Source organism: Aquarana catesbeiana, linkage group LG01 (genome assembly GCF_042186555.1).
Source record: "Aquarana catesbeiana isolate 2022-GZ linkage group LG01, ASM4218655v1, whole genome shotgun sequence".
NCBI lineage: Eukaryota > Metazoa > Chordata > Amphibia > Anura > Ranidae > Aquarana > Aquarana catesbeiana.
In genome coordinates, this window is record NC_133324.1 from 520,278,894 (window position 1) to 520,549,952 (window position 271,059).

The 271,059-nt window shown below is 44.0% G+C and overlaps 1 protein-coding gene across 1 annotated transcript; it reads left to right on the forward strand.

Moving 5' to 3' along the window:
- Positions 1-35,030: 35,030 nt before the first annotated feature.
- On the forward strand, positions 35,031-239,919 carry GRIN3B (glutamate ionotropic receptor NMDA type subunit 3B). Its single transcript, XM_073594110.1, has 9 exons — positions 35,031-35,823; positions 86,100-86,698; positions 97,792-98,839; positions 148,207-148,352; positions 152,205-152,320; positions 195,365-195,516; positions 226,687-226,851; positions 229,583-229,650; positions 236,111-239,919. Exons 1-9 carry the CDS (start codon positions 35,398-35,400, stop codon positions 236,409-236,411), a joined length of 3,021 nt encoding a protein of 1,006 aa, XP_073450211.1. The 5' UTR covers positions 35,031-35,397; the 3' UTR covers positions 236,412-239,919.
- Positions 239,920-271,059: the final 31,140 nt, after the last annotated feature.

The window sequence follows — 271,059 nt, forward strand, 5'->3', positions numbered from 1 at the left end:
TTTGCGTGTCATTTTGCTGCGGCAGGTCGGCACGATCCTGCGAGCCGTCGTAGCTATACGTCGGCTCGCAGGATTGGGATAGCGGGATTGGCGTTGCGCGCATGCTGCACAGCGGGTGTGCCGATGCTTGTGGCCGACGGTCGCAAGACTGGCACTTGCTCTAGGTCAGTCCCCTTCCCCTACAGTTAGAAACACACATAGGGAACACAATTAACCCCTTGATCGCCCCCTAGTGTTAACAGTAATCAGTGCATTTTTATAGCACTGATCGCTGTATAAATGCCAATGGTCCCAAAAATGTGTCAAAAGTGTCCGATGTGTCCGCCATAATGCCACAGTCACAATAAAAATCACAGATCGCTGCCATTACTAGTAAAAAAAAATAAATAAATAAAAATGCTATAAATCTATCCCCTATTTTGTAGACGCTATAACTTTTGCGCAAACCAATCAATATACGCTTATTGCGATTTTTTTTTACCAAAAATATGTAGAAGAATACATATCGGCCTGAACTGAGAAAAAAATAGCTTTTTTTAAAAAAAAATGGGGATGTTTATTATAGCAAAAAGTACAAAATATTGCTTTTTTTTCAAAATTGTTGCTCTTTTTTTTTTGTTTATAGCGCAAAAAATAAAAATTGCAAAATACTACCAAAAGAAAGTTCTATTTCTGGGAAAAAAAGAATGTCAATTTTGTTTGGATGCACGACCGCGCAATTGTCAGTTAAAGCGACGCAGTGCCGAATCGCAAAAAATGGTCCAGTCATACAGCAGCCAAATCTTCCGGGGCTGAAGTGGTTGATGGTAGTCAATTTTGGAGATAGCATTCGGCCATAATTACCTCCCCCCAGTATGTGGTTGGCATATCTACATCAACCAGCATGGTTTTTCCACTCTCACATAGAGCACGGTTCATTTTTTCTGCATCCCCATGTTGTTTTTGGTTGCATGGTACAGTAGTTTGAAATATTATGCCATGCTGTCTGAGAATAGTCTGTGTGTTACCTCCTGTATATTCAGTTCCATTGTCTGTGCGCAATATACTCGCCATTTTGCCAAATTATTGCTTACTTGAGCCAAATACTGTTCATCTCTCTCTTTTGTTGTGTAACAGATATAGTGTAGTATACCTAGAGTAATCATCTATAAAAGTGAGAAAATACCTCTTCTTTCCTGGAGTCAATTTTTCTATTGAACTGCAGAGATCTGAAACTGAATTAAGTCCAGAGGTTTCTTAGCTCTGCTGTTACTCTATTTTGGAAAGGCTTTTCTTGTCAGTTTTCCTTTTATACAGCTGGTGCATTTCATTGATTGATCACATGGACTCATTTTTATTCCACTTGCATATTCATTCTTAGTTCATTTCTGTATTATGTCAAGACTTCTGTGCCCAAGCCGTCTGTGCCATGTGTAAACGCAGTTTGAATGTTTTTCCTCCTTGGCAGTATTAAACACCTCATTGCAGTTCAGTTGATAAAGTTAATTTGTAATTTTAACCTTTGCAAGTAAGATATCCCCTTTTGTAATGGTGCAACTATCATCTTGGAAGGTCCAACAATTGCCTTGTTTTGTGAGCTTCTTCACTGATAAAAGACTAGTTTCAAGAACAGGGACATAGAGGACATTTTTCACAGGTATCTTTCTGGTGACACTCTGGAGAATAGGACAGTAAAGAAAACCATCTCCTACTATTACTTCCAAATCCATTATTTGCTCATTAGCTGTGGTGTGTCTGCAAATGTGAGGTGTGACTTTTGGATTGAAAAAATCCTATTTTTTGTCTTTAACCACTTGCCTAATGGACACTTTCACCCCCTTCCTACCAAGGCCAATTTTTCAGCTTTCAGTGCTGTCTCACTTTGAATGACCATTGCGCGGCCATGCAACACTGTGCCCAAACAAAATTTTTATTATTTTTTTTGAGACAGATAGAGCTTTCTTTTGGTGGTATTTAATCACCACTGAGTTTTTTTTATTTTTGCTAAACAAATGAAAAAATACAGAATTTTGAAAAAAAAAGTTTTTCTTAGTTTCTGTTATAAAATTTTGTAAAGTAATTTTTCTTCTTCACTGATGTGCGTTGATAAGGCTGCACTGATATGCTGCACTGATGTGCACTGATATGCTGCACTGATGGGCACTGCTAGGTGGCACTGATTGGCACTGACAGGCATCACTGATGAGCACTGATTGGCACTGATTGGCAGCACTGATGGGACGGCACTGATCATCAGGACACTGATGATTAGTGCCCTGATTGTCAGTGCAGATGTCCCCGTGTGGATTTGCCAGTTTTCGACTCTCCTCTCCTCACGCTCTGTCAATGTGAGGGGAGGATTGTAGATAACCGGCAAATCCTGTTTACATTGTGATCAGCTGTGATTGGACACAGCTGATCACATGGTAAAGAGCCACCATGATTGGCTCTTTACCCTGATCACAGATCACTGCCAATGCGTGCTGTCCTATGACGTCCTCCCGGCAAAGTGCGGCCATACTGTAGCCATCATTCAGCTATAACGTGGTCGCAAAGGGGTTAAAGCAGACTCTGTGACAGAAGTACTATCACTATTAATACTTTATATTCATCCACAAGCTTGCTCTTAAAATATTCCAATGTCAGTTCATCATCTTGGCATGCATCAAGTGCTAGAAATTCTGGATAACCCTCTGCACACTGCTATATACCCTTTCTGGCAAACTTTGCAATGAATAACAGGGATTTTTAGTTCACACATATTGCAATACTGTCAGGGCTGGGCCCAAACCTTCCTTCTCTGAGCTGGCCACTCAGCTGTCGGCTAATTACCAGCTCTTATCTCTCCACAGTGACTCACCTGTTGATGATCCTGCTCGTCGGTCCTGCCTACTTAAGCCGTCCAGTCCAGATGACCTCTGCCTTTGCCTTGGTCACATCTCTAGAGACGCTCTCCTGTGTTTCTGTTAAAGACTTGCTTGGCTGACATTCCTTCTGGCTCCCTGACGTTTTGGCTTGTCTGACTATCCGTTCCGGTTCCTGAACTCTGGCTATGTTTTTACTATGTTTACCTTTTTTCTATTATTATTAACCAGTTGCCGACCGCCTCACGACGATATACGTCGGCAGAATGGCACGAGCAGGCAGAATCACGTACGGTGCCCGAGGCGGTCGGCATTTGTCCCCCCGGCAAGCGGAGGTGAGGGGGAGGCCATCCATTCGTAGCCCCCCCCTCTCGATCACTCCTCACCAATGGAATCAATGGAGTTAACCCTTTCACCAGTGATCACCGTATAAGTGTTACGGGTGACGCTGGTTAGTTAGTTTATTTTTTATAGTATCAGGGCACCCGCCGTTTATTACCGAATAAAGGTTTAGCCCCCTGATCGCCCGGCGGTGATATGCATCTCCCCAGGCAGTGTCAGGTTAGCGCCAGTACCGCTAACACCCACGCACACAGCATACGCCTCCCTTAGTGGTATAGTATCTGAACGGATCAATATCTGATCCGATCAGATATATACTAGCGTCCCCAGCAGTTTAGGGTTCCCAAAAATGCAGTGTTAGCGGGACCAGCCCAGATACCTGCTAGCACCTGCGTTTTGCCCCTCCGCCCGGGCCCAGCCCACCCAAGTGCAGTATCGATCAATCACTGTCACTTACAAAACACTAAACGCATAACTGCAGCAGTCGCAGAGTCAGGCCTGATCCCTGCGATCGCTAATAGTTTTTTTCTTGTAGCGTTTTGATGAACTGGCAAGCACCAGCTCCAAGCAGCGTCAGGTTAGCGCCAGTACCACTAACACCCACGCACGCACCGTACACCTTCCTTAGTGGTATACATCTGAAAGGATCAATATCTGATCCGTTTAGATCTATACTAGCGTCCCCAGCAGTTTAAGGTTCCCAAAAACGCAGTGTTAGTGGCATCAGCCCAGATACCTGCTAGCACCTGCGTTTTGCCCCTCCGCATGGCCCAGCTCAGCCCACCCAAGTGCAGTATCGATCGATCACTGTCACTTACAAAACACTTAACGCATAACTGCAGCGTTCACAGAGTCAGGCCTGATCCCTGCGATCGCTAACAGTTTTTTTGGTAGCTTTTTGGGGAACTGGCAAGCACCAGCAGCCTAGTACACCCCGGTCGTAGTCAAACCAGCACTGCAGTAACACTTGGTGACGTGGCGAGTCCCATAAGTGCAGTTGGAGCTGGTGAGGTGGCAAGCACAAGAAGTGTCCTGCTGCCACCAAGAAGACAAACATAATGCCCTTCCTGCTGCATTCGCCAATCCTAATAATTGGTAACCCACCACTTCTGCAGCGCCCATACTTCCCCCATTCACACCCCCAACCAAATGCAGTCGGCTGCATGAGAGGCATTTTCTTTATGTCCTCCCGAGTACCCCTACCCAACGATCCCCCCCAAAAAAGATGTCGTGTCTGCAGCAAGCACGGATATAGGCGTGACACCTGCTATTATTGTCCCTCCTGTCCTGACAATCCTGGTCTTTGCATTGGTGAATGTTTTGAACGCTACCATTCACTAGTTGAGTATTAGCGTAGGGTACAGCATTGCACAGACTAGGCACACTTTCACAGGGTCTCCCAAGATGCCATTGCATTTTGAGAGACCCGAACCTGGAACCGGTTACAGTTATAAAAGTTAGTTACAAAAAAAAGTTTAAAAAAAAAAAAAACACAAAAAAATATATATAATAAAATAAAATAGTTGTCGTTTTATTGTTCTCTCTCTCTCTCTATTCTCTCTCTATTGTTCTGCTCTTTTTTACTGTATTCTATTCTGCAATGATTTATTGTTATTATGTTTTATCATCTTTGCTTTTGCAATTTTTTATACTTTGCCGTTTACTGTGTTCAGGGGCGTAACTAGAAATAGCAGGGCCCCATAGCAAAATGTTGTATGGGGCCCCCCTGCAAACAGCCACCCCCACAGCTGCCCTAGTGTCAATGCAGCGTGACCTGTGCCACATATCGCGTGACCTGTGCACAATGCAGCATGACCTGTGCCCAATACAGCGTGACCTGTGCCCAATTCAGCGTGACCTGTGCCCAATGCAGCGTGACCTGTGCCCCATACAGCATGACCTGTGCCCAATTCAGCGTGACCTGTGCCCAATGCAGCGTGACCTCTGCCCAATGCAGCGTGACCTGTGCCCCATGCAGCGTGACCTGTGCCCAATGCAGCGTGACCTGTGCCCCATACAGCGTGACCTGTGCCCCATACAGCATGACCTGTGCCCAATGCAGCATGACCTGTGCCCCATACAGCGTGACCTGTGCCCCATACAGCGTGACCTGTGCCCCATACAGCGTGACCTGTGCCCCATACAGCGTGACCTGTGCCCAATGCAGCGTGACCTGTGCCCAGTGCAGCATGACCTGTGCCCAATGCAGCGTGACCTGTGCCCAATGCAGCGTGACCTGTGCCCAATGCAGCGTGACCTGTGCCCCATACAGCGTGACCTGTGCCCCATACAGCGTGACCTGTGCCCAATGCAGCGTGACCTGTGCCCAATACAGAATTGCCTGTGCCCAATACAGCCTGGTCTGCCTGTGCCCCATACAGCCTCACCTGTGCAGAGGAAGAGGCAAGTCACCCGGATCAGCAGAGAGCGGGATTGCCCACTGTAATAGCTTTAATTTGAATTTCCCGTCTTCCCGAGGCTCATCGTCACATAGCCCCACCTCTTGGCCTGACTCCTTTGATGATGTCACACGTCCCGCATTGGATTGGCGTTCTGTCTATCAAAGGCGCCGGGCCAAGAGGTGGAGCTATGTGACGTGAGCCCCGGGAACACTGGAAGTTCTAATGAAAGCTATTACATCGGGCAATTCAGCTCTCTGCTGATCCGGGTGGCTTGCCTCTTCCTCTGCACAGGTGAGGCTGTATGGGGCACAGGCAGACCAGGCTGTATTGGGCACAGGCAACGCTGTATTGGGCACAGGTCACACTGCATTGGGCACAGGTCACAGCTTGCCTCTTCCTCTCCTCTCTCTTCCCCTGGCTGGGAGACTGTGCCAGCGGTGCTCTCATCCTCACGGGGCCCCACTTGGCTGCGGGCCCCATAGCGCCCGCATGGGTCGCTATGGTGGTAGTTACGCCCCTGACTGTGTTTTATTGTTAACCATTTTTTTGTCTTCAGGTACGCCATTCACGAATTTGAGTGGTTATACCAGAATGATGCCTGCAGGTTTAGGTATCATCTTGGTATCATTCTTTTCAGCCAGCGGTCGGCTTTCATGTAAAAGCAATCCTAGCGGCTAATTAGCCTCTAGACTGCTTTTACAAGCAGTGGGAGGGAATGCCCCCCCCCCACCGTCTTCCGTGTTTTTCTCTGGCTCTCCTGTCTCAACAGGGAACTTGAGAATGCAGCCGGTGATTCAGCCAGCTGACCATAGAGCTGATCAGAGACCAGAGTGGCTCCAAACATCTCTATGGCCTAAGAAACCGGAAGCTACGAGCATTTCATGACTTAAATTTTGCCGGATGTAAACAGCGCCATTGGGAAATTGGGAAAGCATTTTATCACATCGATTTTGGTGTGGTCAGATGCTTTGAGGGCAGAGGAGAGATCTAGAGTCTAATGGACCCCAATTTTTTCAAAAAAGAGTACCTGTCACTACCTATTGCTGTCATAGGGGATATTTACATTCCCTGAGATAACAATAAAAAAAAAAAATATGAAAGGAACAGTTTAAAAATAAGATAAAAAAGAAAAAAAATAATAAAGAAAAAAAAAAGCACCCCTGTCCCCCCTGCTCTCGCGCTAAGGCGAACGCAAGCGTCGGTCTGGCGCCAAATGTAAACAGCAATTGCACCATGCATGTGAAGTATCACCGTGAAGGTCAGATCGAGGGCAGTAATTTTAGCAGTAGACCTCCTCTGTAAATCTAAAGTGGTAACCTGTAAAGGCTTTTAAAGGCTTTTAAAAATGTATGTAGTTTGTCACCACTGCACGTTTGTGCGCAATTTTAAAGCATGTCATGTTTGGTATCCATGTACTCGGCCTAAGATCATCTTTTTTATTTCATCAAACATTTGGGCAATATAGTGTGTTTTAGTGCATTAAAATTTTAAAAAGTGTGTTTTTTCCCCAAAAAATGTGTTTGAAAAATCGCTGCGCAAATACTGTGTGAAAAAAAAATGCAACACCCACCATTTTAATCTGTAGGGCATTTGCTTTAAAAAAATATATAATGTTTGGGGGTTCAAAGTAATTTTCTTGCAAAAAAAAATAATTTTTTCATGTAAACAAAAAGTGTCAGAAAGGGCTTTGTCTTCAGGTGGTTAGAAGAGTGGGTTATGTGTGACATAAGCTTCTAAATGTTGTGCATAAAATGCCAGGACAATTCAAACCCCCCCAAATGACCCCATTTTGGAAAGTAGACACCCCAAGCTATTTGCTGAGAGGCATGTCGAGTCCATGGAATATTTTATATTGTGAAACAAGTTGCAGGAAAAAGACAATTTTTTTTTTTTTTTTTGCACAAAGTTGTCACTAAATGATATATTGCTTCATTGATATATATGAAGTGGTTAAACAAGTGTGATTTAACTGTACTTCTGTCTCAGTCTGATTCATTGTTTCTGACAGTAGACGAAAGCCATGAATTCAGAAGATGCAGTCAATCCACTTGTTAGTAATATTTTTTCCAGATTGGATGAGCAGGATCACCGCATGGATCAGTTTGCCATGGCGTTACAAACGCTCCTGAGTCACACAGCTCACCTGGAATCTCCCACTGTGGCTGCTCCGGTACAACCTGTGTTGCAGGCCATCCCTGCTGCTACTCCAGTCTCTGTTCAGGCACCCACCTCGAGTATTACCTGGTATGTCTGGTTCCACTCTGCTTCCCCAGCGATTTGGGGGTGATACAGTCCAATGCAGAGGGTTTCTCAACCAGATTGAGATATAGTTTGAGATGCTGCCCCAGGCATTTCCCACAGACAGAAGCAAAGTGGGTTTAGTGATATCTTTGCTTTCTGAGAGAGCCTTGGTCTGGGCAAACCCTCTATGGGAGACGCAAAAACCTGTTGTCTTGATTTACCGTAAGTTTGAGGCTTCTTTTAAAAGGGTATTTGACATTCCTGAATGCTCCGCTTCTGCTGCTAAGTGCCTCATGTCCATCAGAGTACGAGAACTGTTGCCGATTACGCCATTGAATTCCATACTCTGGCAGCAGAGATTGCTTGGAACAATGAGGCCCTCGTTGCTACTTTTTCTCATGGTCTCTCGGATACCATCAAGAATGAGATAGCAGCCCGAGATATACCCACTGAGCTGGAGAAATTGACCACGTTTGCCATCCTCATTGACTCCAGACTCAGAGAAAGATTTTCTTTTAAGGAGCGCTTGCAGAAGCCTCCTGTACATTTGTCTCCGAGCTTTGCTGTCCCACCCGTGCCTCCCTCACCTCCCATGCCTCCTGGTACTGAGTCGGTCAGTGAAGGTGAACCCAAGCACTTGGGTTTCATGCGTCTCTCTGCTGATGAGAGAACCTTTTGGAGGAGGGATAGATTGTGCCTTCATTGTGGCCAGGCAGGTCACTTTTTGAAGTCTTGTTCTACCCGTCCAGGGAATGCCCGAAGCTTAAGGCCCTGTCACGGACAGAGCTTAGGTGGCGTTTTTTTTGTCCCCAGTTATCCAAAAGGATAAGCCCCTGGTTTTGCTTACCCTTTCTTGGGCTGAGTCATCCATCGAGATACAGGCTCTAATCGACTCTGGGGCTGCAAGCCTGTTCATTGATGCTGCCTTTGTATCGAAGAACTCGATTCCACTGCAGCTGCGTGACACTCCACTTGCCATTGAGGCTCTTGACGAGAGACCTCTACAGCCTGCCTATGTGACTCAGGAGACTGTTCCGTTGTCCATGGCCGTAGGGGCTCTTCACTATGAGATAATCCAAAATTATTTCCTCACCTAAGTTTCCGCTGGTTATTGGTTATCCTTGGTTACAGAGGCACAACCCCTCTTTTGATTGGCTCCATGCTGAGGTTCTCTCCTGGTCACCACAATGCAGTATGGCATGCTTCCAGAAGGAGGAGTACCGCGATTTTAGCGATGTCTTTGACAAAGGTCAAGCCGGGAGTTTGCCTCCACACCGGTTGTATAATTGTGCAATTAACCTTCAACCTGGTACCATACCCCCTCGTGGCCGGGTTTACCCTTTGTCGGTCTTGGAGGATAAGGCCATGGAGGAGTATGTTGCAGACGCACTTTCTCGTGGATCTGCAAATCCTCATCTCCTGCTGGTGCTGGTTTCTTCTTTCTGAAGAAGAAGAGTGGTGAACTGAGACCTTGTATTTATTATAGGGGGGTCTCAATCGTTTCACGATTAAGAATGCCTATCTGATTCCATTGATTACAGAGTTATTTGACCGCTTCAAGGGAGCAATGGTTTTCACAAAGCTTGATTTGAGAGGGGCATACAATCTCGTGAGGATTAAGGAGAGCGACGAGTGGAAAATTGTGTTTAATACCAGAACAGGTCATTATGAGTATCTCATAATGCCTTTTGGCCTTTGTAACGCCCAGTCCCTGGAAAGCCACCACACAGATGTCTGTCGTGTGCTTCAGAAACTAAGAGAGAACAATCTCTATTGTAAATTGGACAAGTATGAATTCCATTGTGAACAGGTTAAATTCCTGGGTTATTTATTTTCCACTGCTGGTTTTTCGATGGACCCAGAGAAACTTTCAGCAGTCCTACAGTGGCCCCGACCCATGCGTTTACGTCCTCTGTAGCGTTTTCTTGACTTTGCCAACTATTATCGGAAGTTTATTCATAACTTCTTGTCTCTGGTCAAGCCCCTGACTGATATGACCAGAAAGGATGGTAACCCACAGAGTTGGTCTCTGGAGTCCATTAAGGCCTTTGAGAGTCTCAAGGCTGCCTTTGTTTCTGCTCCTGTGTTGGCACATCCCGATCCTACGTTACCTTTTATCCTTGGGGTTGATGCTTCTGAGACTGGAGTTGGCGCCATTCTGTCTCAACGTCCTACCTCTGAGATTCGCTATGCATCCTTGTGGCTACTTTTCCAAGAAATTTTCACCTGTGGATTGGTGACAGTGAGTTGTTAGCAATCATTTTTGCCCTGAAAGAATGGAGACATCTCCTCGAAGGTACCACTGTTCTGGTTCTCATTCTTACTGACCATAAGAATCTCACATTCTTGTCTGAGGCTAAACGCCTCTCTCCCAGAAGGGCGCAATGGGCTCTTTTCTTGTCAAGTTTCAATTAAATTGTCTCATTCTTACCCGGTACTAAGAATGTAAGGGCTGACGCTTTGTCACGACAATTTTCCTCCACTTCCAAGATGGAGTCGGTTCCGGTTCCTGTGATTCCTCCTGAACGTATTCTGGCTACGGTTCGCACCAGTCTCACTTCTCCTTTGGGTGACAAAATTCTTGTTGCTCAGGTCCATGCTCCTCCTGAGAAACCTTGTGACCGCTGCTTTGTCCCAGTGAGTCTCCGTACTAGCGTGCTCCAGACTTACCATTCTCCCAAGGCTGCTGGCCACCTTGGGAAGAATCAACTCTTTTAGGCCATTTCCCAACAATTCTGGTGGCCTAGTCTACGTGCTGATGTAACCGCCTTCATAGCTGCCTGTTCCCTGTGTGCTCAGAGTAAGACTCCACGACACCTTCCAGTGAGTCTCCTACAACCCATACCCAATGAGGAGAGGCCCTGGACCCACCAGTCTATGGATTTCATTGTGGAGTTACCCAACTCCCAGGGCAACACAGTTATCCTTATGTTGGTTGACTGGTTCTCGAAAATGTCTCATTGTATTCCACTTAAGAAGTTGCCCACTTCTAAGGAACTGGCTTCCATTTTTGCTTGGGAGATCTTTCGCTTAAATGGATTACCCAAGGTGATTGTCTCGGACAGGGGTAGTCAGTTTGTGTCCTGGTTCTGGCCAGCCTTTTGTGCACAGTTGGGAATTCAGCTTGCTTTCTCCTCAGCGTATCACCCGCAGTCTAATGGGGCTGCAGAACGAGCCAATCAGTCCTTGGAGCAATTCTTACATTGCTATATTTCTCACCATCATAACAACTGGTCAGATCTATAACCACGGGCAGAGTTTGCTCCAAATAGTGCCTTGAATTCTGCTTCCCGATTGTCCCCGTTTATGGCAAACTATGGTTTCCAACCTTCCATGTTGCCTGACTCTTTTGTTCCGCAGAGTATTCCTGCATTAGAGGAGCATCTCCATGGTCTTCTTTCCACTTGGGCACAAGTCCAGGAGGCTTTGTGACATGCTAATGATAGGTACAAACTCCATGCTGACTGCAGACACCTGCCTGCTCCTTCCTACCAGGTTGGGGACAGCGTCTGGCTGTCATCTCGCAACCTCCGACTTCGTGTTACCTCTCTGAAGTTCGCACCTTGGTTTATTGGGCCTTTCCGTATTCTTCGGAGGATTAACCCAGTGGCTTACGCATTAGACCTTCCTTCTAATATGTGTATCTCAAATGTATTTCATGTCTCTCTATTAAAACCTTTGGTCTACAACCACTTTACCACCTCGGTGCCACGTCCTGGTGCATTGGAAAGGGTACGGTCTGGAGGAACGCTCTTGGATCCCATCCTCGAATGTACATGCCCCTGTCCTTGAGGAGGGGGTACTGTCAGGGCTGGGCCCAGCCCTTCCTTCTCTGAGCTGGTCACTCAGCTGTCGGCCAATTGCACCACAGTGACTTACCTGTTGATGATCCTGCTCGTCAGTCCTGCCTACTTAAGCCATCCAGTCCAGATGATCTCTGCCTTTGCCTTGGTCACATCTCTAGAGACGCTCTCCTGTGTTCCTGTTAAAGACTTGCTTGGCTGACATTCCTTCTGGCTCCCTGACGTTTTGGCTTGTCTGACTATCCGGTCTGGTTCCTAAACTCTGGCTATGTTTTAAATACGTTTATTCTGTTTACTTATTTTTTTTATTATTATTAAACAAGTGTGATTTTACTGTACTTCTGTCTCAGTCTGATTCATGGTTTCTAACAAATCCATATTTAAGCTGGCCAACTGCATCAAAGTAATCCCTCTTATGGCCAGTCCTACTCTGCTCTGCCAAAGCAAATGCTATAGTGGACACAATGCCAACATGGGGTAAACAGACACAACACGGGGGAGACCTATTAGGTTCAGGTCTGGTCCCTGACCTGCATTACAACAGAAACAAGATATATCTGTGCTCAAATCCAAATAGCTTGTACATACATATAATTCATCGGGTGCTAAACGGGTGTGACCACATGTTAACACCAGAAATTCTGGATAACCCTCTGCACACTGCTATATACCCTTTCTAGCAAACTTGCAATGAAAAACAGGGATTTTAAAGTCACACATACTGCAATACATGTTTAAGCTGCGCAATTGCATCAAAATAATCCCTCTTATGGCCAGTTCTACACTGCTCTGCCAAAGCAAATGCTACAGTGGACACAAAGCCAACATGGGGCAGACACAAAATGGGGGAGAGCTGCCAGGTTCAAGTCTGGTCCCTGTTTTTCACAGCAAAGTTTGCTAGAGAGGGTTTATAGCAGTGTGCAGAGGGTTATCCAGAATTTATAGTGTTAACATGTGGTCACACCCCTATTGGGATTTGAGCACAGGTATATCTTGTTTCTGATGCATCAAGTGCTATGACAAACGTTTCATAACTTTCTGGTAAGCCACTGAGTAATGGTGCTCTAACACGAAAATCTTTTATTTCTTCTCCCTTACCTCTGAGGCGTTCAACCATTTCCAAGGTGTGCCTTATGTAATCCTGCATATCCTGGCCTTTCATCAGCTTGGTTTGATATAGCTTTCTTATTAAATACAGTTTTTTTCTTTATACCTTTTGTAATCTTCTCACGTTTCTTCAGCAGTTTCACACTTACATATACTGTATGCATGATTTGATTATCTTCTATTCTAAGAGGGATTGTGCTCTGAGCATTTTGGTCTTTCTCTATCCACTCATCTAAAGGGTGTTCTTGCCTGACTTCATTTATACAAGCCACGTACCTTCTCTTATTATCAGCATTTTCATCTTAAATTTCCAAGACTGGTAGTTCTGGTTTGTCAGATTTGCAAATTAAAACTATGTTGTAGCTGTATTACTGGCCATTTTCTTTTATTCTTTTTCAGTCTTCTTTCTGTTGCTGTAGCTGGCTATGACTTGGCTATGACTGGATTACCAGCTTTTCTCTGGGTGGGTGTCTGGACTATGCCTGGGCCAATAAGCTGTTGGAAATTCTGTATATAGCTTTACAGAACAGACAGTGTACAGTCCTCATTGGTGTTGCTGCTTAACTGCTGACAGGAAAAGGAAACTTTTAATATACAAAGAACAGACATAGAGCAGTTACAAACTTGTAAACACCGCCAACTCCTGGCTGATGTAGTTGTTGCACAAAATACAAATGAACATTCTATTCCAACAGGGAGTGGATTAATAATTGGCCATATTATAAGCAGCCCTAATGTACCCCTTGATATGTGTCAAGGTTTCAAGGCTAGGTTACACCAGGTAGCGATTCACTGAATTAGCAAATATGATTGATCTGATCCATAGGGCAAAGAGTATATGTAAAACATATTGCCTTAATGTAGATAACTTTTTCATTATGCAATAAGACACCAATTGAACCCTCTTTACTTATTAGTCAGGCTGCATATAGAGTAATAAATGCATTACTGTTTTTTTATTTTTTAAAGTAAGCACTGCAGTGAGGGTTGAAATACTTTGTGCTGGCAGTATGTGGGAGAGTCACACAGCTGTTCCCATACAGAGCAGTGGCTCAGCTCTGAGTCCCTCAGGAGCCTGAGGAGATCACATTTTTATGACGAAACATGATGGGAAGTAACTTCTGGTGACATCACATCCAGTTTCTGTTGGTAAGCTATGGAGGCCATCTTGGAGGAGGCATGACATGTGCACAAGGCTATTAAAACTATTTATTGTATAAGTGCAACTTTATAGGTTTTTATGGTTTAACTAATTGTGTTTTTACTGTGTGGAGCCAGTGGAGCCTGTGTGGTGCAAGTTCTGGAAACTTTTTAACAACTTCTCTCCTGGCATATAGCAGAATAACGGCCGGACGGTGGTTCCGTTATCCTGACTGGACGTCATATGATGTCTTGCAGGATAACAGCCGGTGCGCATCGCAGCGATCTGTGGTGCGGCGTGTCAGTCTGAAACACTGCAACACCGATTTCGGTAAAGAGCCTAATTACAAGCAAACTGTTCACAGGTGAGGATGGTTACCTTTAACCACTTGACCACTGGGCACTTAAACCCCCTTAGTAACCAGACCAATTTTCAGCTTGCAGTGCTCTCACATTTTGAATGACAATTACGCAGTCACGCAACACTGTACATATATGAAATTTGTGACCTTTTTTTCACACAAATAGAGCTTTCTTTTGGTGGTATTTAATCACCGCTGGGTTCTTTATTTTTTGCGCTATAAAAGAAAATAGACCGAAAATTCTGTTAAAAAATGCATTCATTTCTGTTATAAAATTTTGCAAATTAGTAATTTTTCCTAGACCCTAGACCCTAACATGCCAGAAAAGTACAAATACCCCCCAAATTACCCCTTTTTGGAAAGAAGACATTCCAAGGTATTTAGAAAGATGCATGATGAGTTTTTTGAAGTTGTCATTTTTTCCCGCAATTCTTTGAAAAATCAAGATTTTTTTTTCTTTTTTTTTTTCACAAAATTGTCATATTAGCTGGTTATTTCTCACACACAGCATATGCATACCACAAATTACACCTCAAAACACATTCTGCTATTACTCCCGAGTATGGCATGTGTGAGACTTTTACACAGCGTGGCCACATACAGAGGCCCAACATGCACGGAGCACCTTCAAGTGTTCTGGAGCACCCAGGCCAATTCTGACATTTCTCTCCTACATGTAAAAATCATCATTTATTTGCTAGAAAATTACATAGAACCCCAAAACATTATATATGTTTTTTTAGCAAAGACCCTAGAGAATTCAATGCCGGTCATTGCAACTTTTTATCTCGCACGGTATTTGCGCAGCAATTTTTCTAACACTTTTTTTTGGAATAAAAAACAGTTTTGTGCTTTAACAAAAAACAAAACAGTAAAGTTAGCTCAATGTTTTTGCATAATGCGAAAGATGAAGTTATGCCAAGTAAATAGATACCTAACATGTCACCCTTCAAAATTGCACACGCTTGTGGAATGGCACCAAACTTTGCTACTTAAAGATCCCCATAGGCGATGCTTTAAAATTGTTTACTGGTTACATGTTTTGAGTTACAGAGGAGGTCTAGGGCCAAAATTATTGCTCTCGCTCTACCGATCGCAACGATACCTCACATGTGTGGTTTGAACACTGTTTTCATATGTGGGCGGGACTTAGTATGCGTTCGCTTCTGCATGCGAGCACATGGGGACAGGGGCGTTTAAATTTTTTTTTTATACTGTTCATTTTACTTTATTTATTTTAGTTTGACGCTTTTTTCCAAAAAATACATTTTTTTATCACTTTTATTCCTATTAAAAGGAATCGAAACATCCCTTGTAATAGAAATATGGCATGACAGGTCCTCTTTACAGTGAGATGTGGGGTCAATAAGACCCCACATCTCACCTCTAGGCTGGGAAGCCTAAAATAAAAAAAAAAAAAAAAATCCTGGCTTCGATCGTAGCGGTGAGTCAGTAGAAGCACCTGAGGGCGGCCGGAGGGGGGGGGCGTCCCCTCTCGCCTCCCGGAAGAACGATCAAGCAGTGGAACAGCCGCTATGATCATCCTTATGGTGTAGGGAATCGCTGGCTGAAAAAGCTGATATCTGAATGATGCCTGTAGCTGCAGGCATCATTCAGATATCCCCGCACAAAGTCAAGGACGTCGTATGATGGCCGGCGGGCGGGAAGTGGTTATAACGCATTTTTTTTAAACACAAAGTTGTCCATTTAAACAATATTTCTAACACATAGCATGTACATACCAAAAATGACACCCCAAAATAGATTCTCCTACTCCTCCTAAGTACGGCGATACCACATTTGTGAGACTTCCACAGCCTGGCCACATACAAAGGCCAAGTACAGCTGAGCATGGCCGAGTATGGCTGAGCATGGCTGGGTATGACTGAGTATGGCAGGGTATTGCAGGGTATGGCTGGGTATGGCAGAGTATGGCTGGGTATCACTGAGTATTGCAGAGTATGGCTGGGTATGGCAGAGTATGGCTGGGTATTGCAGAGTATGGCTGGGTATCACCGAGTATTACAGAGTATGGCTGGGTATTGCAGAGTATGGCGGAGTATGGCTGGATATTGCAGGGTATGGCAGAGTATGGCAGGGTATTGCAGAGTATGGCACGGTATTGCAGGGTATGGCTGGGTATTGCAGAGTATGGCTGGGTATGGCAGAGTATGACTGGGTATGGCAGAGTATGGCTGGGTATTGCAGAGTATGGCTGGGTATTGCAGAGTATGGCTGGGTACGGCAGGGTATTGCAGAGTATGGCATGGATTGGAAGGATTACATGGTAAACGGCCACGATCAGCGCCAAGTTGGATATAATACCCCGTAGTTTGTTAAAGAAAGAAGCTGGGGACACCAATGGGGAATTACGGAAGAGGTAGAGAAACTTAGGTAAATATACCATTTTGTCAAGGTTCACTCTACCCACTGGGATAAGGGGGAGAGACCTCTAGGCCATACATTTCTGAGAGAAGGGCCTAATCAACGGCAAAAGGTTCAGCTCAAAATATGGGGACAAGGGGGCCCTTATAACCACCCCAAGTATTTAAATTCGGATGTCCAGGTCAACGGGGTACCAGACAGGGCGTGTTGGCCTGAGGTGTGCAACAAGAAAATAAGTAACTTTCCCCAATTAACCCAGATGCCCAAAAATAGTCCGAACACATCAACGATTTGGAGGGCTGGTGGGAGAGAGGATATGTCTTTCAGGAACAGGAGCGTATTGTCTGCATATGGGGATATTTTGTCTACGATCACCCCTACCTGTATGCCTTCAACCGAGGGAGCAGACTTGATACGGACTGCCAGGGGCTCCATGGCCAGTGCAAACAGGCCCGGGGAGAGTGGGCAACCCTGTCTAGTGCCCAGAGTTAGGAGAAAAGGAGAGGACAATTAATTATTAGTGTGTATTCGAGCTGTAGAGTTATGGTCAAAGCACTTGAACACACTTAATAAACCAAGGGCTGAATCCGAACTTACGTAGGACGGCCCAGAGGTAGCGCCACTCCACTGAATCAAAAGCCTTTTCCGCATCTAGGGAGGCCACCACCTCTGGACTGTCCCTGCCCGCCCTAGAGAGATGTGTAAGAAGACGTCGGATATTAATGTCAGTTCCCCTACCCGGCATAAATCCGGATTGATCTGCGTGTACCAGCACAGTTATCACAGTGTTCAATCAGCCGGCCAGGACCTTGGCCAATAGTTTTGCATCCACATTGAGGAGGGATATTGGTCGGTGCGAGGAACACTGCTCTGGAGCCTTACCAGGCTTGAGAAGGACCACAATAACCGCTTCTCCAAAAAGCCATAGATAGGGGGGAGAGATCCCTCCTCCATGGCTTTTTGGAGCATAGGCCTGAATGTAGGGAGTAGCTCCTCCGCTTATGTCTTAAAAAGTTCAGCTGAGAGGTCATCAGGGCCCAGTGTCTTACCATTTTGCAGAGAGGCCACCGCCTGCTGGAGCTCTTCCAGTGTAATGGGGCCATCTAATGCATCTCTAGTGGTAGATTTCAAGCATGGCAGCTCAATTTCCTCCAGATATTCGGATAATTCCTCATCCGTACCCACCATCCGGGAGCTATACAGCTCTTGGTAAAATGATGCAAAACGTGCATTAATAGAGGCAGAATTGGTTAGCAGCAACCCTTCAGAGTCGCAAATACCAGATATAAACACAGGTGGGGAACTCTCCCTAGCCAACCATGCCAGCATACTATTTTTTCCCATGCTCGAATAAGCGTTGAGATTGATGTAAGAACTTGGTTTTAGTAGCAGATGTTCAGAGCAGAAGAACATCTCTCAGTGCTGCCTGAAAATCACTCTGGGAGCCCTCGACAGGGAGTATTCCACCTCAAGTGCAGCCACTCTTTCTTCAGCCCTCAGTAGATCCTCCCGCAAGTCCCTGTGGACCCTACGAATGTGTGACTGCAGGCTGCCCTGGAGAACGCTTTAAATGCATCCCAAGAGGTGGACAGAGATATAGAGCGATCCTAGTCCTGCCAGTAGTGCATCACGTCAGATCTATACGGCTTAGAGACCCACGAATCGGACAACGAGGACCTGGATAAGCGCCACACACTTTCCCTTGGTGCAATGGACACATTTAGTTTTAAGGCAAGAGGAGCCAAAATGCCGTGAGGTAGGATGGAGATGTCCCGAATTCTAGGAAAGATAGACCCCCAGCATAGACCAAGTCTATATGAGAGAAGGTTTTGTGCGAGGCGGAATGACAGGTGTAAGCGCATTGATGGGGATAGCGCCATCTCCACACATCTGTCAGATTAGAGGCTTCCGCCCAGGCAAACAGCTCTGAAAGTGTACCCACCCAGGCGGAAGGTCTGTCCATCCCAAGATCCGGGACCATACTGAAGTCTCCAAGAATCACCACATTATCCGTAGAGTAGGCAGAAAATTTGGTGATCAATTGGTGAAGCAGTCTCGTGGAGGGGGGGTAAGTACTGCCCCACTACCACCAATTGTAATCTATCCACCATAACATGTAATATGACATAGCGGCAGTCCGGGTCCAGCTCCAGTGCCATCAGCCTAAATGCGAGAGCCTTGTGAATTAAAATGCTGACCCCTCGGGAATAGTTGGTATATGAGGAATGATAATTGTGTCCCAGTACCCAAGATGGCGGCTGGAGAAGACAACCTGAGACCTCAGCCCCTGTCAGAACACCTCCGGCGCACCTGCGTTCGCCCCTGCGCGCATATGTGCGCGCACGTGCGCATGGCCAAGAAGGGCATGCCAGTACTCAAGATGGGAGTCTAGGACAATCTGTTTGTTCAGTCAGAATGCCAGTGCGCTGCCGCGCGCACCTGTGACAGCTATTGGCGCCCAGCAGGCTATTTAAACTCAGTCTGTGCTTTTACCCAGTGCTGTCCGTTCTACAGCGTTCTTGTTTGCTTGCACCTGATACCTGTACCTGTTATCCAACCCGGTTTGCCTCCGACTCTGCTGTCCGCTGCCTGCATCTGACCCGGCTTGTTCTGATCATCGCATCTGCCTGCTCCTTCTACTACCTCGCTGCCAGCCCATTACCGACCCGGCCTGTGTCCTGACTACGCCTTTGCCTCCACCCCTGCTCCTGACGTACCCGCCAGTGTATGACCCGGCCTGCCTAACCTGCCTCCTCTGCTAGCTGGAGAATCCTGCTGAATCACCGTGCCACCTGCCGCTGTTTCCAGTCCCACGGTCTGCGACCTGTCAGGCACTCGTGCGACTCTGCACTCCTGCGCCTCCTGTCTGCTCTATCAGGGGGCCTGAGTCAGAGGAGTAAGAGAGGCCGTTCCCTGCATATCAGGCTCTACCATCAGGTACGTGACATGACCTCTTCACAGAGGAGTTCCGGCCCCTGGTGTTCCATGACACTATGCTACAGTTAGCCATAGGCATTGGGCATTATAGAACTAGGCAGGATTTCCCCGATAAGGCCTAGGAGCAGAACCCAGACCAATTAAGCATTATAGAACTAGGCTGGATTTCCCTGATAGGGCCTAGGAGCAGAATCTGGACCACCTCGTAAGACAGTGCATGCAAAACATGGCACCCTGGAATAGAAAGGAGTACATCGCTTGTAAAATAAAATGCAAGAGAATGGTATAACAAAATAGTCCCAACCAACCCCCCCCACCCCGCCAACCCCAGCCCCAACCTTGGGGAGGCTTAAAAATCCAACCCAAAACAGAGGCAAACACGCCTTCAAGGGGGGGAACGTTTGCAGAACGGCATCCACAGTCCGGCAGTCAGTTATTACACATTCAGCACTCAATTCGGGACCGGATCATAAATGTGGGTGCAGTCTCCCAGCAAACTTGAGCAGCGTAGCTGTATAGGGCAACAATTGTGAGAACAGAGGCCATAGGACAGGGGGGAGAGAAGAGTGGACAGTCTGACATCCAAACAGGAGTATCAAAGGGTGTGCAAAGGGATGACAAAGCCACATCTCCCTTCCTATGGAAAACCATGGGACCTGTCGTGTTCTGGCAATGGGAAGCATATAAAATTAGGGAGCTAATCAGTGGCCACTTTAGAGGTGGTGCAGGCCTATGAGGCACTAGATATCCGTGGCCCATGTAAGCAATCCACCATCAGTAATGCTCAGCGTCGAGGTAGGGTGTCAATCCAAGCTGAGGCCTCCTCAGGGGATGTAAAAAACATTACAGATTCACCGTCTTCCACCCATAGTCTGGCCGAAAACAGCATGCTGTATTTTATATGTTTGGAGCAGAGCCTGACTCTCACGGCGTCAAAGGATTTTGGTTGCCTCTGCGTTTCCGGCAAGTAATCCGGAAAGATCAGGAGTTTGGCATTTTCAAAGCGCAATTCACCTTGTGATCTAGCCTCCCTCATCACCAGGTCACGATCACGGAAGTGGAGCAGCTTAAAGATGAAGGTGCGAGGCGGTGCTCCCTGGGGCCCCCTGGTGGAGGGTATCCAGTGAGCTCTCTCCACAGTAAAAAATGGAGAGAAATGTGCAGAGGGAAGCAATTGTTGCAGTAGGCGTTCAGCAAAGGTGGTGGGGTCAGCACCCTCAGCCCCCTCAGCCCCCTCAGGGAGGCTGATTGTTCCTTCTATTATGGTTTTCGGCATCTTCAGCCCGAGCCTCCAATGCCTTTACCTTAGTTTTTAGGGTGTGCAAATCAGCCCCATGGTCACGTACCGTGTCTTTGGTCTGGGAGACCCTCTGTTTCACCTCAGTCATCTGGCCACAGAAGGAATCAAAGTCTTTCCTGATGAATTCCACATTGGCCTGAATGTGGTCCACCTTATCGGTCAGTGCATTGATCGTCTGCATACTGTGGATAAAAACAAAGCGCCACTCTAAGTGCAGAAATTACATGAGGTTTATTGGACAACTAAGAAAAGCGGTACTCACAAGGGTACATAGTAAAAGGCATGTTGGCAATTGGATGCCAGGTATCCTGGAGTGTCTCTAATCCGAGTCTGGATAGCGGTAATGTCCGATGGACAGGCTGCGCCAGTGGATGCCGTCACTTCCTGTAGCTGGAACACCTGCTGGAGACCAGGGAAACCAGGGAGATGAGACCACTTCCGGATAGGTAGACGTGTAGGCGACGCATTTGCGGAACTACGCTGCTTCCTAAGGAAGGCATCCACTGGCACAGCCTGTCCATCGAACATTACCGCTATCCAGACTCGGATTAGAGACACTCCAGGATACCTGGTATCCAATTGCCAACATGCCTTTTACTATATACCCTTGTGAGTACCGCTTTTCTTAGTTCTCCAATAAACCTCATGTAATTTCTGCACTTAGAGTGGCGCCTTATTTTTATCCACAGTACCCAGAGGATCGCTTCTTTTCCTACAATGGGGCTGCCTTCTAATGTGGCCAGCATTCCATCAACACTATGGACATTAATTCAGCCCACATGGACATTACAGCCAATTGTCCTTTATAATAATTTTTATTTCATTTTAATTTTATTTTGTTTCTACTATAACTTCATTATTAAATTGATTATTTAATTTTATTATTTATTATTCAATATTTTTATTGTATTGCACCTTTCCATATACCAGCTCCCTACTGGGAACATTAGGGTTGGAGATCTATACTGTGTCGGGCTTAGCGCTCACCCATACCTGTAGTGATCGTCTGCATGACCGCTTTGAAATCCGCCGCCGTAGCAGGCAACTGTTCGGGCTCCTCAGCCCAGATCTCAATGCGGGCAGGGGTTTTAGGCGAGGCCACGGCTGTGACCTTACCCAAGATTTTAATGTCGAAATGTCACACTTGTACAATGTACTACAGCAAAAGGGGCATATGCAATAAAAATATACCACTTAAATTGACACTCAATGACATTTCCCAGCTGCTTTCTTTCTGTTGGTAAATAAAACAGCTGGGATTCCCCTTAAAAGCTATACCAAACCTTGTGGGAGGACACTTATCAGAATCTGGAAGTCCCCTTTAAAAAAAGGGGGGCACCAAGATATCCAGTTTCCCTCCTACCTGAATGAATAAGTGTACATAGTACCCCTGGTTACTAATTTACAAAAAAAAGTAAAACAATTTAAATTCTACATGGTCGTGAACTTGAGCCTCATCCCTACTCACAATGACAAAAATATGGAAGTGCAAAAATGTGAAAGACATATGAAAAATTATTTGAGGCTTAAAGTGGAAGGCGAGTCAAAACATAATTAAGCTTAAATCTACCCCCATCCCCATTCTAATCCTAATAAATCTACCCTGTAAAAAGGAAAGATCTGTATACTTACCCATTCTGAAGTTGCTCCGGTCCAGTCACATGATCTCTCAGCGTTGACTTCAGTGAAGAGGAGAGATTGGTGACAACAGCTGCAGAGCCTGTGCGTTGATATCAACTATAGGCTTACTTAAGTTTCTGCCTGTCCCTCTTCTACACTGAAGCTGGCGCTGGAAGCCAGTCGTGTGACTGGCCTGGAGCGACTTCAGAATAGGTAAGTGTAAGCATCTTTCCTATTACAGGATAGATAGAATAGGCATAGAATAGGGGTGGGAGCAGATTTAAGCTTAGTTAGGTTTTGACTTGCCTTCCACTGTACTACTTCCATACAATACCATTTCAAAATATGTGTTTTTGTAAACACACAATATTCTTTCTATAAGTGTGGGCACCACTGTCATCAATTTTCCTGAAATATTGTCAGTATACAGCATATACTTTGGGCAATAGAAATGCTGGTCAGCCATACTGATATTGCCTAAATTATTGGGTTTAGCTCAAGCATGGAGTTAGTCAGGCAAATAATTTGCATAGGAAGGATGAATGCAGATGAGATGATTTGCCTGCATGCATAATAACAAGGTGATTAAAGTAGCTTTTCCCACCACATGTCTGGATTCAGTGTGGCAATACAAGATTGGACCCAGCATATAATAATAAAGGGTCATTATCCATCTTAAGTCAGTAATCAGTGCTTAGTAATAAGAGATTCCTTACGTTCATTGCAAAGGATAAAGATTTACTTCTGTAATCCAGTTTGCAGCCTGAATATTTAATATGTCATCTACTGTTATATAACCCTTAGCCATGCAAGGAGATAGTTGCAAAAAAAATATTTTTAGTTTTGCATTGGGTGCATTAGGCATTGGGGTAGCATTTCCAGCTGACACATTTCTAAGCATAGTACTATAACAGATAGTCTGCTCTGCTGTTGAATCACAGTTTCCATGTGCATCAATATGGACCCCCCACCTCCCCATCTCCACTTGTGGCTATAACAGCCAGCACTTTTCTGGGAAAGCTTTTAACGTCATTTTGACATTTGTCTATGGGAATTTGTGACCAATTTGGCAAAAGAACTTTTGTGCGGTCAGGTACTGATGTTATATGAGAGGACCTGGATCACAATCAGCACTCTGATTCATCCCATAGGTGTTCAATAGGGTTGAGGTCAGACCTCTGTGCAGTCCACTCGTGTTCTTCCACACCAGACTTATCCAACTATGTCTTTCTGACCTGGTTTTGTGCATAGGGGCACGGCCATGCTGGAAAAGAAAAGAGCTTTCTCCAAACTGTTGCATTAAGGTTGGAAGTGGGCAGCACAGTGGCTAAGTGGTTAGCACTTTCGCCTAGCAGCACTAGGGTTGTAGGTTTGACTCTCAAGCATGCCACTACCTCCCTAGAGTTTGCATGTTCTTCTTGTGCCTGTGTGGGTTTTCTCCTACACTCCAAAGACGTGCTGGTGGGTTGTTTGGCTTCCTGTCTACATTGGCCTTAGTATGTATGAATGTGAGTTAGGGACCTTAGGTTGTAAGTTCCTTGAGGGCAGAGATTGATGTGAATGTACAATATATGTGTAAATTGATGGTGCTATATAAGTATCTGTAATAAATAAGTGCACAATCATCTAAAATGACTTTGTATGCACTAACACAGTGGTCATCAACTCTGTCCTCAGGGCCCACTTAGGCTTCATGTACATGGGACATTTTTACAAACTCTCCTGAACGATTTAACTTGACAGATAGTAACCCACATTTAAAACATCCGTTTTGCGTGGGTTTTTTTTTTTTCAAAATAGGCAAAAATGAAAAACACCTGTAAATGAAACACGGCTAAATGCAAGTAACCGCGTTTAGAAGCGTTTGGCGCTTAAAATGCCTGTAAACTCAGCTTCTGTGCATTCCAAAAAATGCCTCTAAACTGCCTAAAATGTCTGTAAATGACCTTGTGTATATGTACAGATAGGATAACATAGAGGAGAGTTCAAGGGCAGCTGAAAAAAACTCCCAACTGCTCCTAAACATCCGTTTGCCAGCAGCAGTGTACATGAGGCCTAACAGGCCAGGTTTGCAAGATAACTGAAATACATCACAGGTGAGATAATTTGCTGCTCAGTGATTGCAGTATTCTAGTCTGCATCTCCCCAAGGTAATACATAAAACCTGGCCTGTTAGTGGGCCCTGAGGACAGGGTTGATGACCACTGCACTAACAGACATCTGAGTTTAAGGCTCCATCACACTGGGATTAAAAAAACTCTAGTTCCCTTGGATGAAAAAAAAACGCTCATATAGAGCATTTTTTGTACAAAGTTTAGGAGGGTTTTGCGTTTTTTCTGCCAGTAAGCTCCAATCAGGGATGCAAACCAGAAGGTTTTTTTTTCCTGCCTCTAAACATTGAGCTCAAAATTTGCCTGTTATCGTCCTAATGTGCATGGACACAGGATAACATTGAGCTGCTTCTACAGGCAAAACACAAAACTCCTGTAACAGCAGCGATTTTTAAGCCAGTGTGTATGGAGCCTAATAATTTGAAGGGGTTTCCAATACTTTTATATTATATATTATATTTATACCATATATTGTAGGTGTAACAGTTAAGGCCTCATTCACATGGGCTCTGAGACCCACATATCCTATGAATGGGCCATATATTTATGCGGCTAGAGTCTCCAGGTGCTGTGTGCAAACAGTCGATGTAAGTATATGGGTACACAGCGGCTGCATGGACAAAGCCACTCATCCTAATTTTGACAGGCCCTTAGGTGCAGGTAAGTAGCCCCGAACAAAAACAATGAGAATTTATGGCCTGCTCACTGTACATGCCTTGCACTAAGACATCTAACGACCAGCTTCTGTGAAACAGTCCTGCTGGAAAACCAACATTTCATCAATGCTCGCAGCCAATGGCTGCAAGTGTTGATCTGTGTAATTTAAGAATAGGGAGTCCCCGCTGTTAGAATACAATAGAAGAGTGGGAGAGATCCCTGAATCAACATCACTTGTGTTGATGTTGGGATCTGTCAGTTTTTTTTTTTTCATTAACCCGCTGGATTAATTAAAGAAACTGTATATGTACAGTATACCCAGCTTAAGTGTAGGTTCGCTTTCGTGCTAAATGCACTAAATTGCAACTCTGGCTCAGCTTTACTGCAGCTTTGCTTACAACCTGCAACCGCTTTTCTCTCTTCAGCTGATCACAACTGCATACTAAAACAGCCTATAGATAAGTTGGGTGTTTTTTTCTCTCAAACGAAAAAACTTACCTTACACATTGAGTGTATGGATGGGGAAATCTTCCCGCTGAGCTATTGTATTCTGAAAGTGGAGAAACGTCCCTGCCATCAGAATACACTTATCAGCATTGCAGGCTGTATTCTGCAACACTGATCGAGCAGGGAAAATCCGACAGGAAAGGTTGTATAGAAGTTGATTGATAGATTGACTGCTGTAAACCCTCGGGCATATACTGTACATGGATCGAAATCTGGCTGGTCCCTGCTGAACCGCCTGAATTTTGATCCATGTATGGCTGGGTTAATTAACCATACAATTCAAAAGTGCTGTCTCCTAAACACTTACCCCAGCTCATTATTCTTCAGGGATGCCCAGCAAGGTAGGCCAGTTGTAAACCAGGTAACAGCTGGAAGCAGATCGTGAGACTGCCTAGCATAGCATCTCATAACTGGGCATAAAAGTGACACCAAACTCTAGTTTAAAAAATATATATTCTATTCAAGTATGTATTCTTAACTAAAAAAAATGTCTTCTATTGTCCTCAGCCCCCTTCAAAGCTACAGCATACTGTAGCTTGGAGTTTTTGTAACTCCCTAAGACTGTTTTCCAGGACATTGAGGCCCAGTACCCCGAGATTTATAGTCAAGCTGTGTGGCTTGACCCCTTGTGCCCCCTCAATGGTCCAACAATCCTGCAAATCGGGAACAAGCATCCAATCTCTGGTCAGTGGCTCAGTCTTCCAGATCCTGCTTTTTACTCTTGAATTTGGGATTTGAGTGTTGATACTCTTCTGTTTGCTTATAATATTCAAGGATGCTGTATGTAAATCTTGTAATGCCTTGCATGATGCAATTATGTTACTCTTGTGCTGTAATGTTTGGCGCTGAGTTTTTTTTTACTATGTTATGTTCGCATGCCAGTACTGGGATGTACTTAGAATTAAAGTGCAGGGGAGTGGAGGCGGTGGTGTGTGGGTTTACATGTTGTTTTGCTTATACATACTGTTGTGGTGTAATGCTGCTTTAAAAATTCTGGCTGCAGGAGTCCGGGTCATTTATTTATACCGTTTCCCCAGGAGGTATGTCACTTGCTTTTTGAAGGGTATAAATGCAGGGTGGCTAACCTCAGGAAGAGGGGTTCCGGCATGGGAGTAGATCACTCAGGACTAAGTGCTTTGACGTAGTTTTTTTTTGTTTTTACCATGTTCCTTCCAATGGGCCCGTCTTCAGGGAATCCACATGTAATAGACTTTAATATTTATGGACAATTTTCCTTCTGAAGTATGGGCCACACAAGTTCTCTTTGCATCTATGCTGTATACCACTAGGGACTATGTCTTATTCCAGTAGCATAGCCAATCTGCCTCTATAGAAATAACACAGCCAAATGTATGTTAACAAATGCACATTTATGGGGAAGATTGATTGAAGAATGATGTGAAGTGTTCAAGTTCAAGTCTGCAAGTAAAGAGGACTTTTATGAAGGAAGTCTGTCTGTGTTACTTTCTGAGTAGAAATGCATTAAGGTAGAGAATAAACTGTAACCTTGGTACATCACATCCTTAGCTAGCAATTCTTCCTTTTATGTTCTCTTTAGCACCGTGTCCCATGGTTTGGTAACTCTCCCACGGGCCAGCAGAGACTCTATCTACACCATTCTCTATCCTTGTTTTATTTGGTTTATGTTGGATAGTCGAGCTGTATGCCATTAGGTCAAAAGGTACATTCTTTCTAGATTTTATGTGAATTTGTGGCTGGTATTGGCGCCTGGGATGATCATTTAATAAAGTAGCTGCCCCTTTAAAGGTATAACTAAAGCCCCTGGCCCACTGCTCTTTGCCCTCGTGCACCGAGACATTTGGAAGTCTTAGTGCCCCTAATGTTTTTGGCTGCTTAGTTTGCTCTACCTCGTTGCAGCTCTATTTCAGGATATCGTGGTAGCTGGCGCTTGGACTGTATTACTGCTACGCTGTTCTCCCTTAATATTGCAAGGGGTTAACAATAAGGTTCTATGCACACCAGCCACCCCTCCTTTGACGTATTTCTGATGGGGGCCTCATGGCGGGGTCAGATGGTTCCTCCTTCCTCCCGGTTGTTTGGGGGGGTGATGCATCTGTCTGGCTGGTGTGGGGGGTGGCCTTACTCCCTGTGTAGTTCTTATCGAGGAAGCGGGTTGGCCTGCCCAGCTGCCAGACCACCTTGGCCTATAGGGGTCCTTCTGTCTGGCGTTTCCGGAACCCCGAACCCCTATTCATAGAGATACCTATTAAATACACTATGAGAGGCGTAGCCGGAGGGATTGTATTGTATTTATCATCTCTTATAGCTTTACATGCAATGCATATATGTGACATGTGTTTACCTGTTATGCGTCTTGTTTTTTCACTTGAGCATTGATCATCTGAATGCCCTGTTACACATTGCTTTAAATCTGCAATGATAGCTTGGGGGGGAATTTACCACCGATAGAGATGGGTGCGTACTGGAGAGTTATACGGCGTCTGTCTCTTGCCCTCGGTAGACCACATCCCCCTTTCTCTTTTGGGGGTATGGTCTGGTGGGGGAGAGATGTGGACATTGGTGACCCCTGTTCATTTGATCTGCCATATTACCTGTTAAGTGGTTGATTATGCCGTATGATTGTTCTATCCATTCTTATCTGGACTGGGGTGGTTTTGGATGGGTTGGAGATGCTCTCCTGGAGCCTGATCTAACCACTCCCCCACATAGGCCTACACACATTCCACCCGGCTACAGTCGGGGTATGTGTTTTTGCAAATTTGTATTTGCCAATTTTAGTTTTTTGAGGAGTTGTGTGTGGCAAACTGTTTGCCCATCTTTTGCTCTCTTCCTTTTTCTTCACCCTCCAATCATTTCTTTCCTCTTTCTTCTCTTTCTCTCCGGAAATACTCAAGGAGGTTACTAGGGAATTGACCTTCTATTTCCAGACGAATGATAAATTGGACTGTGACCCGGGGATAGTGTGGGAGGCCCATAAGGCTGTTATCCAGGGCATACTCATTAAGCACGATTCCCAGATCAAAAGGGGAAAGGGGGAGACAGTTAAATCTGCTCCTCACCAAACTTCATACTGTTGAAGCCCAGCATAAACATGCCCCTTCTCCAATCCTAGAAATCAAATTTACCTCGCCGCAGCCAGATTAACCATTAAATACGTTATACAGCCAAGGCAGCACTGCAGAGGTGTCGCAAAATAGGCTATGAATCCAGTTACGAATGCGGAAAAACGTTGGCTAGGTCGATCAGGGAACATGAACTGCAAAATTATATACCTCAAATTGTATTTTTGAGTGCTCAAACTATTTTGCCCACGCAGATTTCACAAGTTTTTAGGGACTTTTATGCCTCCCTCAATAAATTACCTACTATGGCGAATTCCCAAACCCTAATAGACGAAAATGTTAACTCGACCCAGATCCCTACACTTTCGCCTGAGCTTCGTGCAGCACTCGATGCCCCAATAAATTTAGAAAAACTAGAACAGGCCATCGGCTCGGCTAAACCGGGTAAGGCCCCAGGCCCAGACGGCTTCACTCCTCAATATTATCAGACTTTTCTCCCGACTCTAGGCCCTTATATGGTCGACCTGTTCAATGAACTTGGAGCAGACCCGGCCCTCCCTAGAGATACCTTGAGGGCACATATCTCCATTATCCCTAAGGAAGGAAAAGACCCGACCTAGTGTAGCAGTTACAGGCCCATCTGTCTCCTGAACATTGACCTCAAATTGTTCACTAAGGTTCTCGCATCTCGTTTAGCCTGTCCATTTACAGGTTTCTTGGTTTAGCAGATGTAACCTACTAAAAATGTGTATCCTGACAAAATGTCTTTATTTATTTCAAGCCTTACTAATTAAGATACCCCTTCCCTACTTTAGACAGGTCCATTCTCTCTTTATTAAGTTTATTTGGGCACACAAAAAAACCACGCCTCCCTCAACATTTATTATCACTACCCAAACAGTACGGTGGTCTAGCCATTCCAGATATTCGGAAATACTACCAGGCAACTCACCTTGGTAGAATTATTGATTGGTGTCGTCACCGCTGATCTAAGCTATGGGTACAATTGGAACAGGCTCAAACTGACGTTCCCTTAACGGGGGCTTTATGGCGCTACGACCACTTACTGCCTTCGCTGAAGTCACACCCAATAATGGGTACGACACTTTGCATGTGCTCACGGGTCAGTATGCAAAACTGTCTTTCCTCTCCAGATTCCCCACTGTTCCTACATAGGAAAGGAAATTACAGGAAAGCTGCGGTTCTCCCCTGGTCTTGACCCACATACATTCCGGACCCTATGCCAAATAGGCATCCCATCTCTTAATGGGAGGACGGTAGCCTTCCATAGATGTATTGATGAGCGACACGGGTCCCTTTAAAAACTTTCCTTTACAACACTTTCTCAATACTTTATGTAACCCGCAGGGATTTAGTCACCCTTTGACGATCTTTGAAGAATACTGTTCCGACGAGGGCACCCTCACACAAGTTCTATCCAAAACATACATTTTCTTGAACTGTCTGGCCAAACAACCACACTTACTGTACTTGAACAAATGGGAAAAAGAACTGGCGCGTACATTTACACCTCCCCAGATACAGCATATACTCAGATTTTCATTGAAATCATTGGTCTGTACAAAAATCCAAGAGACCAATTATAAACTTTTAACAAGGTGGTACCTCACTCCCCACCTCTTACACAAATATTACCCCGCTACTACTGGAGATGCCAGGGGGACAGAGGAACGCTGCTTCACATATTTTGGTCGTGCCCTAAATTAACCCTCTTTTGGGTAAAAGTCAGAGAAATCACCCAAAAGTTTACGAAATACAAGATTCCTGGTGATCCGGCTTTTTCTGCTACATGTCTCCACAATCTCAGCCAAACTCTATAAAAAATCCATTGTACAACACCTCTTGAACGCTGCAAAATCTTGCATACTGCTCCACTGGAAGAAACAATTGCCGCTGTCTATTGCTGATTGGCTTCATAAGGTGGAAGATATTAATAGAATGGAAGATCTAGTACCACACACATAGCTTGGACTTGATGGACTTGTGTCTTTTTTCAACCTCACCTACTATGTAACTTACTGCGCAACACCAGCAGGAAAAATACTCTAAAACTTGAGGACTTTGGAACCTGTTTGTATTTTCTGCGGAGAGTACGGCCCTTCTCAGAACATAATGCCACACATAAGTTCTGGAGCCCGACCACCTTAGTTATCCTGAACCAAGGCCATCTTAACCCCCCTCCCACTCCCCCCCTTTTTTATTTTTCTCCTCCCCCTTTCCCCTTCTCTCCCCTCCTCTATTTCTTTCCCGCCTTTCTTCCTTTTCTGCTCCTTATCTTTTAACTTCTTTTGACCATTGTAAGTGGGAAAAAGGTTTTGGGCGACCTTGGGTTTTACTCCATAGTCAACTCTTTATCTATTATGACAAACAATTAACTGCAGAAAGTGATAGATTTTTTTCTAATTTTTATTAACATTTTCCCTTGATATTTGTTTGTAATCTATATACTTTCAAAACAGTTTTCTGGTAAAGTGCTGCAAAAACTGTTGGCGCGATATAAATCCTGTATAATAATAATAATAATAATACATGTATGTTCTAAGTCTGATGTTTTCAATGCCTTCATAGAGTGGATGTAATGGCTTGCTTTCACCCGTTGTGGGTTTCAATAAAAATTATATTTGAAAAAAAAGGTATAACTAAAAAGATGATAATACAATAGTACAGGTGTTGGTGCTATAAATCAAACTTGTAAAATTCATCATAGAAATCAATAGATATACATCATATGTAATGCAAACTTAAAGTCCAGATGTGACAATCCCAACACCATAAATAAATAGATTCTTCTGGTTTGAGAATTCTTCAAATAAAACCTTCACCACAAGTGCTCAAGAGGTAGATGGCAAAAATTGGTTTTAAAAAGTGACAAATTTTGCACTCACATGTGACTGTGCTAATCCGCACATGCTGTAGACACCTTGGTGCCAGTATTGGCACAGTCACAGTGCAAAATCATCATGAGTGCAAAATGTGTAATTTTTTTAAACCAATTTTTAATAAAACCTACTACACCATAAGAGCTCTCTTTTGTGTCCTTGGTGAAATCCATTTCCATATCCTCGGTTTCTGATGGAGGGAGTCCCACAGTGGAGAGATGTTGTATCCAGGATCTCACTGGTTTATTCAATAAGCGCATTTTGACCTAACTTAAAAAGTGGTTAAACACCTCTGGTGAGTTGCCATCTACCTCTTGAGCACTCCTGGTGCTGAAGAATTCTCAAACCAGATGAATCAATTTATTTATGGTGTTGGGATTGTCACATTTGGACTTTTTAGGTTTGCGTCACATAATATGTATATCTATTGAATTCTATGATGAATTTTACAAGTTTGATTTATAGCGCCAACATCTTTTACTATTGTTTTATCATCTTTCTTGATATTATGGTCTATATTTAACCCATTCCCTCTCCTCCTTCCCTCTTCCCTCCCTCTCCCCTTACTCCTTGGGGATAACAGTTCTCATTTCAAAGATTGGTTTTTGATGATATATGTTATATGTTGATATGAAATTTATATGTGTATTTTCATTCTTAGAAATTACATTAATGCTCATCTGTACCTGTATGCGCAATAGGAGGTCCTGAGGAGGCGGATATCTCCACAAAATGTGTCGACCTAAGTCCCTGATCTTGGCAAAGACTACCATGCTATGCAATTCTCATCCCTCCAGTGGATGGTGATTCATAGTATTAATGTCCATGCATGTATAGTATATGTTTTTATTGAAAAAAAATTTTATTGAATGAAAAAAAATTTGTATTGAATTTTTAACATATAATCTCATGTTAAAACCCTTATGGACTGGAGGGGTTTTGAACAGTCCCATTTTGTGTATATTGTGCTGCGGCACAAGGGTGGCCTGTAAGTCTGGCCTGTGAGTCACAACAGTGAAATTTATTACATGTGAACAAGACATGGTGTCAAGGGGAGAGGTGGTCAGCTGGTGAAGAGCGGGACATGTTCAGCACTCCTATCCTAATGCTATGCAATACTGTGAGTGAGAAAACAAAATTACAGTGTCACCGGGCTTTCTACTGAAAGGGCTTTAAAAACTATCACCGTGTGGAGTTCCACTTAAACAATGGCTTGTAGGTGCAGACCCGGCAGCAAGGGTGCAAATAGCCTTCCCAAATTGATTGTTGCAAACTTCTACTATCGGTGCCCCAAATTCCCAACTCTTTGCAAAGAGTTATGTCTCAACCATACATTCTTACACGTGCTAAATTCACTTTTCCTTAATTGGCCAAATGCTAACACATTATTTTTTTACTTTTTGTAGATTATTCACTAGACATAATCTAGATGTTGTCAAAGCAATTTTTATTCCCAAGCAAACCAATCTGATTTTATCATTGTATTTATATTTGTATGTAAATTGGTTTTTCAAGCTGAGTCGTAAGATCCGTGAGTTATATTTATATGTTGCGCTTTAATAAATCTGCTGTGTTATCAATGATCACTGACAAATCCACAATATATGTCTGAAGCCTGCTTGTCCTGAAACCCCATAGCGAAAATGCTTCACCCAAAATGACACAAATAAACAGAGAAGGTTTCATTAGGGTGTTGGTCACATACACAGTAAAGGGGCTTCCTCAGTCTGTGACATCTACACGAGCAAGAGAATGACTCCCTCCTTGCATACAAATGCCCTAGCACTGGTTTCTTATAAGTCAGTAAGTAGCATTCTGACACTTTGTAAGACAAATGCAAGTCCTGCTTTGTACATATTTACCATGTCTTCCTCGCTGTCTGCCGATAAATGCGTTAGTTCCCAATCAGCTTTGTTCCTGAATCTAATCTAAATTACAAAGTGGGGATGTCAAAATTCAGATTTCTATTTTACATTATTTGATTTCTTAAAATGGCTGCAGATCAGTTATTTTCTGTAAATATAGAAAATATATTAAAAACACCTCTTTTTGGGAAACGATTTAGCGTATTCCTGTCACAAACACATTACCGTCTGCCTTTTAAATAGCTCCAGCCACAATCAGCCTGCAAAATGACCAGAAACGTGTCTGCTATATACAGCTTGGTCACTGCTGCACTAAGCTGTAACATTTATCTCGAGCACAGAGTTGCCATCACCCTCCTGTTGCTCACATTCTCCTGTATGCAGTCTGAGTCTTTCTCTCATTTCCATCAATCTTCAGTGCTCATTTAATTTCAGTGACTTGCTTTTTCTTATATATGACTTCCCCTTCAGCATTATAATTTTACCTTTCTAGCCAAGGAGTCTCTCTCTCTATCCTCTTTTTCCCTTTGGCAAAGCATCATCTCTTCCATCACATATTGGCAGCATTTCTTCTGTACTACTGCTTTTATCTGGATTCAGTCCAAATACAGTCCAGCACAGAGCAACAGACAAACATTTGGTGACCCCAGATAGCCCTTTTGTTACACCAGGGTGCTTTGTAACTCCTGAAGCCACACAAGTGAAATGAGGAACCTGATTTGATTAAAAGTGTTAAAAAAATTGCAACCAGCGTTATCACACATGACATTATATATCCAAGAAATTACTGCAGTCTATTTCCTCAAAGCCTTGCATTCTTACCACTTTGTTAATTTTGTTGAAAATATTCTGTGCTGGTTTGCCTTCTATGAATCTTTGTCCTAATTTTTGTCCTCGTCTATTATATATTCTTGCTGTTTAAGATGTCTAATACAAAAACCGTGGTTTCAGTTATGCTAAATGAGAAATCATAAGTGCCCAACTAATGGTCACGCTAATAACGGTTATTAGTCCCGTTTCTCTGTATGCCCTTGCCTTGTGCTCACTGTCCCAGACAGTCTCCGATAGCTGACAGAGCCAAGGGGACCATATTTCTGTTGACTGACCCAGACAATCATCAAAAATTGTGTTAATTAGGTCATAACTTTACCCACCTCCCTGTGTGCTTAATGCCTTTTTTTTACCCTTTATGTTAACCTCCCATCTTCCTTCAGCGTATTGTTTGACATACCCTTATTTGCCTTGCTCTTATGGCTTGAATTACACTGGCTTTCCATGACTGATGTTTATTCTTTGTGTTTCTTGTATTTCTTTTCTGATTTACAGTCACCCCCTTAGCATTTCTTATCTTGCTGTCTTCTGCCTGCTCTCCTTCTCCTGTTCATCAATATTTTTGACCTCTCCTCTGGTCCCTCTCTCCCTCCTGGTCTCTCTCCCTCCCCTCTCTCGCTCTGTTCTGTCAGTATTACCAGACTCCAGCAAACAGTGGCAGAGCAGATCTCAACTCAGCATCCAGTCTGGATCCTCCTGGAGACACTGCTTTCCCTCTATTCCTGTATTTTTTTTCCATCTCTTGATTTAGAAACCCTGCACTGCTTTGTTCTTCACACATCTCATCATCTTACCTATTGATGTGGCTATCTGCTATTTTCTTATTCATCTCCATTGTCCCCCCCTCTCATGCACTTTACCCTCCCTCTCTTTCCCATCTGCTTCTTTCATTTTCTGTCCTACCTTCCACTGTCCCGTCTTACTTATCTTCCACTATTCTTCCACTGTCACACGCTTCACTACCTTGTGTCAACCCCCCCTTCCTCTTTGGCTTTACCTAATGGATATTCTACACTGGTTCTGTTTATACCTTGGTGTTTTTTGCAGCTTGGTACCTTGTTATGGCCACCCACAGCCATGTCGTATTCTTGCCCGTATTGGGCACACAGTCCGTCTCGGTGCCCTCTTACCCCTGGCTGGACACTCTCAAACAAGAATCCAGAATGTTCTTTCCCGGATTAGCCGCAGCAGTTTGCTTCCCTACAACCTGAGTTTGGAGGTGGTTTCTGGAGCCCCCAAGGAAAGGGACCCTGCTTCGTTGGCAAGATGGTTGTGCCAGGTATTGGTGGCACAAGGGGTGGCTGCAGTGCTGGCATTCCCTCAGTCACAGGAGGAGCTACTACAATTGGAATTCTTGTCCAGTTTTTTGGAGATCCCATTTCTCAGTATTCTGGAGCAGGAGCAAATTGTCCCACTAACCACTAAGGTAATTCATCAAAAACAATTAGTTTTGAAGTATTAGGATAAGCCTGAAAAGGACATCTTTTCTAAATAAATAACCTCATGAAATACATGGAAATGTAACAAAATCTCAGTCCATTCATCATTTCTCTGAAACTCTTATACAGTTGTACATTTCACTATATCCTTATAAAATGTGACTGTCACTTTTCAACTTAACTGTAGACCAGCATCACCATAGCATTAAGTATTCTATGTAATCATTTGCCTGCACTCATTACTCACATTCATTTGCTTAACCCTCTGTTTCGCAGCTCAGATCTCAAACTCCTTCTCCAATGTCATTTGTCTTTGGTCTACTGTCTATTTTTTCCGATGTTTATTGGACAGTCAGTTTCCCATCCTCCAGCCAATCATGGGCAATAATGACTGCCATAGTTTCCTTGAAATAATCAGGTAAAGGTCAGTCTGTTTGGCAGATATTTTTTGGTCCATAATTGTTAAAAGCCCATGTACAATTGATTCCTATCATTGTTATCGTTGTTGCAAGATAAAAATAGTAAATATTTAAAATCAGTGCGTATGTATATATATATATATATATATATATATATATATATATATATGAATAAAACAGCTCTGTATATGTATATTATATAAAACACGTCTTAGTCCAACCAATCTTGATCTATCAGTTGTGTGTATTTGGGAGGGGCAAGCAAATGCTAATAAAGCCTGCTGGACTGCTGTCTAATTAGTTATAATGATATTTGAGTTTGCTTGTAAGAAAAATGAGGACTGAGCGAGTTAAGAAGGAACACATAGCTCATTAGCGTTAATGTTTCCTCATAGTCCTGAGTAAGAACAAAGACATCCTAATCATTGGAGCTCCATCACTTATTATTTAAAATATTGACAAAATGACAAACATAAAGGTATCCATCCTTAAGCGTCTCAAAATAAACTTCAGCTTTTTTTTACCCATATATATGGGTTTTCTTTTTTTTTTACATTTTGACACTTTTTACTTTACTATAGATTAGCTATATTAATCATAAAGCATTAGTGGCCCACAATACAAACTCATCAGATACATTTGCCTGGTCACATGTGGAATCATGAAAGTACATATAGCAACACACATTATTAGAGAAATAATACGCTGCAGAAAGGATTGACAAGACTTGTGCTATCCGCTTATTGTTTAAGAAAAAACTTAAAAAAACCCCCAAAAAAACAAAAGCAATAAAACAAAAATAAAAGTTAGGTTTTACTTTAAAGTGCATCTAATCCCTAGAATAAAAATGTAATTTCATGCTGATTTCTCAAATGCATGAACAGATAGACCTCACCTATTTTTTATGAGATGTCCCCATCTCTAGGCAGCAAGCAAGCAGATCAGTCAAAAAACTCAAATCACTCAAACCCTCTAGACCAGCATTTCTCAACCCTAATTTTAAGGTCTCAGGGAACCCCTGCTAAAAATATTTTCACCTTCCGCTCATGGTACATTAGCACGATCAGTAAATTGCACAACATTTTTAATAAAATGATAAATAATACATAACATATTTTACACCAAATCTTGTTTCAATACCCACCTGCTGTCTATGGCAAAATCATTTTAAGTAATTTAATAATAATCACAAACATTTTGAAAATTATGATGTTCCCTACAATTAGTGGCCAGTCTAGATGTTAGTCCTTATATTGTAGTCAGTGGTAATTTGCCTCCTTGCATTGGTGGTCAGTGTAGGTGGAAGATCAATTCTCTATTGCTCACTGCTCAAGGAATCCATAGTAATCTTAGCATGAGGGTTGCTTGAGTAGTGAGCGATGGAGAATTGATCTCCCACCTACGCTGACCACCAATGCAAAAAGGCAGTTTTCCACTGACCCTAATGTAGAGGGTTCCTTGGCTGCCCTAGACCATTTTGTGACATCATTTACTCTGTGCTTGTTAGAACTGCAGCTGATTATTGGATTTTAGGTTAAAGCAGAACTTCATCCAAAAAGGGAGGTTGCTCTCTTCCTCCCCCCCCCCCATCTCCTTTATATTTGGCCCTTTTTTTGAGGGGAAGAGCGGGTACCTGATTTTGACAGGTACGTGCTCCCACACTCCCAGTCAAAGCACTGCAGCAATCTGAGCGGAAGTTTGCTCCCCACCTTCCCCCGCAGCTTTCTGGAACACATAACAGGTCCCAGAAGACTGCGGGACCATTCACAAAGCTCAGCGTGGCTTGCGCAGGCACAGTTGGAAGTCAGCTGTGAAGCCGCAGGGCTTCTATGCCGCTTTCCCTTAGTCAAGATGCCGGCACCTGGACCCAAAGCCAATCTAAGCATTGGGTCGGGTGAGGACAGAGCTGGACCGATAAGTGTCCTTATATTAAAAAGTCTGCAGCTACAGTATTTGTAGCTGTTGACTTAATTGTTTTAGGGAGACTGAAGCTGCTCTTTAAAATGTATATAAACCCTAACAATGAACACAGACAGTGCTGATAGGGGATTGCCTCCCACTGAGCCATTGTGTTCACAGTGACATTGTGAACACAGTGATTATTGCTAGCGGCTATAACAGAGGCCAGCTTCTGTCAGATCAGCTGCCGTACACACACGCCGCCAATATTCACCCGTGTGTATGGCCCTTTATCTCAAAAAACGTTACTAATGTAAACGTAAAGAGCTGGTCCACACTCACTGGTTGCTAGAGGTTACTGCAGATCATTACTGCTCATTGATTGGCTGGTAGAAGTTACTGCACATTATTACTGCTCACTGATTGGTTTCTAGAGGTTACTGTACATCATTACTACTCACCCATTGGTTGCTAGAGATTACTGCACATAATTACAGCTCACTGATTGGTTGCTAGCGCTTACTGCACATCATTACTGCTCCCCTATTGGTTGCTAGAGGTTACTGCACATCATTAACGCTTACCCATTGGTTGCTAGAGGCCACTGCACATCATTAACACTCACCCATTGGTTGCTAGAGGTTACTGCACATCATTAACACTCACCCATTGGTTGCTAGATGTTAATGCACATTAACACTTAATAATTAATAAAGCAGCGACAGTGTCCTCCTCTGCAAGCTTCTCTGATACTGTCGCTGCTTTATTAATTTCCCCCCGTTGCTGACAGATGAAGGGTTAGGGAGAAGAATCCATACACAGCCAACTCTGTGTGTTTGATCTCTACTCTGCTTGACTGGAGAAGGGGGCGGGGAGCGGGCGGCGGAACATAGAGAGCTGCTCTGCCTCACTCTCTGTCACAGCCAATCCGGTCCTGACACAGGGAGAAGGGCGACTTGTGGGCTCTAGTACAGACAGCCCATGTCTGTGCCTCTCCCCTGTCAGAGTGTGGCTGCTTGAATTAACCAGCTGGGAGAACAAGCGGGGGGATCGGCTGCACAAGCTACACCTGGAAAAATATTTGCGGGCTCAAGGGGCAGCTGTTTTGGACCCCACAACAATGACTGGGCCCAGGGCAGCTGCCCCTTTTGCCTCACGTTAAAGACGACCCATAAACACAATACAGTGGATGAGCCCTGTCACGCTAGAACAGGAGTAGAAGATGTTACTGGCAGGGTCACCGGGTGAATAAAGTAAAAAAAAAGAAAATCTGAAAAAAAAACAAAAAACTAAGCTGCAATATTTATGACTTTTGAATGTATCAATCCCTTTATCTACAGAAAAGGGCTCACAACTTAAGAAATTGCATAGATAGTAAACATTTTTATTAATTGGATGTTACTCCCTATACCAGCTAATTATTGCAAGTAATGCACAGATCGTATCAGTTGTAAATATCAGGCTGTGTGTAGGCAGTCCTCTCCAAGTTCCTGACTGGTGAGCCATGTAATGCAGCTGGACTACATGTAAACAGATGGCTCAAGTGTTGATTTTGACTGCTGCAATATTAATTCAATCATAAAACATAAAAGCTTTGATTTTTTACACAGGTGACCCAGCTACCCACATATTACCAAGACAGCTGCTCATCCACTGGGTCACATTAATCATTTATGCCAAAGATACTTTGGTGCTTGTTGTACTGTTTATGTTCACTATCTTCAGGTTTTCACTTTTGCAGTTAGAGTCATGTGATGTATGTTACCTAAAAAGAGGCAATTATTTGAAAGCTTGACATTGTTTACAGGTTTTTAGGCTGGCAAAAACTCTGTATGAAGCCCAATAAAAATGTACATTGTGTCTTATTCCATCCACCAGTGGCTTATCCATAATGTTTACAGTGCATGCAGTGCACATAGGGCCAAATGTGCGTAGTTGCAGCCAGACTGTGGGTGCTGGGGAACAGTCCACACCTGGCACTAGGAAGAACCCACATTACTATTAGGTTGAGTATAGCCCCAACCTGCCTGTCTGATATCATTCATTCAGGGAGAGAGAGTGGAAAAATGCAAGAGTGGGTTAGCAAGTTGGTAAACACTTAAACACTGCCACTGTGTGTGTGTGTGTGTGTGTGTGTGTGTGTGGGGGGGGTAATTAACAGTGTTACTGACTTACAATGCAGGGGCAAAGGAGTTAATTAACACTGTCACTAAAGAGTCAGTGAGTCAGTTGTTTTGTATAACACTGCCATTGGCTATCAATGCAGGATGCACTACTACTGCCACTGACCACCAAAATGGAGGTTATTATTGTGGTCACTGCTGGGGGTTATTACTGTAATCACTATCACACCAATGGCACAACGCAAACCACTCCTGATCTTGTGCACATGCCCACCATATTCAGAAAATGCCCCTTCCATCTTCCAATAACACAAGACTTCCAATGACCATAATAACTCACAAAAGTAAGTACATCCCTCACATTTTTGTAAATATTTTATTATACCTTTTCATGTGACAACACTGAAGAGATTACACTTTGATACAATGTAAGGTAAGGAGTGTACAGCTTGTATAACAGTGTAAATTTGCTGTCCCCTCAAAATAACTCACAGCCATTATGTCTAAACCGCTGGCAACAAAAGTAAGTACAAGTGAAAAAGTAAGTACAAGTGTAAGTGAAAATGTCCAAATGTCCAAATTGGGCCCAAAGTGTCAATATTTTGTGTGGCCACCATTATTTTCCAGCACTGCCTTAACCCTCTTGGGCATGGATTTCACCAGAGCTTCACAGGTTGCCACTGGAGTCCTCTTCCACTCCTCCATGATGACATCACAGAGCTGGTGGATGTTAGAGACCTTGCGCTCCTCCTTCTTCCATTTGAGGATGCCCCAATAGGGTTTAGGTCTGGAGACATGCTTGGCCAGTCCATCACCTTTACCCTCAGCTTCTTTAGCAAGGCAGTGGTCATCTTGGAGGTGTGTTTGGGGTCATTATCATGTTGGAATACTGCCCTGCAGCCCAGTCCCTGAAATAAGGGGAACATGCTCTGCTTCAGTATGTCATAGTACATGTTGGCATTCATGGTTCCCTCAATGAACTGTAGCACCCCATTGCCGGCAGCAATCATGCAGCCCCAGATCATGAGACTCTCACCACCACGCTTGACTGTAGGCTAGACGCACTTGTGTTTCTACTCCTCACCTGGTTGTCGCCACACACGCTTGACACCATCTGAGCCAAATAAGTTTATCTTGGTCTCATCAGACCACAGGACATGGTTCTAGTAATCCATGTCCCTAGTCTGCTTTTCTTCAGCAAACTGTTTGCGGGCTTTCTTATGCAACATCTTTAGAAGAGGCTTCCTTCTGGGATGACAGCCATGCAGACCATTTGATGCAGTGTGCGGCATATGGTCTGAGCACTGACAAGCTGACCCCCCACCCCTTCAACCTCTGCAGCAAAGCTGGCAGCACTCATACCTCTATTTCCCAAAGAAAACCTCTGGCTATGATGCTGAGCACGTGCACTAAACTTCTTTAGTCGACCATAGTGAGGCCTGATTTGAGTGGAACCTGTCCTGTTAAACCACTATATGGTCTTGGCCACTGTGCTGCAGCTCAGTTTCAGGGTCTTGGCAATCTTCTTATATCCTAGGCCATCTTTATGTAGAGCAACAATTCTTTTTTCAGATCCTCAGAGAGTCCTTCGCCATGAAGTGCCATGTTGAACTTCCAGTGACCAGTATGAGAGAGTGAGAGCGATATCTTAGGATAAGTAAGGCCTGGAAATCGTCATATGACTGCTGAACAGATGACTGCCATCTGATGCGCCAGGCTGATGGGGAACAGATCCCCATCCGTCTGTTTTTAGCAGATAGGATCGGATGTCCGTTGACACCGGTCGCTCCATAGAGGAGACTGGCAGGGGAAGCTGATCAGTCTGCCCATGTAAAAGAGTCCTTAGTAAGGTATTCAGATGCTTTTTTATATTAAATTAAATACAGTAACATGATCTTTATACATAAATAGAAGAGATAATGGCAATTAAACATTGTATGTTTAGTATGACTTGCAGCTTTATATTTATTAACACATCATAAAATGTACAGTAATATTTTGGGGGGTGGCAAACGAATGCCAGCACCCCCGGACGGATTATTGCCACAAGCAAAACCCCCCCCAGTGGGAGACGAACGGCTGGCATGAAGGTGGCGATTGTCGCAAGCACCAAACGCCCCCCCGGGCGTCAGCAGAGACTAACTACTTAGGAGGCAGGGAGAATGAAGAGCCAGCCCATTCTTCCCCTCAGGGAACTGTCCTCAGGAAGTGTCCTGAGACACGATTGGCCAGTGTGTCTTGAGACACGATTGAGAGTCCTAAGACTCCCTGGCCAATCGGGTCTCTGCACCCTGAGCCCACCCTTTTTTGAAGCCTATTAGAGCCCCAGGCTCTAATCACATGCTTCAAAAAAATAAAAAACCCCATTGGAATCAATGCTTCCAGTGCCCTGCATGTAGATTAGGGGGCCAGACGCATGGATAGGGGGGTGGGGCCCCTGCGCCCTGCATTATGGGCCACCACTGCCCATAAGTGTAAGTGAAACTGCAGAGAGTTCTTTGCCATGAGGTGCCATGTTGAACTTCATTGACCAGTATTAGAGAGTGAGAGCGATAACACCAAATTTAACACACCTCCTTACCAATCACACCTGAGACCTTGTAACACTAATGAGTCACATGACATCAGGGGAGGGAAAATGGTTCATTGGGCCCAATTTTGACATTTTCACTTAGTGGTGTACTCACTTTTGTTACCATCAAGTTAGACATTAATGGCTGTGTGCTGAGTTATTTTGAGGGGACAGCAAATTGACACGGTTATACAAGCTGTACACTCGCTACTTTACATTGTAGCAAAGTGTCATTTCTTCAGCGTTGTCACATGAAAAAATATGATAAAATATTTACAAAAATGTGAGGGGTATACCCACTTTTGTGAGATACTGTATCTAGATGACTAACAAGTAATGACTAAAGGAAAGGCTTCTTCACAGTAATGCCCCGTACACACGGTCGGATTTTCTGATGGAAAATGTCCGATCGGAGCATGTTGTCAGAAATTCCGACCGTGTGTGGGCTCCATCGGACATTTTCCATCGGATTTTCCGACACACAAATTTTGAGAGCAGGCTATAAAATTTTCCGACAACAAAATCTGTTGTCGGAAATTCTGATCGTGTGTACACAAATCCGACGGACAAAGTGCCACGCATGCTCAGAATAAATAAAGAGATGAAAGCTATTGGCCACTGCCCCGTTTATAGTCCCAACGTACGTGTTTTACGTCACCGCGTTCAGAACGATCGGATTTTCCGACAACTTTGTGTGACCGTGTGTATGCAAGACAAGTTTGAGCCAACATTCGTCGGAAAAAATCCTAGGATTTTGTTGTCGGAATGTCCGAACAAAGTCCGACCGTGTGTACGGGGCATTAGGATGTGGAATAGACTCCTTCAAAGTACTAGTTACTGGCCACCTCAGTAGATTGTTTTAGAAAAAGGGCTGGCAGTGGTTACATTCCTAAATGTACAAAATATAACTAGACACTAATATTTGTAGGTAATACCATCAGGGGTAGTTGATCCAGAAAATGTGTGGCTGCCTCTTTGGGGATCAGGAAGGATTTTTTTTGTACCGCTGCTAGAGCGAATTGGGTCATGCTTTATTGTCTTTTTCTTTTGTTTTTTTATTTGCCTTCCTCTGGATCAACTGTGGGTATTGGACTGTGTAAATGGAGGTTTTTTTTCTATTGCTTGAACTGGATGGACTTTTTTTCAGCCTGACTAACTATATAACCAAAGCTTCAGTCTTTTATTTAGCCTAGACATAGAAACTTAAATATGGTATGCACCAAATGCATCTTTGTCATTATTTGGTTTGGGCACCCTCTTACCACTGCTTTTTGCCTTTTCAATTAAGCCTTTGACTCAAGCTATTAACGAATACTTGTATAGATGAGGCCAGGGCTTTATTTCTCAAACAATAGGTGCTGGAACTTAACCACGGTCCCACAAAACCCCTCCCCCTACACACACCGTCCAAATCATATCAAATAGTGGGTGTGTTCAGTCAAATTTCACGAAAACAGTAGGAGGGTCTTAAAGGGGCATTACCAGGATTGTATTACATACAAAGTGCAGAGCTGTCACTTGTAAACACAGAAACCAGACTTCTGTGTTTACAAGTGATTGTGGTGAGCAGGCACCAAAGGGTCTGAACCAGAGGTGGTGGAACTCAGTTCCCCCTGAAAAAAAGCCCTGGATGAGGCACACCCATAACATTGAAATACAAAATATAAATGTTTATTTTTATGATTAAAAAGAACATTATTGGCATGACATGTTAAAAACAAAACATTGTGTTTGGTCTAAACAACGCTCACACCATCTAACGCAACCGACTATTACCACAGTAAGAAATATCAATCAAAGTGATTCAAATGAGGTGATGTTAGTGGAGGAAAAGCTGGTTGGTGGTAGAGGCGCGGTGAAGAAAAGTCTACATGTTGCACGCCCTTAAGCGCTTCTACAGGAGCTTGAAATCAAATATACAGGAAAATAAAAAAATAATTAAAAACGGAGACAGCCAAACAATGTATCTAACATCAGAATCAAAATATAACAATTTAAATGATAATATAAACAGTAATTGGAATGTCAAAAGTGTGCATGCCCACCTGAAGGCAACCAACCCGGATAGCATATGGTGAACAAGACCAAGATGTATATAACTATACAGATATGATCTATTGAGGTAGGTAACAGCCAACAGTTAAAAAGGTAAGTAAAGACCACTTACGGTGCACGATATAAGAAACAATATATGCAAGCAGGCCTGGCGGAATCGTCCACCAATCAATGGCTTCTAATGCCTTAAGCAATATATAGCTCTAAAAGGAAATGGATCAAATAATAGATAGATAATAATAGATCAAAGCACTAGTAACTATGTTACTAGTGCCTATTTCTTTAAAGTTCCCTAGTTTGGCTGATGAGGCTATGGTGACCACCCCCGTCCTAAATAATTAATAAGGATAACTCGGTAAGCATATCTTTTGAACTTTATATATATATATATATATTAGAAGTCCTCTCTGGCTGCTTTTTGCAGTTAGGCTGTGCCTTTTGTGCTTTAATCTCCCATATGCGCAGACATATATATCTTTGTATTTCCTTTTAGAGCTATATATTGCTTAAGGCATGAAAAGCCGTTGATTGCAGGATGATTCCACCAGGCCTGAGGAATAAGAAACTATATTGTTTCTTATATTGCGCACCGTAAGTTGTCTTTACTTACCTTTTTAATTATTGGCTGTTACCTGCCTCAATAGATCATATCTGTATAGTTATATACGTCCCTGCAGCTAGGTCTTGTTCACCTATGGCCATATGCTTTCTGGGTTGGTTGCCTTCAGGTGGGCATGTACACTTTTGACATTCCAATTACTGTTTATATTATAATTAAATAGTTGTTATATTTTGATTCTGATGTTAGATACATTGGCTGTCTCTGTTTTTAATGATTTTTTTTATTTTCATATATATTAGACTGCAAGCTCCTGAAGAAGCGATTAAGGGCGTGCAACATGTAGAGTTTTCTTCACCACGCCTCTACCACCAACCAGCTTTTCCTCCAATAACATCACCTCATTTGAATCAGTTTGATCGATTTTTCTTACTGTGGTAATAGTCGGTTGTGTTAGATGGTGTGAGCGTTGTTTAGACCAAACACCATGTTTTGTTTTTAACATGTCATGCCAATAATGTTATTTTTAATCATAAAAATAAAAATTTCTATTTTGTATTTCAGTGCTATGGGTGTGCCTCTAAAGTCCATGTCTCCATCTCTCGAATAAATTCTGCACCTTTACCAATTACTGAATAAAGCCTTGGATTATTTATGCACTTTCAAATACAGTGCCTGTGTGTGCCCTGATATTCATGTTTTTTTACAATATATAGCCAAATATGTGTCAGTTTAAGGTGGAATTTAATAGTTCGAACGGTAGTAATAAGCAGGGCTGCCATCAGGGGGTACAGCCCATACACATGTACCGGGCCCGGATGTCTGGAGGGGCCCACAACCAGGAAGTGTGCAGGAGAGAGGAGCTGGAAGAGACATAGTGCAGGAGAGGCACCGTAGGCTAAGCACCCAGTAAGTACAGTAAGTTGGCAGAGCTGGGACTCGGGAGATGTTTTGAGGGAGGGACTTAACAGCCTTTCAGTTGCTCATTGGCTAAGGAGGCAGCAGGAGGCGGGCTGCTCTGCCTCCTGCTGCCTCCTTAGCCAATAGTTACACAGGGTGGACTGTCCATCACTGCAGAGCCCCGTGCTTCCTGTGTTGGTGGGAGGGACCGAATTCCTCTGCAAAGAAGCTGTTGCAGAGATCAAGGTGAGTGGAAAAAAATGGGCCAAAATAGGGAAAAAATGCTTGCTTTATATATACTTTTTATATTTTTACTTTATGCATAAAAAAAAAGTGTTTCCCTGAAGCTGCTAGAAGACATGTACAGTGCACAGCCTGTGCTCCGCCCCTGTTAATATCAATCACTGTATTGCCAGTCCTATTGCTGTTCTTTTAGCAGGGTGAAAGTAACAATACACATGTGTAGCATAGGTGTCAGCTGATATAGGACAGCAATATGGGTAGCATTACAATGACTGTTATTAGTCCAGGTTCACTAAACTAGCCAATGCTCTGAAAAGCAATCCATGCGGATTGCTTTTCAGGCCCCTTTCACATGAGTGGTCCGATCGGGTCCTCCTGTCCATTTTTGAGCCAAACCCGATCGGACCACCCATTCTCCTCTATGGAATGGCAGATTTAAATGGAAAGTTGTCCGTTTACACCCGCCTACCTCCAATCTGATCTGGCAAAAAGAAAAGATAGAAGGCCTCCATTCCCCTCTGTCTGGCTGGATTGGAGGGCAGTTGGGTGTAAACAATCAGCATGAGTGTACACAGACCTATCAGTTGCCCGCTCAGCTCACCAAGAGATCTACGGACAGATCCCCTGCTGAGAAAAACTGGATCGACTCCTGTGAAGATTGCAACTAGAGTGCAGATAAGGCCAGCCATAGACAGTTTGAATCTCGGTCTGTTTAGCTGAGACTGGCCGAGATTCAAACTAGGTATGGGCAGGCTGAACGTACCCAAGTTGATTGATCAATCAACTTGAGTATAGCCAGCTGGTCAGATTTTACATACAATTATCGCTAGCAGCTCTTGTAGCCACTAGCAATAATCACTGTGTTCTCCTGGCGGTGGCGGTTTTTCCGCCCCCCACCAGGAGGATACAATGGCTCCACAGCAGAGATTCCCCCATCAACGCTGTCTTTGTTGATGGGGTGATCAAGCAATTTTTTTCCTGCAGCCCGTGGGACAAAGATGGGGAAATAAAAACGAATGGGGTTTTAACTCTTTCATAATTTGTCCAAAATGGGCTTTATATATACTTTTTTATACATAACTTGAACACCTAACAGGGTTATGTCATTGCAGGAGATTTCCCCTCACTTCCCGTCTTAGTGTCACCAGGACAAGAAGTGAGGGAATCTCCCTGTGGGGATATAGCCAGAAATTGTTTCTATATATATATATATATATATATATATATATATATATATATATATATAATATATAATATGGACATTTTAAGGCAATAATTGCAAGCTATTTCCCCACAATGAGATTCCCACATTCCCTGTTCTGGTGACACTAAGACAGAAAGTGAGGGGAAGCATCATGCAATGATATAACCCTATTAGATGTTCTAGTTATGTATAAAAAGTATATATATATATAGCAAGCACATTTTTTTCCATTTGGCTAAATTATGGAAGAGTTAAAATTACATTCTTTTTTTTACCATCTGTTTCCCATTGTGAGGTCCCATAGACACAACAGGTAGTGAGAGAGAAATGCCCTTGGAGACAGTTGCCAACAGAACCGGAGTTCTGTTAGATGTTCTAGTTATGTATAAAAAGTATATATATAGCAAGCACATTTTTTTCCATTTGGCTAAATTATGGAAGAGTTAAAATCACATTCTTTTTTTTACCATCTGTGTCCCATTGTGAGGTCCTATAGACACAACAGGTAGTGAAAGAGAAATGCCCTTGGAGACAGTTGCCAACAGAACTGGAGTCCCAGGATGGGGGAGATGGGACTGGAGGAGGATGATGTGAGATAGAAGAGATGGGACTGGAGGAGGTGGACATGGGATGGAGGGGATGGGACTGGAGGAGGAGAAGAAAATGGGACTGGAGGAGGAGAAGGAGATGGAGTAGATGAGTCTGGAGGAAGAGGAGGAGGAGGAGATGGGACTGGAGGAGGAGGAGGATGTGGGATGGAGGAGATGGGACTAGAGGAGGAGAAGAATGGAGGAGATGGGACTGGAGGAGGAGGAGTAGATGGGATTGGAGGAGGAGGACATGGGATGGAGAAGATGGGACTGAAGGAGGATAAGGACATGGGACTGGAGGAGAATTAGGACATGGGACTGGAGGAGGAGAAGGAGATGGGACTGGAGGAAGGGGAGGACATGGTATGGAGGAGATGGGACTGGAGGGGGAGGAGGTTGTGGGATGGAGGAGATGGGACTGGAGGAGGAGGAGGAGGATGTGGGGTGGAGGAGATGGGACTGGAGGACGAGGATGTGGGATGGAGGAGATGGGACTGGAAGAGGAGGAGGATGTGGGATGGAGGAGGAGGTAGGATGGAGGAGATGGGACTGGAGAAGGAGAAGGACATGGGATCAGGGAGATGAGACTGAAAGAGGAGGACATGGGATGGGACTTGGTGGGCCATGGGGAATGTTGATGGTCGGGTCCGGAGATGAAGCGGGGGGGCTTAAAACTGTGTAAGGGGCCCCAACATTTCTGATGGCGGCCCTGGTAATAACTTCTGTGTATTAACAGTGATAATTAGCAGCTTGCGATATATAATAAATAAAAAATATTATAAGGGAGGCAGAAGTGGAACAATGGAATTTGCCCTGATATTTGTGGCACAGCACTGTGGAAGCAGTTGCTGATATAACTCCCATCCAAGATGTTATACACAGTTATATTCAAATGGCAGCAAACAATGGCAATGCCTAGTTAATAGTGAGATGTTGATTAGGGTTGCCACGTTTTCTTCTAGCCAAACCCGAACTCTTATATAGCATATATTTTGTGATTAAATAACATTTCTAATCATTTATTAACCACTTGCTAACCGCTGCATGGCGATATACGTCGACACAATGGCAGCGGTGGGCAAATGGGCGTACCTGTACGTCCCCTTTAAGAGCCAGGGATAACAGGCGCACGCAGCATGACCGTGCCCACGGGACCAGTGGGCTCGATGTACACCGGTCTCCTGGCGATCGTGTCACGGAGCCTCAGAACGAGGAAGTGCCTATGTAAACAAGGCATTTCCCCGTTCTGGCTTGTGTCATGACAGAGACCGGGAAAAAGGAAATGCAGCTCACAAACACTCTTGCTCTGGAATGACACCGCCCTAGTAAGAACTGGTTCCAGGTGCTGGCTTTGCTGGTTTGCAGTGAGTTAGAAAGAAATCCTGGATAGCCGCAGAGTGCGGCTATCCAGGATCCCTGTCATGTGACTTGAAGCCCATTCCCCCAAAGTTAGAACCACTCCCTAGGACACACTTAACCCCTTCATCACCCCCTAGTGGTTAATCACTTCACTGCCAGTGTAATTTACACAGTAATCAGTGCATTTTTATAGCACTGATCGCTGTATAAATGACAATGGTCCCAAAATAGTGTCAAAATTGTCCGATGTGTCCGCCATAATGTCACAGTCCCAATAAAAATCGCAGATCGCCGCCATTACGAATACAAAAAAAATTAAAATAAAAATGTCATAAAACTATCCCCTATTTTGTAAACGCTATAACTTTTGTGCAAACCAATCAATATACGCTTATTGCGATTTTTTTTTTTACCAAAAATATGTAGAAGAATACATGTCAGCCTAAACTGAGGAAAACATTTTTTTTTATAGATTTTTGGGGGATATTTATTATAGCAAAAAGTAAAAATTAATGAGTTTTTTTCAAAATTGTCGCTCTTTTTTTGTTTATAGTGCAAAAAAAAAAAAAAAAAACGCAGAAGTGATCAAATACCATCAAAAGAAGCCACCAAAAGAAAGCTCTATTTATCGGAAAAAAGGACATCTATTTTGTTTGGGTGCAACATCGCACGATCGCACAATTGTCAGTTAAAGCGATGCAGTGTAGAATCGCAAAAAGTGCTCTGGTCAGGAAGGGGGTAAAATCTTCCGGGGCTGAAGCGGTTAAGTTAATCCTGACTTTCCAAAGACACTATTTGGGCTTTGAAAGACTGTCAGTATACAAGGGTCAGTGTCACTACCCCCTCCCCCATAATACAGGGTCAGTGTCACTACCCCCCCCCCCATAATACAGGATCAGTGTCACACCCCCATAATACCGGGTTAGTGTCGCTACCCAACTCATAATACAGGGTCAGTGTCACTACCCCCCCCCCCCATAATACAGGGTCAGTGTCACTACCCCCCATATTACAGGGTCAGTGTCACACCCCCATAATACAGGGTCAGTGTCACTACCCCCCCCCATAATACAGGGTCAGTGTCACACCCCATAATACAGGGTCAGTGTCACACCTCCATAATACAGGGGTCAGTGTCAACCCCTTATTAATACAACCCCCCCCCCCAGGAGAGAGACCACCACATTAGTGTCCCCTTATAACAGTGATCCTCCTTCCTTACAGACCCCCCTATATCAGTGCTCCCCTTAGAGACCCAAAAAAACAAAAATTTTAAAAAATGCAGCACACCCTCCTCCTATATTTATATCAATTCATATATTTCACGTATGAATTAATAAATATAATTATAGGGGTATATAGGGGTATTTTTTACAGTTTTTTTGAGGTGTGGGAACATATATCAGTGATAGCAGCAATTTATTTACTGAGTTTTTCATTCATTCATTTATCTTTTTTGGATCAGAGGCCCCTTATATCAGTGACTCCCTCCAACCCCCCTTAGAGACCAACTAATCTCTAAGGGGGGGGGTTGCTGATAAAAGGGGACTCTGATACAATGAAGGGGTCTCTGGAGAGTTGCTAATATAACCACTTGCCTTTCGGGCACTTTCCTTCTTGCCCAGACCAATTTTCAGCTTTCAGCGTTGTCACACTTTGAATGACAATTGCGCAGTCACTGTACAAAAATTTTCTCCTTTACTGATGGGCACTGATATGCGGCAATTATGGGCACAGATAGGCGGCAATGATGGGCACAGATAAGCGACAATGATGGGCACTAATGAGGCTGCAATGATATGTGACACTGATAAGCAGCAATGATGGGCACAGATAGGCGGTAATGATGGGCACTGCTGAAGTGGCACTGATAAGGCTGCACTAATGTGCGACACTGATAGGTGGCAATGATGGGCACTGATAGGCGGCAATGATGGGCACAGATAGGTGGCAATGATGAGCACAGATAGGTGGCAATGATGGGCACAGATAGGTGGCAATGATGGCTACAGATAGGCGGCAATGATGGGCACTGATAGGCAGCAATGATGGGCACTGATGAAGTGGCACTTATAAGGCTACACTGATGTGCGACACTGATAGGCGGCAATGATGGGCACAGATAGGCGGCAATGATGGGCACTGATGAAGTGGCACTTATAAGGCTGCAATGATGTGTGACACTGATAGACAGCAATGACGGACACTGATAGATGGCAATTATGGGCACAGATAGGTGGCAATGATGGGCAAAGATAGGTGGCACTTATAAGGCTACACTGATGTGCGACACTGATAGGCGGCAATGATAGGCACTGACAGGCATCACTGAGGAAGGGGGCTGCGAGCTAATGGGGGTCTCCAAGGCGGTGCTGCTGATATAATGCTTGGTTACCACACATTAGATCAGCAGTCAGTACCCCCTCTTAGAGACCCCCATTAACTCACAGCCCCCCCTTCCTTAGAGAACTCCAGAGATCAGAGAGACCCCCCTTCCCTTATAACAGTGCCCCCCCCCCTCCCTCTTTAAGACATCCATTCATGTCTTACCAGCGGGACCCGGGAGCCACTGCAAGGAGGGAAGTGTGAGAGCCGAGCTGGGGGCAGAGCTGCTCCTGGGCTCCTCACAGTATGCAGTGTGTGTGTGAACAGAAGAACAGATCTGCCAGGTTATTACTCACATGCACACTGTTCCCTCGCAGCACCGGCAGCACTTTCTTCTCCTCTTCTATCCCGCCTCCTGAGCCTCCGAATGATGTCATGGTGGGGAGCCAGGCACTAGAAGGCTCCTCCTACTTTCCACCCGGACTGTCCGGGTCAATACCGCACAGGTGGCAACCCTACCTCATGTGCTGTGAGAGGAGGGGGGGTGGGTGCTGTCAGTACATAACAGCAGAGAGGCAAAATTGGATGTGTGGTATCTTGGTAGAAAACATTTCAAGTAGGTTGAGATCTGTTCATTAGAGTTTACAAGAACCTAACCTCCTATATTTATTAGAATGAATGACATGAGCACAAAGGCAGCCTGAAGCAAAGTATACTGAATCCTTATGGAAAACCCTCTAATGAAAGGATTTTAATATATTCTCCTATGCGCACCAGTAATGTTTACACACGTGAGATATAGCTATCTCTCCCAAAAACAAAGGAATGCTATGAACACTGTAGAGTAATTATATGATTTTTGTGAATATAATGATGTACATCACAGCCACAGAATCCCTGAAGCAATCAGGCTAGCCCTGACAACTTGCTTACACATATATCAGTGTGGAAGTTTAGTCTCTCTCGGAAGGCAGTTTAAATGTAAGTTTCAAAATTACTGGAAAACGTATAATGATTATATATATTTTGATACAGATTCCAAATCCCTTGGGGACCCAGTAGAGATTAATGTTAGGGTGCACTGTGATGAATGGTGGATGTAGCTTATAATAAAGGGGGGGGGCTTAAAGGGGAATTTTAAAATGAGTTTACTCACATTAGACATGTCACACATATGACTCAATGCTGGCACCTAAAAAAATTCTTAATTTCCATGTCACAAGTAAGAGTCTCACAGACACAAGTAAACCTTAGCACAATCGGTATACAAAAAGCCAGCAATTACATACGCTTTATCACACACAGAATTTAGACAGAGAGCTAACACTTTGTCTGAGCCTACCTGAGGAACTACATTAAAATAGTCATGGGCTACTCAACTCAGAGACCATATACACATATCTGTAATGCTGGGCTATATACAACTATCTGTAATGCTGGCCCATATACGCCATCTGTAATGGTGGGCCTTATGCACCTATCTGTAATGCTGGGCCATATACACCTATCTGTAATGCTGGGCTATCTACACCTATCTGTAATGCTTTGCCATATACACCTATCTGTAATGCTGGGCCATATACACCTTTCTGTAATGCTGGGCAATATACACCTATCTGTAATGCTGGGCCATGTACACCTATCTGTAATGCTGGGCCATATACACCTATCTGTAATGCTGGGCTATATACACCTATCTGTAATGCTGGGCCATATATGCCTATCTGTAATGATGGGCATAAATACTTATTTGTAATGCTGGGCTATATACCCTATCTGTAATGCTGGGCCATATACATCTATCTGTAATTCTGGGCTATATACACCTACCTGTAATGCTGGGCCATATACATCTATCTGTAATTCTGGGCTATATACACCTATCTGTAATTGTGGGCCATATGAACCTATCTGTAATGCTGGGCCATACACACCTATCTGTAATACTGGGCCATATACACCTATGTGTAATGTTGACCTATATACCCTATCTGTAATATCTGTAATGCTGGTCTATATACACCTATCTGTAATGCTGACCTATATACCCTATGTGTAATGCTGGGTTATATACACCTATCTGTAATGCTGGGCTATATACCCTGATCTGTGAGGCTGAGCTATATACTCTGTCCTGTGATGCTGAGCTGTATACTTCTGACTCTATGGGTGGAAGCAAGAGAAATACAGGGGATGGAGTGGGTGGGTTGTATAAGGGGTGGGGCTTATGAAAAGTGGGATGGGTCAAAAAGGAAGGGCAGACTGGCGCTCCCCATCCTAAAACTTCACCAGCCATCACTGTTTGACTGAAAAAGTGGAAATACACTTTAAATAAATTATACCTCTTCTTTAGTCAATGCAAAACCAAAAAAAAGTACATTTTGTATTGAATTAGCTTAACACTCGTTATGTTACAATTTTAAACCTTATACAGTATTTTCTCTTGCTGGGATTCCTTATCTTGAGCATGGTCGCACTTCGAGAATCATGAGACAAAATGCTCAGGTGTGAAATGGGGCTAATTAACCTTTGGTTCATTTATGTCTACGCATTGATAATGCCTGCTGAAAATAAAAAGGATCATTTGAACCAAGCCCCGAATTTCAGAACAGCCGTTTATGTTTCATAGAAGAATACATGAAGGACTTTCTGATTCTTTTAAAATAGAGTATCACAATGTTCCAGTCTCCTGCACATTACTCAATGATTGATGAGCATGACCCAATATTTGAGACTATCAAGCCTCCTGATATCTTTAAGGTAGCAGTTCAAAACTAACTACAGGTATACCCTCTACTTTATACATCAGCTGCTGTACAACCACTAGGGTTAAGCAAGATGCGTTCAAATAATATTCAAACCATGTATGTGGACCGATAGGAACAAGGCAACGCAAGTGTGTTTTTTTCAGCCTCTTATTGATATGGATTGCATTTGGCTGGAACCCTGTTAAACAGTATGGAGAAACTGTAAGACCACCAGCCCATCCCTTCAATGGATTTATGTGTATTCAGTTTACCATAATACGCTCAATGCTGTATCTTACAGTAGAATTAAACAAGGACTCCCAAAATAGTGAATGGGATATACTAGTAAAATGTAATGCATAGGAACATATGGGCACACTGTAAGGCTAATAGACATCAGTCTATATCAGTGATTTCCAAACTGTGGCCTACAGGCCATATGCGGCCCTTTGTTTGCCTTTATTAGGCCCTTGGAGTACTATTCCCTCCACTGACACCAACAATGGGGCATAAGTCCTGCTACTGATACCAAAGATGGTGCAGTATTCCTCCCATTAATACTAATAATGGGGCACTACTCCTCCCACTAAAGCCAATGATGGGGCACTATTCCTCCCACTAATGAAGGCCTCTTGAGCCCTATAGGGAAAGAGAGCCTTGACTGATTGGGGCATGGCCAGGTGCCGGACAAGGTGGTTTGCCAACAGGGAATTCTGAGTCTTTTGAAGAAATGGATGGAAGAGCTGTCCTCTACCCTGCATACTGTAGACCCTGCACTCTCTACCATGGACGCTGACCTCCTGTTGGGCAGGGTCCATGAGCTGGCATTACAAGGTCAGGCTGATTGGCTATTCTCCCTCCTCTCCCCTGAGATGGCTTCCCCCTGGCTTCACTGCCACCTTCCGGGCCTCCGGCTTCCAGGGCCCGTAGGCGCATCTGCCCACCTTCCCGCCTGAGCCCCAGTCCTTCCAGGGCTACCTACAGGGCTGCCTTCCTCCCCGCTCCTCCGGAGCTTCTGCTGTCCATCTGGCTCTGCTGTCCGCCGCTTCTCCCCTGCGCCCAGCCTGGCGGGAGATGTAAATGTGGCACTAATGCAACTGCCTCACAGATGAGCTGCTCCTCCGCATCCCCCTGCACCCGGCTGGGTGGGGGATGGCTGAGCTGCACCTGCCTCTCACCCCTTGCCGCTGAACTCTGCCTACCAACAACTCCCTGCGCCCGGCTGGGCGGGAGATTTCCATCAGATGTCTGCCACCACCACAGCCTTGCCCTGGTCTGCTACTCGGCACCATCTCCCTGCACCCGGCAGGGTGGGAGATTCCCATCTGATGCCTGCCCCCACAGCTTTGCCCCTGTCTGCTGCTTGGCACCATCTCCCTGCGCCCGGCAGGGCGGGAGATGCGCACACCACGCCCAGGATGTGGGCTGCACCTGCCAAGAGTCCTCCATTCGGGGTCTCCGGTTGCTCTCAATGCTGCTCAGCTGCTGTCCTCGGCCTCCCCGGGCTCAACAGGATCGGTGGCCGGACCTTGACCCCTGGACCTCTCCTTCTGTCATCATCCTCCTGCCTCGCCAGCCACCCCCATTCCTCAAGGAAATGAATGAATTGCGGGCCTCTGCTGGCTCCTCCCATGGGCGATCCTACACTGGGCGTTCCTCCTGGACCTGCTGCTGGTTGCCCTTCTTCGGCTACACCTCCGCGCATCAGTGAGTATGATTGTGATTTGATTTGGGGTAGGTCCAGTGACGCTGCCATATTGGGCCCACTGGACGAACACATTTTTACGGTCGTAAAATCGGTCCTGACTCGCATGGGAGTGTCGGGTCCAGCGGTTAGCTCGAGCTCCGTTGCAGGTGGTGCTTTGTGAGCAGTTTTGCCTAACCGCACGTGTCGGAAGACGTCAAGGATAGGATCTGGCTTTGCAAATTTATTGATTTTCTCACCCTAGTCCCTCCTGACAAGGGAGGCCTTGATCTTGAGGGATGATTTGGACCCTCTTTACTCCTTCCGATGTGCCAACCATGGCATCTAATTTAAAAACTGCTATTCAATTTGAGTCCATGGTGGCCAAGAAGCTCCAGAAGGAATTGGATTTGGGGCGTATGACGGGCCCGTTTGATCTCCCCCCGTTCCACAACCTGAGTGTTTCCCCCCTTGGTTACATAGTTAGTAAGGTTGAATAAAGATACCAGTCCATCCAGTTCAACTTGAGTGAGTGTCTACAATTGTCCCTATCCCCGTACATTGTGTCTCATTAAGATGCTCATCTATTATATCATATTTATTTAAGGTACCCATATAGCGCTGTCAATTTACGCAGCATTCCACACATACATTGCTCCCTACCCTCAAGGAGCCCACAATCCAAGGTCCCCAACTCACATTCTTATACTATGGCCAATTTTGGACAGAAGCCAATTAACCTACCAGCATGTCTTTGGAGTGTGGGGGGAAACCGGAGTACCCGGAGGAAACCCACGCAGGCACAGGGAGAACATGCAAACTCCAGGCAGGTAGTGTCATGGTTGGTGTGGTGCCAAAAAGGGCTGAGGGGAAATTCCGCCTTATCCACCACCTGTCCTATCCTTCTGGCTCCTCGGTCAATGACGGCATCAACAAGGAGGAATCCTGGGTCCACTACGCCTCTTCCGCCTCCTCCTGGTCCACCCGGAATGCTTCCATCTGCTGGGATGCTACTTTCAAGGAAGCTACTTTTTTGAGATGTGCCTTCTCATGGGCTGTGCCATCTTGTGTTATTTCTTCAAACTCTTCAGTAGTTTCCTTGAATGGGTAGTTGTCCAGGCAGCTGGTTCGCATTCTGTGTTGCACTACTTGGATGACTTCCTCTTCGTCGGCCCAGCTGACAGTGGTCGGTGTCAGCAGCTCCTGTCTGTTTTTCAGGACACCTGCAAGTGGTTTGCCATTCCGCTGTCAGCTGACAAGACCGAGGGCCCTGTGACGGTTTTAGCCTTTTTGGGCATCGATGGTTTTTCGGCTGCCCAGTGACAAGCTGGCAAGGCTCCTCTCCCTCGGCTTGGCAAAAGGGGCTAAAAAACTGCAGTTGAAACAGCTTCAGTCCTTGCTGGGTCACTTGGTTTTCACCTGTAGAGTCACAACACCTGGCATGGGCCATGAAGGGGGTGGCTTCCCCCCCACCATTATGTCTGTATCACCAAGCCCATGCGGGATGACTTGGGGGTGTGGCTATCCTTTTTCCAGTCCTACAATGGCCAGTCTTTTTGGCTGCTGGAGGAGGTACCGAACTCACGGCTGGAGCTATACACTGATGCAGCAGGCTCCTGTGGTTTCAGTGCCTTTTTCCTGGGGGAGTGGTCTGTTGAGTGTTGGCCGGCCTCATTGGCCCGCATGGATCTGTTGCCTCACCCTGCCGAAGCTCTTTCCGATTATTTTCGCCATTGAGCTGTGGGGAGAGTGGTCGCGCAATCACGAGGTGATTTTCTGGTCCGATAACATGAGTGTGGTGCAGGTGGTCATATCATTACTGCATTTTTGGTTCTAAAATGGCTGCAGTTTAACGTATGTTTTAGAGCTACGCATGTCCCTGGAACTGCTAACGATATTGCTAATGCTCTCTCTCATTTACAGAGATCACCTCCGCTCCCTGGCCCCGTCTGCTTCCCTGGAGGGCCTACCCGGTCCGGCCTACTTGTGGAACTTCGTTTCCGATGTTTGCTAGACCTCCTCCGGGCGTCGCTGTCCCCGTGGACATGGGCGTCGTACTGTCGCGTGTGGGACGAATGGGTCCCGGTGTCAGGCGGTGAGTTTTTAATCTCATCTCCACATACAGACACGTGGATTTGTTTTCTTATCTTGTTTATTTGCTACAGAAAGGTTCTTCTGGTTCCAGGGTTTCATCGACTATGTCTGCATTGTCCTTTTGGTTTCAGCTCCTTGGATAGGAAAACATCACAAAAGCGTTTCCTGTCCTGCGGGGTTGGAGACGCGCTACTCGTTCTCCCGATTCTCGGCGCCCGGTTTCCCTCCCTATTCTCTCCCGTATCCTTTCCCTGTTGCCGTCCGTGTGCTTCTCTATGTTTGAGACCCTACTTTTCCAAGTGGCCTTCTCTTGGGTGTTTTTCGGGGCTTTTCGCATTGGCGAACTGGTTTTGAAATCCACGTCCTCGGTGGGCGGCGTTCAGCTGGAGGATGTAACCTTCTCCGGGCACTGCGTGTCAGTTTTGTTGCGTACATCAAAAACCGACAGCTTTGGTAAGAGCAGAAGAGTTGTTTTGTACCCTTGCGGGGGCCCCTTTTGCCCTGTTTCCCAGGCCTCCCCCTTCATGTTCTCCACCCCTACTTTCTTTGTCCATGCCGATTCCTCCTCTCTGAGCAGGTTCCAATTTTTGCGGGTTTTCCATGGCTGCCTTGAGAAACTAGGCCTCCCTTCGTGTGATTTTTGCGACCCACTCTTTTCGCATCGGTGCTGCTACCGCTGCTTCTGGTATGGGTTTCTCTGATACGGAACTCCAGTGTTTTGGGTAGGTGGGAATCGTCTCGTTTTTCTTTGTACGTCCACCCACACCTGTTGTTTTAATTTTGAGGTTGTTACCCGGCTCTAATCTGGATTGTTGGAGATTTCTTCATTTACTGGGCCGCTTGTCAGTCGGAAGTTCGGAGCTACGGGAAGAATTTGGGTTTTACCTATGATCTCGTCAGGATCCGTTGGCTTGGGCTCCGTGGGTTACGCTGCCTCAAGTCCTTCTGGAGTGTTTGTGCCTTCATTCTCATGTTTCTGGCCCCATCATCTTAATTCTTCACACTGGAGGGAATGACGTGGGTTATACGTGTACCGTGGACTTATTCTCCGCTATTAATCGAGACATCGCTCATTGCTATGCAGTCTATACCAATTTTGTTCTTATCTGGTCCGAAATCGTGCCTCGCTTGCTATGGGCCAGGCAAAATACCTGGCCCCTGTCTGGAACGCTTCCGTCGGGGGGGGTTTGTAATCTGGCACAAGGATTTGGAGGGTGCTAATGATGATCTGCTGAGATCGTATGGCATTCACCCTAATGACATTGAGTTGAACATCTTCAACCTTGGCCTGCAGTGTGGTGTGGAAGAAGCGCTGGCTGCGGTGGGGCGCTCGTCGGCTATCCACTAACGTGCGGATGGTGGTTTCTTGACCTTGCCAGCATTTAAAGTTGCTGTAATGGGCTATGCCCTTGATGAGAAATTTGAAGTAGGCTGTCTGTCCAGCATTTATGGTAAGGACAGGCCCCACCCCGCCTTTTGGAATTGAGTGCTCACAGTACGACTGTGACTGGCACTGTCTAAATGTGTTCACATGTAATGTGTTGGAATTCAGCTGTGGCCTTGCCCTTTCCAACTTAATGGTTGTGTTTTATTTAATGGGGTGAAGGGGAAAGGGTGGCATGGGGGTTCTTTGATCCCATTATGTTACATTTCATTTGTACCTAGGCCCATTGCGCCTCAGCAGTCAAGTCAATAATGGGGCACTATTCCTACCACTAAGGGCCCTTTCACACTGATGCACTTTTGATGCGTTCCCACTGCCTTACAATGGAAGGTGCCTTTTCGGTGTGTTTTTGAAAAACTTCACCAAAGATGCAGCATGTAGGATTTTTCAAAGTGCAGTGCACCTGTAGCATGACCAGTTACATTGGATTTAATGGAGCATATTTTTCATGCACTTTTGACGCCCTGGAAAAGCATGACAAAAGCGCACCAGTGTGAAAGGGGCCTAATTATTCCTCCTCCTATTCACCACAGGTGCTATGTAATTTTTTTACTATGCCGAGGCATTTTCTACTCCCACTGGCCACAGCCTGTTCCTTGAAGTCTTAAAGATGGTAAACTGGACCTTTGTTCAGAAATTTTGGAGACCCCAGGTCTATAACACAAAATGCAGTTATTACAACACACGTATATTACAGAATAAAATAAACAATTATTATTTATAACTAGATTGGATTTTGCACACGGGCACCAAAAACAGCATGTTTTTAAACATTCAGGTTTTTTTTAAATGTATGATATGATTGCGGCCCATTGCTTTCAATAGGCCTGTAAACACAGGTGTGAAAAATGTCAGCACGCTAGCGCTGTGTTTAGATCAGTGAAAAGAAAAAAAATACAAAAAGGGCAAAATGTACATGGGCCATTTGCCCATTTGTATGTACTGTAGCTGTAGGACATCCATTTGTATGTAGCTGTAGGACATCCATTTGTTTGGGGTGGCTGTGGGTGCATTGTTTGCTGCCCCCCCCATCAAAAAAAACACCAGTCGCCACGGCATATATACGTATGTAAGCGCATGCACTACATGGACCATACTTTTAGCCAGGAAGACCCTAAATCATATAACAGCGTGTTGATGAAAGTCAGGAATTTATATCTACAGCAGACATTGATTCAAACATAATTGTAAACTGTAGTATATTTTCAAATAATAATACAAATTTTGAATTACTATGTTTTCCTTTAAGACTTGGTTCACACTAATGCGATTTCATATGCGACTTCAAATGGAATCACATTTTTTTCAATGATGTCCATTCACACCAATGCGACTTAGCACTGAGCCATTTTTAAAAAATTTCCTGTACTACTTTGGTGAGACTGGCCCCAAGGAATATACAAACCTTATTAAAGTTGCATCCAAGTTGCACTACATAATCAAACTGAAAGTCCAATCAAAATCTGATCACAGCATTGTGAACCTAGTCTAAGTGATTTTTCTTTTAACATGCAGGCTATGCCACATTTCCATGATTGTATCAAATAAACTTCTCTCTCTTGTAGCTTTCTGTATGAGAACGCAATCACTCTCCCTAAGGCCCAGTTCACACTGATGCACTGTGATTTTGTTCCGTTTTTTGTCCTTTGTGAGGTGTAAATTTACAGCGATTTTACCACGAATTTCAGGAGTTGGATATAGCTGTGATTGATACTCTAGCCAATGGAATCATAGTGTAAAAAAAAAAAAAAAAAAAGATGTTAACTTCCTGTGTACTTCCTGGTTTTTGTGGGGAGTAGTGTGGTGGAATTTGCACATATGTGAACCATCAATGTGATTCAAGAACGATTTACATTGATGTCTATGGAGACTAAATTCGCAACGCAAAGCAGTACACTCGCACAAGACCCTTTTTTTAATCGCATCGCATTCGTAGAGGAATCGCAACGCATGTATGTGAACGACCGTCATTGAAAACAATGACTTTAGGGATGACATGCGAATTTAAAGTGTTTTTGACGCATCACATTCGTCATGAACTCGCATCAGTGTGAACCGGGCCTGAATTGCAGTACCCCTCCATACATCACATGAAACAGATGTATTCAGTGCTGTGTGTTTGGTGCCCTCCAGTGGCAGTCGATGTCTTCTTATGTATGAAAAGTCACAGACAAGTCATATCTTCCACAGTGTTTCTACTGTGATAATTGTGTGGGAGGAGTGCCTGGAACTTCATAGCAACCATGTTTGCTGGAGGAGCATCCTTACTTATGTGGGAGGAGGAACTAATAATAAAGATCGTAACAAATCAGAATTCTCCATCAGATTTCAGTCTGCCAATCATAGGGGAATATGGGACTAGGAGCACTCCAGCCTCATCCAATTGGAGGGTGAGCTTGGAGAAAGTTTGGGAAGGTAGATCACACACAGTGAGGGAAATTTATGAAAAATGGAGCAGACACAATCTGAAGTAGGTGTTCATGGCATCCAATCAGCTTCTAACTTCAGCTTGTTCCATCAAAAGGAAACTAAACACGTTGTTTTAATTCCCAAAACAGTTACATGCAAGGCATGCGTTGATTGAATAATAACTGTCACATATGCTTGACTTGTGCTTTCAACCAAACTGTCAAGCAATCAAATGGCTGGTGTCATAACTGACTACACGTGGAGCACCATGGCAACTGCAGGTTAAACAGAGGCTAAGCTGGAAGCTTCCTTGGCTGTAAAAGATCTACCTGGGCCTGCTGGGGTCTCAAACTGGCGGCCCTCCAGCTGTTGCGGAACTACAAGTCCCATCATTTCTCTGCCTATGGGAGTCATGCTTCTAACTGTCAGCCTCGCAATGCCTCATGGGACTTGTAGTTCCGCAACAGCTGGAGGGCCATCAGTTTGAGACCCCTAAACTAGGGTATAGTTCCGCTTTAAGATTTAAAAATGAAAGAAAGAAGCTGATTGGTTGCCATGCACAGCTGCTCGAGATTCTGTTTGCAGCAGTGTTGATAAATTGCCCTCAGAGTGTTTTCAATGAATCATTATTAAACATTTTTTAATCATTATTGCAGTAAAGTAATCTTTTTTTAAGACTGTGACATTTTTACATGTGCATTCTTATACATTTTGTTATTATACTAAAGTAACCACGTAACGAGCAGATTTACTGCTACAGGGCAGCCGTTCTGTGCAGAATCACATATACAGTATATATGTGATTCTGCACTTCCGCCTAGGGGACTAATCACAGCAGAAGCCGATTAGTGGGTGCCGGCCAATGGATTTATGCCAGCACCCGCTGATCATCGGTAAACAAGGCAGAGCTCCATTCTGACAGCGGGGAAGTGTTGGATTTTCTTTCCCTACAAAGCAAGGAATACAATTCACCTCATCCCTTAGTAAAAGCATCTCACACAGTACAAAAAAAACCACTGGCTAGGCACACATTTAACCCTTTGATCGCCCTAGATGTTTAACCCCTTCCCAGCCAGTTTCATGTACAGTGCCAGTGCATATTTTTAGCACTGATCGCTGGATTAGTGTCACTGGTTCCCACAAAGTGTCAAAAGTGTCAGTTAGTGTCCGATTGTCCACCACAATATTGCAGTCCCATTATAAGTCGCTGATCACCGCCATTACCAGTATAAGAAAAATAAAAAATACATACAAATTCCTGTACATATCCCATAGTTTGTAGACGCTATAACTTTTGCACAAACCAATCAATATATGCTTTTTGGGATTTTTTTTTTTTATCAAAAATATGTAGCAGAATACATATTGGCCTAAATTTATGAAGAAATTAGATTTTTTTCTCTTTTTATTTATTGGATGTATTTTATAGCAGGAAGTAAAGAAAAAAAGTTTTTTCAGAATTGTCGGTCTTTTTTTGTTTATAGTGCAAAAAATTAAAAACCGCAGTGGTGATCAAATACCATTGAAAGAAAGCTCTATTTGTGGGGAAAAAAATAACGTACATTTTATTTGGGTACAGCATTCCAATGCAGTGTGGTATCGCAAAAATACGCCTGGTCATGAGGGGGTAAATCTCCCAGAGGTCAAGTGGTTAAAAGATTTGCAGATTAGCCTCCAGTGGCAGAATAGAATAACAGTACAATCATTCATCTTTCTTAACAACTGGATTTCATATGTCCTTTTTATTAAACATTAACCCCCCACACGCCTAAGGCTGTGTTCACACTATTGTGAATGGGATGTGGGTTTCCCCACATCCCATTCGCATGACAGGAGACTGTGACTGGCTCTCAATGGAGCCGGGTTCACACACCTCCAGGGGGCCGTGGTCCACACTGAAAAAGGGTCCTGTATGTCTTTGGCTCTGTTTCAGGTCCAAATTCAGGCAAAAATTCTGACTTGATTTGTCCCTGAGACGGAGAACAGGGATGCACTGGACCCCTGCTGCGAGCCGCGGCCACAACTAGTGTGAACCCAGTCTAAGGGTAAAACAAATCTTAATGCCTAAGCACAATTTTCCAACTTTGACATGTGTTAGTAAAACTGTACATATCATCAACTACTTTGTGTATCCAGGTAAATTATACCTTGCTTTTTTTGAGACAAATTGGACTTTCATTTTGTGGTAAATGGTTCATAGGTTGGACTTGATGGACTTGTGTCTTTTTTCAACCTCACCTACTATGTAACTATGTAACTATGTTATGGATATCTCCTAATTTTTTTTTTCTATTATAAAAGGAAAACTGAACCAAAATAGTGAAAAAAAAAAACTTTTTTTTAAAATGTAGCTGCATATTTCTTGTTACTACCATAACCTACAACTAAAGAACAACCCAAAATAAATGTTCCTGCTCCCAACGATCGCAGTGATACCACATATGTGTATGTTATTTATTGTTCGTACCTGTAGTATAGCCCAGAGACAATACTGCGCATTTTGCTGTTTTTTGGGGGTTTTTTTTGAATACTACCTAAAACACACTGACACTAACTGACACTGAAGCTAATCTAAAAAATGTTGTTTTTTTTTAAATCCTGTCCAAAATATACTGACCATGACCTTGACATTTGACCCTTAATTAACCCAACCATTAACCCTGGCACAAACATTGATATAGGTATTTTTTCTTTATTATTATTTTCTTTATTTATTTATTATTACTTTTTTTACACACACTTTTTTTTCCTCTCTGCAAAACAATGTATCTTTCCTCTCCATTCACAGAGAGAGAAACACAGGGACGGCTTCACAGTGACTGATCACTGTGATAGCCAGTCAGAGGTTATCGCAACGATTAGGTTACCCCGGAACAGGGATTTCCAGGTCCCGATCATTAGTATATGACCTGGGGTTCTCGGTGAGACCCCAGTCTGTGTGTTGGGAGCGTGCTGTATGGCGTCCTCCCAGCACAAAGACAGATGCACAGATATGCGGCCCCACGGAAAAAAAGCTCAGTCCAGTGAGGTCGCATATCTCTGTACTGTCGACGTCAAGGGCTTAAAAAACATGGGAGTACATTGTTTTGGCGCCTTTGTCAACAGACTTTTGTTCCTTTCTGATTATGCATTCCCAAACAAGTCAATAGTAATACTAAACCTGCTTGAAGGTTAGAAGGAGGTCAAATGCATCTGCAAAGAAATTCTAAATGATCTCAAAAGCATCTCAAACTGATATTAACTGATACCATCAACACAAGACAACACAAAGTCTTCCAGGACTCTTCCAGCCAGGCAGTAATGCTTACTGTCCTCCCAATCAGTGGATCCGGGATCCGTGGTGGATTGATTTTATGAGGGCAAAATAGTAACAGCTAAAAGGATTTGGAAAGCATAATAATCCCTGTCTGGTATTTACTGCTATTGAGAGAGTTTTAGAGATATTTCTTCTACTTCCTATCACAATAACAACGGTTTTAGCAGACAGGACGTAAGGGGATATCTGCAACACCAACAAATAAAAAAATAAAAATGTGACAGATGTTCTAGCCTTCCCTGGTGGAAGAAAAAGGAAAGAACTATTGCGCTGCCTGTTGTACCTGGCTGTGGGAGATGTTGAGCGAAGAAGGGAGAGGGAGGAAGGAAAAGGAGGGGGAGAAAGGGAAGGGGAGGCAAAGTCTCTCATAGGTTCAGGTAAAAGTGTAATGTTTATTATTAACCACTTCAATACCAGGCACTTATACACCTTCCTGCCCAGGCCAATTTTCAGCTTTCAGCGCTGTCGCAATTTGAATGACAATTGCGCGGTCATACAATACTGTACCCAAAAAATTTTTTTATCATTTTGTTCCCACAAATAGAGGTTTCTTTTGGTGGTATTTGATCACCTCTGCGGTTTTTATTTTTTGTGCAACAAATAAAAAAAGACCGAAAATTTTGAAAAAAAACAAGTTTTTCTTTGTTTTGGTTAAAAATTTGTGTAAATAAGTATGTTTTCTTCTTCAATGATGGGCACTGATATGGCTGCACTGACGGGCACTGATAAGGCGGCACTGATGGGCGCCAATGAGGTGGCACCAATGAGGTGGAACTGACAGGCACTGATGATGGGCAAGGATAGGCGGCACTGATGGACACTGATAGGTGGCACTGATAGGTGGCACTGGTATGCGGCACTGATGGGCACTCATAGGCAGCACTGATGGGCACTCATAGGCAGCACTAACAGGCACTCATAGGTGGCACTGATGGGCACTTATGGGTGGCATTGATGGGTACTTATGGGTGGCACTGACAGGTGGCACGGATGGACACTGATGGGCACTGATAGGCAGGCACTGATGGGCACTGATAGGTGGCACAGATGGACACTGATGGGTGGCACTGTTGACACTGATTGGTGGCACTGATTGATGGATGGCATTGCTGGGCATCACTGAATTATAATGGTGCCAGTCAGTGCCCATTTGTGGGCACTGATTGGGCACAGACTGGGCACATTGGGCACATGTGGATGGCCATGGGGTACATACCTGGCCATCCACATGTTGGCCGCTTTCCTGGTGGTCCTGGCGGCTTCCCTGGTGATCTAGTGCTGGCATCCGAGGGGGGGCTGCACTGATAAACAATCAGCGCAGACCCCCCCTGTCAGGAGAGCTGCCAATCGGCTCTCCTCTACTCACGTCTGTCAGACGCGAGTGAGGAAAAACCAATTAACGGCTTTTCCTATTGACATCGTGATCAGCCGGAGTCTCTTTACCAAGATCGGTGTAGCAGTGTGTCAGACTGACACACTGACACACCGCTCCACCAATCACCGTGATGCGTGCCCCCCCGGGCGCGCGGCGGCTGTTATCCTAAAGGATGTCATATGACGCCCAGTCAGGATAACTGAACCACCGCCCGGCCGTCAATCTGCTATAAGCCTGGCGGGAAGTGGTTAAACACGTGCCAAGGAAGGAGTAAAGATGGTGCTGCTCCTAAATTACAGGTCCTGAGTAACCTAAAGCATAGCTCCCAACCGTCCCTGATTCAGAGGGACTGTCCCTGATTTGGAAACAATGTCCCTCTGTCCCTCTTTCCTCCTCATTTGTCCATTATTTTGGTCTGATCTATATAGAGGTATATAAAATGCACTTTTTTTCTATTAAAAAGTGTTTTCCAGCGCTAAACCTTTCATCTGATTTCTAAATTGCAACATTTGTAAATTTCAAAAGCCAATATAAAGGAATAGTAGTGGTAAAAAAAGCACTTGTGGGTTTAACCAATCTTGTTTTTTTGTACAATTCTCCTTTAAGGGGGTGTGGCAAGGGGTGTGTCCTATGGCTGCATACTTTTGCTGATAGGTGTCCCTCATTCCCATCTCAAAAGGTTGGGAGGTATGCCTAAAGCACAAATGAAAAGTAGACAAAAAAGGGCACAGCCATCTAAATGTAAGCTGTCAGAGGAAGAGGAAAATACATAATAATGCATTCACAGCTATGATGTTGGATCGGCATGTCAAGTGGTGTCGAAGGTCTCCAGAATGCTGGTTTCACCTTGCAGAGATCATCATGCAAGCGGACATGCTGTATGCAGAGAGCAGGTAAGCGACTGGTAACTGCAGAGATTGGTAGGAGAGCAACTGGAGGGTGATGCCATCTCCCATGGCTGGGTGGCTTTGGCTATCTTTGGGGGTCACTGTGATGACATTAACACATAGGGGGGTTCTAGCCTTTCCTTACTATACTAAAGAAAGGCATTTGTATTATTTTCCATGTTGCTGTTGCAGATTTCCCCTTATTTCCTGTCAGCAGGACAGGAAGAGAGAAATCTCTCTAAATGAACCCCAGATAGCAGTAAACATCTAACAGGGGTATCCTTCCCCACTCCATCCAAAATCCAAAAAAGAAGTTTTCAACCCAGTGTCCATGTCTTCCTGTAGGCCAGCAGGGCCTGTGGGCAGGTGTTCACAGCCCTTATAATTTGAGACCTAACAAAAGTTTGATGCCCCACCAGAGAGACAGGAGGTCTCTGCATAGGAGTCAAGAGGCCTCCAACATTCCCCAGGAGTCAGTGAGGCTACATGGGGCAGTCAGAACATGTATGTCTGCACAGTACAGGTGCAATTGTTGACAGAGTAGCAGGGAGCTTCAAGAGAGCTGAGTGCCAGGTACAGAGTTTGCATGGGAGCAGAGGTGCCATGTTAGATGGTCTGAAGGACTAATACAAAAGGTCTGAGCAGCAGCGCTGCTAGAGAGAGCCAGGAGACTAAATGTCATTATGTTTGTTTTGATGGTGGAAACCCCTGCATGGGCAAATGAACCACCAAGGACTTAAACAGCATTTCTGAAGTGAACTAAACTCAGTGGGATGCTCTACACTTGAGCTGACAATACTCAAACCATCACAAACCTAAGTCTGCTTCTCAATCTTGTCTATGAGGTAGTTTAGCAGTGGGGAGCAGATAATGGCTTATAAAATGCAGCGATACCTCCGGCAGGCAAATGTTTTCAAAGACAGTCCTTGTAGTGATGTTGCCAGTCTCATTTTGGGACTAACACTTTAAGGCTTGCAAAACAGAATCCATTAGAAAAGGGATATTAAATCAGTACACCATTGTCCAGTCATTACACAAGGGAAAGAAGATATTTAAACACAATATTTAAAAAAAAAAAAAAAGATAATCTAAATCACAGTTTCTTCTTGATATATGGGCTCATTATTTTCCATGAGAATGGATACTCTCTTTCGCCCAGAGTGAGAAATACTGGAAAACAAAGATGAGTAGATGAATAGTTCTAATGTATTCACCAATAAGTTGACCAAATTAATAGATTGAATTTATTCACAAATAACATTACCCAGGTGCTCGCAAAGGAAAAGTATTTAAATATATTTTGTTTTGCCCTCTGTCAGCATACATAGCCCAATTCCTGCAAGTGATGTAACAAATTACAACATCAATGAACCATATAGGCAATAACTAGAAGTCAATAATGAGAGCCTATAATTATGAAAATGATTATTACAGAACATAGACATTGTCAGTGCCCCGCACTTCAGCCATACAAGGAAAGAGTGCCAGGAACTGCAACTATTGGTATATTTCAGTGACCACCATTCTCAGCTTAACATCTGCCTGTGCAAGGCTCTCTATAAAAACTCTTTGAAATTAATGATTTTATCCAGTCTTGGAAAGACCATATGAAAAGACATTATATTCCCTATATAAATGATAACATTCTCAAAATCATATGGGAAACCTTTGTTATAAGTAGCTTCTTTTGATCAACACACTTGAGCGTGGATTCCATTTACACAAGTTCACTGCAATAAAAAGAAGTAAACCTCTGTGTAGACAAATGTTAAGAGATATGTATACATTCATATGAAGTATACTTACAGTGCCTTGAAAAAGTATTCATACCCCTTGATATTTTCCACATTTTGTCATGTTGCAACCAAAAACGTAAATGTGTTTTATTGGGATTTTATGTGAACACAAATGGGCACATAATTGTGACATGGAAAGAAAATGATAAATGGTTTTCAACATTTTTTACAACTAAATATGTGAAAGGTGTGGCATGCATTTGTATTCAGCCCCCCCGAGTCAATACTTTGTAGAACCACCTTTCGCTGCAATTACAGCTGCAAGTCTTTTTGGGGATGTCTCTACCAGCTTTGCACATCAAGAGAGTGCCTTTATTCTTATTCTTCTTTGCAAAAAAGCTCAAGCTCTGTCAGATTGGATGGAGAGCATCTGTGAACAGCAATTTTAAAGTCTTGCCACAATTGGATTTAGGTCTGGACTTTGACTGGGCCATTCTAACACATGAATATGCTTTAAACTAAACCATTCCATTGTAGCTCTGACTGTATGTCATTGTCCTGCTGGAAGATGAACCTTCGTCCTAGTCTCAAGTCTTTTGCAAACTCTTATGCCGCATACACACGAGCGGAATGTCCGACAGAAAAAGTCCGACGGAAGCTTTTCATCGTCTATTCTGACCTAGACCTAGAAATGGAACATGTTCTAAATCAGGAAACCCGCTCGTCTGTATGCTGTTCCGACGGACCAAAAACGACGCATGCTCTGAAGTATGTACGAGACGGAAGCTATTGGCAACTGGCTATTGCACTTCCTTTTTCTAGTCCCGTCATACGTGTTGTACGTCATCTCGTTCTGGACGGGACGGTCGGACTTTGGTGTGACCGTGTGTAGGCAAGACCGCTTGAATGGAATTCTGTCGGAGTTCCGTCAGAGAAACCTTCGGAGTTTTTTCCGATGGCAAAACCGGTCGTGTGTACAGGGCATAACAGGTTTTCTTTTAAGATTGCCCTGTATTTGGCTCCATCCATCTTCCCATCAACTCTGACCAACTTCCCTGTCCCTGCTGAAGAAAAGAATCCCCACAACACGATGCTGCCACTGCCATGTTTCACGGTGGGAATGGTGTGTTCAGGGTAATGTTCAGTGTTAGTTTTCTGCTACACATAGCGTTTTGCTTTTAGGCCAAAAAGTTCAATTTTGGTCTTATCTGACCAGAGCACCTTCTTCCATATGTTTGCTGTGTCCCCCACATGGCTTCTCACAAACTGCAAACGGGACTTTTTGGGGGTCATTTACTATAGCGCTAATTCGCGCTAAAACGGTATTCACTATAGCGCTGGTGAGAAAATACTCCCAAAATCGAATTTACTATAGCTCCCTGAAACTAAATAGCGCCCAAACCCTTACTCTGCTAAAACCTAGAGAATTGCACATGGAAATAATGTATAGAGCATGATATAATTGCCTAAATGGTACTGAAATATGCGGTATATTATTTAAAGATTATCTGCTTTTAAACTGTGTGAAAAAGTGATTTCTACACTGAAATATCTTTAAAAGTCTGAAAAGTGAAAAATTCCCCGTTTTGGACAACTAGGTGCCAACACAACTGAGCATGCTCAGACCTGAAAATAACTCTCATTTTAACTCAAGTGTCTTTTTTACCTGGAGCTATAGTAAATACCAAAATGAGAGCTAATTAGAGAACATTTTTTGGGAGTTAAAATCTGCTCTAATTTAGTCCAAATGAAGTTTCAGTCATTGATTCTAATGGAACAATTCTAACTTTCACAAAAAAACCTTTTAATGTTGAGATGAAATGTATCTTTCTGTGAAATAAATTTTCCTTTGCAACATTGTTGCTTCTACTTAAAATATTTTGATTTGAAGAATGCTACAATGTGGAATGTTTTGATGTTTTGGTAAAATATATTTTTCTCTGTCACTTTCACTTGTTACTCTCCATCTCACAACAATCTTTACCCCAAACTCACACAGGTGTCTTTATATTCCACAAACAATACCATTGCTGATGAAAATTTAAAATGAATCACAATTTTTTGTGCTTTTTATTATTTCCAAATATTCATAATTTGAGCCCAAAAAATGTGATATGTGTACCAACATCAGAAAGCAAAATGTAATTCCCCAAAATTTGAGGGTAATATTCTACTCTCACCCACAAAAAAACACCAAATATCACAGAATAAATCAAGAAGAATAACTCTTGAGTAATGTAATTCCATCACCTGTATGTCCATAGAAATGCAGTATTTATGTGTTTTTATGTGTATTTATGTGTAGTTATGTGTAGGAGGGTCTCACATGTGGCAGCTCTGTGGCTTAGAGGTTAGAACTTCTGCTTAGTATCTCTGAGGGTCTGGGTTCAAATCCTCAACCATGTTACTTCATGTAGAGAAGTTGTCTCATCTCCCAGGTCCTATAACTATGTCTACTTGTAGTAGTTATGTGTAGGAGGGTTCCACCACCATTGTAAGTCTTTTCCAGATACACTATATAGCCAAAAGTATTGGGACGCCTGCCTTTACACACACATGAACTTTAATGGCAGCCCAGTCTTAGTCCGTAGGGTTAAAATTTGATTTGGCCCACCCTTTGCAGCTAGAACAGCTTCTGGGAAGGCTGTCCACAAGGTTTAGTCTGCCTATGGGAATGTTTGATCATTCTTCCAGAAGTGCATTTGTGAGGCCAGGCACTGATGTTGGATGAGAAGGCCTGGCTTGCAGTCTCTACTCTAATTCAGCCAAAGGGTGTTCTATCGGGTTGAGGCCAGGACTCTGTGCAGGCCAGTCAAGTTTCTCCACCCCAAACTTGCTCATCCATGTCTTTATGGACCTTGCTTTGTGTACTGGTGTGCAGTCATGTTGGAACAGGAAGGGGCTTTCCCCAAACTGTCCCCACAAAGTTGGGAGCATGAAATTGTCCAAAATGTCTTGGTATGCTGACGCCTTAAGAGTTCCCTTATCTGAAACTAAGAGGCCAAGCCCAACCCCTGAAAAACAACCCCGCACCATAATCCCCCTCCACCAAATCATTTGGACCAGTGCACAAAGCAAGGTCCATAAAGACATGGATAAGTGATTTTGGGGTGGAGGAACTTGACTGGCCTGCACAGAGTCCTGACCTCAACACAACAGAAAACCTTGGGGATAAATTAGAGAGGAGACTGTAGGTCAGGCCTTCTCGTCCAACATCAGTGCCTGACCTCACAAATGCACTTGGAAGAATGGTCAAACATTCCCATAGACACACTCCTAAACCTTGTGGACAAGAAGAGTTGAAGCTGTTATAGCTGCAAAGGGTGGGCCAAATGAGTTTTGAACCCAATACTAATACTGGGATGCCATTACAGTTCATGTGCGTTTAAAGGCAGGCATCCCAATACTTACGCCAATATACTGTATATTGCTTGTGACACTGAGCATGGCTATGGACTTAGGGCTGGTTCACACCACAGAGATGCAGAGACCATGCTTGGGGCTGCCTGGTGGCTAAGTGGGTAGCAGTTCTGTCTAGCAGCACCTGGGATGTTGATTCAATTCCCCAACATGCTAATGCTTGTGTTGAAGTTTATATGTTCTCCCTGTGTGGGTTTCTCACCACAATCTAAAGACACACTGGCATTATATTTGTCTCCTGTCAAAATAGGTTCTAATGTAAGAAAGTTAATTTTGGACTTTATATTGGAAGCTCATTGCAGCCAGGGACTGATGTTAATGTTTATTAGCACTAATCATGTCCAGGGACTTGGACATTTCAAATTTTAGGGTTTACACTGCATGGGTACATATGCTTAGAAAACTGTTGCTTTGTTTATGTGGATGCAAATGGACTTTGATCTTTGTCCTGTAGTTGGAGATTTGATGCACATAGCCAAGGCTAACACAGTTGCAAATACTATTATGTGTTCCTGCTCATCAGGTGCAATCACTTTAGACATACATGAAGAGACAGATTGAAAGATACTGGTGGGCGTGTACTTCTATTGGGCGTGTCAGTGTGCTAACAATACAACCTCTCTTATATAAAGGCCTGCAGTAGGGGGGTTCGTTTGGCCTGAGAAGGTCAGGTTTTTTGTTGTGATGGAGAAGGAATGAGATTGGATGAAATTCTTGTGCATTTTTTCAATCAAAAGTGGGTTTATGTGGCCATGCTGTCAATGTTGTGTGTGTATTGTTCCTGTCTGATCATGCAAACATCGTTTGCAAGCATCTGCTGACCTTCTACTGTTTTTGATCTCGTTGTTTAATCGTGTACAGCGAAATGCAGCTTCCAGCAGAACATGGTCACCAATGTATATATGTATGTGTGGATTGTGGGCTGGTGGTGGGTGTTTTGAATAAGTACTTTTTAATATTATGTTGGAATGCTTTGTAAGAATAATGACTGTTAAGTATGTTTATATAATCTTGCAGATAAAAATGTGATGTGTTGCCCGTTATACACTGAAAGTAAAGCTGTGCCCACCCTAACGTTTTGTCAAATTTTAGATTGTAAGCTCCTATGAGCAGGGCCCTTAAAATCCTATTGCTAAATGTAGCACCATATATCCTGTCCAAATTTTTTTGAAGCTAGTAAATGTAAATTTATTTTTTTTCTGCTGGTAAAATAAAAGTACATTGAGCTTTTGGTGTGTGTGTGTGTGTGTGTGTGTGTGTGTGTGTGTGTGTGTGTGTGTGTGTGTGTGTGTGTGTGTGTGTGTGTGTGTGTGTGTGTGTGTGTGTGTGTGTGTGTGTGTGTGTGTGTGTGTGTGTGTGTGTGTGTGTGTGTGTGTGTGTGTGTGTGTGTGTGTGTGTGTGTGTGTGTGTGTGTGTGTGTGTGTGTGTGTGTGTGTGTGTGTGTGTGTGTTTTTTCCCTTCTACTTTTCTTTCTCTTTAGTTTTTGTGGGTGGTGGTTTTGGGAAAGTGCAATATCTCTTTTATATTTTATTTCAATATGTATTTGTGCACCAAAAAACTAATCTCTTTGCCCTGGGTCACATGCTACTTTGAAATCGTGCTACTTCAAGTGAAGTAACGCAATTTCAAAGTAGCAAGGTCAGCGTGATTTCAGGTGGCTTCATACACAAATGTCTATTGACGTCGCACCTGAAATCGGCAAAAGTAGTGCAGGAACTACTTTAGCAAATTGATGCGGTGCCACCAAAAAAATGTTGCATCGATTGGAGCAGTGCCATTGCCAATAGTCATGCGATTTGATCTCTCAAATCGCATGACCAATCGCTCCAATGTAAACCTAGGCTTCTGCACAACTGCAAGTTATATATAAAGATGCCACCTTTATCATTAACAGCTGTGGAGAATTGCAGGTAATGAATTCAGCTGGTGGATAGGCAGTGTTTGAATGTGTCAGCTCTGGTTCACATTGGTGTGATTTGACATGTCAAATCTGTGGCAATTGCACTGTTCTAATTGGTGTTGTATTGATATTGGTGCAGAAACCTGCACTGATGTCTCTGATGTTGCCCCCACAGTCGGGACTGACATGCAGGAATGAAATTGTGGGAGTTCAGCTGAACGCTTTCCTCCTGCTGTCAGTGTGAACCAGGGCTCAAACTGGGCCTTTTGCCTTTGTAATTCACCTGCTGCTAACCCAGGGACACCATTTCTTATCAAACTCCCTTAGGTTTACCTTCAAATATATGTAGAAATACAGATTTGCATATCTGAAAATAAAAAATACTAATCATGGTTGAGATCAAATATTCGCAGCTGCAATCAAAAGCGTGGTTTCACCTTCTGACCTGGAAATTATTCATTGTATGCACCCAAAGTTCCTGTGCTGGTCAGGATCTCCATCTAGGTGGACATGGCGAGGTCTCTTTAGCAGAGAGGAGGTGCTGCTCATTGGTTGGGTAAGTGTAGGATATGTACTTGTACTTAATCAATGCGGGGGTGGATGTCATAGTTAGATTTGGTGTGGGTGGGGTTCATTGATTTGTTTGGCATCACTGCACATTTGCTTCTGTCCCATGTGCACACATCACTTCCTGCATTTGTTCTGCTGATGTAAATCAGTAAGGACTATGCAAGTATAAATGAGAGCTCCTTTTATTAAAATATATATGACTTGTTTCACAGCTGGGCGAATTTTCCAGCAAATTTGGACCTCTGAGTTGCATGACAAGTTGTACCCCATGATTCTCAATGACAACCATTCATATCTGTGCTACTTTAAGTCGCACCAACTTCAAAGCAGTCCCTGTACTACTTTGCTGTGACTTGAGGTATATCGGGTACAATATTACACCGGCATTCCCAGAAGTTGGGGCCAAGTTGCAGCGGCAAAGTGGCAGCAAAATAGTGTGACTTTCAGGTCGCAGCAATGTGAATGAGATTCAAGGATAACACCTTTGAATTTGGCCCTATTGTCACTTGTGCATCCTGAAGGTGTAGCAAATTCGTCCCTGCACTACCTTCGTTTGACTTTGATGCAATTTGAGGTCCATACACCACAAGATTACACAGACATTGCTTCAAGTCATGACAAAGCTGTGCAATTTTAAGGTCGCACAAGTGCAAATGGGGCCTTATTCAAAGGTCTTATCAATTAATCGCATTAGGTTACTTTCACACTTGGGTGACTTTTCATGGAGCTTTGGACCTCAGAGTCACATGAAAAGTTGCCCCCCTTGATTTCCATGCATATTTATTAGAGCTGCACGATTAATCGTCATCGTGATTTTTTTTTCCCCTTTACGATCTTGAAAAAAGAGTTTCACGATTCTTGCTATGCAAAGAACTCTCTCTGCTCTTCTGAAGCCACAGCCGAAAGACCAGGAAGTCTGCCAAGAATTAGAACATTCTTTATCAGTGAACTTAACTAGAAACCTTGTAACAATTTGTCAATTAAATAAAATTCTGTGTAAGTGAGGAAAGTTTAACTACTTAAACACTAAACATTTTTCTGACATTTGTTGGTTTCAGGTTAAAATCATTTTTTTTTTTGCTAGAAAATTACTTAAAACCCCCCAACATTATATATATTTTTTTAGTAGAGACCCTAGAGAATAAAATGGTGGTCGTTACAATATTTTATGTCACACTGTATTTGCGCCTTTCAAATGCAATTTTTTTTGGAAAAAAGTACTTTAATGAATTAAAAAAAAAAAAAGAAAAGTTAGCCCAATTTTTGGGCCAGAACTGTGCAGCTCTAATATCTATGCAACTTCACTCATGTTCACATAGGTCTGAATTGACATGTCAAATAGTAGGCCAAATCGGCGCCTATTGATGGCAATGGAACTGTCCGAATTGGTGCGACGCCACAACGATTCCCAAAAGTAGTTCCTGCACTACTTTGGGCGACTTCAGGGGGCGATTTCTTACCTCCCAACTTTTTGAGATGGGTATAAGGGACACCTATTAGCAAAAGTAGGTAGGCATAGGACACCTTCTTAAAGGAGAACAGTTGGGACCTATGTGATTTCACTAGACATCTGTGCAGGAAAGTGCACTGATGTCTCTGAAATCGCTGACAAAGTCGGGCTGAGTCACACTTGTGCGACTTTGGACATCAGAGTCGTATGACAAGTCATACCCCATGATTTTTAATGTGTACCATTCATATCTGTGCGACTTCAAGTAACACTGACTTCAATGTAGTCCCTGTACTACTTTGGTCTGACTTTGATGCGAGTTGAGGTCCATAGACCTCAAGTTTACACAGGCATTCCCTGCAAATGCGGCAAAATTGCTGATGCAAAATCATGGGAAAGTTGCGTGTCTTTCCCTGCGACTCCTGCGTCCATAGACCTCAAGATTACACAGGCATTGCTTAAAGTCACATTAAAATCTCACAACTTTCAGGTCGCACAAGTGTGAAAGGTGCCTAAGTCACTGTGCTGAGTACTATTTTATACCTAGAATATAAAGTAGTCCCACCATCAAACACTAGTAAACATATGTTCTCAATATAATTGTGCTCAAATGGCTGAAAATCACACAGATGGTATCACCTACTGAAAGCTTGCATTGTACTCAGCAGCATATGCTGAAAAGAGGCAAATGCCTATTAGCCAATGCCACATCGGCACGAGCATGGTTGTTACTATAATATTAAAATGCAAAAAATACTGAAATGCAAAACATTATTGTATTGAATCAAACATTAGTAAATGTATTTTCTCTGTAGGTAAGTGCTCAGCTCTGTAGCATAGTGGTATACTCTGCTGCCCCCAAAAGTTCAAACCATGAATTCAAATCCCACTGACAGCATCACCTCCTAGAAGTGTGCATTGTACTCAGAAGCATAATTAGCCAAAGCACATCAGCTTGCTTTATTCCATATTTTAACTCTTCAAATGCATGCAATGGTATGTACTTATTCAGTAATATGGTATGGAATTCCAAAATTCAAGGAAAAAAATGTCGTAGGGTCCCCCCAGTACATACCAGGCCCTTCGGTATGGACTTTAAGGGGAACCCCACACCAAAATGTAAAATAAATTTGATGTGGGGCCCCCAAAATCCATACCAGACCCTTATCCAAGCATGCAGCCTGGAGGTCAGGATAGGGGGGGATGAGTGAGCACCCTCCCCTTCTGAACCTTACCAGGCCACATGCCCCAAAGCACCTTTTCCCCATGTTGATGGGGACAAGGGCCTCTTCCCGACAACACTGGTCGGTGGTTGTCGGTCTGCAGGCAGGGGGTTTATCAGAATGTGGAAGCCCCCTTTAACAAGGGGGCTCCCAGATCCTGCCCCCTATGTGAATAGGTATGGGGTACATTTTACCCCTACCCATTCACCGAAAAAAGCAGTGAAATGTAAAAAAATGAATAGCCGGTTTTTGACAAGTCCTTTATTGTACAATAGCTCCTTCTTCTGTAGAAGAGCTGTCTTCTTCCCTGAGCCATCTTCTCCAGACGCTGTCTCTCCCTCCTCCATCTTCTTCCCGAGCTGTATTCTCCCAGAGCCGTCTCTCCTGCCGCCGCCATCTGCTGTGTTCTTCCGCACCGCTGGTTACCCGCTAATAAAAAAAAGCTGCTCTTCTTCCATGGTGGTCTTCCTCCGCTGTGTTGTCACCGGCTGTGTGGCATCTCTTACATAGCCATGGAGCGGACTCTCCGGGTGACATTATCGGATGGCCACAGAAGACCGCCACAAGAAGAGCGGCTTTTTTTTTATTAGTGGGTAACCAGCTGTGCTGAAGAACACATCAGCAGGAGAAGATGGTGGCAGCAGGAGAGACAGCTCGGGGAGAAGAAACATCAAACACTAGTGAATGTATTTTCTATGTATTTTCTATGTATGCCTGTGCTACACCCAATAGGCTAGCGGTCAGCACTTCTACCTTGAAGAACTCATGGGTTCAAATCCCACAGAGAAATACTAAAAGATTGAATTGGTGAAAAAAAAGCAAATGACTATTAGCCAATTAGCCAAAGCAGCATATGCTGAAAATAGGTGAATGCCAATTAGCCAATGCACTTTAAATTTGGCTGATTCTATTATATTAACTCTTCAAATGCATGCAATGATATGTAAGTATTCGATACTATTATGGTGTGAAATTCCAAACACCACACACTAACTAATGGGCAGATTACATTTTTTTGTTTGTTCATTTTAATTCGCTTGTGCACTGAAAAAATAAACACAGCTGGGGGATGGTAGGTTGGCTGGTATTTGAACTTGTACCATGAGTGCTGTGGAGACATCTGAGCAGACTACTAAGCCATTGTGCTAAGTATGAGACCTGCATAATAGTGTAGTATGATTAAAGAATGAATATAAATAATTACCGCTTTATAGTCACCTAAATTAAAAAATAAAAAACAACATACAACAAATAGGTAACCTAAATGTTTAATACATGTAACTTTACAGAATAGCAGACATTACTATGTAATAATCATTCATAACTGCATTAGTTAGCAAAAGAAGGAAAAAACTAGGAATACTAATTGCAACATACATCAATAGATGCACACGAGGTAGAGCACATCTCACATAAAAATGTTTCTTTCACATACATGGATCATGATTACAGTGCAGTACTATATAACAACTTGGTAGGAATTGGCATTTGCATATACGCGGAAGCGCTAATTAGCGCCAGCTTAGAATTTACTAACATGTGTTTCTCACTAATAGCGCTAGTTTTTCATTCGCACATTCGCCTGTTGAAATTTTTATTTGGCTAAAATGGGAGCTATTATTTTCCATAGTGCCCAGTACTTTCTGGCGCTATAGTAAATGACCCCCATAGACCTTAACGGTGTTCGCGTGCTCGAACAAACTTTTTTCCTGTTCACATGTTCTGGTGCGAACCGAACAGGGGGGGGGTGTCTGCTCATCCCTACCTAGCAGTAAAAAGGGTCGCTGGTTCGTATTCCCAACCACACCACAAGACTACCTGCCTAGAGTTTGCATGTTCTCCCTGTGCCTGCGTGGGTTTCCTCCGGTTACTCTGGTTTCCTCCCACACTCCAAAGACATGCTGGTAGGTTAATTGGCTTCTGTCTAAATTGGCCCTAGTATATGAATGTGAGTTAGGGACCTTAGATTGTAAGCTCCTTGAGGGTAGGGGCCCATATTAGTGTATAATGTATATGTAAAGCACTGCGTAAATTGACGGCACTATAGAAGTACCTTAAATAAAAATAAATAAGTCTTCACTAATATTATAGTGTGAATCTCCAAAACACTATACACTAGCTAACAAGCAGTTTACATTTGATAAACTTTATTGTATGGTATATAAACCATCAAACACTAGTAAAAGTATTTTGTATATATAATTGTGCTCAGCCCAATAGGCTAGCAGTTAGCACCTCTACCTTCAAAAATTCAGGTATTGAAAGACTCATGGGTTCAAATCCCACAGAAGAATCCTAAAAGATTACTATTGGTGGAGAAAAGGAGAATTACTGTTAGCCAGTTAGCCAAAGCAGCATACAGTGAATGCCAAGTAGCCAATACACTTTAATGTGGTTGATATTATTGTATTAACTCTTCAAATGCTTGCAATGGTATGTAAGTATTCACTAATATTATGGTGTGAATCTCCAAACACCACACACTAGCTAACAAGCAGTTTACATTTGATAAACTTTATTGTATAGTATATAAACCATCAAACACTAGTAAAAGTATTTTGTATGTATAATTGTGCTCAGCCCAATAGGCTAGCAGTTAGCACCTCTACCTTCAAACATTCAGGTATTGAAAGACTCATGGATTCAAATCCCACAGAAAAATCCTAAAAGATTGCATTGGTGGGAAAAGGAGAATGCCAGTTAGCCAATTAGCTAAAGCAACACAAATATACGTGTATATACATTTACTGAAAATAGGTGATTGCCAAGTAGCCAATGCAGTTTAATGTGAAAGTTTTTATTGTATTAACTCTTTAAATGCATGCAATGGTATGTAAGTATTCAATTATATTATGATGTGACATTCCAAACACCACACACTAGCTAAAGGGCAGTTTACATTTCTTTGTTTGTTTATTTTAATTCACTTGTGCACTGAAAAAATAAACACAGCTGGTGGATGGTAGGTTGGCTGTTGTTTGAACTCATACCAGGAGTGGTGTGGAGATATCCAAGCAGACCACTAAGCCATTGTGCTAAGTACAAGACCTGCATAATAGTGTAGTATTATTAAAAAATGAACATAAAAAATTACTGCTTTATAGTCAACTAAATTAATAAATAATAAATCAAAAAAATAAAAAACAACATACAACAAATAGGTAACCTAAATGATTAATACATGTAACTTTACAGAATAGCAGACATTACTATGTAATAATCATTCAGAACTGCATTTCTTAGCAAAAGAAGGAAAAAAAAACTAGGAATACTAATTGCAATATAAATCAATAGATGCACAGGAACTAGAGCACATCTCTGATAAAAAATGTTTCTTTCACATACATGGATCATGGCTACAGTACAGTGCTATATAACAACTTGATAAGAATTGGCATTTGTATATACGCGGAAGCGCTAATTAGCGGCAATTTAGAATTTACAAACGTTTGTTCTCCGCTTATATCGCTGATTTTTCATGCGCAAAATCGCCGTTTTGTTTCCATTTGCATAAATGGGCTCTATTATTTGCCATAGTGCCCAGTACTTCCTGGAGTTATAGTAAATGACCCCCTTTGTGGTTTTCTTTCAACAATGGCTTTCTTCTTGCCACTTTTCCATAAAGGCCAGATTTGTGGAGTGCACAACTAATAGTTGTCCTGTGTATCTCTGCAGCTCCTCCAGAGTTACCATGGGCCTCTTGGCTGGTTCTCTGATTAATGCTCTCCTTGCCCGGCCTGTCAGTTTAGGTGGATGGCCATGTCTTGGTAGGTTTGCAGTTGTGCCATACTCTTTCCAATTTCCAGTGATGGATTGAACAGTGTTCCGTGAGATGTTCAAAGCTTGGGATGTTTTTTTATAACTTAACCCTGCTTTAAACTTCTCCACAACTTTATTCCTGACCTGTCTGATTTGTTCCTTGGCCTTCATGATGCTGTTTGTTTACTAAGATTCTCTAACAAACCTCTGAGGGCTTTACAGAACAGCTGTATTTATACTGAGATTAAATTACACACAGGTGGACTCTATTTACTAATCAGGTCACTTCAGAAGGCAATTGGTTCCACTAGATTTTAGTTAGGGGTATCAGAGTACAGGGAGCTGAATACAAATGCATGCCACACTTTTCAGATTTTCATTTGTAAAAAATATTCAAAACCATTTATCATTTTCCTTCCACTTCACAATTTGGTGCCACTTTGTGTTGGTCTATCACATAAAATCCCAATAAAATACATTTACGTTTTGATTGTAACATGACAAAATGTGGAAAATGTCAAGGGGTATGAATACGTTTTTAAGTCACTGTATATATCGTGCTCAGCTCCCCTGATAAAGGGTATACCCATCATCTCCCACCCCAGATTTACATTAATGCATCATGGCCTTGGCCTTCCATCAGGTTTACAGCTCCTGGCTAAAATCTTTCAGCTGGCTGAGCCTGCACAGTGTATCCTCATGAACTTCTATGGCAGTGTCTCCAGCCTCAGGATGTTAACAAGGAAGCTAAACTGGTTGTTGGTGGCATAAAACGCTGGGAAGGAATTCAGAAAGTCACAATCAAATCCACTGTTATTTCCTAAAGACTGTTTAGGGTTACTGTATTAGTTGTACTACACATCCAAATTTAATCACATTGTGTTTCCAATGTTTTTTGATTCCTCAAAAACTGGTCCATTTTCCACATGTATAGGTGCTTTTAAACTAAAATAACCTGTCATAACTCTTTAAATGGTTTAGCATAACAGCAGGGCAACTAGCATTTACGGAAGGTAACCCATTAAAGGCCTATATTTCCATAAGAACAGGTTTTCTATAAAGTGTATCTCAGCCCCTAAAAATATTTTGTAGCATACCAGTACCTAAATGTGATAGCTGCATTCATTTTAATTTTACAGGCTTTTTCTTATTTTCACCTGCATTTACTTTTAGAGGAGGCTTAGCCCAAACTTCATCTTGCAGCCGACACATTACTGAGCTTTTGATTTGAAAACACTATTCTTAGACTTGTACATAATCTTTGCTTTAGAATATTGCTTTGGAACACTATGCATATTGTATCTGCAATATCTAATCAGCATTTGGTGCTTTATAAAGTGTATCTAAGCCCCTAATAATAGTATGTAGCATACCAGTACCTAAATGTGATAGCTGCATTCATTTTCATTTTACAGGCTTTTTCTTATGCAGCGTACACACGAGCGGACTTTCCGACCGGACTGGTTCGACGGACCGAATCCAGCGGACAATCCGACCGTGTGTGGGCTGCATCGGACTTCTGACGGATTGTTCCGGTCGGAAATCCAACGGACTTTAGATTTGAAACCTGCTTCAAATCTTTACATTGTAACTCCACTGGACTCAGTTCCTAATGGAAAGCCCGTTCATCTGTATGCTGGTCCGACGGACCAGATACAGCGCAAGGGTAGGGTACTACATCTCGCGCTCGCTGCAATAGGAAAAACAAATTTTCCTATTGCGGCGAGCACGAGGCGACAATGTCACTTAGGTCTGGTATGGATTTTAGGGGGAACCCCCACACCGAAAAAACGGCGTGGGGTCCCCCCAAAATCCATACCAGACCCCTATCCAAGCATGGGGGGTGGGTGCTTCGGGGGAGGGGGCGCCCTGCGCCCCCCCACCCCAAAGCACCTTGTCCCCATGTTGATGAGGACAAGGGCCTCTTCCTGACAACCCTGGCCGTTGGTTGTCAGGGTCTGCGGGCGGGGGGCTTATCGGAATCTGGGAGCCCCCTTTAATAAGGGGGCCCCCAGATCCCGGCCCCCCACCCTATGTGAATGGGTAGGGGATACATGGTACCCCTACCCATTCACCTAGGGAAAAAGTGTCAAAAAAACACTACACAGGTTTTTAAAGTACTTTATAAGACAGCTTCAGGGTCTTCTTCCGATTTTGGGGGGGTCTTCTTCCAACTTCGCCGCTCTCTCTCCGGCCTCCGGTTCTTCTCCCACTCTCCGGCCTATTCTCCCGGTGTTCGACCTCTTCTCCCGGTGCCCGGTTCTTCTCCTGGCTCCTCCACTATCTTCTGCCGCTCTTTTGCTAGTGGTGGCCCGCACTTCTGCAACTTCTTCTTCCCTCTTCTCTTCTTCCGATGTTGACACGACGCTCTTTCCCACTGTAATGCTGTGTAAGGGCTCTGCAATGACTTATATAGGTGGTGACCCCGCCCCCTTATGATGTCACAGTCCCGAGGCACGCTGGGACTGTGACGCCATAAGGGGGCGTGGTCACCGCCTATATAAATCATTGCGGAGCGCTTACATAGCATTACAGTGGGAGAGAGCGTTGTGTCAACATCGGAAGAAGAGAAGGGAAAAAGACGACGCAGAAGTCCGGGCCACCGCTAGAAAAAGAAGATAGCGGAGGAGCCAGTAGAAGAACCGGACACCAGGAGAAGAGGTCGAACACCGGGAGAAGAGGCCGGAGAGCAGGAGAAGAACCGGACACCGGGAGAAGAGGCCGGAGAGAGCGGCGAAGTCGGAAGAAGACCCCCCCCGAAGTCGGAAGAAGACCCCCGGAGCTGTCTAATAAATTACTTTAAAAACCTGTGTAGTGTGTTTTTTTTATTGACACTTTTTCCCTAGGTGAATGGGTGGGGGTACCATGTACCCCATATTCATTCACATAGGGTGGGGGGCCGGGATCTTGGGGCCCCCTTATTAAAGGGGGCTCCCAGATTCTGACAAGCCCCCTGCCCGCAGACCCCGACAACCAACGGCCAGGGTTGTCGGGAAGAGGCCCTTGTCCTCATCAACATGGGGACAAGGTGCTTTGGGGTGGGGGGGCCCCGCAGGCGTCCCCCTCCCCCAAAGCACCCGCCACCCCATGTTGAGGGCATGCGGCCTGGTATGGTTCAGGAGGGGGGGCGCTCGCTCGTCCACACCCCCTTTTCTAACCGGCCAGGCTGCGTGCTCGGATAGGGGTCTGGTATGGATTTTGGGGGACCCCACACCGTTTTTTCGGCGTAGGGGTTCCCCTTAAAATCCACACCAGACCTAAGGGCCTGGTATGCCCCGCGACGGGGCTCGCAGGGTGTCAATCTCGCCGATAAAAGCGGCGAGATTGACTTCCTTTTCTAGTCCCGTCGGGTCACGTTCAAAATGAACGGACTTGTTCGTGTGTGGGCAAGTCCGTTCATTCGGAAAGTCCGTCGTAACTCCGTCGGGAAGACCAGCGGACATAGTCTGCCGGAAAGTCTGGTTGTGTGTAGGCAAGTGCGTCTGTAGTCCGGTCGTGTGTAGGCAAGTCTGTTCGTACAAAAAGTCCGGCGGAAGTCTGTCGGAAAGTCCGTCGGACCAGTCCGGTCGGAAAGTCCGCCCGTGTGTACACGGCATTATTTTTACCTGGTAACAAAACTTCCTATCCCTGAATGGCTGTGCTTATTTCTCCACTGCATCGATGGAGGAATTGGTTTTAACACAGACTGGACTTCAAACATCTTTGAACATAATTTTAACTACTACATAACTGTGTTTTTAATATTTGCTTTAAGTTCAGCTTTAAGTTGCCTTTAGTATAAACATGCATTTACTTTTAGAGGAGGCTTAGCCCAAACTTCAGCTTGCAGCCCACACATTACTGAGCTTTTGATTTGAAAACACTTTTCTTAGACTTGTACATCATCTTTGCTTTGGAATATTGCTTTGGAATTGCTTCAGTAATTGTGTCATTGTTGTGTAAACACTATGCATATTGTATCTGCAATATCTAATCAGCATTTGGTGCTTTATTCTTTTCAGAACCCTTTTCATCTGCGAATGGATATGAGAACTTCAGTGGATTCTCTAATGGAAATCTTGAACAGTGTCTTACAGAACAACAGCTGGGAGGAACTAGCTGTTATCACATGCCACCCATGGGAAAGCACCATCATACTTGACTATGTGACTGCTAATACAAGTATAGAGACACATGAGATCCTTAACATTCACTCACTTGATGATGCTGATGTGGGAACTTACCTGAATCGTCACTTTAATACTATAAAGAATCCACAGATACCTTTGCTTTTACATGGATGTGATGCCCAGCGATCTTCCTTGGTGTTTCAAGCAGCCAAAGACTATGGATTGGAACCACTTGAGTTTCACTGGCTGGTTGGACAACCACTTAATGTGGAGGAGATGCAGACAGATGGCTTGCCCCCTGGTTTGTTAGCTTATGGAGAAGTCAGCCGACCAAGTCTGGAAACCTTTTTAAGAGATGCCGTGGATTTAGTAACTAAGGCGATCTCTAGTGCAGTCCAAGTGAGACCAGATCTTGCACTTATTCAGACCATGATAAATTGCAATGATAAACAGACATCACAAAATGAGTCTTCTGGCTTGTACCTTTCCAGGTGAGATGCTGTAATTACTAACATTTAACCTGTGCAATTATTTGATGCAATAATCATATACATTGTAAATTATTATTTTATATTTAATTTTATACGTCTTCTTTCCAAAAAAGCAGGGTTGCTTCTTTACCCTTGAGAACAGCAGTTCACTCTAGGAAAACATTTACAATGCAGTTATATATACAAATACAAATATGCTACTGTGAAACATCGTCATTATATTTTATATCTAATATTTAAAACACACAAATACTACAGAATTGGGTAATGAGAGATGGTATAAGAAAAAAAAAACTTTCTAAACAACAGACTAAAATATCTCTGAATGAATTCCTGGTGGTGGTGGTTGAAGGAGCAATAGACAAAGGTATTTTTACAAAAAAACGATAAATTGTTACCAATACTTACTGTAATTTTCCTTTCCTGGCCTGTCCTCACGTCAGCACACAATGGGTTAGCCCCTCTCTCCAGTCTCTCAGGACCACCTTCTCCTAGCTGATAAAAAGGGAGTCCTTTCTCCCCCGCCCTTGCTCCACTAACTAGTGGACTAACTAGTGGACGACAGGCTTGTATGGAGGGAAAAAAAGATTGTGCTGACGTGAGGACAGGCCAGGAAAGGAAAATTACAGTAAGTATTGGTAACAATTTTCAGTTTTCCTGGCCAGCCTCACGTTAGCACACAATGGGATTTTATTTAGCTGATATAGGGTGGCATAATAAAAAAGACTTGAAAAACAACTACTAATGCCACTTTAGTGAATAATTTATTTTGCTTGGAAGGGTGCTGACACCACTGCGTTTCCAAAATTTGCTGCGCTAGCCGCTGTGACATCCAAACTGTAATGTTTGGTGAAGGTTTCGCAGGAGCTCCAACTAGCGGTCCTGCATATGTCTTCAATCAATATTTTAGCAGAAGCTGCCCATGAGGCTGCCACCCCCCTTGTTGAATGAGCTCTAATAACTTGTGGAGGCGTCAGCCCCTATTTCTCATACATGATGCTTATCACTTTGGTTATCCAGGTAGCTATGATTCTAGCTGATGCCGCTTCTCCTCTTCTAGGTCCTGATGGCAGGACGAACAAGGTATCAGTTTTGCTCAACTGCGGTGTAAGTTGAAAATAATTTGACCATGTCCAATGGTCTGAGATCTAGTTCCTCCTCTTGTCTCGACGGTTGCGTGAAGCTGGGTAGGACCGCCTCCCAATTACATGGAACTTGGAAACCACCTTAGGTGTTAAGGCCGGCGAGGGCCTAAGGATCACTTTGTCCGGGAGAATGATGCAAAAAGGATCTTTGCAAGATAGAGCTGCCAGCTCTGAAACTCTCCTTGTTGACATTATGGCTGTGGGAAAATCAGCTTGACTGTCAGGAACCATAGTGGGCATGTCTCTGCAGGCACGAATGGATGTTGGAGCAAAGCTTTTAGCACTGTGCCCAGGTCCCAGGCTGGGAACAGGGACTTCCTTGGTGGTCTTACTCTTATGGCCGCTCTAAGAAATTGCTTTATTAGCAGCTCATCTGCCCACTTGTGGCCTGTGAAGCAAGAAAAACCTGACACCTGCACCTTTATGGTGGTGTATGCTAAGCCCATACTTAGAGCTGACTGTAAAAATTCCAGCACCTCCGCAATGTTTGCAGACAATGGGGAGAAATTCTGTTGTAAAACGAATGCTTCCTCCAAATTCGGGTGTATGTGGCATTAATTGTAGCCCTTCTTGACCTCAATAGTGTCGAGATTACTTCTTCTGAGATGCCCTGAGACTACAGTCTGGCTGATTCAACAGCCATGCTGTCAGTTGCAATCTGCCTGGTTCGGGGTGATACCACTGGTCCTGCTCTAGAAGGTCCCTCTTCAGCGGCAGCCATGTTGGAGGAACTGCCGCCAGCTGCAGGAGCAGTGGGAACCATGGCCTTCTTGGCCAGAAGGGTAGGATTGCAATTGCATGGACGTTCTCCCTGGCAATTTTTAATAAGGTTTTCATTATCAGAGGTACCAGAGGGAAAAGGTAGACTAGGGGAAATTCCCACAGAATTGAGAAGGCGTCTTGAGCTAGTGCTTCGTTGAAGTGGAATCTTGACACAAACCAGGGTACCTGCGTATTCCATGGGGTCGCCATCAAATCCACTGAGGGTGTACCCCACCTGTAAAAGATTGTTTTCGGATAGTCCTTGTTGAGTGCCCACTCATTTTTGTCAGGAAAATCCCAACTCAGATGGTCTGCTATGTCATTTTGACTGCTTGGAATGTAAGCTGCCGTCAAGGCTTCCACACGTGCCTCGGCCCAGACTAATATCTTGGTTGCCAACTGCAGCAGCCACAAGCTTTTGGTTCCTCCCTGTTTGGCTATGTATGCAACCGCTGTCCGGTTGTCCAAAATAAGCTTGACCCGAGCTCTCTGAATCAGGTTCTTGAATGCCAGTAGGGCTAGGTATGGTGCTTGTAACTCCAAAAGGTTGGAGTGTCTGATCTCCATCCTTCTCCATTTTCCTTGGACCTGTCTGCCGAGGCCGTGAGCGTCCCAGCCCCGGAGACTGTCATCCGAGGTTATCTGGATCTAATTTCCAGGGCTGAGAGGCATGCCCCACGACAGAGTCCCTGGCGCTATCCACCACGCTAAGCCCTGGCAGATCCGTCCTGGTATGAAGATCTTTTTTTGGAGTGATACGCCATTCCACTGGTTCAGGAAGGACGCTTGGAATGGTCTTGTATGGAATCTTGCCCAGTGAACAGCTGGGGTTGCTGCGGTGAACATTCCCAGAAGCGTCATACAGTCCCTCGCCAACAGCAACGAGGACTCCATCACGCTGTTTATGCAGGCTACTAGCTCGGCTATTTTACGATGTGGTAGCGAGCCCTTTGCTTGTGTTGAAAACAAGCTCTAGGTACTCCATCTTAAGATAGAATCAACTGGCTCTTCTGCTTGTTGATAATCCAGTCGAATTCGGATAGAATCTTCAGAACCACCTTGCGTTGTGCCATTAACGCCTCGCTTGCATGGGCCACTACCAAGATGAAGTCTAAGTAGTGGAAAATTTTTATCCCCCTCTGACATATAACAGCGATGGTAGCTAGCAAGATCTTGGAAAAGACTCGAGGTGCTGTGCTGATTCCAAAGGGCAGACATTTGAGCTGGAAATGATCTTCCCCTACCATGAATCTTAGGTATTTTTGGTGATGCCTGTTGATTGGGACATGTAGGAAGGCTTCTGCTAAATCGACTGATATTAACCAGTCCCCTGGTTGCAGAATTGATATAATTGTATATATTGATTCCATTTTGAATGTGTTGGGATCGATGTAGTGGTTTAAAGACCTTAGGTCTAAGACCGGTCTGAGATCTCCGGACGCTTTGGCCACCAGAAAAATTGGGGAGTAAACTCCTGTTCCCTGCTGCTATAGAGGCACTGGCGAGATTGCTTCTTTTTGAAGTAACTCGGTTACATATTTTTGCAAGCATCTTCGTTTCTTCTGGTCTTGTGGCCATTCTGTCTGGACAAAGATGTCTGGTGGTTTTTCTCTGAAAATGATCTTGTACCCTTGCTTGACTGTTTTCTGGACCCTTTGGTCCTTGACTTTCTCCGCCCATACCTTCCAAAAAGATGCCAACCTGGCACCCACCTGGGGTCAAAAAGACTTCTCCGGTTTCTTAGCAGTCTGAGTGGCCTTAGACTTCACGTTCTGAAGAAAGGAACTTTGTGAGCCACTTCAATGGGGTCTCGTATATTCTCGGCCTGGTCTATATGACCTGGCCTCCTGTGCCCTTCTGAACTCTGATTGGCCTGACCGAGCGGTTTTCTGTCTCCCTTTGGTTCTCTGTGGTAGCAGACCCGACTTCCCTCCAGTAGCTCGTGTGAAAGCTTCCTCCAGGGTGTCCCCGAATAGCATCCTGCCATTGTATGGAATGTTACAAAGTGCCTGTTTCGAGGTACTGTCGGCCACCCAATGGCGCAACCATAGGGCCCTTTTCGCCGTTACTGAAAAAGTTATAAGTCTTGCGGGCAGTTTTACTAGGTCTATAGAGGCTTCTGCCAAAAAGAGAGATGAAGTTCCTCCATCGCCGAAATGATTCTGGCCCTCTCTACATCAGACTTCAGGGCCATCTCCACATTTGTGGCCCAGACCTTTAGGGCCCTGGAGATCAAGGTTAGGGCCATGGCCTGGCGGCAGGCTGCCCCAGCCGTTGAATAGATCTTCTTTAGATCTGTGTCTGTGTGCCTGTCCATTGGGTCTCTGAAGGTTGTAGAATCCTGCAAAGGCAAGGACACCTGCCTTGCTAAGCGCTAAAAAGCTGCATCTACCCCTGGAGCTGATTCCCAAAAGGCAGCCTCTGGGGTCTTAAATGGGTATAATCTTAAAAAGCAATTTTGTAGGTTTGCCTTCCTTTCTGGTTTTTCCCATTCCCCCTCGAATAATTCGCAAATCTCCGTCATGAACGAGAAGGTTGCCCCGTGCTTCTTTAGGTTAGGGAAATAACTCTTAACCTTTTCCAGTGGTTGGATGTCTTGTTCCCAGTCTATGGCCTCCTTCACTACTACAATGTAAGGCTCTATGAGCTGGAAGTCGAATAAATATTCTGCCAGTTCATCAGAGTCTGATGAGTCTCCTGAAGAAATTTCCAGCATCTGTGGTGAGTCTCGCTTCTGCTTAGATGCACTCTTGACTCTAGGTTTAGTCTCAGAAGTACTTGCGCCTGAGACCAACTGCATACTCTCAGTCACCGCCTCATGAAGATATTCCTTTATCTTAGCTCCTCTGTTTCTCTATCTGTGGCTACTTCTCTTATGCATTCTGCGCACAAAAGCTTTTCAGGCGTGGATGTCACTGAACAAGTCCAGCAGAGGCCTTCGGAGGGATGGCCCCTTCTCACACTTTGTTCTGCCACTATAGCAGTCTGAGCAGTCTTGTGGCCTGAGCTGGCCATTGCTTGGGGTCTATGTCCTGAGCGTGACCCAGATGCCTGCGGAGATTTTGAGCGGTGGTGGGACTTTTTCCTCCGCAAATGTCTTTTTTTAGGGCTTCTGCTCCTATAAAGACAAAACACCTTATTAGCCTGGTGTATTGCACTCTTTTGTTTGTGGCCCCCGTAGACCCCCCCTACCTTTCCGACGATCTTCGTGCACTTTGGGGCTGTGGTGAGCTTATACTGCAGCAATAAAAAGACAGGATTTTAAAATAAGAAAAAATCTCCTAGTCTATCCTCTCTCTTTTTTTTTAACTCTGGCATTTAAAGGAAATAACTTTACCTTATTACAGGATGTGGTGTCACTCGGGTGGCAGCAGATTTAGAAAATATCTGAAAGCTGTAAACACATGGGTTATGCATTAAGGATATTCAGTGGTCATAGCCTAGTAAACACTGACACAGCCCAGCCACCCCTCCCCCTCTCCACAGGAAACTCACCAGTATACTTCCCTCACTAGCTGTGGCAAACAGCCTGGAACTTCCTGGCCCTCCGAGCTTTATGGTGAGCATTGCTAGGCGGCGCCTGTCACCTCCGCCCCCACAGCCCCGCCCCCCATGATGTCATCGCCGACGACAGAAAGCACAGGGGAGGCGGCTCCTAGGGAGCAGAAAAAGAGTGCACGATCTTCTGGCAACACCACAGCCATAATGGTAAGCTCTTTAAGCCTTTAGTCTGCCCGCATTGCTCCGGCACCTAGAGCGTCCAGTGTGATAAAATGATCCCCCTTTATTGTTCTGGATCTTCCAACCCAGGAGAGGCTTGAACCTGGGCGGGTGGGTTCGGTAGGGGGGTGTAGTCTATTCCACGAGCATGCTGGCCTTGAGTCCAACCAAAAAAAGAGAACAAGGGCGGGGGAGGAAGGGCTCCCTTTTTATCAGCTAGGAGAAGGTGGTCCTGAGAGATTGGAGAGAGGGGTTAACCCATTGTGTGCTGACGTGAGGCTGGCCAGGAAAGTACTAATTATTTTCTGAAACTGCATTAATTTAAAGAACCCACTTTTTATGCACTTCCTAAGACCTGTAAGGACATCACCAATCCTCCAGGAACACGCATAATATGGGGAACTGGTTCCTAAACTGAGAATATGAGTATAATACTGTATATTCAGGTATACATATTGATAGCACATGGAGGGTCTTTTCTGCTCACTGGAGCCAGGGTATTGAATTAAAATTCACAGAGCTCCAGTCAGTAATATTGTCTTCCAGCAGAGGTCTAAATCAAAATCTTCATATCACAGTACCCCTCCTCTTATAACACAATCTGGTTCTTACATCAGTGTCCTCAGCCCCCCCCCTTCACATTAAGATCCCCCCTTTTCATCACAGTCCTTCTTTCAAAACAGTGTCTTTAGCCCCCTGCACAGTAGTGTTCTCAATCTCCCTTTTATATCACACCCCCCTTTCTTCACAGCAGTGTCCTCAAATCCCCTTCCCCCCATGGTAGTGTTCTCAGCACCCTTTCACAGTATTGCCCTCAGCACCCCTTCACATCAGTGTTCTAAGCCCCCCTTCACTGCATTTTCCTCTGCCCCTCTTTGCATCACCCCACCCTCACATTACTGTCCTCAGCCCCCCTGTACATCACCCCCATCCTTCACAGTAGTGTCCTCACTGTCCTACGTTCTTACTTTGCACCTTTTCATACTGTACACAGTTTGTAGGGTAGGAGGCATAGCAGGTCTAGATGGGGGCTACACAACTTTTCATGTTGATAAGCTGGTAATTGGTTTCTAGGACTGTCATTTTTCCTAATAACGAATAATATAACTTGGAAAGTTAACTCGAGTAGCTCTAGCCCTCTGTCCATAACTGTCATGCCTCCCGCTACCAGCTTAACAGTGAGAATGACAGGTTTGGTGGATGGAGGCAAAAAACAGCTCCTAAGTGGTGCAACCACAGTGGTCTGGGTGGGACAGTGACTCTGACCGGATCTGGACCACAGTGTGCCATTTAGTGATGTCTATTCTAGAGAAACATTACGCTTCCTTATTTAATTGGAAGGAAGCCACTCTATTGGCTTTAGAGGTGGAGGGGTTAAATTCAAGCATTCCACATGATAAGAGTATATCTGTAGCTATACAAATTTTAGATTAAATCATTATGCCAGTGCAAAATAAATGTATTATCCGTGTATTCAGGTCCATTTTGAAACATAATGCTTTTAGTTTTGCTGACTCCCGCTACCTTCAGGTGCAGGGGATGGCGATGGGGATTATATATGCCAGTCCTGCACTAATCATCACCTGGGGGCTGGGAACATACAATTTCTAGTGATGGGGACTAGTCTGTACACCTGTGATATGTGTTAACGTTGCACAGGCATATAGCTGACATCCTCATCATTTGGACAGGCACTGAACAATTACTAACAGAGTGTTATAGAAAAAATTAAATTTGAATGAAATGTATCATTCACTATAAATTCTGATAAGGACGAAATCTCTTTTTTGGATTTGTCATTTGACCTCTCCAGATGTTGATAGGGGAGAAAAATCATTGATACTTCCTATTAAAAAAAAACAGCTACATATAGTATACTACATGCCATTATTACTCAGCCTAATTTTCTGATTAAGTAATTTCCATATATTCCATATCTAAGGCTAGGGAAAAAATTCTTCTGATAATGCAGATGTTAGATCAGAAGCTGATAATCTTTATACCAGATTCAGACACAGAAAATATAGTAATAAAATATTAAATATAGTTCATTAAGGACCTAAAAATAAGCCTAGGGACAACTTTAAGGCTGCAATACATGGCTTGAATCCTGTCTAATTCCTGCTAAAGCAGCCAAAAATTAAGCCATGGGTGGCCCTGTCAAAAATGGGTTAAACTAGTGAAATCTATATGTGTATGGCTTGCCATACACAAAAGGGTAACCAGCTAGTAAACCAGAACACTACATCTATCATAATTATTACTGGATATAGTCAACATATCAATATCATACAAAGCTTGCCTAAACATTGTTATCTCTTAAATTATCAAATACTGAGTCAAATTCTTCAAAAACTTCCTGACATCACATTTAGGTGTGCTAAACATTTAAAATATTCACAGGTACATAATCATTCTAAGACTTAATAAGTGTGTTAATACATGTCCAGTGAGGGGTAGCTTTAGGTGTAAGACATGCAATCAGTCTCTACATCCAAACAATTAAGACTTCCAAATGGGGACCTTTACTTTTGTAAGTATTTTGTGAACTGCTCTAAGATGGGAATGGTCTACCTAATGTTTTGTCAATGTGCTGCCTGTTATGTAGTCAAAACCGATCACATTCAAGGTCTAAAAGATGGAGATTTACACTCATCAGTGGCACAACACTTTGCTTATCATCATATGATCCTGCTGGGGCCAGATTCTTAACAATTGACCATATCTCTATGCCAAAAAAGAGGAGATACTAATAAATAGTTGTTACATATTAAAAAGCCATAGAATATCCTGGCCCCAGTTAAAAAAATGTTTTGGTCCTTTATATTGTTTCCCTGTTTTGTTATACATATATTGTGTTTGTTTATGATTATATGTTTATCTGGATTCCAATATTTGTGCAATCATGGTTTCCGTTTATAGGGATGGTGTGGGTCATGTTGAGCAGTATTTGCCCGTTTCTCCTTTTGGGAGACTGTGTGCTGCTGATTTCCCCCATTTTTCAGTATCCCCCTAAGGGGCATTAGACTTGCTAGTAGGAGGAGGTACAGATCTACACTCAACTTTCACTTCACTTCAGCCTGTGACTTCATCATATTGTTTACAACATAGGATAGGAAGGGAAGAGAGCAGGCATGTCATTTTCTCCCATTGCAACAGTGAACAGACCTTAGTACACCTTTAGGATGCTGAATGTAAGACAATTTTGGGAAAGGTCCCTGTGCCAAGCATCCCTGGGCATTTTTACAACATAGAGACCCTTCTGTTTTACTGTCCTCTGTGAAGAGGCTAATTATCATTCTTATTTCTTTTTCATAGCCATTAGTTAGACCTAACACCACTACCCCATAGGGTTTTTTTTGTGATACTTTATATTTATATATATATATATATATATATATATATATATACACAGTCGGGTCCATAAATATTGGGACATCGACACAATTCTAATCTTTCTGGCTCTATACAGCACCATAACAACAAACAACAGTTTGTATATGTGCCTCCCACTTTTTTAAGGGACCAAAAGTAATGGGACAATTGGCTGCTCAGCTGTTCCATGGTCAGGTGTGTGTTATTCCCTCAGTATCCCATTTACAAGGAGCAGATAAAAGGTCCAGAGTTAATTTCAAGTGTGCTATTTGCATTTGGAATCTGTTGCTGTCAACTCTCAATATGAGATCCAAAGAGCTGTCGCTATCAGTAAAGCAAGCCATCTTTAGGCTGAAAAAACAAAATAAAGCCATCAGAGAGATAGAAAAAACATTAGGTGTGGCCAAATCAACCGTTTGTAACATCCTTAAAAAGAAAGAACGGTGAGCTCAGCAACACCAAAAGACCCGGAAGACCATGGAAAACAATTGTGGTGGATGACCGACGAATTCTTTCCCTGGTGAAGAAAACACCCTTCACAACAGTTGGTCAGATCAAGAACACTCTCCAGGAGGTAGGTGTATGTGTGTCAAAGTCAACAATCAAGAGCAGACTGGTGAGCCTCAAAAACAGGAAAACCAGATAGGAGTTTGTCAAACAACATCTAAAAAAGCCTTCACAGTTCTGGAACAACATCCTATGGACAGATGAGACCAAGATCAACTTGAACCAGAGTGATGGGAAGAGAAGAGTATGGAGAAGGAAATGAACTGCTCATGATCCAAAGCATACCACCTCATCAGTGAAGCATGGTGGTGGTAGTGTCATGGCGTGGGCATGTATGGCTGCCAATGGAACTGGTTCTCTTGTATTTATTGATGATGTGAATGCTGACAAAAGCAGCAGGATGAATTCTTAAGTGTTACGGGCAATATTATCTGCTCATATTCAGCAAAATGCTTCAGAACTCATTGGACGGAGCTTCACAGTGCAGATGGACAATGACCTGAAGCATACTGCGAAAGCAACCAAAGAGTTTTTTAAGGGAAAGAAGTGGAATGTTATGCAATGGCCAAGTCAATCACCTGACCTGAATCCGATTGAGCATGCATTTCACTTGCTGAAGACAAAACTAAAGGGAAAATGCCCCATGAACAAGCAGGAACTGAAGACAGTTGCAGTAGAGGCCTGGCAGAGCATCACCAGGGATGAAACCCAGCATCTGGTGATGTCTATGCGTTCCAGACTTCAGGCTGTAATTAACTGCAAAGGATTTACAAGCAAGTATTAAAAAGTGAAAGTTGGATGATTGTTAATCTGTTCCATTACTTTTGGTCCCTTAAAAAGTGGGAGGCACATATACAAACTGTTGTAATTCCTACACCTTTCACCTGATTTGGATGTCAATACCCTCAAATTAAAGCTGAAAGTCTGCAGTTAAAGCACATCTTGTTTGTTTCATGATATATTTGTTTCTTTAAATAATGTCTTGATCCTCTGAATTGTATGTGCATCCTTAAAAAAGTAGACTTTCTTCCAAAAAAAAAAAAGTGATGAAAAAAAAATCTGCATATGCAAGAGTTTATGTTATGTACACAATAATTGGGCAGTGGATCAATGTATGACCTTAACCAATATAAATGCTTGCTATTCTATTTTGTTTTTGTATAATTCACAGTAGGATAAGTTAAAAAGTGTGAATCACTCCCTCTGACTTTGTTCCCTTTTCCATTCTATAAAATCATATAGATTATTATTTTATATTTATTTTTTCCAAAAAAAAACAGAGGTGCTTCTCTACTTTCCTACACAATTAACTGTAACTTTTAACATAGTTTTGACCCCTGTGCTTCTATTCGCTTTTTTACAAGTTAGACTTTTGTCCCTATTACATTTTCTTTCCCTTTCAGCCAATGAATGATTTTTTTTGTGCTCGTACATTTTGTTTCTCTTTACATACAAACAATACCATTCTATTGCACCATTCACAATACTCCAATTGAAAATTGTTTTTCCCAAGCTATTATTATAAAATGCCTAACTTGGTGGAAAAAAAGATAAGCAGCTTTAACATGTCTCCATTTATTACAGGTATTTATCCAACACATCGTTCTCTGGACAAACAGGACGTATCTATGTAACAGACAATAATTTGGTCCACACTGATCACCACTACAAGATTTGGAGCCTTGTGCGCGATTCTGTAGGGCATCCAACATGGGTTACTGTGGGAGGCTGGCATGAAGGTAAAATAGAAGTGGAGGAAGGTTTGTGGCAGAATCGAATTAAAAAACATGAACCAGCATCAGTAGTGACTCCACGTACCAAACTCAGAGTGGTAACTCTGGTGGAACATCCTTTTGTTTTCACACGAGAGGTTGATGCTGATGGCAGTTGCCCAGCTGGCCAAATGTGTTTGGATCCTCGGACTAATAACTCTGCCTTTTTAGATTTGCTATTTCAAGAACTTAACTCCCCAAATGGCTCTGTACCATTGGAATACAAAACATGCTGTTATGGTTACTGCATTGACTTATTAGAAAAATTATCTGAAGATCTTGGGTTCGATTTTGAACTGTATATTGTTGGAGATGGAAAGTATGGTGCACGAAAGGGGGATCTCTGGACAGGATTAGTTGGGGACTTGTTGAGTGGAGCAGCCCACATGGCTGTCAGCTCTTTTAGCATCAACTCAGCTCGAAGTACTGTTATTGACTTCACCAGCCCTTTTTACTCAACGAGTCTTGGTATCCTGGTGAGAATGCGAGACACTGCTTCTCCTATTGGAGCCTTTATGTGGCCCTTACACTGGTCCATGTGGTTGGGTATATTTGTGGCTTTGCATATTACAGCGTTGTTTCTCACATTCTATGAATGGAAAAGTCCTTTTGGCATGACCCCACATGGACGCAACCGTGTAAAGATCTTCTCTTATTCTTCTGCCCTCAACTTATGTTATGCTATTCTCTTTGGGAGAACAGTCTCAAGTAAAACACCCAAATGTTGCACAGGCAGAGTTCTTATGAACCTTTGGGCCATTTTCTGCCTACTTGTCTTGTCAAGTTACACTGCAAACCTTGCTGCAGTCATGGTAGGAGAGAAGACCTTTGAGGTTTTGACTGGAATCCATGATCCAAAGGTAAGTAGCCTATATGTACTATAAGAAATAATGTTATATATAATATGTGTATGTGTAGTTCAGGGCTAATAATGCCTACTTCTTATTAGGACATGTAAAATCCTCATTTAACTAGCTTTATGACTAACAGATAGCTCTAAGATCTGCTTTTTCTCATTATGATAATTTTTGCCATGTATTTTCAGGAGAGGGTAGATATCTACCAGATTCCTTTATTCTTCCTGAAGATCTCCCAGTCTCCAGCCACAGCCCTAAAAGTCGTATCATCTTGCAGGCTGTGTTAGATTCAACGTTTGTTGCTTTTTAGAATTCAATATGGTGTATTGATCTAAAATTCATGGTATCTGGTGTGAACCTAGAACAAAGGTGGGACCTTGAGGGAAAGTCAGTCTCAGGAAAGAAGTTTTAGTTACAGAGAAGAAGACGGTAGTAAGGCATGATGTGCAGGTTTTGTGTCTTACTCAGTTAGGTATTATCAGCTCTGCAGCTTGGAACATGCTTTCGCAGCTTGCATGTCTCCTGGGAGGATGAATCTTTAATGCATAACCACATACTGCCCTGTTATCTTCAAAAAATGTGAGAAGCTGAAAGATCCTATTAATACCCCACAGTTTGCACACCACCAGCTAATGACCAGCCCTTGAACAGTGATAATCATTTCCTGATGTAAGGTGCCAGAAATCTATTTCAACTGTAACACAGGCCTAAAACTGGCCACACATTATACAATTTCTTGTTCAGTTTCCTTTGGATTTGCCTTCAACTATGTAGTGCAAGGGCCAGCCTTATTGCATACAAATTGAAAGTGTTTAGGTCTGACCTCATATTATATGTTTTGGTAAATCCAGTGGAGGATGGTGTTTTTATTACCCACCCCCCCGCTCGCTGTCGGTCCTCTGTCACTTACCTCATCTAGGTAGCGGGCATCGGGTAGCGGTGGGCATCCGGAAACAGGCATCGGCAGGCATCGGTGGGCATCAAGCATCAGGCATTGGCGGGCGGGTTTCAGACCTGCTACTGATTGGCTGGGAGGAGGATCAGTGTTACAACAGCAAATATTAATTCACTGATGCAATACACCTGGTTGGGCTCTGGACGCAATGCTCTGCGTCCAGAGCCCACACTATTTTGAAGCCTATTAAAGCTACTGGCTCTAATCAGGTGCTTCAAAAAATAGCCCTGCCATTGTAATTCATGCACCTGGCGTCCTGCAAGAGGCCGCACGCATGGATAGGGGGGCAGTGGCATGAATAGGGGGGCGGCGCCCATGCGCCCTAAATGGATGGGCCGCCCCTGGGTAAATCTAAAGGAAAATTTTATAATGCATACTGTACTCTACTCTTCTAGCTAGTCAGTTCTGTGTGGGAAGAATATGGGGCCTGTTTCTTCTAGAGAGGTAAACTGTGAGGCTCAGAAGTTAGGACAGGCTACTGATTTGGTCATGTTTGCTCTGGCTGTAGGAAGTTTTTTCAAAGTTGGATGTAAACGCCTCTCTTTCTGCCTTACAACCTCAGAAAATCATAACATCACTGCAATCCCTTGTGCATTTTTGTTTGACTCTACTGGTGTGCAGACTATAGATTAATGTGTTCTATGAAGCTGTGTATTGTACAGTATATAAGGGAAAGGTACTGTGTATGGAGTATTAAAGTAGTAAATTAAACATGAGTACAGAGCTCTTAGTAATGTTGGATGGTATATATGTGTGCACATGGGCTGGGCACTAAGTGGGTTTTGATAATCTTAAGATTCACTTTAGAAGTCTGGTCATCTCTTTCCAAGGTTATCAATCATATAGATAAGGCAAGACCTGCAAATAAATAAGTTCTCTGTGCTACAGCATGAATTTACTAAAGGACTGCCTGAACAGTTTTCAGTCTCCAGAAGGTGATTACTTTAAATGCGGACCTTGATTTCATTTTGCGGTGTTAGAACCCTTGTTGACCATTTATGAAGTTATTTTCCTGGAGTTTCTTGTCTAGTGGGTTTCTTCTAAGGTATTCTCCACCTGTATGGCAATTGGTGAAATGGCTTCAATCCAGTGGCTGCTTTGATTTATAATTCATCATATTCACCACCAAGGGTTATATGGATTATGTTTTTCAGCCATTTCTCATCTATTTCGGTTCTCCGTGTGAGATATAACTCACCTCATTTAGTTTTATATCCATTGTTGGCATCAACAATTCAAAATTGAGAGGCGATTGTATATTCATTCCATTTGATGTTTAGCAGTCATACAGTATATGTATGGCTAATGTTGTTGTGTATGTTAAATGGTTTTAGAGGTTTTGTTTCCTGGCAGGTTCCAGGAGATAATCAAAAAACTAAAATTTCTACTACTTTTTGATTTAATTTAAATGTTTTTCTGTTCTCTTTTTTGATTGTTTTTGTATATATGTATTTTGATTGAACTCAAAGGCAATACTTGAAGCTCTTCCTTTTTCTTTTTTTGCTATTTTGATATTTGGAGTCGGATCTGTGTCTGTCCCTTTTTTTCTCTCTCTCTCTCAGGGCTCACCTCCCTAGAAACATTACTTTCAGCAGTGTCACAACGAGTCTTTACAAAACATGACCTTATTGTTTCAGACACATTTTGCTTGTTCTAAATCCCCCAAGAAATGCAAAACTGTCATGGAAACCAACAATCTATTCATCGAGTAATGTAGCAATGAGGGATCCCCAGGCAACATGACTCTGGTCCACTTGCAAGTTCCATCACCTACACCTGTACTAAGCATACAGAGTGTCTTCATAGTACATAAAGCAGTTAGTATTTATACATTTCCTAAAATGTTCACAACAAAGAAAAAATACTATAAAAAATACAAATATTAGCAACCATGGTTTGCCATTTTGAAGTTGTCATTTTTCCCACAATTCTTTGCAATTTTAAGATTTTTTTTTCACAAAATTGTCATTGTAATAGGTTATTTCTCTCACATGGCATGTGCATACAACAAATGACACCCCAAAACACATTCTGCTACTCCTCCTGAGTATGGCGATACCACATGTGTGGGAATTTTTCATGGCCTAGCCAATATAGAGAGGCCCAACATGCAGGGAGCACCATCAGGTGTTCTAGGAGCATAAATTACACATCTAACTTGTTGATTACCTTATTACACTTTTGAAGGCCCTGGAGCACCAGGACAATGGAATTGCCCACAAAATGACCCAATTTTGTACAGCTAACACCCCAACCTATAATCTATGAGGCATAACGAGTCTTTTGAACGGTTCATTTTTTTCCAGAAGTTTTTGGAAAATGTGGAAAAAAAATGAAAACACATTTTTCTTTACACAAAGTTGTCCATTTTTAAGATATTTCCAATACATAGCATGTACATACAGTGCCTTGCAAAAGTATTCACCCCCTTGGCTTTTTACCTTTTTTTATTACATTACAGCCTTTAGTTCAATGTTTTTTTTAATCTGAATTATATGTGATGAGTCAGAACACAATAGTCTAAGTTGGTGAAGTAAAATTAGAAAAATATATACATAAAACTATTTTTTAGAAATAAAAAAATGATAATTGGCATGTGTGTATGTATTCACCCCCTTTGTTATGAAGCCCATAAAAAGCTCTGGTGCAATCAATTACCTTCAGAAGTCACATAATTAGTGAAATGATGTCCACCTGTGTGCAATCTAAGTGTCACATGATCTGTCATTACATATGCACAACTTTTTGAAAGGCCCCAGAGGCTGCAACACCTAAGCAAGAGGCACCACTAACCAAACACTGCCATGAAAACCAAGGAACTCTCCAAAAAAGTAAGGGACAATGTTGTTGAGAAGTACAAGTCAGGGTTAGGTTATAAAAAAATATCAAAATCTTTAATGATCTCTAGGAGCACCATCAAATCTATCATAACCAAATGGAAAGAACATGGCACAACAGCAAACCTGCCAAGAGACGGACGCACACCAAAACTCACGGACCGGGCAAAGAGGGCATTAATCAGAGAGGCAGCACAGAGAACTAAGGTAACCCCGGAGGAGCTGCAGAGTTCCACGGCAGAGACTGGAGTATCTGTACATAGGACGACAATAAGCCGTACGCTCCATAGAGTTGGGCTTTATGGCAGAGTGGCCAGAATAAAGCCATTACTTTCAGCAAAAAAACAAAATGGCACATTTTGAGTTTGTGAAAAGGCATGTAGGAGACTCCCAAAATGTGTGGAGGAAGGTGCTCTGGTCTGATGAGACTAAAATGTTACTTTTTGGCTATCAAAGAAAACGCTATGTCTGGCACAAACCCAACACATCACATCACCCAAAGAACACCATCCCCACAGTGAAACATGGTGGTGGCAGCATCATGTTGTGGGATGTTTTCAGCAGTCAGGACTGGGAAACTGGTCAGAGTTGAGGAAAAGATGGATGTGCTAAATATAGGGATATTCTTGAGAAAAACTTGTACCACTCTGTGTGTGATTTGAGGCTAGGACAGAGGTTCACCTTCCAGCAGGACAATGACCCCAAACACACTGCTAAAGCAACACTTGAGTGGTTTAAGGGGAAACATGTAAATGTGTTGGAATAGCCTAGTCAAAGCCCAGACCTCAATCCAATAGAAAATCTGTGGTCAGACTTAAATATTGCTGTTCCCAAGCGCAAACCATCCAACTTGAAGGAGCTGGAGCAGTTTTGCAAGTAGGAATGGGCAAAAATCCCAGGGGTAAGATGTGGCGAGCTCATAGAGATTTATCCAAAGTGACTTGGAGCTGTGATAGCCGCAAAAGGTGGCTCTACAAAGTATTGACTTTAGGGGGGTGAATAGTTATGCACATTGACTTTTTCTGTTATTTTGTCCTATTTGTTGTTTGCTTCACAATAAAAAAAAAAAATCTTCAAAGTTGTGGCCATGTTCTGTAAATTAAATAATGTAAATCTTCAAACAATCCATGTTAATTCCAGGTAGTGAGGCAACAAAACACGAAAAATACTGGGGGGTGAATACTTTTGCAAGACACTGCAGCAAAAATGACACCCCAAAATACATTCTGCTACTCTTCCTGAGTATGGCGATACCACATGTGTGGGACTTTTACACAGCCTGGCAACATACAGAAGCCCAACATTGAAGTAGCACCTTCAGGCATTCTAGGAGCATAAATTACACATCTCATGTCTCAACCACCTATTACACTTTTAAAGGCCCTGGAGCACCAGGACAAAGGAAACGCTCACAAAATGACCCCATTTTGGAAAGCTAACACCCCAACATATACAGTATCTCACAAAAGTGAGTACACCCCTCACATTTTTGTATATACTTTATTATATCTTTTCATGTTATAACACTGAAGAAATTACACTTTGCTACAATGTAAAGTAGTGAGTATACGGCTTATATAACAGTGTAAATTTGCTGTCCCCTCAAAATAAATCAACACACAGCCATTAATATCTAAACCGCTGGCAACAAAAGTGAGTACACCCCTGAAAATGTCCAAATTGGGCCCAATTAGCCATTTTCCCTCCCTGGTGTCATGTGACTCGTTAGTGTTACAAGGTCTCAGGTGTGAATAGGGAGCAAGTGTGTTAAATTTGGTGTTATCGCTCTCACTCTCTACTACTGGTCACTGGAAGTTCAACATGGCACCTCATGGCAAACTCTCTAAGGATCTGAAAAAAAGAATTGTTGCTCTACATAAAGATGGCCTAGGCTATAAGAAGATTGCCAAGACCCTGAAAATGAGCTGCAGCATGGTGGCCAAGACCATACAGCGGTTTAACAGGACAGGTTCCCCTCAGAACAGACCTCGCCATGGTCTCCAGACCTAAACACTATTTAGCATCTGTGGGGCATCCTCAAATGGAAGGTGGAGGAGCGCAAGGTCTTTAATATCCACTTTCCACTAATATCCAGTGCCATTTCTTCAGTGTCGTCACATGAAAAGATATAATAAAATATTTACAAAAATGTAAGTCTTTTGAATGGTTCATCTTTTTCCAGAGGTAGGAAAAAAATTAAAACGCATTTTTTTTTTACACAAAGTTGTCCATTTCTAAGGTATTTCCAACACATAGCATGTACATAGCAAAAATGACACCCCAAAATACATTCTGCTACTCCTCCTGAGTATAGAGATACCACGTGTGGGACTTTTACATAGCCTGGCCACATACAGAGGGCCAACATGCAAGGAACAGGTGTTCTAGGGACGCTTAGCATGCACATACAAAGAATTACACCCCAAAATACATTATGCTGAGCAAAGGGTAAACAAAAGATTACCTGTGGTTTTAGTAGTGCAGTTGTCCACAGGAGGATAGCACTGGTCCAGGCAGCAGGCAGGGGCTTGGTCAGCAACAGCAAATGCAATTGTCCAGGCAGGAATACTATCTATAGTCAGTACAGGCAGCAGGCAGGGATACTGTGCATATACAGTCCAGGGTCAGTGCAGGCAGAGATATCACCAGAAGAGCCAAAATATTGGTCCTGGTAGTAGGCAGGAACATGGTCCATGTGGTGTGGTCAGTTCATGCGACAGGCAGAGGCATGATGAAGTCCTACAGGCAGAAGTAGGGCCTCGTTCAGGACAGAATGGGGACAGGGGTTGAGGCTACTCCCACCCAAATCTCTTTGAAGCCTTGGAGACTCCAAACTCTAATCTAGCAATGAGAAAACAAAAAAAAATATTTTCTTCATTCAGAAAAACAATTCTGGAGCCCCTCACATATGTGAGACCCCTGTGTTATGAATCCCACTAGCCCAGTAGCAGGGTACAAGATCAGTACAAGAGGCAGGCAAAAAAACATGGTCAAACAGTCCAGGGTCAGTTCCAGATCAGGCAGAGGTAGGTACAAAAGCGTCAGGCAAAGGCGTGGTCAAATAACAAGAGAGGGTCAGTTTAAGAGCAAGCAGTGGCATAAGGTGTGTGAAGGTAAATGGCAGGAACTGAGGATTATGTTTACCATACTTCACTAATAATTTAGTGAAGTATGGTAAAGGTGGAAACAGTCACCTATGCAGAGGGCTGGTTGGGATGGACACTGGGGACAATAATAAGTGGTGTCTCTTCTAACTCCTCCTGTTGAGCACTTTTTTCTGACGTTTTTGTCCTGTTGGGAAAGTGGCGTTTAGAGAGTCTGCTAATCACATTGGATCAAATGTTTTCTGGTGGGCTTTCAGAAATATAAGGGCAGTGATGATTTCCTCCTGGTAGCCAAGGAAGGGTTGGGGGCTTGCGGTAGATTATATAGGAGTTGTATATGGCCAAATGAAACAAATAAATTGATACTTTTTTATACCAATGGAATGTTCGTCTTGTGGCAAGGTAGGGTTCGAGCATTTGGTTGTTGAAGTTGACTCCCCCTCATGAACAAATTGTATTCATGGATACATGTTGGCTTTTGGATTGGGCCATTCCTTCAGGGGATCTCCACGTAAGTATTATTGTGGATTGAAGACAGCATGTAGATATTCCTTCTGCCCCTCCACTGTACAGCCAGAATTTCCTCATTACGCAGACTCGCCGTCTCCCCTCTTCTTAACTTCTTGTTGACGAGCCTTTAAGGAAAGCCCTTCCTGTTCTTTCTTATGGTGCCACATGCTGGAGTGTTCTTCCTGAGAAGGTTGCGAAACAGGGGCAAACTCGTATAGAACTTGTCTACATACAGGTGGTAGCTTTTCTCCAGGAATGGGTATATGAGTTCCCAAATGACTTTCCCACTTGATCCTATGTAGTCTGGGCAATTAGAGGGATGCAGCTGGGTGTCCTTCCCTTCATATACCATGAAGGCATATGTACACCCTGTGGCTCGGTCACATCATTTATACACCTTCACCCCTTAGCGGGCCCTTTTGCTGGGAATAAATTGCTTGATTCCCAGCCTGCCAGTAAATTTGATAAGTGACTCATCCGCGCATATGTGTTGGTCTGGGGTAAACAACTGAGGGAAAGTTTCAGAAAAATAACTTAGTAGTGGCCGAATTTTATAAAGCCTATCATAATTTGAGTCATTTCGGGGAGGGCACTGGGTATTGTCATTATAGTGTAGGAACCTCATAATCATGAGATATCTGGTTCTGGGCATTACTGCGGAGAAGATCGGCATGTGGTGGATGGGATGGGTTGACCAATATGAACGTAATTAATTTTTTTGGGTTAATCCCATACAGAATGTGAGGCCCAAAAAATTCTCTTTACTCGTAGGCTCTTCACTCGTAGGGACGGGCATAATAAAAGTGGTGGGAGGGGCAAGAAATGTCCCCACCCATCACATATGGGATGCTGGTAGACAGTAAAATATTACTGTTTAAACCAGTTTGTGTCAGTTATGTGTACTTACCTTTGATTGGCTTAAGATGTCTGTAACGGTCCTGGCACGAGTAAAGACCTATAAAAGAAAGAAAAATGTGTCATAACAGTGCAGTCAGCAGGATCAAGAGAAAGAAGCACATCTGCAGTCGTGCCATGGAATCATTTCTGCGCCAGATGATGGAGCGGGCCAGATCCGACGATGGAGAACAGTGGCTTCGGTCATGTTTGTCTATGCCTCCCCCTTCATCCTCGGCTTACAGGGCTCCACATTCAGCTCCTTCGGCTTCTCCACGTCCTCATTTCTACCACGATCCTATGGTGGATGTCGCCCCTATGGTTCCTCGGGATCTTCCTCCTGTTGCGACTGCCTCTTCCTCCCGTTGGGGACCGCCCATTGACCCTGTGATGCAAGATCCCTCATTCGGAGCTGTTCGGGATGGTCTCGGCTACTCTCCGGTCGCAAAAGACAGCGCATGCGCAATACGGCCTGCGGTTTTGAAGAGAAGAATCTGTAAGCGCCCGCAAAAATTTGAATCCCCTTTGAGGCCACAGGATTCTGCAGGAGAAGTAAATAAGACATGTCTCAAGAAAAAAAGTAGAAAACGTCTTTTGAATGTCAAATTGCCTTATAACATTGCTCACTGCTCAGAAGGTAATACCTTAGGAATTAACTCCTCAGTTGCTGGAGAATTATTTGTGGATGTGCCTGCTGTTGATGTTGTCGCTATGAAAACTAGCAATACCCAAGTTACTGTGGCTGCTAATTCCACGGCTGCTGATGTGGTTCCACAAGGCCTTGTTCAAGCTGCACAGTCTAATTTGCAAATGTCCAGAGGTGAGTCTTTAGATGCCTCACTTTTACAAGACTTTGCTTTGTCTATGTCTAAATTGTTGTCAAAATTGTTACCTGCTTCTGTGTTACCTCATTCTACTCCACAAGCTGGATTAACCTCTGTGTGAAGAGATAATATGCATACTACTGTAGATTCTCTTGTAATACAAAATATTGCTTTGTCGGCTCCTGCTGTCTGCTGATCCTTCTCCTACGACGGTGTCTCTTATACCTGAATCGTGTATGAAAGAAGTTCTTTCTTGCGAATTGTCATTGTTAGGTTTACATTTAAATATTGCCATAAAAGAAAAGATATGGAAAGGAGACTATGTTAATTTACTTTCCTTATTGCCTTCTGTAAAAGACAATAGGCTTAAAATAAAAAAAAAAGATGGTGAAAAATTTGAGGATGAATGGCGAAGGTCTGGTCCTCATAATTTCATCAATTGGTTGCAAGCATTTAGCATATATGCTAGTATTATGGGTGAAAAACATCCTGAATTGTGCAGTGGTCTATTCCAACATGTAGAGATCATTTTGGAGGCATACAAGAATTTTCCAGGTATGTCCTGGTTCTTTTACGATGAGTCTTTTCGGCAAAAGCCTTCTGTACATAAATCGCTAAAATGGGGTATGAAAGATGTTGGCCTTTGGCTAAATCTATTGTTGCCACAGAAACAAGCTGTTAAACCACTTACGCCTATTGCTGGACCTTTTCGTAAAGGATTGTGTTTAATTTTAACGAGGCTCATTGTAAATGGTTTAATAATTGTAGATGCAAGCATGTGCTCATTGTACAGGGCCGCACCCAGCTGTTCGTTGCTTTAAAAAGTAGAATCAGTATACTATTTCTGCTTTAAGGGACACATTTCTTAAAAGTGGTAACTCCAGTGATATTGGTAAACATGTTACCATGGCTTCTGCTGTACCCAGATCGCAAGAAAGCGGACATGTTAATAGATGGTTTCCATTTTGGTTTTATTTTACCTTCTTTTTCAGGTGTTGGTTGCGTTGTTTTTCAGAATTTGACTTCAGTTGCTTTACATAAAGATTAATAAGGGTTAAAATTAATAAGGAACTTGAAGAAGGGAGGATTGCTGGCCCCTTTGATCGTCCACCATTTTCTAATTTTAGGGTCTCTCCTTTGGGGGTTATTCCAAAAAAAGAACATGGTTCTTTCCGTATTATACATCATTTATCTTTCCCTGATGGTTTTTCTTTGAATGATGAAATTGATTCCAATTTGTGTTCTGTGACTAATTCTTCATTTGAGGATTCTTTGATTAAAATCAGAGCTGTTGGCAAAAGCTGACATAAAATCAGCTTTCCGTCTTTTGCCTATACGTCCGTCTGCGTTCAATTCTTTAGGTTTTGTTTTTGATAACAAATATTTATTTGTTAAGTGTTTGCCCATGGGTTGTTCTATCTCCTGTTATTATTTTGAACTTTTTTCTACTTTTCTAGAATGGGTAGTTTGTTATCGTTCGGGTTCTTCTAATTGTATTCATTATTTGGATGATTTTTTTTTCATAGGTAAAGAGGATACTTTAGATTGTTTATTTATTTTCACTGAATTTAAGATGATTTGTCATTTATTCGGGGTACCTTTGGCTCCTGAGAAATCTGTTTGCCCAACCACATGTTTGGACTTTCTGGGTGTGCAAATTGACACTGTGGCCATGGAATTTCGTCTCCCTATGGAAAAAATTGTAAAGACCAGGATGTTGTTGGATTTTATTTTAACTAAACAGAAAGTTCAATTGAAAACGATTCAGTCTTTGTTAGGTTTATTGGCTTTTGCTGCTAGAGTAATGGGAAGAATATTCTCAAAATGCCTTTATAGGGCTATTTCAGGTATTAAATCTCCTAAACATTTTATTAGAATCACATCTGACATTCGTGCCGATTTGTTGGTTTGGCACAAATTTTTTATTTCTTTTAATGGATGCTCTTTGTGGCAGACACCTTTTTTGTATTGCCTCTGCTCTTCACCTTTATATGGATGCTTCTGGGGCTTGCGGATATGGGGCCTTTTGGCAAGGTAGATGGCCGGCTGATAGATGGCATTCTTTTTGGATTGATAAAGGTTTTGTTAATAATATTGTTCTTCTTGAGTTGTTTCTTGTTATCGTAGCTCTTGAATTATGGGGTGTACAGTGTAAGAATAAGAGGATACTTTTACATTCAGATAATAAAGGGGTTGTTTTTGCAATAAATTGTTTGGTTTCTAAATCACTTCCAGTTATTTCTATTCTTTGTTATTTAGTGTTTCAGTGTTTAGAATTGAATATATGGTTAAAAGCAAAATATGTTCCAGGAGTTCATAATGTTATTGCTGACTCATTGTCTCGCCAACAGATAGGCAGATTTCGGGAATTGGTTCCGGATGCAGATAAGATCGGAGAGTCATGTCCTCCTCATTTGTGGACGCTGATCTGATTCCGGTGCGAAATGCTATCAAAAATTCTTTGGCTCCATCCACGTGGACATGTTATGAAGCCGCGTGGAAAATGTGGTGTTCTTTTCTGCAACATTGCAATATGTCTAATGACTGCATTACTGAAGATTTCGTTTTATCTTTTTTGAATTTTTTAATGGCAAGACAATACTCTTATTCTTTTATTGTGAAGACATTAGCAGGAGTGTCCTTTTTTAGAAATTTACATGGTGGTACTTCTTGCTCTGAATTTTTTCCCGTTAAATTGGCATTGAAGGGCTATTATAAAAAACACAGATTGCCGGATCAGAGATTACCTATCACAAGTGATCTATTGGGTAAACTATGCTCATCTACTGAGATAGTGTGTTTTTCGCCTTTTGAAGCGTTATTGTTTAAACTTTCTTTTTGTTTGTGTTTCTATGGAGCTTTCAGGATCTCTGAACTTCTTCCTCCTAATCGATCAACTAGTTTGGGTCTTCTGATGTCTTCTGTGAGTCTCCATTCCGGGGTGCTTCGTATGTTGTTATGCAAGAGTAAAAATGATCAATTTGGTCGTGGTCGTTGGAGTACTGTCCACAAGTATATGGATGTGTCCATATGTGCAGTGTCTCTGACTCAAAATTATTTAGCGCTACGACCACCTCTTGATAAACAATTCCTTTTTCATACAAACGGTGACCCGTTGACAATTTATCAATTTAATGCTGTTTTGAAAAAATATAAATACTGAATTCACCAAGGGAAAATTAAAGATGAATAGTGTCGCTGATCCCCAGGTGGTGGGGAAATGTAGAACACTCCTATACAGCCAGTGAACTGGGTATGGATGTGTACTAGATGATACACTCTAATGAATCAATTACTACTAAATCAGGAAAATAAATATTATTGCCCAAAATTAAATTATATATCTGAGCTAATGAACTGCAAACAAAATTAATTAATGTATATATACAAATCACCCTGTGAGAATGGTACCAGATATATATATCCAAAAAAACTCTATGAATACTGAAAAGAAAAATGCAGCAACCAAAAAATGTGTACTGAATAGTCCCAATAAATCGTGAAACAAAAAATATAGAAAGTCCAAAAGAAAAGTCCAACAGAAGTGAAGGTGACTCCAAAAACTGCTCAGCTGCGTCTCAAACCATCCACCACACCTCTGTGACGTGATTCCACTCCCTTCTGAAATTCAAACTCACCAGCTATTAAGGCCTCTCACTCTCGTGTTTGGCCTGACAGAGCCTCTAACCCACTATCATGGGGGTCAGCATGCGAGCATACACATCCACTGCTCCATAGATCAAACGATTTCCGGATTTCACAGCGGTTCCCCGCAAACGCGTGACCGGCCGGCTCTCTCTGGCTGACATCAGTGGCAGAAACTATACACTGAAACACACTGCTATATAGAACATAATGTTGCCTTTTATATTTCCCTATTATTGGGTGAGCATCTTTTTCATCAATAAAGTCTAATTAATTTCATCATAAAGCTGTGGTTGACCCTTCCCTTAGCTAGCGTTCAGTTTTATTTTCACATATAGTTCTTTGCTTTAATAGGGCAGGTATCCCGTCCTAAGGACGAAACAGCTGGTGGTTAATTTAGTAAATTTTTCAGGCTGGTGGATTCCTCCAGAATTGTTGGGAAATGGCCCAAAAGAGTAGATTCTTCCCAGCATGGCCAGCAGCCTTGGGAGAATGGTAAGTCTGGAGCACAACAGTATGGAGACTCTCTGGGACAAAGCAGCGGCCGCAAGGTTTCTCAGGAGGAGCATGGACCTGAGCAGCAAGAATTTTGTCACCCAAAGGAGAAGTGAGACTGGTGCGAACTGTAGCCAGAATACGATCAGGAGGAATCACGGAAACAGGAACCCACTCCATCTTGGAATTGGAGGAAAATTGTTATGACAAAGCATCAGCCCTTACATTCTTAGTACTGGGTAAGAATGAAACAATGTAATTGAAACTTGACAAGAAAAGAGCACATCACACCCTTCTAGGAGAGAGGTGTTTACCCTCAGACAAAAATGTGAGATTCTTATGCTCACTAAGAATGAGAACCGGCACAGTGGTACCTTCGAGGAGATGTCCCCATTCTTTCTGGGCTAAAATGATCGCTAACAGCTCTCTGTCACCAATCTCATAATTGCACTCCGCAGGTATCAATTTCTTGGAAAAGTAGCCACAAGGATGCATAGCGCTCTCAGAGGTAGGATGTTGAGACAGAAGGGCGCCAACTCCAGTCTCAGAAGCATCAACCTCAAGGATAAAAGGTAACGTAGAATCAGAATTTGCCAACACAGGAGCATAAACAAAGGCAGCATTGAGACTCTCAAAGGCCTTAATGGACTCTGGAGACCAACTCTTTAGGTTACCGTCCTTTCTGGTCATATCAGTCAGGGGCTTGACCAGAAACGAGAAGTTACAAATAAACTTCTTATATTAGTTGGCAAAGCCAAGAAAACTCTTCAGAGGATGTAAACCCACAGGTCTGGGCCACTGTAGGACTGCTGAAAGTTTCTCTGGGTCCATCAAAAAACCAGCAGTGGAAATGACATAAGCAAGGAATGTAACCTGTTCACGATGGAATTCGCACTTCTCCAGTTTACAATAGAGATTGTTTTCTCTTAGTTTCTGAAGCACATGGCAGACATCTGTGTGGTGGCTCTCCAGGAACTTAGAAAATATGAGGATATCGTCAAGATTAATCACCACACATAACTGCAACAAATCATCATTTTGGGACAACGTTAATAAATTCCTGGAAAACTGGCGTTACAAAGGCCAAAAGGCATTACGAGGTACTCATAATGACCTGTTCTGGTATTAAACGGAGTTTTCCACTCGTCGCCCTCATTATCCTTGTGAGATTGTATGCCCCTCTCAAATCAAGCTTTGTGAAAACCATAGCTCCCTTGAGGCGGTCAAATAACTCCGTAATCAACGGAATCGGGTAAGCATTCTTAATCGTGAAATGATTGAAACTCCCTATAATCAATACAAGGTCTCAGTTCACCACTCTTCTTCTTCACAAAGAAGAAACCAGCACCAACAGGAGACGAGGCTTTGTGGATGAAACCTCGAGAAAGTGCGTCTGCAACATACTCCTCCATGGCCTTATCCTCCAAGACCGACAAAGGGTAAGCCCGGCCACGAGGGGGTGAAGATCAATTGCGCAATCATATGACCGGTATGGAGGCAAACTACCGGCTTGACCTTTGTCAAAGACATCACTAGAATCGCAGTACTCCTCCAGCAGGGAGGAGAGTGAAGAGGTGCACAGGACCTTGGATACCTTCAGGAAGCATGTCTTGGTGCCTCTGTAACCAAGGATAACCAATAACCAGCGAAATCTAAGGTGAGGAAATAACTTGGAATTGGATTATGTCATGGTGAAGAGCCCCTACGACCACGGACAACGGAACAGTCTCATGAGTCATATGGGCAGGCTGTAGAGGTCTCCCGTCAAGAGCCTCAATGGCAAGTGGAGTGTCACGCAGCTGCAGCAGAATCGAGTGCTTCGATACAAAGGCAGCATCAATGAACAGGCCTGCAGCCCCAGAGTCGATTAGAGCCTGTATCGCGATGGACGACTCAGCCCAAGAAACGGTAACCGAAACCAGGGGCTTATCCTTCTGGATAACTGGGGACGAAACAGAGCCATCTAAGGTCTGTCCATGACAGGACCTCAAGGTTCGGGCGTTCCCTGGATGGGTAGAACAAGACTTCAAAGTGACCTGCCTGGCCACAATAAAGGCACAATCTCTCCCTCCTCCTAAGGGTTCTCTCATCCGCAGAGAGACACGTGAAGCCCAGGTGCATGGGTTCACCTTCACTGACCGACTCAGTACCAGGAGGCATGGGAGGTGAGGGAGGCAAGGGTGGGACTGCAAAGCTCGGAGACAAAAGTATAGGAGGCTTCCACAAGCGCTCCTTAAAAGAGAGACTTTCTCTGAGACTGTAGTCGATTAGGATGGCAAATGTGAGCAACTTCTCCAGCTCAGTGGGTATATCTCGGGTTGCTCTCTCATCCTTGATATTAAATCCAATCTGGAAAAAATATTACCAACAAGTGGATTGACTGCATCTTCTGAATTCATGGCCTTCGCCTACTGTCAGAAACCATGAATCAGACCGAGACAGAAGTACAGTTAAATCGCACTTGTTTAATAATAAAAGTAAATAGAACAAACATAGTCTAAACATAGCCAAAGTTCGGTAACCGGAACGGATAGTTGGACAAGCCAGAAAGTCAGGAAGCCAGAGTTGTGCGTAGTGGAACAGCAAGCAGAATCTGGAGCCAGATGGAATGTCAGCCAAGCAAGTCTTTAATAGGAATGCAGTAGATAGTCTCTGTGATGTTGACCAAGGCGAAGTGTCAGGGCTGGGCTCAGCCCTTCCTTCTATGAGCTGGCCACTCAGCTGTCGGTTAATTGCCAGCTCCCAACTCTCTCCACAGTTACTCAGCTGTTGATGATCCTGCTCGTCAGTCCTGCCTACTTAAGCCATCCAGTCTAGAGGAGCTCTGCCTTCGCCTTGGTCACATCAGAAGAAACTATCTCCTGCATTCCTGTTTAAAGACTGGCTTTGCTTCTGGCTTCTGGCTCCAGATCCTGCTTGCCCTTCCACTACTTTGATCCCTGACTTCTGGCTTGGCTGACTATCCGTTCCGATAGTCAGAAGCAAAGTAGGTTTTGTGATATCTTTGCTTTCTGAGAGAGCCTTGGCCTGGGCAAACCCTCTATGGGAGACACAAAAACCTGTTGTCTTGAGTTACCCTGAGTTTGTGGCCTTCTTTAAAAGTGTATTTGACGTTCCCGCACGCTCCGCTTCTGCTACCAAGTGCCTCCTGTCCATCAGAGTACAAAAACTGTTGCCGACTACGACATTGAATTCCGTACTCTGGCAGCAGAGGTTGCCTGGAACAATGAGGCCCCCCGTGGCTGCTTTTTCTCATGGTCTCTCGGATTCCATCAAGGATTTGATAGCAGCCCAAGATATACCCACTGAGCTAGAGAAGTTGATCACGTTTGCCATCCTCATTGACTCCAGACTCAGAGAAAGACTCTCTTTTATGGAGCTCTTGTGGAAGCCTCCTGTACATTTGCCTCCGAGCTTTGTAGTCTCACCCGTGCCTCCCTCACCTCCCATGCCTCCTGGTACCGAGTTGGTCAGTGAAGATGAACCCATGCACTTGGGCTTCACGCGTCTCTCTGCGTATGAGAGAACCTTTAGGAGGAGGAGGGAGAGATTGTGCCTTTACTGTGGACAGGGAGGTCACTTTTTCAAGTCCTGTCCTACCCATCCAGGGAACGCCCATACCTTGAGGTCCTGTCACGGACAGACCTTAGGTGGCGTTGTTTTGTCCCTAGTTATCCAGAAGGATAAGCCCCTGGTTTCGGTCTTTCCTTTCTTGGGCTGAGTCCTCCATCGAGATATAGGCTCTAATCGACTCTGGGGCTGCAGGCCTGTTCATTGATGCTAACAAAGCCTGGGGAATGCCCAGGGAAAAAACCAAAGCCTACTTACCACCAACTCGCAGACAACCAAATTAACCTGTCTAACAGTACGCGTTAAAAACAGGGGTTTAGTCCGCACGCATTTGCAAATGCATGCGTAAGCCACAGAGCCTCGTCAAGGCACCCTGATATTTGAGGTCCTGTTAATTGATGCTGCCTTTGTATCGAAGCACTCAATTCCGCTGCAGCTGTGTGACACTTCACTTGCCATTGGGGCTCTTGACAGGAGACCTCTAAAGTCTGCTCATGTGACTCATGAGACGGTTCCATTGTCCATGGCCATAGGGGCTTTTCACCATGAGGTAATCCAATTCCAAGTTATTTCCTCACCTAAGTTTCCACTGGTTATTGGTTATCCTTGGTTACAGAGGCACAACCCCTCTTTTAAATTGGCTCCGTGCTGAGGTTCTCTCATGGTCACCACAATGCAGTGAGACACGCTTCCAGAAGGTAGCCAGGGTCCTTTCCACCTCTTCACTCTCCTCCCTGCCGGAGGATTAGCGCGATTTTAGCGATGTATTTGACAAAGGTCAAGCCGGTAGTTTGCCTCCACACCAGCCGTATGATTGTTCATTTACCTTCAACCTGGTGCCATACCATCTCGTGGCCGGACTTACCCTTTGTCGATCTTGGAGGATAAGGCCATGGAGGAGTATGTTGTAGATGCACTTTCTCAAGGTTTCATCCGCAAATCCTCGTCTCCTGCCAATGCTGGTTTCTTCTTTGTGAAGAATAGAAGTGGTGAACTGAGACTTTGTATTGATTATAGGGGTCTCAATCGTTTCACGATTAAGAATGCCTATCCGAATTCGATTCCGTTGATTACAGAGTTATTTGACCGCCTCAAGGGAGCAACTGTTTTCACAAAGCTTGATTTGAGAGGGGCATACAATCTCATGAGGATTAAGGAGGGCGACGAGTGGAAAACTGTATTTAATACCAGAACAGGCCATTATGAGTACCTCGTAATGCCTTTTGGCCTTTGTAATGCCCTGGCAGTTTTCCAGGAATTTATTAATGATGTCCTCCGAGATTTGTTGCAGTTATGTGTGGTGGTATATCTCGATATCCTCATATTTTCCAAGTCCCTGGAGAGCCACCACACAAATGTCTGTTGTGTGCTTCAGAAACTAAGAGAGTACAATCTCTATTGTAAACTGGAGAAGTGCAAGTTCCATCGTGAACAGGTTAAATTCTTGGGCTATGTCATTTCCACTGCTGGTTTTTCGATGGACCCAGAGAAACTTTCGGCAGTCCTACAGTGGCCCAGACCCGTGGGTTTATGTCCTCTGCAGCGTTTCCTGGGCTTTGCCAACTATTATCGGAAGTTTACTTGTAACTTCTTGTCTCTGGTCAAGCCCCTGACTGATATGACCAGAGAGGATGGTAACCCACAGATTTGGTCTCCGGAGTCCATTAGGGCCTTTGAGAGTCTCAAGGCTGCCTTTGTTTCTGCTCCTGTGTTGGCACATCCTGATCCTACGTTACCTTTTATCCTTGATGTTGATGCTTCTGAGACTGGTGTTGGTGCCCTTCTGTCTCAACGTCCTACCTCTGAGAGTGCTATGCATCCTTGTGGCTACTTTTCCAAGAAATTGTCACCTGCGGAGAGCAATTACGAGATTGGTGACAGAGAGCTGTTGGTGATTATTTTAGCCCTGAACGAATGGAGACATCTCCATGAAGGTACCACTGTGCCAGATCTCATTCTTACTGACCATAAGAATCTCACATTCTTGTCTGAAGCTAAACGCCTCTCTCCCAGAAGGGCGCGATGGGCTCTTCTCTTGTCAAGTTTCAATTACATTGTTTATAGAAAAGAAGAGCGTTAAATGAGGTGACCGTCATGTCAGATATGGACAAAAACAACATAAAGTTGAAGTTACAGTACATGATTTATTGCTACATTGAAGAAAAATATTGTATCAAATAGATAGGTAGTCACATGACTTACACTAAATATGCTGCAATACAATTAGAAATTAGACATAATAAATGTACATGATAAACAAGTTAAAAGACATGTATTATAGGAACAGATAAATTTGGGCATCTAGTGGCACTCAACGCATTTCCTGGCATTACAGCCATTCATCAGGAGTGTTAATAAGTAATATACTGGAAAAGAAATGGACAGGGGTTAATAAAAATGCCTTCAAAATAAGGGACAGAGAGATTATATCTCAACAAGGTGGAGATAAAATGTGATACTTACTACACAGCCTCAAGGCCAGGTCCAGTATCCGCCAAGGAAGACAGGGGTAACAGGCATGATGTCTCCCCCCCGGGGTTGAGACGGGGGACCCTCCAAGGACGGAGAACAGTGCCCGGAGCCCAACACAGTGGTCACAGCATGATCCAATAGACTATGTGTGCAAGAAAAGTACATAGTGTTCCTAGAAAAACTGTGTCAAAAAAGGATTAATTAATTGTGTAAAAGTGTAAAAATAATGTGGCAAAATACCTATGTGTTCCCACAAGGGGACTACATGAGGGAGTGTATGTGAAATAAAACCAAGCAGAGGGTGGAAAAAACATACCAAAAGAGGATGGCTGATCTCTCAGCGAAGAGGGTAATCTGTGTGTGGGATCAGTGTGTGCTTCCTTGTGATTGAATCAAGAAAATAAACCATTGGCTGCTCCAAGGATACTAAATACTCCCATTCCCAGGGATGGGCCCCATCAACGTCATGCCTGATTGGCCAATCTGCACCAGAGAGGTGGGGAGGAGATTCCCAGCTGCGTGTGGAGGAGACATCAGCAATGGGTCTCCACCCATCTCGTGCGTGGCTAGTGATGAAAAAAGATGTTAAATTAACGTTGATGACACCGCCAATTGCGGCGTCCATGCATGAAGCCAATGAGCAGGAGGCCAAGCCCCGCCCCCACCAAAGGGTGGGGGGGGATGGGCTGCTGCACATCGCAACCCTAGAGACAGAGAAAACACCCGACCCCCCTCAAACCCAAGCTGAACCGGACAAGAGATTGGGAGGTGATCTGAAAAGGATAATGGGTCGAAGGTAATACATAGGGTGATATTAACATAAGGATCTAAATGGAATAAGGGATAATTCTGATAACAAATTGCTGAGCACTGTTAAGGCCCAGTGTAAGGGCAATAAACAGAAGTTGATAAAATATGTTAGGTGTCACAGGTCACTGGGCCATAACAGTGCTTTGTTTGTTATCAGAATTATCCCCTATTCCTATTTAGATCCTTATGTTAATATCTCCCTATGTATTACCTTCGACCCATTATCCTTTTCAGATCACCTCCCAATCCCTTGTCCGGGGTCGGGTGTTTTCTTTGTCTCCAGGGTTGCGATGTGCAGCAGCCCATCCCCCCCCCACCCCTTGGTGGTGGCGGGGCTTGGCCTCCTGCTAATCGGCGTCATGCATTGACGCTGCAATTGGCGGTGTCATTAACGTTAATTTAACGTCTTTTTTCATCCCTAGCCACGCACGAGATAGGTGGAGACTCATTGCTGATGTCTCCTCCACATGCAGCTGGGAATCTCCTCCCCACCTCTCTGGTGCAGATTGGCCAATCAGGCATGACGTTGATGGGGCTCCTCCCTGGGAATGGGAGTATATAGTAGCCTTGGAGCAGCCAATGGTTTATTTTCTTGATTCAATCACAAGGAAGCACACACTGATCCCACACACAGGTTACCCTCTTCATTGGGAGATCAGCCATCCTCTTTTGGTATTTTTTTCCACCTTGTACTTGGTTTTATTTCACATATAGTACCCTTGTGGGAACACATAGGTATTTTGCCACATTATTTTTACACTTTTACACAATTAATTAATCCTTTTTTGACACATTTTTTCTAGGAACACTATGCACTTTTCTTGCACACATAGTCTATTGGATCATGCTGTGACCACCGTGTTGGGCTCCGGGCACTGTTCTCCGTCCTTGGAGGGTCCCCCGTCTCAACCCCGGGGGAGACATCATGCCTGTTACCCCTGTCTTCCTTGGCGGATACTGGACCTGGCCTTGAGGCTGTGTAGTAAGTATCCCAATTTATCTCCACCTTGTTGGGATATAATCTCTCTGTCCTCCTTTATTTTAAGGGCATTATTATTTACCCCTGTCCATTTCTTTTCCAGTGTATTACTTTATAACACTCCTGATGGATGGCTGTAATGCCAGGAAATGCGTTGAGTGCCACTAGATGCCCAAAGTTATCTGTTCCTATAATACATGTCTTTTAACTCGTTTATCATGTACATTTATTATGTCTAATTTCTAATTGTATTGCATGCTATGTAGCAGCATATTTAGTGTAAGTCATGTGACTACCTTTCTTTTTGATACAATAGTTTTCTTCAATGTAACAATAAATCATGTATGGTAACTTCAACTTTATGTTGTTTTGTCCATATCTGACATGACGGTCGCCTCATTTAAAGTCCCATAGCTCTCCTATTCTATAAACTAATTTAGGAATGGAGGTCGACATGTGTGCTATAGTGTGTGCGCCAGGTCACATCCAATTTACTGTTTGACAAATATTTGGGTGGAAGACACCCGCTCCCAGTGACCTGTGACACCTAACATACTTTATTAACTTCTGTTTATTGCCCTTACACTAGGCCATAACAGTGCTCAGCAATTTGTTATCAGAATTATCCCTTATTCCATTTAGATCCTTATGTTAATATCTCCCTATGTATTACCTTTGGCCCATTGTCATGGTTATGCAATAGTTTTGTCTGTCAGCTTATCTGTCTCCATGTGTTCATCTCTAAAGACCAGCTGACTCTCACCTGACTGCTTTTATACACTCTCCTCTAGCATGGCTCCACCCCAGCTCCTATCAGGGAACCCTATATTAACCTGTGCACTGCAAGCCAGCAGTGCTGATCAACCCATGTGTGTTAGTTTCCGTGTGTACTTGCTGTGTTTCCTGCGTCTGATTCCAGTTACCGACTTTGGCCTGTTCTCGACTATTCCTGTCTGCTCGTGACCCTGACCTTTGGCGTGTCCCCGACTATCCCTGTTTGCCTGTGACCCTGAACCTTGGCGTGAACTCTGTTGTCCTTGTCTGCTTGTGGCCCAGACCTTGGCTTATTCCCTTACTATCCCTATCCTCCTGTTTCCTACTGTGGGTGTGAGCTGGGGGACCCTGGGGGTCACGACCTGGAGCCAGTTACAGCCCAGTCCATCCTCACCACCTGCTGGCTCTTAGACTCCACGCCCCAGGGAATCTTACACTCTAACCCTGGTGGGATCCGTGCTGGTGTTCCAGTGGCCCTGCCTTCCTTAGCACCCTAACTCCCATCCGCAGCAGTCAGCCGTAGGGTCCACTACCTTGCGGTGCACTCCTGATCCTGATGGTGTGTATCTGTCACCTGGCCTCAAGGTGACCTGACACCCATTATCCTTTTCAGATCACCTCCCAAACCCTTTGTCCGGTTCAGCTTGGGTTTGAGGGGGGCCGGGTGTTTCCTCTGTCTCCGGAGTTGTGATGTGCAGCAGCCTGTACCTCCCCCCCACCCTTTGATGGGGGTGGGGCTTGGCCTCCTGCTCATCGGCATCATTCATCGATGCCGCAATTGGCGGTGTCATTGACGTTGATTTAACGTCTTTTTTCATCCCTAGCCATGCATGAGATGGGTGGAGACCCATTGCTGATGGCTCCTCCACACGCAGTTGGGAATCTCCTCCCCACGTCTCTGGTGCAGATTAGCCAATCAGGCATGACGTTGACGGGCCCCTCCCTGGTAATGGGAGTATATAGTGGCCTTGGAGCAGCCGATGGTTTATTTGCTTGGTTCAATCACAAGGAAACACACACTGATCCCACACACAGGTTACCCTCTTCGCTGAGCACTGTTATAGCCCAGTGTAAGGGCAATAAACAGAAGTTGATAAAGTATGTTAGGTGTGACAGGTCACTGGGAGTGGGTGTCTTCCACCCAAATATTTGTCAAACAGTAAATTGGATGTGACCTGGCACACACACTATAGCACACATGGCGACCTCCATCCCTAAATTAGTTTATAGAAAAGAAGAGCTATGGGACTTTAAATGAGGCGACTACCATGTCAGATATGGACAAAAACAACATAAAGTTGAAGTTACAGTACATGATTTATTGTTACATTGAAGAAAAACTTGTCGGAATTTCCGATCGTGTGTACACAAGTCCATGCCTGCTCAGAATCAAGCAGAAGGAGCCGCACTGGCTATTGAACTTCCGTTTTCTCGGCTCGTCGTACGTCTTGTACGTCACCACGTTCTCACGTTCGGAATTTTGGGCCAACATTTGTGTGACCGTGTGTATGCAAGACAAGTTTGAGCCAACATCCTTCGGAAAAAAATCCACGGTTTTGTTGTCAGAAAATCCTATCGTGTGTACGGGGCTTTACAGAACACAGATGTATGTATATAATGTACATCAGCATTTTCAAATGTATTAGTAAACAACACATCATTATATTCAGTTTTAACACTTGTCTCCATGCTACACAGAACACTACACGGTGACCAGATCTTAACAGTCCTCAATTTCGCTGTGGGTTCAGCCTTAACCCGTACTTCCCCACTACCCTGGGTACTATAGAGCAGTAAGTCTCTTTTCATACAAACAGCAAATTTCCCAGCCGCACTTACTCTTACTTCACGGGGATCTGTTCCATAGCCATTCTCTATCACATTTTTATCAGCAACAGTCTTACCTTTCACCTTGGCAAGTGCTGCAATCTTCAATTGCGTGTTCACCCTCCTCTGTAACACTTCCACAGGCTAATGCCCCCACATGGTCGCAGGGCAACATTGCAGCCTTTCTTGGACTCTCCAACACCTCCTGCAGGCAAACCGAATTCCCTGTTGCCAGCAGTGACAGCCAACACTTTGGAACAGGAAAATGGGATTGAAGGTACAGGATTTTCCTCAAACATGTTGTATCCAGCTGTATTCCAGAATCTGGGGCAGGTAAAAATACCACGCCCCAATTGACCACATTCTAGGCATGGTACATTTTCACTTCCATCTTTATTGGAAATCTGAGCACAATTTCAGGTGAAACCTATCTTCTCATTGCCAGTGGAGACCACACTCTCCCAGCAGAGAGTGTCACATTCCCTATGTAGCAGTGTAGTTGCCATTAGTAACAAACATCTACCATATTACCCCGCTGCCAGACTCCATACATCACTTGCAGGAACAATGAAAAGTCATTTAGTGTGTTTTTTTTTTTTGTTTATTGGGGGGTACAACTTGGTTGGGGAAAGGGGTATATTGGATGCTCATAGAATAATTCACTTTGCCATCAAATTTGTAGATTTTTTAGATTAGCACATAGTTTGATCCTGAAGAAAAGATGTGCATGATTTGACAGTTATGATCTTTCTCCTGCATCACCATGCAAACTATTGCTCCTCCTCTGCTTAACTCCCGCAGACTATTACTTCCAGAAATTCTCCACCCATAACCGTGTAAGGATGAGGACATCACTCTTGACCGTGTAAGGGTGATGTTCCCAGAAATACTCTCCTCCTGCACAAACCTTATCCTGTTATTGTCAATATAAAGTATGTCACATCTTCTTCTGTAAGCAAGAAGGACCCACTCTGGCTAGCTCCTCAAGCAGGCTCTGGCTGCTCGCTGCCACTAGGCCAGAGCCCTGCAGTACCTCTCTCCAAAGGCCTAGTAGTTTAAAAGCAAATGTTGAGCCCAGCTAGCCCAGCTTGCAAATCCTGTGCCCTCAGGCCACATCGATTTGACACAATCCCCCAAAGTCTCTCCTCTGATCCAGAACTCCTCATTATTGACCGTGTAATGATAAGAACTTCACTACTGACCTTGTTGAAGTGAAGTTCCCTCACAGACTTTCTGGCACATCCAGCCCTCCACTGTGGTACACTCACCGACCTTTCTCTGCCCCAAGTCCTTGATGGAGAACTTAACCGGACCATACGTTCCGACAGCTTCACCTGCCCTTCTGCTCCAGGAGTTCCTCATCATTAACCGTGTAATGATAAGGACATTGCCAATGACCGTGTAGAGGCAAAGTTCCCTCACAGTTCTCCCTGGGCCTCCTCCTGAGATCGGCGCACCCCCCCCAGATGGGGGTGACCTCCTGCTGCTGTCTAGTATTCCATTCTCCACTTCACCCGGCCGACCACTCCCTCCAGTGGCATATTATCTCAGCTTATATAGAAGGCCCGCCCCCTGCCAATACCAGTTGGGAATTGGTCAGGGCTCCCACATGAGCTGCCTGCCACTCCAGTTCTTGGCCCTGCCCCTCTTCCAGAACATTCTCCCTGGAAGAAGGGGAGGCGCCTCAGAACTAGAGCACAGGTGGTCACACCCACTGCTACTCTAACCACTCCCAGCCCCCAGATCAAATCAGACAGGCCTAGCTTGCAGCATAGGCCTGCCTAAATTTGCCTGTGCTGACATTCTATTTAACAAAAATCCTATTGCTAGCACCTACCTATTGGTAGAGGGTGCTACATTCACCCCCCACCAAAATCACAGCTGTCCTCAGCTGTGAAAAATAGATTTCCAAAAATACCTCCTGGGCCCAGGAGTAAAGGCATCTCATATTATTAGGTTGGATGGGGGTTTTGTATAAAAGTACAAAAATAGAATATATACAATCTGGTCATATATTTACAATGCGCATTTTATAGACATCCTATTTACAAATCCCTGCAGCTAGACATGTACAAGTGGAGGCAGAGCACTGTTCCCTTAGGAGGAATACTTTGCCTAACACAGGTCTTCATCTGTTCCCGCGGTGGAGATACATCCCTGGCGTTCCTAAAAGAAGACACAACAACATACAACCTATCTATACAACTGTCTAAACAAATAATTCACCAGGTGGAGGATGAAAGAAACACTTTTTTTCTTCAACTTTACAAAGGGTGGCATGCTGTTCCCTGTTTCACTGTCACTCCTGCAAGAGGGATCTAAGGGGACCTCCTGCTGAGCACAATCAAAACAGACATGCCGATGATCAATAAAACCTTATCATTTGCTCCTGGTTTGAGGGGCCCCTCCCGAATGTTAGGTAGCAAAAAGGTTTGGCAGGAACAGTGCACTCTTGTGTCCGTGATACACTTGTCCTTCCATCAGGCACTCTGGGTGGCGGTCAAAGGCTGTCCCTGCAAGAAATTTGGATTGTCATTAGAGAAAGACCACACAGGCCCTGCCCTGTCCTTGCAGTTCTTGTGGCCGCTTTATGTGGGCTGCACAGCACAACAGTCCTCATCGCACATAAAAACGCGGATCCGGCAACCTCCTCCGGCTATCCCCTTCTCCTCTGACTGAGACCGAGTGGCTCCTGGTAGGCAGACCCGCCTTTACAGCCAGGACTTGGTCTTTGTGGATTGCACGGCCCAACCTCCATTACTGTTGTATATCCTTGAACGGGGCCCAGGCATCATTCTCTGGCACAGACAGAAAGTCCCAAACCAAGTCATCCGCCCACTGTCCCCGTGAGCTTTCAATGATGTCCATGGTTTAGGCTGGGACATAAGGGTAATCTAAGCCCCACTCCAAGGCAACCCTCCTTTGTACTTCCCTCTGGAAATGTGAGAGTCGGGGTAACTCCTTAAGTTTTCCTTTTCCAGGCAGGACACAGGCATCTGGGGCCTTGATGACCCATTGTCTATATGTGGGTGCCCTGGTCTGGGAAGTGGATGGCTGATTGATGAAAAGTCTTCTGGCTTGCACTGGGGTCCATGTTGGGGAATGTGGTTCCTCTAGTGCATCGGATGGGGTATCAACAGATGGGGAATTTCCGGTCTCCCACTCCTCCTCACTGGAGCCCTCCTCTGGGGAAGACCAAGAGAACAGCTTCTCTATTGATCCGAACTGCTCCAGCACTCTGGGCAAACCCCAGTCTATGACCCGGCCCTCGCTCACCTCATCCAACTCACCTGAAGGTTTCCCCTCCTGCAGCATGGGCTCCCTCCGGATGGGCATAGCAAGGGTCTTACTTGCAGTCGGCTCTTCAGGGATATTAACCGGAGGCTGCACGCTGACTCCTGCAACCTCCGGGCCCCTGGCCAGGCCATGGGTCTGTACAGCAGTTCTTTTCTCCCAAATGTCCCGGACCTCTGAGGTGGACCTACTTGATGGTAACACTCCTTCATCACTGGCAGGTGATCCTTGGCCCTCTCCGGCCTTCCGAACATCTTGCGGTTGCAGCATGCATAGTCCTGTGAGCGGGTGGATGTTGTAATATTTTGATTCCCGCTGCACCGTTCCCTAAGCAGGTTAGTGGCTCCCCACAATGACCACCGGGCCCAGGCGTTGACTCCGTCTGTGGGTAGGTGGCACCTGGGGCACAGCATGCACAGCTGCTCCGCCCCCAAAGCAAGTCCTCCACAGAGCTCCAATCGGATGCCAGTGTCGACTAGCACCCGGTCCTGCATCTCAGGTAGTCGCTGTACAGCGGGCATCCTCCGATCATCCTCCGCCATCTTCATCCGCCTCGTGTCTGGCGTGCAGCACACTAATCTCTTTACTATCCTCTGCTGGGGCGTGACTCCACCCACAAGCTCGTTGGTTCAGCGTGCGCGGAACTGTAAGCAGGCTTCAGGCAGTGTGCGCTGTAGTGATACCTGGTGGCAGGCGCTGATGAATTGCAGGCACTGTCCAGGCATAGTTTTAGAAACTGCGTCACAGAAGCTGAAGGCAGGCAAACTATACAGCGATCACCATTAACATAACATCTCCTGTAACATCTTACTGTGTGGGACTGAACGTGCAGCATCCCGTCATAGACACCCCCTTGTTGTATACCATTACTAAGGGCAACAGCAGATATTCATAACTCCTTTTACTGTGTTAAGCAGGATTAATAAAGTCAAAGAGATATTACATTTTCTTCTTCTGCAATACAGTGTGGAATGCCCACGCCATGCAGAGCGCTGGACATATTTGTAATCCAGAGCACGATCGCTCGCCGTGGTTGCCCCAGATGATAGCACATGGTTACAGTCACTGGTTGCAGGGCTTATTGCGGTGGTGAGTGTCCATTGAGACAACTGAGTGCAGGGGCATGATGGCAGCACTGATCCTGGACGGTTGCTATGGACGACAACACTTGGCAACAAGGTTGAATTTGGTTGCTATGAGCAACGGCATGTGGCAAAAGTCAATTTTGAGAGCAAACATAGTCCTTTCCTCATTGTACCCCAAACTTGGCAAAAAAGGCAAGTCCCCCCTTGGCTTTAGCGGTTGCTAGGGGCGACGGCCAGCAGGTTAACCGTAAAGGCGGATCTTGGTGGGACCTCCAAGTGTAGTGGTGTAGTTGCTACTGGTAACAAATATCCACCATATCCCCCGCTGCCAGCCTCACCTGCCCCTCTGCTCCAGGAGTTCCTCATCATTGACCATGTAATGATAAGGGCATTGCCAATGACCATGTAGAGGCAAAGTTCCCTCACAGTTCTCCCTGGGCCTCCTCCTGCGATTGGCGCACCCCCCCCCCCCAGATGGGGGTGCCCTCCTGCTGCTGTCTAGTATTCCATTCTCCACTTCACCCGGCCCACCACTTCCTCCAGTGGCATATTACCTCAGCTTATATAGAAGGCCCGCCCACTGCCAATACCAGCTGGGGATTGGTCACGGCTCCCACATGAGCTGCCTGCCACTCCAGTTCTAGGCCCTGCCCCTCTTCCAGAACTAGAGCACAGGTGGTCATTTAATAAAAATCCTATTACTGGAACCTACCTGTTGGTAGAGGGTGCTACATTGATATTCTCACAGTGGCAGAGCCTCGTCCTGTCATAAAGTGTACCTAAAAGAATTGATGCTGTTTTGAAGGCAAACATTGATTTGATTTGGAGTTCTCTTTGTTCATTTACTTTCCATTTTGTTAATTGATAAAAAATAAACTATTAATACTTCTATTTCTAAAAGCAATCTTACTCTACAGGATTTCTTCATACCCGCCTAAAACTTCTGTACTTTACTGTACATCAAATAAGCACAGCCACTTCAGTTTAGATGTACCATGCAATTTATGTGTTGTACAAAAGTAGTCAGGGATAATAAACCTATACAAATTACCATATGTATACATATACGAAAGCCGTGCACCATCAGTAGAGGCACACACCGAGGCCCAAAGCACATTTTCATATTTACGAAACGGTTCCGGGAACAGAGCATGAATCCCCCATTTACTATAGCGATCTCGGCGCACGGAAGGAGGCAATCTGTGCGCCACTATGGACATGGTGCACGACATCTTCAATTCAATATTAACAGAAGATGGAGGTGCCAATATTATGGGGCGATGTGGGGTGATGTGAGGAAGTTTAGTAACAACTGCCCAAGTAACAAATATGCCCACAATAGACTAAGAAAGTAACTTTTTCCGAGCAAGCCTGCTGTGCCTGCAAGTACGTTTAGAACTGCACAAGATCAATGAAAGCACTGTGCATATGCGCAAGAGGCTCAAATGCCTTTGTTTACTGCGCGGCTAAAATCTTAGTAAATGTCAAGCAACGTACATGCAATTGCGTGGGTTGAACGGGCGCACCTCTAAACTTGACATTTTTTTTTTTTTTTTACGCTGGTTCACCTTTATGTATTTTTTAAAAGATATTTGCACACAGGTCATGTTAGCATGTTACGTTGCCAACATGTGACATGCACCTTTGCTTTTAAACTGGAACTCCACACTCCATTCTACAATGCTCTTGTCTCCCCTCTCTAATCCCTTGGATTTCCATGGGCTAACTTTTGCTTTTAAAGGGGAACTCCACACTCCATTCTACAATGCTCTTGTCTCCCCCTTCTAATGCCGCATAAACATGAGCGGAATGTCCGACAGAAAAAGTCTGACGGAAGCTTTTCATCATCTATTCCCATCGTGTGTATGCCTCATCGGACTTTTCTTTTCAAAAATTCTGACGGACCTAGAAATTGAACATGTTCTAAATATTTCCGATGGAATAAATTCCTATCGGGAAAACCGCTCGTCTGTATGCTGTTCCGACGGACCAAAAACAACGCATGCTCTGAAGCAAGTATGAGATGGAAGCTATTGGCTACTGGCTATTGAACTTCCTTTTTCTAGTCCCGTTGTATGTGCTGTACGTCACCTCGTTCTGGACGGTCGGACTTTGGTCGGACTTTGGTTTGACCGTGTGTAGGCAAGACCGCTTGAATGTAATTCTGTCAGAGAAACCTTCGGAGTTTATTCCGACGGCAAAACCGGTCGTGTGTACAGGGCATAATGCTTATGTTTTCTTTCGGCTAACTTTTGCTTTTAAAGGGGAACTCCACACTCCATTCCATTCTCCAAAGGCTGGGAGCTGCCTTCACCAATACAAACCACATCCTTTTTCAGAGCATACAACAGGGCCAGCTAGGAAAGGGGCGAGAAGAGCGATAGCCCAACCCCCTCCTGAACCATACAAGGCCTCATCCACTCAAGATAGGTGGCTTCCTTTGGGGCATGTTGGGCTCAGCCCAATACCAACCACAAAGCACCTTGTACCCATTAGTTTAAAGGGGCTTTCCACATTCCATAAAGCCCCCTGTCTGCAGCCCCCCACAACCCCAGCCTAGGGTTGTGTGGAAGAGACCCTTGTCCCCTTAAATATGGGAACAAGGTGGCTGACTTTTGGCGTGCCCGAGCCCCTCCTGCCCCCAAGCATACACCACCCTTTCATGGGCTGGCTTGCTGTGTGTTTGGCTAGGGGTTTGTTAGTGTTTGGGAGGGGCACAATATTTTTTTTACTTTGGGGTGGGATTTTTCACGTGGGGCTCTCTCCCAAATGACCTTGTATGTATTGGGGGGGGGGGCATTTTATTTATTTATTTTTTTCTATCTTCCAGCTGCAATATAGATTTGTAACTTTCCTCTAAACCCGTACATCTTTGAAGCAGCATTATGGATACATGCTACAGATGCACCGCTTTACAGGCAGATTAAGCCCCCCCCCCCCCCCCCCCCCAGTTACTAGCTTTTTAAATGCACTTCTCCTTGTTTTGTTTTTGGGGTTGTCCAAATTGGTGACATTGATATGTGTCCCTCAGGGTGGGACCTGGGCCCCCATACCCATTTTAAGGCTAATAACTAGAAGATAAGCCAGCCAAGTGAGGACTAGCAAAATTAACAAGTCAGTTCCCATAGACTGCAATGGTATTTGTTGTCAAACTTTTATCCATGTTAGGCTCTTTGATTGCCCCCCTGGACCAGGGGGTGTTTGTCCCATCTGTAATTTTGTAGCATGCTGGATGATGTCCTTAATTTTGGACAGGGGGTGGCTTATTTTGTGCTAGCTGCATTTGGGTTGGTCTGGGCATGCTCAGAGACTTTGTTTTTTTTTATTATTATCTTTGTGTGTGAACAGCACTTGGATGTTTCTGGGCATGCTTAGAGAGTGTGTTTTTTGGGTTAGTAATTTAAGGACATCCTTAACAGGTGTACCCACTTTGAAGTTCTCTCTACATTGGGTGAACTTGCATTTTGTGTGTTTCATGGACTGTGCATGTGTTTTCAATTGCCTCATTAGCACACAAACCTATGTTATATAAAGCTTGCAGATAGCATTCTTTACCTTGCCCAGCAAAGAGGGCTCTGAAACTCTTCTTGTGTTGTGGTCATGCAATAAACTATCTGTTTGGACGCTACTTTGTGTCGATCCATGGTGTGCTGGCAAATTTCTACTTTGTGACTTGAACCAGTATCCAGCTGGTTGTTGCTGCAGCACCCAAATTGTGAGAGCTTATCCAGGAACGTGTGCGATGGGAATATGAAGTATTACTATATCTGTTGCAGCTCCCCCTCCACTGTGTACTATAGCTTCTCAGGCAACTCCTCCCCCAAATCAGTATTATGTTCCTTAAAAACTCTCAGTGCCGACACTACATTATCTGACACCTCTTCCCCTAATGCCTGCACTACATTCTCTGGCAGCTCCCCCCTATCCAGGGTTTCCAACTTCCCGAAGTGCAATTTTACTGACACCACAAAACATTTACTGACAGTGAAAAATCTTTACTGACATTCTAAAAAGTTTGTCAAAATGGCTGTTTTCAGTGCAAATATCAATATTTAGGCTACAAACAAGTAGCTACTGCAATTCACAGTGTGTTTAAGGTATAACAAAAGGCAAAAAATATATCTCTCTATTTACATGAAGGTCAGGGCAATATAACTCAGCAGGTTTGTCACTTGTGCTCAATTAGAGAGAGTCCCCTTTAACTACTTCCTGCCTGGCCCATTGTAAAATTGTGTTCAGCTGGGAACCCTATTGTTCTGGGAGGACATTATATGACGTCTTCCCAAGAATGTCTTGCGCAGCCCCTTTGGGCTGTGCTCTGGCACGATCTGTCACCCACTATGTCCACTGGATGACTGATCGGTGGACCGGCCCACTGCCAGTAACAAGTGATTGATGTGCTGGGCTCGCGCTCGTCGCTGGAACGATCGGGTTCAGGTAAGAAGAAGGGGGATCTGGGGGGGTAGCTGAAGCACAGAAGGTTTTTCACCTAAATGCATAGAATGCATTTAGGTGAAAAATCATGAGACTTTACAACTCCTTTAACCACTTCAGCCCCGGAAGAATTTACCCCCTTCCTGACCAGAGCACTTTTTGCGATTCGGCACTGCGTCATTTTAACTGACAATTGCGCGGTCGTGCGACGTGGCTCCCAAACACAATTGACGTCCTTTTTTCCCCCTCAAATAGAGCTTTCTTTTGGTAGTATTTGATCACCTCTGCGGTTTTTATTTTTTGCGCTATAAACAAAAATAGAGTGACAATTTTGAAAAAAACTAATTTTTTTACTTTTTGTTATAATAAATATCCCCCAAAAATATTTTAAAAAACATTTTTTTTTCTGAGTTTAGGCCGATACATATTCTTCTACATATTTTTGGTAAAAAAAATCGCAATAAGCCTTTATTGATTGGTTTGCGCAAAAGTTATAGCGTCTACAAAATAGGGGATAGTTTTATGGCATTTTTATTAATATTTTTTTTACTAGTAATGGTGGCGATCAGCGATTTTTATCATGACTACGACATTATGGCGGACACATCGGACAATTTTGACACATTTTTGGGACCATTGGCATTAATACAGCGATCAATGCTAAAAAATTGCATTGATTACTGTAAAAATGTCACTGGCAGTGAAGGGGTTAACCACTAGGTGGCACTGTAGGGGTTAAGTGTGTCCTAGGGAGTGTTTCTAACTGTGAGGGGAGGGGCTGTGTGTGACACTACACTGATCACCGCTCCCGATCACAGGGAGCAGAGATCAGTGACAGTGTCACTAGGCAGAACGGGGAGATGCTTGTTTACATTAGCATCTCCCCGTTCTTCCTCACCATGAGACGATCGCAGGTATCCACGCGGACATCGGGTCACGATGCGGTCACGGAGCTCCCGGCGGGCGCACGCGCTCGCGAGCCGCCTCTTAAAGGGCAACGTACAGGTACATTAATCTGCCTGTACGTGCCCTTCTGCCGCAGTATATCTGCGTGAGGCGGTCAGGAAGCAGTTAAGGTACTTTCAAATTGTCCTGATGGATAATACCGCTTTGTCCCACCATGTGCCAATAAAAATCAGTCTCAGCAACATCATGAAATCTGTCACTTGGCATTCAATAAATTCAGTATGCAGTGTGTCAAACTCAGATGGATGAACAATTTGTGGAAAATGCTTTGCAAGTTCAATAATGTCCCCAGATGCAGCAGGAAACTTGTTTGAAGGTTTTAGTAAAGCCAAAAGCTGAATGAATCTGTTTGCAATGGGCATTCTTTTTTTAATGGCAATTACTGCTCCTGTTTAAAATGTTGTTACTTGGACCATGAACTCTTGAACAGCTGACAAATCATCTACTGTAAACAGATGTCCCTGTGTTTGGTAGCCAATGAAAATTCTGTCTGTTTGTTAGAAGTTTGTACTATTATAGGGCGTACACACGGTCGGACTTTGTTCGGACATTCCGACAACAAAATCCTAGGATTTTTTCCGACGGATGTTGGCTCAAACTTGTATTGCCTACACACGGTCGCACAAAGTTGTCGGAATTTCCGATCGGCAACCACGCGGTCACGTACACCACGTACGACGAGACTAGAAAAGGCCGGTTCAGAACCAAGCGCGGCACCCTTTGGGCTCCTTTTGCTAATCTCGTGTTAGTAAAAGTTTGGTGAGAGACGATTCGCGCTTTTTCAGACTCGTGGCTTTCAGATCGTTTTCTGCCGTTCAGTTTGTGCTTGTGGGTTTGTATCTGCTCTTCAGTGCGTGCAGCAAGTTCCGCGTGACTTTAGGTAGTCATTGTATTCTTGTTCGTTCGTTACTGGTTTTCAGGTCGCTCTTCACAGGCCTTGCTGTTCTTCAGTGCGTTCTGTTACTTCGTTCTGAGCAGCCGACCGTTTTCTAGCCATGTTTTGTATGCATACTCCTCGTAGAGTTCGTGCTGTGCGGGGGCTTGGTGTTGGGGTCCTGACCTTGACACAAGTCCAGTCCATGAACAGGGTGGGGAGGAGTTCATGGACCAAGAATTGGTTGCTCCAGCGTGACCAGTTCTCTCATATGCCTTTGCTCTGTGAGATCCGTGAGAATAATCCTGATGATTTCAGGAACTTTCTCAGGATGACGGACCCCGTGTTTCACCGTTTGTTGGCTTCGCTGACCCCTTATATTAGCAGGCAGGATACCTGCATGAGGCAAGCCATCACTCCGGAGCAGAGGCTCGTCGCTACCCTGCGGTATTTGGCCACAGTGAGAAGCCTGCAGGACTTGAAGTTCTCGACAGGCATCTCCCCCAGGCTCTTCTTTGTGGACATTTACTGCTTGTGTTTGTTTTAGCTGACCCTGACAGAAATGTGTGGAGTCCAGAAAAAGTCGTGATTGTGTAACCTTATACAAAGCACTGTTGGCTGTTATATACTAAATGCAAAGACACTTTTCACTACAAGTGCACTTGCAACTGCACTGAAACTGCACTTGTAGTGCAAAGTGGATTAGCCCTTAGGAAATAACACCCATTTTCTCATAAAACAACAATTACATCACCCCAAAAGTGTTGTAGTGTTGAGACAATAATCCACACATTCTTGATGAACAATCTTTTTAATACCTGCACAATCACATGTGCATTTACCAAAGGTTTTTCTGACAAACCAACATGTTTGTTGTATAACAATTTTTGTGGTGTCATTATCCAAAATCAAAATGTGCATTTTATAGAAAACAGGCCTGTGTAAAACCAACAAGAAAGACACAAATCTTGATCTTACAAAGTTCACATTTGGTAGAACTGGAAGGCAATATCAGACATGAGTATTTAGGAACTGTGTTTGATATAGCGTTCAGATGGGGTGAAATCACCCCTGGAAAAGCCAAATTTGGAAGATGCACACAAATTTCACAATGTCAACATGTGCTATCTGCCATCATGGGGGATCAAGGGACGTGTTTTGGGGGAGAAAGCCCTTCTTCACCGCTACTTTATTATTGAGGAAGGGGTTGCACCCCCAAAACGCGTCCATTGATCTCCCGTGATGGCAGATAGCACATGTTGGCACACTGTGTGCATCCTCCAAATTTGGCTTTGGGAAAAATCACAAAAACATTTCGCACATTGTAGCACACAAAAGAAGAAAGTGATTTGGAGGGGTTTTAAACTCGCCCCAAAACATCAATGATGTTTTTATATTTTGGAATAACATCATTGATGTTTTGCTTGATGTTTTCCAATTGTAAATTACACCCCATGATCTCCCCGATCAGGATCTGGGCACTTTCGGATGTGAAAGGATCTTCATCCACAACCTCACGATCACCTAAAAAGAGAGGAAACCCAAAATAAATTAGGTTTAAAAAAAATGCCGCCATCCATCTCTTATCTGAGCCTGTGGTTGCAGACACTCACCTGTTGTGGTGACTAGTTCCACCACGTCTTCATCCTCCTGCTCAGCTTGTGTTGGTGTTAGTTCACCTTCTTCCAGAGGTGGGGGGTCTGTGGTCTCCTCGGATGAGGGGTGTCCTCCGAGTCTTTTCTCCCCTATGTAATACAAAAATGGTATAATTAGCACACAGATATTTAATGTCAGAACTATAAAGATGAAACATTGCTTGGAAGTGGGGTACAATTATCTATTTTAGCAGAGTTCCAAGATGTATATTTTTTATTGGCCTTTGTCAATCTGCGATACTTTACCTGTTTTGTACAAGCTTCACAGATGTAGCCCCCCCTATAGTATACACTGGAGCACCTGTGTGCCCCCCCTAATAAAAATGGTGTTCTTTTGTCCCACACTAGTGCTCCAGTGTCCAGATGTGAAAACAGCTGCTGAGTGTCCTCTCCTTACACAGAATCTAGTTTGCATTTCATTCTAGTAACAAAGCCATCTACACAACCCAATTCTTTTAAGACAAGTATAGGGCGTCAAAATGGTGGCCAAATGCATATGGCCTAAACAATGGTATTTTATAGTCCGAAATAAAAATGTGTGATCCTAACGAATAATGTGCCCATGAACATGAAAGTTGCCATTTTAAACTGTACAACAGTTCCTAAAAGAACATGGAGCAGCACGAACGTAATAAACATAAAGAATAGGAACACAGCACAACTACTTACTTTTTTGCAGCACTCTCCGGATCTTTCTGTACTGCTCATGTTCTCGTAATTTCAGGTCCGACCACCGCTTCCTGAGCTGATCTTTCGATCGTCGTACCCCGAATTTCCGGTGCAGACTTCTGACCACTTTCGCCATGATCTTGGCCTTTCGGACATTGGGGTTGGGGTAAGGCCCATACTTTCCATCATAGTCGGCCCTCTTCAGGATGTCCACCATCTCCAACATCTCCCCAAAGGACATATTTGAGTCCTTTAATCTCCTTCTGGATCGGGACGTTTCAGGCTCCGGCCTTTCCTCCCCCTCCTCCTCGTTGCTACAATTAGCACAATCCTGCTGTCTATCCGCCATGTGCTCTTCCCGCACTGCGCCGAATGAAAAGGGGCGGGGAATAGACTAGAAAGAACGTCAGGGGCGGGCGGAGTTATACGCATGCGCAGTGTGTATAAATCGTAACACGCGCGCGTCTTACGTACGATCTGTGAGCGGAGGAAGGAGCATTGGAGATGCCGATCGTGCTAACGAAGGTAGGATCTAAACTTGGGCCTATACTGCTTCGAAATGGAAGCCTATATTGTAACAAGATTAGGGGAGTTTGGCCTGACATTAGGGTTTGTCTTGTGTTGTGTCTTGCAGAGAAAATGGATGGGTTCAACGACCACAATTTCCTGCCCCTGTTCATTGACAAATACAGGGAGCTGCCCTGTCTGTGGCAGGTGAGACACCCCCACTATAATCACAAACAGAAGAGGCAGGCAGCGCTGGAGAAACTGCTGGAGTTGGTGAAGCCGGTGGTCCCCACAGCAACTATCCCTTATTTAAAAGCCAAAATTGGTGGCCTGAGGAGCACATATCTTAGGGAACGCAAGAAGGTCACAGATTCCCAGAGGTCCGGAGCTGCAGCAGATGACGTTTATGTTCCCAGGCTGTGGTACTACGAGAGACTGCGATTTCTGTCAGACCACACTGAAGTCAGGGAATCCCTCTCTACTCTTCCTTCCACACTTCCTTCCATACCAGCTGAGGCTTCCGATGTCCAACCTGGGCCTTCCAGTCAGGAAGAAGTGGAGGAGCCCAGCTGGAGTCAGGTATAGCATTGTTCTACAGATTTCTGGTCAATAAATAAATGATGTTTACTAGATGTTATTATTGATCATTAATTGCTGATTAAAAAAAGTGTTTTACATATCAATAGACAGTAGTGGGCACCCAAAATTGGGACAAGAATGCAAAATGCTGGGCTCAGAAGGATAGTCTGTTATATTTGTTAACATTCAATTTGCAACAGTCAGGAGGTGAAAATTGTGTGTGATTGATGTAAAAAATACTAAAACTATGTCCCTTTTTCATACACAGGAAGACCTCAGCCAGGAGGAGGTTGTGGAATGTGGCAGTCAGAAGGAGGCGGGGATTAGTGGCAGCCAGGAGGAGGCGGGGATTAGTGGCAGCCAGGAGGGGGCGGGGCTAAGTGTCAGCCAAGAGAAGCCTGGGACCAGTCGCAGCCTGACTGAGTCTCAGGTTCCTCCCCTTCGCCTGCCATACAAAAGGGCCAGGAAGGCCACTCCCAGTCCTGTGCAGGAGTCAGCATACAGGCTGATCCAGGAGGCTTCTGCGTCCCTCAGAGCCTTCCCCAGTCCTGAAGAGGCCTTTGCCTGCATGGCTGCCACCAAATTGCAGGGCATGCAGGAGGGCCAACGCAGGCTCTCTGAGGACCTGATTTATAAAGTCCTACGTAAGGGGGTGAGTGGGGAACTAACACCCAAGACGGATGTCATTGAGATGGACGATCCTCCTCCTCCTCCTCCTCCTCCTGCTGCCACAACTCCACCACCACAGCCAAAGCCTGTAAGGAAGCATGGAAGGAAGACCAAAGAGTGATTGCCCTGGGTTCAGTCTGGTCTGACAGAAGATGCAGTCTCTCGTATGACCACAGCCTGGGGACACAGATGTCATCTGCTGCTTTCCGGATCTCTGGGACTTCTGGACCAGACTGCACTCCCTTAGATATGGACTCCTCAGGCCACCAATTTTGCTTTTAAATAATTGATGTCTGCCCTGGGGGTCCAAGGCTTTGCCAATTTCTGCAGTTTCTCCAGCGTTGCCTCCCTCTTTGTTTTTTTATAGTTGTGACCCCTTAATAAAATTTTTTTAGGTAAATTCTACTCTCCTGTGTGTGTTTTCATCCAAAAAGGACAGTTTGTTGGTGACGATTCAGGTACATTTCTAAAGTACAATGTGAAATTAACAAGGGACAACAACACCAAACAATCTACTACAGATTAAATAGAACAACATATCAATGGTGTTGTGGGAACTTGTCACAAAAAACACACAAACATTTTCGGGAGTACAAATCAAAATCACCAAAAAAAAAAAAAAAAATAAAGAGAAACACAAAAAAAGATTCTACATTAAAGCCAAAAAAAAAAAAAAAAAATATACAAAAATATGTTGTCAGATGTGAGAAATCAAAATATATTGAGGGAATCCCGATAAATAGTAACGAAATAAGTTTGTGAGAAGTGTGTGTGAATATGAGCAGCAAAACTACTTAATTCTTGTCACATTATAAAGAAGAAGAGAGTGCGCAGTATTAAACCATTTTCAACATTGCAGCGTGACGAAAGTGCTGTATCCATTGCGAACGCTAAGTTTACCAGAACGAGCTGTCCCGTCTCGGAACTTCTTCTAAACATGCGTGGCACTTTGTGCGTCGGAACAGGCCACACACGGTCGGAATTGACGCGATCGGATTTTGTTGTCGGAAAATTTTATCTCCTGCTGTCCAACTTTGTGTGTCGGAAAATCCGATGGAAAATGTCCGATATCGCCCACACACGGTCGGAATTTCCGACAACACGCTCCGATCGGACATTGTCCATCGGAAAATCCGACCGTGTGTACGGGGCATTAGTGTGGTCAAATGCAATCACTGTATCATTTTCAAATGGCCTGATATAGTAACCCATAAACTTTTAAGCAGTTGGCAGTACTTGAAGTTTAAGTCAGGTAACACAGGAGAATTGCTCTGGAAAATTTGATTTGGGTGACATTTGGCAGAACTGCTTGAAGAAACAGAAAGCAACACTTGGTGATAGGATCCTGTAGCTTGACACTTAATCTGTTCACAGTTACCAAACAGTCTGCATCATCACTTGACTGAAAATAACTTAAAGAGGAGCTCCAGTAGGTTTTTTTGACATTTAAAGTCAGCATCTACAAAAACTGTAGCTCCTAACTTTTAATAAGCAGATACTTACCTGTACCAGAATCCAGTCTGTGCTCACCGAGGGGATGCCAGAGACTGTCTTCGGTCCTCGGCACCGGCATCCTAACTGTGGTCACCTGGCTGTGACAGCTTGCGGCTTCACATCCGGCTGCCCACTGTACATCTGCGTACCATGCTGCACTTTGTGAATGGCCGTTCAGTCTTCTGGGACCTGCGAGGAGGGAAGGGGAAGGAGAATTTCTACTCAGATCTCCTAGATGGAAGTGGGAGCAGGTACCTGTCAAAACCAGGTACCCACACCCCCCCTCCCCCCAAAAGGAATGCCAAATGTCAAAGAGGTGTGAGGGAGGAGGCCTTAAAGTGGAACTTTCCCTTTCGGGTGGAGTTCCACTTTACCAGGACATCATATTGATTGAGAATGTGACTGACACAGTCAAGTATAGAAAGTCATCTAACAGAACAAAGCTGTAAAATCTTTAAACAATCTTCCTCAACAAATTCCTGAAATTCGTGATACAACTGTAAATGTTTGCAACTATGTGCAAAGTGGTTATGTATATTGGAGCCGATTTTACCCATGAGGCAAAAGGCGAAAGTCGTATAAAAGGGAGTTCCATCCTCAAATCACTGCAAATGTATTTGATCATCTTTGTTTTTTCAAAACTTAACTGGCTATTTTCAATGTAGGAATTTCTCAGTGTGTGTTATTAATGGAGTGAGAGATAGAAGGACTAGATCCTTCACCTCCTTTAGTACTTCTCAAACATTCCCCATAAAGCCTTTTTTCACTTGTTCAGCCACCAATGTTGTTTTTATGTTACAGTAGCCGTGTGGCCTTCAATATGTAGGAAGGACCACACGGGCCCTGCAGGTCCGATTGGGTGAGCATATAGGCAATATTAAGAGGGGGTTTTAAAGGCCATTAAATTTTTGGGTACTATGCAGCAGTACATAAATATCCTTCAAGTACCGTTTTTTTAGGCATAGATAAATTTATTTCATATTGGAGAGAAAGTTTGATTAAAAGGAATCTCCAAATTAGAGTGTGCTAGAAGTAGATTTTTGTTTAGAGTAGGTAAATTGCTCAGGCTTGGCTGGCAGCCTGTGTGTTTTTCTGGATCAGGGTTTGAGTGACTCACAGGCAGCATGTCTAAAACCTCCCCCTACTTCTAGAAACTGATAGAAGATTCTAGAAGAATAGGAGTGAAGTGGAGGAGTAGTTGTCTGGAATTTTTTGAGGGCCCTGACCAATCCCCAGTTCTGGGGGGTGACCTCGGGCCTGGGCTTGGGTGAGGAAGGGACCTTCTTCACGACACATAAAGGTGTCTTGACCAGAGGCATGGGAACAACAGGGGGACAGCAGGAGAACACTGCCGGGCAAATCTCCAGGGAGGAAGACAGCCAGGTGGGCTGGTGAGTGTTACAGTCAAGAGGACTGAGAGGCATTCCTGAGAGGACTGAGGAGAGCAGTCCGGGATGGATACAGAATCAGTCCGGGAGGATTGTGGAGCCTTAGCCAGGAGGGCTAGTGAAAGAGGCAGCTGCAGCCAGGTGGGCTGACAGTGCCTGAAGTGGTGGTGCTGGTATCAGTAGCCACAAAGTGGAGGACAGCTAGGCACTAGCACTTTTTTCTACACTACCAAAGGGCATTTGCTATTGGTCTGATTGCGCTCTTGTCAGACTATCCATACAGTGCCAGCTGGTCCTGGGAGATGTAGTTCTACAAGCAAAATTGTGCTTGAGGTAGAAGGTGAAGTGTAAAAAAGGACTGTATATACAATAGTTGTGTCCCTGAGGAGTTCTACTACTTTGATCAAGTGTACATCCCGTAATACCCTATCCAAGTTTAATACCCCTAATAAAATACTAAAACAAAGCTGCAAGGACTGTTTCTTGACTCCAGAGTGCTGTGGAAAATTCTGTGTGCCTGGCTGTGCAGGGTGGAAGATATTTCATTCACCAGAGGCTCCTGCGGGGGTAGCGCTACATTTACATTGTTGATTTTTTAATAATGTTAACTGGTTTGGGTTATAAATTTTATAAAGATTTGATACTTTTTTTGTATAATTATGCTTGAATTTTGTAATGAATAGTAATTTTTCTACATTCAGTGACTTTTTACTTTTTGAGTTGCATTTAAATTCTTCATTTAGGTACAAAAACTGCTAATGTAATTGTCCACTAGATGGCCTGTGATGTCCTGGGATCTTAAAGTGCCTAATGTTATCCTTTTATTCATTAATACCTTGAGTGTTCACTGGAGTGCTTTGGATAATATTCTTATACCCCTTATGCCCCGTACACGCGGTCGGATTTTCCGACGGAAAATGTGTGATAGGACCTTGTTGTCGGAAATTCCGACCGTGTGTAGGCTCCATCACACATTTTCCATCGGATTTTCCGACACACAAAGTTTGAGAGCAGGATATAAAATTTTCTGACAACAAAATCCATTGTCGGAAATTCTGATGGTGTGTACACAAATCCGACGGACAAAGTGCCACGCATGCTCAGAATAAATAAAGAGATGAAATCTATTGGCCACTGCCCCGTTTATAGTCCCAACGTACGTGTTTTACGTCACCGCATTTAGAACGATCGGATTTTCCGACAACTTTGTGTGACCGTGTATATGCAAGACAAGTTTGAGCCAACATTTGTTGGAAAAAATCCTAGGATTTTGTTGTCGGAATGTCCGAACAAAGTCCAACCGTGTGTACGGGGTTTTAGAGTGTAACAGAATCGACATTGAGATCTGGACATCTAAAACAGACTTTAATAATACTATCCAGATCGAGGCTTGGTTGTTTAAATTTGGGTGGCTGCCCCACAACTCAAATAAAGGCTTGGTCACGCTTTGTGGATATAAACAGCAATGGCGCAGCATGTTACCCGTGCCCTGGATGACATTATGTGTGACAAAATGCATAGGAAGGCGTAGTGTGCAGATGTCATTGTGTTCTCGTAATCCTGGAAGTGCAGGTGTTTGTATACTGCCAGCGAGGATTATCATTGTTTGGCGCTATTATTAGTGAGAGGGTTTTACGCTATTGGAGCACTTTGGTTTTATATCCTTTTATAAAATACAATGAGAGGACGTCTGGCGGAGGACTACCATAAAATTCCTTGGCCCTTGGGAAGGACGTTTGGAGCCATTCCTGCTGACCTATAATTGGATGATTTTGTTCTGAGACCTTATGTCCTTTCTAGAGATAGAAGGTCATGTGTAGCGGGTAAGCATTCAATTTTTCTACAAGGATGCTATTTACTATTGGTTTTGCACAAGGATGCTTTTTACTATTGGTGATGGATATTCCCTAATTCAGGGAGCACTTAAGAAGATCATTTTTTCACTGATGTGGACTTTTATGGAATGCTCCTTTTATTGATTTATTTGAAGAAGGTTATTTAATTATATGGTGTACATCAATAGAATAAATGATGTTTGTTGATTACCAATTTTGTTAGCGTATCTTGAGATTTTGTGATATGTATATCTATTCAAATTTGTTCAACAGTTTTACGTAATATCTTTGTTTAATAAAGCCAAAGGGATTGCTTCAGGAGTTGCAGCAGGCAGGCGGTGCTTTTGCTTGTAGGCAAACAGCTGACCTTATGTTTGGTGCAGTTCACTTGATCCAAGGAGGAAAGCAGGTAGCAGGCAATGCGCTGACGGCAGTGGTGAAACAGGCTAGCCAATAGCAGTGACGTTATTGTGAGTCCAGGAGAAACAAACAGGGAGAAGGAGAAAAACTGAACGTGAATCAGTGCCTTGAAAAGTATTCATACCCTTGAAATTTTCCACATTTTGTCATGTTACAACCAAAAACGTAACTGTATTTTATTAAGATTTTGAGACCAACACAAAGTGGCACATAATTGTGAAGTGGAAGGTAACTGATAAATGGTTTTCAAAATTTTTTACAAATAAATATGTGAAAAAGTGTGGCGTGCATTTGTATTCAGCCCCCCTGAGTCAATACTTTGTAGAAACATCTTTCCCTGCAATTACAGCTGCAAGTCTTTTTGGGGATGTCTCTACCAGCTTTGCACATCTAGAGAGTGGTATTTTTGCTCATTCTTCTTTGCAAAAGAGCCCAAGCTCTGTCAGATTGGATGGGGAGCATCTGTGAACAGCAGTTTTCAAGTCTTGCCACAAATTCTAAATTGGATTTAGGTCTGGACTTTGACTGGGCCATTCTTACACATGAATATGCTTTGATCTGAACCAGGGGTCTCAAAGTGGCGGCCCTCCAGCTGTTGCAAAAAGTCCCATCATGCCTCTGCCTGTGGGAGTCATGCTTATAACTGTCAGGTGTGCAATGCCTCATGGGACCTGTAGTTTTGCAACAGCTGGAGGGCCGCCAGTTTGAGACCCATGGTTGAAAATATTCGATTGTAGTTCTGGCTGTATGTTTAGGGTCGTTGCCCTGCTGGAAGGTGAACCTCTTCCCCAGTCTCCCAGTCTGTTTGCTGTGTCCCCCACATGGCTTCCTGCAAACAGCAAATGGGACTTCTTATGGCTTTCTTTCAACAATGGTTTTCTTCTTGCCACTCATAAAGGCCAGATTTGTGGAGTGCATGACTAATAGTTGCCCTGAGAACAGATTCTCTCACCTGAGCTGTGGATCTCTGCAGCTCCTCCAGAGTTACCAGTCTTGGTAGGTTTTCAATTGTGCCATACTCTTTCCATTTTTGGATGATGGATTAAATAGCCATGGCCCCAGAAACTGCTCCATTGCATTCATTCATATTACAATTTGTCCCCAAAGAGTAGACTGTTCCATTGCATTCATTCGTTATTGCCCCCAGTAGACTGCTCCATTGCATGTATTCATAATTGACCCCAGAGAATCGACTATTCCATCCATTGACCATTGCATGTATTCATAATTTCCCCCAGTAGATTGCTCCATTGCATGTATTCATGAGTGCCCCCAGAGAGGAGACTGCTCCATCCATTGACTATTGCATTAATACATTATTGCCAACAGTACTGCTGCATTTTATGTATTCATAATTGGCCCCCTGATAGTAGACTGCTCCATCCATTGACCATCTCCACTTATACTTACCTGAACCCTATCTTGATACAGCGATGTGAATGAGAGCAGGGGCTCTCCCACGTCTCTCTCTCTTCATTGGCTCCCACAGCAGTAGGAGTCAATCACAGCCAGTGAGCCAATGACGAGAGAGCTGGGGGTGGAGCCGAGTCACATTAGATGTGTAAATGCACAATGTCCATTAACAGAAGTGCAGCTTGGGAGCGAGCCTGCTCATGTGACCCCATAGTAAGAGGCTTGCTATTGGGAGCACTTGACAGGGGGGAGGAGTCAGGACTGCTGGCGGGGGGGACCCAACAAAAAGAGGGTCAAGGCTGCTGTGTGCAAAACCATTGCACAGAGCAGGTAAGTATAACATGTTTGTTATTTTTTTTTAAATGAATGACTTTAGAATCACTTTAATTCTATGCTATACCATAAAGGTCCCTATGAACCATATGTGACTGGTCACACCATCTGTGAATGTTTTGCACCATATGCATCTGTGTGATTGAGTGTCTCTGTCGATTTGAAATGCCCCTTAAAGAATATATGTTGCCCCATCTTCCTGAAATGTGCCTGTTGTACTATGTACTTGTGTTAAAATGTAGCCTGTTCTTTTTGTATTTCTTCCTTTGATCTGCAATTCCTGGTGTTCCTGGCAGTCCCCTTGCTTTCCTATTTCAAACTGACCATGCTAGGTATGAGAGAATGTTCATCTCAACATAGTCAGTTTTCTGGCTGTGCTGGGAGCACAGTCAGCACGAATCTTGACCACTAGAGGACAGGCAGACACGCCCCCCTACACAACCATTTACTGGGAAGATGAATGTACTGCTGGATCTCCACTCCCACCCCTCTAAGCCCCTTATGCAGCTGAGAACAGAGATTATGTGCTCACTAATAAACAAAAAGCTATTTCTAATATATATTGTATATATACATATAACAAATGTTTTGCTATTAATTTCTATTTTAAACTGAATGGGCTGTTTTAGAAGGTGAGGATTCATATACAGTATACTTTAAGCCTGCTCTCCCTCTGTTGATTGTTCTACTGAACATTGTGTCTTCTGCAAAGTCACATTGACTTGTGCCTAACAATCAGGGGCAAAGGATATGCAGGCTGGAAAATGCTCATGCCCCAACTTCACTGTGGCCACCTTCCAACTGATAGGATAGGTGTAAGCCACACCAGATCCACCTTCAGCTGCATGTGCAAAATCAGCTCTGGGTACTGGAGCAAAAGCCATGTTCCAGTGGCACCAATTCTGGCCAGGTACATATGTGAGTGTTCTGGCAATGGGAGTTGTTAAGGACTCTATGCAAAATGTCTGTGAAAGTAGAGCTGTAGAGTAGCTGACACTGCAAGACAACACTGAACCTCCAATACATTAAACAAAATTAAATCCTCTTACAAGAAACCGAACATTATGCCTGGCAAGCAGACTCCTCTTTTTTTTTTTTTCTTTTAGTAACAAGAAAGGCCATCTAAAAGTGATGGCTTTTCCCTTAGCTTTAATGGAAAGTATAGCAATTTCTAATGAGTACGTACTTGGAAATATTATTGCAGTATACACTTTAAAGCGTAACTCCACTTTTGTTGAGAAAAAAAACATTCTCCCCTGGGTGATCTATGTGCATTGCCAGGATTTTAACAAGCATTGCAGATTCCTACCTTTTTGTTATTCTAAAGAAATCTGTGTGTGTTTGTCTGTGTCCATCTGGGAAAGTTAGTCTAATGGGAGTGGTTTCATAATTACCAATCAGCTGTAGCACCTGCAGGGCACTAATGACACTAATGAGGAAAGCTACTGGGCCTGCATCCTTTAGACGTGATTTCCTATTGGGAGTATCTCACCAAAAATTACATTTTTGTTGCAGGGGGTGCCTGAAATCAGACTTGTGTCTTAGTGCAGACTTCTGGGAAAATCAGTAAGCCAATCACACAAGCAGGAAATTATGTTTCTGTGGGGGCGTTCTGTACACATTCTGTGTACAGAACACCTCCAGGTAGTCATATTGCATTTGTATTTTCAGAAAATTACAGAGCTGCAGTTTGAAAATGAAAGGTAATTTTTAATAACATTCAATTACAATATGATTTGTGTCGTAATTGTATAAGCTATATTATTTTTTCTTTATTTGCTATTTTTTTTTCCACACAAAAGTAGAGTTACCCTTTAAATAATTTTTGTCACTATTACATTTTTCATTGCTAACTTTTCTGTTTTCTTATTATTATTATTTTCCTTTAGTTATAAGAAATTAATGCTGTATATCACGGCACTTTAGAGGTGATTCCTTTTTTACCACCTTATGCCGCGTACACACGAGCGGACTTAACGGCAGACTTTGTCCTGCGGACTTTTCGACGGACATTACGACGGACTTTCTGAATCTTGCCTACACACGATCAACCAAAGTCCGACGGATTTGTACGTGATGACGTACGACCGGACTAAAACAAAGAAGTTCATAGCCAGTAGCCAATAGCTGCCCTAGCGTCGGCTTTTGTCTGTCGGACTAGCATACAGACGAGCGGACTTTTCGACCGGACTCGAGTCCATCGAAAAGATTTGAAACATGTTTCATTTCTAGGTCAGTCAAACCTTTGGGGAAAAAAAGTCCACTGGAGCCCACACACGATCGAATTGTCCAACGGACTCCGGTCCGCCGAACCAAGTATGCCGTAAAGTCCGGTCGTGTGTACATGGCATTAACATGACTTTAATGGTTCTACTGTTCCCTTGCTATTATATCAAATATAGAGAGATAACTGTATTTGAATTAAGCCGGCCATACATGGATCGCAATTTGGCCAATTCAGCAGGTACCTGATGAATTTCGATCCATGTATGAGCACCCTAGTTGTAAAACCAGCCTGTCAGGGTTTTCTAGAGCAATTAGTACTATAGCCATTAACACTAATCATTGTGTTCTGCAGGCAGGGAAGGCTCCCGCCCAACAGAACACAATAGCATTGTGAGAGGGTTTTCCCCATCAACACAGTTCCATTTTTGGTGGAAGGAAAGAAAACTGCATAATCTATGGCCTGCCCTAGGCTAATTCAAGCTTTTTGCAATTGTGAATATATCTCTTGCACAGAGAGTACATTGTTTTCATTGAGTTGTCTTACTCTTTGATTTACATTGTGGGAAGGAGCAACAAAGCACAACCCCTGCTGAGGACAAGGGGCAGTGGAATTGGGGTGGTTGTTTGTGGGGTTGTACAGTTCCATGTGTAGCACTACAAAGTAGGGAGTATGCAATGAGCAATATGACTGCCCCCAGGTACATATACAGTATAAGTACAAATTAAACTTTGAAATAAACATTTAAAGTGGTTCTAAAGTAAAAAAAAGTTTTTTTGTTTTTTTTTATCTTAATGCATTAGCTACATTAAGGTAAAAAAACTTTTCACTAACTGTTTGTTCCTCCCCTCCAAATACTTACCTGAGTCCTACATTAATCCAGCACTGTGTCCGTCTGCAGCAGCACTGTTCTCTCTGTCTGCTATCACAAGACAGATTGACAGTAATGGGAGCTATTGGCTTCTTCTGCTGTCAATCAAATCCAGTGAGGAGGGATAGGGGGGTGTGGCAAAGCCACGCTGTGTGTGTCTATGAATGAAACAGCCCAGCCCGGGAGCCTGCCTGTCCTCCAATGGTGAAGATTTGTGCTAAAACTTCCCCCTGAGATGGCTTGCTATGGGGGCACACTCAGGGCAGAAGGAGCGGACAGTGCCGGCAGGGGACTCCAGCAGAGGAGGTCCAATATCCTTGCACACAGCAGGTAAGTATAAACCTCTTTTTTCATTTGGGTAAAAAAAATATAGACTTTAATATCATTTTAAATATTATTTGGTAGTGTGACATTGGCCTGCCTCATCCTGTCTCCTGTGACTTTCTAGTGGACCTTAATGGATGGCCTTAGTGTAAGATGGTGCAGTAGATGGGTAGGCAGGCACGCTCTTAAAGTTACCAGAAAGTGTTGACATTTGCATATTACCACACTTAACTATTCATGTACTGGGGTACTCTAGAAGACATCATAAAACATGTGTAAGCACTGCTAGTTGCCTGCATGTTTGTGCTACAGCCTATTTAGTATTATAGAGTTACTGACAGGTTTGCTGGATTTTTGGCTCAATTTAATTAGGTCACTGGTAAACAAGCTTTGCTATATATTAATATCACATTATTAATGTCCAACAGTGACTTTAATTGCTCTTGCAGCAGAGGTTTGGTCTGGGTATCATCTTTGTTTTAAAAATGAGGTAATCTGCAGTCTTATGATATAATGTAAAAAATGAATTGCACTTGACTGAAAATTTATCTTGTAAAACCATTAGACAAAATATGTGGAGGATAATTTTAAGGAATGTTTAATCAGACTTTGCATGACAATTATATTTCTTTCCTTTCAGCTTCATCATCCTTCTCAGGGTTTCCGTTTTGGAACAGTGTGGGAAAGCAGCGCAGAGCAATACATCAAAAAAAGTTTTCCTGAAATGCACGGTTACATGCGAAGGTTCAGCGTTCCATCCACTTCAGATGGAGTCCAAATGTTAAAGTGAGGAGGCATTTCAATGACAGGGTGGGCACAACTGTTAGACAATATAATATAATGTGGGGGTATCCATGTTTAACTAACTAAACGGTAAAAGTATCAGGGACTTAGAAGGCTAATGATCAGTACCAATGTTACAGTATCTCACAAAAGTTAGTACACCCCTCACATTTTTGTAAATATTTTATTCTATCTTTTCATGTGACAACACTGAAAAAATTACACTTTGCTACAATGTAAATTAGTGAGTGTACAGCTTGTATAACAGTGTAAATTTGCTGTCCCCTTAAAATAACTCAACATAAAGCCATTAATGTCTAAACTAAACAAAAGTGAGTACACCCCTAAGTGAAAATGTCCAAATTGGGCCCAATTAACCATTTTCCCTCCCCGGTGTCATGTGACTCATTAGTGTTATCACTCTCACTCTCTCATACTGGTCACTGGAAGTTCAACATGGAACCTCATGGCAAAGAACTCTCTGAGGATCTGAAAAAAAGAAATGTTGCTCTACATAAAGATGGCCTAGACTATAAGAAGATTGCCAAGACCCTGAAACTGAGCTGCAGCATGGTGGCCAAGACCATACAGTGGTTTAACAGGACAGGTTCCACTCAGAACAGTTCCCGCCATGGTCGACCAAAGGAGTTGAGTGCGCGTGCTCAGCCTCATATCCAGAGATGGCTGTCGTCCCAGAAGGAAGTCTCTTCTAAAGATGATGCACAAGAAAGCCCGCAGTTTGCTGAAGACAATCAGACTAAGGACATGGATTACTGGAACCATGTCCTGTGATCTGATGAGACCAAGATAAACTTATTTGGTTCAGATGGTGTCAAGCGTGTGTGGCGGCAACCAGGTGAGGAGTACAAAGACAAATGTGTCTACAGTCAAGCATGGTGGTGGGAGTGTCATGGTCTGGGGCTGCATGAGTGCTGCCAGCACTGGGGAGCTACAGTTCATTGAGGGATCCATGAATGCCAACATGTACTGTGACATACTGAAGCAGAGCATGATCCCCTCCCTTCGGAGACTGGGCCGCAGGGCAGTATTCCAACATGAGAACAACCCCATACACACCTCCAAGACGACCACTGCCTTGCTAAAGAAGCTGAGGGTAAAGGTGATGAACTGGCCAAGCATGCCTCCAGGCCTAAACCCTATTGAGCATCTGTGGGGCATCCTCAAATGGAAGGTAGCGGAGCGCAAGGTCTCTTTGAGTTATTTTGAGGGGACAGCAAATATTCACTGTTATACAAGCTGTACACTCACTACTTTACATTGTAGCCAAGTATCCTTTCTTTGGTGTTGTCACATGAAAAGCTATAATAAAATATTTACAAAAATGTGGGGGGTGTACTCACTTTTGTGAGATACTGTATGTAATGTTCTCCAAATGAAGCACTTACTTTCCTCTAACTTTACTCTTACTTTCTCCAAATGGAGCACTTACTGTAGCATTCAATTTATAAACTCATTATGTTTTGCGTACATTAACTTCAAAATCATACAGAATGAGAATTCGAGATCTACAGCTACGCTCAGTGGCAAGAAATATAGAAACCCTCTGCCCATGCAGCAGGACTGTGCCCAAACTTACTGTTGTAGAGAAGAACTACATTAATATAAAATAGACATTAGTTAAATTTCTACATGTGATTTGTATGTGAATTGATTAGCCAGAATAGTGTTAAAATCTAACCAGACTACCAAACCAGAAGATGTGTTTAGTCAAGGTCATACATTTTTAGAGTCTTTAAAGTTGGCAGGTTTATATGTGTATAATGAATAGACCATAGCATAAAAAACTTCTCCAAAAACATCTTCTGTTTAGCAAGCAGATGCGTGATAAATTTACATGAGAGACGTGGATTAGGAAGGCCATAATAGCCAATCACCAGTCCATAGCACAACAAGTAATATCACCAACAGGACACTAATATCAAAATGCACAATGCACCAGTCTTGGCTTTGTGTGGAATAACAGCAGATGACCATGCAGGGTACATGGCCTATCTATGGTAAACCAAACCAAGCATATGAGGCAGTTTAAATAACATATTAATTTCACTGCCAATGACTATATCACTCTTATTGTAACATCAGGGTGTAATCAATTACAGCATCTATAGAAAGGAGTATCCAGTCATCAACCTTGGCAAGTTGCATGAATTGTGTTCTTGATAAGCCAAACATGAACCAACACAGGCCATAAAATAGAAACCCTTTTTAGTACTAAAAAAATGTAGTCAATGTTTTAAATAAAAGGCATGGCACTGTCTAGATACCCGCATAAAATCAGATATGACAGGTATTGGGAATTACACATTCTAAGACAACAGGTTAAAAATTAGCTTTTGTAATTATCTATCTATACTTAAGTAGTTATAATGGTGCAGCTTTACCTCTAGTAGCTAGGTATGTGTTCAGTTAACTACTGAAGGGCCCCACTGAAGTTGATCAGTCTCCTGCCTGAGATTAGGGCTGATATATCACAGACTGATAAAAAAGAAATACTATCATGTAACCCAACCATCAGTTTCTTTTTTAAATCCCCACAGAACCTTACTACAGCCCTATTTAATTTGGTCTCAAGTTCTGTGCATGGTCATTGGACAGAAAAAATGAGCTAGGTATAAGAGCAGGGAAATAGGATTTTAAGCAGCACAAATCCGAACTTGACTTTGAAAGTTATAGAAAATCATGGAAACTTTGAGTTTAAAAATAGCTTGGATGGCAATAATAAACACTGTGATTTTGTTGCTTTTTTTTTAACAAAGCTACGTTACATTATAAAAAGCACTTGCAGTTTTGAGGTTGACATTTAGGCTTCTGCAAAAAAGCTAAACAACAGCGTTGATGCATGAAATTTCTATTCATTTTGGTAAGATCAGTGAACAATAAATTCCAGCTGATTGCTATTAATTACTGCAATTTGCAATATAAAGGGTCATATCACTTAAAACCGATATTTACATTTTTGGCATACAATGGAGAGTGGAATAGAAATGGGGAGAGCTCGGTGCTTTCCTGGGTTTATATAACTACTGTTACTATAATGAGGAGGAGCTGCTTTCCATGTTGAAATTCTGTCAATTTTAAATTATAGAGAATGCAACCAGAGATGTTTGGACATACAAAGGTGGGTGGAACCACCCAAATCCCCAACATGAACAGAGAAAAATGCGAGAAATTATAGCAGGGGGGGGTGGGGTATTCATAATATGGAAGTAAGGGGTTTTTAAGGATTAATAGAAGCTGCCATTAATAAACTCTCCCTTATTAATTCTAGCTCCATGGATGCATTTCCGATGCTGTGACATCAATGCTGTCTGAGTCAATAACCCAGAAGTAGTACAGAGATAAGTAGTTCTAACGCTCATTGTTAAGATGTTTGTTCTGGAACTGTGATTGGAATATACCAAACTCAGTCTCAGCCAGGTATCTAGCATTTTAGGAAGGAGGACTGCAATGGCAGAGCCCATACCTGTCTCATGACATACTTACTTTAAGACTTTTTTTTTTAGAACTCTTCATGCACCATAAATCGAATATGAACATGAAACACTATAGCAGTGTTAGATGATTGCCATTACTTACACAATTTGAAAAATTGAAGAAAGGTGTTTTGGCTAAAAGAAAAATCATATACCACACCAATGTGTTTTAGACAAAAAATGTAAAATGTTAGTATCTGTGGCAGTGGATTCATTTTAGAATTAAAAGCTTTTCACACACAAGTGAGAGGTATTAAAATGTAGAGAAATTAAAGTAAAGCTATACTGTAGATAAAATGTATTAAGCAAAATAAACTAAATATCATCAGAATAAAAATGAAATTTGGTATTGTTATTTCAGAACAGACCCCCCGATCCTTAATGCTTTTATCATGGATAAAGCTTTGCTGGATTACGAGGTATCCATAGATTCAGACTGCAAACTGCTGACTGTGGGGAAACCCTTTGCAATAGAAGGTAATTCAGAGTGTAATTTTAGGCATGGTTGGGTTTTCTTGACAAGAAGACCGCTAATTTTTATGTTTTTATTTTGGTTGTACTTAGGCTTCATTGTATATTTAAAGGATAAGTTAACCTTTCATAACATGTTACACGTTACACCCATATTCAGGGTGTAACATGTTATGAACGGACCGGTCCCCTTCTCCCCCCCTTCACGCCTTCACCCCGGCTCTGACAGCTAGCGGGATCTTCTCCCTTCCAGCCGCCCCCCCTGTCCCCGCCCCCCCCTGGCTAGCTGTCACAATTTGGAGAAAAACGTTGTGGCTGTCGGCTTGTTGTTTTCAATGAACTACCACAGCACTGTGGAGCGCTGTGGTAGTTCATTGAGTCTTCCTGTCAGATTGTATCTGCTTACCCGTATGATGTATGGGCACACAGATACACTCGCTGGTACAATGCTTTAGCAGCTCCAGAAACAAATAAATAATAAATGCATGTTTTTTTACCTACAAAAAAACTTGCATATATTAATTTTTGATAAAAGGTGAACTTATCCTTTAACATTTCCCAACCCATCCACTACCCTCTAAGTCTTATTAGGCTTGGCCATCCCTGCTTAGCCTTTTCATACAACAAACTCCATCATTGGTGGGCATGGCCAAAGTTCTATCAATGGAGCCTGCAGACACACAACTATTGACACTCAAAGCAACTCTTTGGCTAGAATCACCTCTTTTACAAGTAGCATTTCCTTGTTTTAGTAATCTGGCTTTAATTATTGTGACAGTGTATAAATAACGTTATATAAAATTACTGCGTTATTACTGCTAAAAATATTGTGCCGCCAATACAGGGAAAATCCGCCTCTTTGCCTTTGCTACCTTTAAGCACAGGCTTACTGTGCCTCATGGTCTTGTAGGTGGTTTGGCATAGACAACCTAAATATTGGTACACCTAGACTTCACTAATAATAGAGTAGGATGGGGGTCACCCATTAGATCTGGTAACCATGCCTGAAGAAGTAAAGTAAGTTGTCCATTTAAAATTGTTTTCACCCAAGATTCACACATTTTTTTCACATAAGATTTAGTTTAAAAAAAAAATTGTGAATCTTGGATGAAAGTTGTTGACTTTTGGGTAAAAACATTGATAAATACAACCCTATATGCATGTCTTTGAAAGCTTGCACATCAAATTATATTCAGTTAGCCACCCAGAAGGTATTGGCTACATTTTTACTGTCTTACTATTAGATCTAATCAGGAGTGTAGTTAAGGGAGGGGGGATTGGGGGAATAAATATCCCCCTCATCCCCCCAAAGGCATTCTCCTTTCTCTCCCAGGCAAGTCCCACAGTAACAGCAGCAGCTGTCCATGAATTGATCCCAACCCCAGCTACTACCTACGGAACTCACTGAGCCTTCTGAGAAACTGGTCTGGCTCTTTAGCTGGCATTACTATTAATTTAATACTGTACTATTACAAGCATTATAATACTATACCAGCCAGGTGTCAGGATACTGTCCGCAGCATGTGCTCACGAAGACATGGCAATCCTTTCAGTATATAACATGGCCGCAAGAATGTGCGCCGCCGCATAATAGATACGCAAGGACATGCACGGCTGTGCACGGCAATGCATGCTCTCAGCCTGGATTGGCTCCAAACCGTCTTTATAATTGAACCAGCTGCCCTATGCAATCACTGGTTGATCTTCAGCTCTCCATTGTGTTTGTCCTGTGAAACTTTGCATCTGTGGATTCCTGTTACCTACTCAGCTTGTCCCTGGACCTGCCTTTTGCCTATCTCCTGGTTTGACCCCGGCTTGCTTTATGGATCTGCTCTTGCTGCTCTTCTGTATAGACTCTGGCTATACTCCTGACTACACTTACCTATATCCACATTCGGTACCTGACTCCTGCTCTGCCTTGACCTACTACCTACCATGGGCAACACCTGTCTGCAGCCACTGCCTCAGCTAAATACCTGGATGTCTCATCTAACAGCACTCCAGTGAAAACATCTTTGCAAAGTTCCAACAGGCTACACATGTTTCTTTGAGCCTGACACCCCATGTTATCACCTTCAGGGGTGCCTGGAGCTTACCTACAAGGGAAGTCCTCTCACCACTGGTCTCCAACACCAGGTATATGATAGTATCAACCAGCCATCATGTCAGAGACTGAGACAGGTGCTTCTCCTTTGGAGGCTCTATGTCAAATGATCATCACTCTCACACCGCTCTCCAGCTGGAAGGTCACCTTCACACACTAACCCCTTCCATGACCTCAGCAGGCCAGAATTCTTCAGCTGGCCCCTCTACATCAGCTGCATCCACAAGTGCAAAAGGGGACCCTCTAAGTGTAGCAAGTTAGGTACTTTAGTGGATAAAGAATATAGATAACACTAACAAACAAGCAAAATAATCCAGCATTATATATGAAGCATCCGCTCTGTCCCAGGGTGATGTAGATGGCTTGCTATAACCGGCTTGTGGCTGTGTGCGATCCGGCCTCACTAGTGGCTCCCAGCGCTTCCGGAAAGCTTGGATGGAAAACAGTGGTGCACGGAGACACTTGGATGATGTCACTTCCGGGTTCAGGGTCAGTGGGCGGTGCGCGGGTTTGGAGCATGCATGCTCCTTCCTCAGGCTCTGCTGGGGGCCATGTTTGAATATACGAGCATGCTATCAGGCATGCTCATATACCAGCATGCTATCAGGCTTAAAGAGCGGATCAGTAACCATGGAAACCTTAATACAGACGTTGGGGGCCGTACTTACTGGTAGACAAATGGTTATGTAAAAGATGTTACAGCAAATAATAAGTAAAATCGTAACTAGTAATGAATATATGCATATATAAAAGAAGATAAAAACTATTATCTAATATATCTAATATTAATAAAATAAAATAATGATGAATTGTTTAAAAATTGATTAATTTTAAGAACAATGTATATAAAATTGATGTGTTTAAAATTAAAAGAGAAGTATGGGTTTGGATTTTTTGCTTGCATCTATTCTATGTGAGCTGCTCATATCTATAAATCTTTCCAGCCCTCTCAGAAGTGTCCCCGTTCTGTTAAAATCGAGCTAAATACCTGTGGGAGGGTCTACAGACTTTTATACAGTGCAATACCGACAATGGTCTGGCTCTGGAGTCTAGATCCACCCACTTTCCTGTCATCTTGCTTGATTGATGTCCTCTCTCTGCTCTCTGCTCATTCCTGAGACTTCATAGAGTGTAGCTGCTCCATCTTCCCCCCTCCCTTCTCTCTCCTCCCTTCTCTCTCCTCCCTTCTCCCTCGCAGCATGTTTCAATGGTCAGAAGAGTTGGCAGAGATAAGAGCACTTCAGTAAGTGACTAAGGTAAGAGAAGTCACTGATAGTAATATGCAGAGGAGATTTACATACACAGCACTATCTACCAGAGTGAAAACAATATATTTGTAAAGCAGAATACACATATGGATGTGACAGCACACAAGCATTCCATGCATTACTGGTATAGTATAATGAAATAAAATCAGAGCTAACATTGTGAATGAACCCTTTAATTGACTATCTGGAATTTTATATGAGACAATGAAACCTTCCATTCACATATACTTGTATTTTCATAATGAAGCCCAGAGCTCCTCAGACATGGACAGAGCTTTGCTCCTCTATAATTGGTGTATTACCTAGTACCCCTATAGCAATAATGTTCCCTTCATTGTAAATAGAGTATTACAGGATCACATGCCGTACAGTGCCATCACATGCCGTACAGTGTCATTACATGTTGTACAGTACCATCACATGCCGTACAGTGTCATTACATGTTGTACAGTGCCATGGTGGGGGGATGACATGAGTGACAGAGGGATGATTTGTATGTACAATAAAGGAGACTCTGGGGACATATCGGGGTCACTTTAGATGTGGGGGAGCTGTCTTCTATACACATAGCACTGTGTTCATTTAAGAGAACAGACACCGGCACAGGTCACTATGATCTTTATCATGTCTCCTCTTCTGATACAACACAGTGCTGTGTGTAGAGAGATTACCTGTGTTCATAGAAGTTTTCAGTGACAATCCCCCCTCCCCCATCAGCTGGAGGAGACGCTGACATGAACTTTGAATGAGTGAGGGGGGAGGGAATTTAGAGAACACAGGAAGGAACATCAAAGCCCAAGGGAGAGGAGAGCTTGCAGATAGCAGCCAGGGAAAGGTGAGGATTTCACTGATTGTATCACACTCTGCTTCCGGGTTTTAGCTTGGGACACGCTGCCATGAAAATGTGAAGAGCGTGCTTGTTCTAGATAGCAGCCTGGGTGTGCACCTCTTCACCAAACACACCCACATGACCTCCAGAGGGAGGGAGTGAAGGAGGGGTTGGATTGTGGAGATATTTCCACCCCCTGGAAACTTTTGAACTGAGAAAGAACCGTTAGAGGCTGATTCTGGGATCTTCAAAAGACTATTCTGCAAAAACTAAAGGACTGGGGAAAGAAAGAAATGCATTGCAGGTATGAGGGTAGCATGTACTACCTATTTTTGCATTCCCATACTTCTCCTTTAATGTGTTTAAGGGAATATGTACAGAAAATGTTTAAGGAAGGTGCTACTTGGAGAGATTATTTCTGATTGTATAATTAATGTTATATATAGTTAATAGTTACATAGTTACATAGTTACATAGTTAGTAAGGTTGAATAAAGACACCAGTCCATCCAGTTCAACCTGAGTGAGTGTCTACAACCCTGACCCTTGTCCCTAAGCCTGAACATCGCACACTCACATCAATCCCTACCCTCAATCCAAGGTCCCCATTCATATACTAGGGCCAATTTTGGACAGAAGCCAATTAACCTACCAGCATGTCTTTAGTGTGTGGGAGGAAACCGGAGTACCCGGAGGAAACCCACGCAGGCACAGGGAGAACATGCAAACTCCAGGCAGGTAGTGTCGTGGTTGGGATTCGAACCAGCGACCCTTTTTTACTGCTAGGTGAGAGTGCTAACCACTGCACCACTGTGCACCACTGTGCCGCCCCGTAATGTTACGGTTGTGCTCCTAAGTTTACATACCGTGGCAGCATTTATGATTTCTTGGCCATTTTCCAGAGAATATGAATAATAACATAAAAACATTTCTTTCGCTCATGGTTAGTGACTCTAGTTACTAGAGATCCGCGCTATAGCCGAATGACGGCTACAGCGTGGACCTGCTTTGCCGGGACAACGTCATTGGACGACGCCTGCGCTCCCCGTGATCAGCGAGTCTATGAGACCGTGAGAGGGACATCAGTCCCGATCATGGCGAGCGCCACCAGATCCTCAGTGCCCACCTGTGCCCTCTGCCAGTGCCACCTAGCAATAGGAAGCAGTGCCTACCAGTGCCCACCAGCACCACCCATCAGTGCCCACAGTGCCACCCATCAGTGCCCACAGTGCCACTTATCAGTGCCCACAATCAGTGCCTCAACAACAGTGCTGCACATCAGTGCCACCTATCAGTGCCCATCAGTGTCACCTACCAGTGCCCACAAGTGCGTCCCATCAGTGCCCATCAGTGCCGCCCATTAGTGCCACCTATCAGTGGTACCTATCAGTGCCACCCATCAGTGCCACCCATCAGGGCCCATCGGTGGCCATCAGTGCCGCCTTATCTGTCCCCATCAGTGCCGCCTTATCTGTGCCTATCAGTGCCGCCTTAACTGTGCCTATCAGTGCCGCCTTAACTGTACCTATCAGTGCCGCCTTAAATGTGCCTATCCATGCCCATCAGTGCAGCCTATCAGTGCCAACCAGTGCCGCCTCATCAGCACATATCAATGAAGGAGAAAACTTACCTGTTTGCAAAATTTTATAACAAACTATGAAACATGATTTTTTTTTTTTTCAAAATTTTCCATCTTTTTTTGTTTGTTTAGCAAAAAATAAAAATTCCAGCTGTGATTAAATACCACCAAAAGAAAGCTCTATTTGTGGGAAAAAAATGATAAAAATTTCATTTGGGTACAGTGTTGTATGACTGCGCAATTGTCATTCAAAGTGCGTCAGTGCTGAAAGCTAAAAATTGGTCTAGGCAGGAGGGGGGTTTAGGTGCCCAGTAAGCAAGTAGTTAAATCATAATGGCAACAGAGACTACCCAAATGACCCTGATCAAAAGTTTACTTTCCCTGGTGATTTTGACCTGATAACATGCACACAAGTTGACACAAAGGGGTTTGAATGGCTATTAACCACTTGCCGACCGCCGCATGTACATATACGTCCGCAGAATGGCACGGCTGGGCAGATGGGCGTACCTGTACGTCCCTTTGAATTTGCTTGCGGGTCCCGTGGACTCGATGGGGATACCCGCGATCGTCTCACAGAGCTGAAGAACGGGGAGATGCTAATGTAAACAAGCATCTCCCCTTTCTGCCTAGTGACACTGTCACTGATCATAGCTCCCTGTGATCGGGAGCTATAATCAGTGAAGTGTTACTCGTAGTCACGCCCCCTAACAGTTAGAATCACTCCCTAGGACACACTTAACCCCTTTCTAGCCAGATAGTGGTTAACCCCTTCACTGCCAGTGTCATTTTTACAGTAATCAATGCAATTTTTTTAGCATTGATCGCTGTAAAAATGACAGTGATCCCAAAAATGTATTAAAGTTGTTAGATGTGTCCGCCATAATGTCACAGTGACAATAAAAATCGCAGATCGCCGCCATTACTAGTAAAAAGAATGTTTTTAATAAAAATGCCATAAAACGAACCCCTATTTTGTAAACGCTATAACTTTTGCACAAACCAATCAATAAACACTTATTGCGATTTTTTTTACCAAAAATACGTAGAATAATACGTATCGGCCTAAACTGAGGAAGATAATTGTTTTTTATATATATTTTTTGGGGATATTTATTATAGCAAAAGGCAAAAAATAATGTGTTTTTTTTCAAAATTGTCGCTCTATTTTTGTTTATAGCGCAAAAAATAAAAACCACAGAGGTGATCAAATACCACCAAAAGAAAGCTCCATTTGTGGGAAAAAAAGGACGCCAATTTTGTTTGGGAGCCACGTTGCACGACCGCGCAATTGTCAGTTAAAGCGACGCAGTGTCAAATCTCAAAAAGTGCTCTGGTCTTTGGCCAGCCAAATGGTCCGGGGCTTAAGTGGTTAAAGGTAACGATCCTCACCTGTGATCTTGTAATTAGTGTGTGTATAAAAGATCAATGAGTTTCTGGATTTCTGACAGACCCTTGCATCTTTCATCTAGTGCTGCACTGACGTTTCTGAATTCTGAGTCATGGGGATAGCAAAATAATTGTCAAAGGATCTGTGGGAAGAGGTAGTTAAACTGTATAAAACAGGAAAGGGATATAAAAAGATATCCAAGGATTTGAGAATGCCAATCAGCATTTTTCAAAATCTAATCAAGAAGTGGAAAATCAGAGATTCTGTTGAAACTAAACCATGGTCAGGTAGACCAACTAAAATTTCAGCCACAACTGCCAGGAAAATTGTTTGGGATGCAAAGAAAAACCTACAAATAACTTCAGGTGAAATACAGGACTCTCTGGCTGTTTCAAGATGCACAATAAGGAGGCACTTGAAAAAAGATGGGCTGCATGGTCGAGTCGCCAGAAGAAAGACATTACTACGCAAATTCCACAAAGTATACCGCTTACAATACACCAAACAGCACAGAGACAAGCCTCAAATCTTCTGGCACAAAGTCATTTAGAGTGATGAGACCAAAATTGAGCTTTTTGGCCACAACCATAAAGACTACGTTTGGAGAGGAGTCAACAAGGCATATGATGAAAGGTACACTATTCCTACTGTGAAACACAGAGGTGGATCGCTGATGATTTGGGGATGTGTGAGCTACAAAAGCACAGGAAATTTGGTCAAATATGATGGAAAGATGACTGCAGTGTGTTATCAAAATACAAAATACTGGTGGAACATTTGCATTCATCAGCCAGGAAGCTTCGCATGGGACGTACATGGATATTCCAACATAATAATGATCCAAAAACACAAGGCCAAGTCGACCTGTCATTGGCTACAGCAGAATAAAGTAAAGGTTCTGGAGTGGCCATCTCAGTCTCCTGACCTCAATATTATTGAGCCACTCTGGGGAGATCTCAAGCATGCAGTTTATGCAAGATAGCCCAAGAATTTACAGGAACTGGAGGCTTTTTGCCAAGAGGAATGGGCAGCTTTACCGTCTGAGAAGTTAAAGAGCCTCATCCACAAATACCACAAAAGACTTCAGTGCAAAGGTGCTCCAACTGATCCAGAGCTCTCAATGCTGAGTGCTCGAGATCAGGAAAAGCCTCTACTGGTGGACCGTGGCCCAAAATACTGATGTCACAATATGAATCAGCATTCTTGTGCTTAAGGGCTTGACTATTGTAGTAATGTTTGACAGTAATATTTCTGATAAATATGTTTAAGTCAAGAAAGAGAGTGAAAGGTTTGGGTGTTGTTGCTGTGGGAGCAAAAGTAAGACCGCGTGCCAAAAGGGACTGTTCAGATGAAGACAGGAAATGATCTGATAAATTTAAGATCTTTAACGTCTGCGCACCTTCTCCTTTCTCTTTGTGTCTTCGTCTTTCCCCTCTCCTGCCTCTCCTGTGAGTTTTCTTTTTGGTCAGGACAGGGGGGTGACCACTAAAAAAGAGGAGGTAGAGGGTGATGGGTCATCTGTTGCACTAGTATTGAGATATTAATAGGGGGAAATAACAAGTTTGGTGCAATAGGAACAGTGCCTGGATTGGCATATACAGTGGGGACGGAAAGTATTCAGACCCCCTTAAATTTTTCACTTTTTGTTATATTGCAGGCATTTTCTAAAATCATTTAAGTTCATTTTTTTCCTCATTAATGTACACACAGCACCCCATATTGACAGAAAAACACAGAATTGTTGACATTTTTGCAGATTTATTAAAAAAGAAAAACTGTAATATCACATGGTCCTAAGTATTCAGACCCTTTGCTGTGACACTCATATATTTAACTCAGGTGCTGTCCATTTCTTCTGATCATCCTTGAGATGGTTCTACACCTTCATTTGAGTCCAGCTGTGTTTGATTATACTGATTGGGCTTGATTAGGAAAGCCACACACCTGTCTATATAAGACCTTACAGCTCACAGTGCATGTCAGAGCAAATGAGAATCATGAGCTCAAAGAAACTGCCTGAAGAGCTCAGAGACAGAATTGTGGCAAGGCACAGATCTGGCCAAAGTTACAAAAAAAATTCTGCTGCACTTGAGGTTCCTAAGAGCACAGTGGCCTCCATAATCCTTAAATGGAAGACGTTTGGGATGACCTGAACCCTTCCTAGAGCTGGCCGTCCGGTCAAACTGAGCTATCAGGGGAGAAGAGCCTTGGTGGGAGAGGTAAAGAAGAACCCAAAGATCGCTGTGGCTGAGCTCCAGAGATGCAGTCGGGAGATGGGAGAAAGTTGTAGAAAGTCAACCATCACTGCAGCCCTCCACCAGTCGGGGCTATATGGCAGAGTGGCTCGACGGAAGCCTCTCCTCAGTGCAAGACACATGAAAGCCTGCATGGAGTTTGCTAAAAAACACCTGAAGGACTCCAAGATGGTGAGAAATAAGATTCTCTGGTCTGAGGAGACCAAGATAGAACTTTTTGGCATTAATTCTAAGCGGTATTTGTGGAGAAAACCAGACACTGTTCATCACCTGTCCAATACAGTCCCAACAGTGAAGCATGGTGGTGGCAGCATCATGCTGTGGGGATGTTTTTCAGCTGCAGGGACAGGACCACTGGTTGCAGTTGAGGGAAAGATGAATGCGGCCAAGTGCAGGGATATCCTGGACGAAAACCTTCTCCAGAGTGCTCAGGACCTCAGACTGGGCAGAAGGTTTACCTTCCAACAAGACAATGAGCCTAAGCACACAGCTAAAATAACAAAGGAGTGGCTTCACAACAACTCTGTGACTGTTCTTGAATGGCCCAGCCAGAGCCCTGACTTAAACCCAATTAAGCATCTCTAAAAATGGCTGTCCACCAACGTTTACCATCCAACCTGACAGAACTGGAGAGGATCTGCAAGGAGGAATGGCAGAGGATCCCCAAATCCAGGTGTGAAAAACTTGTTGCATCTTTCCCAAAAAGACTCATGGCTGTATTAGATCAAAAGGGTGTTTCTACTAAATTCTGAGCAAAGGGTCTGAATACTTAGGACCATGTGATATTTCAGTTTTTTTTTTTTTAATAAATTTGCAAAAATGTCAACAATTCTGTGTTTTTCTGTCAATATGGGGTGCTGTGTGTACATTAATGAGGGAAAAAGGATTTTAGAAAATGGCTGCAATATAACAAAGAGTGAAAAATGTAAGGGGGTCTGAATACTTTCTGTCCCCACTGTATGTTTTCTTGTTCATCCATAGAACTCGAGAGTGTAACAATAGGAGTTGAACTACTGGAATCAGGCAATATGGGCATGGAACAAGATCCTATACTATTACATGATTTGACGATGTTAGGGGCTGAGGTGGATATTGGGCTATGGGAATTGACAATGTGGTTCGTATTTATTATGGAGATAGCTGAATGTTTGGTGAGAGGCGGGCCCCGTTTGGGAGAACAGGGACCACTGGTGTATTCCTTTGACAAAGAGGGACACAATCTAGGTGTGGGATGTGAGGTCGATTTTATACCAACAACAGAGGGGGTAGATGACATGTGGCAAAAAAGTACAGTGAGCATGGGTTTACAGTTCATGAGAGGAATAGGTTACATGAAATCTTCAATCAATCTTCATTATGTGGAACAACATGCTTTGTAGTGGGTCTAGGTTTCTTCCAACAAAAAACCCTATTGGTGTTATAATCATCAAAATCTCTACGGAGTATTTGTAATTTAGTTCTGATTAGACAATCTTCTTGAAACTTGGCATTCAGTTTAAGTTTTCTGAACCAATATGTAGGTAAGGAGGTGGTCTGTGATTTCAGGGCGTAGATTAAATCTGTGATTTTGGAAAGGAGAAGAGAGTACTGAATATCTCTTTGTTTGGTGATGATATTCATCCATTTTTGGGTGCAGAACTCTGATATGTTGGACCACTCACAAGCTAAATCTGGACCCAAAAATGAACAGATTTTGAGGTTTCTGAGACCCCTGGGGGAAATTTTTTATCTCAAATATTGGTCTAGGAAAAACTTATCCCACCATTGGTGATTGGCTGCATTAATTGTATTTTCGATCTTAAGAAATCTAGCACAAGTCATTCTGTATGTAGATCTAGGGACTGATGTTGACGCATGAAAAAAATAATTCAGAAAGATAGTATACGACTCATCGAGAATGGTGTATTTGGAAGATTCAATGTCTCGTATAATTTCCATGGTCACCCCAAGGGCAGCCAAATGGGAGTTTATATATATATCTATATATATCTATATAGATATATCTATATAGATATATATAGATATATATATCTATATAGCTATAGCTATATATATATATCTATAGATATATATAGATATATATATCTATAGATATATATAGATAGATAGATATATTACCACAACTGGTAACGGAAGAGGGTAGAAATAATACTAAACAAAAATAGACCTATACCCAGTGGCAGCATATATATGGCTTCTAACACATGATAACATACAAACAACAAGGTTATATGGTGCACTCTGGATATGGTTATGCACTAATATATAAAAAATGGTTTAAAAGGCTGTTAAAATTTAATGATTATAATGAGGTCACTGAGTGGGGTAATAAATCAAGTCCATTAACATAAGTTCATGTAAGGATGACAATATTGCTGTCCTTAGAGGCTGCCAGCTATTACAAGCTAGAAGAGACTCTGAAAGGTAAAAGGGGACAAAAAGCAGCGCCTTCTAATGCCGCATACACACGGTAGGAATTTGTGTAGGCTCCATCGGACATTTTTTGTCGGACTTTCCAACAAACAAAATTTAAGAGCTGGTTCTCAAATTGTCCGACAACAAAATCCGTTGTCGTAAATTCCGAGCGTGTGTAGACAATTCCAAGACACAAAATTCCACGCATGCTCTGAATCAAGTACGAGATGGAAGCACTCGGTCTGGTAAAACTAGCATTCGTAATGGAGATAGAACATTCGTCACACTGCAAAGTTTTTAATCTTTTAATGCAGCGCATTCTGCTAGAATAATGAAGTTGTTTTGCTGCTGATATTCACACAGAGTTCTGACAAACTGATTTCTTTATTATTTCTCGTGATCTCATGAATAATCTTTATTTATTTTTTTTTTTTTTGCCAGATCTCCAGAATAATGTTTATATTTTTTCTATAGTGATCTACTTTTTTAAAATTTTTTATCAAGATCTCCTGATTTTATTTATTTACTATAGTGATCTCCATAATATTTTTTTTGTTTTGTGTGTCAAGTTACCACAACACCATTATTATCTTATATTTTTTTAACCTCAAGGAGATTGGTTAGTGTTGGTGTTCCTTGTTAATTTGTGATAAAAAATAGACATTTATAAGGGGTCATAACAAAATAAAGAGGAAGGCAACGCTGGATAAATTGGTGAAACCCAGGGCAGACATCAATTATTTGACATGCAAAATTGGTAGCCTGAGGAGTCCATTTAATAGGGAGCACAATACAGTCCAGGACTCAGAGAGATCAGGAACAGCAGCAGATAACATATATGTCCCCAGGCTGTGGTCATACAACAGCCTGCGTCTTTTGTCAGACCAGACTGAACCCAGGCCATCACACTCTGTTCTTCCTTCCACGCTTGCTTCCACGCTTGCTTCCAGGCTGAAGCTCTGGTGTTGGAGTTGTGGCAGGAGGTGGAGGAGGTGGAGAAGGAGGAAGCCACAGTCTGCCATTTCTGTGGCATTGAAGGAAACTGGAGTGAAACAAAAAAAAAATTGTACTTTTGCACATAACATTGCAAGCAGATTAGAAACAAAGATTCTTGGTCAACATCAGTATAACATTGATTTTAAGGAGTATTTAAAGACAATAATATAAGGTCCACTTATCAGATTCTTCAACCCCTCTGATGGCCCATTGTAAAAAATTTAGGGGGGGTATGTTTTGGACAGGTAACCCTCTCCACTTCATTGAGAGCTGAATGCATAAATAATGTGTGTTACTTTGGCCAGCCCCTCCTTACTTACACTATTGGCAGCCCACTGGACAGGTAAGAAGTGTCATAATACAAAAATATGAATACACACTGTACAAATTGAAGCACATTTTTATATTCTGCAATTACCTATCAAGATAATAAGAGAACAAAACTTTAAACAGTAGCATTTGAAAGTATTCAGGCAGGCCCTTTCACTGCATGCTTTGGTGAATTCATCCATAAATCTGACCACAAAAGAGGTAGGTATAGTGTGTATGGGTTTGGCAAAGTCAGCAGATAGAAGATTGGTATCGGTTGACTTAGCGGTTGGGGGGGAGGGAGGGTTCCAAATGAGTTTGGGACCCCAAAAAGCCTCTGGCACTATGCCTGAATTTAAGGACAAAAATAACATTTGTATACATTTTAGGGTGTGTTTAGGGTAAAACACTACAATGAAGCTGACAAAATACATTGTTAAGTGACTAGGCTAGGTGTGTATGGGCCCAGGACAGCATGCTGGGGAGGCTAGTGAAAGCAAATATGCCTTCAAAAACAAAAAAGGAACTTTAAAAACTTCCCGCATGCATGAGGATAAAGAGGACATTAACAGCATATTACAGTCATGGTAATTAGGGAATGATGAAATAAATACAATACATTAGGAAACATTAAATACATAGAATGTTATGTTAAAGGATAAAACTTACCCTAATATAGTCCTTCTGCCGGACCTGAATGATGGCAGAACAGGTTTCTGGAATAATGATCCCCAGAGCCTGGGGGAGATGCCTGTCGAGAACTTGATGTCCTGCAGACTTCTCCCCGTCGCCAAGTACCGCCACACGGCAATTAGCCTCTGTTTAGGAGTGATAGCTTGCCGCATGCAGGTGTCCTGCTTCATAATATAAGGGGACAGCAAAGCCAACAGACGGTGAAAAATGGGGTCCGTCATCCGGAGATAATTCCTGAAATAATCAGGATTATTATCCCGCATCTCCCGCAGCAAAGGCATGTGCGAGAATTGGTCACGCTGGAGCAACCAATTCTTAGTCCATGAACTCCTCCTCCCCCTGTTCATGGACTGGGCTTGGGTCAAAGTAAGAACCCCAACACCAAGCCCCCGCATAGCACAAACTCTACGATGAGTACGTACCCGCAACATGGCCTCAAAACGATCAGCTGGTCAGAACGAACTAACAGAACGCACTGAAAATCAGAAAGGCCTGAGAAGAGCGAGCTGAAAATCAGAAACGAGCAGACAAGTACGCACCGGAAACCAGATATGAACTGACTACACGCACTGAAAACAGATACGAACCCACAAACAAAAAACTGAAGAGCAGTAACGGACTAAAAAGCACGAGGCTGAAAAGGACTGGACTAGAAAAGGAAGTCAATCTCGCCGCTTTTATCGGCGAGATTGACACCTTGCGAGCCCCGTCGCGGGGCATACCAGGCCCTTAGGTCTGGTATGGGTTTTAAGGGGAACACCCTACGCCGAAAGTCCATACCAGACCCCGATCTGAGCACGCAGCCTGGCCGGTCAGGAAAGGGGGTGGGGACAAGCGAGCGCCCCCCCTCCTGAACCGTACCAGGCCGCATGCCCTCAACATGGGGGGGTGGGTATTTTGGGGAGGGGGCGCCCTGCGGGGCCCCCCCACCCCAAAGCACCTTGTCCCCATGTTGATGAGGACAAGGGCCTCTTCCCGACAACCCTGGCCGTTGGTTGTCGGGGTCTGCGGGCGGGGGGCTTATCGGAATCCGGGAGACCCCTTTAATAAGAGGGCCCCCAGATCCCGCCCCCCTACCCTATGTGAATAAGTATGGGGTACATGGTACCCCTACCCATTCACCTAGGGAAAAAGTGTCAATAATAAAACACACTACAGGTTTTTAAAATAATTTATTAGACAGCTCCAGGGGGGTCTTCCTCCAGCTTCGGGAGTCTTCTTCCGACTTGGGGGTCCCTCCGGTTCCTCTTCTCCCGGCGTCCTGTTGGTTCTTCTCCGCTCTCTCTGGCCTCCTCTCCCGGTGTTCCAGTTCTTCTGCCGGCTCCTCCTCTGTCTTCATGCCGCTCTTTTGCCAGCGGAGGCCCGGATTTCTGGGCTTCTTGTCTTCTTCTTCTTGGCTTGGTCGTTGACCACGCCCCCTAAAACGTCACAGTCCCAGCATGCCCAGGGACTGTGACGGCATAAGGGGGCGGGGTCTCCGCCTATATAAGTCACAGCGGAGCTCTCAGAGAGCAGTCCAGCCGGAGAGACCGTCGTGTCAACATCTGGAGAAGAGAAGAGGGAAGAAGCCCAGAAGTCCGGGCCTCCGCTGGCAAAAGAGCGGCATGAAGACAGCGGAGGAGCCGGCAGAAGAACTGGAACACCGGGAGAAGAGGCCAGAGAGAGCGGAGAAGAACCAACCGGACGCTGGGAGAAGAGGAACCGGAGGGACCCCCGAAGTCAGAAGAAGACCCCCGAAGCTCCTCCGCATCTGTGGGGCATCTTCAAACGGAAGGTGGAGGAGCGCAAGGTCTCAAAAATCCACCAGCTCCATGATGTCGTCATGGAGGCTTGGTAGAGGACTCCAGTGACAACCTGTGAAGTTCTGGTGAACTCCCTGCTCAAGAGGGATAAGGCAGTGCTGGAAAATAATGATGGCCACACAAAATATTGACAGTTTGGGCCCAATTTGGACATTTTTTACTTAGGGGTGTACTCACTTTTGTTGTCAGCGGTTTAGACCTTAATGGCTGTGTGTTCAGTTATTTGGAGGGGACAGCAAATTTACACTGTTATACAAGCTGTACACTCATTACTTTACATTGTCACGTTTATCAAGTGTAATTTCTTAAGTGTGATCACATGAAAAGATATAATAAAATATTTATATTTATATTAATATTTAGCTAGATCTGACTGCAGTCCGCTCCTGGTGTACTGTTTCTAATATACTTCAGGCAGGCAGGTGATTCAGTTAGCTGCAGTGTATTTAATATATATATACAGATAGTCTTGTATCTGTATCTATATCTCGTATCTATATCTCACTGCAGGCCGTTCCTGGTGTACTGTCTCTAATATACTTCTGGCAGTTAGCTGCAGTGTTAATATATATATACAACTCTCGTATATATATATATATATATATAACTGGATACAGTGGATATATATATAGATATATCTATATATATATATCTATATATATATATATATATATATATATATATATATATAGATATATATATATATAGATCTATAGACCTATATATATCTATATAGATCTATAGATCTCTATATATATATATATATATATATATATATATATATATATATATATATATATATATATATATATATATATCCACTGTATCCAGTTTAGCTATATAGTTACATAGTTAGTCAGGTTGAAAAAAGACACAAGTCCATCCAGTCCAACCATAAAAAAAAAAAAAAAAAAAAAAAAACGTACAATCCAATATACCCAATACTATACCCACAGTTGATCCAGAGGAAGGCAAAAAACCCCAGCAGAGCATGCTCCAATTTGCTACAGCAGGGGAAAAAATTCCTTCCTGATCCCAGAGAGGCAATCGGATTTTCCCTGGATCAACTTTACCTATAAATGTCAGTACCCAGTTATATTATGTACATTTAGGAAAGTATCCAGGCCTTTCTTAAAGCAATCTACTGAGCTGGCCAGAACCACCTCTGGAGGGAGTCTATTCCACATTTTCACAGCTCTTACTGTGAAGAAACCTTTCCGTATTTGGAGATGAAATCTCTTTTCCTCCAGTCGTAAAGAGTGCCCCCTTGTCCTCTGTGTTGACCGTAAAGTGAATAACTCAACACCAAGTTCACTATATGGACCCCTTATATATTTAAACATGTTGATCATATCCCCCCTTATTCTCCTCTTCTCAAGAGTGAACAAATTCAGTTCCTCTAATCTTTCCTCATAGCTGAGCTCCCCCATGCCTCTTATCAGTTTGGTTGCCCTTCTCTGCACTTTCTCCAGTTCCCCGATATCCTTTTTGAGAACTGGTGTCCAAAACTGAACTGCATATTCCAGATGAGGTCTTACTAATGATTTGAACAGGGGCAAAATGATATCTCTCTCTCTGGAGTCCATACCTCTCTTAATACAAGAAAGAACTTTGCTCGCTTTGGAAACCGCAGCTTGGCATTGCATGCTATTATTGAGCTTATGATCTACCAAAACCCCCAGATCCTTCTCCACTACAGATTCCCCCAGTTGTACTCCCCCTAGCATGTATGATGCATGCATATTCTTAGCCCTCAAGTGCATAACTTTACATTTCTCAACATTAAACCTCATCTGCCACATAGTCGCCCAATTAGACAGAGCATTGAGGTCAGCTTGTAAATTGGAGACATCCTGTAAGGACGTTATTCCACTGCATAGCTTGGTGTCATCTGCAAAGACAGAAATGTTACTTTTGATCCCAGATCCAATATCATTTATAAAGATATTAAAGAGTAAGGGTCCCAGCACTGAACCTTGGGGTACACCACTGATAACCTTAGACCATTCAGAGTAAGAATCATTAACCACTACTCTCTGAATTCTGTCTTTTAGCCAGTTTTCTATCCATTTACAAACTAATATTTCCAAGCCTGTAGACTTTAACTTACACATGAGCCGTGTGTGCGGAACTGTATCAAACGCTTTTGCAAAATCCAAATAAACCACGTCCACAGCCACCCCTCTGTCCAAGGTTTTACTTACCTCTTCATAAAAAGAAATCAGGTTTGTCTGACAACTTCTGTCTTTCATGAACCCATGCTGTCTGTTGCTTAAAATGTTTTTTTCCAGCAAGAACTCGTCTATGTGGTCTTTTATTAAACGCTCCAGTATCTTCCCGACTATAGAAGTTAAACTAACAGGTCTATAGTTACTTGGTAAAGACTTTGATCCCTTTTTAAATATAGGCACCACATTCGCCCTGCGCCAATCCAGCGGTACTATTCCCGTCATTAATGAGTCCCTAAAAATTAGATACAATGGCTTTGAAATTACAGAGCTCAATTCTTTTAGGATCCGTGGGTGGATGCCATCAGGTCCAGGTGCTTTATCCACCTTTATTCTGTCTAAATATTTCTGGACCATATCCCTTTTGAGCCATTGTGGATCATTGGGGGCTGTGTCAATACCACCCCCCTTATGGACATGAGCTTCCCCATGCTCTTTTGTATATACAGAGCTGAAGAAAGTATTTAATAAATTAGCCTTCTCCTTGTCCCCAGTCACCCACTCTAGATTATTTTGTAAAGGGCCTACATGCTCAGACCTGACCTTTTTACTATTAATATATTTGAAGAATTTTTTGGGGTTTGTCCTACTATTTTTTGCGATCTCTCGTTCATTTTGAATTTTTGCACCCTTGATTTCCTTTTTACATATTCTGTTAAATTCTTTGTAGCATTTAAATGACACTAGTGTTCCTTCATTTTTATATTTTTTAAAAGCTCTTTTCTTATTGTTTATAGCTTTTCTAACTTTGACCGTGAGCCACATAGGTTTTCTTTTTAGCCTTTTAAACTTATTGCCCATGGGAATATACTTTGCAGTGAGGTCCCAAACAGTCTTTTTGAAGAATTCCCATTTCTGTTCTATGTTTATCGCTGCCAATATTCCCTCCCAGTCTAAGTCCTCGAGAGCAGCCCTCATCCTTGGAAAATTTGCTCTCTTGAAGTTAAGTGTTTTTATCTTTCCCTTATGTATTTCTTGTTTACAGCTAACATCAAATGAAATCATGTTATGGTCACTGCTACCCAGGTGTTCCTTTATCTGCACATTAGTAATAAGCTCTGCATGGTTTGAGATTACCAGGTCCAACAGAGCTTCATTCCTAGTTGGGGCCTCAATAAACTGGACCATAAAATTGTCCTGTACTAGGTTTATAAATTTTTGCCCTTTAACTGTCCCAGCAGTGCCATTACTCCAGTCAATTTCTGGGTAGTTAAAATCTCCCATTATTATCACTGTCCCAGCCCTTGCAGCCCTTTCCATCTGTGCAAGGAGCTGAGTCTCCACCTCCTCGTTAACATTGGGTGGTCTATAACAAACTCCAATGATTAACTTTGAACTACGCCCATCTATATGTAGTTCCACCCATAATGCTTCAGACTCATCACACTCTCCATCAATCAGGTCCTCTTTCACACTTGCTTTGAGATCACTTCTCACATAGAGACAGACCCCGCCACCTTTCCTTTTTACCCTGTCTCTCCGAAAGAGTGCATAGCCAGGAATATTAATAGCCCAGTCATGTGAGGATTGAAGCCAAGTTTCAGCAATACCGATTACATCATAGTTCACTTCATGCACCAGAGCTTCCAACTCACCTATTTTGCTTGGCAGACTTCTGGCATTGGTGAACAAACACTTTAATGCATTATTACATTTTGGTCTGGTGTTTTTCATATATTTTTTAGTAGTACAAATGGCACTACAGTTTCCAATGGCTGTTTGCAACATGGGAAATTTCTTGACACCTGCCATAACCCTCCCCCCATCTGTCCCCATTCCACCCTCCATTAATGTCTGACCCCTAACTGACCTGTCTTCTTGATGTAATTCTAGTTCACCCTCCCCCCTCAATCCTAGTTTAAATACTCCTCTAGCCTTCCTATAAACCTCTCCCCCAGCACAGCAGACCCCCTTCCATTCAAGTGCAAACCGTCTTTAGCATATAGGTTGCACCCAAATGAAAAGTCAGCCCAGTGCTCTAGAAACCCAAATCCCTCCTCCCTACACCAGGTCTTGAGCCATGCATTCAGCTCTCTAATCACCCACTGCCTTTCCTGTGTTGCGCATGGCACAGGCAATATTTCAGAGAATATCACCTTGGAGGTCCTTCCCTTCAACTTGCAGCCTAGTTCTTTAAATTGATTCTTAAGGAGCCTCCACCTTCCATGTATACTGTCATTGGTTCCAACGTGGACCAAGACAGCTGGGTCATGCCCAGCCCCTCCCAGTAATTTATCCACCCGGTCCACCACATGCCGAACCCTAGCACCAGGGAGACATATCTGACTGCAGGCCATTCCTGGTGTACTGTTTATAATATACTTCAGGTGGTGTACACAGTATACAGTGCTGTGCACCCATAGTGCAGTTGCTCATACTTTTCTGGTGGTCAATACAGTACACCCATAGTTGTTATTACACTTCTGTTGGTGTACACAGTACCGTGCACCCCTAGTGCAGTTGCTACTACTTTCCTGGTGGTGTACACAATACATACAGTGCACCACATAGTTGTTATTAAACTTCTGTTGGTGTACACAGTACCGCGCACCCCTAGTCCAGTTGCTAGAGCTACTACTTTTCTGGTGGTGTACACAGTACACAATACATACAGTGCCCCCATAGTTGTTATCACACTTCTGTTGGTGTACACAGTACCGTGCACCCCTATTGCAGTTGCTACTACTTTCCTGGTGGTGTACACAGTACACAATACAGTGTAGTGTTTTTTTGCTAAACAAAATTTACAGAAGGCCACCAAGGAGAGGCAGATGCTCACAGGCCACAAAAAGAGGGCAAGCAGGCTCTGTGTCTACAGTTGACAGTGCTGGTTGTGGACACGGTGCATCCTCAGCATGTGGCCGTGGAGCACGCTTGTCCTTTTTTCCTGCAGCTGACCATGTTATTGAGCTACAACATGCAGAAGAGTTGGTGGAATGGATAAAAAAAGCGTCCTCATCCTCCTCATCCTCTGTCACCCAGGCTAAGAGTAGTTTGCCTGCCAATGCAGCTGCCAAAGCGGCCTATTCCATCAGCTCCATGTCAACAGTAACTCCTTCCCTAGCCCCACCATCAGGCACGGAGGAGTCCCCCGAACTATTCGACCACAGTGTCGGGTACATGCTGCAGAAGGATACGCATCGATTTGAAGGCTCCGATGAAGGTACCCAGGTTGAGGAAGGGAGTAACGTCAGCCTAGAGAGAGGGGGGTGCCCAAGAAGGTCAAGAAACTGGCAGTCATGTTCCCCCAGTTGCAGCATACTGCCAAGTTTGCTACAGTGACAAGGAGGGAGGGGATGATGAAGTCACTGACTCAACTTGGGTGCCTGATAGAAGAGAGGAGGAGGAGAAGGCACATCTCTAACGAGGTAGGATGCCCTCCAGGGGGCAGCTTAAGGGCAGCCACCCTATTGCATCACACCGCAGAGCTAAGCAGGTGCAGGACGCTGCTGATTCCCCACATATTTTGAAAAGTTCTTTGGTGTGGGCCTTTTTTGACACGTGTGCAGCAGATCGCAACGTTGCTGTTTGCAACATATGTTTGAAGCGTATCAAGCATGGCCAAAACAGCACCACATACTTGACCAGACATATGATGACCTCCCATGCAGTCCCTTGGCAACAGCACTTAAAAGACCCACATCAAAGAACAAGGCAGACCTCTCCTTGCTCCTCATCAGCTGGGTTCTCCAACCCCACTATACCTCCAGTCCTCTCAGAAACCTGCACTGAGAGGAATGAAGGTATAGCAATAGGTGTCCCAAGTACTTGCAGCCAATCTGCTATCAGTACACCTCCATCTGATTTTAGCAGGCAAATTTCCCTACCCCAGTTGCTAAACTGTCGAAAGAAATTCGGTCTCAGCCATCCATGTGTTCAGCGTCTAAATGCTAGCTTGGCCAAATTGCTAGCACTGCAACTGCTGCCTTTTCAGCTAGTAGACTCTGCCCCCTTTCATGAATTTGTGGAATGTGCGGTACCTCAGTGGCAGGTTCCCAAATGCCATTTCTTTTCTCTTTTCTTCTTTTCTTCTGCTCTCTACCAGCATGTGGAAGGCAATGTCTTGGCCTCGTTGGACAGGGCGGTCAGCAGTAAGGTGCATACTACTGCTGACTCATGGTCCAGCAGGCATGGACAGGGAGGTTACCTTTCTTTCACGGTGCACTGGGTAACTGCTGGCAGCTGGGAAGGATGCAGGACAGGGTTCAGTATTGTTGGAGCTTGTTCCACCACCACACCTTCAAAATGCTAGTGGTGATTCTGTCACAGCTCTCTCCTCCACCCCCTCCTCTTCGTCTTCCTCTATGGCCTCTTCCTTTGCAGATTTCTCCTCTGAACCAGCGGTTCTCCGTAGGCGTACAAGGCACTGAGACACTACGCAAGCACTCAGGCAAAAAGATGCCATGTGGTGCTTGAGTTGGTCTGCTTAGGGGACAGGAGCCACACTGGGGCAGAAATTCTGTCAGCTCTGCAGGGGCAGGCTCAGAGGTGGTTGACGCCACACCAGCTTCAGACAGGAATGGTTGTATGCGACAATGGCACCAACCTCCTCTCCGCCCTCCGACAGGGACACTTGACCCATGTTCCCTGTTTGGCTCACGTCCTGAATTTATTGGTGCAGTGGTTCTTGAGCAGGTACCCGGGCTTACAGGATCTCCTGAGGCAGGCCAGGAAAGCCTGTGGTCGTTTCCACCGGTCATATAATTCCAGTGCTCAGCTGGCTGACATTCAAAGAGAATGAAACCTGCCCAAGAACCGCCTCATTTGTGACATGCCCACCAGGTGGAACTCAACGTTGGCAATGCTGCAGCGGCTGCACACACAGCTGAGGGCCATCAATGAGTACCTGTGTGAGTATGGCACCAGCACAGGGTCAGGGGAGCTTGGCTTTTTTTGCCACGCCAGTGGCTACTGATCAAGGATGCATGCACTGTCCTGTCACCATTTGAGGCGGCCACAAGGATGGTGAGCAGTGACAGTGCATGCATCAGTGATACTGTCCCTCTTGTCTTCCCGTTGGAGCACACATGAAATAATGGACAGGGCACTTGAGGCAGAACAGTGGGAGGAAGAGGAGGACTTCCTTACCTCTCAAGGCCCCCTTTATTTAGATACTAGTATTCCTGCAGGCCCGCCGATTACACAGGAAGAAGAAGAGGAGGATTGTGTCAGCATGGAGTTGGAGGATAACACTCAGCATCAGCAGCAGTCTTCAACGGATCATTTTCAGTCCCCAGAAACCCATGGAGTTGTTGGCTGGGAGGAGGTGGTTGAGGATCATGTGATCCTTAGTGACCCAGAGGACTCCGGATCGAATGCCTCTGCAAATCTACACTGCATGGCCTCCCTGATCCTGCAAAGCCTGCTAAAGGACCCTAGGATTCGTGGTATCAAGGAGAGGGATCATTACTGGCTGGCAACCCTTCTTGATCCACATTACGAAGGTAAGGTTGCAGAACTTATCCAGTCTTCGCAGAGGGAGCAGAGGATGAAACATCTTTGGGAGGCCTTGCAGAAAGATTTGTGCAATGCGTTTCCAGAGCCTGAGAGGTTACAATTTCCTGGTGCTGGACAACGTGTTGCTGAGGCTTCGTTCAGCCACAGAAAGAGCGGTGGAGAAGGTGGTCAGTTGACCAATGCCTTCGGGCAATTCTTCAGTCCTCAGCGCCCAAGTCTGATCGGTTCCAGCAACCGCCAGCATCTGAATTACATGGTGCAGGAATATCTAGGGGCAAGATCAGACTTGAAGACTTTTCCACCAGAGCAACCACTGGGTTACTGGGTCTTGAGGATGGACCACTGCCAGAGCTTGCCCAATATGCAGATGAGCTCTTGGCCTGTCCTGCATCCAGCGTTCTTTCTGAATGCACATTCAGTGCTGCTGTAGGCTTTGTAATCACAGAGTGTGCCTGTCCACAGACTCTGTTACTCGGCTCACATTCATAAAAATGAATCAGTCTTGGATCACCAGCTACCAAGCACCTGATGCTGATGTAACCGAATGATTTTTCTACGGATGTGGGATCCCTTGAAGACTGTTAATGCTGAGTGACTATCCTATTCCTCCTCAATTTTCATGATGATAGCTTCTAAGAATATTTTCGGTTCAGGGCACCACCATCACTACCTAAGGCCCAATTTTTCTGCCCCTGTTTAACAGGGGCACATAATTACAATTTTTGTTCAAATATTTAACAGCAGGGCTCGTTCCTGCACTCAACAAGAGTATCTGTGAGGGGTTGCAGTGTTGTGGCACCACCACCACTGCGTAAGGCCCAATTTTTCTGCCCCGTTTAACAAGGGTGCGTAATGTAATTACAATTTTCAATCTAATATTTCACAGCAGGGCCTGTTAATGCGCTCAACAAAAGTATTTGTGAGGCTTTACAGTGTTGTGCCACCACCGCCTAAGGCCCAATTGGCCCTCTGTAAACCTGATAGCACGCTCGTATATGAGGTATATATACCTATTCAAACATGGCCCCCAGCAGAGCCTGAGGAAGGAGCACGCATGCTCTGAACGCGCGCATCGCCAGCTGACCCTGAACCCGGAAGTGATGTCATCCGAGTGTCTCTGTGCACCGCTGTTTTTCATCCAAGATTTCCGGAAGCGCTGGGAGCCACTAGTGCGGCCGGATCGCACACAGCCACAAGCCGATTTTAGCAAGCCATCTACACTCAGCATCACCCCGGGACAGAGCAGATGCTTCATATATAATGCTGGATTATTTTGCTTGTTTGTGAGTGTTATCTATATTCTTTATCCACTAAAGTACCTAACTTGCTACACTTAGAAGATATGCTTTTTGTCCCCTTTTACCTTTCAGAGTCTCTTCTAGCTTGTAATAGCTGGCAGCCTCTAAGGACAGCAATATTGTCATCCTTACATGGACTTATGTTAATGGACTTGATTTATTACCCCGCTCAGTGACCTCACTATAATCATTAAATTTTAACAGCCTTTTAAACCATTTTTATATATTAGTGCATAACCATATCCAGAGTGCGCCACATAACCTTGTTGTTTGCATCTACAAGTGCACACTTAGCTGTGGCATCTACCATTGTGCAACCTCATCCTGAGCCAAGGGTCCCCACTCCTGAATACTTCTTAGGGAACTGACGCAAATTCAGGACCTTTAAGAATACCTGGAACTTTATTTTGACCTGCAACCCAGAACGTTTCCACTTGAGACTGTCAAGGTAGAGTTCATCATTTCCCCCTCATCTAATGAACCATAATCCTGGGCTTATAACCTATTTGAACAAGAGAACCCGGCACTCAACTGTTGCAACATTCTTTACGGCCATGGCTAATTTCTATGATGACCCCCTAAGAGCTGCAACAGACAAATCCACCCTTCATACTCTGCAACAGGACGAGCCAGTGGAAGACTACGTTGTAGAATTTTGCAAATGGTCAGCAGATACTGGGTGGAATGATGCAGCTTTGAAATATCACTTCCAGCAGGTTTTGTCCGAAGCCCTCAAGGATAAGTTAGCCAGAGTCAAAGCCCCTGATTCTCTTGGGAACCATCATAAAAATCATCATCCAGCTGATGTGCTGCCTGCAAGAACGATGTTCTAAACACACCCACACCTTCCACCTGACCTGGGTACTACCAAAGGTTCCGCGTCCTGCTGCTCCTGCTTCCATTCTTCAAACTACCAGCATCTCTGAAGTAGAATGAATTTAAACCGACTTTCTTCCACCTGCTCTAACTTCTGAAGAAAGAGCATGCGGACAACAGGTAAATCTCTGTTTATACTGTGGGGCCACAGGCCACTTCCTACGCAACAGCCCTGTCTGACCAAACAAATTCGGCCTGCCATATTCTACGTACCTCCAGTTATCTGGGAATTTACTCACTCATATCATTCTCCCCATCTCGTTACAGGTGGCTGGAAGGGAGGTCAAGCTGGAGCCAATTGTTGATTCTGGAGCCTGCAGTTGTTTCCTGAACATTGCCTCCGCAAAGGAGTTACGCATCCCCCTTAACTTGAAAAAACAGAGACTTGACGTGCACACAGCTGACCGCACTCTCCTTAGTTTGGGACCCATTATCCAAGAAACCATCCCCCTCCTGGCAACTACCAATTTCGGCCATCAGGAATTCCTGCATTTTAATGTTATCTGGTGTCCTATGTTTCTAGCCATCATGACTGGTCCAAGGGGGAAATTACCTTTACATCAAACTACTGCCTCCAACATTGCTGCATTTCCAAACCCGTTGACCCTCCTATATGCCTTTCCATCCAATCAGTACCCAATGCCAGTCAATTTGTTTCAAAGGTTCCGAAGAGCCCGAGTGTTTATGAAATTGAACTTACGGGAGGGCCTATAGTTTAGTCTGCATCAGGGAACGCGATGAATGGAAGGCCTAATTCTGGACACTTTTTGGCCACTTTGAGTATATTGTGATGCTATTCGAACTAGGTAATGCCATTGCCACATTCCAACACTTCGTAAACAACTAATTGTATACCTAGTCGATATCTTGATCTTTTCAGCCTCACGTGAACTCCACTGAGACCACATCTGGAAGGTACTGACCATACTGAGAATGCATGGCCCAACCCTCCTGTTTTGAATTGTACTGTTGGTGTAGTGTCTCCCTACATTGTAAAGCGCTGCTCAAACTGTTGGCGCTATATAAGTCCAGTATAGTTATATAAATAATACACGAAGGCGGAGAAATAAGAGTTTGAAAAGCAGTCTATTTAATTCCTGCGGCTAATAATCTACACAGTTCATTAGGAACTTTTCAACCATCATTGCCCTAATCATTTAGCTCATATGTCAGAGTACACGTTTACTGTGGAATCAAGAAGCTGAAGCAGTTTTTGAGCAGTTGAAGACTATTCACTTCTGTTCCTGTTCTGCAAAGGCTGTGCATTATCCTATGTCTTAGAGGTTGATGCCTCTGAAGTTGTGACAGATGCGGTGCTCTCCCAATGGCAAGGTCCAAAGGCCCTGCTTCACCTGGTAGCCTTTTGTTCCCAAAAATTAAACTAATCTGCAAATCATTATGATGTAAGCAATAGGGAACTCTTGGCAATTAAAGCAGCCCTTCAAAAATTGAGGTATCTATTTGAAGGAGCCACTCATCTGATCATGATCTTCACGGATCTTAAGAATTTGGGATACTAAAGGCTCATAAAATGTCTGAAGCTCCAACAAGCTAGGTTAGCTCTGTTCTTTTTCCAGGATCAATTTCCACATAACTTATCGCCCAGGATCCAAGAATGGGAAAGCAGATACTTTATATCATATGTTCCCTGAATCAGCCAAGTGTGCACCTCCAATCACTATTCTGTTCTGATCCAGCCTAGCTTAAGGGCATCCATTGAACAAATATATATAAAATACAAAGCGCTGTGATGCTAAATAGCTGATAATTACACATAAAACCAAGTGAGGCTGCTATCAAAAGAGAGTGTTTTCAGAGTCACTTAAAAAGAATAAATAATGATATTTGAAGCGCTTCACAATGTGCATGAAAATGAATATATAAGAATAAATAGTCAAATAAACCCAGCGGTGAGTAAAAATTCCTATAAAATCCTGCAATCAAAATAGTGTAAAATTATAAAAAATTAGTGACACCAAATGTGTAAAAAATTCACATAAAAAATCCACATAAAAATAAATATATAGGGATGTATTCAGAAGGTTCAATTATACAGGTGTAGAATCCTGATTGGTATAGAGCTTTTGATCACTAGCAAAGCTGTTTAAAAACACTTGCTTAATTAAGGTGCTCATTGATAGTACCAATGTGTTTTTTGCTTCTATTCACAACCAATGTGAGAATCATAAACAGGCAGATAAGAGAAAAAAACAATCATTGTGCAATAGTTGATTGAACAGTTGATTGATAGTATAATTGAACCTTCTGAATACATCCCTATATATTTATTTTTATGTGGATTTTTTATGTGAATTTTTTACACATTTGGTGTCACAAATTTTTTATAATTTTACACTATTTTGATTGCTGGATTTTATAGGAATTTTTACTCACCGCTGGATTTATTTGACTATTTATATTTATTCTTATATATTCATTTTCATGCACATTGTGAAGCGCTTCAAATATCATTATTTATTCATCCATTGAACAAGCCTCTACGTCAGGCATCACTAAATGGCGGACCGGAGTCTAAATGCGGACCGAGTCACTGTCCTATTCGGACTTCCACAGTCCCGCCAATTAGGAGCTTTTTTTACCCCCCAGCCATCGCTCTTTAATCTTCACAGAGCTGACAGGAGGAGGCAGGACAGCTCTGTATGGAGGGCTGGAGCTGCCCGAGGTTAACAAGCAAGTGATTGGCTGCTATGATGAGTGGCGGTCCTAGCAACCAATCACTATCTTGCAGCTCCCGCCCTTCATCCATACATGCAGTGCCTCCAATTTGTCTGTGCAAGGTAGGACAGTGAGGGGGAGTGAAGGTAAAGGGGGCTGAGGATACATGTGAAAAGGAGCTACGGACTGAATGTTTGGGGGGGGGGGGCAAGCTGAGGAATGTAATGTGGGGAGGTCTGAGAATTTTAAAGTGGGGAAGGCTGAGGACTGTAATGTGGGTGGCAGAGGATATTTAAGTTGGAGCAGCTTGAGGACTGTAATGTGGGGGCTGAGGACATTAAAATGGGGGGCTGAGGACTGTAATGTGGGGGGGCTGAGGACATTAAAGACATTAAAGTTGGAGGTGTCTGAGGACTGTGATGTGAGGGGGGAGGGCTGAGGACAATACATGGGGGGCTAGGGACTAATGTGGTGGGCTGAGGACTTTTAAGTGGGGGGGTGGAGAACTGTAATGTGGGGGGTGTGGACATTAAAGTTGGAGGAGCCTGAGGACTGTTATGTGGGGGGGTGGGGCTGAGGACCGATGTAGTGGGTTGATGACTTTTAAGTGGGGGGCTGAGGACTGTGATGTGGTGGGCTGAGGACTTTTAAAGTGATTCTAAAGGCTATTTTTTAAAAAAAATAACAAACATGTCATACGTACCTTCTCTGTGCAGTTGGTTTTGCACAGAGCAGCCCAAATCTTCCTCTTCTGGGGTCCCTCTTTGCTGCTCCTAGTCCCTCCCTCCTTTGAGTGCCCCTTTAGCCAGCAGCTTGCTACAGGGGTCACCCAAGCTGAGTCAGAGCTCCGTGTATCCATTCAGACACGGAGCCCTGACTTGTTGCTGCGCCCTCTCTCCCCTGATTGGCTGACTGACTTTAATTGACAGCCGCGGGACCCAATAGCACCACTGCTCTGTCTCAGCCAATCATGAGGAGTGTACTGGATGGCTGAGGGGATCGTGGACATCGCTGGAGAGAGAAGGTGCTCAGGTAGGTGTCAGGCTAGAGCATATAACAGGTAACAGTTCAGGTGTTCTGATTATGCAAAGAGTTCAAAGAACAAGAGCACATACCATGAGCAGGTCTGAGCAGAGCAGGTCAGCTGGGACTTGTAGTTCACCGCTGTAGATGTAGGTAGATGTTTGCTGGACCTTGTAGTTCACCGCTGCAGATGAGGATTGATGGTGTCTGGTGTTTGTAGTTCACCGCTGCAGGTGGAGGATAGATGTCTGGTGCTTGTAGTTCACCACTGCAGATGAAGGTACTAGTGGTATCAGGCAAAAACGTAGTCTAGGCAAGCTGGGTCATACACAGGAAGATCAGAGTCCAAACGGTACCGAATCAGAAGCAAGCAAACAGGGTCAAACGAGCCGGGTCATACACGAAATACACAGAGCAGATATCAACTGGATCAAACACAAGGTAAACTCTAACGCGAGCAATAATTGAATGCTGATGCAAGTTATTTAAAGGTGAGCTGGTCAATCATTGTTGTTTCCCAGGTAAAGGCTGTGTCTGGTGAGTTGTGCTGGGTCCTAAAGGGATCCTAGTACTGACAGTACCCCCCCTTTCTCGAGGGGTTGCTCCTGCACCCCCAGGCTTACTTGGATAACGAAGATGAAACTTCTTCTTAGGTCGGTCAGCATGAAGATCACGAGCTGGGACCCAAGATCGATCCTCTGGGCCGAAACCTTTCCAATGAACGAGATATTGTAAGGAATTGCGCACTCGTCTGGAATCAAGAATAAATGCCACTTCATATTCCTGACTGTCCAACACATCCACAGGTTCTGGTTCATTTACTTGGAGGCTGGAATGAACAGGTTTCAACAATGAAACATGAAAGACATTTGGAATGCGCATGGATGGGGGGAGTTTTAATCTATAGGATACAGGATTAACAATCTCCGAAATTTCATAGGGCCCGATGAATTTTGGGCCAAGTTTTTTAGATGGAACATGCAGGGACAGATTCCTGGATGATAGCCACACTTTGTCACCAACTTTATATCCTGGTGCCTTTGAGCGCCTCTTGTCCGCCATTTTCTTAAAAGCCAGCACAGAGCGAGAAATAGCATGATTAACATCGGACCAGATTTTGGAGAAATTTTCTATTGTGGTGTTGGCATCTGGCACATCAGAGGGTGGAAGATCAAAGGAGCTCACACAAGGATGCAACTCGTAAACACAGAAGAAAGGAGAGGTCCCTGTAGATGTGCTGGCACAGTTATTAAAGGCAAACTCTGCCCATGGCAGGACGTTGACCCACTCCACCTCATCATTGGCCATCAGACAACGTACCATCTTCTCTAGAGTCTGATTAGTCCTTTCTGTTTGGCCGTTTGTCTCAGGATGATATGCTGAATATGATAACTTAATCCCCAGCTGAGAGCAAAGGGCCTTCCAAAACTGGGCTATAAACTGAGAGCCACGGTCTGAGACAATGTTGATTGGTGCCCCATGGAGCCTGAAAACATGTTTAATGAATAAAGATGCCAGTTCTTTAGCAGATGGAAGTTTCGGAAGAGGAACAAAGTGGGCCATTTTACTGAACCTGTCTACCACCACCCAGATCGTGGAACATCCCTGGGACGGAGGCAAGTCAGTGATAAAGTCCATAGATAAATGGGTCCAGGGACAGGTAGGTATTGGTAGAGGACGTAGGAGACCAGGCGGCTTAGAGGTACTGCTCTTGCTTCTGGCACAAACTTCACAGGCCTGGACGAAGGCTAACACATCCTGCCTAATCGATGGCCACCAGAGGTTGCGAGAGATAATCTCAAAAGTTTGCCTAAACCCCGGATGTGCTGCAGGTTTTGATGCATGTACCTGCTGCAATACCTGCAAACGAAGAGCCAGGGGCACAAAAAGCATACCGGAGGGAGTAGAGGGAGGGGCTTCAGCCTGTGCAGGTAACAAGGCCTCAGAGATGTCAGTCTGGGTGAAAGCCAAAATCCTATCCTCAGAGATAATGGGTTGTGGAGGAAGTGGAGGAGGAGACTCAGAAAGAAAGCTGCGAGACAAGGCGTCAGCCTTAATGTTTCTTGGTCCTGGTAAATATGAAATTGTGAAGTCAAATCTGGAGAAGAACAATGACCACCTGGCTTGACGTGAGTTCAGTCTTTTAGCAGAACGGATGTATTCAAGGTTTTTGTGGTCAGTCAGAACTATGAATGGATAGCGAGCTCCCTCCAGCCAATGTCTCCATTCCTCCAAAGCGAGCTTTATGGCTAGAAGTTCTCTGTTGCCTATATCATAATTGCGCTCTGCTGGGGAATATTTCCGAGACAAGAAGGCACAGGGGTGGATGGCGGCATTTACAGGATCCTTTTGTGACAAAAGCGCCCCCACCCCTACTTCAGATGCATCTACCTCCACAATAAAAGGTAGCTCAGGAACAGGATGGCGTAGGATTGGTGCAGAGGTAAAGGCTTTCTTTAACTGAGTGAAGGCTGCCTGGGCTTCAGTAGTCCATTTAAAGGTAGTTGGAGTCTTCCTGGTGAGAGAGGTGATGGGATGTGCAATGGTGGCAAAGTTCTTAACGAATTTTCGATAGAAATTTGCAAAGCCCAGGAAGCGCTGAACTGCCTTCAGGTCTGAAGGTGGTGCCCAGTCTAAAATGGCTTGAATCTTGGCTGGATCCATGGTGAGGCCTGTGTCAGAAATTAGGTAGCCTAGGAAAGGTACTTGTTTAACATGGAATGAACATTTCTCAGGCTTTACAAAAAGGGAGTGAGTCTTTAATCGGGCCAATACTGAGCAGACATGTTTCTGATGTGTTTCAAGATTGGGAGAATATATCAAAATGTCGTCTAAATATACAAGCATGAAGCGACCCAACATGTCACGGAAAATGTCATTCATAAAGTTCTGAAAGACAGCTGGTGCATTTCTGAGACCGAAAAGCATGACAAGACATTCATAATGACCATCCTTGGTGTTAAAGGCTGTCTTCCACTCGTCGCCTGCACGTATGCGCACCAGATTATAGGCTCCCCTTAAGTCCAGTTTGGAGAAGATTTTGGCTCCCTGGATTTGAGAGAACAATTCTGTGATGAGAGGAAGAGGATACCGATTGGGAACAGTTATTTTATTTAGACCTCTGTAATCAACACAAAGTCTCAGTCCCCCATCCTTCTTTGGGACAAAGAAGCATCCTGCTCCTGCAGGAGAAGTGGAGGGACGGATGAAACCCTTAGCTAGGTTTTCCTGGATGTATTCTTGCAAGGCAAGATTCTCTGGCTCAGACAGTGGAAAGACTCTCCCTCGAGGAGGTGTAGTGTCAGGCAAGAGGTCAATGGGACAATCATAACTGCGATGAGGTGGTAAAGTGTCAGCAATCCCTTTAGAAAACATATCCCAAAAGTCCTTATAACAAAGTGTAATCTGTTCCATTCCCACTTGACAGGTAGCCAGTCGAACAGGGTGCTGGATGCAGTTCTTTTTACACTGATTGGACCAAGCCAGAATATTTCCTGTTCGCCAGTCAATTACAGGATTGTGCTTCTGAAGCCAAGGAAGGCCTAGGATCAAAGGAGTGGATGGAGAGTCAATGACAAGACATGAAGTCTTCTCCCAATGCAAAGCCCCCAATTGTAACTGGAAAGGCTTGGTGGCTTGGAGCACTAGATCTTGTGAGAGAGGGCGATTATCCACGGAAATCAGGCGGACTGGGCAATCTAGAGCATGAGTTTCCAAGGACAAAGAGGTAATCAGAGTCTTATCAATAAAATTCTCAGCGGCTCCAGAATCTACCAAGGCCAGCAGTTCATGAGCCCCTGTCCCAAAGTGAATGACAGCGGGTAAAAGAATACGATTGTCCCCCTGGGGAGATGAAAGCAGACCTAAGGTAACCTCCCCGCAATTACCTAGGTCCTGGAGTTTCCCGGACGTGTAGGGCACGAACGGAGCATATGACCCTTGAGGCCACAATACAAGCAGAGTCCCATGTTACCCCGGCGAGTGTGTTCCTGGGCAGATAACCGGGTGGAGCCTAACTGCATGGGTTCTTCCTCAGATTTGGCACTGGAGGTGGAATAGTCAGGCGGCAAGGGAGGTATATAGTTTGCCACAGCTGTAGTTTGTTCTCGTCTCCTCTCTCGCTGGCGGCGGTCAATTCTAATGGCTAGACTCATAGCCTCCTCCAGTGAGGCTGGGTAGGAGAAGTTGACCAGAGCATCCTTAATTGCATCTGAAAGGCCCATTCTAAACTGGCTGCGGAGTGCTGCATCATTCCAGCCAGATTCCGGGGCCCACCTGCGAAACTCTGAGCAATACATTTCAGCTGTGGTAGTTCCTTGCTTTAAGTTACGCAGGGTTGATTCTGCAGTAGCAGCACGATCTGGATCATCATAAAGCAACCCTAGGGCTTCAAAGAAGGCATCTACTGTTAGCAAGGCTGGATGGTTTGGTTCCAGGTTAAAAGCCCAAGCCTGGGGGTCACCCTGTAGTAGAGAGATAATGATTTGAACCCTCTGAGTTTCAGGGCCAGACGAGGATGGCCTTAACTTGAAACATAATTTGCAGCTGTTTTTAAAGTTGCAAAACCCTTTACGGTCACCAGAAAACCGGTCAGGCAAAGGAATTTTTGGTTCAGATGGAGTTTTTGTAGCAGTGGTAATAGAAGGAGATTGCACCTTGGTGAGCTCTGTGGCCATTTCCTGAACTTGATGGGATAAGCGGCAAAGTTCCTGTGCAAACAACTGAGCCTGCTCAGGATCCATGATAGGTTTCCTTTATTATGTATGGCTCGTGTTAATGTCAGGCTAGAGCATATAACAGGTAACAGTTCAGGTGTTCTGATTATGCAAAGAGTTCAAAGAACAAGAGCACATACCATGAGCAGGTCTGAGCAGAGCAGGTCAGCTGGGACTTGTAGTTCACCGCTGTAGATGTAGGTAGATGTTTGCTGGACCTTGTAGTTCACCGCTGCAGATGAAGATTGATGGTGTCTGGTGTTTGTAGTTCACCGCTGCAGGTGGAGGATAGATGTCTGGTGCTTGTAGTTCACCGCTGCAGATGAAGGTACTAGTGGTATCAGGCAAAAACGTAGTCTAGGCAAGCTGGGTCATACACAGGAAGATCAGAGTCCAAACGGTACCGAATCAGAAGCAAGCAAACAGGGTCAAACGAGCCGGGCCATACACGAAATACACAGAGCAGATATCAACTAGATCAAACACAAGGTAAACTCTAACACGAGCAATGATTGAATGCTGATGCAAGTTATTTAAAGGTGAGCTGGCCAATCATTGCTGTTTCCCAGGTAAAGGCTGTGTCAGGTGAGTTGTGCTGGGTCCTAAAGGGATCCTAGTACTGACAGTAGGTAATTGGGGGGTGCTGGGGAGGCTGCTACACACAGAAGGTTTTTTATCTTAATGATTAGAATGCATTAAGATAAAATTAAACCTTCGGCCTTTACAACTCCTTTGAGTGGCGGGGGCTAAGGACTGTGATGTGGGAGAGCTAAGGACATTAAAGTGGGGGGGGGGAACCTGTGGACATTAAAGTGGGGGCTGAAGACTGTAATGTAGGGGGGTGGGAGGACATTAAAGTTGGGTGGCTAAGGACTGTGATGTGGGCAGGCTGAGGACATTAAAGTGGGGGCTGAGGACATTAAAATGGGGCTGAGGACTGTGATGTGAGGGGACTGAGAAATGTAATATGGGGGTCAATGATGACAGTAATGTGGGGGGGCTGGTGACAGTAATGTAGGGGGATGATGTAAATAGGACAGTACTGTTGGGTGGGGCGATGTCAAGGAAGAGTGAGAGTACTACTGTAAAAGGGGTGGAGGGGGAGGGGTGATGTAAAGGGGGAGTTGAGGACACTCATTAAAAGAGGATCTTCACGTGAAGGGTGGAGGGGACTGTGAGGTGCAGTTGTGACTGAGAATTGGTTCAGATCTGTGCATATGCATTCGGTGCATATGTATTGGGTAGGTTAGTCGATTCATTTTAAGAAGAAAGAAAAGAAAATTGCGCCGCACCAAGCCGCATGGTGCTGCAGCAACATGTAGTTTGGTGCACAGTAAAGTGCGCCACAGGTGCCAACATGAGATTCGGACCTCTGCTGCAAGAAAATTTTACTGACTGGACCTCTGTGAATTTTAATTCAATACCCCTGCTCTACATTATGTTCAAAACCCACACATGGCCCTCTAAGGAAGCAGGATGGAGAATTGTGGCACGACAACAAAATCTTCATACCTCAGGAAGTTCTTAAGACCTTCCATGACCATCAGCTGGCTCGACATTTTGGAGTCCGTAGGACAGTCAAATTAATCCAATGGTCTTTTTGTTGGCCCAACTTGAATCAAGATTGCAAGAATTACATGAAATCTTGCACAGTGTGCCTGCACAGCAAGGTGATAAAGCTAAGGCCTAGGGTTTGCCGAGACCATTATCCATCCCAAATCGCTCTTGTAAACAGATGGCCATAGACTTTATCGTGGATTTATGTCCCTCTGAAGAGTTTACTACTATCCTGGTGGTGGCAGATCAGTTATCCAAGATGACCCATTACTTACCAATGGTGCATACTCCATCTGCTGCGCTCAAACCACACATATTCAAGGAAATTGTGAGACTACATGGACTTCTGAGAACATTGTTTCTGACAGGGAGTACAAATTACCTCCAGATTTTAGAGGGTCCTTTGCAAGGCTCTGTAGGTGGAACGTTGCTCATCATCTGCCCAACATCCTCAAAGTAACGGCCAAACTGAACGTACAAACCAAACTCTGGAACAGTACCTAAGTTGCTTCTCAGCCTTTTCTTAAGGCGACTGGGTGTCTCTTACATTTGCAGAATTTGCATACAATAAATCAGCCACAAACCAGTCCCCATTCTGAGCCAATTATGGATTCCATCCTGATTCTGTGCTCGAATCAGCATTACCTACAGTGCAGTACAGACTTACCTTACAGGAGGCACAGGACGACAATAAAAGACATTGACAGAAAGAGAAGGGGGAAAGCCCTCTTTGAAGGCTGGAGATAAGATCTGGTTATCATCTGCCAATCTAAAACTCTCCTGGCCATCATTAAATTTTGGACCAAAGTACATTGGGCCATTTCAAATCAAGTGGGAAATAAATCCTGTGGCACAGCGGTCCCCAAACTTTTTGGAAAAAAATTTAGGTTTTCGCTGCCAATTTGTCAGGGCAATGGCTGGTTTTGGTGCTTCAATCACCACAGCACCATGGTTGATATGGTGTCAAGATGATTGAAGCGCATTATTTCTATTATTACATTGTAATATAAAATGAAATAGTTAAGCTCACCATAATGCAGAATCAGTGAGAGCCCTGAGCGTGTCACTTGCCACTGTCGCCTACCACCAGATGCAGCTTTTCACTTGTCACACCACCTGCCACCATATGCAGCTTGTCAATTGCAATGTCACCTGCCACCGGATGCAGCCTGTCACCTGCCACGTCACCTGCCACGAGATGCAGCTTGTCACTTGCCACGTTACCTGCCACCAGATGCAGCTTGTCCCTTGCCATAAGATGCAGCTTGTCACTTGTCACGTTGCCTGCTACCAGATGCAGCTTGTCATGTCAACTGCCACAAGATGCGGATTGTCAATTGCCACATCACCTGCCACCAGATGCAGCTTGTCACGTCACCTGCCACCAGATGCACTTTGTTACATCGCCTGCCACCAGATGCAGCTTATCATGTCACCTGCCACTAGATGCGGATTGTCACTTACTATGTCGCCTGCCACCAGATGCGGATTGTCATGTGCCATGTCGCATGCCACCAGATGGGGATTGTCACTTGCCACGTCGCCTGCCACCGGATGCAGTTTGTCACATCACCTGCCACTAGATGCGGATTGTCACTTGCCGTGTCTCCTGCCACCAGATGCAGCACATGTGCATTGACTGTATCCCAGAGAGAGGACGGGCAGTGAGAGATGATGTAATCTCTCTGCAGCCCGCAGCTGCACAGTGATAGTGGAGCTGCAGAGAAGCAGGGTGGGCAGTGAGAGATGATGTCATCTCTCTGCTCTCACTTGTTTGCCTGCTGGCCAGTTGGCCGGCTCTCTCATGCTGCCCTCCCACCAGCTGACTCTCCGATGCTGCCCTCCTAGCCGCCGGCCCGCCGCACTTGCTGCCCGGCTGCAGAGAGACCATGGCCTGGTGGTTGGGGACCCCTGCTGTAGCATATGAGCTATCGCTTCCAGATTTGTACAGAATTCATCCAGTGTTCCACATCTCCCTGCTTAAACCAGCAACATCTGACCTGTTTCTTGGGAAGGGTTGATCCACCTCCACTACCAATAAGAGTTGGAGAAGAGATGGAATATAAGGTGAAGTCAATCTTGGACTGCAGGAGACAGGGAAGACAGATGTAGTACCTCATCAAAGGGGTATCCTTTTGAAGAAAGTTCTTGGAAACTTGAAGGCAATGTACATGCTCCCAGACTTGTACAATAATTCTGTGGCAAGTATCCAGAGAAGGTGGCCCAAGTGGGCATCCGAAGGCTGCCCATCAGGGGGACACTGTCAGGATGCTCACGAAGATCTGGTATTCCTGCCAGTATCTTACATGGTCAGAGGAATGCACATAATGGATGCATAAGGACACACGTTGGCACACGGATGCACACTGGCACACTCATCTAACAGCACTCCAGTGGCATAATCTCTGCAAACAGTTCCAGCAGGTGACCCATGCTTCTTTGAGCCTGACACCTCCTGTTATCCCCTTCAGATGTACCTGAAGCTTAGCCGCAAGCGAAACCCTCTCACCATTGGCCTCCAAATCCAGGTGCATAATACCAGGATACTAACAGAAAGTGCAGAGACTGGGATCTCGCACTTGGACACGTGCAATTCGTTTCGGTCCAAATACAAATTCGGACACATTTTTGCCCTTGTGGCGTCATGTGACGTAAGAAGGGGGCAGTGCCACAGGGTGATGTAACCGGGTGGCCCTGCCCCTTGCCTATATAATTGCTGTCAAAGCCTAAGAGAGGGAAGCCGGCTGGTAGCTTCTTAGGAGGCAACGCGTCTTTTGCCATTTTTCTATTTTTCCGGTCGGTGTGCGTCATAATGAACATCGAGGGACACTATTTTTATTTTTTTAATAAAGGACTTGTCAAAAACAGTTTCCTGTGTATCTTACTTTTTGACAATTTTTTTGATGAAAGGGTACGATGTACCTGATACCCATCCACATTGGGGGGGCGGGATCTGGGAGCCCCCTTCCAGATTCCGATAAGCCCCCCCGCCCAGGCCTGGATTTACTCCCTTTGCTGCCCCAAGGCCGGGTCCTTCAATGCCGCCCCCCCCCACACACACACACACACACACACACCACCATTCTTGTCCTTTATCGATGACTGCTACAATAGATCAATTAAAAACATATCTCCACACACGAGAACACTGAAAATAACTGGCTTTAATTGTACAGACTAAAAATACTTCAGGGTAAGCGCGCGAGGGGTAAGGATTTTTTGCAGGCAATTTTTCAGGGCAATGGCTGGTGTTAGTGCTTCAATCGTCCCCGGCACCATGGTTGTTATGGTGTCAGGATGATTGAAACACATTACTTCTATCATTACATTGTAATGTAAAATAAAATAGTTCAACTCACCATAATGCAGAATCATTGGGAGCCCTGAGCATGTCACTTGCCACTATGCCTGCCACCAGATGGAGATGTCACTTGCCACGCTGCCTGCCACCAGATGGGGATGTCACTTGCCACGCTGCCTGCCACCAGATGGGGATGTCACTTGCCACTATGTCTGCCACCAGATGGAGATGTCTCTTGCCACGCTGCCTGCCACCAGATGGAGATGTCACTTGCCATGCTGCCTGCCACCAGATGGGGATGTCACTTGCCATGCTGCCACCAGATGGAGATGTCACTTGCCACGCTGCCACCAGATGGAGATGTCACTTGACACGCTGCCAACAGATGGAGATGTCACTTTCCACGCTGCCTGCCACCAGATGGAGATGTCACTTGCCACGCTGCCTGCCACCAGATGGGGATGTCACTTGCCACTATGTCTGCCACCAGATGGAGATGTCACTTGCCACACTGCCACCAGATGGAGATGTCACTTTCCACGCTGCCACCAGATGGAGATGTCACTAGCCACGCTGCCTGCCACCAGATGGAGATGTCACTTGCCACGCTGCCTGCCACCAGATGGAGATGTCACTAGCCACGCTGCCTGCCACCAGATGGAGATGTCACTTGCCACGCTGCCACCAGATGGAGATGTCACTTGCCACGCTGCCACCAGATGGAGATGTCACTTGCCACGCTGCCACCAGATGGAGATGTCACTTGCCACGCTGCCACCAGATGGAGATATCACTTGCCACGCTGCCACCAGATGGAGATATCACTTGCCACGCTGCCACCAGATGGAGATGTCACATGCCACGCTGCCTGGCTGCCACCAGATGTTGATGTCACTTGCCACGCTGCCTGGCTGCCACCAGATGGAGGAGGGTGGAACAGCGGTGCGGGCAATGAGAGATGTCATCTCTCTCCCCCGCCGCCGCACCGCTGACATTACTTCTCGATCTTTTCAAAAATGGCGCCAGGCAGCGCAATCACGCTACTGCGCATGCGCCGCCCAGCCGAGCACGTACGAGCTTTCCCGAGCCCGGCCGGCTTCGGAACGGCGCATGTGCAGTAGTGGGCGGCTCGCGGCCATCTTTTCTAAGGGCACCGGTGCCCTTAATCGACTTTAACGGGCAGCCTGAAAAGAGGGGCGGCCGCAAAGTCACCGCAGGAGAGGCGCCGCCCCTGCACCACTGCCGCCCCAAGGCCTGGCCTCGGTGGCCTTGTGGCAAATCCGGCCCTGCCCCCACCCACAGACCCCAACAACCACAGCCCAGGGTTGTCGGGAAGAGGCCATTGTCCCCATCAACATGGGTAAAAGGTGCTTTGGGGTGGGGGGCGCAGAGCCCCCCTGCTCCAAAGCACTCACCCCCCCCATGTTGAGGGCATGTGGCCTGGTATGGTTCAGGACCTGCCAGGCTACCTGCTCAGATAAAGGTCTGGTATAGGTTTTGGTGGGAACCCCACGCCATTTAATTTTATTTATTCTTTCGGGCGTGTATTGGGCAATTTCCAGCATTCTTTATCTTTTTTTTTTTTTTTACAGCATTTTTTATCTTTATATTTATAATTATTTCTCTAGTTTCCTGCAGTTTATTTTATTACCTATTTCTCTCCTATATATTTATATATTCTTTTTCTCTTTCTTAGTTAGTTTCCTACAGTCTATTAGCACCTCTCTCCTATTTATTATTATTTTTTTTTTTTGCTATTGACGTTCATTCGAGACTATGCACATACTTTGTCCCCTGCTCCATCTGTCAACCACTTGTCATATGAAGCTTCAATAAAAGGATTTTTGGAAGTGCAGCCGTCCACAATTATTTCTTTATGTTACACAGCATGCGAGCTGGGCTAGCACCTGAGTAGTGTGTGTGGGGATTACCAGAGACTCACTCACCTGGAGCGGCTTTTCTTGATTAATTGGGGAAGCCCGATGACAGATGATGACTCATGGTTGTTAAGGACGCGGGTGGCCAGCTTCCGGCCCGCTACTTAACAACCGGCTATTTCTTCACACAGAATTCGAATCGGTCGATCGTTTTTTGACCGTTCCGAACTCTAATCTTTCTGAAAAGTTGGAATTTGTTTTGAAATTTATAAATCAAGGGAATTTTAAACGAAAACGAAACTAAATTTAACTAAAACAAAACCAAACCAAACAAATTCCATAACGAAACAAAATTAGTAACATAACAAATCTATCCAAAATTAAACTAATTTTTCTGCTCTGCACATGTCTACTTGCAATCACAGACAGAGCAAAAAACCTAGCAAAACCATTATTACTAGATTAGTAATATAATAATGTTTTCTAGCTCTCTCTGCTCTCCACACTCCATTATTAAAAGAATTAGATCTCTGTAAAAGCTTGTGGAAGAAGGTAATTTTTTGTTGTTCTCTGTCCACTAACCTGTGTGTTATGCTCTCCTGTCCATAGCACTCTGTGGATTACATACCTCTGACCCCTGCACTCTGTGCATAACACATTCCTGACCTCTGCACCCTGTGAGTTACATACTCCTGCACTCTATTCTGTGTGTTATGTTCTCCTGACCCCCTGTACTCTACTACTTTCCTGACCCCTGCAATGCACACTGCTGTCCCGTGCACTCTGTGCATTATGGTCTCCTGTCCCAGGGGTGTGTTACCTAAATCTGTCCCCTGCACTCTGTGCGTTACACATTCCTGACATCTGCACCCTGTGAGTTACATACTCCTGCAGCCCTGTGTGTTATGCTCTTCTGACCCCTGTACTCTTTGCATTACTCTCCTGACCGCTGTGGTCTGTGTGTTACACTCTCCTGACCCCTCCACTTTGTCTCACACACCCACAGTTCGCTATGGCACACTGCGTCCCTTGCCTTACTATTCTCCTCTGGGTGCAGGAGGCTAAACCCCACCCCTGGAAAAAAATGATCTACAGCTCTGAATCTAATAAGCATACCATTTTTCTCTCATAGAGGTTTTATCAGGGCAGGTGCCAAAACAGCAGGGCCTTTTTTCAGCTGGAACTTGGTGGAACTCAGTTTCACCACCTCTGGCTCAGGCCCTCTGCTCCCTGCTCACCACTATTACTTGTAAACACAGAAGTCCGGCTTCTGTGTTTACAAGTGACAGCTTATCGCCCAATGGCTCCCACAGATCTGATCTGCTGAGGGGCTCACACTGAGTGCAGGATGGGGACAAGGGAGATGCAGGTGCCCAGGGTGCAGTGCAGATCCCGACACCCCCCACTGGATGATCTCCCTACAAGTGAGGTGGCAGAGCCACCTACAGTGTGCGGGGAGGTACTAGAGCAGGCTGGGTGCTTCAGTTTAATACAGCTACACAAGTAAAACTTGTGGAAGATGGTAGAGCTTTTAGGGATGGAAGGAGAAGATGAGGGCAGTGGAAGGAGAATTGCATACAGAGGTCAAAGCTGAAGAGGGGTGAAAGTGAGATGTGGATGCCGTGGTAAGCAGCTGTGGAAGAAGGCTGAATTCTGCACTCTGCGTGTAGTGCACCCCTGAACTCTGCACTCTGTATGCAGTGCACCTCTGTACACTGCACCCTCCGAACTCTTCAAGTAGCACATCTCTGAACTATGCACTATGAACTCTGTACTTAATACACTCCAGGAATAAGACCCTTCCACTGTTGGCGTAATTTGACCACAGCCACCATTTGATGTGGTTCAGAGGGTGTGTGTGTGTGTGGGGGGGGGGGGTTTGGGGGGTCATCTCCTGTTGAGTTCCCGCACCTATTTTCTGAGAAAAAAATGCCCTGCAAAACAGAGTGGGTACAATATCAGAGCCTGGAAGGCTTTGTTTATCTCCTCTCTCCTAATCCCAGCATGCTGTGCATAACAAAGAAACACTACCTCAGTTAGTGTCAGAGGCATAACTTGCAAATCTTGGTGGAACAGTTGAGAGAAGTGGCTGCAGGCAGCATTAAGACACAGAACAGACACTGATACCAGTCAAGAAAAAGTAAAGAAGTAAAATTAAGCCTTACCTAGTGCCTCAAGTCTTTTCTGAATCTTTATGATAACAGTTTACTTTGTGTAAGGAACATGTAAGGAATAGACTGCTTGTGCTTCAAATATAAAAAATATATGACAATTCTTTATTTATGAAAATGAAATATGAAAATGATTTAAAGAGTTGTATCACATTTTTCTAATCACTTTTTTATGAATTTTAATATATATTTGATGTTTATTTACACATTTTCATGTCTTTCAATTTTACAGGATATGGAATAGGCTTACCCCAAAACTCTGCCCTAACCTCTAATATTTCAGAGTTTATAAGTCGTTACAAATCATCTGGATTCATGGATACTTTGCACGACAAATGGTACAAAATGGTGCCATGTGGGAAGCGGGTATTTGCTGTGACTGAGGTAATGATATTTTTTAGGGTCCAAAATATTGCCATAGTTTACTATAAAATGGAAAGTCGCTCACATAATTTATAACATATTTAGCTTTTTTCAGGAAAATGGATACACTATAAACTTAGATGGATAAGGGAGGCAAGTGAGAAACATCAAACATGTACTGTGAAAAGACATTCATCTGTATCTGCCTTTTGTTTGTGGATGCAATGTAGTCGATTTACTAAAGGCAAACAGACTGCATTCTGCAAGTGCAGTTACACTAAATGTTCACAGAGCTTAGTAAATGGTGTAAAGCTCTGCTGATTTCCATCAGCCAAAAAATGTCCTTGCACCCGATCGGGTATTCTTTACAAAGAGAAACTTCACCACATTTACATTTACTAAGAAAAAAAGAGTGCAATTGCACTTGTAAAGTGCGCAGTTTATTTGCCTTTAGTAAATGAACCCCAATGTGCGAAAGTAAGTTTTGCATATGTACAGTAGCAGACCTCCAAGGTACATAGTTTGGTTGAAAAAAAAGACACTAGTCCATTTAGTTCAACCAATAAAAAGAGAAAAAACACACACACAGATAGAAAACCTCCACATATACTATCCTATACCCACAGTGGATTTGCTCCTAGCTACTATAGAAATGAGCCACCTTCATTGGTATTTTTTTCTGACTAAAAACATTTAGGCTACATTTCCACGGATGTTTTAAAAAACGGGCTGTAAAGCCAGTACAGACAGCAGGAAAAAAAGCTGTGTTAAAAACGCGATTTTATCCACGTTTTGCATTTGATTAAATGCACGTTACTCCGAGCTGGCTTTCAGCCTCGTTTCTCTGTCTCTATTCAAACTCAATGGTTCCCTATGGGAACCCATTGATTTGAATAGAGGTCGCACCACAACTCAGATCAAGAGGATCCGACTTGCGGTGCGACTTGTGTGCTGAGAATGTTGAGGGGGGAACGTGAAAATTAAAAGAAAAATTAGCGTGAGGTTCCCCCCAAGACAATATCAGACCCTTCGGTCTGGTATGGATCTTAAGGGGAACCCCCACACCAAAGAAAATTGGTGTAGGGGTCCCCCCAAGATCCATACCAGACCCTTATCCGAGCACACAGCCCGACAGGTCAGGAAAGGGGGGGCAAGCGAGTGCCCCCCCCCCTCCTGGACCATACCAAGCCACATGCCCTCCACATGGGGTTGGTGCTTTGGGGCAGGGGGGGCCCTGCGCCCCCCACCCCAAAGCACCTTGTCCCCATGTTGATAAGTACAAGGGCCTCTTCCCGACAACCATGGCCGTTGGTTGTCGGGAGTCTGCGGGTGGGGGGCTTATCGGAATCTGGGAGCCCCCTTTAATAAGGGGGCCCCCAGATCCCGGCCCCCACCCTATGTGAATGAGTAGGAGGTACATCGTACCCCTACCCATTCACCTGGGGAAAAAAGTGTCAATAAAAAAAACACACTACTCAGGTTTTTAAAGTAATTTATTAGGCAGCTCCGGGGCTCTCTTTCGACTTCAGGGGTCTCTTCCGACTTCTCCGGCCTCTTCTCCATGCTCTCCGGCCTCTTCTCCCGCTGTCTGGTGTCTTCTGCCGGGCTCCTCCGCTATCTTCTGCTCTTTTGCCCGCTCTTTTGCTAGTGGTTGCCCGGTCTTTTCTGTTGTCTTCTTCCCTCTTCTCTTCTTCCGATGTTGGCACAGGTCTATATCATTTCCCTGAGGAAGCCAATGCCTTGGCGAAACATGTAAGAATTGACTACCTGTATTATTGGCCTTTAATACCTAGGCCTGCATTGCCCTATTTCTACATTATATGTACCGCATTTGTTATAATTTTTTTATATGTATGTACACTTTATGTGTTTGTCTTTTTTCTACATACATGTAAATAAAGTACATTTTTATTATCCACTGTTTACCCTCATCTATTGGCACCGTTTTAATCCCCCCCCCACCTCTATCTACCATATCTATATATCTATATATATATCTATAGATATCTATAGATATATATCTATATGTATAAATCACTTTTTTAGTTATATTTATATATAAACACATGCACATTGCTGACTAAATGGCCGAGTTCAAATAGAAGTTTTTTGTGTTGTCTAATCAGCTAGTTATTCATTTCATGGTTTCAATGTTATCTTATCTCTCTTTCCATAACAATGGTGCAGATAAGTACTTGGCTCCAAAAAATTGAAAGGTCATTGCGAAAAACTAAAAAGGTCTATGTAAAGTATATATATATATATATATATATATATATATATATATCAAAATCATAAATCTATCTATGTATAGATAATATCTATTTTACATAGACATTCAAGTAGTAATAATCTACCTGCTTGCCCACCCTCATTTAAAATGGCAATTTTCGATACGGCCTTATCATGTGACCCGCATCACACGTCACTTCTGATTTTGAGATCTCTCGAGATTTTGCGGTGGCGATCCACACTGACTCCTGGGAATGCAGAAACTTAGCTCCCAAGAGACAGTGCGCCACCCTCCCAGGATACAGTGCGCAGCAGGGAATAAAGAATGTTCACACCTACTCCCGCGGGGGACTGAAATAGGAAGTTACAATATAAAGACTAATTACAAGGTAAACAAACAGCAAAAAAAAAAATATATATTCTCATTTATACATCTGTTGAATGCCAGGAAGATATTAATATAAACTTTACAATATGTATGGACCTCCGCTTTAATGTTAATGGAACAAAGCTAAGGTTCACAACATCATATGACAGTTGGTCATTATGAGTGTAGAACCTCTGGTGTGCTAATAGTGTTAGTGTACGCAAATTCAAGTTTATGACTCATAATAAGTTATATGAATCATAATTTGGTTCAGGGTTACTGCAGGTCAGGCTGGATGGTTCTACAGAGACATCCCCCTGGATCTAGAATCTTGTAGAAGCTTCTGGATATTTAGTGGGTGGAGGCAAGGAGGTCCAGATTCTGACCAATCTCTAGGCAAAATGCCCTGGCAGGGTGGTTGGATCAGCCCTTAAATATGACAGAGCCTAGCCAGCAGGAGGTCAGGTGGAAGATGGAGTGCTGAGGAGGCTGTCTGTGGCTTAGGAGGAGATCCCTGGGTCTGGGGCCTCCTGCCTCCAGGCTGGGCTCAGGCTGGCTTGAAAAGATCAGCATTATGGTTTTAGGAGGAATCTTGCTCTAAGGAACAGCAGGGAGCAATGAAGACAGGAGCGAGTACATCAGTACACCCAGTGACTCTCAAAGGGAAAGACTGCCACATGTAACAAGCTTTCAGAAGGACAGCTCTGTGCCTAACCCTTTCTATCCTTTACCCTTGGTGATCTTCAGAGCAGCCAGGTGAGCCAGTAGACAAGCAGCCAGGAGAGCTGGTAGTTCCTGCAAGAACTCCTGCAGATACTCCTGCATGCAGTTTACAACATATTGTATATATATTTTGCTAAAGGGGACCAAGAGCTCCTAGTCCTCAAGGGAAGTTTTGCTGTGGATTCCTAAGAACTGAGGGTGACTAAGAAGGAGAACAGTCCAGGATCCTTACTTTGTACAGAGGAAGACAGTTGTCCCCATTAATTTTTCGTCAAGTTGGGCACCCCATAACTCCTCTGCCCATACTCCCCAACATGTTGAGGTGGGAATGAGAGACACCTACTAGCAAATGTATGTAGGTATAGAACACGCCCCCTATGACACTCCCTTAAATGAGAATTAACCAAAAAAAAAGGTTAATTAAATCCACCAGGGCTTTTTTTTTACTGCTACTATTCCTTTATATTGGCTTTTAAAATTTACAAATGCAGCAATTTAGAAATTGGATGAAAGGTTTAGAACTGGGAAACACGTTTTAAAAGAAAAAAGAGCATTTTATATACAACTATATAGATCGGACCAAAATGAGGGACAAATTGGTCCAAATCAGGGACAGTCCCTCGAAATCAGGAACAGTTGGGAGCTATGCCTCTACCCCATCCATGTTATTACCACAATAAAAACAACAAAAACAAGCCCAGAGACTGACTGTTGTTCAGATGCAAGTGAAATAATGCCTGGTGCCTGGCTGTTCAGGAATAGGGGAGACAGTTATCAGCCGCCCTTAAGGGGGTAGTGCTACATGAGAGGGATACTTTTAAGTTAAGTTGACCAGATTTTCTAAATATTGGCAAATGGTAAACTATTTTATAAGCACATTTTCCTCAAATGATATGATGCAGTGTATGTGGTATGTGTTTATGGAATGACTGTTTTTGTTTTATTTATCACATTTTGTCCATGAGATAAAAAAAAGAAAGATACTTCTTATCACCATTCAGAGCACTGTGTACATTACAAGCCTATTCTCAGACCACCATCCAGAGCACTGTGTACATTACAGGCCTCCCCTCAGACCACTGTCCAGAGCACTGTGTAGCCCCCCCGCCCAGTCTGCAAAATGCCCCCCACCCAGTCAGCACAATCCCCCCAGTTCAGTCAGCACAACCCCCCCAGTCTGCACAATCCCCCCCATCCAGTCTACACAACCCCCCCAGTCAGCACAAACCCCCCAGTCAGCACAAACCCCCCAGTCAGCACGATCCCCCCCAGTCAGCACAACCCCCCCAGTCAGCACGATCCCCCACAGTCAGCACAACCCCCCCCAGTCTGCAAAATCTCCCCTAGTCTGCACAACCCCCCCCCCACCCATTCTGCACAAGCCCCCCAGTCTGCACAATCCCTCCCCAGTCTGCACAACCCCCCCAGTCAGCACAACCTCCCCCGGTCAGCACAATCCCCCCACAGTCAGCACAATCCCCCGCCCAGTCAGCACAATCTCACCCAGCCAGCACAATCCCCCCAGTCAGCACAACCCCCCAGTCTGCAAAATCCCCCCTAGTCTGCACAACCCCCCCGCCCAGTCTGCACAATCCCCCCCAGTCTGCACAACCCCCCCCCCAGTCTGCACAATCACCCCAAGTCAGCACAACCTCCCCCAGTCAGCACAATCCCTCCCCCAGTCTGCACAACCCCCCAGTCAGCACAATCTCCCCTAGTCTGCACAATCCCCCCAGTCAGCACGATCCCCCCCAGTCTGCAAAACTCCCCCCAGTCAGCACAATCCCTACCCCAGTCTGCACAATCTCCCCCCCAGTCTGCACAGGGAGGAGAACGAAATGGGAAGGGGAAGAGGCAAAGCAAAGAGTCTGGTGAGAGAGGAGAGCTGTTCATGGAGCGGATGGCTCACTCGCCAATTATGCCTCCCCTCTCAGGCTGGTTTTCACAGGTAGGCTGAGCACAATCCATGCATTGCATGCAGGAGGCTGGAGTGTGGGCGGGTTGGGCGGACACCAATTTGAGGCAGAGTGTCTGATTCAACAGGCGGTGGAGTGAGGGAGGAGCCAGGAAGTGCTGATGGGACGGGCAACAGGTTACATAGTTACATAGTTATATAGTAGGTGAGGTTGAAAAAAGACACAAGTCCATCAAGTCCAACCTATGTGTGTGATTATGTGTCAGTATTACATTATATATCCCTGTATGTTGCGCTCATTCAGGTGCTTATCTAATAGTTTCTTGAAGCTATCGGTGTTCCCCGCTGAGACCACCGCCTGTGGAAGGGAATTCCACATCCTTGCTGCTCTTACAGTAAAGAACCCTCTACGTAGTTTAAGGTTAAACCTCTTTTCTTCTAATTTTAATGAGTGGCCGCGAGTCTTGTTAAACTCTCTTCTGCGAAAAAGTTTTATTTCTATTGTAGGGTCACCAGTACGGTATTTGTATATCGAAATCATATCCCCTCTCAAGCGTCTCTTCTCCAGAGAGAATAAGTTCAGTGCTCGCAACCTTTCCTCATAACTAAGATCCTCCAGACCCTTTATTAGCTTTGTTGCCCTCCTTGTACTCGCTCCATTTCCAGTACATCCTTCCTGAGGACTGGTGCCCAGAACTGGACAGCATACTCCAGGTGCGGCCGGACCAGAGTCTTGTAGAGTGGGAGAATTATCGTTTTATCTCTGGAGTTGATCCCCTTTTGAATGCATGCCAATATTCTGTTTGCTTTGTTAGCAGCAGCTTGGCATTGCATGCCATTGCTGAGCCTATCATCTACTAGGACCCCCAGGTCCTTTTCCATCCTAGATTCCCCCAGAGGTTCTCCCCCCAGTGTATAGATTGCATTCATATTTTTGCCACCCAAATGCATTATTTTACATTTTTCTACATTGAACCTCATTTGCCATGTAGCTGCCCACCCCATTAATTTGTTCAGATCTCTTTGCAAGGTTTCCACATCCTGCGGAGAAGTTATTGCCCTGCTTAGCTTAGTATCGTCTGCAAATACAGAGATTGAACTGTTTATCCCATCCTCCAGGTCGTTTATGAACAAATTAAATAGGATTGGTCCCAGCACAGAACCCTGGGGAACCCCACTACTCACCCCTGACCATTCCGAGTACTCCCCATTTATCACCACCCTCTGAACTCACCCTTGTAGCCAGTTTTCAATCCATGTACTCACCCTATGGTCCATGCCAACAGTCCAGGTGATACAGCCTGACTCCTGGGCGGCCGGCTGGAGCTAAAATGCGGAAGTGCCTGAGACTGAGCAGCCGAAATTAGTGCCATGGCTGCTGCGGCGTGAATCTGGGGACAAAACCGGGGACAAATGTAGTCTGGGGAGAGTGTCCCCAATCCGGGGACTGTCCCCAGAAAATGAGGACATCTGCTCAGTCAGCCTACTTTAAGTACAAAGTATTTAGGCAAAGGCCCCTGCTATGCCCTCAGATGACCATGAAGAATCAATACACTATAATACATGACTGGTTAAAATTACAAGTGCTTTATTCACCACAGCTTTTCTCCATCAAACACTGTTTTTTACATTTATATATCTGGCCACTATGGCCATCTGCTGAATGAGCATCCTCCACAGACTCGGATTTAGCTCTCCAATAAAACATGGCAGTTTAATCCAACTTAGTTTTACTTGTTAAAATGCAGTACATGGAATTTTCACCAATCATTTGAAGGGTAAAGAGACAATAATCTTCTCAACCTTATGCCTTATATAAAAGCTGGTAGCTTTCTGAGGGAACATGAAGAAGAAGGGAGGGGTCTATCTAAGGACTAAGCTAACTAGCCTCAACAGGGGATCTGTGTTATACCACACAGAAATACAGTAATAAATATGTTGTAGTAACACTGAATTCACAGAAGATATTAAAGCGGAGGTTCACCCACACCGCCAAAAAAAAAAAAAATATTAAAAGCCAGCAGCTACAAATACTGCAGCTGCTGACTTTTAATACATGGCCACTTACCTGTCCCAGGGTCCAGCGATGTCGGCAGGGGACGCCGAGAACCCGCTCGGTACTCGGCAGCTGCCGCCGCCATCCTAGGTGAGGAAATCAGGAAGTGAAGCGTTGCGGCTTCACTTCCCGGTTCCCTACTGCGCATGCGCGAGTCACGCTGCGCGTCCCTAGTGGTCCCCGCTCTCTCCTGGGAGCTGTGTGTTCCCAGCAGACAGTGCGGTCGGGACGGGAAGAGGCATAGACTCCCATGGGAGTCTATGCCGGAAGTGGGTGCAAATACCTGTCTTAGACAGGTATCTGCACCCCCCTCCCCCCTGAAAGGTGCCAAATGTGACACCGGAGGGGGGGAGGGTTCCGAAAAGCGGAAGTTCCATTTTTGTGTGGAACTCCGCTTTAATTAAACAGTACATAATGAAATCCAATACTATGATAATTGACACAAAAAGAGGGTTTCAGAACAACTGCTTATCATTTATACTGGATTTTCAGGTTAACAAATGTAACAATTCAGAGGCTGCATGAAAGGTTTAGTGCAGTACAATACTTTTGGTAGGTAAATGGTACATTTTTAAAGCTGAACTCTAGGTACGATCTTAAGGAAGAAGTCCAGCCTGAGCTCGTTGGGCTGGGTTTCTCCTATGGGTCACAGGAGTGCAATTGGTTTTGCAGTCCTGTGACCTGTTTTCAGCAGAGAGCGGGCTGAAATCCGCTCTCTGCTGATGTCACACAGATCAGTCCAGGCACCGCGTCATCATGACAATAAAGTCTGGATCCGCCAGGTGCCTGGACTGATAGCTGTCTAAGCCTCTCAGTGAGCCGCTAAGAGAAGGCCGCTCCCCGCCCCTCCACAGCTCAGTGCTCCAGTGAGTGCGTGGGGGGAGGCAGAGCGGAGAGCTGTTGATTGATAGTCAGCAGCTCTCGCGGAGCTGTGAGAACCGAGCCATTGGTGATGTTCGATCGCTCAGTTCTCAGTGCAGAGGCGGCAGGGGACAGATGCTGCATCCACCTAGGTAAGTATTATTCTGGAAAAAAAAACATACTTCCCTTTAAAAGGCATAGATACGATCTCGTCTCTGTGCTCAGGCTGCTCAGCTCATGGTTTCCACAGTGGCTCACCTGGTGATCATTTCCTGCTTGTCAGTCGCGCCTACAGCCAGCCCCTTCTAACCATTTAAACTAATCCTGATCCTGTTCTTCTGCCTCCGACTACGCTGATCTCTGGTTTTGCGATTACTGGCTTCTCTGACTACCCGCATTGGCTTCCAATCCCCAGGTATATTTTGACTACATTTATAGAACTGTACCATTTTACCATTACATTAAAAGGTGTGAATTTACTGCATTTTCTGTCTCAGTCTGATTCATGGTTCCTGACATTAGGTGAAGGCAATGAATTGCGAAGATGCAGGCAATCCACCTAGATTGAATGAGCAGGACCATTGCATGGATCAATTTGCCATAGCGTTACAGAGGCTCCTGATTCGCACGGCTCACCTGGATCCTCCCACTGTGGCTTTTCTGGTACAACCTGTGTTGCAGGCCATCCCTGCTGCGGCTCCAGTCTGCTGCTGCTCCAGTCTCTGTGCAGGCAACCGTCTCAAATATTACCTCTGTAATGGCCCGTACATCCGATCTGACTTTTTGACAACAAACATGCAAATTGCCTGTTTTGGAGCAACATCCGACCGTGTGTACACTCCATCGGACAAACTTTTTCTGTTTACATCGGACTTTTGTTGGCTGTGCGAACGCACAAACTTTCCGGCAACAAAAGTCTGATGGAGCAAAGTCCGATCATGTGTACACAAAACCATCAGACTTTTGTAGAAACTACAGTACGCAGCCGTGAGAATGTTTCCAGCGTGATTTCGGCGACAGGGTACTGTACATCTCGCGCTGGCTGCAATAGGAAAAACACATTTTCCTACTGTGGCGGGCGCGAGAGGGAATTCCCCTCTGGGGGAATACCAGGCCCTTCGGTCTGGTATGGATTTTAAGGGGAACCCCCTATGCCGAAAAACGGCGTGGGGGTCCCCCCAGAATCCATACCAGACCCTTATCCGAGCACGCAGGTCAGGAAAGGGGGTGGGGATGAGCGAGCGCCCCCCCCCCCCCTCCTGAACCGTACCAGGCCGCATGCCCTCAACATGGGAGGTGGGTGCTTTGGGGGAGGGGGGCACCCTGTATCCGATGACCATGCCCCCTTATGAAGTCACAGTCCCAGCATGCCCCGGGACTGTGACGTCATAAGGGGACGGGGTCACCGCCTATATAAGTAATTGCGGAGCACTCAGACAACATTACAGCGGGAGAGAGCATCCTGTCAACATCAGAAGAAAAGAAGAGGGAAGAAGACAACGTAGAAGACCAGGTCACCGCTAGCAAAAGAGCTAGCGGAGGAGCCGGCAGAAGAACCGGACACTGGGAGAAGAGGCCAGAGAGCGTGGAGAAGAACCGGACACCAGGAGAAGAGGCCGGAGAGAGCGGAGAAGAACCGGCCACCGGGAGAAGAGGTCGGAGAGAACCCCGATATCGGAAGAAGACCCCCGAAGTCGGAAGAAGGCCCCGGAGCTGCCAATAAAGTTACTTTAAAACCTGTGTGGTGTGTTTTTTTTATTGACACTTTTTTCCCTAGGTGGATGGGTAGGGGTATGATGTACCCCATACTCATTCACATAGGGTGGGGGGCCGGGATCCGGGGGCCCCCTTATTAAAAGGGGGCTCCCGGATTCCGATAAGCCCCCACCCGCAGACCCCGACAACCAACGACCAGGGTTATCACGAAGAGGCCCTTGTCCCCATCAACATGGGGACAAGGTGCTTTGGGGGAGGGAGGGCCCTCCCTCCCCCAAAGCACCCACCCCCACATGTTGAGGGCATGCGGCCTGGTACAGCTCAGGAGGGGGGTGCTCGCTCGTCCCCACCCCCTTCTTGACCGGCCAGGCTGCGTGTTCGGATAAGGGTCTGGTATGGATTTTGGGGGGACCCCCACGCCGTTTTTTCCATACCAGACCTAAGGGCCTGGTATGCCCCTGGAGGGGAACCCATGCCGTTTTTTTTTATTTAAAATTTGGCGTGGATTTCCCCCTCAAGATTCATACCAAACACAGTGCCTGGCATTGGCGGGGATCCAAGTCGGATCCCCGCACCAGTGTGAACCCGGCTCGCAAGGTGTCAATCTCGCCGATAAAAGCGGCGAGATTGACACAATATCAGGCAACAATACAGAAGTTGACCTAAGGGTGGTGGTAAAAAGCTGAAAAACCACGTGATTTGGTGAAAGTTGGCTGAAAAAGTTCTGCCTTTTTGTGTATGTGTACGTGTATGCAATACAAACTTATGGCCAACGCCCTTTGTACAAAAATCCAAGGGAAAGTTTGTACAAAGTCCTATCGTGTGTATGAGGCTTTAGAGGTATGTCTGGTTCCGTGCCGCTTCCCCAGCAATTTGGGGGTGATCTCCTTCAATGCAGAGGGTTTCTCAACCAGGCTGGGATAGACTTTGAAATGCTGCCCCGGGCGTTCCCCATGGACAAAAGCAAAGTAGGCTCACTGTCCTGAGTTACCCTGAGTTTGTGGCATCCTTTTAAAGGGTACAGAGGGAAGGGAAATAGAAGTGGCGCTGTTCTAAAATGGGGTACTCAGAACCGTTTAAATGCAGTATGTTCCTAGTATTGATCCAGTACACATGAATAGCAAAATACCATGTGCAAAAAGTGCTACAGTGCAATTTCTAAATGATTGTGACAACCTAATGTGCTATTGCTGAGATAACCGCACATAAACAAAAATTGCAAAAACACAAAAAAATCAGAAAAAGCACAAAAAAACACTGTGGGGTTTACTGAAAGTGCACTTGGAAGTTCAGTCGCTGTAGATCTGAAATGAGTGGAAGCTTTGCTGATTTTATCATCCAATCATGTGCAAGCTAAAATGCTGTTTTTTATTTTCCTTGCATGTCCCCCTCAGACCTACAGCAACTGCACTTCCAAGTGCACTTTCAAGTACACTTGCAGTGCACTTGTAGTGCAAAGTGGATTTGCCTTTAGTAAATAACCCCCTATGTAATATGCCCACTCTTAAATGCTATTAATTGTGTTTGTAATGACATGGGCCTACTACCCAGAGAGCCACAATATGAAAATAAACCATAAATTAGTGCACAAAAGTAGCTACCGCTGCCGCTCCAGATGACGTCCCAGTGAGGAAACGCGTAGGGAGGGGCTAATAGCACCATTGCATCACTTCCGGTTTTCGGGCCTTGGATAGCAGATCTTTCTGGGTTCCTGTTTTAATAATTTTCGCTTTATATTTACTAACTGAATGTGAGTACCCTTGTTTATATGAATAAACATCTTAAAATCTTTTATGGTAATACACTATGGAACTTTTTCCTTCTCTACATGTGGGCACGGTAAGAGGCTAGCCGCAAGGAGATTTCTCACACTGCAAGCATGGAAGCAAACAGCTGGTATAAGACCACAGACACCTCTTCCCTGTAGGCTACACAGTGGCTCATACTGTGAAGGTGAAGTACCTCCTTGTGAATAATAGCGGTGAGTGCGTTTCCTATGGGGCACCTTTTAAAGAAGCACTGAATAACAAGTTGAAGAACACTTTTGTCCCTTTTGTTACCTGCATCTGCACTTTTTTCACATGCATCTAGACTTCATAGTGCATCAGCACAGTTTATTTAAGGATTTATATATGCATATTGAGCCCAGTATGACACCATTTGCAGCGATAGCACAGGAATACATTTAGCTACTTTGTGCACTAATTTATTATTTATTTTCATATTGTGGTCCTCCAGGTAGTAAGCCCATGTCATTACAAACACAATTAGTAGCATTTAAGAGTGGGCATATTACACAGTGTTTTTTTTTGTGTTTTTTCTGCTTTTTTTGTGTTTTTGCAATTTTTGTTTATGTGCGAGTTATCTCAGCAATAGCACATTACGTTATCACAATCATTTAGAAATTGCACTGTTGCACTTTTTGCACATGGTATTTTGCTATTCATGTGTACAGGATCTATACTAGGAACACACTATGTTTAAAGGGTTCTGAGTACCCCATTTTAGAACAGCGCCACTTCTCCTTTCCGTCTGTACCTTATATTTTCACCTTAGGGTGGATCTATCAATAGAGGCTACAGTTCTTCTTTTTTTATTCTCTCTTTTTATTTATTTTGTTCATACCATAAGCGTGGGAGTCTGCATTAGTTTTCATCCTTTTAAAGGGTATTTGAAATTAATGCTCGCTCCACTCCTGCTGCCAAGAGCCTCATGTCCATCAAACAGAGTACGAGAAAGGTTACCAATTATGCCAATAAATTCCATACTGGCAGCAGAGATTGCTTGGAACAATGAGGCTCTCGTGGCTTTTTCTCATGGTCTTTCAGATAACATTAAAGATGGGATAGCAGCCCGAGACATACTTACAGATCTGGAGAAGTTAATCACGTTTGCCATTCTCATTGACTCCAGACTCAGAGAGATCCTTCCTTTAAGGAGCGCTTGCGGAAGCCTCCTGTACATTTGGCTCCAAGCTTTGCATTCCCACCCTTGCCTCCCTCACCTCCCATGCCTCCTGGTACCGAGTCTGCCAGTGAAGTAGAACCTGCAATTGGGCTTCACACGTCTCTCTGTGGAGGAGAGGGCCTTTAGGAGGTGGAAGAGATTGTGCCTTTATTGTGGCCAGACAGGTCACTTTTTAAAGTCTTGTCCTACCCATCCAGGAAACGCCTGCACCTTGAGGTCCTGTGGGGGACAGACCTTAGGTGGCGTTGTTGCATCCCCAGTTATACTGAAGGATAAGCCTCTGGTTCCGGTAACACTTTCTTGGTCTGAGTCGTCCATTGATACATAGGCTCTAATCGACTCTGGGGCTGCAGGCCTGTTCATAGATAGTGCCTTTGTGTCTAAGCACTCGATTGCACTGCAGCTTTGTGCCACTCCACTTGCCATTGAGGCTATTGATGGGAGACCTTTACAGCCTGCGCATGTGACTCATGAGACTGCTCCGTTGACCATGGCCGTAGGGGCTCTTTATCATGAGATAATCCAATTTCAAGTCATTTCCTCACCTCATTACCTGGTGGACATTGATTATCCTTGGTTACAGAGGCACAACCCCTCTTTTGATTGGCATTGCGCTGAGGTTCTTTTCTGGTCGCCACAGTGCAGTAAAACATGTTTTCAGAAAGTGGTTAAGGTCTTGAGCACCTCTTCACTCTCCTCCATGCCAGAGGAGTACCGCGGATTTAGCGATGTCTTTGACAAAGGTCAAGCCGGTATTTTGCCTCCACATCGGTAGTATGATTGTGTAATTGACCTTCAACCTGGTGCCATGCCCCCTCGTGGCCAGGTCTACCCATTGTCTGTTTCAGAGGATAAAGCCATGTTGCCGATTCACTTTCTCGAGGGTTCATCCACAAATCCTCATCTCCTGCCGGTGTTGGCTTCTTCTTTGTGAAAAAGAAGAGTGGTGAACTGAGACCTTGTATCGATTATAGGGGTCTCAATCACATCACGATTAAGAACACTAATCTGATTCCATTTACTATGGAATTATTTGACCGCCTCAAGGGAGCAACGGTTTACACTAAGCTCGATTTGAGAGGGGCATACAGTCTCATGAGGATTAAGGAGGGCGACAAATGGAAAACTGCGTTTAATACCAGAACCGGACATTACGAATACCTCGTTACATAGTTAGTAAGGTTGAATAAAGACACCAGTCCATCCAGTTCAACCTGAGTGAGTGTCTACAATTGTCCCTATCCCTGTACATTGTGTCTCATTAAGATGCTCATCTATTATATCATTATGTATTTAAGGTACCCATATAGCGCCATCAATTTTATGCAAAGCCCCATACATACATCACACACTCACATAGGTTCCTACCCTCAAGGAGCCCACAATGCAAGGTCTGTATTGTAACATGAGGCAAAAAGGAAGTTCTGGACAGCCGCACTCCGGAATATAGCCTTTATTAGTAAAAAGTCCAACAGATACAAGCCACAGCAAAAAATGTGAAAAACGAGCTGACGCGTTTCACACTTAACCCCTAGGTCTACATCTGCGACAACATTTTCTTGGCTTTGCCAATTATTATCGGAAATGTAATCATACTTTCTCTTCTCTGATCAAACCCCTGACTGTTACGACCAGGAAGGACGGTAACCTACAGAATTGGTCTCCAGTTTCCCTTAAAGCCTTTGAGTCTCTCAAGGCTGCCTTGGTTTCAGCTCCTATGTTGGCACATCCTGATCCTACTCTGCCCTTCATTCTTGAGGTTGATGCGTCATAGACTGGAGTAGGCACCCTTCTGTCTCAACGTCCTACCTCTGAGAGCGATATGCATTCTTGTGGCTACTTTTCTAAGAAATTGTCTCCTGCAGAATGCAATTATGATATTGGGGACAGAGAATTGTTAGCTATCATTTTTAGCTCTTAAGGAATGGAGGCATCTCCTCGAGGGTAAAACAAGTGGGGGTTGGTGCTGCGCTGCTCAGAAAAAGGCAAATAAAAAAGCAGCGTGCTGCTAAAGGTAGCAGTACACCTCCAAAATAAGACAGAAATGAATAAATAATGTAAATAATATCCACGGTAAATGGTAAAGTGACAGTATTCAAAGTGCATAATTAGCAATGTGCTGCTAAAGATAGCAGTACACATCCAAAATATAAACAGAAATGAATAAATAATGGAAACAAAATCCACGGTAAGTAATCAAGTGACAGTATTTCAAAGTGCCAAGTGCATAATAAATCACAACTCTGTAATAATTCTTCTTTGTATAAAATATGTGCAGAAAATATAAATGAACTGTGTAAAGATTGCAAAATCAACTGTGCAAGACCAGCAAAAAACCTTCCTGTGCAAAGTGAAAATAAACTGTGCAGGATGCAATAAAATGTGCAAAATGCTATACATTCCAAAATGTGCAACATTCAAATGAACTGTGCAAAATCCAAAAATCCTTTCTTCTTTGTGCAAACAGCATATATGTGCAAACACAAGGTGCTGAGGAATATGATAATCTCCTCTTCATGCAGAGACACACACTAGTAAAAGTGGCCTCTTACCTTGCGGTATTGAGGTAACCGCATGTATGTATATATATAACAGTTTTCCTCCTCCTCCAAGATGGAGTCAGTTCCTACTCCTGTAATACCTCCGATCGCATTCTAGCCACTATTCGCACTAGTCCCACTTCATCTTTGGGTGACAAAATTCTTGCTGCTCAGATGCATTCTCCTTCTGAGAAACCTTGTGACCGCTGCTTTGTCCCTGAGAATCTCTGCACTGCTTTGCTCCAGACTTACAGTACCATTCTCCCAAGGCAGCTGGTCATTCAGGGAAGAAACAACTCATCTGGTCTATTTCTCAACAATTGTGGTGGCCTAGTCTCCACGCTGATGTAACTGTTATCATAGCTGCTTGTTCCGTGTGTGCTCAGAGTAAAACAGCTTCCAGTGGGACTCCTACAACCCATACCCAATAGAGAGAGGCCTTGCACTCGCTTGTCTATGGATTTTATTGTGAAGTTACCCAACTCCCAGGGCAACACAGTTATTCTTATGGTGATTGACCAGTTCTCGAAGATGCCACATTGTATTCCACTTAAGAAGTTGCCTACATCCAAAGAATTGGCATCCATTTTTGCTCTGGAGATCTTTCGGTTACATGGGCTACCCAAGGTTATCATCGCGGACAGGGGTAGCCAGTTTGTGTCCAGGTTTTGGCGAGCCTTTTGTGCACAGTTGGAAATTCAGCTTTTCTTCTCCTCAATGTATCACGCGCAGTCCACCTCGCTATCATGTCCTCGCCAGGTTCAGGTTGAGAATCATGAGTATGAGAGTCATGAGAAGTATGAGATACAATCTATCATTGACTTCAGCAGGGTTCAGTGGGCGCATACAGTACCTTGTTCATTGTGAAACGCCCTACTCCCATAGGAACGGCTAAAAGTTTGTTCTTCCCTGAAGTTTGTTCCATTACCCCTTTCCCTCCTCCAAAGACACGACACGCAGACAGTCATTAAACAGTTGAACTATGTACATTTTTATTGCGGTTCCATGTTAAATGCTGCACTGCAACGGAAAGTCACTCTGAATAACTTCCAGTGGTTTTAAGTGATGAGAAATACAACTTTGAATCCAGAATAAATGAAACTCTCGTTAGTAAAGCTTCTATCTGGCATGAATTCTCATGAAGTAATGCATCTTTCCTTCCTCCTGTTAGCCACCACTTCCTGACTGTACAGTCCTTCTGATTCTAACTCCATGAACGATACTCTGAATAAAGTTCAGGAGATGACTCTTGGATTCCTCCAGGGTATTAGTTCTCTAAGGCTCAGCTCCTGTTCTCCTGAACCCGCACACTAATCCCTATAAAGTCTCTCAGAAGTACTGTTCCCCTGGGTTACACTCACATGTGTTGCCGAGTAATCATCCATGTCGCACATAGAAGATCCTCTCCCAGTTCTTGTGTGTCAGTATAGTGACTGTCCCATAAAGAATCTCCAGCAGTCTCATCTCCTCCTGCATCTCTCCTCCATAGCATGCTTCCCCCTTCCCCGCAGGGGAGAGCACCAAAGCTGTACTCAAACTACATCCTTCCTTCTGGATCTCTAAAACTCCCATGTACCAAGAACCCCAGGAAGCATGTGACCAAACCTTTTATAGAAGTCCCGCCTCTGCCCAAACAAATTAATGATTGGTCCAGAGGGGTCTTCCAGAACTACCTGTCACTCTAACTTGTATTCTTTCCATCCTCCAAGTCAAAACATGAAAAATAGAGGAAACTGCTCAAGTAAAGTACGAGGGGTCACACCCTCCTCTACTCTAGTAAACCTCCCATGCCAATTAAACCCACCAGTTTTACACCGCAGTGTGAAACACTGGCAATTTTGGCCTAATTCTACACCTAACTCTCTATTATAACACTCACCTAAACAGGTGGGCGCTACATACCCCCCCCCCCCCCCCCCCCCTTAAATCACAACTTTCCCTAGTTGTGGGAAAACCTTTCCCCAAACCAGGAAACAATTGTTCTAACTTTCCCCAACTTGAAGTGTTGTGTGCGAAAAGAGCATAGAAATTAAACAAAAGTGTATGTGCAATAATAATCACAATTCCTATCTTATGAGTCCCTAACACTTCAGGTATTTACACATAGACAGCCGTCTTGAAGGTACCTGTAAAAGAAACATAGATATGCATCCTAATCTTCAACCTATCTACACATACATAATTTTTCTTGGCATATGTAATACCACCAGAACTGCTGTTCTCTCAAAAGAAGCCTAGAGACTCCTGCACAACAGAGTCTGTATGGTCACGCCAGGTATAACTTTCAAGTCCAAAAGCACAAAACACTTTCTGGATGACTCCAACTGGGAGTTCATAACATTTTTTTTTTTCAAACTACAAAGGGACAGACAGGGTCAACAGCAGAAAATGTGTCCATACTAATCAGGTAGGCCCGCTGGCTGTTGCCTTGCATTGGCAGTTATTGGGAAATCCCACCCTAGCCCAGCTACTTACTTGTAGTCATAGGGTAGAACAATCAAATAATATTTTGTGGCAGCTCCTATGCCAGAGTCCTGTTCACAAATAGTATCGGGGATCAGGCAGTCTCTTCCGGGAATCCCCTGTACCTTTTACTGAAATTGAGAAACTGCACGTGTGCTGACCCGCTTTAAGGACTAAGACCCTGTCCTTATAGATAGCCCTCCCCAGCTTCCATTCCCTGAAGATGTCCTGAAAAGGGATCCATACTTCACTGTCTGGGGTGCGTTGCGGCTTGGGCACGTGCAGATAGTCCCACACTAACTCTCTTTCCCATTCCTCTCTGGAAGCCTCAATGATGTCCATTATTGACTCCGGAACGTAAGGATTATCATATCCCCACTCTTGCGCCACTTTCCTCTGGACATCCCTCTGAAACCTAGACAGGCGAGGTAACTCCTTTGTTTTTCCCCTCCCAGGCAGAACATATGCATCCGGGGCCTTGATAGCCCTCTGCTGGAATGAGGAAGAGCTGTGAGAGGGAGTCTTGGATAATTTTGAAGAAAGTCTGATGGGGGGTATGGAAGGCTTGATGAAAATGGCTGTGTCCCTTGCAACTCCTGTGGAAGCCTCCGTTGATGTGGAGCTCTCCAAGAACACTTCATCTTCACTAGAACTGCCTTCTTCTGGGGATGATCTCTCAAACAGGCGTTCGACAGACCCATACCTGTCCAGTATCTCTGGTGACCCCCAGTCTATGGCCCGGCCCTTATCTCCCCTGTCCAGATCACCCGAGATATCACTATCTCCTTCACCTGGCTCCCTCTGGACAGGTTCAAAAAGGGGCTTACTTACAATGGTTGGCATTTCAAGGGAACATCTTGGGGCCTGCTTAACTATGTTAGCAACCCCTGGAGCCCCGACCAAACCACAGGCCTCCCCATCAGGTCCTACCTGAACCTCCGGCACCTCCGATTCCTTGGAACCAGGCTGGAACTCCTTTGCTGCTGCTGCGAACACAGGCGACTCTTGGCCCACTCCGGTCACCTGCGTTTGAGGCTTACAAAGTCCGGTTGTGAGACTGGCATGGTAGTACCGGACCTCTTGTTGAACAGGTCCCAGGCGTGTGAGCTGTGATTTGCAGTGTCCGCAGCGGGTCCAGCCACGGACTCCCACTGTAGGTTTCTGACATGCAGGGCACAGCATGCAGAGCTGCTCCACGCCCTCTACTACTCCAAGCACCAGTCCTCCGGTGAGCTCCAGGCGGATGCAGGTGTCCACGAGGACTTGGTCCTGCTCGTCAGTTTGCTGCATGGCTAGCGTAACTCTGAATGTGCATCGCCATCTTCGTCCGCCTTCTGTATGGCGCGTGGCACGCTGGCTGCTGACAACCTCTCCTCTAGGGCGTGGATCCGCCTCTCAGCTTGTTGGCTCAGCGCGCGAGGAACTGTGACTCTACATTTGTTGGTCGCACCACAGCGACACCTGGTGGCAGGCTTCGTAGAACTGCAGGTTACAGCAGCTAACTGACTTTTACACAGTGGAAATGTTCCTTGTGATGCCCCAAACTGTAAAAGAAATAGTCTCTGTATTGTATTCGGTACCACACCACTCCCTGTGTCCATGTTTCCAAGGGCAACAGCGGCACCCACAACTCCATCACATTCCCGACTGTGGAGCAGGCAAATTGTAGCAAACAGTGGCGATGCTGGTGCTGTACCCACACCGGGCATCTCTGTATATGGCATAGGTGCCGTCTGCGATGGTCCCCTGGGACTATCCGGATACAGTCACTGTAATGCTGGGACTGTCTGCGAGGTTGCTGGGGGCAAGTAAAATCTCGATGGGACCTCCATGAAGCGCCCTACTCCCGTAGGAGTGGCTAAAAGTTTGTTCTTCCCTGAAGTTTGTTCCATTACCCCTTTCTCTCCTCCAAAGACACGACACGCAGACAGTCATTATCCACTTGCTTACTAGGCACTTAAACCCCCCTCCTATCCAGACCAATTTTCAGCTTTCAGTGCTCTCACACTTTGAATGACAATTACTCAGTCATGCAACACTGTACCCAAATGATTTTTTTGTCCTTTTTTTCATACAAATAGAGCTTTATTTTGGTGGTATTTGATCACCTCTGGGTTTTTTATTTTTTGCTCTATAAATGAAAAAAGACCGAAAATTTTGAAAAAAAAACGCATTTTTCCTCATTTCTGTGATAAAATTTTGCAAATTCGTAATTTTTCTTCATAAATTTTGGCCACAATTTATACTGCTACATATCTTTAGTAAAAATAACCAAAAATTAGTGGAAATTATTTGGTCTGTGTAAAAGTTTAGAGTCTACAAGCTATGGTGCAAATCATAAAAAAATTATCACATCTGATGTACTGGTGGCCTATCTCATTTCCGGAGACCCTAACAAGCCAGGAAAGTACAAATGCCCCCCAAATAACCCCTTTTTGGAAAGTAGACATTTCAATGTATTTAGTTAGAGGCATGGTGAGTTATTTGGTGAGTTATTTTTTTCCCACAATTCTTTGCAAAATTGAGATTTTTTTTTTTTCCCCACAAAATTGTCATTGTAATAGCTTATTTCTCTCACATGGCATGTGTATACCACAAATGACACCCCAAAATACATTCTGCTACTCCTCCTGAGTATTACGATACCACATGTGTGTGACTTTTTCACTGCCTGGCCACATACAGAGGCCCAACATGCATGGAGCACCATCAGGTGTTCTAGGAGCATAAATTACACATCACATTTCTCAACCACCTATTACACTTTTGAAGGCCCTGGAGCACCAGGACAATGGAAACACCCACAAAATGACCCCATTTTGGAAAGCTAACACCCCAACGTATAATCTATGAGGCATTATGAGTCTTTTGAATGGTTTATTTTTTTCCAGAAGTTTTTGGAAAATGTGGAAAAAAATGAAAACGCATTTTTTTTTACACAAAGTTGTCCGTTTATAAGATATTTCCAACACATAGCATTTAGATAGCAAAAATGACACCCCAAAATACATTCTGCTACTCCTCCTGAGTATTACGATACCACATGTGTGGGACTTTTTCACTGCCTGGCCACATACAGAGGCCCAACATGCATGGAGCACCATCAGGTGTTCTAGGAGCATAAATTACACATCACATTTCTCAACCATCTATTACACTTTTGAAGACCCTGGAGCACCGGGACAATGGAAACACCCACAAAATGACCCCATTTTGGAAAGCTAACACCCCAACGTATAATTTATGAGGCATAGTGAGTCTTTTGAACGTTTCATTTTTTTCCAGAAGTTTTTGAAAAATGTGGAAAAAAAATGAAAATGCATTTTTTTTACACAAAGTTGTCCGTTTATAAGATATTTCCAACACATAGCATTTGGATAGCAAAAATGACACCCCAAAATACATTCTGCTACTCCTCCTGAGTATGGCGATACCACATGTGTGAGACTTCTACACAGCTTGGCCACATACAGAGATCCAACATGCAAGGAACACCGTCAGGTGTTCCAGGGACACATAGCATGCACATACCAAGAATTACACCCCAAAATACATTATGCTGAGCAAAGCGTAAACAAAAGATTACCTGTGGTTGTAGTAGCGCAGTTGTACACAGGAGGATAGCACTGGTCCAGGCAGCAGGCAGGGACTTGGTCAGCAGCGGCGAACACAATTGTCCAGGCAGCAGGCAGGGTTACTGTCCATATAAAGTCCAGGGTCAGTGCAGGCAGAGATATTGTCCGCAGTGCCAAAAATATTGGTCCTGGTAGTAGGCAGGTCCATGTGGTGTGGTCAGTGCGACAGGCAGAGGCATGACGGCAGTAAGTCCTACAGGCAGAAGTAGGGCCTCGTTCAGGACAGAATGGGGACAGGGGTAGAGGCTTCTCCCACCCAAATCTCTTTGAAGCCTCCGAGTCTCCAGACCCTAATCTAGGATTGAGAAAACCAAAAAATTGTTTTCTTCATCCAGAAAAACAATTCTGGAGCCCCTCACATATGTGAGACCCCTGTGTTGAATCCCACTAGTCCAGTATCAGGGTACAAGATCAGTCCAAGAGGCAGGCAAATATCATGGTCAAACAGTCCAAGGTCAGTTCCAAATCAGGCAGATGTATGTACAGAATCGTTAGGCAGAAGCATGGTCGAATAACAGTCCAGGGTCAGTTCCAGATCAGGCAGAGGTATGTGCAGAATCATTAGGCAGAAGCATGGTCGAATAACAGTCCAGGGTCAGTTCCAGATCAGGCAGAGGTATGTACAGAATCGTTAGGCAGAAGCGTGGTGAAATAACAAGCCAGGGTCAGTTACAGAGGAGGCAGTGGCATAAGGGGTGTGAGGGTAAATTGCAGGAACGGAGGCTTACGTTAACCATACTTCACTAATAATTTAGTGAAGTATGGTAACGACGAAAACATTCACCTATGCAGAGGCCTGGTTCAGAAGCACATTGTGCACAATAATAAGATGTGTCTCTTCTGAATCCTGCTCTGGTACACACCTTACATTTTTTTTGCCGTCGTTGGCCTGTTGGTTTGGGAGGGATCTTATCGGGAAAGTGGCGTTCGGAGAGTCGACTTAGAACATCTGATAGGATATTTTCTGGGGGGCCGTTCGGGAATGTAAGGGCAGTGAAAACTTCCTCCTGGTAGCCAAGGAAGCGTTTGGGGTTTTGGGTGGAGTTACGATAAATGACATATGAATTGTAGATGGCCAAATGAAAAAAATAAATTGCGACTTTCTTATACCAATGGTATGTCCGTCTTGTAGCGAGGTACGGTTCCAGCATCTGGTCATTCAAGTCGACTCCCCCCATAAACAAATTGTAATCAAAGATGCATTTAGGTTTCTGTATGGGGCCATTTCTTCTGGGGATTTCCATGAAGGTATCATCCTGGATTGAAGACAACATGTACACATATCTTTTGTCTCTCCACTTCACTGCCAAAATCTCGTTGTTTCGTAGACTTACCGTTTCTCCTTTTCTCAATTTTTTATTGACCAGACTTTGAGGAAAGCCCTTCCGGTTCTTTTTAACGGTACCACATGCAGGCGTCTTCTTTCGATGAAGGTTGTGGAACAGGGGCAGAGATGTGCAGAAGTTGTCTACATACAGGTGGTAGCCTTTCTCCAGTAGGGGGTACGTGAGGTCCCAAACAATTTTCCCGCTTGATCCCAAGTAGTCTGGGCAATTAGGGGGTTGCAGCTGGGTGTCCTTCCCTTCGTACACTTTGAAGGCATACAAGTAACCTGTGACTCGGTCACATAATTTGTATACCTTCACCCCATAGCGGGCACTTTTACTGGGAATATATTGTTTTACTTTAAGCCTGCCACTAAACTTAACAAGGGACTCATCCACACATATGTTTTTGTCCAGGGTAAACAGCAGGGGGAATAGTACAGAAAAATAATTTAAAAGTGGCCGAATTTTGAAAAGTCTGTCATAGTTTGGGTCATTTCGGGGAGGGCACTGGGTATTGTCGTTGAAATGAAGAAACCTCAATATCATGAGGTATCTCTTTCTGGGCATTACCTTGGAGTATACTGGCATGTGTTGGAGGGGGTGGGTTGACCAATAGGACAGCAAAGTGTTTTTTTTGTGAGTCCCATGTTAAATGAGAGCCCTAAAAAAACCTTCAACTCCTCCACCGTTAGGTCTCTCCACTCATAGGGACGGGCATAGTAGGACGTTGGATTATTCAAAATTAATTGCTGTGCATAAAGGTTGCACTGGGCCACAATATTTGACAGCATGTCCTCTGTAAAAAATAAATTTAAAAAATCTATTGGGGAAAAATTCTCCGTGTTCACCTGGACTCCTGGCTGGGCAGTGAAAGGGGGAATGTTGGCTTCTCCTGAATTAGGAGGAAGCCACAAGGGGTTCTGCAGGGCATAGGGAAGGCTGGCTTGGGTCCTTGGCCTTTCTTGCCGAGGCACTGCGGTGCTGGTGGATGGGACTGCGGTGCTGGTGGATGGGACTGCGGTGCTGGTGGATGGGACTGCGGTGCTGGTGGATGGGACTGCGGTGCTGGTAGATGCCACTGCCTCCCCACCAGAATGCCTTCGTTTGGCGGGCCAAATCTCTTCCTCCTCTGCGTCACTCAGTGTTCCACTACTGAGGACTGGCTCATAATTTATGTCCGACTCAGAATCGGAGTCGGAAAGGGAATCCGAAAAAGAAAGCTCCCCGTTGCTCTCGTCGGCCTGGGACAGTATTTGGTACGCCTCCTCGGCGGAAAAGCTTCTTTTGGACATGGTTGCTAAGCCTGCACTGATGGGCACTGATGAGGCGGCACTGATGAGCACAGATGGGCACTGAGGTGGCACAGAGGGGCACTGATGAGGTGGAACAGATGTGCACTAATGAGGTGGAACAGATGTGCAGATGTGCACTGATGAGGTGGCACAGGTGGGCACTGATGAGGCGGCACAGGTGGGCACTGATGAGGTGGAACAGATGTGCACTAATGAGGTGGAACAGATGTGCAGATGTGCACTGATGAGGTGGCACTGGTGGGCACTGATGAGGTGGCACAGGTGGGCACTGATGAGGCGGCACAGGTGGGCACTGATGAGGTGGAACAGATGTGCACTGATGAGGTGGAACAGATGTGCACTAATGAGGTGGAACAGATGTACAGATGTGCACTGATGAGGTGGCACTAGTGGGCACTGATGAGGTGGCACAGATGGGCACTGATGAGGCGGCACAGGTGGGCACTGATGAGGTGGAACAGATGTGCACTGAGATGGCACAGATGTGCACTGATGAGGTAGCACAGATGTGCACTGATGAGGTGGCACAGCTGGGCACTGATGGGATGGCACAGATGGGGCGGCACAGATGGAGCGGCACAGATGGGGCGGCACAGATGGAGCAGCACAGATGGGCACTGATTGCACAGATGTGCACTGAGGCAGCACAGTCGGGCACTGATTGGCACAGGTGGGCACTGATGAGGTGGCACAGGTGGGCACTGATGAGGTGGCACAGGTGGGCACTGATGAGGTGGCACAGGTGGGCACTGATTGTGCAGATGTGCAGCTGGACACTGATCACCGCTGGGCAGACAGGTGGGCACCGATTGGCACAGGTGGGCACCGATTGGCACTGTACTGATGGGGCACTGTACTGATGGGGCACTGTAATGATGGGCACTGTGGGCACTGTAGGCACAGTAAAATGCAGAGTAAACACTCACAGATCGCTGACAGATCTCTCTCTCCTCACACGCTGTCTCTGTGTAAGGAGAGAGAGCCGGCAATGAGAGATGATCTCAATTGTTTACATTTCAGATCATCCCTCATTGGAGGCAGCGATCGCGCTGTAAACGGCCGCTGTGATTGGCCATTTACAGTGATCTGTGATTGGCTGTGTCCAAGGGACACGGCCAACACAGAATCTCCCCGTTGCACGCTCGTGAGCGCGCATGGGGAGCGAGGAAAGGGGAGGCCGTCATATGACGGCCTCCCGGGAATTGACATCCGCGCTGAAGCCGTCATTCGGCTACGGCCGGATGTCAAGAGGTTAAACAGTTGAACTATGTACATCTTTATTGCGGTTCCATGTTAAATGCTGCACTGCACCGGAAAGTCACTCTGAATAACTTCCAGTGGTTTTAAGTGATGAGAAATACAACTTTTAATCCAGAATAAATGAAAGCCTCGTTAGTAAAGCTTCTATCTGGCATGAATTCTCATAATGTAATGCTGCATTGCACCGGAGAGTCACTCTGAATAACTTCCAGTGTTTTTGAGTGATGAGAAATACAACTTTGAATCCAGAATAAACGAAACTCTCATTAGTAAAGCTTCTATCTGGCATGAATTCTCATGAAGTAATGCATCTTTCCTTCCTCTTGTTAGCCACCACTTCCTGATTGTACAGTCCTTCTGATTCTAACTCCATGAACGATACTCTGAATAAAGTTCAGGAGATGACTCTTGGATTCCTCCAGGGTATTCGTTCTCTAAAGGCCCAGCTCCTGTTCTCCTGAACCCGCACACTAATCCCTATAAAGTCTCTCAGAAGTACTGTTCCCCTGGGTTACACTCACATGTGTTGCCGAGTAATCATCCATGTCGCACATAGAAGATCCTCTCCCAGTTCTTGTGTGTCAGTATAGCGACTGTCCCATAAAGAATCTCCTGCAGTCTCTTCTCCTCCTGCATCTCTCCTCCATAGCATGCTTCCCCCTCCCCCGCAGGGGAGAGCACCAAAGCTGTACTCAAACTACATCCTTCCTTCTGGATCTCTCAAACTCCCATGTACCAAGAACCCCAGGAAGCATGTGACCAAACCTTTTATAGAAGTCCCGCCTCTGCCCAAACAAATTAATGATTGGTCCAGAGGGGTCTTCCAGAACTACCTGTCACTCTAACTTGTATTCCTTCCATCCTCCAAGTCAAAACATGGAAAATAGAGGAAACTGCTCAAGTAAAGTGTGAGGAGTCACACCCTCCTCTACTCTAGTAAACCTCCCATGCCAATTAAACCCACCAGTTTTACACCGCAGGGTGAAACACTGGCAATTTTGGCCTAATTCTACACCTACCTCTTATTATAGCACTCACCTAAACAGGTGGGCGCTACAATTGGAAAGGATACCGTCCGGAAGAACACTCATGGGTCTCATCCTCGGACGTAGATGCTCCTGTCCTGCTCTGTGCATTCCATAGACTTTTTCCCCTCAAACCTGGTGCTCCTCTGATGGGGAGGGGTCATTGAGGAGGTGGTACTGTCAGGGCTGGGCCCTCAGGTGCTCTCTTCTCTGTGCTCAGGCTGCGCAGCTGTCCGATAATTGTCAGCACTCATGGTTTCCACAGTGGCTCACCTGGTGATCATTTCCTGCTCCTCAGTCCCACCTACAGCCAGCCCCTTCTGGCTATTTAAAGTGCCTTGTTCATTCCTTTAGTGCCTTCGCCTTGTCAACATATCTGGAGATTCTCTGCTCTGTTCCTGTGAAAGACTTTGCCTGGCTGACGTCTCTTCTGGTTCCTGATCCTGTTCTTCTGCCTGATCTCTGGTTTCCTGATTACTGGCTTGTCTGACTACCCACATTGGCTTCCAATCCCTGGCTACTGATCTGTACCAATTTTACCATTGCATTAAAAGGTGTGATTTTACTGCAATTTCTCAGTCTGATTAATGGTTCCTGACAGTACCGCCATCCTTTACGGAATGGTTTGTAATTATTTTTTTTAAATGCAACGTGCTCTCTAAATTGACAGGGTGTAAAAGAGGAGTGATGAAGTCATGATCTCCAACTAATCCAAAAAGAATGTACCTTGTATTCGATAAAAAAATACAAGGCGTTTTGTAAATGGCGATGATGCCAAGTGAGTGGCTGTCCCACTGTGTAGGCGGAACAAAACATATACTGTAACATGCACGGATGTCAGTCATAGACCTCCTCTCCCCACCCTCCTGATTAGCCCATTCCCACCTGGAGTACTCACACATATAGGCCTATGTTTGACACATGTTTAAGACAGAAGTCCGACCGACCACCCGAGCCCATGAGACCTGGGGGTCTTGGCCTCCTGACGCATGCTACATTCTCACAGACAGGGACTCCTTTTACTCCATCACCACCCACTCCAGCACTGACCAGGCTTGCACTAGTAAAACACACAACTCTCTCTTCACTTCCCCGGTTTTGACTGAACGCATCGCTTTACAACATTAGGTCATGACACAGAGGCTCTCAGTTTCAATGAAACTTCTTTATTTGCATTAAATGACAGAACTGGAGAGTCCAGATAATGGTGTCAACAATTCCAAATTATGGCTCGTATAAGTACAGCATCTTTGTTTGATGTGGCATTCAGCAGCATTGTGGCTGTCGTTTTTTGTTTTTTTTGTTTTTTTTGTAACAGAAGGAATCTTTATTAGAAAAAAACATCAGTTTACATGTGAATAGCTGTAGACATTGCAGGAGAATGAGTTGTTTCATCTAACAGGTATTGGCTAGGTTATCTTGCATACAAGAGGTATATCATCACTTATTGTCAGTCATTGGATATGATCACTTAACCCATGCAATCGGCATATGTAAATAGCGATACCAAAGTTACCCATACACCCACCCGCCTGTGGGGGGAGTTTATTGTATTTTAGGTCAACAGAAACCTGGGGGGTGGAGGGGGGAAAGGGGAAGGGCGGCAGGGGGGAGAGAGGAGCCAGTGCAGTAAATCCTGTCGTCAAGCTACACCATGAGGTGTCTGGCCTCCACCCACACCGACCATATTTTCTGAAACTTTTTAGGGCAGTTGCCACCCATATATGTCAACTTATATAGTGGGAGAGTGGCATTCACCATTGTTTTCCATACGGATATCTGGGGTGGCTCAGGTGCCTTCCAGTTAATCAAAATAGTTTTCCTGGCATAGTATGCCCAATAAAAGATAAACATCTTGGTGTGCGTGTTGGTAGGTATATTATCATTCACTCCTAAAAGAAGAATCAGGGGATCAAGTTTGAGGGGTATCCCACTAATGGAACTGATGTCAGCAACTACCGCCTGCCAGAATGTCTGTATTAGGGGGCACTCCCAGACCATGTGTATGTAGTTGCCTATTCCCCCTCCTCAGTGTGGACATTAGTCATCAGCAGTGCGATAGATAACTGATAGTCTTTTTGGTGTATAGTACACCCTATGGAGAAATTTTATCTGTATGAAGCGATCTTTAGCTGATATCAGAAGGGGGATGTATTGTTGGAGGCACTGGGACCAATCTTCCTCTGTCAGGCTCGGTATATCTCTCTGCCAAGCAGTGAATGCTCTGCCAGCCCCATTACTACCGGCACATGTGAGTCTAAAGTATATGGAGGATAGCGTTCTGTCTATATTGCATGCTGTGAGAAGTTGTTCAACCGAGTGTGGAGCCACGGTGACCGGATCTGGAAACTGTGCCCTGATTGCATGTCGAAGCTGTATGAACCTGAAATACATTCATAGAGGAAGTGAGAATCTACTCTTAAGTTTGCTAAGGGGGAGGAGACGGTCTCCAGGCATTGGAGAGTCCTGGAGAGTTTTAACTCCGTGTCTGGCCCATATTTGTGGGTCGGGCACAGTCCTCAAATGGCTCTGGGTTACCCCATAGGGAAGTATAGGGAGAATAGGTCCGGGGCTCCGCCAGAGACCCCGAAACTCGTCTCCACAATCCTACACTGGTTTTCATAGGGGTGGTAATGTGTATGTTGGATCTGGGCCCTCGGTACACTAAATTGCTGAGTTCTGCATATGATCCATGTACCGCATTTTTGGAGAAATTTCTGTAGAATCGTGCACACATTAGCTTCCAAGTAGTCTGGCAAGTGTCTCTGGACATACATGCCTAAATATTTAAATTTTGAAGAGGGGCCAGTAAGCTGGGGGGGATCTATTGTTTAATTGCTTAATTTTAATGCCCAAGAACCTGCCGAACACTTCGAAGACCTCCAAGGCCACCGCTAAGGAACCATGGGGGTCGCTGAGATATAGAAGGGTATCATCCACGTACATTGATATTTTTTCTACCAGGGGTGGCACCGATATACCAGCTACTCTGCTGGAGGATCGGATCGTCGCAGACAGTGGCTCGATGGCAAAGGCGAAGAGGGTGGGAGAGAGGGGGCAGCCCTGTCTAGTGCCCCGGCGGAGTGGGAAAGCTGCAGACAGAATACCACTCGTGCGGACCCTGGCCATCAGTTTAGAGTATAGCAGCCGTAGTCACGATATAAAGACTGGGCTGAACCCAAATTTATGCATCACTGACCACAGGTACTCTCACTCCACTGAGTCAAAGGCTTTTTTGACATCCAGGAAGGCAATCACCTTTGCCCCCCCTCCCCCAGCCACCCGATCAATCATCGTGAACAACCGCCTCAGGTTAATATCAGTGCCCTTCCCCGGCATAAAGCTCGTCTGGTCCCCATGTACCATGGACAGTATTATTCCATTATGTCGGTTAGCCAAGATCTTTGTAAGGATCTTGGAGTCAACATTAAGCAAGGAGATGTGTCTGTATGAGGAGCAAAGTTCGGGGTCCTTCCCTGGCTTAGGAATAACCACTATAATCGCTCGCAACATAGAGGGCGGCAGTTGAGTGTCTCTGATCGAGGTCTGCAGTATCTCCCTTAACGTGGACACCAACAACTCACTATGTGTCTTAAAGAATTTGGCTGGGAGGCCGTCCTCCCCCGGGGTCTTGCCCGTCTGCATAGATGCCACCGCACTCCAAATCTCTTTCAGAGTGAACGGGGCATCCAGGCACAACTGGGCCTCCACTGAGAGCGTGGGAAGTTCAATACTGTCTAGGTAAGACTGGAGTTCAGCCTGGGAGTACCCGGCCTTAGAGGAATAAAATTCAGCATAGTAGGAGGCAAAACATGAGTTGATTTCTCCTGGGTCTGTTAGCAGTCTGTGGCAGTAGGTTTCAAACAGGAAAGTCTCTGTTCTCTCATTCCTTCCTAGACATGGCTCTGCACTATGCTGTCCACCCCTGTCCCAAAAGTGAGAACAAAATGTAACCCTAAGTCCACAACCTCTTCTGTAGGTCACCGTTCCAGCTCTGTTTTGAGCTCTAACTCCACCTGCCTTATATGGGGGCTCCCACATGACACTCCACCATTAGGAAAAGCAACCCTTAAGAGAACCTCTACCTGCCTACAACTGCATGCGGACAACAGGGTGTCATTCACTTGGCACCCCGCTGATTACTACAGTGATTGTCAACTTCCACAATGATCTATCAGGTATGAAATATGCATACTTACAGTGGTCCAAACTGGATCAATGGAACTATGCAATTAAGATCATACCTGAATTCAGCTTTAAAGAGGTCTATTCATTAAATAAAAAGAGGGTCAATTGAGCAGGAGGTAAGGACAGAGGCAATCTGGTTCCAAGTGAGGGGCAGTTAGAAGCTGAGAAGAAATAATGATCATGTGGAGAGATGAACTGCGCTTTAAAAAGTCTACCTCCCTTTTCATGCTAAAATTTGGATAAAGCACTGTATTTTGTTCTTTCTGACTGTAAAATGTGTTAGTGTTGTTATTCAGATGTGCATGTCACCTGTGAATGGGCCCGACACTAGTTACTTGCGAGAACCCCAGCTGGATGCAGCTCCGCTGAAAGCAGTCAGAGGCTGATTGCTCCCGCTGCGTTTAGAGCCAATCGCTTAAAGGTGATCGCTGCATAAGTCATTACATGCGAGTTACTGGGATTAGCTGTGGGAGCAGGCAGTCTTTCATTGCTTTCAGTGGCGTTTTCTCCCACAGCCAATTGCTAGGAACCCCCCTAGGGATCTCACATGCAATTGGGGCCATGTCCATTCACAGGTGTGTTATTGTGATTATATCTTACAGACGCTCCAGATGGGAATTTACCATTTTTCAGGCCTGTTTGTTCTTCTTTGCGTTGGGTTCGGCGGCTCACTTCTGACATCATTGGGTGAGAGAGTGGTCTTCCATTTTGTTATACCTCGTATGCGAAAGCGTCGCAGATTCAAATACTGGCTGCATACTAGCCAGGTAAGTTAAGATTTCAAAATAAAAATGAATGAATTTGCTTTAAAATGTAGTTCAATTTTAAATGAGAACAACTGGAATAATTGACAATCTCAGAATCCCAGATATTTACTCAGTAAATATGTTCTACCCTTTAAGGCTAACACCCAACACTTACATTAACACATAGCAAACATCACTTGACTGTCTTGTTTTTTGATCTACAGTATGATCTTTAGGTTAGTGAACACAACATTTGCAATTTTGTAATGACCCTGAATAAGAAAAAAAAACAATTTTCAAATAAATATACTGTATTCTTAATTCATGGATCTTGGGCTGGTCTCCATGTTTGTATGCCTTTTAACCCTAGAGGAGCTCAGGTTAATCACTCAAAGTTTTCTCAATATCCTGCTCATGCACTCCAAAAAGTAGATAAAGCAAATACAGGTGTCTAAAATTCCTTACATTTCTCCTCCAAAAGCAGAGACATACACAGGGCCGCTGATAAGGCAGTACAACTGGTCCTATTGTACTGGGCCCAGGCCCTATCAGCTAAACAGGAGGGCCCAGAGCAGCTTTATTGTTCATCTCTGCCTAAATGAATAAATGGATTTTACTAGACCACACCCCCACTTCTACTTGCTTACCAAAGCTTAAATTACATTTCCCTGGGCTCCATCAGGCCAAGAGAGGGGCCCAGGAGGTGGGCGCAGAAGAGGGACTTTTTTAAATTTATGGAGCATAGGTGGATAAAGTCAGTGTCACTGTTCCACTGCATCCCAGGGAGGGGGGTTAGGCGCGGTTGGGGGGGGCCCTGTCAGGAAGGCTGTATGGGGCCCCATAATTTGTCACAGCGGCCCTGGGCATACATAACCTCTCTTCAACCCCTTAAAACAATACCCAAGAACTAAACAAAGAAGGCCGAAAGGGGTTTCCTACGCTGTGTTACTTACCTTTCAAACAAACAGATTTGCAAAACAAACTGCAAGAATCCTTTATATGTCGAGAACACAGCAGTAACATCAAACAATGGACAGGTAATACAAACACTTGACATTTCAGGGCTCAGGCATGCACTACATAAAGAATGTAGGGTTCAGAAGTGCACTACATAAAGAATGCAGGGCTCGGCTATGTCCATCTATGCAGCCTCACCAGTGCCCATCCAATGCAGCCTCACCAGTACCCATCCAATGCAGCCTCACCAGTGCCCAGCAATGCAGCCTCACCAGTGCCCAGCAATGCAACCTCACCAGTGCCCATCTATGCAGCCTCACCAGTGCCCATCTATGCAGCCTCACCAGTGCCCATCTATGCAGCCTCACCAGTGCCCAGCAATTCAGCCTCACCAGTGCCCAGCAATGCAGCCTCACCAGTGCCCAGCAATGCAGCCTTACCTGTGCCCAGAAACGCAGCCTCACCTGTGCCCATCCAAGGCAGCCTTACCAGTGCCCATCCAATGCAGCCTCACCTGTGCAGGAGATCAGAGGGGAAAGGAAGAGGTGACCCGGCCGGATCATCACACAGGCCAGCGTCGCGCGCTGTGACAGCTTTAATTTGAATCACTATGTGTCCGCCGTCACACAAGTCCCACCTCCTGGATCGGCTCCTACCTATGATAGACAGCACACGTCCATTGAACAAGTGTGCTGTCCATCAATGGAACCAAACTAAGAGGCGGGATTTGTGTGACAGCGGGTGCCCAGCGATTCAAATTAAAGCTGTCACTGCAGGCGACACCAGAACGCCCCTCCTCTGCCTTAGCACCCACTCAGGATCAGCCCTGCACCTGGAGCCGCCCCTGCAATCCGGTGACAAATCTGGGGACAGACTGGCTCCGGGGACAGTGCCCATAGTCCGGGGACTGTCCCCAGAACCCGGGAACATCTGGTCACAGTTTTCTAGAGCCTGTTAATTGTCCTTAGTCTTATGTTCATATACAGTATATGCAGTGAGTTCTGACAGATTTAGGGCTCAGTCACACGAGTATACTCATATTTTCTGCACAGAACGTAGGTTCTTCCTGTCAGAGCTAGGAAAAAAATCCTGTGTAAAATACACATCTAAAATTAGATGCATACAATGTTTAGACATGTATAATTAGTGACTTAAGGGCTAACTAACACAGGTGTCTAAAACGCAGTGTTTAGATGTGGACAGCATACAGTTTTGTATGCATCTAAACACAGCACTGTATCAAGAGACTGTGTATAAATGCATCGCAACATTTTCTTTTCTGAGTGTACACTTAGCTGCACATGCATACAGTCTAGGCACTATTCTGCAATGACAGCAACTACAATAATTTAACCCAGTGTGACTAGTTCTCTTTTAAAAGGTTAAACTTAAATGGAATATGTCTTTTTAGCCTATATACCTTACAAAACTAGTAAGTGAAGAGCTGAATTTGAAAAGTTTGTGAATAGCAGGTAACTAAGCTAATGGTCCTGTTCCTGTATATCTCCATGTTCGTGCTGTTAGCATACCCGCTGTTTATTACCTTTAAAAATCATATATACTTCTATTATGTTTTAGATTTCCATTTACTCTTAAGTTCTTTAGACCTTCAGCCTTGTCCCTTGTATCCATAATTTATCATTTTAATATTTAATTAACCTTTTAGTATCTCCCCTAAAGGCTCTAAATTCTCGGGTTACTCTATTTTTCCATTTATATTCCCAAGAAGTTTACTCTTACCTGAAGAGTACTGAAATTTTGTGAATACTAATATTCTTGTTTTAATATTTAACAGAAAATCCATCGGGCATTAAATATGACCCTTGAAGACCAGGACTTGAAACCCCCAAACCCTGACAAAAGGTATTTTATTTCATATTCATTGTCAATTTAATATACCTCTTGCATAATATTTGTTTTTCCTGGGCGATCCAGATATTACATATAAAGTGAGTGAGCAGCTGACGGGTGCTTCTTTAAGTGTAAATTTAAAGTTGTTCAAGTATAATTTTATATTCTACCCAGCAACATTCATTCATTCATACTTGCCTATAGCCCCTATAATGTGGTTCCTACCATTGCACAAGCTTCCTTGGCAATACTTACATAGTTAGTCAGGTTGAAAAAATACACAAGTCGATCTAGTTCAACCAATAAAAAAAAAAATCATACAATCCCATATACACAATCGTAGCAGACCAGTGGAGGAAGGCGAAAAACCTCAGCAAAGCATGGGGAAAATTCCTTCCTGATCCCCCAAGAGGCAATCGGATATTCCCTGGATCAACTTTACCTATAAATGTTAGTACCCAGTTATATTATGTACATTTAGAAAAGAATCCAGGCCTTTTTTAATGCAATCTACTTAGCTGGCCAGAGCCACCTCTTGAGGGAGTCTATTCCACATTTTCACAGCTCTTACTGTGAAGAAACCTTTCCATATTTGGAGATGAAATCTCTTTTCCTCCAAACGTAATGAGTGCCCCCTTGTCCTCTGTGATGACCTTAAAGTGAATAACTCACCAATTCACTATATGGACCTTATGAATTTGTAAATGTTGATCATATCCCCCCTTTATCTCATCTTCTCAAGAGAGAATAAATTCCTCTAATAAGTTCCTCTAATCTTTCCTCATAGCCAAACTCCTCCATGTCTCTTATCAGTTTGGTTGCCCTTCTCTGCACTTTCTCCAGTTCCCCGATATCCTTTGAGAACTGGTGCCCAAAACTGAACTGCATATTCCAGATGAGGTCTTACTAATGATTTGTACAGGGGCAAAAATGATATCTCTCTCTCTGGAGTGCATACCTCTCTTAATGCAAGAAAGGACTTTGAAAACCGCAGCTGGGCATTGCACGCTATTATTAAGCTTATGATTAGGGATGAGCTTCGAGTTCGAGTCGAACTCATGTTCGACTCGAACATTGGCTGTTCGCAAGTTCGCTGAACAGCGAACAATTTGGGGTGTTCGCGGCAAATTCGAATGCCGCGGAACACCCTTTAAAAGTCTATGGGAGAAATCAAAAGTGCTAATTTTAAAGGCTAATATGCAGGTTATTGTCATAAAAAGTGTTTGGGGACCTGGGTCCTGCCCCAGGGGACATGGATCAATGCAAAAAAAAGTTTTAAAAACGGCCGTTTTTTCAGGAGCAGTGATTTTAATAATGCTTAAAGTCAATCAATAAAAGTGTAATATCCCTTTAAATTTCGTACCTGGGGGGTGTCTATAGTATGCCTGTAAAGGGGCGCATATTTCCTGTGTTTAGAACAGTCTGACAGCAAAATGACATTTTGAAGGAAAATACTCATTTAAAACTACCCGCGGCTATTGCATTGCCGACAATACACTTAGAAGTTCATTGATAAAAACGGCATGGGAATTCCCCAAAGGGGAACCCCGAACCAAAATTTAAAAAAAAAATGACGTGGGAGTCCCCCTAAATTCTATACCAGGCCCTTCAGGTCTGATATGGATATTAAGGGGAACCCCGGCCAAAATTTAAAAAAAAAATGACGTGGGGTTCCCCCTAAATTCCGTACCAGACCCTTCAGGTCTGGTATGGATTTTAAGGGGAACCCCGCGCCAAAAAAAAAAAAAAAAAAACGGCGTGGGGTCCCCCCAAAAATCCATACCAGACCCTTATCCGAGCACGCAACCTGGCAGGCCGCAGGAAAAGAGGGGGGGACGAGAGTGCGGCCCCCCCTCCCTCCTGAACCGTACCAGGCCACATGCCCTCAACATTGGGACGGTGCTTTGGGGTAGCCCCCCAAAACACCTTGTCCCCATGTTGATGAGGACAAGGGCCTCATCCCCACAACCCTGGCCGGTGGTTGTGGGGGTCTGCGGGCGGGGGGCTTATCGGAATCTGGAAGCCCCCTTTAACAAGGTGACCCCCAGATCCCGGCCCCCCCCCTGTGTGAAATGGTAAGGGGGTACATAAGTACCCCTACCATTTCACGAAAAAAGTGTCAAAAATGTTAAAAATGACAAGAGACAGTTTTTGACAATTCCTTTATTTAAATGCTTCTTCTTTCTTCTATCTTCCTTCATCTTCTGGTTCTTCTGGTTCTTCTGGCTCTTCTGGTTCTTCCTCCGGCGTTCTCGTCCAGCATCTCCTCCGCGGCGTCTTCTATCTTCTTCTCCTCAGGCCGCTCCGCACCCATGGCATGGGGGGGTCTGGTATGGATTTTTGGGGGGACCCCACGCCGTTTTTTTTTTTTTTTTTTTTGGCGCGGGGTTCCCCTTAAAATCCATACCAGACCTGAAGGGTCTGGTACGGAATTTAGGGGGAACCCCACGTCATTTTTTTTTTTAAATTTTGGCCGGGGTTCCCCTTAATATCCATACCAGACCTGAAGGGCCTGGTATGGAATTTAGGAGGACTCCCACGTCATTTTTTTTTTTTAATTTTGGTTCGGGGTTCCCCTTTGGGGAATTCCCATGCCGTTTTTATCAATGAACTTCTATGTGTATTGTCGGCAATGCAATAGCCGCGGGTAGTTTTAAATGAGTTTTTTCCTTCAAAATGTCATTTTGCTGTCAGACTGTTCTAAACACAGGAAACATGCGCCCCTTTACAGGCATACTATAGACACCCCCCAGGTACGAAATTTAAAGGGATATTACACTTTTATTGTTTGACTTTAAGCATTATTAAAATCACTGCTCCTGAAAAAACGGCCGTTTTTAAAACTTTTTTTTGCATTGATCCATGTCCCCTGGGGCAGGACCCAGGTCCCCAAACACTTTTTATGACAATAACTTGCATATAAGCCTTTAAAATTAGCACTTTTGTTTATTCATGTTCGTGTCCCATAGACTTTAACGGTGTTCGCGTGTTCGAACGAACTTTTTTCCTGTTCGCATGTTCTGGTGCGAACCGAACAGGGGGGTGTTCGGCTCATCCCTACTTATGATCTACAAAACCCCCCCAAATACAGAACATAGGTCTTACCAAGCCATCACATTGGGTCACACCACGCCAATCAAATTATCTGGAATATGTTAGTAAGCATTTGTCTACTCTCAGATTTCTTTAACTGAAAGTACACTTGAGAAATGTAGACTGACATTTGTTAGTTTCTTGGCTGTTGCTATGGTTTCAGTACATTTTAAGTCTCTGACCTACGGGGGTGAGCAAACTGCTGAACCTAGAAGTGCCTGCATATACCTGCTTCAGAGACCCTCCTATCATGGCCAAATGTTGGGCCTTTCTGATCCTTTTTCTACACATCCAGGTAGTGTCTGAGCTTGCTGCTAACCCTCCATTCTTACAGATATACATTATGTTTGTTGAAAATTATTAAGAACCTCTAATAACTGCTCTATTTTACTGTACTCCATAATATCCTATATCAGGATTAGGCAACCTTAAAGAGGTTGAGATCTACCTGAACAACATAGGAAAAGTCAAAGATCACTGGGCACAGCACAGTGTTGCCTCCTCACACCTGATTTAAACACTTAATTGATGTACTACCATGTCGCAATTGCGTGCATTACACAGCAATCATGGGTTTAAATCAGGTGGTGATGAGGCAACATATCTACTCCTCACCACCTGTCAAACAAACTCGGGTCGCTTTTCAGAGGAGCAGCAGTGCCTGCCGCACCTGTGAATGTGCTGTTAGTGCTCATTCACACATAAAGTTTGGGGGTGGTAAAACCCTGCAGTTGAATTGTGGTTTTACAGCCCCCAATCCCTACCTTCTTTAGCTGCTGAGCCAGCAGCCAAAGGTGTACCCATGTAGCAGCAGGAATTAAGTGCACTGTTGCTTTTGGTTGGTGCTACAGCCTGCCAATCGTGACCCATTCAGGTAAAAAGGGGCCACTCTGCAAGTGTCTCGCAACTGCTTATGCAGGGTCCAAGGGGTTAAAGCAGGTGGTGAGAAAGCAACACAAAGCTGCACCCCTTTTTTTGCTGTACTGCACAAGGTTGCAGGGCACTTGCAGAGTGGCCTCATTCACTTGAATGGGTCATGCTTGGCAGGTGCTACACCCACCAACCTTGACAGGGTGTTTAACTCCTGCTGCAGCTGCGACATGTGTACACTGCAGCTAAAGGGGTTGCGGTTGGGACGGGGTTGATAAAAATACATCTGAACTATGGGGTTTTACCACCCTCAAAGCTGCAAAAGTAAATAAACCCTTACTGTTTTGAGTCCCTTATAAGGCTGTTTTCACACTGATGTGCTGTAGTTTCCCTGCACCGTGGGTGCAGCGCAGTGCATCTGCAATTTTCCTGGGTTAACTTTGCCATAGACTTCTATTGTATCCTGCAGGTGTGGTGCGCTTTCAGAAAGTGCACCAAACCCACAGGATGTAATAGAAGTCTATGGCTAAGCTGCAGGTAAACTGCATCAGTGTGAAAGAAGCCCTATACTATTAGGCCCAGTGTATGGCTTCACACTGACCTGAAGATCTCTTCTTTCCTGCTGCTGGCACCACTTTGGAGACCTCTAGCTGGGATAAGAGGTGGGGTGCAGTTGGTATCACTCTGCATGGGACAGGAGCCAGAACTACAGAGGAGGCATCGGTTTATGCGGCTCTTACTCCCTATTACAGCTCCAACTTTACAAGTACAACCCCTGGCAAAAATTATGGAATCACCAGTCCCTGAGGATGTTCCTTCAGTTGTTTATTGTTGTAGAAAAAAAGCAGATCACAGACATGGCCAAAAACTAAAGGCATTTCAAATGGCAACTTTCTGGCTTTAAGAAACACTAAAATAAATCAAGAAAAATAATTGTGGTGGCCAGTAACAGTTACATTTATAGAACAAGCACAGGGAATAAATTATGGAATCACTCAATTCTGAGGAAAAAATTATGGAATCACCCTGTAAATTTTCATTACAAACACTAACACCTGCATCAGATTAAATCTGCTTGTTAGTATGTAGGTAAAGAGGGTAAATCATCACGCAGTGTTGCACAAGATGTTGGTTGTTCACATTCGGCTGTGTCTAAAACATGGACCAAATACAAACAACATGGGAAGGTGGTTAAAGGCAAGCATACTGGTAGACCAAGGAAGACATCAAAGCGTCAAGACAGAAAACTTAAAGCAATATGCCCTGAAAACAGAAAATGTACAACAAAACAAATGAGGAACAAATGGGAGGAAACTGGAGTAAACATCTGTGACCGAACTGTAAGAAACCGCCTAAAGGAAATGGGATTTACATACAGAAAAGCTAAAAGAAAGCCATCTCTAACACCTAAACACAAAAAAAATAAGGTTATAATGGGCTAAGGAAAGGCAATCGTGGACTGCGGATGATTGGATGAAAGTCATATTCAGTGATGAATCTCAAATCTACACTGGGCAAGGTGATGATGCTGATACTTTTGTTTGGTCCCGTTCCAATGAGATTTATGCAGACGACTGTCTGAAGAAAACATCCAAATTTCCACATTATGATATGGGGCTGCATGTCAGGTAAAGGCACTGGGGAGATGGCTGTCATTAAATCTTCAATAAATGCACAGGTTTACATTGAAATTTTGGACACTTTTCTTATCCCATCTATTGAAAGGATGTTTGGGGATGATGAAATCATTTATCAAGATGATAATGCATCTTGCCATAGAGCAAAAACTGTGAAAAAATTAGTTGAAGAAAGACACATAAGATCAATATCATGGCCTGCAAACAGTCCAGATCTCAATCCAATTGAAAATCTGTGGTGGAAGTTAAAGAAAATGGTCCATGACAAGGCTACAACCTGCAAAGATGATTTGGCAACAGCAATCAGAGAAGGCTGGAGCCAGATTGATGAAGAGTACTGTTTATCACTCATTAAGTCAATGCCTCAGAGACTGCAAGCAGTTATAAAAGCCAGGGGTGGTGCAACAAAGTACTAGTGATGTGTTGGAGTGTTATTTTGTTTGTTTGTTTTTCATGATTCCATAATTATTTCCTCAGAATTGAGTGATTCCATAATTTATTCCCTGTGCTTGTTCTATAAATCTAACTGTTACTGGCCACCACAATTATTTTTCTTGATTTCTTTTAGTGTTTCTTAAAGCCAGAAAGTTGCCATTTGAAATGCCTTTAGTTTTTGGCCATGTCTGTGATCTGCTTTTTTTCTACAACAATAAACAACTGAAGGTACATCCTCAGGGACTGGTGATTCCATAATTTTTGCCAGGGGTTGTAGTCTCTCTCCATTGCACTCTGTTTGATGCTCTGGAATGGTGGGTCAGAAAGCCCAGACCATGATCTACCAGTTACTTTGCCTGCGATCTACTGGTTGCTGACCCCCTATATTGTACTTGTCTCTTCCATAGGTTATTACTTTTTTAACTCTTTTTTTGCAGCTGTAACCTTCAGAAAGATGCCAACAAAAAGCCTCAGTCTGTCTGGAACAATTTAGGTCGGACTACCATCCGCCAGGAAAAAAGGGTACATTTTAACCTAGAGACTGTAAATGCAAAGGATAAACCTTGTGAGAATGGACAACCTTGTCGCCCCAAAGAGGAAGAGCTAAGGGAGCTGGAGGAGAAGATTGAGGACATGAAGGAACAACTAAGAGCTGCCTTGGTGAGAAAAAGTCAGTTGATGGTAATCCTCCAGCCCCCGTGTAATCACACTCAGCCGAAGGCCGAAGGAAACAGATGATAACCATAATATTGTTTGTCTCTATGCAACTTATCTAGACAAAAGTTCTGTCAGAGAGCTTGCAATCTAATTGTTCACTTCTTCCAGTGAGGAGTTGCAGGCAGTTCATCACTGAAAGATTTATGCCAAGGCACATGGAGATTAATTAACTAATGCGATCCTCAAATACATAAAAAGAAATACTTATCTGGTGCAATATTGTACAACATGGACTAGTAATGTGAAATCATTATAATGGCATATTATCACTCTACCACAATCATACATTCTTCGAATCGGGGGAAGAAAAAACTATTTTTCACTGCATTTCTATTCTGTATGACTTTCTTGTGTCCTCTTCTATAGTTCATCTTTTATGATTGTTGCAAGCTATTCATGAATTCATTGTACAGCACCATGACAATATAAGACTGTAACTGCGTGTTAATAATCCTTTCACTTTTAGTAATCCTTTTCAAGCTTCTCAAGAAAATCTCCCATAATAGTCAGCTATCAATACCTGCTTCTTGGATGAATTTAGTCCATAGAATAGAACTATCTAGAAATATATTTCTGATACCTAGAATACAGCTATACATTAGTTTGTTTAGGTAAGAATTATTAAGTCTATTTTCACTATAACAATATTTTCTGATTTCAATTTTGTAAGGGATTGACATGAATTATTGGAAATGTAATCTATTGCTGGTGCTTTGAAAGTATTTCTATGATCATTTTATAATAGAAGGCATGTTTACCTTACAACATATCTGGGTAAAAATGAACGAAAAAACATAATGGTCTGATCACTGAATTAGTTAACCACTAAGACGCATTAATATTCTAAAGTGACCATCTAGAGTCACCAGCACTCGGGATCCTCAAAAGGACAATTGTGACCCCAAGAAGTACCAGCGGTGCCATGCATTTGTTTCTTATGCTCTACAAAAATTTTATGTAGCAAGTAGATTGTAAAAAAGGTGTGCATTCATTTAGCACATTTCTCAAGAGGTACACTCTGGTTAAAATTGAAAATAAAAGCTGAACTCTAGGCAAACAGCTAGATAGAATACATATACGGGTGCTTTTTTACCTGCCAAAGGATTTGGATTTCTGTCCATCCAGTCCTGAGATGTATACAGCTCTTCCACACACCAAAACCCTGTGTGACAGGACAAAAGACCTGATTTAATTACCTTTTGAGTATGAAGTTTCTTTATCTGTTAATCCTTGCCTATATTCCAGTTGAAGCTGGTACCATGACCACTGTTCCAGGGTGGCACATTTCTCTCAAAGCATCCTATGCAGCCACCCTTGCATGCAGGGACGAGAGATGCATCTGCCTACACTGGGTGCATCAACAGAAACACAAAGGGGTTGATTTACTAAAACTGGAAAGTACAAAATCTGGTGCAGCTTTGCATAGAAACCAATCAGCTTCCAGGTTTTATTCTCAAAGCCTAAAGTGGATGTAAACCCAATGTCATCCTTTCTAAACTACTGCCATAGGGGTTATCTATAAGGATATCCACGCCTCCTGCATGTATCTTTACCTGTCAAATGTCTCCCCTCTGTTATTAGACTCGAAAAACTGCATATTCTGTGGGCGGGTCTGTTGTCTGGAGCTCGGTGGGTGGAGTCGTGATGTCAGTAGTCTCCCCGCCCACCTCTACATTCCCCTTGTCAATATGCATTTTGTCCTGTGTATTTCTAACACTGAACTTCTGCTATGATCTCTAACATCCAGTGAAAAGACAGGAAAGTAACCACATGACTTCAGCATGCCAAATCATGCTGAGGTGTGGAACAGCCAATCCTTGCAGAGCTGCTGAAGAAAGGAGTGGGGGAGGGAATTAAAAAATAATGCATGTCTTAGGCTAGTGTAGGAGATGTAAATCACCTGTCACTCACAGCAAGGGCTCAGAGCTGAATTAACTCTTTGTGGCAAGACTGGGCTCAAATGATAGGAAATCTTATACTCTACATTATGACATAAAAAAAAAAAAAAAACATTTTCGGGTTTACATCCACTTTAATTGAACAAGCTGAAGTTAGAAGCTGATTGGCTACCATGCACAGCTGCACCAGATTTTGCACTCTCCAGTTTTAGTAAATCAACCCCAAAGTCCTGTAGCTTGGGATCATAAGGTACTCCCCTGCCCCCTCCTTCTCCAAGCTAATATATTGTGTGGAGACTGCACTGCTGTTAACACTTTCCTGTGAAGACGAGACGTTTAGGGAAGGAGCACTGAGAAAGGAGGAGTTAGCAGTATTGAAAGTTGTAAACTGTAAGTGCTGGGATAAGAATTTTAACAAGTAGTTTTTTTGGGGGAACGTTTATTTTATTGCGCTCAATATGTTGACGCCACAGTCTAGGTATGGCTTTTTTTTTTTGCATGGTTACATGGTCCAGCTTGGACGTCACCACCACATCCAATTTGAGAATTCTTTGCATTCATTGAGAAAATGCAATGTTTTCTCTGAATGGCGCATGTGTCGTTACACAGGACCGGGAAGCTAGCAGCGGTCACTGTCGTAGAGGTGCCTAACAATAGTGATTTACAGCTTCCATGCAGATTGGTCAGGTTCTGGAATATGTACACTTTCATTGGTCCAAGCTGGTCCAATATAACTTTGCAAAAGCCAAAAAACACTGAGGGTTTACTACTACTCTAAGTAAAACCTACTTATCTTGCCCCTCCCCCAGATTAGCTGCTTTGTGTTCTGCTTCTCTTTTCCCTATTCTGCTCTCTCCTACTATCAAAATGTTCCTTGTTAGCATACAAACACCTCAGCACAACTGATTGGCTGCTTTTTCCTTTCCCATTCTCAGTTCTGTTGTACAACTGCAAAAGGCTCATACCAAAACAAATCTAAATTGATGAATACAGAACTGAAATAATGTGTCTTTTATATCTGCCTGCACTTTCAGATATATACAGGAACCATAGCCTGCCTGTTCAGTAGCACTCATCTAGGCAAAGCTGTATTGTTTTAATGCACTCCTACATTTGTGGGTAATCTGATCCTAGGACACTTTTGATTGTGATGCTGGCACATGCACTGAAGATGCCTTACTGGCTCCTACATACAGAAAGCCTGGTGTAAATGAGAAATGCATATAGTTAGAAGTTTCTCACAAACACCAACCAGATTAAAATGTGCCTAGAAAGTAAAGAGGAGAGGTTATATAGCACTGACTTCAGGAAGAAAATTCCAACCATGTATGTACTGTGTACAATACACAGAACTCAGAAACCTATAGTAAGATAAATAGAAAAGCTGCAATGGCTAACCTCCTTCTGAAAATGCTAGTTAGGTGGCTGTTCCTGTAGTCAGTACTTGAGCTGACCTGGAAGCAGCCTGCAGATCGGGAAATTCAAAATGATGGCTAATCTCCTGATCCACATACTTGTCCCAAGTCAGTGACTTAGTACAGTGCCTTGAAAAAAGTATGCATACCCCTTGAAATTTTCCAATTTTTTTCATGTTACAACCAAACACTTAAATGTATTTTATTGGGATTTGATGTGATAGAACAGCACAAAGTGGTACATAATTGTGAAGTGAAAGGAAAATGATAAATGGTTTTCAATTCTTTTTACAAATAAATATCTGAAAAGTGTGACGTACATTTGTATTCAGCCCCCTTTACTCTGATACCCCTAACTAAAACCTAGTGGAACCAATTGTCTTCAGAAGTCACCTAATTAGTAAATAGAGTCCTTCTGTGTGTAATTTAATCTCAGTATAAATACAGCTCTTCTGTGAAGCTCTCAGAGGTATGTTAGACAACTTGTTAAACAAACAGCATCATGAAGGCCAAGGAACACATCAGATAGGTCAGGGATAAAGTTGTGGAGAAGTTTAAAGCAGAGTTGAGTTATAAAAAAAATATCCCAATCTTTAAACATGTCATGGAGCAGTGTTCAATCCATGATCAGAAAATGGAAAGAGTATGGCACAACTGTAAACCTGCCAAGACATGGCCGTTCACCTAAACTGACAGGCCGGGCAAGGAGAGTATCAATCAGAGAAGCAGCCAAGAGGCCCATGGTACACAGGACAACTATCCACAGGACAACTTTTAGTCATGCACTCCACAAATCTGGCATTTATGGAAGAGTGGCAAGAAGAAAGCCATTGTTGAAAGAAAGCCATAAGAAGTCCCGCTTGCAGTTTGCGAGAAGCCATGTGGGGGACACAGCAAACATGTGGAAGAAGGTGCTCTGGTCAGATTGAAGTTTTTGGCCTTAAAGCAAAATACTATGTGTGGCGGAAAACGAACACTGCACATCACCCTGAACACACCATCCCCACCAGGGAACATGGTGGTGGCAGCATCATGTTGTGGGGATGCTTTTCTTCAGCAGGGACAGGGAAGCTGGTCAGAGTTGATGGGAAGATGGATGGAGCCAAATGCAGGGTAATCTTAGAAGAAAACCTGTTAAAGTCTGCAAAAGACTTGAGATTTGGGCGGAGGTTAACCTTCCAGCGGGACAACAACCCTAAACATACAACCAGAGCTACAATGGAATGGTTTAGATCAAAGCATATGTATGTGCTAGAATGGCCCATTCAAAGACCAGACTTAAACCCATTGAGAATCTGTGACAAGACTTGAAAATTGCTGTTCACAGACGCTCGCCATCCAATCTGACAGAGCTTGAGCTATTTTGCAAAGAGGAATGGGCAAAAATGTCACTCTCTAGATGTGCAAATCCGGTAGAGACATACCCAAAAAGACTTCCAGCTGTAATTGCAGTGAAAGGTGGTTCTACAAGTATTGACTCGGGGGGGCTGAATACAAATGCTCACCACACTTCACATATTTATTTGTAAAAAATTTTTAAAACCATTTCTCCTTTTCCTTTTACTTCACAATTATATGCCACTTTGTGTTGTTCTATCACATAAAATCCCAGTAAAATACATTTACGTTTTTCGTTGTAACATTACAAAATATGGAAAATTTCAAGGAGTATGAATACTTTTTCAAGGCACTGTATATAATGACATTGTTAAATCAGTATGGTTGCCAGGGAACTAGTATTTTCAGAAATAGATGTCTCTACGCTTTCTCACTAGAGGTTTCTTTTAAGGGAACCTGAGTGAACTTTCTGATTTTTAGCATACATAAACCCAAAAACAAAAATGTATTTATTGCAGCTTATCAATCATTAGATGTGGGGGGGGGGGGGGGGTAGTCTTAAATGTATTAGCAGATGTAGAAACACCAAAAAATAACTGAAGCCAAATCCCAGCTCACATTTTATAATCAGTTACAGCAAACTTTTTTTTCCCTTTTTGGGATAAAGGTTTTGCATGAATAAATAAATCTGATCATTTTAATCACCCCTACAAGTGTTAAGTGGTTTGTCTCATCCATATAAACTGATAAAAATAACAGACTTGCTGGCTGAATAACCTGATGGAAATATAAGAAAGAAAGCCTATAAAAGAAACAAATACAATCACATCTATGATTTGGACGGCTGCAATATAATAAAGTTTGTGTTTGGTTTTAATACGGCTTTAATAGCATTAGCAGCTTTTTTTTTCTCCAAGTCATTGCCTGTAATAATTGCTCTTTAGAAGTATTATAAATTGAACAGCCTAGTGGGCTACTAGGTCAATACCACATGCCAGTATTTGCCATTGCCAACTGTTCGCCAAGTAATAGACTTTTCTAAAGTGCCCAGTAATATTATACCAGCAGCACTAACTCACATTAATAAAAAAGATAAGAGCAAGAACACTACATATTTCCTAATTGTTGCAAAAGAAATAATGCTCAATAATGTACAGCAGACTCAGACCCACAGTGTGCCAAATGCAGTAATGACCATTGATGCAACAGCACTAAAGAATACATTTATATAGGCCATTAGTAGTGGCATAGTACTTTGGGGAATATTATCTAACATCTTTAGCCAGTGAAATGTGGCATCAGCCAACTGTACAGTAAATTTTCTCAAAATATAGCTATCGTTTGGCAGCTATCCTTAATTTTGGAGGGGATTATAAAGTTACTGTAAGAGGCAGTGCGGGTGATCTGTAAGTTCATAAATTAAACTGCGTAGTGGCAATAACAACGGTGATCCTGGCGTACTGCATTGGCAGGTATAGTGGTAACCTGGAATCTTTTATCATGCAGTCAGTGACATGGTTGTTGGTGATGTGTGCAATCCCTGGCAAATTTAGCCCTGGTTAAAGTAGTCCAAACTGTGCAACAGCAAAAGGGTTTTAGTTTGTGATCAGACTATGCACATATAAGTATTTTATATGTTCCGAACAAGCTGTAAAATCACTGAAAAACAAGCCACCTCTGTAGCTATAGGCATTGTGCAGAAGATAATCTTCAAATTTTACAATAGGAACAGTGAAGTCTCAGCTATTTTCTATGTCAGTGTTTCTCAACTCCAGTCCTCAAGGCGCACCAACAGGTCATGTTTTCAGGATTTCCCTCAGATGAAACAGCTGTGGTAATTACTAAGGCAGTGAAACTGATCAAATCACATGTGCAAAATAGTGGAAATCCTTAAAACATGACCTGTTGGTGCGCCTTGAGGACTGGAGTTGAGAAACACTGTTCTATGTTATCAGAATCTTGGCGGCCTGACAGCCTTCTAATGTAAACACAGCTGGTGTTTCTAGACCAGCCTCTCTCAACCTTTTTACGCTAGAGCAGAGGTCTCAAACTGGCAGCCCTCCAGCTGTTGCAAAACTACAAGTTCCATCATGCCTCTGCCTCTGGGAGTCATGCTTGTAACTGTCAGCCTTGCAATGCCTCATGGGACTTGTAGTTTTGCAACAGCTGGAGGGCCACCAGTTTGAGACCCCTGCGCTAGAGGAACCTTTGAAATAATTTTCAGATCTTGGAGAACTCTTGAATTAATTATCAGGGGTCAGTGGGGAAAATGCCCCTTACAATAGTGGTCAGAAGGAAAAAGGCAGTCATTACAATGGTGGTCAAAATTCTACCCCTACGAATGGCTAAAAATATCACTGATGTCATGCTGCTGACTTTGGAGTTGGCCCTGGATCTATGCAGGTACCATCAAATAGGAGGTCAATCACACAGAACTCAATGAACACCTAGCAACCTCAGAAAGAACCCTAGTGTTCCATGGAATCCCAGGTTAGAATGTCTTTTCTAGGCTTTTAAAACCCACTTCAGAGTCTTCGTTGAGATGCTTGAAGCCCTTTGAGAATGGATACCTTCACTGTACATACAGCTAGAGAGGTCAATGATGTTTTAAAGTTATTTTACTGCTTGTTAAGAATATGTAAATACTTTATTGTTCATATTCTAGGCATAGATGCAGATGAAAGTAAACCAAAATATCAAAAACCTGAGCAATTCACTGACCCATGGGGAAGCACAGGAGGTAGAAGCCAAACTACAGGAAATGTCAAAAATTTGCTGTGCTGTATAGTTAGAAATTCCTTGTGCTTTGTGAACCCTATATTACAAGCTTTTTTGGTAACACAATATTTAAACATAAATTATATGACTAAACTCCTAGTCGAGTGAAACACGTAGGAGGAGCAGAAAGATTACTCCTGTACCGGAAATTATTAAAACAAATTTTGTGCTTTTAGAAGGAAAGAGGCTTCACTATTGTCTTTGGGTTCTGTTAAATATAACATGTTAACCTGTAATTTTTTTGGATGTTATTTTATTTTTTGTAGATTTCTTTGCCTTTTTTTGCACAGTGCCCATTTCTAAAAAAAAACAAAAGCTAAACTTATTTTTAAACGAAACCCCGGTAATCATGTAAGGGTATCTATGGTGTTGATGTAGATAACCAAAAGAAAGAGCTCATGTAAATGCTGGTAATGCTTGCTAGTTGGGAAATTATGGCAAATGATTGCTCTTCATTTGCTTGTACTCATGTTGAAAGGTCGGGTATGGCTGCCAAGCCTGATTGCTTGGTTCTTCTGTCTTCCTTTGATGGTCTTATTCTTTAACTGGAAATTAATTTTTTTAGTCCGTTTTGTATTTTGCCTGCAAAATGTGTCCCAGGAAAGATTTGTTATTGTGTGCATATAGCAACCTTTATTTGTTACAGAAGCGAATGAAAGTTCTCCTGCACAACAGTCAGCTATGAAAAGGAAAATGGATGCACCAGATCTTGAATGGTTTAGGCTAAATGCCCATGTAACTGATGCCTAAAAAAACAATTACACCAAACACTAAAACCTTGGTGCTGAATGGAAGCCTGTTCATTAAAACAAACTAGAACTTTGCCATGTGTTCTGCCTGAGGAAGATACTGCACTACTTGTCACTGTGGTTAGTACTATCACACTCACTCTGAGGAACTCCGGGAGTGGACTTTAACTGCCAGCTGGACTCAAAGCTGCATGCAATAAATGATGGCCAAGGCAAGACAATGGTGCAGAAACCAACAGTATACACAGCACCAAACAGGGGTAATTTTATAATTCAAATATGTGTGGAATATTCTTGAAGCTCATCCTGTAAAATCACAACATATACAGTGCATGTCTGCCAATGGCATGTTTTATCTGTTTGTATAAGTATGCTCTATATAATGTAATGATCATCTACCTGCAAGTTTTCTTATACACAAGAGTTATAAACAATATAATGTTTCAATCAATACATATGACAATTCTGATCATAAACCGATGTATAGAAACTATAGCAGAATCCTAAAAAAAAAGGAAACTACATTTTTCAGACTCAAAGAGGCATCTACCCCAAAGTATTAGTGTTAAAATATGCAATTATATTACTTTTCATCCATTTTCATTTGCAAATTGGCGGTTTTGTATTATTTTCTGTATAGCTGAAGTATGCAATGCTCACTGACATATGCTTACAGTAACAAACTGTATTTTTTCTGCACTAGTTTTTATAAATAAGCCTTATTGTACATGTGGGAATATAAATGCTCTAAACTGGTTGTGTGTTTTCATGCAGTATTCTTATTAGTATTGCCATAAGTATTTCAGGGGCTGCCGCCGCCATAGCCCGTAAGGAAAACCTTGCGGCTTGACAGCCAGTTCCCTACTGAGCATGCACGCTGTGCTTTCTAACTGGCCCGATGGCGGGGGGGAAGGAGGAGAAAGGCCGGACTTCTGACGTACCTTGCCGTGGTGAGTTCTGACAAAAGTGGGGACAGGAACCTGTCAAAAACAGGTACCCTCTCCTCCTTCGAAAGGTGCAAAATATGGCACTGGGGGGGGGAGGAGACATAAGCGGAGCTTCCACTTTTGGGTGGAACTCCACTTTAAATGATTTGTTGGACTAGTGACCCTGCAGGGAAATACTTTACTATTCAGACATAAGTATGAGCAGTGACATATACTGCCCATTATCATATAGCTACCCTCTATTGATTCAGACCGGCAATCACAGCATCAGGCAGAGATAATTCTTCTTGGGCTAAGGCCGGCCATAGATGGTTTGAATCGTGATTTGAACCGTGTATGGGCAGGCTGACTGTACCAAGTCAATCGATCAACTTGGGTACAACCAGCCTGTCATATTTATTAGCGACTATTGCTAGCAGCAGCTATGCCAATCATCACTGTCTTCTCCCTGGGGGGACAGCTTCCCCCACTGGGAGAATACAATGTCTTCATGGGAGGGATTCCCCTGTCAACACTGTCTGTGTTAATGGGGGGAATTGTGTGCATTTCTTTCCTGCAGCCCATGGTTGCAGGAAAGAAATTTGCACTGTTCGTGGCCTACCTAACTTCCTTTGGGATTGTGATGTCAGTATGCATCGCATACTAGCTCATTATGAAATACTTACCTTAGATCGCAAAGCTGTTGCAGCGGTCCACGTACACCGATGTGACCGGCGGCATGTCTACCAGAGTTATTTCTGGGTTTGTGGGCCCTGGCGCTTTGTATTGCTTCCTTTGTGTGAAATAACTGGTGTTCTTGCCAGTCCCTCTGCTTTCCTTTCCTTAAAAACTGACTGCATGAGAGCACACTATGGGAAGCTCTCTAGCTATGCTGGGAACTCAGCATGCTCTCCTCAAATGATCACACTTGTCCTGACGCCTCCCCTCTTCATAGCCTTTCACTGGGAAGATCAGTGTACTGCTGATTCTCCTCCCCCAGCTCTTCTTATGCAGCTGGGAACAGAAGGAATGTGATCACTTATAAAAAAAAAGGAAAAAGGGGTATTTCTAATGTTTTTATATCAATACACAAATGTTTTGCCTTGCATTTCTATTTTAAACTGAATGGGTAGTTTTACAAGTTGATCATTTACAATCACTTTAGAACAGCACATAGTAGAAAAAGCCTGTCTTGTGTAGTGAATGCGACCCTTGAGACTCTCTGAGAGGAAGCAGTTATCTCTTTGCATGCCCCCCCCCCCCCAATTATGGGCCAAACTTCTTTACTCAATAGGAATCATGGGTCCCTCTCTGCAGCTGCTGGAAAGAGACTGGCCCTTGTACCAAGGCTGATTGCTGTAGAAAGAAAACCGACTGTAGGAAATTGAACATCTTTTGGTTTGATGTACATGGGATGCATTTAGAAGATTTAAACTGAGGGTTCAATTGGTATTTAAATACTGGGTTACTCACCTGGAAACTATGTTGATAAGGAGTTATTACTTTTATTAGACTATTCTGGGCTGTCTATATCAGAGTCCAGTAAGTCAATTTAAGAGCCAGACAACTAGCATTTTTAGAAAGGAGACAGAAATGACAGAATCATATTTTTTTTTTTGTATAACAGGTACTTTAAAGTGGCATTCCTTTGTTGTTACTTAATAACAACAAATGTATCCACACATACAGTGAGGGGAAAAAAGTAATTGATCCCCTGCTAATTTTGTGCGTTTGCCCACTGACAAAGAAATGATCAGTCTATAATTTTAATGGTAGGTTTATTTTAAAGAGGAACTGCAGTCTGCTCACATAATTTGTAATAAAAACATCTTTGATATTCTGAAGCTTCCCTCCAACCACTTTGCATATTATTTAATATATACTGTGATTCTGTACTTTCCAAATATGCTGCAAAAATCTCCCTCCACGAAGTCTGGCTACAACTATTTTAACTGTGAGCAACTAAAGCCTGTTCACTCCCTGGATTTACACAGAGGCACACCTCCAGCTCTGCAGCTCTCATTGGCCCTCCTATGATTCATCCCTCCTTCCTTCCTGGCAAACTCTCACAAGAGAATGAGAGCGTGAGCTGTGCATGAGGTCATACATTTAGGCTTTTTACCAGACAAGAAACAGGAAGTGGGCTGTATAAGGCATTTACTGGCAAAAATAAAACGTTTTACTATCCAAAGTTAAAACAACAAGGGGAGAAGATATAATAGATAGAAAGATGAAAAATGACTGAAGGTCCGCTTTAACAGTCAGAGACAGAATAACAAAAATATCCATAAAAACGCATTTCCCAAAAAAGTTATAAATGGATTCGCATTTTAATGAGTGAAATAATTATTTAACACCTTCGCAAAACATGACTTAGGTGGCAAAACCCTTGTTGGCAATCACAGAGGTCAGACGTTTCTTGTAGTTGTCCACCAGGTTTGCACACATCTCAGGAGGGATTTTGCCCCACTCCTCTTTGCAGATCCTCTCCAAGTCATTAGAACTGACGTTTGGTAACTCAACCTTCTGCCCCTCCACATATTTTCTATGGGATTTAGGCATGGAGACTAGCTAGGCCACTCCAGGACCTTAATGTGCTTCTTCTTGAGCCACTCCTTTGTTGCCTTGGCCGTGTGTTTTGGGTCATTGTCATGCAGGAATACCCATCCACGATGCATTTTCAAAGCCCTGGCTGAGGGAAGGAGGTTCTCACCCAAGATTTGACAGTACATGGCCCTGTCTATTGTCCCTTTGATGCAGTGAAGTTGTCCTGTCCCCTTAGCAGAAAAACACCCCCAAAGTATAATGTTTCCACCTCCATGTTTGACGGTGGGGATGGTGTTCTTGGGGTCATAGGCAGCATTCCTCCTCCAAGCACGGCCAGTTGAGTTGTTGCCAAAGAGCTTGATTTTGGGCTCATCTGACCACAACACTTTCAAACAATTCTCCTCTGAATTATTCAGATGTTCATTAGCAAACTTCAGACGGGCCTGTACATGTGCTTTCTTGAACAGGGGGACCTTGTGGGAGCTCCAGGATTTCAGTCATTCACGGCGTAGTGTGTTACCAATTATTGTTTTCTTGGTGACTGTGGTCTCAGCTGTCTTGAGATCATTGACAAGATTCTCTTGTGTAGTTCTGGTCTGATTCTTCACCGTTCTCATGATCATTGAAACTTCACAAGGTGAGATCTTGCATGGATCCCCAGACCAAGGGAGATTGACAGTTATTTTGTGTTTCTTCCATTTGCAAATAATTGCACCAACTATTATCACCCTCTCACCAAGCTGCTTGGCGATGGTCTTGTAGCCCATTCCAGCCTTGTGTAGGTCTACAATCTTGTCCCTGACACCCTTGGACAGCTCTTTGGTCTTGGCCATGGTGGACAGATTGGAATCTGATCGATTGCTTCTGTGGCCAGGTGTCTTTAATACAGGTAACAAGCTGAGATTAGGAGCACTCCCTTTAAAAGAGTGCTCCTAATCTCAGCTTGTTACCTGAATAGAAGACATCTGGGAGCCAGAAATCTTGCTGATTGATAGGGGATCAAATACTTATTTCACTCATTAAAATGCAAATCAATTTATAACTTTTTTGAAATGTGTTTTTTTGAATATTTTTGTTGTTATTCTGCCTCTCACTGTTTAACCTCCCTGGCATATGATTACTTCGGATTTTTGATGCTGAAAGCGGTACAATTATTTTGCACAGAAATTTGGCGTTTTATATTGTAGGCCTGTCATTCTTAGGAATAATTCACTTAAATCTGTCCAAACCAGAGTAATAATAATATAATAATAATAATAATAATAGTAATATAATAATAATAAAAATTATTCAATAATGTAATCAAATCAAAAACACTGAAATTTGCTCAGTTGCAGAATTGTCGCTTTCGTTACTTTTAGTGTTTCATGACGGATCTCCCCACAAATCACTATCGCTGAATTCTGCAAGTGATTCTAATTTATTATCGCTGTTTTCTAGCTGGTCTAAAAGCACTTTTGATGTAAAGGGACGCTTTTGGTTGCTATGGACAATCTTCAGTTTCCAGGCAGAAAGAACAGTTTTTATAATATAAAACTGCATGCAGGGCACTGGACAAACCACTAGGGACAAAGGGGATGTGTAATTATTTGATACAGTACTGTAATCTGTAAGATTACAATATACTGTATCTGTACTGTGTGTTTTACTTTATGAATTTGGAGCCGAACTCCGTCCCCGTGCGTTACAACGCTCGCAGGGAACGGAGCTCGGCACTGTGAAATGAGCGCGACACGGTGGCTCGCAGATCACAGCGGGGAAACATCGCAGGATCCAGGGGACAAGGTAAGTATCCTCTACAAGGATCCTGCGATGCGATCCCGAGTCTGGCTCGGGGATACCGCTTTTGGTATTGAAAATCCACCCCGAGCCGGACTCGGGAATACCGCTAGGGGGGTTAAATAAACTTACCATTAAAGTTATAGACTGATCATTTCTTTATCAGTGGGCAAACTTACAAAATCAGCAGGGGATTAAATACTTTTTTTCCCTCACTGTAACAGCACCCCCGAGGCACTTTTAAATCAAAACAGATTGAATTCACTGTGAAAAAAATTTAAATATCTCATTCTGTTATATTTATTATGAAGAGGGCGTGATGTTGATGACCCTTTTCTATTACTACACAGATCTAACGTAGGAATCACCTTCTCAAAGTAAGGTATGGCATGGTGTTACTTTAACAATTGCATAGTCATGCAACACTGTACCCAAATAAAATTTGTCATTTTTTTCCCCACAAATAGAGCTTTCTTTTGGTGGTATTTGTTTACCACTGCGTTTTTTTATTTTTTGCGCTATAAACAAAAATAAATGACAATCTTGAAAAACAAAAAACAAAAAAAAAAAATATTTTTTTTTTCTTTCTGCTATAAAACATATCCGCAAAAACTCCCATAAATCGAATTTCTTCATAAATTTAGGCCAATATGTATTCTCCTACATATTGCTGCAATCATTGGTTTGTGCAAAAGTTATAGCGTCTACAAACTATATATATATATATATATATATATATACAGGTATACTGGAATTTTTATTTATTTTTATACTACTAATGGCAGCGATCAGTGACTTATAGCGGGACTGCGTTATTGAGGCCGACATTGACACTTTGTGGGAGCCAGTGCCACAAAGATGCACAGTCACTGTACTAATGACACTGGCTGGGAAGGGGTTAAACAGCAAGGGCGATCAAAGGGTTAAATGTGTGCCTAACCAGTGTTTGTGTACACTATGTCTGGTGCTTTCACTAAGGAAAGTGACAGATTTTATTCCCTACTTTGCAGGGAATCAAAATCCATCACTTCCCCGCTGACAGAACAGAGCTCAGTCTCTCCTCACCGATCAGCGGGTGCCGGCCTACAGCCCATATGGCCAATATAATTTACACTAACATGAGAAGAGAGAGATAGTACAGAGAGAAAGTTCACATTACATTTAGTGAGATTCAAGGCTCTTGCACACAGACGGCTGAGCCCATTCAGTGTAGCCCAGGTGCAATGTACAACCCATCACTGACATGAATAGTTGTACGCTGCTGTACTCATGTTTATGATCACTGTATAGAGTAATACAGCAGCACACAACTATTCATGTCAGTGATGGGCTGTACTTTGCACCTGGGCTGCAATTACACTGAATGGGCTCAGCCACCTGTGTGCAAGAGCCCCAAATCTCACTAAAGCTATTTTCACACTGAGGCGCTTTACAGGCACTACAGCACTAAAAGTAGCACCTGCATAGCGCCTGTAAAGAGCCTCTCCTGTCTCTCCAGTGTGAAAGCCCGAGGATGTGCAGGTACAAAAAACAAAAATGGGGATGTCTGGTCGCCCTACTGGTAATGCACAACAGCTGAAGGAAAGCCAGGTCAGTCATTTCACAACACATTCTGTGTGCAAGTCTGACACTACCTAATGTACTTGTGGATTGGAGTGCCATTCTACATGAATGAAACCACAACCCACTGCACAGAGCAACAGCTGCCAGGGGGGTTAGGCTTCCCACTGTGTACCACAGCACAGTGGTATGAATGGGCCCTACATGAAGAGGAAAGCTCTTTAACAGGGCCCCGGATAGACAGGGAATGCAGAGGCAGGAGAGACTACCACCTCAGCTGCACTCCCAGCATTACAGCACACCTGAGGTGAGTGCCTCTCCATTGGTCAATCCCTCACAGTTATCTACCTGTATAAAAGACACCTGTCCACAGAAGCAATAGATCAGAATCCAATCTCTCCACCATGGCCAAGACCAAAGAGCTTTCCAAGGATGTCAGGGACAAGATTGTAGACCTATACAAGGCTGCTTGGTGAGAGGGTGACAAACAATGCACCCACAGCCGGTCGCATGGATAGGGGGCGGCGCCCCTGCGTCCCTAATGAATGGACTGCCCCTGGGGACAACAGTTGGTGTGATCAGGGCTTTTTTTCAGGGGGAACTTGGTGGAACTCAGTTCCACCACCTCTGGCTCAGACCCTTGGGGGGGGCTGCTCACCACAATCAATTGTAAACACCGGTTTCTGTGTTTACAAGTGACAGCTCTGCACTCTGTGTGTAACCCCCCTGAACTCTGCACTCTGTGTGTAATGCAATCCTGGTATTTAATGCCCCTTTAAGACCCTCCTACTGTTCGTGAAATTTGACTGGCCACACCCACTATTTGATGTGATTTGGAGCGTGTGTGTGCGTGGAGGGGTTTATGGGGGTCATGGTTGAGTTCCAGCACCTATTGTTTGAGAAAAAAAGCCCTGGGTGCGATTATTCCCAAATGGAAGAAACACAAATTAACTGTCAATCTCCCTCAGTCTGGGGCTTCATGCAAGATCTCACATTGTGGAGTTTCATTGATCATGAGAACGGTGAGGAATCAGCCCAGAACTACATGGGAGAATATTGTCAATGATCTCAAGGTTGCTGGGACCATAGCAACCAAGAAAACAATTGGTAAAACACTACGCCATGAAGGACTGAAATACTGCAGCGCCCGCAAGGTCCCCCTGCTCTAGAAAGCACATGTACAGGCCCATCTGAAGTTTGCTAATGAAAATCTAAATGATTCAGAGGAGAAATGGGTGAAAGTGTTGTGGTCGAAAGAGACCAACATAGAGCTCTTTGGCATCAACTCAACTCACCGTGTTTGGAGGAGGAATGCCGCCTATGACCCCAGGAACACCATCCCTACCATCAAACATGGAGGTGGAAACATTATGCTTTGGGGGTGTTTTTCTGCTAGGGGACAGGACAACTATACTGCATCAAAGGGACGATGGACGGGGCCACGTACCGTCAAAACTTGGGTGAGAACCTCCTTCCCTCAGCCAGCGCATTGAAAATGGGTCGTGGATGGGTATTCCAGCATGACAATGGCCCAAAACACACGGCCAAGGCAACAAAAGGAGTGGCTTAAGAAGAAGCACATTAAGGTCCTGGAGTGGCCTAGCTAGTCTCCAGACTTTAATCCCATTAAAAAAATATTTGGAGGGAGCTGAAGGTTCAAATTACCAAACGTCAGCCTCGAAACCTTAATGACTCGGAAAGGATCTGCAAAGAGGAGTGGGACAAAATCCCACCTGAGATGTGTGCAAATCTGGTGGCCAACTACAAGAAACGTCTGACCTCTGTGATTTCCAACAAGTACTAAGTCATGTTTTTGCGAAGGGGTCAAATACTTATTTCACTCATTAAAATGAAAATCAATTTCAAATTTTTTTGAAATGCGTTTTTCTGGACTTTTTGTTGTTATTCTGTCTCTCACTGGTAAAAAAAAAAACCTACCATTAAAATTAAAGACTGATCATTTCTTTGTCAGTGGGCACTGTAACATTAAGCCTGGGTTCACACATGTGTGGTGCGAATTGAAGCTCAGGTTTCACTGGGAAGATAAGATAAAAATCAGTTGTTCAAAGGTTTCTCTGCATTGTAGCTGCGGATCAGTGAGCGGGGGGGGGGAGGTGTAGTGAGGAGAAGGAGAAAATCCATGTTCAGAACACAATGCATCTGTGAATCAGATGCGTTCCTATAGGAGATAATGGACTTGTAATTTGCACCGCAATGCCCAAAAAACGCACACTTTTTTGTGCAATGTGCAGTGCGAATGCAACACACATATGTGAACCAGATACATTTAAATTAATGTATTTTAAAATGTCCTGCGAATTGGATGCGGTGTAAGCCACATCTAATTCGCAAAGGTGTGAACGGGGGCTTAAAGTGGTATTAAACCCCAAAAAAACAAAAATGTATTATATTGCGACCTACAAATTCTTGTGGCAGATGTGGTAGCTGAATTCACTTTTTTAGTCTTTTTTTTCACCACATGATTTAGCAAGATCTGTTATTTTTCAACTTACTTTAACAGACCAAGCTGTCCAGACAAAGTAGCAATAAGAAGGTTGAGTCAAACTATTTTAACAATGACAAGGGTGCTTACACTGGTCAGTTTTATTAATTTATGTAAAACTTTTATCCCAAAAGACAAAAACTGTTTGCTATAACTGCTTGTGTGTTAGCTGGAGTTTGTTAAGTCAAGTCCACCTAATGCCGTGTATACATGGGTGGACTTTTCGACCGGACTGGTCCGACGGACCAAATCTGGCGGACAATCCGACAGTGTGTGGGCTCCATCGGACCTGCAGCGGACTTTTTCGGTCAAAAATCTGATGGACTTTAGATTTGGAACATGTTTCAAATTTGTCCGATGGACTCGAGTCCGGTCGAAAAATCCGCTCGTCTGTATGTTAGTCCGACGGACGAAAACCCATGCTAGGGCAGCTATTGGCTACTGGCTATCAACTTCCTTATTTTAGTCCGGTGTACGTCATCACGTACGAATCCGTCGCACTTTGGTGTGATCATGTGTAGGCAAGTCCGTTCGTTCAAAAGTCCGTCGGAAGTCTGTCAAAAGTCCGTCGAAAAGTCCGTCGGACCAGTCCGGTCGAAATGTCGCCCGTATGTACGCGACTACCCTTTACCCCAGACTAACAATGCTGCTATCCAAAAGATGTTTTACTACTTCACGCAGAAGACAGGAAGTGTGTTACTGGCTGGATCACCAGGTGAAATTAAAAGGAAAAAAGCCTAAAACAGAAACTAATGCAGCTTACCAACACTTTGGTGCGGTGACTGCAATATATACATTTTTTAAATTAAAATTTAAAAAAAAGGGAGTCATGCTTACCTGCTCTCTGCGATATAGTACAGAGTGGTCTCTTACCCCTTTTCTGGAGGTCCCCCCTGCCAGCACTTTCCGCTCCTTCTTTCTTATGAGTGCCCCCTTAGGAAGTCATGTGCCATGATGGCACCCATAAGAATCCACTCCCAAGCAGGGCTGTGTGCATCCATAGACACACACAGCGCTGGCTTATGGCTCCTGCTACTCCCAGTGTCTTCTATTAGACCAAGAAGAGGAGGAGAGTGAAGTTGCAGCTGAGACAGTACTGGATTTGTGAGAGGTATCAGGCAAGTGCTTAGGGATGGAGGGGGGCTAAAAATGTTGTTTCTGTACATCTTCTGTCTAGTGGTTGTACCAATATTCTTCCTAATGTTTTTGAAGCCAACATAGGTTTTTTGCTGTGTACATATTATATATGCACATACTATGTACATACTCACACATCCTTGCTGCTCTTACAGTAAAGAACCCTTTACGTAGTTTAAGGTTAAACCTCTTTTCTTCTAATTTTAATGAGTGGCCAAGAGTCTTATTAAACTCCCTTCCGCAAAAAAGTTTTATCCCTATTGTGGGGTCACCAGTACAGTATTTATAGATTGAAATCATATCCTCTCTCAAGCGTCTCTTCTCCAGAGAGAATAAGTTCAGTGCTTGCAACCTTTCCTCATAACTACTATTCTCCAGACCCTTTATTAGCTTTGTTGCCCTTCTTTGCACTCGCTCCATTTCCAGTACGTCCTTCCTGAGGACTGGTGCCCAGAACTAGACAGCATACTCTAGGTGCGGCCGGACCAGAGCCTTGTAGAGTGGGAGAATTATTGTTTTATCTCTGGAGTTGATCCCCTTTTTAATGAATGTCATTATTCTGTTTGCTTTGTTAGCAGCAGCTTGGCATTGCATGCCATTGCTGAGCCTATCATCTACTCGATCCTAGATTCCCCCAGAGGTTCTTCCCCCCAGTGTATAGATTGCATTCATATTTTTGCCACTCAAAGGCATTTTTTTACATTTTTCTACATTAAACCTCATTTGCCATGTAGTGGCCCACCCCATTAATTTGTTCAGATCTTTTTGCAAGGTTTCCACATCCTGCGGAAAAGTTATTGCTCTGCGTAGCTTAGTATCATCTGCAAATACAGAGTTTGAACTGTTTACCCCATCCTCCAGGTCGTTCATGGACAAAATAAATAGGATAGGTCCCAGCACAGAACCCTGGGGGACCCCACTACCCACCTCTGACCATTCTGAGTACTTCCCATTTATCGTCACCCTCAGAACTCGCCCCTGTAGCCAGTTTTCAATCCATGTACTCACCCTTTGGTCCATGCCATGGGGAACTGTGTCAAATGCTTTTGCAGAATCCAGATACACCACGTCTACGGGCCTTCCTTTATCTAGATGGCAACTCATCTCCTCCTAGAAGGTTAATAGATTGGTTTGGCAAGAATGATTCTTCATGAATCCATGCTGATTACTGCTAATGATATCGTTCTTGTTACTAAAATATTGTATATAGTCCCTTATCATCCCCTCCAAGAGCTTGCATACTATTGATGTTAGGCTAACTGGTCTGTAATTCCCAGGAATGTATTTTGGGCCCTTTTTAAATATTGGTGCTACACTGGCTTTTCTCTAATCGGCTGGTACCATTCCCGTTAGAAGACTGTCAGTAGGGATGAGCCGAACACCCCCCTGTTCGGTTCGCACCAGAACATGCGAACAGGAAAAAAGTTTGTTCGAACACGCGAACACCGTTAAAGTCTATGGGACACGAACATGAATAATCAAAAGTGCTAATTTTAAAGGCTTATATGCAAGTTATTGTCATAAAAAGTGTTTGGGGACCTGGGTCCTGCCCCAGGGGACATGGATCAATGCAAAAAAAAGTTTTAAAAATGGCCGTTTTTTCAGGAGCAGTGATTTTAATAATGCTTAAAGTCAAACAATAAAAGTGTAATATCCCTTTAAATTTCGTACCTGGGGGGTGTCTATAGTATGCCTGTAAAGGGACGCATGTTTCCCGTGTTTAGAACAGTCTGACAGCAAAATGACATTTCAAAGGAAAAAAGTCATTTAAAACTACTCGTGGCTATTGCATTGCCGGTCCGACAATACACATAAAAGTTAATTGATAAAAACGGCATGGGAATTCCCCACAGGGGAACCCCGAACCAAAATTAAAAAAAAAAATGACGTGGGGGTCCCCCTAAATTCCATACCAGGCCCTTCAGGTCTGGTATGGATTTTAAGGGGAACCCCGCGCCAAAATTAAAAAAAAAAATGGCGTGGGGTCCCCCCAAAAATCCATACCAGACCCTTATCCGAGCACGCAACCTGGCAGGCTGCAGGAAAAGAGGGGGGACGAGAGAGCGCCCCCCCTCCTGAACCCTACCAGGCCACATGCCCTCAACATTGGGAGGGTGCTTTGGGGTAGCCCCCAAAACAGCTTGTCCCCATGTTGATGAGGACAAGGGCCTCATCCCCACAACCCTGCCCGGTGGTTGTGGGGGTCTGCGGGCGGGGGGCTTATCGGAATCTGGAAGCCCCCTTTAACAAGGGGACCCCCAGATTCCGGCCCCCCCATGTGAAATGGTAAGGGGGTACAAAAGTACCCCTACCATTTCACTAAAAGACTGTCAAAAATGTTAAAAATGACAGACAGTTTTTGACAATTCCTTTATTTAAATGCTTCTTCTTTCTTCTATCTTCCTTCATCTTCTGGTTCTTCAGGCTCTTCCTCCGGCGTTCTCGTCCAGCATCTCCTCCGCGGCGTCTTCTATCTTCTTCTCCTCGGGTCGCTCCGCACCCATGACATGGGGGGAGGCTCCGGCTCTTCTCTTCATCTTCTTCTCTTCTTCATTTTCTTCTCTGGGCCGCTCCGCACCCATGCTGGCATGGAGGGAGGCTCCTGCTGTGTGACGCGTCTCCTCTTCTGACGGTTCTTAAATAACGGGGGGCGGGGCCACCCGGTGATCCCGCCCCCCTCTGACGCACGGTGACATCACGGGGAATGCCACAGGGAAGTCCCGTCATGTCCCGTGCGTCCTCGGGTCGCTCTGCACCCATGGCATGGGGGGAGGCTCCCGCTCTTCTCTTCATCTTCTTCTCTTCTTCATTTTCTTCTCCGGGCCGCTCCGCACCCATGCTGGCATGGAGGGAGGCTCCCGCTGTGTGACGCGTCTCCTCTTCTGATGGTTCTTAAATAAAGGGGCGGGGCCACTCGGTAGCCCCGCCCCCTCTGACGCACGGGACATGACGGGACTTCCCTGTGGCATTCCCCCTGACGTCACAGGGAAGTCACCGTGCGTCAGAGGGGGGCGGGGTCACCGGGTGGCCCCGCCCCCCGTTATTTAAGAACCGTCAGAAGAGGAGACGCATCACCCAGCGGGAGCCTCCCTCCATGCCAGCATGGGTGCGGAGCGGCCCAGAGAAGAAAATGAAGAAGAGAAGAAGATGAAGAAGAAAAGAAGATGAAGAGAAGAGCGGGAGCCTCCCCCCATGCCATGGGTGCGGAGCGGCCCGATGAGAAGAAGATAGAAGACGCCGCGGATGAGATGTTGGACAAGAACACCGGAGGAAGAACCAGAAGAGCCAGAAGAAGAAGATGAAGGAAGATAGAAGAAAGAAGAAAGAAGAAGCATTTAAATAAAGGAATTGTCAAAAACTGTCTCTTGTCATTTCTAACATTTTTGACAGTTTTTTAGTGAAATGGTAGGGGTACTTTTGTACCCCCTGACCATTTCACACAGGGGGGGCCGGGATCTGGATCTGATCTTGTCAAAGGGGGCTTCCAGATTCCGATAAGCCCCCCACCCGCAGACCCCCACAACCACCGGCCAGAGTTGTGGGGATGAGGCCCTTGTCCTCATGAACATGGGGACAAGGTGTTTTGGGAGGCTACCCCAAAGCACCCTCCCAATGTTGAGGGCATGTGGCCTGGTATGGTTCAGGAGGGGGGGCGCTCTCTCGTCCCCCCCTCTTTTCCTGCGGCCTGCCAGGTTGCATGCTCGGGTAAGGGTCTGGTATGGATTTTTGGGGGGACCCCACGTAGTTTTTTTTTTTTTATTTTGGCGTGGGGTTCCCCTTAAAATCCATACCAGACCTGAAGGGCCTAGGTATGGAATTTAGGGGGACCCCCACGTCATTTTTTTAAAAAATTTTGGTTCAGGGTTCCCCTGTGGGGAATTCCCATGCCGTTTTTATCAATTAACTTTTATGTGTATTGTCGGACCGGCAATGCAATAGCCGCGAGTAGTTTTAAATGACTTTTTTCCTTTGAAATGTCATTTTGCTGTCAGACTGTTCTAAACACGGGAAACATTACCCCATTACAGGCATACTATAGACACCCCCCAGCATTATTAAAATCACTGCTCCTGAAAAAATGGCCATTTTTAAAACTTTTTTTTGCATTGATCCATGTCCTCTGGGGCAGGACCCAGGTCCCCAAACACTTTTTATGACAATAACTTGCATATAAGCCTTTAAAATTAGCACTTTTGATTTCTCCAATAGACTCTTAAAGGGTGTTCCGCGGCATTCGAATTTGTCACGAACACCCCAAATTGTTTGCTGTTCGGCGAACTTGCGAACAGCCAATGTTCGAGTCGAACATGAGTTCGACTCAAACTCGAAGCTCATCCCTAACTGTCAGTAAAAATTAGGAACAATGGTCTGGCAATTACTTGACTTCCCTAAGTACCCTCAGGTGCAAGCTATCTGGCCCCCATGATTTATTAATCATTTGCACACATCCACACAACAGGGTCCTACACTTTTCTGCAACACTAGGCTGGGACATGCTGTACATAATAAAATTGATTGAAATCAAGCCAATATGGGTGCTTCAAAAAAATGATATATTAGAGGGTTAGAACTTAGATTTTAAGCTCTTTCATATGCGTGTACCAGCAAACACAGCCAAAAGATAATATGGCAGGCAACTACATTCATAATCAGAAAGGGGGGGTGCACATTGAGAGGACAATTTATAGTAACTGCACAGAACAAACCCCCTCTGCCACCAGTTCTGCTAGGCAGCAAATTGTTTTAATCACTTCCCGACTGCCCCATAGCAGATATGCAGCTACAAGGTGGGCATTCTGTGCAGAATCCCATATATATATATATATACATATACACACACATACATACACATATATATATATATATATATATATATACACACACACACACACACACACACACACACACACACACGTGATTCCGCACTTCCACCTAGGGGGCACGTGCTGCTTCTGCTGTGATTTGTCACAGCAGAGGCCGATTAGCGGGTAACAACCAATGGTCGTCAGCAACAGAGGCTGGGCGGAGCTCTGCCTATGTAAACAAGGCAGAGCTCCGTCCTGATTGGGGGGGGTGGAGTAATGGATTTTCTTTCCCTCACAGAAAATCCATCACTTCTCCTAGCAAAAGCACCACAAACGGTACACAAAAACACTAGCTAAGCACACATTTATTTATTTTTTTTTGTTTATAGCGCAAAAAATAAAAAACACAAGGGTGATCAAATACCACCAAAAGAAAGCTCTAATTTCTGTGGAAAAAAATTGACAAATTTTATTTGGGTACAGCGTTGCATGACTGCGCAATTGTCAGTTAAAATAACAGTGCTGTATCACAAAAAATGGCCTGGTCATGAAGGGAGGTAAATCTTCTGGAGGTCAAGTGGTTAAAAACACCCAGACATCTACAGCTTATCCTTTTTAAAAGCTAAACTGACAGTCTGGTATACTTTTTAGAATACAATTTAATACAGTTAAATATTCCTTTATTGCAGAACGTGCAAGAGTTTAGTCTGCAGGAGTATGAGTCAGAGTAAGAGCAACATCTGATCAATGGGTTTAAAATATCCCAGTCAAAAATAACTAGGCAGGTGTAGTTAACGTAACCATGTCCTTAATTATCTGAAAGCAACTTTTTGCAGTGCTTTTTTTCTCTCACAATGATGCAAATATGGCAGCCTCCACACACAAGCTGTGCAGAACAAAGCATGGTAAGTCAGTAATGGAAAAAATATCAGCTGCAGGGAAACCACCACTTGCCAACCGCCCTAAGCAGACTCGATGTGTACAGGATCACATATACACACACATTATATGTGTATATATATATATATATATATATATATATATATATATATATATATATATATATATATATATATATATATATACACACACACACACACACACACACAGTGGATATAAAAAGTCTACACACCCGTTAAAATGTCAGGTTTCTGTGATGTAAAAAAATGAGACAAAGATAAATCATTTCAGATTTTTTTTCCTACCTTTAATGTGATCTATAAACTGTACAACTCAGTTGAACAACAAACTGAAATCTTTTAGGTGGAGGGAAGTAAAAATAAAAAAACTAAAATAATATGGTTGCATAAGTATGCACACCCTAAACTAATACTTTGTTGAAGCACCTTTTGATTTTATTACAGCACTCAGCCTTTTTGGGTATGAGTCTATCAGAATGGTACATCTTGACTTTGCAATATTTGCCCAATCTTCTTTGCAAAAACACTCCAAATCTGTCAGATTGCGAGAGGGTCTCCTGTGCACAGCCCTCTTCAGATCACCCCACCGATTTTCAATCGGATTCAGATCTCGGCTCTGGCTGGGCCATTCCAAAACTTTAATCTTCTTCTGGTAAAGCCATTTGTTGATTTGGATGTATGCTTTGGGTCGTTGTCATACTGAAAGATAAAGTTCCTCTTCATGTTCAGCTTTCTAGCAGAAGCCTGAAGGTTTTGTGCCAATATTGACTGGTATTTGGATCAGTTCATAATTACCTTTACCTTGACTAAGGCAGCTGAAGAAAAACAGCCCCAAAGCATGATGCTGCCACCACCATGCTTCTCAGTGGGTATGGTGTTCTTCTGGTGATGTGCATTGTTGTTTTTGTGCCAAACATATCTTTTGGAATTATGGCCAAAAAGTTCAACCTTGGTTTCATCAGACCAGAACACATTTTCCCACATGCTTTTGGGAGACTTCAGATGTGTTTTTGCAACATTTAGCCATGCTTAGATGTTTTTCTTCGTAAGAAAACAACTTCCATCTTGCCACTCTACCCCATAGCCAGACATATGAAGAACATGGGAGATTGTTGTCACATGTACCACACCACCAGTACTTGCCAGACATTCCTGCAGCTCCTTTAAAATGGTTGTAAACCCACTTTTTGGACTTCTACCTATAGGTAAGCCTAGAATAAGGCTTACCTATAGGTAGTGGAAATATCTCCTAAACGTGCGCCGTTTAGGAGATATTTCACTTGTAGTCCGCCGAAAATTCCAACGGCGCATGCCTACACAGGGGACATCGCTGGATTCTTTTGCAGGTAAGTGGCACATAATGGGCTAGTATGCGATGCATACTAGCCCATTATGCTTTTTATTTGCAGGCTTTGAAAAAGAAGAAGTAAAACCCATCAGGGTTTACTTCGTCTTTAAATGTTGCTGTAGGCCTCTTGGCAGTCTCCCTGACCAGTTTTCTTCTCTTTTCATCATTTTTGGCAGGACGTCCAGTTCTTGGTAATGTCATTGTTGTGCCATATTTTCTCCACTTGATGATGACTGTCTTCTCTGTGTTTCATGGTATATCTAATGCCTTGGAAATTCTTTTGTACCCTTCTCCTGACTAATACCTTTTAACAATGAGATCCTTCTGATGCTTTGAAAGCTCTCTGTTGACCATGGCTTTTGCTGTAGAATGCAACTAAGAACATTTCAGGAAAGACCTACTAGAACAGCTGAACTTTATTTGGGGTTAATCAGAGGCACTTTAAATGACAAGTGTGTACTGACTCCTAATTAACATGAGTTTGAATATGATTGCTTAATTCTGAACACAGCTACATCACCAGTTATAAGAGGGTGTGCAAACTTATGCAACCACATTATTTCAGTTTTTCATTTTTACTCCCCCCCCCAAAAGATTTTGGTTTGTTTTTCAGTTGAGTTGTACAGTTCATAGGTAACATTAAAAGGTGGAAAAAGTTCTGAAATTATTTCTCTTCGTTTAATTTTTTACCCTTTAAAAACTTTTTATATCCACTGTGTGTTTGTGTGTGTGAGAGAGATCTTGCACTTACGCTGGGATTACACACAGAGGGAGCCAATCGGTGGGGTGTGTATCGGGCACCCATCAATCATCAGCCACAGAGACAGAACTGCAATCTACCTAAGTAAAGAAGGCAGATCGCTGTTCTGACAAGAGGCAAGTCATGGATCCGGTGTCTCTGCAGAGACTATGATCCATGTCTTCCACTAGTAAAAGCACCCCCCATAGTTAAAAAAAAAAAAAAAAACGCTGGTCAGGCACACAGTTAACATTTGATCACCCCTGATGTTAACCCCTTCCCAGTCAGTGTCATTAGTACAGTGATAGTATATTTTTAACACCGTTTGCTCAAGAATATCCCTGTATTTAGCACCATCCATCTTCCCCTCAACTCTGACCAGTTTCCCAGTCCCGACTGCCGAAAAACATCCCCACAGCATGCTACTGCCACCACTATGTTTCAGTGTGGGGATGGTGTTCTTTAGGTGACATGATGTGTTGGGTTTGCACCAGACGTCAGACCAGAGCACCTTCCTCCATACATTTTTGGAGTCTGCCACATGCCTTTTCGCAAACTCAATACGTGCCATTTTGTTTTTTGCTGAAAATAATAGCTTTCTTCTAGCCACTCTGCCATAAAGCCCAACTCTATGGAACTGCTGTGGAACTCTGCAGCTCCTCGAGGGTTACTTTAGATCTCTGTGCTGCTTCTCCGATTAATGCCCTCCTTGCCCAATCCGTGAGTTTTGGTATGTGGCCATCTCTTGGCAGGTTTGGTGTTGTGCCATGTTCTTTCCATTTGGTTATGATAGATTTGATGGTGCTCCTAGGGGGATCATAGTTACATAGTAGGTGAGGTAAAAAAAAAAGACACAAATCCAACCTATGTGTGTGATTATATGTCAGTATTACCTTGTAAATATCCCTGTATGTTGTGGTCATTCAGGTGCTTATCTAATAGTTTCTTGAAACTATCGATGCTCCTCGCTGAGACCACTGCCTGTGGAAGGGAATTCCACATCATCAAAGATTTGGATTATTTTTATAACCTAACCCTGACTTGTACTTCTCAACAACATTGTCCCTCTCTTGTTTGGAGAGTTCCTTGGTATTCATGGCCGTGTTTGGTTAGTGGTGCCTCTTGCTTAGGTGTTGCAGCCTCTGTGGCCTTTCAAAAAGGTGTGTATATGTAATGACAGATCATGTGACACTTAGATTGCACACAGGTGGACATCATTTCATTAATTATGTGACCTCTGAAGGTAATTGGTTGCACCAGAGCTTTTTATGGGCTTCATAACAAAGGAGGCTATTACATACGCACATGCCAATTATCAGTTTATTTCTGAAAAATAATTTTATGTATACAGTGGGGACGGAACGTATTCAGACCCCTTTACATTTTTCACTCTTTCTTATATTGCAGCCATTTGCTAAAATCATTTAAGTTCATTGGCCAGATCTGTGCCTTGCCACAATTCTGTCTCTGAGCTCTTCAGGCAGTTCCTTTGACCTCATGATTCTCATTTGCTCTGACATGCACTGTGAGCTGTAAGGTCTTATATAGACAGGTGTGTGGCTTTCCTAATCAAGTCCAATCGGTATAATCAAACACAGCCGGACTCAAATGAAGGTGTAGAACCATTTCAAGGATGATCAAAAGAAATGGACAGCACCTGAGTTAAATATATGAGTGTCATAGCAAAAGGGTCTGAATACTTAGGACCATGTGATATTTCAGTTTTTCTTTTTTAATAAATCTGCAAAAATGTCAACAATTCTGTGTTTTTCTGTCAATATGGGGTGCTGTGTGTACATTAATGAGGAAAAAAATGAACTTAAATGAATTTAGCAAATGGCTGCAATATAACTAAGAGTGAAAAATTGAAGGGGGGTCTGAATACTTTCCGTCCCCACTGTATATTTTTCTAATTTTACTTCACCAACTTAGACTATTGTGTTCTGATCCATCACCTATAATTCAGATTTAAAAAAAAAAAAACATTGAACCAAAGGCTGCAATGTAACAAAATAAGTAAAAAGCTTAGACTACTTTTGCAAGGCACATTGGAGGATATTTACGAGAGGCAAATCCACTTTGCACTACAAGTGCAAAGTGCACTTGAAATTGCACTGAAAGTGCATTTGGTAGTGCAGTCACTGTAGATTCAAGGGGGTCATGCAAGGAAAATAAAAAACAGCATTTTAGCTTGCACATGATTGGATGATAAATTCAGCAGAGCTTTCCCACATTTCACATCTACCCCTCAGATTTACAGCGACTGCACTTCCAAGTGCACTTTCAGTGCAATTTCAAGTGTACTTTGCACTTGTAGTGCAAAGTGGATTTGCCTTTCATAAATAACCCTGTGTGTGTGCGCGGATAGATAGATATGTAGAACAACAATTCTTTCTTTCACATCCTCAGAGTTCTTTGGCATGAGTTGCCATGTTGAACTTCCAGTGACCAGTATGAGTGAGAGCGATAACACCAAATTTAAAACACACCTGAGACCTTGTAATACCAACGAGTCACATGACACCGGGGAGGGAAAATGGCTAATTGGGACCACATGGGACACAGAGCCTAAGTAATAACTTAATGGGTATATAGGCACCTTCAGGTGATGGACACTGGTATACCCAATACAGGAAGTTCACTTCCTATAGAACCCCTCCTCCTACCAGGAGTACCTCAGTTTTTGTAGCAAAGCAGTATACTTAAACCCCAAAAAGAGGGGAGGGACCTGTGTCCCATGCTGTACTCCAAGAAAAGGATTTTACAGGTACCCCCAGACTTGAGGACCTATACTGCTGGCTACAGCACACTGTGCCCAAAGGCAATATCCTCATACCTCCTTACATCCACTTGATAAAACTTGGTGAATGCGTGTACTGAAGACCAAGTTGCAGCCTTACAGATCTGAGCCATGGAGGCCTGGTGACGCACTGCCCAAGAAGCACTAACCAACCTGGTAGAGTGCGCTTTGACTTGAAAAGGGGAAATCTTACCCCTTAAATTATAAGTCTGAATTATAACTTGCCAAATCCACTTAGCGACAGTGGATTTTGACACTGCCTGTCCTTTCTTAGGACCCTCTGGCAGAATAAATCAGACATCAGTCTTCCAAATCTGAGTAGTCATCTTTAAATAGACTTTGACCGCTCTCACCACATCAAGACAATGTAGTGACTTTTCTTCACTGGAACATGGTTTTGGAAAAAACGATGGCAGGATAATGTCTTGGTTCAGGTGGAAACCTGAGAGCACTTTTGGTTAAATACCTGGACGAGGGCGCAACACCACTCTGTCCTTATGAATAATCAAATATGGCTCTTTACAAGAAAGAGCAGCCAATTCCAAAACCCTCCTTGCTGAGGATATAGCAACCAAAAATACCAACTACTTTGTCAGAAGGACTTAGGGAATATGCTGTATTGGTTTAAATTGCTGTTTTTGTAACACTGACAAAACTAAGTTCAAGCCCCAAGGGCCGCATCACCCCTTGCATAAAACCCCGGACTAAAGAATGTGGAGCAAGCGGTCTTTGAAATAAGACTGATAAAGTTGAAACTTGGCCTTTAATAGTACTCAAGGCCAACTTCATCTCTACGCCTAATTGTAGAAAGGCAAGAATTCTGCCTATGACATACCTCCAAGGGTGCCAACCCTTGGATTCACACCAGGAAACATAAGCCCTCCAGACTCTATAATATAAAGTCCTGGAAGCTGGCTTCCTTGCATTAATCAAGGTAGAAACAACGGACCCGGAAAGCCCACATTTCGTCAGAATGTGGGTTTCAATAGCAAAGCCGTTAAATTTAGCGTTTGTAAGGTAGGATGGAATATCGGCCCCTGTGAGAGCAGGTCTGGCCGTAGTGGGAGGGACCATGGACCCTCCACTGCCATCTTTACGATTTCTGCATACCATGATCTTCTGGGCTATGCTGGTGGTACCAGAATGACCAGCTTTCTTTCCAGCTTAATACTGTAAAGAAGTCGAGGCAGCAACTGAATAGGGGGAATGCATAGATCAGTGAGAACTGATCCCACGGGGTCACCAACACATCTGTTCCGCATGTGAGCAGATCCCTTGTCCTGGACACAAAGTTGACTAACTTCATGTTGAATCTGGACGCTAGATCTACGTCCGGAGTCCCGCATCTTTGGGAAACAGCCCAAAAAACGTTGGGGTGAAGAGACTATTGCCCCTGGAATAACTGCTAGGGACTCAGGTAGTCCGCCTGCCAATTCTCTACTCCGGGAATGAAGACTGCCGATAGGCACGGAACATTCCTTTCTGCCCAAGTTAGAATATGGTTCAACTCTCTCTGCGCTGAGAGACTCTTGGTGCACTCCCTTGGTGATTGATATAGGCCACAGCTCTGGCCTTGTCGGATTGGATCCTGACAGGACAATCCTGTAACCTGGAAGTCCAGGCCTTCAGAGCCAGACGCACTGCCCAAATCTCTAGGATATTGATGGACAAGGTTCTTTCGGCTGTTGACCACTGTCCCTGGACAGGTGTCTTTTCTAGTACTGTTCCCTAGCCTGAAAGGCTGGCATCTGTCGCTACCACTTTTCAGATAACAGTTCTGAAGGATTTCCCTTTCAGCAGATTCTGGGTTAGTAACCACCAATTGAGGCTTTGTGACACCCTTGGGGACAGCCGCATTGGCAAGTCTAAAGCAAGAATTGTTTTGTTTCAAGTAGACAGGATACTGTTTTGCAACAGTCTTGAATGGAACTGGGCATAGGGAACCGCTTCGAATGAAGCCACCATCTTTCCTAGAAACCTCATGCAAAGGCGAATGGAGGGGTTTTGACCGGATCATCAGCACCAGCTCTCTTATGGAGTTGATTTTTGCAAAAACACATTTTTCTGGGCTGTGTCTATGATCAGACCCAAGTACTCCAGCCTTTCTATCGTTTTTAAACGAAGATTTCTCTAGGTTTAGAATCCAACCCAAACTTTCCAGGTAACTGGTTGTAATGCGAACGCTTTGCTCTAAACGAGCCACCGACTGGTCTATTAGCGATAGATCATCTAAGTACGCCAAGACTGTTATGCCCTGTGCTCTTAACCTGGCTAGAGGTGTGGCCAGGGCTTTTGTAAACACCCGGGGTGCTGTAGCTAGCCCGGAGGGCAAGCCTACAAACTGAAAATGCTGCTGTTCTACTTCGAACCACAGAAACCTTTGGTGAGCGGGAAATATAGGAACATGTAGATATGCATCCCTGATGTCGACAGATGCCAGAAGTTCTCCTCCTAGTAGGATAGAAACTACTGACCTGATCGACTCCATGCGAAAGGAGCGGATCTTTAGGAACTGATTTAGAATGGGTCTGGACATCTCCATTCAGTTTTGGTACTGTGAAGAGGTTTGAATGAAAACCCAAACCTTACTCTTCTGTGGGGATTTGTATGGTCATCCTGAGCCATTAATTGGCCTAGTGCCCAAAACAGAGATGGCCTTTTCCCTGAATCTTTGGGAATGCTTGACCCCTGGAAACGAGACGGTGGAACGTCCCCAAAAATTCCAGCTTGTACCCCAGAGTTACCGTGGAGATGACCCATCTGTCCTGAATTTCCTCTTGCCAGACTTCTGAAAACTGCAGAAGTCTTCCCCCCTACCCTGGTGTGTGTGTGTGTGTGTGGGGGGGGGCCTCTTCATGATGAGGCTTTAGGATTCTGCTTTGCAGGTTTCCGGCCCCAGGATTTCTTTTGAGCCTGGGCCTGACCCTGAGGTTTTCCTCTAGAGTGACGGCAGAGGCCGTCGCCACTGCCTAAAGGCGGAAGCAGGAGAAAGAGCACATTTATATAAGGGAGGTTTATACTTTCTTTTGACTGGCAAGAGAGTACTATTCCCACTAGAAATTGTTTGGATGTATTTGTCTAAATCATCCCCAAATAGCCGATCCCCATGAAAAGGGAACCCAGTCAGGAGTTTTTTTACATGGTGCTTCAACTGACCAATTTTTTAACCACAGGATTCTAAGCATATGTACTAGTATAAGCGTAAGGCGGGACACCTGGTGAATAGAATCTTTAATGGCATCTATGGCATAATGCTTTTGGTAGTTCGGCCAAATCCCGGGCTTGTTGTGCAGGAACCTCTTAAAGGACCAACTTAGCCAGGCCCTTAAGGGATTGACAGACGCCTATTGCAGGCTCAGTAACGGCACCTGCCAAGGAAAAAGCAGATGTTAACAGGAATTACAACCTCTTACTGTTGGATCCTTAAGCATTTGTGCATGGTCTACTGGACAAGTTAGACTTTTATTCAAACTGGAAATTGCAGCGTCAAATGCTGGTACCTTCCATTTTTTGGTGAATTTCTCCTCCATGGGATAGAGAACTGAGAATCTCTTTGGAGGAAGAAAATGCTTATTCGGGTGATCCCATTCAGCATAAATAAGCTGTTCTAGTAATGCATGGACAGGAAACGCATGCAAAGGCTGAGAAGGTTTTAAGGAACCCAAGGAAGAAACTGAGCTTTCAGTAGACTCCGTTCGGGGTAGCATGAAAGTAGAATGAACCATCCCTGTAAGAGACTGTATCAGCAATTTCTCAGATTGCAAGGCTGAAAAAGGTTAATCTACCGTTGTTTCCTCCACAGAGTCATCGGTTTGTCTTTCCTCCTGATCGCCTGGGGGTAACACCTCATCCCGTGCCCACTGTTCCCCTTGCAAAGGGTCTAAGGTGGGGGAGGGGGATCTAACACGCTTCCTATCCATTTGAATGGAGGATGCGATTAAAGCCACTAATCTTCCTTCCAGGGCCTGCAGGGTGGAGGAAAAGACATCTTCAGTCACGTATACAGGGGCTGAGATGTGAGAAGCAGCTGCACAAACACTTTGTTCCAATGGCTCACTATAATTGGTATTTCAGGTGAGGATGACAGTGTGGAGACACGACTGGAGTTCCTAACGCCTGGGGGTGAAATCTTTGGTACCTTTTTGGTTTTTGTGTTACGCATAGTCCTAAGCACAAAAGCAGAGGCACTATTAATTTGCACTACTTGCTGAACATGACAGAATGATGGCGCTATTAAGTTCAGCCTAGTGCTGGGAAAAATGTCCTTCCCATATTAGGAACGCCACTGTGTCCCGAGTGTAGCCTGCTTGCTTCCTCCTCGCTATCAGCCGAGGAGAGACTGCTCCAGCTGATCCTTAAGCCTGCTTGTGCCGTGTGTGTCCTCGGACGTTACATGGCGCTGCGCCTAGGCCTCGCCCACTCCTTTTCTGTTTGAAAATCATTCCTGAGCTCTCGGGTCCGCAGACCCAACACAATGGGGGGGGGGAGAGGCAGAGCCCATGACACAGCTGGCAGAGGGAAAACAACTATTGAAGCACAAAAAACAGGACCACCGCACCCTGTGGGGGGGGGGGGGTACAACCACTGCAGTTTCTCTAACCCTTCTGGTCCCTTCAGGGGAGGAGAAAAGCATTTTGGCAGATCTGGCAGGTCTCTTACCTTGAGAGGAATCCCCCTGCGTAAGCTGCTGCGGCCGCACACAGACTGACACTGAGCTAAGTGAAGACAACAGATTAAGGTATGTGCATGTACTCCCTCTAGTGGAGATTTAAGGCATGACATTTTTTTTTTCCCTTAAAGAAGAAATCATAGGCGGACTTCTTGGTTCCCAAGTTTCTTCCCTTACCTTATCCCCGCCCCAGGCTTTGCTGATTTGACAGTCAATCCAGCCTTCACCCATCACAGCAGGCTGCGTTTAGCAAACCTTCAAGGACCGGGTCCCTTTTTATAAGGGTTCCACTTCCCTTGGACCTGTAAAAGCACCCCACCAGGAAAAGCTTTTAGGTAATGTAGCATGACCAAAAGCCCTGGGTCCCAGGGTCCAGCCCTGCAAAGAGGCGTTACAGGCAAAACCTCGTGCTTCGATACGAGGCCCGGGTACCATCCAATTTGGCCTCAGTGGCACTTTGGATGGATCCGGTCTATGGAGGCTATTTAAATCCAGCATGGATCCCTCCTGGAGCTCCTGAAAGCACATCTTCACTCGTGACCAACACTTTAGACACTGGCAAAAAAAACGGAGGTACTCCTGGTAGGAGGAGGGGTTATATAGGGAGTGAACTTCCTGTATTGGGTATACCAGTGTATCACCTGAAGGTGCCTATATACCCATCAAGTTATTACTTAGGCACTGTGTCCCATCATGATGTATGATAAAGAAAGATAATAAAATATTTACAAAAATGTGAGGGGTGTACGCACCTTTGT

Bases quoted from the DNA above. Each gene is read 5' to 3' on its own strand.
- GRIN3B (XM_073594110.1), top strand. From the start codon at position 35,398: ATGGATATTCTACACTGGTTCTGTTTATACCTTGGTGTTTTTTGCAGC. The intron at 148,353-152,204 runs GTGAGGAGGCAT...TTGTTATTTCAG, and splicing joins GATGGAGTCCAAATGTTAAA to AACAGACCCCCCGATCCTTA. The intron at 195,517-226,686 runs GTAATGATATTT...TATATCTTACAG, and splicing joins GGGTATTTGCTGTGACTGAG to ACGCTCCAGATGGGAATTTA.